This window comes from Fusarium flagelliforme (genome assembly GCF_020744385.1).
Source record: "Fusarium flagelliforme strain FIESC 12 MPI-CAGE-AA-0113 chromosome Unknown B0J16scaffold_5, whole genome shotgun sequence".
NCBI lineage: Eukaryota > Fungi > Ascomycota > Sordariomycetes > Hypocreales > Nectriaceae > Fusarium > Fusarium flagelliforme.
The window spans coordinates 36,594-247,387 of NW_025763507.1; the positions used below are offsets into that span (position 1 = coordinate 36,594).

General features: G+C 47.5%; 80 protein-coding genes across 80 annotated transcripts; 46 read left to right on the forward strand and 34 right to left on the reverse strand.

The window, feature by feature from the left end:
- Positions 1–1,856: 1,856 nt before the first annotated feature.
- B0J16DRAFT_356303 (uncharacterized protein) lies at positions 1,857–4,730 on the forward strand (the record flags this gene model as incomplete). The annotated part of the gene is made up of 9 exons (XM_046129463.1): positions 1,857–1,879; positions 1,934–1,940; positions 2,062–2,094; positions 2,145–3,492; positions 3,551–3,675; positions 3,726–3,819; positions 3,873–4,013; positions 4,072–4,304; positions 4,362–4,730. 9 exons carry the CDS (start codon positions 1,857–1,859, stop codon positions 4,728–4,730), a joined length of 2,373 nt encoding a protein of 790 aa, XP_045980694.1.
- A 591-nt stretch (positions 4,731–5,321) lies between these two features.
- B0J16DRAFT_288322 (GLEYA domain-containing protein) lies at positions 5,322–7,913 on the reverse strand (the record flags this gene model as incomplete). The annotated part of the gene is made up of 2 exons (XM_046124172.1): positions 7,620–7,913; positions 5,322–6,179 (listed from the first exon to the last, which is right to left on the reverse strand). The coding sequence occupies exons 1-2, from the start codon at positions 7,800–7,802 to the stop codon at positions 5,322–5,324; spliced, it is 1,041 nt and encodes a 346-aa protein (XP_045980695.1). The 5' UTR covers positions 7,803–7,913.
- Positions 7,914–10,933: 3,020 nt separating this feature from the next.
- B0J16DRAFT_321048 (uncharacterized protein) lies at positions 10,934–11,833 on the reverse strand (the record flags this gene model as incomplete). The annotated part of the gene is made up of 1 exon (XM_046125610.1): positions 10,934–11,833. One exon carries the CDS (start codon positions 11,831–11,833, stop codon positions 10,934–10,936), a length of 900 nt encoding a protein of 299 aa, XP_045980696.1.
- Positions 11,834–12,968: 1,135 nt separating this feature from the next.
- Positions 12,969–14,094, forward strand: B0J16DRAFT_372944 (uncharacterized protein; the record flags this gene model as incomplete). The annotated part of the gene is made up of 1 exon (XM_046130503.1): positions 12,969–14,094. The coding sequence occupies exon 1, from the start codon at positions 13,114–13,116 to the stop codon at positions 14,092–14,094; it is 981 nt and encodes a 326-aa protein (XP_045980697.1). The 5' UTR covers positions 12,969–13,113.
- Positions 14,095–14,533: 439 nt separating this feature from the next.
- B0J16DRAFT_372945 (fungal-specific transcription factor domain-containing protein) lies at positions 14,534–16,872 on the forward strand. The gene is made up of 4 exons (XM_046130504.1): positions 14,534–14,599; positions 14,658–14,836; positions 14,887–15,800; positions 15,849–16,872. Exons 1-4 carry the CDS (start codon positions 14,559–14,561, stop codon positions 16,710–16,712), a joined length of 1,998 nt encoding a protein of 665 aa, XP_045980698.1. The 5' UTR covers positions 14,534–14,558; the 3' UTR covers positions 16,713–16,872.
- A 1,223-nt stretch (positions 16,873–18,095) lies between these two features.
- B0J16DRAFT_400456 (Endoribonuclease L-PSP/chorismate mutase-like protein) lies at positions 18,096–18,536 on the forward strand (the record flags this gene model as incomplete). Its single annotated transcript, XM_046132512.1, has 2 exons — positions 18,096–18,407; positions 18,462–18,536. 2 exons carry the CDS (start codon positions 18,096–18,098, stop codon positions 18,534–18,536), a joined length of 387 nt encoding a protein of 128 aa, XP_045980699.1.
- A 794-nt stretch (positions 18,537–19,330) lies between these two features.
- On the forward strand, positions 19,331–20,881 carry B0J16DRAFT_306050 (pyridoxal phosphate-dependent transferase). Its single transcript, XM_046124775.1, has 2 exons — positions 19,331–20,069; positions 20,116–20,881. The coding sequence occupies exons 1-2, from the start codon at positions 19,593–19,595 to the stop codon at positions 20,836–20,838; spliced, it is 1,200 nt and encodes a 399-aa protein (XP_045980700.1). The 5' UTR covers positions 19,331–19,592; the 3' UTR covers positions 20,839–20,881.
- A 190-nt stretch (positions 20,882–21,071) lies between these two features.
- Positions 21,072–22,265, reverse strand: B0J16DRAFT_400457 (uncharacterized protein; the record flags this gene model as incomplete). The annotated part of the gene is made up of 1 exon (XM_046132513.1): positions 21,072–22,265. The coding sequence occupies one exon, from the start codon at positions 22,263–22,265 to the stop codon at positions 21,072–21,074; it is 1,194 nt and encodes a 397-aa protein (XP_045980701.1).
- A 2,023-nt stretch (positions 22,266–24,288) lies between these two features.
- B0J16DRAFT_343460 (uncharacterized protein) lies at positions 24,289–25,617 on the reverse strand. The gene has a single exon (XM_046128041.1). It carries the CDS (start codon positions 25,562–25,564, stop codon positions 24,302–24,304), a length of 1,263 nt encoding a protein of 420 aa, XP_045980702.1. The 5' UTR covers positions 25,565–25,617; the 3' UTR covers positions 24,289–24,301.
- A 527-nt stretch (positions 25,618–26,144) lies between these two features.
- B0J16DRAFT_343461 (uncharacterized protein) lies at positions 26,145–28,677 on the reverse strand. The gene has a single exon (XM_046128042.1). It carries the CDS (start codon positions 28,385–28,387, stop codon positions 26,426–26,428), a length of 1,962 nt encoding a protein of 653 aa, XP_045980703.1. The 5' UTR covers positions 28,388–28,677; the 3' UTR covers positions 26,145–26,425.
- A 600-nt stretch (positions 28,678–29,277) lies between these two features.
- Positions 29,278–30,894, forward strand: B0J16DRAFT_147363 (uncharacterized protein). The gene has a single exon (XM_046121991.1). It carries the CDS (start codon positions 29,397–29,399, stop codon positions 30,618–30,620), a length of 1,224 nt encoding a protein of 407 aa, XP_045980704.1. The 5' UTR covers positions 29,278–29,396; the 3' UTR covers positions 30,621–30,894.
- A 2,099-nt stretch (positions 30,895–32,993) lies between these two features.
- On the reverse strand, positions 32,994–34,789 carry B0J16DRAFT_400459 (uncharacterized protein; the record flags this gene model as incomplete). The annotated part of the gene is made up of 4 exons (XM_046132514.1): positions 32,994–33,473; positions 33,508–33,616; positions 33,678–34,003; positions 34,736–34,789. The coding sequence occupies 4 exons, from the start codon at positions 34,787–34,789 to the stop codon at positions 32,994–32,996; spliced, it is 969 nt and encodes a 322-aa protein (XP_045980705.1).
- A 726-nt stretch (positions 34,790–35,515) lies between these two features.
- B0J16DRAFT_271156 (pectin lyase fold/virulence factor) lies at positions 35,516–36,706 on the forward strand (the record flags this gene model as incomplete). The annotated part of the gene is made up of 2 exons (XM_046123570.1): positions 35,516–36,232; positions 36,290–36,706. 2 exons carry the CDS (start codon positions 35,516–35,518, stop codon positions 36,704–36,706), a joined length of 1,134 nt encoding a protein of 377 aa, XP_045980706.1.
- Positions 36,707–39,838: 3,132 nt separating this feature from the next.
- On the forward strand, positions 39,839–41,443 carry B0J16DRAFT_363252 (uncharacterized protein). The gene is made up of 8 exons (XM_046129861.1): positions 39,839–40,087; positions 40,135–40,182; positions 40,239–40,444; positions 40,493–40,530; positions 40,578–40,597; positions 40,647–40,701; positions 40,751–40,816; positions 40,870–41,443. Exons 1-8 carry the CDS (start codon positions 39,892–39,894, stop codon positions 41,363–41,365), a joined length of 1,125 nt encoding a protein of 374 aa, XP_045980707.1. The 5' UTR covers positions 39,839–39,891; the 3' UTR covers positions 41,366–41,443.
- A 1,778-nt stretch (positions 41,444–43,221) lies between these two features.
- B0J16DRAFT_343471 (uncharacterized protein) lies at positions 43,222–44,078 on the forward strand. Its single transcript, XM_046128043.1, has one exon. The coding sequence runs from the start codon at positions 43,278–43,280 to the stop codon at positions 44,034–44,036; it is 759 nt and encodes a 252-aa protein (XP_045980708.1). The 5' UTR covers positions 43,222–43,277; the 3' UTR covers positions 44,037–44,078.
- B0J16DRAFT_288345 (major facilitator superfamily domain-containing protein) lies at positions 44,075–46,029 on the reverse strand. Its single transcript, XM_046124173.1, has 3 exons — positions 45,682–46,029; positions 45,377–45,623; positions 44,075–45,326 (listed from the first exon to the last, which is right to left on the reverse strand). Exons 1-3 carry the CDS (start codon positions 46,007–46,009, stop codon positions 44,456–44,458), a joined length of 1,446 nt encoding a protein of 481 aa, XP_045980709.1. The 5' UTR covers positions 46,010–46,029; the 3' UTR covers positions 44,075–44,455.
- A 1,365-nt stretch (positions 46,030–47,394) lies between these two features.
- On the forward strand, positions 47,395–48,206 carry B0J16DRAFT_400466 (cutinase-domain-containing protein; the record flags this gene model as incomplete). The annotated part of the gene is made up of 3 exons (XM_046132515.1): positions 47,395–47,577; positions 47,636–47,844; positions 47,906–48,206. 3 exons carry the CDS (start codon positions 47,395–47,397, stop codon positions 48,204–48,206), a joined length of 693 nt encoding a protein of 230 aa, XP_045980710.1.
- Positions 48,207–48,434: 228 nt separating this feature from the next.
- B0J16DRAFT_270798 (peptide synthetase) lies at positions 48,435–58,262 on the reverse strand (the record flags this gene model as incomplete). The annotated part of the gene is made up of 1 exon (XM_046123554.1): positions 48,435–58,262. The coding sequence occupies one exon, from the start codon at positions 58,260–58,262 to the stop codon at positions 48,435–48,437; it is 9,828 nt and encodes a 3,275-aa protein (XP_045980711.1).
- Positions 58,263–59,362: 1,100 nt separating this feature from the next.
- B0J16DRAFT_356314 (pyridoxal phosphate-dependent transferase) lies at positions 59,363–60,778 on the forward strand (the record flags this gene model as incomplete). The annotated part of the gene is made up of 3 exons (XM_046129464.1): positions 59,363–60,430; positions 60,511–60,616; positions 60,672–60,778. 3 exons carry the CDS (start codon positions 59,363–59,365, stop codon positions 60,776–60,778), a joined length of 1,281 nt encoding a protein of 426 aa, XP_045980712.1.
- A 575-nt stretch (positions 60,779–61,353) lies between these two features.
- B0J16DRAFT_356315 (uncharacterized protein) lies at positions 61,354–63,120 on the forward strand (the record flags this gene model as incomplete). The annotated part of the gene is made up of 4 exons (XM_046129465.1): positions 61,354–61,369; positions 61,588–62,100; positions 62,160–62,710; positions 62,770–63,120. 4 exons carry the CDS (start codon positions 61,354–61,356, stop codon positions 63,118–63,120), a joined length of 1,431 nt encoding a protein of 476 aa, XP_045980713.1.
- A 932-nt stretch (positions 63,121–64,052) lies between these two features.
- Positions 64,053–65,018, forward strand: B0J16DRAFT_269923 (mitochondrial carrier domain-containing protein; the record flags this gene model as incomplete). The annotated part of the gene is made up of 1 exon (XM_046123525.1): positions 64,053–65,018. A coding segment is annotated over one exon (966 nt), but the record flags the coding sequence as incomplete, so codon positions are not given.
- B0J16DRAFT_343474 (putative ABC multidrug transporter) lies at positions 65,015–69,854 on the reverse strand. The gene is made up of 6 exons (XM_046128044.1): positions 69,601–69,854; positions 68,721–69,549; positions 66,490–68,662; positions 66,115–66,428; positions 65,923–66,055; positions 65,015–65,862 (listed from the first exon to the last, which is right to left on the reverse strand). Exons 1-6 carry the CDS (start codon positions 69,811–69,813, stop codon positions 65,091–65,093), a joined length of 4,434 nt encoding a protein of 1,477 aa, XP_045980715.1. The 5' UTR covers positions 69,814–69,854; the 3' UTR covers positions 65,015–65,090.
- Positions 69,855–70,614: 760 nt separating this feature from the next.
- Positions 70,615–72,364, forward strand: B0J16DRAFT_400467 (uncharacterized protein; the record flags this gene model as incomplete). The annotated part of the gene is made up of 4 exons (XM_046132516.1): positions 70,615–70,895; positions 70,949–71,461; positions 71,509–72,137; positions 72,203–72,364. Exons 1-4 carry the CDS (start codon positions 70,730–70,732, stop codon positions 72,362–72,364), a joined length of 1,470 nt encoding a protein of 489 aa, XP_045980716.1. The 5' UTR covers positions 70,615–70,729.
- A 70-nt stretch (positions 72,365–72,434) lies between these two features.
- B0J16DRAFT_400469 (2Fe-2S ferredoxin-type domain-containing protein) lies at positions 72,435–73,028 on the reverse strand (the record flags this gene model as incomplete). Its single annotated transcript, XM_046132517.1, has 2 exons — positions 72,435–72,765; positions 72,847–73,028. The coding sequence occupies 2 exons, from the start codon at positions 73,026–73,028 to the stop codon at positions 72,435–72,437; spliced, it is 513 nt and encodes a 170-aa protein (XP_045980717.1).
- A 1,345-nt stretch (positions 73,029–74,373) lies between these two features.
- B0J16DRAFT_356318 (methyltransferase MppJ) lies at positions 74,374–75,888 on the forward strand (the record flags this gene model as incomplete). Its single annotated transcript, XM_046129466.1, has 2 exons — positions 74,374–74,386; positions 74,885–75,888. The coding sequence occupies 2 exons, from the start codon at positions 74,374–74,376 to the stop codon at positions 75,886–75,888; spliced, it is 1,017 nt and encodes a 338-aa protein (XP_045980718.1).
- Positions 75,889–75,969: 81 nt separating this feature from the next.
- On the reverse strand, positions 75,970–78,010 carry B0J16DRAFT_400471 (uncharacterized protein; the record flags this gene model as incomplete). Its single annotated transcript, XM_046132519.1, has 5 exons — positions 75,970–76,342; positions 76,392–77,153; positions 77,211–77,337; positions 77,481–77,890; positions 77,942–78,010. The coding sequence occupies 5 exons, from the start codon at positions 78,008–78,010 to the stop codon at positions 76,151–76,153; spliced, it is 1,560 nt and encodes a 519-aa protein (XP_045980719.1). The 3' UTR covers positions 75,970–76,150.
- A 125-nt stretch (positions 78,011–78,135) lies between these two features.
- Positions 78,136–79,027, reverse strand: B0J16DRAFT_147486 (uncharacterized protein). The gene is made up of 2 exons (XM_046121992.1): positions 78,721–79,027; positions 78,136–78,668 (listed from the first exon to the last, which is right to left on the reverse strand). Exons 1-2 carry the CDS (start codon positions 78,985–78,987, stop codon positions 78,261–78,263), a joined length of 675 nt encoding a protein of 224 aa, XP_045980720.1. The 5' UTR covers positions 78,988–79,027; the 3' UTR covers positions 78,136–78,260.
- Positions 79,028–79,412: 385 nt separating this feature from the next.
- B0J16DRAFT_343477 (uncharacterized protein) lies at positions 79,413–80,477 on the forward strand. The gene has a single exon (XM_046128045.1). The coding sequence runs from the start codon at positions 79,572–79,574 to the stop codon at positions 80,406–80,408; it is 837 nt and encodes a 278-aa protein (XP_045980721.1). The 5' UTR covers positions 79,413–79,571; the 3' UTR covers positions 80,409–80,477.
- Positions 80,478–80,552: 75 nt separating this feature from the next.
- Positions 80,553–84,686, reverse strand: B0J16DRAFT_306071 (uncharacterized protein; the record flags this gene model as incomplete). Its single annotated transcript, XM_046124776.1, is given in 10 exon segments — positions 80,553–81,373; positions 82,336–82,396; positions 82,412–82,425; positions 82,480–82,520; positions 82,574–82,680; positions 82,748–82,940; positions 83,012–83,633; positions 83,687–83,967; positions 84,026–84,179; positions 84,236–84,686. The coding sequence occupies 10 exon segments, from the start codon at positions 84,684–84,686 to the stop codon at positions 80,553–80,555; spliced, it is 2,745 nt and encodes a 914-aa protein (XP_045980722.1).
- A 1,137-nt stretch (positions 84,687–85,823) lies between these two features.
- B0J16DRAFT_321074 (uncharacterized protein) lies at positions 85,824–91,340 on the forward strand (the record flags this gene model as incomplete). Its single annotated transcript, XM_046125611.1, has 4 exons — positions 85,824–87,718; positions 87,771–90,406; positions 90,463–90,806; positions 90,861–91,340. 4 exons carry the CDS (start codon positions 85,824–85,826, stop codon positions 91,338–91,340), a joined length of 5,355 nt encoding a protein of 1,784 aa, XP_045980723.1.
- A 257-nt stretch (positions 91,341–91,597) lies between these two features.
- Positions 91,598–92,323, reverse strand: B0J16DRAFT_356320 (uncharacterized protein; the record flags this gene model as incomplete). Its single annotated transcript, XM_046129467.1, has 2 exons — positions 91,598–91,621; positions 91,691–92,323. The coding sequence occupies 2 exons, from the start codon at positions 92,321–92,323 to the stop codon at positions 91,598–91,600; spliced, it is 657 nt and encodes a 218-aa protein (XP_045980724.1).
- Positions 92,324–92,629: 306 nt separating this feature from the next.
- On the forward strand, positions 92,630–93,801 carry B0J16DRAFT_400493 (uncharacterized protein; the record flags this gene model as incomplete). The annotated part of the gene is made up of 3 exons (XM_046132520.1): positions 92,630–93,128; positions 93,166–93,205; positions 93,265–93,801. The coding sequence occupies exons 1-3, from the start codon at positions 92,860–92,862 to the stop codon at positions 93,799–93,801; spliced, it is 846 nt and encodes a 281-aa protein (XP_045980725.1). The 5' UTR covers positions 92,630–92,859.
- Positions 93,802–93,917: 116 nt separating this feature from the next.
- Positions 93,918–95,000, reverse strand: B0J16DRAFT_147532 (uncharacterized protein). Its single transcript, XM_046121993.1, has one exon. The coding sequence runs from the start codon at positions 94,926–94,928 to the stop codon at positions 94,035–94,037; it is 894 nt and encodes a 297-aa protein (XP_045980726.1). The 5' UTR covers positions 94,929–95,000; the 3' UTR covers positions 93,918–94,034.
- Positions 95,001–95,350: 350 nt separating this feature from the next.
- On the reverse strand, positions 95,351–96,720 carry B0J16DRAFT_343489 (uncharacterized protein). The gene has a single exon (XM_046128046.1). The coding sequence runs from the start codon at positions 96,317–96,319 to the stop codon at positions 95,507–95,509; it is 813 nt and encodes a 270-aa protein (XP_045980727.1). The 5' UTR covers positions 96,320–96,720; the 3' UTR covers positions 95,351–95,506.
- Positions 96,721–97,487: 767 nt separating this feature from the next.
- B0J16DRAFT_400497 (uncharacterized protein) lies at positions 97,488–98,210 on the reverse strand (the record flags this gene model as incomplete). The annotated part of the gene is made up of 1 exon (XM_046132521.1): positions 97,488–98,210. One exon carries the CDS (start codon positions 98,208–98,210, stop codon positions 97,488–97,490), a length of 723 nt encoding a protein of 240 aa, XP_045980728.1.
- Positions 98,211–98,971: 761 nt separating this feature from the next.
- On the forward strand, positions 98,972–99,301 carry B0J16DRAFT_385364 (uncharacterized protein; the record flags this gene model as incomplete). The annotated part of the gene is made up of 2 exons (XM_046131490.1): positions 98,972–99,029; positions 99,096–99,301. 2 exons carry the CDS (start codon positions 98,972–98,974, stop codon positions 99,299–99,301), a joined length of 264 nt encoding a protein of 87 aa, XP_045980729.1.
- Positions 99,302–99,620: 319 nt separating this feature from the next.
- On the reverse strand, positions 99,621–100,090 carry B0J16DRAFT_385365 (uncharacterized protein; the record flags this gene model as incomplete). Its single annotated transcript, XM_046131491.1, has 2 exons — positions 99,621–99,925; positions 99,976–100,090. The coding sequence occupies 2 exons, from the start codon at positions 100,088–100,090 to the stop codon at positions 99,621–99,623; spliced, it is 420 nt and encodes a 139-aa protein (XP_045980730.1).
- A 1,200-nt stretch (positions 100,091–101,290) lies between these two features.
- On the forward strand, positions 101,291–103,446 carry B0J16DRAFT_288359 (uncharacterized protein). The gene is made up of 4 exons (XM_046124174.1): positions 101,291–101,523; positions 101,573–101,597; positions 101,647–102,192; positions 102,240–103,446. Exons 1-4 carry the CDS (start codon positions 101,340–101,342, stop codon positions 103,363–103,365), a joined length of 1,881 nt encoding a protein of 626 aa, XP_045980731.1. The 5' UTR covers positions 101,291–101,339; the 3' UTR covers positions 103,366–103,446.
- B0J16DRAFT_343491 (uncharacterized protein) lies at positions 103,441–104,600 on the reverse strand. The gene is made up of 2 exons (XM_046128047.1): positions 104,041–104,600; positions 103,441–103,983 (listed from the first exon to the last, which is right to left on the reverse strand). Exons 1-2 carry the CDS (start codon positions 104,502–104,504, stop codon positions 103,485–103,487), a joined length of 963 nt encoding a protein of 320 aa, XP_045980732.1. The 5' UTR covers positions 104,505–104,600; the 3' UTR covers positions 103,441–103,484.
- Positions 104,601–107,036: 2,436 nt separating this feature from the next.
- Positions 107,037–108,442, forward strand: B0J16DRAFT_321083 (uncharacterized protein; the record flags this gene model as incomplete). Its single annotated transcript, XM_046125613.1, has 5 exons — positions 107,037–107,109; positions 107,187–107,343; positions 107,537–107,880; positions 107,934–108,275; positions 108,330–108,442. The coding sequence occupies 5 exons, from the start codon at positions 107,037–107,039 to the stop codon at positions 108,440–108,442; spliced, it is 1,029 nt and encodes a 342-aa protein (XP_045980733.1).
- A 2,078-nt stretch (positions 108,443–110,520) lies between these two features.
- Positions 110,521–111,503, forward strand: B0J16DRAFT_343495 (uncharacterized protein). Its single transcript, XM_046128048.1, has one exon. The coding sequence runs from the start codon at positions 110,721–110,723 to the stop codon at positions 111,372–111,374; it is 654 nt and encodes a 217-aa protein (XP_045980734.1). The 5' UTR covers positions 110,521–110,720; the 3' UTR covers positions 111,375–111,503.
- Positions 111,504–111,826: 323 nt separating this feature from the next.
- Positions 111,827–113,522, forward strand: B0J16DRAFT_288363 (ATP-dependent RNA helicase eIF4A). The gene is made up of 3 exons (XM_046124176.1): positions 111,827–112,133; positions 112,218–112,361; positions 112,428–113,522. The coding sequence occupies exons 1-3, from the start codon at positions 112,112–112,114 to the stop codon at positions 113,444–113,446; spliced, it is 1,185 nt and encodes a 394-aa protein (XP_045980735.1). The 5' UTR covers positions 111,827–112,111; the 3' UTR covers positions 113,447–113,522.
- A 394-nt stretch (positions 113,523–113,916) lies between these two features.
- On the reverse strand, positions 113,917–115,146 carry B0J16DRAFT_385370 (uncharacterized protein; the record flags this gene model as incomplete). The annotated part of the gene is made up of 2 exons (XM_046131492.1): positions 113,917–114,713; positions 114,768–115,146. The coding sequence occupies 2 exons, from the start codon at positions 115,144–115,146 to the stop codon at positions 113,917–113,919; spliced, it is 1,176 nt and encodes a 391-aa protein (XP_045980736.1).
- Positions 115,147–116,315: 1,169 nt separating this feature from the next.
- Positions 116,316–117,104, forward strand: B0J16DRAFT_343498 (AhpD-like protein). Its single transcript, XM_046128049.1, has one exon. The coding sequence runs from the start codon at positions 116,375–116,377 to the stop codon at positions 117,005–117,007; it is 633 nt and encodes a 210-aa protein (XP_045980737.1). The 5' UTR covers positions 116,316–116,374; the 3' UTR covers positions 117,008–117,104.
- A 628-nt stretch (positions 117,105–117,732) lies between these two features.
- On the forward strand, positions 117,733–119,483 carry B0J16DRAFT_343500 (S-adenosyl-L-methionine-dependent methyltransferase). Its single transcript, XM_046128050.1, has 9 exons — positions 117,733–117,926; positions 117,975–118,162; positions 118,209–118,250; positions 118,297–118,363; positions 118,423–118,450; positions 118,501–118,513; positions 118,566–118,655; positions 118,706–119,048; positions 119,103–119,483. The coding sequence occupies exons 1-9, from the start codon at positions 117,831–117,833 to the stop codon at positions 119,337–119,339; spliced, it is 1,104 nt and encodes a 367-aa protein (XP_045980738.1). The 5' UTR covers positions 117,733–117,830; the 3' UTR covers positions 119,340–119,483.
- A 1,280-nt stretch (positions 119,484–120,763) lies between these two features.
- B0J16DRAFT_400502 (Alpha/Beta hydrolase protein) lies at positions 120,764–122,407 on the forward strand (the record flags this gene model as incomplete). The annotated part of the gene is made up of 5 exons (XM_046132522.1): positions 120,764–120,986; positions 121,036–121,923; positions 121,974–122,051; positions 122,105–122,293; positions 122,343–122,407. The coding sequence occupies 5 exons, from the start codon at positions 120,764–120,766 to the stop codon at positions 122,405–122,407; spliced, it is 1,443 nt and encodes a 480-aa protein (XP_045980739.1).
- Positions 122,408–122,806: 399 nt separating this feature from the next.
- B0J16DRAFT_270482 (general substrate transporter) lies at positions 122,807–124,460 on the reverse strand (the record flags this gene model as incomplete). The annotated part of the gene is made up of 3 exons (XM_046123546.1): positions 122,807–123,904; positions 123,954–124,139; positions 124,236–124,460. The coding sequence occupies 3 exons, from the start codon at positions 124,458–124,460 to the stop codon at positions 122,807–122,809; spliced, it is 1,509 nt and encodes a 502-aa protein (XP_045980740.1).
- An 825-nt stretch (positions 124,461–125,285) lies between these two features.
- B0J16DRAFT_363262 (cytochrome P450) lies at positions 125,286–126,842 on the forward strand (the record flags this gene model as incomplete). Its single annotated transcript, XM_046129862.1, has 1 exon — positions 125,286–126,842. The coding sequence occupies one exon, from the start codon at positions 125,286–125,288 to the stop codon at positions 126,840–126,842; it is 1,557 nt and encodes a 518-aa protein (XP_045980741.1).
- A 283-nt stretch (positions 126,843–127,125) lies between these two features.
- Positions 127,126–129,054, reverse strand: B0J16DRAFT_343504 (uncharacterized protein). The gene is made up of 6 exons (XM_046128051.1): positions 128,821–129,054; positions 128,413–128,777; positions 127,677–128,370; positions 127,532–127,629; positions 127,384–127,483; positions 127,126–127,334 (listed from the first exon to the last, which is right to left on the reverse strand). Exons 1-6 carry the CDS (start codon positions 129,014–129,016, stop codon positions 127,207–127,209), a joined length of 1,581 nt encoding a protein of 526 aa, XP_045980742.1. The 5' UTR covers positions 129,017–129,054; the 3' UTR covers positions 127,126–127,206.
- Positions 129,055–129,517: 463 nt separating this feature from the next.
- Positions 129,518–131,521, reverse strand: B0J16DRAFT_343505 (major facilitator superfamily domain-containing protein). The gene is made up of 6 exons (XM_046128052.1): positions 131,220–131,521; positions 130,866–131,168; positions 130,682–130,821; positions 130,623–130,630; positions 130,252–130,574; positions 129,518–130,196 (listed from the first exon to the last, which is right to left on the reverse strand). The coding sequence occupies exons 1-6, from the start codon at positions 131,326–131,328 to the stop codon at positions 129,646–129,648; spliced, it is 1,434 nt and encodes a 477-aa protein (XP_045980743.1). The 5' UTR covers positions 131,329–131,521; the 3' UTR covers positions 129,518–129,645.
- A 455-nt stretch (positions 131,522–131,976) lies between these two features.
- B0J16DRAFT_270721 (uncharacterized protein) lies at positions 131,977–133,622 on the reverse strand (the record flags this gene model as incomplete). The annotated part of the gene is made up of 2 exons (XM_046123552.1): positions 131,977–132,930; positions 132,990–133,622. 2 exons carry the CDS (start codon positions 133,620–133,622, stop codon positions 131,977–131,979), a joined length of 1,587 nt encoding a protein of 528 aa, XP_045980744.1.
- Positions 133,623–134,342: 720 nt separating this feature from the next.
- Positions 134,343–135,701, forward strand: B0J16DRAFT_306101 (uncharacterized protein). Its single transcript, XM_046124777.1, has 3 exons — positions 134,343–134,670; positions 134,716–135,079; positions 135,128–135,701. Exons 1-3 carry the CDS (start codon positions 134,440–134,442, stop codon positions 135,550–135,552), a joined length of 1,020 nt encoding a protein of 339 aa, XP_045980745.1. The 5' UTR covers positions 134,343–134,439; the 3' UTR covers positions 135,553–135,701.
- Positions 135,702–135,996: 295 nt separating this feature from the next.
- Positions 135,997–137,628, forward strand: B0J16DRAFT_343511 (uncharacterized protein). The gene has a single exon (XM_046128053.1). The coding sequence runs from the start codon at positions 136,154–136,156 to the stop codon at positions 137,501–137,503; it is 1,350 nt and encodes a 449-aa protein (XP_045980746.1). The 5' UTR covers positions 135,997–136,153; the 3' UTR covers positions 137,504–137,628.
- Positions 137,618–138,636, reverse strand: B0J16DRAFT_343513 (uncharacterized protein). Its single transcript, XM_046128054.1, has one exon. The coding sequence runs from the start codon at positions 138,584–138,586 to the stop codon at positions 137,663–137,665; it is 924 nt and encodes a 307-aa protein (XP_045980747.1). The 5' UTR covers positions 138,587–138,636; the 3' UTR covers positions 137,618–137,662.
- A 513-nt stretch (positions 138,637–139,149) lies between these two features.
- Positions 139,150–141,369, forward strand: B0J16DRAFT_343515 (uncharacterized protein). Its single transcript, XM_046128055.1, has 2 exons — positions 139,150–140,890; positions 140,945–141,369. Exons 1-2 carry the CDS (start codon positions 139,487–139,489, stop codon positions 141,290–141,292), a joined length of 1,752 nt encoding a protein of 583 aa, XP_045980748.1. The 5' UTR covers positions 139,150–139,486; the 3' UTR covers positions 141,293–141,369.
- A 338-nt stretch (positions 141,370–141,707) lies between these two features.
- B0J16DRAFT_385383 (uncharacterized protein) lies at positions 141,708–143,359 on the forward strand (the record flags this gene model as incomplete). Its single annotated transcript, XM_046131494.1, has 6 exons — positions 141,708–141,913; positions 141,960–142,221; positions 142,283–142,414; positions 142,466–142,538; positions 142,593–142,670; positions 142,716–143,359. The coding sequence occupies 6 exons, from the start codon at positions 141,708–141,710 to the stop codon at positions 143,357–143,359; spliced, it is 1,395 nt and encodes a 464-aa protein (XP_045980749.1).
- A 561-nt stretch (positions 143,360–143,920) lies between these two features.
- On the reverse strand, positions 143,921–145,694 carry B0J16DRAFT_147652 (amidohydrolase 3). The gene is made up of 2 exons (XM_046121994.1): positions 145,037–145,694; positions 143,921–144,975 (listed from the first exon to the last, which is right to left on the reverse strand). Exons 1-2 carry the CDS (start codon positions 145,611–145,613, stop codon positions 143,945–143,947), a joined length of 1,608 nt encoding a protein of 535 aa, XP_045980750.1. The 5' UTR covers positions 145,614–145,694; the 3' UTR covers positions 143,921–143,944.
- A 1,121-nt stretch (positions 145,695–146,815) lies between these two features.
- B0J16DRAFT_288390 (transmembrane amino acid transporter protein-domain-containing protein) lies at positions 146,816–148,366 on the forward strand (the record flags this gene model as incomplete). The annotated part of the gene is made up of 2 exons (XM_046124177.1): positions 146,816–148,171; positions 148,223–148,366. 2 exons carry the CDS (start codon positions 146,816–146,818, stop codon positions 148,277–148,279), a joined length of 1,413 nt encoding a protein of 470 aa, XP_045980751.1. The 3' UTR covers positions 148,280–148,366.
- A 712-nt stretch (positions 148,367–149,078) lies between these two features.
- B0J16DRAFT_147670 (fungal-specific transcription factor domain-containing protein) lies at positions 149,079–151,055 on the forward strand. The gene is made up of 4 exons (XM_046121995.1): positions 149,079–149,569; positions 149,621–149,844; positions 149,894–150,322; positions 150,373–151,055. The coding sequence occupies exons 1-4, from the start codon at positions 149,101–149,103 to the stop codon at positions 150,769–150,771; spliced, it is 1,521 nt and encodes a 506-aa protein (XP_045980752.1). The 5' UTR covers positions 149,079–149,100; the 3' UTR covers positions 150,772–151,055.
- A 992-nt stretch (positions 151,056–152,047) lies between these two features.
- Positions 152,048–153,692, forward strand: B0J16DRAFT_288396 (uncharacterized protein; the record flags this gene model as incomplete). Its single annotated transcript, XM_046124178.1, has 3 exons — positions 152,048–152,495; positions 152,600–152,860; positions 152,910–153,692. The coding sequence occupies exons 1-3, from the start codon at positions 152,133–152,135 to the stop codon at positions 153,690–153,692; spliced, it is 1,407 nt and encodes a 468-aa protein (XP_045980753.1). The 5' UTR covers positions 152,048–152,132.
- A 344-nt stretch (positions 153,693–154,036) lies between these two features.
- Positions 154,037–156,380, forward strand: B0J16DRAFT_147685 (major facilitator superfamily domain-containing protein). The gene is made up of 7 exons (XM_046121996.1): positions 154,037–154,273; positions 154,337–154,392; positions 154,459–154,529; positions 154,583–154,874; positions 154,936–155,712; positions 155,781–155,885; positions 155,970–156,380. Exons 1-7 carry the CDS (start codon positions 154,207–154,209, stop codon positions 156,213–156,215), a joined length of 1,614 nt encoding a protein of 537 aa, XP_045980754.1. The 5' UTR covers positions 154,037–154,206; the 3' UTR covers positions 156,216–156,380.
- A 630-nt stretch (positions 156,381–157,010) lies between these two features.
- Positions 157,011–158,807, forward strand: B0J16DRAFT_288399 (amidohydrolase 3). Its single transcript, XM_046124179.1, has one exon. It carries the CDS (start codon positions 157,097–157,099, stop codon positions 158,726–158,728), a length of 1,632 nt encoding a protein of 543 aa, XP_045980755.1. The 5' UTR covers positions 157,011–157,096; the 3' UTR covers positions 158,729–158,807.
- Positions 158,808–158,989: 182 nt separating this feature from the next.
- B0J16DRAFT_343527 (nucleoside phosphorylase domain-containing protein) lies at positions 158,990–161,297 on the forward strand. The gene has a single exon (XM_046128056.1). It carries the CDS (start codon positions 159,271–159,273, stop codon positions 161,203–161,205), a length of 1,935 nt encoding a protein of 644 aa, XP_045980756.1. The 5' UTR covers positions 158,990–159,270; the 3' UTR covers positions 161,206–161,297.
- Positions 161,298–161,340: 43 nt separating this feature from the next.
- Positions 161,341–164,288, reverse strand: B0J16DRAFT_306126 (P-loop containing nucleoside triphosphate hydrolase protein). Its single transcript, XM_046124778.1, has 11 exons — positions 164,142–164,288; positions 163,305–164,086; positions 162,923–163,258; positions 162,672–162,873; positions 162,439–162,619; positions 162,350–162,385; positions 162,223–162,301; positions 162,129–162,171; positions 162,003–162,080; positions 161,918–161,947; positions 161,341–161,867 (listed from the first exon to the last, which is right to left on the reverse strand). Exons 1-11 carry the CDS (start codon positions 164,203–164,205, stop codon positions 161,428–161,430), a joined length of 2,271 nt encoding a protein of 756 aa, XP_045980757.1. The 5' UTR covers positions 164,206–164,288; the 3' UTR covers positions 161,341–161,427.
- A 272-nt stretch (positions 164,289–164,560) lies between these two features.
- Positions 164,561–166,287, forward strand: B0J16DRAFT_400529 (uncharacterized protein). The gene is made up of 2 exons (XM_046132524.1): positions 164,561–165,765; positions 165,819–166,287. Exons 1-2 carry the CDS (start codon positions 164,650–164,652, stop codon positions 166,230–166,232), a joined length of 1,530 nt encoding a protein of 509 aa, XP_045980758.1. The 5' UTR covers positions 164,561–164,649; the 3' UTR covers positions 166,233–166,287.
- Positions 166,288–166,520: 233 nt separating this feature from the next.
- B0J16DRAFT_356344 (folylpolyglutamate synthase) lies at positions 166,521–168,143 on the reverse strand (the record flags this gene model as incomplete). The annotated part of the gene is made up of 4 exons (XM_046129468.1): positions 166,521–166,649; positions 166,814–167,474; positions 167,545–168,065; positions 168,117–168,143. The coding sequence occupies 4 exons, from the start codon at positions 168,141–168,143 to the stop codon at positions 166,521–166,523; spliced, it is 1,338 nt and encodes a 445-aa protein (XP_045980759.1).
- Positions 168,144–168,744: 601 nt separating this feature from the next.
- On the reverse strand, positions 168,745–171,321 carry B0J16DRAFT_270696 (uncharacterized protein; the record flags this gene model as incomplete). Its single annotated transcript, XM_046123551.1, has 2 exons — positions 168,745–170,198; positions 170,334–171,321. The coding sequence occupies 2 exons, from the start codon at positions 171,319–171,321 to the stop codon at positions 168,745–168,747; spliced, it is 2,442 nt and encodes an 813-aa protein (XP_045980760.1).
- Positions 171,322–172,814: 1,493 nt separating this feature from the next.
- B0J16DRAFT_270954 (uncharacterized protein) lies at positions 172,815–175,554 on the forward strand (the record flags this gene model as incomplete). Its single annotated transcript, XM_046123562.1, has 4 exons — positions 172,815–173,054; positions 173,451–173,682; positions 173,744–175,162; positions 175,217–175,554. The coding sequence occupies 4 exons, from the start codon at positions 172,815–172,817 to the stop codon at positions 175,552–175,554; spliced, it is 2,229 nt and encodes a 742-aa protein (XP_045980761.1).
- A 1,643-nt stretch (positions 175,555–177,197) lies between these two features.
- On the forward strand, positions 177,198–178,787 carry B0J16DRAFT_306129 (major facilitator superfamily domain-containing protein; the record flags this gene model as incomplete). Its single annotated transcript, XM_046124779.1, has 2 exons — positions 177,198–177,334; positions 177,388–178,787. 2 exons carry the CDS (start codon positions 177,198–177,200, stop codon positions 178,769–178,771), a joined length of 1,521 nt encoding a protein of 506 aa, XP_045980762.1. The 3' UTR covers positions 178,772–178,787.
- Positions 178,788–179,175: 388 nt separating this feature from the next.
- Positions 179,176–181,450, forward strand: B0J16DRAFT_363277 (uncharacterized protein; the record flags this gene model as incomplete). Its single annotated transcript, XM_046129863.1, has 2 exons — positions 179,176–179,380; positions 179,438–181,450. The coding sequence occupies exons 1-2, from the start codon at positions 179,303–179,305 to the stop codon at positions 181,448–181,450; spliced, it is 2,091 nt and encodes a 696-aa protein (XP_045980763.1). The 5' UTR covers positions 179,176–179,302.
- A 1,544-nt stretch (positions 181,451–182,994) lies between these two features.
- B0J16DRAFT_321111 (Metallo-dependent phosphatase-like protein) lies at positions 182,995–184,534 on the reverse strand (the record flags this gene model as incomplete). Its single annotated transcript, XM_046125614.1, has 2 exons — positions 182,995–184,358; positions 184,408–184,534. 2 exons carry the CDS (start codon positions 184,532–184,534, stop codon positions 182,995–182,997), a joined length of 1,491 nt encoding a protein of 496 aa, XP_045980764.1.
- A 1,578-nt stretch (positions 184,535–186,112) lies between these two features.
- B0J16DRAFT_343538 (galactosyl transferase GMA12/MNN10 family-domain-containing protein) lies at positions 186,113–187,595 on the reverse strand. Its single transcript, XM_046128057.1, has one exon. The coding sequence runs from the start codon at positions 187,260–187,262 to the stop codon at positions 186,165–186,167; it is 1,098 nt and encodes a 365-aa protein (XP_045980765.1). The 5' UTR covers positions 187,263–187,595; the 3' UTR covers positions 186,113–186,164.
- Positions 187,596–187,991: 396 nt separating this feature from the next.
- Positions 187,992–189,706, forward strand: B0J16DRAFT_343540 (uncharacterized protein). The gene is made up of 2 exons (XM_046128058.1): positions 187,992–188,098; positions 188,209–189,706. The coding sequence occupies exons 1-2, from the start codon at positions 188,016–188,018 to the stop codon at positions 189,686–189,688; spliced, it is 1,563 nt and encodes a 520-aa protein (XP_045980766.1). The 5' UTR covers positions 187,992–188,015; the 3' UTR covers positions 189,689–189,706.
- A 2,749-nt stretch (positions 189,707–192,455) lies between these two features.
- On the forward strand, positions 192,456–193,889 carry B0J16DRAFT_306142 (uncharacterized protein). Its single transcript, XM_046124780.1, has 2 exons — positions 192,456–192,921; positions 192,986–193,889. Exons 1-2 carry the CDS (start codon positions 192,628–192,630, stop codon positions 193,838–193,840), a joined length of 1,149 nt encoding a protein of 382 aa, XP_045980767.1. The 5' UTR covers positions 192,456–192,627; the 3' UTR covers positions 193,841–193,889.
- Positions 193,890–195,858: 1,969 nt separating this feature from the next.
- Positions 195,859–198,327, forward strand: B0J16DRAFT_343544 (permease for cytosine/purines, uracil, thiamine, allantoin-domain-containing protein). Its single transcript, XM_046128059.1, has 10 exons — positions 195,859–196,213; positions 196,278–196,390; positions 196,443–196,543; positions 196,602–196,779; positions 196,831–196,993; positions 197,047–197,166; positions 197,220–197,512; positions 197,606–197,697; positions 197,764–197,970; positions 198,035–198,327. The coding sequence occupies exons 1-10, from the start codon at positions 195,952–195,954 to the stop codon at positions 198,228–198,230; spliced, it is 1,725 nt and encodes a 574-aa protein (XP_045980768.1). The 5' UTR covers positions 195,859–195,951; the 3' UTR covers positions 198,231–198,327.
- Positions 198,328–199,127: 800 nt separating this feature from the next.
- On the reverse strand, positions 199,128–201,790 carry B0J16DRAFT_385406 (glycosyl hydrolase family 3 N terminal domain-containing protein; the record flags this gene model as incomplete). Its single annotated transcript, XM_046131495.1, has 7 exons — positions 199,128–200,506; positions 200,561–200,681; positions 200,740–200,973; positions 201,031–201,253; positions 201,305–201,468; positions 201,524–201,606; positions 201,664–201,790. 7 exons carry the CDS (start codon positions 201,788–201,790, stop codon positions 199,128–199,130), a joined length of 2,331 nt encoding a protein of 776 aa, XP_045980769.1.
- Positions 201,791–203,536: 1,746 nt separating this feature from the next.
- B0J16DRAFT_306145 (uncharacterized protein) lies at positions 203,537–205,237 on the reverse strand. Its single transcript, XM_046124781.1, has 2 exons — positions 205,052–205,237; positions 203,537–204,994 (listed from the first exon to the last, which is right to left on the reverse strand). The coding sequence occupies exons 1-2, from the start codon at positions 205,157–205,159 to the stop codon at positions 203,573–203,575; spliced, it is 1,530 nt and encodes a 509-aa protein (XP_045980770.1). The 5' UTR covers positions 205,160–205,237; the 3' UTR covers positions 203,537–203,572.
- Positions 205,238–205,519: 282 nt separating this feature from the next.
- Positions 205,520–206,568, forward strand: B0J16DRAFT_343547 (uncharacterized protein). The gene has a single exon (XM_046128060.1). It carries the CDS (start codon positions 205,551–205,553, stop codon positions 206,448–206,450), a length of 900 nt encoding a protein of 299 aa, XP_045980771.1. The 5' UTR covers positions 205,520–205,550; the 3' UTR covers positions 206,451–206,568.
- On the forward strand, positions 206,560–210,316 carry B0J16DRAFT_363283 (uncharacterized protein). Its single transcript, XM_046129864.1, has 7 exons — positions 206,560–207,187; positions 207,246–207,576; positions 207,999–208,147; positions 208,202–208,831; positions 208,880–209,070; positions 209,390–209,439; positions 209,501–210,316. The coding sequence occupies exons 1-7, from the start codon at positions 206,762–206,764 to the stop codon at positions 210,049–210,051; spliced, it is 2,328 nt and encodes a 775-aa protein (XP_045980772.1). The 5' UTR covers positions 206,560–206,761; the 3' UTR covers positions 210,052–210,316.
- Positions 210,229–210,580, reverse strand: B0J16DRAFT_321122 (uncharacterized protein; the record flags this gene model as incomplete). The annotated part of the gene is made up of 2 exons (XM_046125615.1): positions 210,229–210,254; positions 210,298–210,580. The coding sequence occupies 2 exons, from the start codon at positions 210,578–210,580 to the stop codon at positions 210,229–210,231; spliced, it is 309 nt and encodes a 102-aa protein (XP_045980773.1).
- Positions 210,581–210,794: the final 214 nt, after the last annotated feature.

Genomic DNA, 210,794 nt, shown 5'->3' on the forward strand with positions numbered 1-210,794 from the left:
ACAGCAATCTTATTTGTCTTCTATTACTTTGCTAGTTATTAGTTACTGTAGGTGGCAAGCTCACCAACGGTTGGTTTCCTCAGAACGATGTTTGAGAGATAATATATGCGACAGAAAGTTGGTTTGCGGTAGACCTGCTTACCTATTTCAGCTGTTCTAGTGTATACACTTGACTCTTAATGCAATCTTTAATGGTATTCCATGGCGGCACCCATACTACGATACTTATAGGTACTTCAAAGGACCCGCTCTTTAGAAAGAAAACTTAACATAGCACTATAACATTAAGAAGTAATACCGGATTCTACAACCCATGCCGGAATGACTTAAAGTTCGTAAGCTATGTTGAACTGCTGAGGTCGGCAACCACCATATTTAGTGTTATTACCCCTGTCTAAACAAAGAGTGACAGCATTGGTGGGTCTGATATTCAGGCGCTACATGGGAATGCAACGGAGGATGACCTCCGGCGCCGCGTATAACGTTAAAGTGACTGCGCTGTGCCACACTTATCCCTGAAGTCCTCACCCCGTGTCTTCCCCAAAGAGAATGCCAAGACTAACCAGTCAGGTAAGTCCGTTGACCGCTTACCGACAAGCGAACTCACCCTGCAGCAAAATATTAAAAATAAAAATAAAAAAAACGTCCTTCCATGTCATTTGCTTTCAATGAAAGCGCTCATTCACTTCTGATAAAGTCACGATAAAAAAAAGCTAGTATTCTGTAACACCCTGCATCCAACTAAACGGTCTTCATTTGATCAAGTGACAGTACACATCTCATCGATTGAAGTTGACTGAATTGTCATATCTGCTGTCGGTTATTTTAAGTGCTGGTAATAATTGCTTATGGTAGCTAAATCCAGACGCTACAACCTGCGCTGCAAACATATTGGCGGTAGTCACTTGGGTACAAGCATGACATAACTCGCTGATGGACTCCAGCATGGGTTGTCCGTTTCTAAGAATAGCGAAGATGCAAATTGCGACAGCCTCATCGTTGAGCAAGGGCTCTGCAATTGATGGTAAACAACTCAAGAGCTGGAGATGTCTATCCCCCAGAACTATAGTAATGATACTCTAGCCTGGGATAACATAGTCGTAAGTCAAGGGCCACTGTGTTGTTTTACCACCTACGCCTTCCAAAAACTGCATGTTGAAAAACGTCAAGTAGTAAAATAAAGCGCATCCAGGATCATTGTGACGGTCGGTCCGTGGTGTTAAGTCGATTCGTTAACCCTAAGCTGTTTAAGCATTGTCAAAATCACCTGATACATAAGCGTCTGGCCTTTTGCTTTAACGTGAGTTTCTACATGATCCTTAGCAATAGAGCCAAGCAATTTAGGTGCTTAAACTCAGGTGCTTGTCCAATGAGCGTTGGTCGGAGCGTTTGGGAGATAGAGCACATGAAACGTTTGAGAACCCTAATGCGAACCTGGATCAAAATAGCCAATCAACCTCACGATGCAAGACAGGGGACACACTGAGGCAACCTTAATATACATGATGCCGCGATTGAGCGACGGAGAAACGTGCCGCGAATGGTAATCTATTAGATACATTGCTCCATGACCAGAGACTACTCAACGAAAACTGCTTCGCGGGAAAACAGCCTCCGAAAGCTGCTAGGAACAAACTGTTAATTGCGGGCAAGCAGCCTCCGAGGGATGCCAAAAGGAGGCCACCAATTGCGGGCGCGTAGCCTCCGAGGATCCACCAGGAGTGTAACTGTCTCCTAAAGGGGCCGACAATAATTAAAGTTAAAAAAGTTTATACCATATAAAGTTGCAGAGATTCTACCTACCGTTTTCCAATCATTAACTGGGGATTTATCATCATGGTTTCCTATCGCTCGTTATGGCTTCTGGCCATAACGCCTCGTGAGTCGGGACATATTCCGCCTTGACAGTTCACAAAGTGCTAACCTTAACAAGTCATCCAGTTTGTATCTGCTCAGCAAGCAACACCCGCACCTTACACCGATTCCAAAACTGGGATCGTGTTTGACACATGGAAGGCACCTAGCATGACCTTTGGTTTCAGTTTCCCTGGAGACGGACAGACCACCGACGCCGATGAGTTCATTGGATACCTTGTAAGGCGATACACCAGATTAATAGCTTTCCGTTTTGACCATTTGAACAGAATTGCGCTACTCCAAAAGGGAAGGGCACTGGATGGTGCGGTCTCTCCTACGGCGGACCCATGACAAACTCACTCTTGCTCTTTGCCTACCCCCACGACGGAGAGATCCTTACTGCCTTCCAATGGGCCAACGCCCAAGTCGAGCCTGTTCCGTACAAGGGCGACGCTGTCCTGACCCAGATCTCTTCCAGCATCACTGAGGATGGCTTTACTCTTATCTATCGCTGCCAGGGATGCACTTCCTGGTCTCAAGACGGAAGCTCGGGTCAACTGGCGACCACATCTCCGATTGCCGTTCTCGGTTGGGCTCATAGCACCACGGATGTGATCGACCCGGAATGCCCACGTGAGGCCCGCATGCTCCAGCACGACACTCAGAGCATCTTTGGTGGCCAGCTTACCAGCAACAGTTTCAATGGTGAGTATGAGAAGTGGGCTAAGCTTGCTACTAAGGTAGTTGAGGGCGAATGCGACGGTGGTGGGAAGCCTACTTCCAGCGCCACCAGTGAGCCTACCGCGACCGCTGCACCACCCACTGGAACTCCCGTCCCAAGCGACACATACGATTACGTTGTAGTCGGCGGTGGCGCTGGTGGTATCCCCATTGCCGACCGTCTCAGCGAGGCTGGCAAGAAGGTTCTTCTAATCGAGAAGGGTCCTCCATCCTCTGGCCGTTGGGGCGGTACCCGCAAGCCAGATTGGCTGAAAGACACCGACCTGACTCGCTTCGATGTTCCGGGTCTATGCAACCAGATCTGGGCCGACTCTTCCGGCATTGCCTGCCCCGATACCGACCAAATGGCTGGTTGTGTTCTGGGTGGAGGGACAGCTATCAATGCTGGTCTGTGGTGGCGTCCCAATCCACAAGACTGGGACTTCAATTTCCCTGATGGCTGGAAGGCGAAAGACATGGCCAAGTACGAGCAGCGTGTCTTTGGTCGCATTCCTGGTACACGTTTCCCATCAAAGGATGGCAAGCTATACCTCGACCAGGGTTTCAATGTTGTCGCTGGAGCACTCAAGAAGGCTGGTTGGAGCGAGGTGAATGCTCTTGAGAAGCCGGCCGCCAAAAACCGCACTTATACCCACCCGCCTTTTATGTTCTCAGGAGGTGAACGTGGAGGCCCGCTAGCTACCTATCTCGTCTCTGCTAAAGCGCGAAACAATTTCAAACACTGGACCAATACTCAGGTGCGACGTGTCGTTCGCTCTGGTGGTCACGTTACCGGCGTTGAGGTCGAGCCTTTCGCTGGCGCTGGTTATGTCGGTACCGTCAAGCTCACTCCCGAGACTGGTCGTGTCGTTCTTGCGGCGGGCACCTTTGGCAGTGCCAAGATTCTCCTTCGCAGTAAGTGTTGTCATACTGTCCGCTGTCAGAATGTAATGGTTCTAATCATGTTTTATAGGTGGTATTGGCCCAGATGACCAGCTCAATGTCGTCGCCAAATCTAGCCTCGATGGTAGCTCCATGATCGATAAAGACCAGTGGATTGACCTCCCTGTCGGCTACAATCTTGAGGACCATACCAATGTAAGTGCATACAACAGAATCGCCAGATTATTGAGCTAACTTTATGGTAGACCGACACAGTCATCAAGCACCCCAGCGTTGAATTCTATGACTTCTACAAAGCTTATGATGATCCTATCCCAGCTGATAAGAAGAAGTACTTGGGTCAGTATACAAAATCTTCTGCAACCCGACCATGAAGGCTAATTTGGAGGTAGATGGACGCTCTGGCATCCTCGCTCAAGCTGCCCCCAACATCGGCCCTGTCATGTTTGACGAGATTTATGGCGCTGATGGTCGCGTCCGATCTATGCAGTGGACTGCTCGCGTCGAGCCAAGTCTCGGTGAGACTAGTAACAGTAAGTACCCCTTAACAGTGGATGTAATCAATGATATCATACCTAACACGTGTGTCAGAGTCCATCACCATTAGCCAGTACCTAGGCCGTGGTGCCAAATCACGTGGTCGCATGACCATCACCAGTGCTCTCAACACCGTTGTCTCTGGTAACCCCTACCTCAATGATGCAGATGACAAGAAGGCTGTTGTGACTGCCCTTGACAACCTTCGTAAAGCTCTTTCTGGAGTGGAGGGTCTAGAGTGGCTCCAACCAGCTCCTGGTGTCACCTCGCAGAAATATGTTGACGATGTAAGTGATCGATGAATCTTTAATGTGGTTTATGGGCTTGTCTAATAGTACATACAGATGGTCGTCTCATGGAGCAACCGCCGTGCCAATCACTGGATCGGAACCAACAAGCTCGGCAAGGATGACGGTCGTCAAGGCGGTACAGCCGTCGTTGACCTTAACACCAAGGTCTACGGCACTGACAACCTTTTCATCGCTGACGCTTCGATCTTCCCAGGCATGGTCACCGCTAACCCTAGTGCCTACATCGTCACCGTCGCCGAGAGGGCCAGTGACGCTATCCTCGCTCTGCCAGTCTCCAAAGCGCAGGGTCAGTACGAGCAGTGCGGTGGCAGTAAGTGGACTGGAAACATGCAGTGTGGCAAGGGATTCTACTGCAAGACGCTCAACCCGTTCTACTCTCAGTGCTACCCTGATTCTAAATGACGAGGCTAATGTAGACTGCATTGCATCAATCAAATTATCCCATGTATATACTTCTATTCCAGTTCTACCATATTTATACACAGCGAAAGACCCCTGGCTAGCCATACTACTTGAGAACTTTCTATAGCTTTATGGTATTTACAGTGTAATACCTGTGACTATCTTATAGCTTTACCGCGCGCATCTACTCTGGCTGTTGAGATATACAGCATGGAGGGCGCAAGTGACTCAATACCAAGTTTATCATCTGTAAACATAATCATATACCTGAAAGTACCCCAAGAAGTTTGATTTAGATTTCAGCTGCAATTCGAGTCTCCTGCTCATCGCCGTATCATGTTCCGAGTGTATTTCGAAGCCTCCTAAGTCCATAATCGTTGGTGTGATCGAAAGTGTCGTTTTATTAAGTATGCATTGTCGGGCATCCTATCACCAGATGTGTCACTAGCGGACCCCGAGTAGCGAAATATCAGAATTGGATTTTGATGGTGGCGATATAGCAAGGCTGGTTAATCGATCTTGATTTGACTGCTGACATAAGACAGCCAGGAAAAAATATCATAAGAGAGAGAAAGCAAAGGGTCGATAGAATTAACCGCCATGTCCAAATGCAGGATAAGTGGGTGTACTAGAGTCACAAGCATATCTAACAAAGTATTTGCTCGATGACCCAGAGCCATCAACGATTACAGTACCGTCCGGAGCTGTAACAGTAACTGTCATAAAATAATCTCCCTGAGCATTAGCCCAGAAAACCCGGAACGGCGTGTAAGTACCCGCTGTCAGCTGCATCGTGAGGGTCTTGGAGGTGGAAGGCCCCGATGAGAAACCCTGCTCCAGATCCGCATTGGCACGTGTCCATGTCGACAAAGCCTTATTACCGTACCAAACCAGTGTAATCTCATCAGAGTACGGGACAACAACAGAATAAGTACCAGTGATAGGCGCATACAAAAACGCCCGATGATTCACAGCCTTATTCTGCCACGTCTGACTTGGTGACCCAGGATAGATAGCCTGAGCAGGGCCTGAGTTTCCAAACTTCACTCCTCCTGGTTCTGTGATGCCCATGGAATTCGTAATACCACTGTAAGTCGGTGAGGCTGTGGCAAAATATCCAATGTTGAGGGAAGAATAATAAGGCGCATCGGCGTTGTAGTACGAGTTGGTATAAATAGCGTACTCTAGACCACCGTTGTTGCATGTCTGATCCGCAGCCTTTGTTCCAACTGCGGGTGCGATGACAACTACAGTGGCAGTCTGCCCGGCAGAAGCAGGTGACCCAGTGGATGTCTTGATGCTTGAGACAGCGGTGGCATAGCTAGTTACAGTGGTGTATGGTTGGGGCTTTTGCACAACCACTGTAGCAACGCCACCCGGAGAAGCTGGCGATAAGGTAGTAGTACCAACTGTTGAGAAGGAACCCCAACTTGTGGTAGTTGTATAGGACTGAGGTATGTCCACGATGACAGTGGCTACACCGCCTTGATACGCTGGTGCCATTGTAGTGGTTAATGCTGCAGCAAAGTTGCCATAACTGGTTATAGTCGTGTAAGGCTGAGGTGATTGTACAACAACAGTACCTGTACCCCCTTGTGCTGCTGGTGCCATTGTAGTGGTTGATGGTGCTGCAAATGCACCATAAGTGGTTACAGTCGTGTATGGCTGGGGGGATTGTACAACAACAGTTGCTACGCCACCCTTTAATGCTGGTGACATTGTAGTAGTTGCTACTGCTGTAAATGGACCATAACTGGTGATAGTAGTATATAGCTGAGGCAATCCTACTATAACACTAGCAACACCACCAGGCAATGCCGGTGCTTGAGTCGTTGTCACAGCTGCTGCGTAGGCACCATAACTGGTAACAGTTGTATATAGCTGGGGCAATCCTACTACAACACTAGCAACGCCGCCCGGAGATGCCGGTGCTTGGGTGTTTGTTACAGCTGCTGCGTAGGCACCATAACTGGTAACAGTTGTGTACAGCTGAGGACTCTGTACAAGGACAGTAGCGACACCTCCAGGGCCAATTGGGGATAATGTTGTAGTCAGAGGTTGAGTCCAAGAGCCATAACTTGTCACAGTTGTATATGCTAGAGGGCTCTCGATCAAAACCGTGGCAGGGTCCCCGGCATTAGCAGGTTGATTTGTTGTAGTTACGGGAGCTGTTAAGCCTCCTATATAAGTTGTTACAGTTGTATATGCTAGAGGGCTCTTGATTAAAACCGTGGCAGGATCCCCAGGGTTTGCAGGCTGGTTCGTTGTGGTGATAGGAGCTGATATCCCTCCGATATAGGTTGTGAGAGTCGCGTAACCCTGAGGCCTCTTAATGAAAACTGTGACGGGATCTCCAGGATTAGCCGGCTGACCTGTCTCAGTTATAGGTGCAGTCAGGCTGTCGACATAGGTTGTAATAGTTGTAGAGGGCTGAGGAAGTTCCACGACTACAGTCCTCACATCACCTGGATTAGATGCTGGCAAGGTCGTAGATCCCGGTGTTGCGAGTCCTGGAATGTAGCTTGTGACTGTCGTGTAGGACTGGGGTAGGTCAATCTCGACAGTAGCAAACTTTCCTTGCACATCGACTGGGTATGTTGTAGTCTGAGCTGCGGTCACACCATCCTTGTAGCTCGTTACGGTTGTATAAGGCTGCGGAAGATCAACTTCTACAATGCCTACCATCCCTGCAGCAGAGGGGGGATATGTTTTAGTGGTGGCGGTGGTGAAAGCGCCATAGCTAGTGACTGTAGTGTAGGGTTGAGGGAGATTAACCAATACAGTAAGAGTTGGGTTAGACCCACCGCCGCCCAGAGTTATTGTAGTGGCAGACGTGACGCTTCCATATCTGGTGGTGGTCACGTAAAACTCCGGATCCAAGACAACGACAGTGCCCGTTTGCCCTGGAGCAGATGGCTCTATGGTGGTTGTAGATGCAGCCGTAACGTCTCCGTACGAAGTAACAGTAGTATATGGCTGTCTCATCATAACCAAAACAATACCTGTCTGGCCAGGAGAAGCAGGAGGCGAGGTATATGTGGTATCGGTCGAGACGGTGCCGTATGACGTCATGGTCGTATATGGCTGCGGTTTGAAGACAACTACTGTGCCCGTCGCCCCCGGATTAGATGGAACTGCAGTTGTTGTCGATTCAGTCGTGACGCCTCCGTACGAAGTAATGGTCGTATATGGTTGTGGACTGAAAATAACCACAGTGCCGGTTTGACCTGGAGCGGAGGGAGATATTGTAGATGTTGATGCAGCCGTGACACCCCCGTACGAAGTAACGGTTGTGTATGGCTGTGGGTTGAAAATAACAACGGTGCCAGTTTGACCTGGAGCGGATGGAGGCATGGTAGATGTTGATGCAGCTGTGAAATCTCCAAAGGAAGTGAAGGTCGTCCACTCATTACCCTGATAAACGACAACAGTACCTGTTGCATCTGGAGCAGTTGGAGATATGGTAGACCTAGCAGATGTAAAGTCTCCATAAGACGTGATTGTAGCCCAATTGTAAGGTTGATATACAATAACAGTGACTGTCTGTGCATCAGAAGACGGTGGCATAGTGGTTGTGGATGCGGTTGTAACCCCTGAATCGTAAGAGGTGACGGTCTGCCTCGGGTATGGCTGATAAATAACAACGTTGCCTGTTGCGCCTGGAGCAGTTGGATTTATGGTTTTAGTTGATGCTGCTGCGACACTTCCATAGGATGTAACCGTGATCCATGGATCTGGCTGGTACACCACGACCGTACCTGTTTGGTCTGGTTACGCTGGGGAAATAGTCTTTGTAGATGCGGATGTGAGTGTTTCATCATATGAGCTGACTGTCACCCATCTATATGCCACATAAATGACTATCGTACCTTGGTGACCAGACACAGAAGGCCACATAGTCGTTGTATGGTCAGACGAAGCAGCATTGTCATAAGAGGTGGTGGTCTCCCAATCGTATGGACCGTAAACAACAACAGTACCAGTTCCTCCAGGAGCACTGGGAGTTATTGTACTCGTGGCTGCAGCTGTAATCGAGGCATCATAGGATGTCACAGTTACGTATTGAGCCGATGGGCTCGGTACCACAATCACCACCGTACCAGGGCCAGGTCCTGACGGGGCCTTAGTGATGGTGTAAGTACTGGTGTCGGTGCCGGTGCTTGTGATGGTGGTATAATCGACCGCGGAAGCCGAGGTCATTTGAGACCTGACGGCCATGACCCAAACCGTTCCTGTCTCACCGGGTCTAGTTGGAGATTGGGTGCTGGTCGTAGGATCAGTACCAGTTCCTTGCGTGGTTATTGTAGTCCACTGCACTCCAGGATCTGAAGCAGTTATGGAGCCGTCCTGAGAAGAAGTCGGTATGTTGCTAACAGCATTGCTTTCAGTGCCTTGCCCACGCGCTGCAGGATCTGAAGAAACGGCAGAGTCAGCTTGAGAAACGGGAGCACCTCCAGCCCCGGAAGGAGATGAATCCAAGATCGGAGTCTGGGAAGAAGGAGCGTTTGGGTCGCCTTTTTTGTAACCTTGCATTCTGACGATCACGGTTACTATGTCACATGCATTTTCGGTAGGCAGAGTGGTAGTCTCAGGCTCAGATATGATGCGGTCAGTCGACGATAATATAGTCACATGGCTCTCTACCATGACAGTTCCACATGATGCGGCAGAGTCCATGAGGGGAATATTGTATGTAGTATTTGGTTCACCATGTCCGTAAACGGGGGTAGTGGCAGTGTAGGTAGCATCAGTTCGGATGAGAAATGTACTGCAGACGTTAGCTAAAGAAATCCGTTGGTAAATCCCTACATTTCATACCTTGTTAAAGTGTCATACAATGTAGACGATCCGACGATGATCCCAATGGGCTGTGTCTGAATGGCCCGCTTGCCTACTAAAGTTGCATTGGATGCTGTGCTCAAGGCCAAGGCCCAGAAGCCCACCATGCGGCGAAGCGACATAATGAAGGAGCGTAGGGAACAAGAAGTTATAAATTGACTCAATAATAAAAAGCTGAATTCGTTGGTCAAACGAACAGGAAATAAATGGTAGAAGGAAATAAGTAAATAACACAATGTGAATAAAGAGGCCAGAGAGTGATTTAAGAAATGAAGGCGGATATCTGGCCATCATCATAAGGCACCATCGGCAGAACGTATTTTAGTTGAGCTCATGCGCCTCGGATTATCGTTGTCGATAGAAGGAATGCGTGAAACTCTCAGCGGGCTATCCAGTGCGTTTCCGGTGCTTACAAAAGGATTCGAGACCGTCTGCAGCGTCCGACCCGATTCGGGAAGTAGCATGTTCTTGGCTAGCTCCAAAATTTCTTTAGCGCAGCAAGAACTGGTATTCTTCATCACAGTTTAGGCTAGTAAGTTCCATGTTTCTGTTATACAACTGGCCTATATGAGAGCAGTGGCGCAAATGGAATGCTAAGTCCTGATTGGGAATACAAGTTTCCAGCCACAAGTCTTAACTCTAAACATAACATTAAAGCAAAGTAAGTACCTATTCCAGGTTAAGTCTGGTTTGGGAGAGCCTTTCTATCACTCTTATTTATACATACATAACATAAAGGAGACGGGTCTGGGATCTGATAAGTGTTATGTTATTATCTTTATCTGGGGAATAAGAAGACTGCACAACGTGGTTCCAATTGCAAAGCTTCACTATCAACCGTACGGTTTATAAGTTTGGTGGATCACGAAAGCTCATCACGAGTACCATCAACTTCACTCGTTACGCCGCTGGTCCTGTCTTTGTCCTGAAGACTACCTCGACTTCAGTCACAACCATCGCCCAGACTGATAGAGCACTTGCGACCGAGGAGCAAGGGTGTTATTGCAGTTGTTTATCTACTAGTTTAAGAATACAGGCAACTTTTGTAAGAGTCTTTCCACCTTGCTTAATGTATTATATCAGTGCACATCTTCGCACTGCACATAAGGTAAGAAGTTTCTAACTGTAGAATTTTTAAAACAGCGGGACTATTATATTGACCAATGCATTAGATCTCGGACGGCTTAAATATAAGCTCTTTTATTGTATATTTAAACATTTCAATACGTAATAAAATAAAGGCCTGAAGTAAATGATAGCCACTAAGACTGACGCTTACATACCAGTGGTAAAGTAAGCTGGCATCACTAGTTAGCATCCTTGCTGTTGCTATGAAGACTATCGGCATTGGCCTCCTATTCCGACTACTCTTCAGGGTCCTCGACAAACAGCTCTTCAACGTCCCACTCAACGTCGTCCTCCTCATGGTCAACAGCATCACGCTGCTGCAAGGGTGCGAGGTAATTGTTGATCTCCTCAGACGTCATCTCGCCAAGAACAATATCATTCACGAATTGCATGGTCTCGACATCGTGATCCCCTGCCTCCACTTTCTCGGTCCAGGTGTCCAAGGGTTCGAGCGACATAGGGCGCATCTGGAGTTCGGTCTCGTCAACTTCATGAGTGAAGTTGGACATGGGCTCGATGTCATCCAGAGTAGCCAAGACCATGCCGGACTCAGTCTTGAAGAACTTGAAGGTAGGCTCCTCCTCACGTTTCTTGAGCTTGCCCTCCTGGACCTGGTACCCATCGTTCTTGCACTTCTGGTTGGTGCACCACTTCACACCCGCGGAACCAGGGTTACCAAGTCCTACTCGGATGTTGAAAGGCGCACGCTTCGTCTTCTTGATACGTTGGAGAGCAGCGCTGATGGTACCTCCCTGGCTGTTGTTTTGCGACTTAGGCACACATCTGCTAACCTGTTTGCCATTGGAACGGGTCGAGGCAAAAGGGTACTCATCGCATGAGCCATACTTGGACACAGGAGTACGGCGCCCAACACCTTTGCCATTTTTGCCGCATCGGTTGTTAGAGCCACAGCCCGCAGTCCGACGACGAGATCGCTCCACGCTCGCGCTCGGCTGGTCGTAAGTCAGCGTGAGGGAGAACGTGGGAGATCCGCAACGTGTAGCCCAACAGATGTTGGAACAGATCTCCGGGATCTTGTTGCAGAGGAATGTCATGTCAGGGGGAGCGGCTGCGACCTGGGGAGCAGCACCGAGCCAGGCCACAGCGGCGACAAGGATAAGGGACTTGAAAGACATGATAGCTAGATGCTTGAGAATGTAGAATGTATTCTGCTGGATAGAAAGATGGATGATTGTGGTTTCTAAGTCGTCACCATCAACACGGCAGAATCATCATGCTTTATACTCGACGGTCATCCCTTTCTATGCAGGCTGGGAGACCAGAACGACACTTCACTCCCATCGGTCTACCCTCAAGCCGAGCGACAAAACCCACAACCATGTCCAGGCCGTGATCCTTTCAACCTTGTAGATTGAGCTCGGGTGCAGAAGAGGTAACAATGTAAGTCACGGGGAAACGAGGTCCTTGGCATTCTCTGATTGTTGACGAAAGAAATGCTCCTCTAGCTTTCGCGACAGAAATGCTCCTTGTATTTTTGTCACCGACCTATTTTTCTACGGTTCAAAAGCATTCCGATACAATTGCCGGTCATGTTGCCCCTTGCCCACAAGAGATGGACACGGCTGAGTATTGTTCTAGCCCTTGGGTACACTGTAAGAATTGTCAGATGTTCGGCTGACTTTAATAGGCTGCGCATGTCTTGGCTCTGCACTGGTATGGTATGCCCATCACTGCCTTCTTCGACACTCCACGACTGGACATCATCTATAGTCGGAGATTACCTGTTGGATGTGATTCATCTCTTTGAGGCAGGTAGTTAGTAAGCAATGGGTCTTGTCTCACAATTTACATAATTATTGTTGTCATCTTGAACTTTCAACTAGGATTGGCTGTGGTTGAAAATAACATAGGGCAGGGTAGGGATTCTGTGAGATATTTATATTGGCCCCCAATAGGTCTGATCGAATACAAGGGCTTTGCTTATGTCGACCCGATTCGGTATTTTCCAGCGCCCAACGCGTTACATAAGGGAATTACAGCACCTCCTCCAATAAAACAGATGCTTTACCGAAATAAAGTCATTCTATAAGCAGAATCAATAAGCTTATGATCTAACAGAGTTATTCTAACGGGGGAGGTGCTGTAATCCCTTATTCAACTTATCTCGAAACGTGTTGGTTCCAAATTTGGATACGAGCTAAGCTGATGCCGAGAGATGTATGCCAAGGGTAAGCAGTCTCGGCGGCTTATTTCACCCCGCTGTCACACGCTTACACAGTCAGCTCATTGTCTCAGTTGAGGGATTATCCGGGCCAATGTACAATCAAGAACGGAGAAAGATTCTCAGATTCTTTGCTCACGCCCACTTCCTCCATTCCTCCACCAACTCTCTGTCAAATCTGGCATTGTTTGCTACTTGCACCTTGAAGCTTGGTACTGTTTCAGACATCTAACTATGGCGGACGATGAGCCTGTTTCGTTTGATGAGCATGGCGACTTTGATGAATTCAAGGCATACATCACTACTCCAGATGTGGCCCGTGAACAGCTTCTCCCACGGCTCGTTCACCCGGAAGCCGACAATGATGACGCCGTTCACATCGAGATCCACATTGGAAAGACAGCCCAAGAGCTCATTCAACATCATCGCGATACCACCACACCGATCACCAAGAATAGCAAAATTCATCCCAGGCTGTTCATTGTCGTTGATACAACGGACTTGGACAATCGGGGTGTTCTTCTTGTTGCCCTTGATGAGTACCACGGTTTCAACGACGCCGTTCGTGGTCCAGTCGAGGAGAAGCGTGACGAGCTGATGTCGCTTTCCATCGCAAATGATGATTGGTCTACGGCAAGACAAATCAGCGACGAAGACAAACCTGAAGCTGTACCGAAAAAGTATTTTGTTGTCTACAACTTGCTTTCTGATCAGGAAGCCTTTGACGAAGCGTTTGAGAAGCTGAATAGCGGTCTTTCCGAGGTAAATGTGCAAGACGATGAGAATGACGAGAATATGGAGGCGGATGTTGACTCTGGCAACGAGGAGGGCGAAGGCAATGATGATACAAACGAACAGGATGATGACGAGTGGGAGGATGAAGAGGAAGCCGAAGATGAGGAAATGGGTGAAGAAGAGGAAGAGGACGAAGAGGGCTGGGATCACTATTACAAAGCCTTCAAGCCAGAAGTCCAAACTCTGTCCAATGTCAAGGACACTCATCGAAGCCGGGCGTTGGAACACAACCAGGACCCTAACATGTTTGCCATTATCGACGGTGAGTATGAGAGTCAAGGGACACTTATTATGAGAGTTTCTCCAGAGGAAGATTCTTTTAAATGCAAGGGCGATGTTGCAGGGGAGATTTTGAGATGGATCTTCATTAGCTTTATGTCCTGGGATGAAGCAAAGGCGTTTGTTGCAAGGCTAAACTAGTTCAATTGGTTAAACTTATATGAAGACTCAAATGCAGCCGTAAACTTGTTATTATCATAATAACTGCAAACTCGGATAAACATTCTTCTCATATAACGCCCAATGAACATCGCTCTCGTCAGTCATTTGTGGGCAAACGAGTCATTATTCCCCGTGGACAGTGTAAATATCTTCAGAAACCTTATCTGATGGCGTATGGCTCTCGCCAGTCCAACCACAATACATTGTCGATCAAAGGTGGGCGGACGTGCTTGTCTTATTGACCCACACGAGAACCACCTGTCACTGGTTGTTTCAGACTGGACTAGCCTCTTGGATACAGTTAATCAGCGCTTTAACGCAGCAGATACGGAGCCGGATTAATTATTTTGCGTGACGCTTTAGTGTAGGTTAACTTTTAAGCGTTTTCCATCACCTAATGATGCAATTCCATATAAGCAATACGGCCAGCATAGTTGATCACGATGCCGCCTCAAAAAGCATCACGTGCTATGACTTTCACTGGGTATGTAACTTGGTACTTTGCGATCGATGCTGCGTTTATTGACAATTGACTATTCCAGTTGTTGGACATGCAAAACTCGAAAAGTTAAGTGCGACGAAAGACCAATTGCTTGCAACAACTGTAAAAGGCGAGGCATAGATTGTGGTGGCTACGGGATTAGGCTACAATGGGTGTCGGATCCGATGGGGGAGGCTCATGTGAGTCCTGTCATACAAGGACGTATTAGCATGAAGCTGGGTGCGTGTGAGCTGTTCCTGAAAATTGACTGTCTATTGACTGAGCTCAAGACCGAGATCTACCAGTCTATAAATCCGAGACTGTTGACAAGCTTCTGTCGGAAGTCGATCAAGATGCCGAGACTGGGGCGCTAGCTTGTCATGGTCCATTTTCGGCGTTCTCAGTAACTCAGATTGAGACAACACCAATGGATACAACGGCCACGACACTTGAGTCTTTGTCACAGGCTAGCATCTCGCCAGAAGATCACCCAAACGAAGATGGCAAGGGCCGACATCTTTCAGCTCAAATAACATCTGATGAAACAGAGCAAGTAATTGACTTGGAGTCAACACCAGACGTCACCTTCTGGTGGCCACCGAGTCCAGCGAGTTCCTCGTTTTCCTTGATCTCTGCACTAAGGAACTCACCAACCGATGCGAGTACTGTTGGTACACTTGTATCAAGTGAGGTTCAAATAAGAGAAGAGGGCTTCATGGCAGAGGAAGGAAATTGCAATGGTGAAGATGAAGATCGTCCAGCCCCAGACACATCAGACCTTTCAACCAGCAACGATTACCGCATGGTGCGGCAAGTTCATACGACCCTCTTCGGGGATTCTCAAGTTGACTATTTGATGAGACACTATAATATTCACGTGGCAGGTGTCCTTGTTCCAATAAGCCATCCTGAGAACCCATTTCGAACCCTCTACTTATCTACAGCGATCGAGGGCATATTGCAACAAAATATGCAAATGGCAAAATCAAGACGATTGGCCTATACGGCGCTTTCTCAGTCTTTGTTAGCATCCGCCGCGTTCCACCACTGGAAGTGTAACCAGCGACTTGTGGAATATCGAGAAATCGGGGCTAAATACCGGTACCAAGCCATTCAATCTCTACGAGATACGATTAAGGAAGCGCCACTCACAGCGAATTATCAGACCTTGATGATGGCGATACTGTCTCTCGTGACAATAAGTGTAAGTCATGCGCTATGACCAACCGCAAAGATTCCTAACATGATACAGGTATTAACAGGAGAGGGTGACGACTTTCGTATGCATATCCAAGCGGCAGCTCAGCTTCGAAGTTTGCGGAGCCGATGGAAGTTAATGAGTCGTCCATCCAGACAGCTTAATGAACTAGGTGCCTTTTTGTCATTAATGTCACGGACCGTGTCCTTCAAACCATCCCCAACTTCTTGGGATACTACCAGCGACAAGACTCATGTCGCAGAAACCATGATCTTGCAGTCGAGCCAATGTTACGAATACGTCTACGGAATCACAGTAGCTATAGCTCCGGCTATCAATGAGATTTGCCACCTGGCTGAGCATCTCACTCGCTTCAGGCAAAGCAAGCAAGATCTACCTGACGACTTTTTGGAAAGTTGTGAAGAACTTGGAAACAAACTCCAATCATGGCGATTCGAATCTGAAAATATCACATCCTTTCCTGGCAGTGGTGACTTCAGGATGGCGTTATTCACCCAACAAGCAAAGGCGTGGCATGCTGCTGCGCTTATCTACTACTACACTCGCATACAGGATGTCAAGCGAGCGGAACTCATCCCGGAAGTCGACCATGTCGCCGAGTACATCCAGGCAGCTGAAGACATAAAATTGACATCAGAAACCATAGGGCAAGGAGAGTCTATGGCACCAATCACTTGGCCCGCGTTTGTTGCGTCATGTAATGCTACGAGTAATAGGCGCGACGTGTGGAGAAGATGTTGGGAGCGAATGCTCTGCTATAAGTTGGAGAATGTCAGCAAACAGTGGGACATAGTCCAGCAGATTTGGCAGATACTTGATGTTGCAGAGAGCCAAGGGAAATCCTTCAGCTGGACGGACGCATATGACATCGTGGGCATCAATATTCTGCCTGTATGATGGTTTCTATTCTGCCATATCTCGATACATTATGTTCCTTCCCCCTCACTTGAAGCCCAAGCTATCTCGCAAGTAATGCTGGAGAAGTTTCCCCTCAGCGAAAACCATACACATAGACTACTTCTCGGGACAATCTACGTAATTGTTCGTATATTTGGGCTCCCATCGTTTAATATACATAGACTTGTAACCGGCGCCGGCGGCAGAGCCTCGTCCGATCAGCAAAGTGTGCCTTTTATTGTAAATCGCCTAAACGCCTAGCTACCAACCGAATTTTCCCCTTCTAACGCCAGCCAATAAACACAAGATAACTCCTTAATAGCTTCTAAGGCCAGCAGTCCCTTATTCCTCCTTCAGGGCAATCCAGAAATTCAGCACTTCTAATAGCCCATTAAGGTTATTCCTTCCAAAGAGTACCTTAGACCTCTACTTAGCAAGGACTATATACTCCCTTACTAAGTCTAGGTTACAGGCTTATAGGTTACAGCTGCAGGTAACAGTATAAGCAAAATAAAAGATCCTTACATAGACCTTTAAGTTAGGCTCCCTTTCTAAGTTACATAAAACTTTAAAAGAAAGATAATTTTTTAGGTCCCTCTTCTTATTACTATTAAGGCTATTAAGGGGTATAGATATCCCTTAAATAAAGTTAATTATATTACTATTGTAACTAAGGCTACCTATCTTAGCTATAAGCTAAGAATTAAGAGGTATTATATAATGCAGAGGTATAGCTATTATCTATATTAGGTCTTTGCTTTTAACTATCCCTAGGGACTTACTAACCTTATTAACAAGGTATAGCTGTGCTTATTAATGTAGGTGGAAGGAAGAGGAAAAAAGCCAGATAGAAGCAAGGAAGGCATTTATGCTATACCTAAACCTTATGTTTAGGTAGGGTAAAAAAAAAAGGTTATATATAGGCAAAGGAATCATAATGCCCTTTGAAAAGTGTAAATATCACTAAAAACCTTAAGCTTATCTGATGATCGTCTGATCAGCGGAACCGGCAACCATCCTTTTTTTCTTCTCAATTCTTTGTTGTGATGTGCAGTTACAAGAGAATGTACATAGACCGGAGCCGGTTCTCGGATAAGCAGCAAATCGGACCGGCTAGACCCGGCCCCATATTCGGAGTCTCTTACCTAGTAATTTAATCGCGAGATATGATCTGTAATAAAGCTTTAGACATTGACTGAATATAACGTAAGAGATGGATATGCAATTGCTGACTTAGCTGCATCTTAAATGTAGAGTAACATATAATGTTGATGGTAATGATGTGTGAAGACCGCTTTAATGTATAAATTCAGTCTTGTTCACACCACCGCTCCAATTGTAAACCTTTCAGCCCTCAAACTTCAATATACTCTATCTTACAAGATGTCTTACCGAGAGCCCGTCTTCACCACAGCCGCCTGTGCACCTCTCCCCCAGTTCTCACAAGCCGTCAAATACAATGGCATGGTTTACTGCAGCGGTGCCATTGGTATCGATCCTGTAACGGATGATCTGGTTCCGGGTACTGTTACAGACCGCGCACGAGTTGCGCTCCAGAACTTAAAGGCTGTTCTCGAAGCTGCTGGCAGTAGCCTGGACCGAGTCGTGAAGGCCAACATATTTCTCGCCGACATGAAAGATTTCGCGGCTTTCAATGTCGCATGGGATGAGTTTTTCCCCAACGATCCTAAGCCTGTGAGTGATAGAATTTATCTTGTGGATTTACAATATGCTGACAATTGGCAAAAGTGCCGCACGTGTGTTGCTGTCCATCAATTACCTCTGGACACCGATGTTGAAATTGAAATGACAGCAAGTTATTAAAGGAAGGAGATACTAGAGGTAGATCGTATCCGTCTATATAATATAAATTATTCCATAAAGAACAAGAATTAATTACATCTAAAAATACAATAACTGTTCATTTTATCCGGATGTATTTACCATCTTTAAGCTCAACTCGTAAGAAGTATAATAAACTATTTAGAGAGGTACTCAACCCAATTATATTAGGGTTGATGTGCTGAATTGATTGAATCAATTGAGGCGTGACAACATGGTTAGATATGTTTGTGGTCGAAGATCTAGATCTATATGAGAAGACTGATAGGCCATCTGTTAAGTACGCACTACGGGTATCTCATCTCCAGATCTGTTACCAGCAAACCCTAAAAAGATAGGCCAGCTTGATCGGATCAATAAACATCCCGAATCTTCCACGCGGCCGACTACTGCTATGCTAATGAAGCGATTCTTATTTGGGTTTATCTTATCAAGATGCTTCAGCCGTTCTTTTTCCGAGCTTCGCTTAGCACGATCGCCTTGCTGGTCATGTCTCGAGGGGAAGAAAAACATGACTCGACCCCACCAAATTTTTGTGGTACAGCACCTTTTCGAGTCTCGTGTTTTATTTTCCCCTAGTCGTGCTAACCTTATTTTGGTGGTTGGCAGGAGACTCCGAAGACGAGGATCCGCAGACGCTCAAACTTGTACAAAAGTGGATTGACTGATAGACTAAATTCCTTGAGGGTGGGTCGAGAACGCGTGATTACTTGTCCTAACCCTGAGGGGTAAAGGTTGGTGGACTCAGAAGATCAATGAGGGAAGGCAATGAACTCCGAGGACCAAGAGCTGCTTGGAGAAAACCTTGGAGAAAACTGGGGGAGAGCAAGACATTGCAGTCCCTTGCTGCGATTCGCTCATTGTCACAGCAAGCGTCCGCCCACCACCACAATGCAACTTCTAAGCCGCACCCGACGGTCCATGTCTTCCACGCGCCGAAATCCCCATCTATTTAAACAACTGACAAGAATTTTACTGTTACTGTCACACATCTGACTTCAACTCAACTTACCTTTTGTGCACTTAAAATCAACAACAATGGTTCGCATCACCCCCTTCGCCGTGGAGCAATGGATGAACGCGTATGAAACAACACCCGGCGTACTTAACGTTGCCGAGACGTGTGCCGCATCAGTCTCTATCGACGATTTGATCAGCATGGCCAAAGGCCCTGTTAAGAATCCTATCGATACAAGCGTCAAGCTTACATACGGCTCCATCCCTGGATCACAGACTCTGAGAGAAAGAGTCGCCGCCCATTGTAGTACTGAAGACGTACAGCTGAAGGCTGAGGATATCATCATCACTCAAGGCGCTATTGCGGCCAACTTCCTCAGTCTTTATACTTTGGTAGGCCCTGGCGACCATGTCATCTGTGTCTACCCAACATATCAGCAACTCTATGACACGCCCCACAGCCTCGGTGCTGAGGTTACGCTATGGCGGCTGAAGGAAGAGAATGGATTTGTCCCTGATGTCAATGAACTGGATGGCATGATCAAGAAGAACACCAAGGTATGAGATGCAACCTCTAAATCCGACTAGCAGCTAACGTCTGTAGATGATCATTATCAACAACCCGAACAACCCTACTGGCGCCCCTATTCCTAACAGCGTCATTGACAGCATCGCTAAAACAGCCGCTGAAAATGACATCATCCTCTTCTCGGATGAAGTATACCGCCCTCTCTTCCATGGCGGCACCTCAGAGAACACCGAGGTGCCTAGGCCAGTTTCTACTCTTACACACCAGAAGACAGTTACAACAGGCTCCATGTCAAAGGGTTATGCACTAGCTGGTATCCGTATCGGCTGGATCGCCTCCAGGGACCAGTCCATCATTTCAGCTATAATGCAGGCTCGCGATTACACGACCATCAGTGTCTCACAGATTGATGATCAAATCGCTAGCTTTGCACTCTCTCCTGCAGTACGACCCACACTGGTGGAGCGAAATATCACACTCGCCAAGACAAATGCAAAGATACTCGAAGGCTTTATGAAGAAATACCAGTCAGTGTGCTCCTGCGTACAGCCCACAGCCGGAACGACAGCCTTCATCCGATTCAATGATAAGAATGGGCAACCTGTTGATGATACTAAGTTCTGCCTGGAGCTGCTGGAGAAGGCTAAGCTCCTCTTTGTTGCGGGCTCTAAGTGTTTTGGAGGCAGTGAGGACTTTAAGGGTTACATCAGGATGGGCTATGTCTGCGAAACAGATGTTTTGATTCAGGGCTTGGAAGAGCTTGGTGCCTATCTTGACAAGTTTGTAGTAAGCAACTAGAAAGTTAATTTAAAAATCACAACTTATACTACATTTTGGTGCTGGAACTCTTGCCCTCTGCTAACTACTGGCCTTATCATACTCAAGTCTCGGCTGAAAGTACAATAATAGCTCTGTCGTCTAATTTATGTATTATACTAAGCTCCCCGTTCAACAGCTTCTAAGTTGACGAGACTCTTATTATATATCTAGGTGCGTTCTGTTTAGGACAGGACAAGTTCTGCTTTTGTAGTTTAGATCTCTGCTATAATCTGGAGAGGTGTAACAATGGCCAATTCTCTCTTCCCAAATGTGAGACATACACAAACATCATAAGTCCTAGATACTAGACAAGAATAAAATGTCGGCAGGATGGTCTTCGTAGGTGAGATAGTTAAAAGAGGCAGCCGTAAAGTCGAACTATAGAAAGGTGTAGAGGTCTTGGCTTCTTGAGAAATGTCGACATGCTCTGACCACGCCAAAATTGAAGATTGCACCTCAACTGGAAGTATAGCACAGAATGGCTGCTTGATGCTGGGCACTTCATGCATGTCCGGGAAGTTTGTGTATGGATTGGCCTGGCGCCAAGTGTAAGATCGGATGCAGAGACGCACAGCATCGGGCTGTGGGGGTAGGATCCCATCCTTTGACGGATCAAAAGTCAGGCTGACGTCGATGAATGATGGAGCAACACCCTTGCCATAAGGATGAAGGCGAAGGGGCTCAGGCTGCGTTGTTGTTGCGCTGATAGTGCCAGATGCTTGCTTAGACGAGTGTTGGCGAAGAGTTTGTGTTGCTTGGAGCGTATATCGTTGGCTCGTCGACGAGATATGCTGTGGTGGGTTCTCTGTCGACCTTGTAACGAACCTTAATGTCTTTTTGATTGTCAAGACGCTCGAAGTACGGGAATTATGAGGAGATCTTGGTTCAACGCATGCATTTATCGCGTATTCGATGCCAACAGTGTCAGGACTCATGTCTTCACGATCCCATCCTCCCATTGTTGAAGGAAGACACAAGTGCTGTTCCCTCACGCCTGTTGATTTGACCTTGTGCGTACAAGTACTCGAGTCTGACTGATCAGGGAAGGTGAAATGAAAGGGTATGGTATAAACGTTCCCTTTGATAAATGTTCCCGAGATCAACTCTGGAATTTCAGGTATAATGCAATCGACCTTGAGAAAACGGTGCACAGTAGTAGTTGTTATGCATTGACCAACCGTGCAGATCTTTGTAAGTCCGTTGAGAGAGATTCTGATAGAAGCGGCTTGGAAAGTACTGATAGCTGAAATGATGAGGCGACCTCGAACAACAGAGCCGGATGAATAGATCTTAGACTGGTAGTGATCATCGAGCTCTATGTTGAGTTGACAGGCACGTCGCCAAATCTTAAGTTTGGATAAAGACTTGGAGATGCCTAGCTCTCCCAACTTATGGTTCTTCTCCATGACCAACATCTGAGCCAAGGTTATTGTCAAGTCCAAGAAAAATGTACTGTTTCGAGTTTAATCATGCTGAAGACAAATGGCAGACGGCCGGTATGTGATATACGTGCTCTCTTCGTTGAGAAAATGTTTCTTCGGAGTCACCTTCCTTGCGATTCCTCACCTTGTTTTACTAGGCTCGGTTAGTGAGGCGTCTGTGGGTGTCTACCATTGGTCACAGAAGCGAAAGGGTCTTATTGACCACATACAACTAACTATAACTGGTAGAAACTAAACAATCCCATTCGTCTCATCATAGCCAAGCCATGTAATGCTGGATCGGTCGTCAAGTCGGCAATAACTAGCATATTCCGGTGTTAAATGTAGTTTCTCTCGAATGGTTTCCCCTTTCAGTTTAACAATCTTACCCCACATCTACTGATCGCGTGCTCTTGGCCAGCCCGGGTTTAGTATTTTAATTAATCTTTGGAATAACGCTTCGATGTGAAGAGTGGCGAGAGATAATACGAACGGTTGTAATAAATAAAGCCGCACCATTCCCGTCGCTTCCTTTTGCCTCCGCCATCTGTCCAAGCACTTGAATGCAAGTAAAGTCAGCAGACTTACATAAGGCATTCGGGGTTCTGTTTCTCGTTAACCATGCTTAAGATTGCTTAGGGTAAGGATAGAGAAGGCGCTCCTACTTATTACTGTTGTCGTCTCTGGAAAAGTAAGGCAGTTCGGCTGACACGGTTCCGTTCTCGATTTAAGCTCAAAGTGCATCAAACGTATTTGTGGGTTATCTTTCCTTACCACCGAAGCAGCGCAGCAGCCAAGGACCTTCGAACATGCACTCAAATGTCTTCACCTCCCGGATGATCTCCTTCACCTTGTTGTAATAGTGTCTCGTGCCCTTGACTGGAATAAGCTATCGTGCTGCAACTTGTTAGCTGGGGATACGAGTGTAAACACGAAAAAGGACATACCGTTCCGTGATAACCGAGAATCTTGCCGCCATTATTGTTGAAGGGTCAGGGTCGTTTATTCCAATTACCGATTCATATTGCTTAACAGCTTCATTGGCATAGGTGTCAAATGCAACTCGGGTCATATTTCTGTACGACCAGTCTGGGTCGACTTCCATCCAGTACTTGTTCCAGACCTCTACAATCCGCACTAGAGCACCTCAACATAGACTGTTAGAGCATTTAGTCACAGCAAGCCCATTATCGCTCGTCAGCTGGAACACCGTTCCACTCAGCCAAGCTCCCATGTTAAGGCTATACAAGATCAAATCACCATCAGCCCACCTATGTATAGTACTTGTAAGGTTTCGTTACTAATATTACTGCCATGTGGCCTAACTGAACCTTCTACTGTTGCACACACTGTTGAAATTACTGGGTATTTGATTAGTTACCTGCTCTTTTCACATAATAGGATAATAAGGAACCGGCACATAATGTAGTACTTGTAATCCTAAGAGTTACAGTATTATTGTAATTTTGCCATTGGAATATAACGATTTCCAGACGGTTAATCCGCAAAAGGTTAAGTGCACAGCTTAACTTGCGTAGTGGTGCAACGAAGAGAGACAATACTCGTATCTGTATGCTTCCGTGAGGTTACGGCTAGTCTTCGATTTCCGAGGGTTAGCGTGCGGCTGATTACCGAGCATCCACAGACTAGCCAGGATCTACATAATTGTTGGGTGGGGAGGAGATCTACAGGCGCGTGGAAAGTTGAACTAAGACAATACAATAGAAAGATACGGTCAAGACTGGCTTGACTCATTTGTAGAGCACTTTTGACATAGATCTTCTGATCATAGAACCCTGTGTCATTCGCAAAGCAAAAGAGAATCTCTTGCCAGGACTAACGCCGGCCAATTCGATCCGATACGATTACAGAGCGATTCACATAATATCTTCTGATAACAGTTACATAGTACAATGAAGTGAAAGGCAGTTGGCTAGTAGCATGTGTACAGATCAGCGACTTAGTGTCATAAGTACGTCAAGGGGTGTTTAAAGAGTACTATATTCTTGTTGAACTTGATACTATGAATAACTCGGGCTAGGGTCTGTGTACTGTAAGATTGAGTTGGGCCATTGCAACCATTCTGCCCAATGACTCCCGAGGTGGGATGTGATTGATTGTATTAGATACTGTCCCCCATCGCCAATTATCCATGTAGATCGATTCCAATGCAGCAGGACTGCAAAGAATGCAAGGATCACCAGTGCTTCTGGCTGTCGTTGCTTCAGCAAATACAGGTATTCGTCATCAACATCAAGACAAAATGCTATCGCAGCATCCAATCGTTGTCCGTTCTGCTGTTTTAGTGCTGAATGGAGAGAAAAGGACCGCTGCAGCGCGGATACGGCGTTGCAATACTTGGTGGCTGATGATAAGGAGACGTTTAAATCGATCATTCTGTCGAGCATAGCGGTTGCTTGTATTCCGTTCTCCATCGTGGGGAATGCGCATTTAATTTGTTGGAGGGTAGGCCCAAGTCCTGATTGCTCGATTGTGCTCCACGACCGTTTCGTGACAGCGTGAACATCACGATGTAGGGACAGATAGGTGATGAAGCGGTCAAGAACGGCACTGAAACTCTCTCTCGGACCTTGGAGACTATCACAGAGGACATGAACTCCAACAAAGGAGGAGAAGAGAAATAGCGGCACGCATGATTGTTCTGAAACCTCCTGTCTCTCCTCATAGAACAAGGTCAGCGCTCTTGTCTGGAGATTGGTGGCGAGTTGATGATATGGTTGCTGGAGAGAGGGAGGTTTGCTCAAATGGAGAGCAGAAAGAGCAAGAAGCTGATTCATCAAGTAGGGGACTCTGAGTGCATGGTCCAATGCTTGAGAGACAACACTCTCATCGGAGGGGTTGGTCGATGTGATGGTGTAACGATTTGTCACAAGATGATGATAAAGGGCGAAATGATTGAGATCGAATAGATCGCCCCTGCCTAGCGTATCACTGAAAGGCGTTAAAGCGGAGCTGACAGAGCTACCAGGGCCAAAAGATGGTAATGCCGGGCCTGGTTGGAAAGAGGAAGGAGAAAGACGGGAAGGCGACGGCGTGTGCACACTGGATGCTGCTTGGGAAGTGGACGGTTGATAACCATTGTTGATGTAGATACACATGGAAGCACGATCAGAAATCTTGCAGTTGGCGCAGATCGGTCGAGACTCGTCACACTTCATGTGTCGTTCCTTGCAAGCGCGACAGCCATTTCGAGACTTGCGGTGCGTTCTGCGGGGTTTAGTAAGCCTATCACTATCCGCGGGAGGCTTCTTAGGGGGGGCCATGGTGAGAATATGCTGTGCAGAATTGACTGATTGATAGCGTACAGTAGCGAGTGGGAGTGCGGTTGTTCAAAGAAGCAAGTCTAGTGCCGGGGGAAAGGGGAATACTCGTATTCTAGTCATTCTTTTGCACGTGATATAAGATAGGGTGAAAGCGAGAACTGGATCGGCCAAGCCGCAGCAGTTTCAACTAATTAGCGGTGCCGGTGACGCGCGCTACCCCCATATGGAGTCCGTATAGACCTGCTTTTTATTGGCCTTCGGTCAGTACCCATAGACGAAGCGTTTCGGAGAAGTCTATGATTGGGCAGTTGCACCGTGTTGATGCCTGCGCTGTCACTCGTCAGATTGCATGAGGTCACCAAGTGTTGCGTTGGACGTCGCCAGAGAAGCGAGGCATTCCAACTTCCTGATATGGCGTGCTAAAGCATTTCTGGTTGTAACCGCAACGGTTACATTAACAGATCTATCCTTGTCATTTACTTGAGATTTGGTTTTAAAGAGCTAGCCTCTTCTCGCTTTACTTTACTACAACTACAAGCCAGTCTCCAGCAAACCAAGCAACTTTTCTATTTAAGTTTCTGCCACTTAAGAAAGTTGAACAAAAAAGCTGCTTGGTGTGCTGGAAACTGGCTTGTGATTATGATGAACTAAGTAACTTTGCTACCATCCTCAACTGCTGCGGTTTTAACATCAGGTTCTCTAGTATCGCCTTCGCTGCAATAGTTACTTGCAACTTAGATAGCAGAACAGGAGGATAATAGCTACATCTAATTACAACGAAACAGGCTGCTTATGATTGACGCAAACCCGTGATTAAGTTTTCCCAGCAAAGGCTAGCCCCCATGTTCACCAGCTGGGATCCTAGTATCCAGGAACGGTAGCGGTAGCAGTAGCAGTTACGTAGACTGTGTGGAAGACAGTCTTGGCTGCACACTTCTTTCCGCTCTTAACCTTGGGAACCTTGGTAGGACGGGGCCGACGAGTGCGGTTCTTGCGACCAGTAGGCTTGGTAGTGGCAACATTGTCGGAAGCACCATCGTCGCAGTCCTCGCTATCACCATCAACGGGAGAGTCAATCTCGCCAGTCTTGGTGGTAGTAGGAACAGTGGGCTTGGTGACAACAGAGGAGGGCTCTTCAGCGACAGCGGATGAGACAGCCTTGGTGGGTTCGGAGAGAACATCGCTGACAGCAACGGGGACAGTGACAAAGGAGGGACGGGGAGCACTCTCAGGAAGAGCAGCAGACTCCTCGGCAGACTCCTCAATAGCCTTGGCGGTGGTCGGCTTGGCAGCAACAACAGTAGAGCTAGCAGCAGAGGGCTTGGCAACACCAGCATTGGCAGACTTGGTAGCAGCGGGCTGAGCAACTGCAGTAGAAGCCTTCGAAGCAGAGGCACCGGAGCCGGAGCCGGAGCCGCTACCATTTGACATGCAAGCGAAAGAGATCTTCTTAACGTCCGCAGCCTGGGCAGGACCATCCAGAGACCAAGCCATGTTGACGTAAGGCCAGCAGATACGACCATCAGACATGGTGACCATGTCACCAGCAACATAGGTATCATCCGAAGTGATGGCCTGGCCAATCTTCTTGCCCTTGCTGTCAACTGCCTGGAACTTGGTACCAGCGAACTTGCCACTGCAGCCCATGGCCTCGTTCTCACAGACAGGGTTGGAGATCTCCTCCCATGAGACCAGAGCAGTGGAAGCATCGAAGGTGGCAGCGTGTGCATTGGAGCAGTCGTTCGCACCGTCGGTGATCCAATTGACTTGGCTGTCACCGTCCTTGGCACCGACTTCAGAGGTGGCCTGCTCACCAACGAGAGTCTTCTTGTCAGACATGACAGCAATCGCGACGTTTCGGTTGGTGGTTCGCTGCTCGGAGTGGGTGTAGCCATCGCCCATCCACTCGTTGGCAGTCAGGTCGATAGCACCACGGGAGACCCAGGAGAAGATGTAAGAGTCGGAGCCAACAAAGCGAGCCAAAGAGCTGTAGGAACCACCCATTCCGCCCATGGGCTCGTTGCTCGCACCGTTGATGACATGCTCGTTGGAGAGCTTGACACCGTTGTTGCTCATACCTTGGGTCTCGGTGTTCAGCCAGATGGCTCCCTGATCTTCGGCGCAGATGGAGGCGAAAGGAGGTTCGTCGGCAGCCTCAAAGGCAATACCGGTGTTGTGGGAGCAGCCCCAAGAGGAGGATGCACCCTGGATCTCCTCAACCTTACCATCCGGGTTGATGTAGCGGATAGCATCACCGAAGTGACCAGAGGCAGAGCTGCTGTACGAGGTAACGACGATATAAGCAGCGTAATACCCAGCCTTCTCGGAGAAGACAAGATCACCGTTGATATCAGGAGATGCAAGAGCATCACCCGAGAAGCCGGAGCCACCGAGGAGGGTTCGGAAGGCCTGCTTCCCGTTGGTGTACTTGTACATAACGGGAAGAGGGTCCTTGGTTTCTCCAGAGACGATTTCGTTGGTAAGGACGGCGAAACCGTCGTTGTGAGCAACGAGACCACCGGCTTCCTTACCATCCTTGATCGTGACAGGAGTACCAACGGCAGCGAAGGTCTTGGGATCGACGCCCTGAATGTGTACGCCAGTACCACTGGCATCGAGGTAGGCGAGGAAAGCGGTTTTGCCATCTGGGGAGACGGCAAAGGGAGTTCGACGATGGTGGGGAAGCCCAGTCCAGTAAGCCTCCTTAACGGGGTTAAAGGAGCTTCCCAGAGTGAGAGTGTCGACGTGGTTCTCGAGCGACGAAGAAGTGAGTTGAGCAGCTGCCAGAGCCAGTCCGGCTGCAAAGGTGAGAAGACGCGACATTGTGAGGTTGGCTTTAAACGAGAGAATTGTCTTAAGAATATTGCTTGAAAGAATGTATGTAGTTGGTACAGAAAAGAGCGTAAAAAGCAAAGAAACGAATGTAATTGGACTAGACTCCAGGTCAGTTCAACAAAGCCAGCATCAAGTTGAAGGTATCTCTGCTTTGACTTCTCGAGCGAGATCATTTCTTTTAAACCGCCAAGATGTCCATCGACTCCTTCTACCGCTCTCCAGTCAATTACCTAATGTCCCCGGCCTTCCGAAAAGAGAATCCGCGGACAGAGACCGCGTATTGAATGAATCCAGTGTTGGGGGTAGCCTGAAACTGGTCCTCATTTTAAAATCATACGGGAAATGGATCGCGTGCTTGAGGAAGCCGAGTGGGAGAAACGGGTCGTCGGATGCATGATTCCTGCCTCATGGAAAGAACAACACAGCGACGACGGAACTACTTATTATATCCATTACACTATATATGGGTCTCGCTAGTTAAGTCTGTGTCATTTTATATATTTTAATTGACATCTTGACATCCATCAGATAACGTGCTAGAATAAAACTCTCTACGATTGATAAGTAGTTTATCCCACTTGGCTCCGCGCTTGGCGTTCGGCCTATTCTGTCCCGAGGTGCCGTACCGCCGATCACCGGGATGTCGCCCGATGACACATGAAACAGGATGTTTGGTCTTCAAATTTAAGCCTCGTTCCCAGACCACTTAAACGTTACTAGTGACTCCGCGCTTACAGCCCAAGCCCTGTCCTTTCCGGTGGGTTAAACCCGCCAATCAAGACCCTGGTAGCGGTCCCTTTCTAGACCCCAAGCTATTCCCTATTTTTCATGACTTTGCGATGGCGCCAAACGTACTTATACGCTGCCAAGTGAATGGTGTTTTTTCTAGTGCTTCAACTATCTACAAGTCTCTGGTAGACATTTCATTCGTTCTTTTTCGCGTCGATACTGTCACTCGTTATCCACTTTCGTTAATTTCTTCACACAATTCGTCATCATGCGTTTCGCCTCCACCATTAGTCTTGCAACTGCCGTTGCCACTACTGCAGCCCATTCCTTCGACTCAGCCCAGTCCGACCTTGACGGCTCGGTCTGGCAGTCCCTTTCGCCGCTCAACGCTCGGTCTTGGACCAGCGTTCCCCGTAACCGTCCCACGAAGCGACAGTCAGGATGGAACCCTCCCTCGAACCTCGCAGGTGCTCTCAAGGAAGTTTGGGACCACGAAGTCGAAACCTACACCGACGCTCTTGGCTTCAAAAACTATGGCTGGGATCAGGTCATTGCTGGAAAAGGCCAGCTCAATGTCTGTGTCCGATGGGAGTCGAGCGCTTCAGTCACTGCTGAGCAGCGTACCAAGGTTGCTGCTGCTCTGCAGGACTCTTATGCCAGCTGGATGAAGTGGGTTTCTGGCTGGGACAACTTCCCTTACGAAGATGTCAAGATTAATGTCGTCGGATGGGCTGTCAAAAACAAGAGCCTCCTCCAGGGCTCTACTGAGGGCCTGGACATTTACACCGACACCGACGCTGAAGGTATTCCCCAATGCTCCGAGAAGTGCGGTCGCTTCTTCCACCAGGACGGCGACTACAGCCAGTGCCCCGGTGGTGCTGAGCGACACTACGATAACTCCCTCTGGCTCACCGACGGTATGCAGGGCGGTGCTGGTGGTGATTGGGGTCAACGCATCGGTCGCGAATACTTCATGGAGCTCCTTGGCTCCAAGAACATTCACATCCTGCAGCACGAGATCGGACATACCTTTGCCCTTGACGATTTCTATGACTGGACCCCCACTGGCCAGGACAAATTCATCATGCTTGCTGGCTCTGCTGCTGAGGTCACTGACTTTGATGGTTGGATGCTTCGAAACTGGTGGTACGAGCTGTCCCGGGAGCGTGGCTGGCAATCCGGTGCGGGTACTAAGGCTGTCACTGCTAAGCCTACTACTTCTGCTGCTAAGCCTACTATTTCTGCTGCTAAGCCTACTACTTCTGCTGCTAAGCCTACTACTTCTAAGGCTACTGCCGCCAAGCCAACTACCACCATGAAGAAACCCGTTGTTGAGACTACCGCCGCCGAGGCTAACCCAAAGGGTGACTCTGCTGTCACTGCCGCTGCTTATGCTCAGTGTGGGGGCGGAGCTAGTTACACTGGCCCTACCAAGTGCGCTTCTGGCTTCAAGTGCACCAAGCACAACGAGTGGTACTCGCAGTGCATTTAAAGCACGCGTTCAGATCTCTGGAGATCCTGACTTCATCGTAGATTTATTTCCAGCAGCTGATAGTTTTGTTCCAAGTCGCTGTTGCGTCTCTAAACACATAATTATCTACCTACTCGTATCTTATCTTGTCTTCTGCCATGAACGCAGTTTGTCACCTTCATAAAAACACTGTAATTTCGGATTGATGCTACGACTTCTTAGCCTCACAGCTTAGTTGACATATGAATAGACTGGTGTGGTGCGCCTCACTAGACATTGCACTAGTCTGAAGGTCTGCGAATACTGCATTTGATGGATGTTCCTGGAACCACGGATTGAACTGACTGGGGAGACAGGACGATCCAGCCAATGTTAGCTCTGCATTTACTCAACTCGCCTTACCTGGGCTTCCAAGCCAGCCCCTTCAAACAGGTTACGCAGACACGGAATATGCCGTTAATGTCGTCTTACATCCTGAATTGGTAAGGTGGTTGGTGAGGCTCGGAGACCCCTTGCAAAGGGAAAGGGGTGAATGCCCAGACTTTCACGACACGATGAAAGGTGGAGCACGTAGCTTAAGAGATGAAATAATTTGATCGTCTTATGGACTAGGATTTAGACTACGCGTCCTAGGGCGCCCCAAGTCTTGGAGAACGGTTTTTCTGTCGCCCAGACCCGGTAGACCGGGCGCACAACGGCGTCGGTCTTTGGCTTGTGATTGTGGATTTCCTCGGAGGCTTTAAGTGGAGTTTCGGATCTTATCAATCGCCGACGCTTTTTGTCTCTGGGGCATCCCTTCCTGTAGTATCCGTATGTATCCGGAGAGCTAGCTAGATGACGTCAGTCTCTCGAGTCCCACTCCTTCAAACTTGACCAATAGCTGCTGCTTGATTTTACTATCGCAGATCTGACACGGACGCTACACTTTTCAAGTCTAGCGTCAGGTCTTTAGACTCTTAGGCGAAGTTACGGTCCGCAGAGACCATGCCAGAAGGCGCAACCCGGTTGAGAGCAAGTGGGGTCCATCTTGGGACGAGTTCTGGAACGTCGGGAATTTGATGAGGGTGATGTTGATGTCAGGTCATGGGGCGGCAAGTCTAACCAATTCCTGCTGGGAAAGGCAAGTATCTCCTAGCGAGGTGGAACCTGTCGATCAAAACCACTTGTTGGGTAACGTTACAAAATGTGAGGACGGGTCCACTTGACACGTGGGTTTAGCGCGCTCATGACGCGTTATGCGACTTGGGCTTCCCAAGCTGAGGACCTTACCCTATATTCAGAGCAAAACAAGTGCAAAATGATGGCTTGGGCTATCCCTCAGTGTATTTGACACATCATTATGTACCAATGGAATATGGACCATATTCTCCATGATTGATTGCTTGAAGGATATTCTGGAGGGTCACTGGAGGGTCACTGGTCATATAGTGTTTCTAACTCAGGCAAAGCGTGGACAACTCCAAAAAAGCCCAACACCACATAGCACTCAACTAATAACCCAGACCTTCGCAACACATATCCACACCAATAGACGTAACAGATTATTGCTTTCAATCAACCTGGTCTTCAACCTAGTTAAGCTTGGCACCAACACCATAAACCATTTCGCATGCGACACTATAGATAAGGAGCTTATCTTATCATACCTTATCGTATCTTATCGAGCTCGTATCTAATCGCCCATCATAACTGAAAGGCGCCATGTTCATGCCAAAGCATTAGACGAACAGGACCATAGTGCAGTAGTTAGACAAAGACGAATCTGTACATGCAATTAAGAAGCCGCTTCTCATTTTACGCGTCAGTTATTGCAGATCAAAGGTGGGAGACCAGGCGGCTGGTGGGGGTTAGTTGACCTTGTCGGCCCGACACCCACGAGGGTTGCCAGCCACATATATGTCACCAGCCACGCAAAGCTCACCAGCCCCGCAAAGCTCACCAGCCTCACCCGCCTGTTGGCGAAGAAGACGTCGCGGTCTCCTCGTTTCAAACATTCAAGGAATTCTGTATGTTACAATTACCACAGACCGAACTTTGTAAAGAATACAAAGTCCAAGAGGAAAGATACGCGTTATGTTACGATAGGACAATACTTATGTTCGGTCGGATTGCTGTTGGGCAGGCACTCGTCGAGAACAAGATGACAATCAATTATCCGCTTACTTTTCCCTTGACGGAATGCCTCACACATTCAATCTGCACGTACAAAGTACAAGAAGACATAAGAGTACCAAGCTATATAGATCTAGGCTAGGCATCATAAGCGTCAAGCCGACCTATACAGACATGTCAAGTTGGTACTGAAGTAGCGAATTGATTGAGAATGAAGAGATGCGAGCGAGAGTGTATGATACAAAACAACCAATATCCTTCATCCGTCCAAATATTGCTCGGTCAGTGCCCGTTCTTCTCCAACCTCAAGAGAACCTCCAGCTGCGCGATCCTCTCGTCGCGCTGTCCGATCGTCTCCTCCTGGTCCGTGACCCTCGCGCTGACCTCTGCGATGCTCCCTTCAAGACGCTCGCGGATATGCCTCATTCGGATGTCGTGCTCGGCCCGGTGGATATGACCGGCGTAACTCGGAAACTCCTGCATGATGGTTTCCTCAGTCAATGCGAGGCTTGGTTCACGGCTTGCTCTTGCATCGGGAGGAAACAACCCCTGAGCGGCAGTTGGGACAGCGGGTGGTGCCATTTCGGGTGTGGCTTCTCGATCGTCGGGGAATGATCCCTCAGAGGCAGTGCGACATGATGCTGGTGAGTTGTTCATGGGCTGCCGGGAGCCGGCAAGCTGATCTTTGAATGGAATAACTTCGCCAAGGGCGTTGGGGCGCATCTCCCTGATATCAGCGTTCTCGAACTTGTTCTGGGCGCGCTTTGCCCAGTTTGTAAGACGGATAGTCGTGAACGGCCATCGGGGGTTCGTCAAAACGGCCACAATGTCGCGATGGCGCTTTCAGGGCGGTATCGGTGTCGGTATCGTTGATCGAGGGATCGGGGTATCGGATCTGCCGGGATCTGCTTGTTAAAAGGTCAGTTGAGCGCTTTTGGCGTAAGACGGGAGGGGAGATGTTCGTACCGTTCATTGTTGTCCATCACGCCGACGATGTCGACCCAAGACACAAGGCGACCACGATCAGTGCCAGCCTTGCCACAAACATGGTTGGCAAGCTTCTGTGTGGATGGAGCGGTGATCAGGCGCTTCTTCCACCAAACCCATTCTTCGTACTCCTCATCAGATATGGGTCGCCCCCGGGAAGTAAAGGCCTGGCGGTAAAGGAGGTTCCAAAGGAGATCGTTATGGATGAAACGTCGTTGGACACTAAGGTCCTTGTACCTCCCCTCCAAATCCCACCCCGGGAGGGCTCGTTGTGATGTGGTTGCTAAGGCGGGCTGCCCGCCGCTCTGAATGTCAAAGTGAAGTAATTCAACCAAGAGCGAGTGAACGGCGATGTTGCCTTCGGGTCGGCGTGTCGCTCATGATTGTAGGTGTCTGACTCATGGTGGCCTGGGCATTATCGCCGGTGAAGTGTGAAGATGAAAGAATGAAGAAATTGAAAAGAGGAGAGGAGGAGAGGAGGAGAGGAGAGGAGAGGAGAGATGAGGAGAGAAGATTTTGCATCTCTTCCTTATGCTGGTCCCCACTTTTATCTAAAGCAAAGAATATCACAGAATTATCATCAGCTTGCACTTAGCTGCCAGTGCAAGGCAACTGCAACCAATTATACTGCTTAGCCTCCCTTTTAACGCGCTATCCTTTTGGCCCTACTAAAACTTAAACACTGTTCATTTCACCGTTCCTTTACTGGTCCCCTCATTTACAATTGCCTCACGAAGTCACCTTCGTGATGACACAATTGGCGCTCCATACTGCTTAGCCTAGTACATTTCACTTAGGAGGTGTAGAGACCAATGTCAGTAGAAGAGAAGAAGAAGACCAGGAAGAGACCAGAAAGAAAAGGAGTTCTCAACACCTGTCCGCATCTGACGTACTCAAGAGTCATAGGGGGAAAGGCACTGCTGGGGTAGCGTTGGAGGATTGTGGCTAATTGCTTCAGTGACCCTTTTACTGTATACGCGTATTGGCTTAATTGAGCGAGGCTGTCTAGACCCTGAACCCTGCCACTACACGCATACTAGCTTGGGCAGTGCAACGCTAGGACTGTTACCAGCATCGGACATCCGCGGCATATGAAATGTCCGCAGTTGGGGCTTTACTAAGTGCGCACCGCACTTAAGCGCCAAGCCTTGTCATCTCCCGTTGTTGCCTGATTAGATCAGCACCAATCTACCGGTAATCCTTCAAGTCCGCTGGGAGAATGTTCCATTTGGGCAATGGCTGTCCACAAAAATTTGTGACAGACTCCAAGTGATTTCTTCTATAGGAATATTGTACATACGCTTTGTGTCGACTATGAGCACCTGACTTCCAGTCACTCGACCCTCGGCACAAGCCAAAGCCTTAATAAAACCCTGCGATCTTAACGAGCCTTAACGAGCCTTAACGAACCTGGTAGTCGGCTCTCGGCACCCACCTAGCAATATGGCTGTTTCAGATGAGCACCCGTGCCCCTCGAACTACTCCATTGTCTATTGTATCGGATCGAACCATTCGTGGAGGAATCAGAGATGAAAGTGAAATGAGAGAAGTACCAAGGTCTCGAACGGTCGACAGTTGTACTTCGTATTCTAGATTGTTTGTAAATTCTTCAAGCTAGACAAAGCTTAATGACAAGTTTACGGTAGATGCTTTCTTGCTTTATATAACTAGGACATATCTCGCTTTATGCTATAGCTGTATCACTCATTCACTCTTTTTCTATTCTCCCATTCGTTTTCCAACTTCTTCACAAGGGATCTGGCATTCTCTTTTTCACCACATTCGTTTGACCAATATTTACATCGCGCTTCTTCGCTATGCGTCTGCTCAATGCCTTCGTAGCCATTGCGGCAATTATCCCATCAGCCCTCGCTGCTTTGCCAACCGTAGCTGAAGGCTTCGCCTCCAGCACCACAGGTGGCAAAGGTGGCCAGGTCGTTCGTCCCAAGAACAATCAGGAGCTTGCCAATTATCTCAAGGATAACACTGCTCGTATCATTTACTTGGAGCGAACCTTTGACTTTAAGGGCTCTGAAGGATCTGCGACTGAGACTGGCTGCGCCCCTTGGGGTACTGGCGCCAACTGCCAGCTATCTATCAACAAGAACAACTGGTGCACCAACTATGAGCCAGGTGCTAAGAAAGTTACTGTCAAGTATGACAAGGCTGGTCTGAACCCTCTCATGGTTGGATCAAACAAGAGCATCATCGGTGTCGGCTCCAAGGGTGTTATCAAAGGCAAGGGTCTTCGTCTCGCCAATGGCGTCAAGAATGTGATTATCCAAAACATCCACATCACCGACCTCAACCCAAGTCTGGTCTGGGGTGGCGACGCCATTACTCTTGATGGAACGGACAACATCTGGATTGATCACTGTACCACTTCCCTCATCGGTCGTCAGCATATTGTTCTTGGCACTGGTGCCAGTGGTCGCGTTTCTATTACTAACAACAAGATTGATGGCCTCAGCAACTGGTCTGCTAGCTGCAACACCTACCACTACTGGGCCATCTTGTTCCTTGGAAAGAGCGATGTAAGTCCACACCTTCATATAAACGATAAAGTTGGATCTTTTACTAACAACTCACAGATGGTCACCTTCAAGGGTAACTACATGTACCACATCTCTGGTCGTGCTCCTAAGGTTTCCGGCAACACCCTTCTCCACGTGGTTAACAACTACTTCTACGATATCTTCGACCATGCTTTCGAGATTGAGGAGAACGGCCAAGTTCTCGCCGAAGGAAACATCTTCCAGAATGTCAAGAACCCTCTCAAGACTGGCACCAAGGGACGTCTCTTCACTGTTCCTACCGCTGGCTCAGCTGGTGTCTGCAAAGCTGCCCTCGGTCGTGCTTGTCAGATGAACTCCTTTGGAAGCTCTGGCACTTTCCCTGGCGATGACACTGGCTTCCTCGGTAACTTCAAGGGCAAGACTATTGCTTCTGCTGCTTCAGCTCAGAGCGCTAAGAATGCGATGACCAAGGCGGGTTTTGGTGTTGCTTAAATACCATATGAACATGTAAATATCTAGTATTACCCTTTTCTTCTTGGTGGTTGGATTGTTATTTGTAAATATATTAAAAAGCACTGCAGCGCAGGCAGATTAAGTATTTAGCTATTAGACATAAAGAACCTCTGCTCGGACGTATTGTCCAAGTAGTGTCTTTCCAAATCGGTATTTCGCAGCATTCACATCGTTTGATTGAAATCTCATCTTCCAGCTAACCCTCGACGCAATTAACGCGCAAACAACACCCAAACGGCCTCCCAACATGGAATTGTCATCTTTAGGGTGTAGCCAAACTAGCAAAACAGCGAGACAAACCTTGCACCTAGAGCTCAAACATTGCTTCAGTCACGAGGTAAAGCGCCGTAAGCTGCTTTTATTGTGCTACCAAGAAATCAGCCCCGAAGTTCCCAATCCAGCCAATCATTTCAAGGTAAGCCACCATCGACATAAAGACCAAATCAGAGTCTAAATCCGCCAACGGAAGGTCAACAATTAGTTTCTCGTGATCCTGTGACCGTAGTTTGTCTTATTTTCAAAAGAGAAGAAAGCTGACTCTTGATAGACTGTTTATATATGTGATACAAACACTAACCCTTCATCAATCTACACGTATCTTCTTCTGCTATGGAGGGCGAGATGATTCAACCGTAACGTATCTTCAATCTGGTGGTGGAACCTCAGTAGCAAAAAGATTGAGCCCAAAAGGCGAGTTCCAACAACGACGATGTCACTCGTAGCTTGTCACCCACTGCATATATCAGGTAATCCATCAGGTCATGCACTAAAACATGTCTCAACTCAGTCTACCGATACCTCCATCTCTCGCGACCCAACTAGTACGATTTAGTTCGCTGGCTTGGACCCTTATTTCCATATTGGAAGACATGGGCTTGGGGTCAGGGATATGAGCAAGCGCCTGGCTCAGATTAAGGGTAATGTGGCTCGTGTACGGCTTTAACTTTCCGATGAGCTCGGTAACTATGAGATGAGGGCCAGAGAGGTCGACTTGATGGTCAAAAACGAGCGACTAGCTTTAGAAGCTACTCCGTATAATAAAATCCTGCAAAGAAATTTAGCGCCGTTGGGAGAATCATCAACGGCAGTGGTTTTGACTCTCCCAATGTCGGAGGACGACATGGAAGTTGCAAGGTTGTCGAAGGCGAATAGCTGATCTGTTCAGCCTCGATGTGACACTGAGCCGGCTACCTTGTTCATCTCAGCTGATGTCATGTTGCGAGCTCCGGACAAGGCATCTATCAAAGGTTTGACAATAACACACCAGTAGATATTCACGAAAGTCAAACTGTCAAGAGTTGACATCCTGAATACGATCCAAGATTGTCTTTAGAACTTTCGAAATGTCAATGCTCGCGACCGGATGTGTCATGTTGGCGTCTCTCATTTGTAGGATTTGCGAAATTAGTTATCCCTACTCATCAACTAAATATCGAAAATTTCTCAACCATATGGTGTCCGTTCCAGTGTGACAATAGTGATACTTTACTATTTGGGCTCGCTCCTCGATTTTCGAAGTGGCATAGACGTGAACACGCACGCTTTCACTTGGTTCGGTGACTAGGTCGTGGATTGGTTGTTGTACTTGGACTTAGTGGTAGCCTCGGGTCCCATTGTTATCGGAGTCACTCCCGTCGCTTGTTCCTGACAATTGTTGTATGATCGCCTGTCATGGTATAGGAATTGTGAGGGAAATTGGGCTAGGAGACGCTTTGGCTGTGGGGAGCATTTCATGAGACAATGTTGCCACGGCGAAAGGCTCCTCTGAGTGTGCGCTTGACGACTAGATGTTTGGAAATCAAGATAGTGACAGTGGGCGAAAAGGAAGGCACAGCGATGATGGGGTGTCTTGTGGCCGTCAGAGCTTCGACACGATCCAGAAGGAGTTCGCTGAGAAGAGTCCCCAGCGTGGCGGTACGGATAAGATGAAGCCCGATGACCCTCACCTTGATGGGTCTAGCACCGTCTCCACTTCACTTCTCCCTCGGAAAGGCCCTCTCCGAGCTTAACGATGAGAAGATCGTCACAGCACAGGCCTTAGCTATGACTGCCTACAGTACATCTGGGTACGCAAACTAAGCTAGCCGTTCGAGACCGGATGTGCAGTGGCGAAAGCACTGATTCGACTTGCTGGGGTAGCCAGTAAAAACTAAGATGATGCAAACAAGCCTTGAACAGGTGGCGAAGGGGGTGCTGAGATGCATTGGAGGATCTATTAGGCCCAGCAGCTTTCTAAGGGAGTTAAGATAGTAGCTAATTGAATAAATCTTTATTTGTTTTTATCTATACAACTGTTATGTTGAAAACCTTCTACGTCATTTAACCATTATTGCTCTTAGAGCTGTTTATTAATCGGTCTAACGGCAGAAAGACTTTAGGCCTGTGCGATTCAGAGACACCAGTGGCTTGCAATGAAACGTGTAGTAGGCGCAATCTATTAGAGTTCAGCCACACACAAAGGCGAATTGGGAAAGGATCAGGGACAGGCAGACGATTGGAGTGGGAAGCCACTCCGATGTAGACTTTTAGTGACAGTGAGTAGGGTGGGGGAAAGGAAGCGTTGTAACTGTGCTAAATCAAGCATCTTAAATTGTCGGGACTGAAGCTGTATCGAAAGAATTGTAATCGACTTGTCGGATCGCGACAACCGTTTTTTCATCCACGATAAAAATGATAGGTCATTTGTACCAATCTAGATCGCTTTTACAAAGATCGATGAAGATTTCCGCTCCATAATCGATGGCACTGCATGCGCTTGGCGAGTCAGGGGAGATGAGTACCGATGGAAATCGGCTTACGACATGGGAGCTAATGAGTTTAGCCCAACGTGAATGGCTGTTAGCCAGTCACTAAACCGAACCCGCGCTACACTATGATCTAATCGGCATAAGCTTTGGGAAGTTCCGAGAACATGGGCGGGATACAATATCGGCCTTGTCTACTCAAGGACTAGTCCACACACCACTGAAGAGAGTAAGTGTTTCCATCGAGCAGTAGTAGGCGACGATGGAACAGACTTACATTAGTGCATCCTCCTGAACAAAAGTTCAGCAAGTTTTGCGCGGGATAAAGAAAGGGTCGCCTCCTTTCGATTTCTGTCGTTACCCACAGATCAACTTTCTTTTCTTCTTTTCTTTTTCTTTTTGCATCACCTTTGGCCCATCATGCCGGTTTCCGAACACCGGCCGTCATTCCTTATCGAGGCATGGACCCTCTATGGCATTGGTACCTCCATCATTTTCGCCCGATTTGCAGTGCGTTTCAAGACGGTCGGGTTCCGCGGATTACAGGGCGATGACTTCTTCTCCGCTCTGGTACTGCTTTTCTACACAGTAGATGCCTTTACCGTGCATTTAATCTGTATGTATATCGACGAATTTGATGAGCCACATACTGAGTCTTTCTAGATTATTTAGGCACGAATATCGAAGGCGGAGCCGCAGCGCAGACACACAGTACGTCGAACCGAAAGCGATAACGAGTATAGGATAACATGCTGATGTTTACGAAGCCTTGACCGCGGACGAGCTCGACCAATATATCAAGGGTTCCAAACTGCAACTTGCAGCCTGGTATGCTTACACGGCATTGATTTGGTGCCTTAAGGGTACAATGTTGTGTTTCTTTTCTCGCATGACGATTGGTACATGGCACAACGTATTCGTCAAATCAGTCTCTATCATTTCTGCTGTCTCATATGCCGCCGTCTTTCTCACAGTATGGTCTTCAGCCACGACGTAGCGAGCTTTGCTGATGGGATATTAGATTACCTTTGGATGTTTTCCATATCAACATAACTGGCAGTAGGTCTAGATCTCTGGATATTATGTTCTTTGCTAATCTGCTGTAGGGTTCTGCCACAGCCCCCATGTTTGTACAACAACTCTCCCATTTGAAAGGTTACTGACACACAGAACAGCAAAATGTACCTTGAAGATGCAGAACTTCCTGGTCACTACCGTACTTAACGTCATGTTAGTAATAACCACAATGGGCTACATTTCCAACCTCTAACCATTGTAGGACTGACGCTCTCATCCTTTGTATTCCTCTGCCTCTTCTCTGGAAACTCCAAGTTCCCTTGCGCAAGTGAGTATTAACACTGAATTGATATTAATTTACAATCTTTTAACACGTTGTAGGAAATTTGTCATCGGTCTTCTCCTGTCCTCTGGCGCCTTCGTCATTGCAGCAGCCATTACTCGCGTTGTCCTCACCCTTTCCGCCAACCCTTCTGCTCTAACGATCAACTCATGGGGCGTACGTGAGACAATCGTCGGAATCCTCACTGTAAACATCCCGATCCTCCGACCACTATTCACGAAAGCTTTCTGGACCGGCCAGTCTTTGACAGAGATCAGTTCCTCGTATCGAGCAACAGGTCGATCTCGGGGTACTCGTCCCGACGGAACTACAGACTTGGGCCCTTACGAGCTTACACCAAGTATCAATGAAGGAGGCAAGCCAAGTGATAGGGGAAGCCAGGATTCCATTATCCCAAAGAATATAAAACTGGCTGATATTGTTGTCTCAAAGTCGTACAATGTCACGCACGACAATGGCATTGAGAATGGTTCCTGGTACGGTGATCGCAACGGAGCGTCCAAGGCTTCCGTGCACGCTGAATCATCGGTTTAAAAGTATGTCTCTTTGTAATAGTATACACCTTAGACTTGATATAAATCAATAGCGCTGATGCGCCATCCATAATTCACCACATACGTTCTGTATCGCCTTGTATCGTGTCTTGGTCCAGTACAAAGCTTAACGCTGCAGCAAGACTCCTAAACAAAGAGGATAAGCTACGGATCCACACAACTGCGGCAAAAGGTAAACACTGGAATCTGGCTTAAGGAGAACAAGGCAACCCTCGGTAAGCCACAAGAGGAACGTACTTATGTCCTCTATCGCCAAGAGCGACAAAACCGAACCGATGTTGATTAATATGCACGAACTGGTGCAGGGTCACCACTAGTACCCACGGACACCATTAGCGTCCGAACCTTCTCTCTTCCTTGGCTATTATTCTTTGCAGTGGTGTTGATGGGATATGAATGCTCGTCCGCTGCCGCGTGAGGTGTGCGATGACAGACATCAAACAACAGCATCATTTCCCTTGCCAACTGCCTACTGCCTACGACATTCACAAAGTCTTAGCTCATCTTGGTCACCTTTTGCACTTCCGTCCATTATTCCGGCTTACATCCTCGAGTCATATCTGACATTAGTCACATTTAGTTGTCTCGAATCACAACGTAAGTCGATGATCAGTGAACGAGGTCCATGAAGTACGCTTCTTATCTACTGCTGTATTAGATCTGCCTCGATATGTCAGAGCTGGTCCGGAGACGACGTGAGTCGTGAGGTGCCATGCCCGGATGTGAAGGCGACTACTCTCAGTTTCATCCAACCCAAATACGATTGATCATGTCCCGAGGTCGATCGTTAACACACATGAGCACAATCTCGTTCACTCCGGTCTCCTCCGAAAGAACAATGTAAGAACCCCAGTCCTACTCGCGTCTGACAAGATAGGCAATGGTACCATCAACAGAAACATCATACAGCAGATGGATGAGAAGATCGACAAAAAAGATCAACCCCATGACTGTCAGTACGATCGTCCTCGATTCCTAACGATTCTGTTGGTCGTGAAGACGGCGGATTTCGCGTCTCATAAGACTGATCTCCTCGAATACTCCATTTCGGTCGTCAACAACTTATCTGGGAGTGTTGCGAAAAGGATGCAGCCTAGATCTACCCCAATGGACTGCCGGATAACCTTTCGACATCCCCACAGACTAGATTCAAGCATTTATATTCTTCTTCGTACATTGATCGTGTGCTTGCCTACATAAATCTTGAAGCCGATTGGACCTATACCACCCACTTGCTCTTCTTCGTGTGCGCTAGATCGCCCGACATCTATTTGCTGCTGTTAAAATATTTTGACGCAGAATTGGGGACTTTCCAGCGGATTGGGATTGTTCATGTTTGGGACAGACTACCAGTGGAAGAGGTTCTTGAGGGAGATACAAGGAAAGAGAATTTGCCATGTGTGAGGTATGAGGATGGTTTACATTTTGTTCGAATCAGTTAAGGCGGTAGCAACAAGAACGGGCAAGTTGAGGGGCCTATAGGGCTATATCTAAGAAACGAGTTGTCGTGCTGACGATAATGAATGGGGTCTCAAGAGCCTTGTGGCTAAATGTTTCTGAACAGATTTGCTGCCTAAAAGGAATAATTGTTATGCGTAAGGGTCAAGCCGATGGACCAACATATTTGTAACCAACACGCGCCAAGAGCACTTAGAAAGATGCGGAAACCCCGTTTCGTCTGGTTCTTTTGTAAATTACGCTTTGCAGGGGTTACTACATACCCGGGTGGAGATACATTTCTCTTGTTGGCAGTGTGGATCAGACCAGGTGTCGGAGTCACGAATAAAAGCGAGTCATACCACGCAAATAACTGTCGGATGATTACCAGAGATTGACCTCCCGACTTCTTCTCAAGATCTGCGCCAGAAGCCAGTCCAGCAACTATCACAAAAATGAAGCCTGCTGTTGCTATCGTTCTCCTGCAATCCTCAATTGTCAATGGTGCCATCTACGACACCCTTTTCCCAACAGCAAAGCCAACTACCTCAGACAACGACGTCGATTGCATGTTCGAAGACTTCTACCCCATCTTCTCAGCCCTAACCCCAAATGGCAGTCTGTCAACGGCTCTTTTGTCCTATGGCGATGAGCTAATCAAAGACTGTCCCTTGACCGACGTGGACGTCATGGGCTTGCCAACATGTCCATATCCAGCGCTGCCAGACTGGTGCGCCTTTAGTGATCACGTACCCACTACTCTACTACCTGCTTGGTCATCTTATGGAAGCTCAGCTTCGTCGTGGTGGTCAGAAAACAGTTCATACGCTGTGAAATATGCCCATGTTTGTAAGAAGAAGTGGTTCAACGCTATGATCGGGGTGGTGTATGGTTCTGTTCGACTGAACAATACGATCCATTGGGGTGAATGCTATGCCCAAGGCCAGGCTCAGGCCACTATGGGCGACAAGATCGAAGCAACATCGACACTCACTACAGAAGCAACAACTGGAATGAGGGCTACATCAACAGCGCCGAAGGAGACCCAACAACCGTCGGGTATCACGGAAGGAAATACCGAAAAGGCTCGAGAAAGTACAACTGAGGACCACAGCGAGGAATCAAAAGGATTTCAGATTCTAGCCCGAGGAGCCGATGTTTGGCTCATGGTTGGAGGGGGACTTGTCGCTGCTATCGTAAGCGCTGCTCTGTAAACTTAAACCTGAAAGACCAATTGGTGAATTTATAATAACTCGGTACATGTCTGTGTTTCTCTAAAATATCATCTGTGTGTCCACGGCGGTCAACCGAGTGGGCTTTCGGGACGACTATTGAATCCTGACAAGACTTCGACGTGTACAAGATGCTGCCTAAGTGAGAGACTAATACCAAGCCCGATCATCCGTAATTATTTGTCAAAACTGGATCCACCTAGAATTCACACCTTCTCAACAAGGCTAAAGGATATTGAACCAACACAAATACAACCCTGCAGTTCACAACCAACGACAGGCGTTTCTGAGCTTCCCCACTGATACTAGACAATAATTGGCGAGGCACGGACTTGTCCGGGGAACCCATGATCCCGAAAACCCTGATATAACCTCTAAACCTGACCATTGAATGACGGGTCTTAAACATGAGCTTGTAGAAGTGATAAGATGATGATACTAAGGACCAGTGTATAGAAGAAAAAGGGCAAGCCGAACCAAAAGCCTTGTAATTTTACACCTTTCCAAAATAGACTTGCCAAGATGGGACTTCCAAGCATTTGCCCTGCTGTATCAAAGACACCAATAATGCTGTTTAGTCGTGCAACTTCGTCTTGATGCACGAGACTTGTCATTAAACTTCGCAAGAATGAGAATAATCCCCACCCCAAAGAGTTCAGTGTGAGGAAAAGAACTAATGCCCCTAACGTAGGAGACAAAGCTATTCCTAGAAAGCTGCCAGCGAGGAAGACTGCACTGATACGGCATAATATGAGGTCTGCTCGGGAAGATCCTAATCGTTTTCGGTAGAAGGTATTGAATCGAGGCAGTATGAAAAGGGCGAAGAGGACAATGAGACCAGAGCGAACCGAAATGATTACAGTCGCTCTCGAAAGTGATGTGTTGTAACGAGTCGAGATGTACTGCAGCAGAATATCTCGGTGGAGGAACAGCATATGGACGACGAAGGACGAGGCAGCTACTAAGACACGCTTATCGGATGTCAGGATGGCAATTGAGCTTGAAATAGCTCTAAGCAACTTGACATGTCGGGGAGGACTTTGTTCAAGGATCGTATCGGCACTTGATGGGGAGGGTGGAGCTGTGGAAACTGGGCCACGAAGCTCGAGAGTCTCGGGCAGAAAGTAGAGTATCAGAATACTGATGAGCTCGACTACCAAGCCGAGGACCATCGGGTACCAAGGACTCCGGATCATCAATCCGGCGCTCAAAAGGGGACCAAGAAATTGAGTAATAATGGCAGCTGCTTGAACTCGGAAGAAGACGGAAATCCTGGTACAAAATGTCAGTGCCGTGACATTACGATAATAAAGGCAACATGCCTTTTGTCCTCTGGAACTACGTCAGAAACTACTGTGTAGATAAGCGCTGTTGCGACAGTGACACTGCCACCAAGGACAGTGTGAAATGCTGATAGCCATGACCACTCTAGAGCTACAGCTCCATCAAAAAGGCAGATGAGTTGGACAAACGCGTACTTGACAAGCAAAGCACAAGTGAGGAGCAATAAAACTGGCTTTCGACCACGGAAATCTGCCACATACGCCCAAGGCACTGAAAACGCAAGCACTATCATGGTTGTTAGCAAGGTGCAGTGGGACGTCATGGGGCCGGTAGAGGAGCTCACTGCCTATGCCGTCCAAAGCAAGCTGCCAGCCTTTGAGCATAGCTACTTCGCCTTGTATCACATCATTTTTGCATAGCTTCTCATCTATCTGACCGTTCCGATGGTCGCCAATCAAGCTAGGATTATGTTTTTCATAGTACAAGCGACAGTAGATCTGTTCAAAGACGCGGGTCTGGGCCGGAACTATCAACTCATATCCAATATCTAAAAAGACCACGTAGAACAATAACAAAATGATTACGCGTCTTTGACGGGATGTGCCTTGCGAGTGACTTAAGGCAGCGTCGGAGGCGGGTGGAAGTAATGCAGTCTGCTCCGATTGCGGCATTGTGTGTTACTGAAGGATTATGGTTACCCGTGGTGTAGGACTTGCAGGGATTGAAAACGTGGTGGCCTGAATATGTTAGGACAAGCTGACACTCACGTGATCATGTGAAAGCTTAGAACACAATTTCCCACAAGAATTGCGAATGCACTACACAGGGTAGGTTACGCCACTATGGAGTGCGACTACATGTATTACATGAGAAGTTGAAATTATCACTTGCTCCAGATGCATTATCAGTCCCAGCTCCAAAAATCTCACAAGTACAAGAGATAAAAAAGGCAAGAAGCAATCATGCTTCCAATCCGAGCAGCTGGAAGCATTGGGCTGACTGGTTGGCAACGCTAGTCTCGGTTTCGGCACGGCAGCGTCCGAATAAGGGTCCGTGTTTTAGACTTTCATTCCGCGTTTTATCAATATGGAGTTGATCCGTGCTCAGTAAGCACCCCAGTACATCATCTCGTTGAATCTAGCCATATTCTACGTATTTTGCGAAATACATATCCAAACGAGATCTTACACTATGAACGTTTTAAAGTCCATATGCCAAGTGTTATAATACTTTTGTTCAAACTGAGCTGCGTTTTGCAATGTCTTGCCTTTCTCTAAGCTACATTTTTCAACCTGAAACGCATGATTCACAATCGCGCTATTCGCTACCATTTCCCTAATCGTTCCAATCCGTCATATATCAATCGTCTTGATACACCTGAGCGCTTAGTTTCACTTGGCAGGGAAATAACGGGAGATGTTTCAGCTACTCGGGGTCTGCTAGTGACACATCTACTGATGAGATGCCCGGCAATGCGTACTCAATAAAACAACACTCTCGATCACACAAACGCGACAGATGTTCAAGAAGAAAAGAAAGGATGGGAAGACGGTTATGGATAACAAGCCGAGGCCCGTTTCAGAGAAATAACGTTTAGGATTCCCCATCTTTCGGTTTACGGAGATGATGAAACTGCCGAGGTAACCGCCATGTTATCTTTGTTGTCATTTATGATCAATAAGCTTATTTTGCATGTTCGTAAACCTTCCCACATTAGGACTAAACGCCCAAGCGTCAGACGTCGTGAACACTGCCAGCATTTACTGATATCTATATAAGCTTGCCTCTATATGGTGACAAGTCTCGATATACAGACATCATTATCAGTTTACATCTTCAGTTCTATTTATTTCGTCTGGTACGATACCTTTCATTCACTCTTTACATTTTCACTTCTATCCATATCGCCTGGCGCGATACTTTTTCTTCACTCTTTACTTTATTATTTGTCCTTTGGAGCAGGTCTCCTTATACGAAAAAAGAACACTAACTATCAGAAGAGCTTATTTTTACACTCTTTACACCAACCAACCACCACTCGATCTCTATTGCCACTATGAAGCATTTCCTACAAGTCCTCACTCTCGCCTCTTTGGCCCTGGCCTTTGACCACTCTGCGAGGGAGAGTAAGCGCCAACTTGGTAGTAGAGTCCGCAGCACGGCCAACGAGTTTAAGGATGACGGCTGCAACGACATCATTTTCGTCTGGGCTCGTGGCTCTACCGAGATTGGCAACATGGTATGTTTGATACTGGAGCCACTGATACGGAATGTGTTCCTCTCTTACAATGCAATAGGGAACTATCGTTGGTCCTGATGTCGCCAACAATCTAAAGGCAGCCTTCCCGGGCCAGGTCGCCGTGCAGGGTGTTGACTATGCTGCTCTACTCTCAACCAACTTCGTCCCCGGAGGTGCTGATCCTATTGGTATCCGCGAGATGAAATCGATTCTCGAGGATGCTATGAGCCAATGTCCTGACTCCGTGATTGTCACTGGTGGTTATTCGTAAGTTACTCTCCTTTGATCGCTCTCACAGCTTTTACTAACCTTCTGTTCACCCAAATAGCCAGGGCGCTGCCGTTAATCACCGTGTCATTGAGGACCTCCCACAAGATCAACAAGATCGCATCGCTGGCGTTATCATGTTCGGCGACACCCAAGATCGCGCCGATGGGGGCCAGATCCCCAACTTCGACCCAGCCAAAACAGAGATTATCTGTGCCAGAGCACCCCGGGACACTGTATGCGACGGTATTCTCACTGCCGCTGTCCTACCGCCTCATCTTTCCTACGGCCGAAATGCTGGAGAGGGTGCTGATTTCCTTATTGGTCAGGTTAGGGGCGTTTTGGGTACTGGGACAAAGTAAGGAGAGTCGCAAGTAAATGCAACCTTCTATAAACGCTGGAATATGAGCTATTTAAGCCAGATCGTTAGCTATGCCACTTGGATGGATATTGTGGAAATGAAGTCGGAATGTCAACGTACACCAGGTGCAACTTGCGCAAGCGAGGTTTCACGAAAGCGTTGTGAGAGATAACATCGCTATTTTATCTACAGCTGCTCTCATTGTTTCTCTAGCCTACCATAGAATATATCATTCAACTGTATTGCCGCTGAACCTGCTCGCGCTGTTCTTCACTATGGCATGTGCCAAATGCGATAACCTTGAGTCCCGAAAGATAGCAGCAACCGTCAAACCAACAAATCCCTTCTGCCGTGCCAACGTAACTAACTGAATGGCATTAATCGAATCTCCGCCAATCTTCAGATAACTATCGTCTCGACCTATGCTATCGGGTTCAACTTTAAGCACCGACGCAAACAGTGCCTGAACTTGACGTTCCATTTCTGTTTGAGGAGGACGTTTCAATGAGTCAACGAGCGAATACTCGGTGATTCTTGATGGGCCAAGTTTGATGGTCAAGTTTCGCAGTCTGCCTCGGTCGAGCTTGGTTGATGTGATGACAGGCATGTATGAACAAGGGATGAAGATTGTTGGAATCATGTACCTAGGTAATTTCTCAGCCAGATATCTGACTACGGTGTCGACCTGAGTTTTGCGATCATCTGTGAGGGGCAGAAAGATGTCTCCCAGATTGTCATCGGATGACTGAACGGAAATAGGCGACTCGATATTGGCATCCTGATGGAAGCAGAGATACGCCACTAGACTCTTCCCAGCTTCCATCTCAAAAACGTCAACAGCTACTTGGCGAATAGCAGAGACCGTCTGTATGCTGGACTCAACTTCTCCCAACTCGACTCGAAGTCCACGAATCTTGACTTGTGAATCTGCTCGACCGACGAATTGTATCGTACCGTCTGGGTTATAATAACCCAAATCACCAGTCTTATAAATCTGCTCACCCTTGTCTTTGGGCATCCACTTCGGAGGTGGAAGCACAACCTCTTTTGTGCGAATGGGGTCTGAGAGGTATTCGCGGAGTACATTCGGGCCTTGAATGAACAAATCTCCTACACAGCCCACAGGTGCAGGTTTGAGCAGGTTGTCGTTTGATTCGAGAATCCAAACATTGCAGCCGACTGGTCTACCGATTGTAAGTGGTGACTCAGTCGGCGACTCCCACACATGGAATGCGCTCATGACACAAGCTTCGACAGGGCCCCAACAATTGATGATGCGAGCTTTGCCATGCCATTCTGACAAAATATCCGTTCCGCACGCCTCTCCTCCAAGCAAGAGAACCTGCAAGCCAGGAACGTCTTCTGGTCTCAGTGTGCGAGCCAAGGAAGGGGTAAGTAAAGCCCAGTTAACGTTTTTGTCTCGCATAAACTCGGCTAGTGAATCCATGCGGTCTTGGTCAGATGGGACACAGACACGACCACCTGAGAAGAGAGTAGCGAATGCTTCAGTCACGAAGGCGTCGAAGGCGTATGACGAGAACTGCAACATTGTCGTGTCTGAAGTCATTCCGAGTTTCTTCGCAGCGGCTAGCTGACTGGCACACACAGAACCGTGCTCGAGCACAACACCTTTAGGCGTACCAGTACTCCCAGAAGTGAACATGACATAGGCGACATCTTGAGATGATGTTTCGCTGAAAGGAGAGCCCTCGCCTTCCCCCAAGGTTCTCATGGATGCTGCGTCAACAATGACCACATTGAGTCCTAACGCGGAGCAGAGTTTAGCGTTAGTCGGAGAAGTCACAGCCGACTTCGAGTGAGTTTGCTTGACGACCTGTTGGTGACGACCATTGGGTTGACTTGGATCGAGAGGTACCCACGCCGCGCCAGCTTTGTTAATAGCCAAGATAGCAACAAAGAACCATGCTGACTTCTCAAAGCATACGGGAACTAGCTCTTCTTTAGAGATACAGGCATGGAATCTCAGGTGATAGGCTAACTTGTTTACGGCTTCGTTGAGTCCAGCGTAAGTAAAGATTTTGTCCCATGCGTCGACGGCAATGACGTCTGGTCGTAGGTCTGCCTGTTCCGCAATTAAGTCATGGATACAAGAATCGGTAACTTCTGGCGTCTCCGAGTTCCAAGATACGGCTTGTTGGATATCCCGGGGAGTGCGGATAGAAACCTGACTCAAGAGTCCTTCGTTCCTGTGACGTGAAAGCTGTTGAACTACTACATCAAACCGGTTTGATAAGGTCGTGATCTGACTATCATCAAGAACCAGCGGATCGTATGTGATGTCGAGCTGGATATGATCATCATGGAGCCAAACTTGAACCACGAGCGGGTAGTTGAAGGACCCTTCCGACGCTTCATCCGTCAACGAAATGACAGAGTCTGAGTTGTTAACTGTTATCAGGAGTTTTGCGGGCTGGATGGCTAGCAAGCTTTGAAAGTCACAAGCCTGACGCGCCGACTCGCTGAGATTGGCAATGTTCTGAAGACCAAATTGTTCGAAGGCGACCATTTCTGATGCCTGAGTTTGAATGTCTTGTAAGAAGTCTTCAACAGACTTTTCTTTGTCAAGATGCACCCGCACAGGGACAGTAGCTATGGTGGGTCCTGTCATGGAGTCTAAACCTGGGACAGGTGCGTTGCGACCAGAAACTGAAGTTCCGAAGCACACGTCGTCTGTATCGCAGTATCGAGCTATGACAATTGTCCAGGCAGCTCGGATGATGGTGGCCACGGTGATTGAGGACCCTGAGCTTTGGGTGAATGGGATATTATGAGAAGCTGATTTACTGCAAGAACCAGTCCTCACTCGCTCCGACTCCTTCTGTAGCCGGGGAAGTGGAAAGGATGTTTGCTTGACGTCCAGTAGCTGCTTCCTCCAATACTCCTCACAGCCCTTCCGGTCCAGCGATACGACATACTTGATGAACCGATTGTATGGGTTGAGTTGAGGGGCTGCTCCCTGGTGGTAAAAGCTTTGCAGCTGTTCACGCATGAGGTTCCCGGACCAACCATCAAAGATAGTATGGTGCATGATCCATGTGAAGTATGTGTCACTGTCACTTCTCTTCGTCAGACTGTAGCGACAAAGTCTTGAGCCATATGTCATCCCGTCTTCAACATTAATGGAATCCTCGTCATACCAGTAGATGTCGTCTTTAACCACCACCTGAGCCGTTATCCCAGCGGAGACAATAATTCTAGTCCGCAGGTTGGCACAGCTCCTAACGGTCTGACACCAAGCATGCTTGAAGCGGTCCACGTCAACATTCTCCGGAACCTTGAAAACGTTTCTAGCTGTGTAACTCCCCTGGTTGGTAGCAGTGAGTGCCATGATACCTTCCTGCAGCGGCGTACAGGGATAGATATCCTCGATACGCTCATCACTTCCAAGCTTGCATTGCTCTTTGGCTTCTGCTGCTAGACTGACAGGAAGCAGACTAAAGGGAGCGATATCTGATTCAACGAAGTTCCCATCGATCAAGGTAGCGCTTTCTGCAACACGACATAGACGAGCATCCTTGAAGATGCTTGTGACGGCAACTTCAATGCCGTGCTTGCGAGCCAGCGAGGCGAGTTGTATGGCACCGATAGAATCCCCGCCAATACGCAGGAAGTTGTCGTTTTTGCCGATCTTTTCGGCCTTGATGTGAAGCACTTGTGCCCAAAGGTCGCGCAGTCTGATTTCCATGTCTGTAGTTGGTGGAGTTGTGTCCTTGCTGGAATTGGAATAGCCCGCGAACTCGAACGGAGACAGGTTTTTCACGAGATCACGAAGCCTCTTCCTATCGATTTTCATTGAAGACACAAACGGCATCTTCTTGAGGGGAAGAAAGATCGACGGCACCATGTATGCTGGTAGTGAAGCCTGGAGGTCACTCAAAAGCCTAGCCAGGGTGGTCCTCATGGTGTCATCGTTTGGAACCAGGATACATTCTAGGTTGTCAGCGTCGTCTTGCTGCGCTCGGTCAAATGCCAGGAATGCAACCAGGATATCGGTTCGTCCCCTGTGAACCACCTCAACTGCAACATGCTCAAGACCAGTCACGTCCTTCTTTATGTTGTACTCAATCTCGCCCAGCTCTACCCTCTGACCTCGAAGCTTGACTTGGGTATCCTTGCGACCGAGGTACTCAATAGTCCCGTCGTGGTTATATCTCGCCAAATCTCCCGTCTTGTAAAGTCTTGTGTACTTATCCCCTCGAGACTGTGGTAGCCACTTGAGATTGTCCAGGAATACCTCCTTGGTCTTGATCTCATCGCCGTAGTACCCTCGAGCCAGCGAGGGCCCTTGTACTAGGACCTCCCCAATACAGCCGACGGGAGCAAGTTGATCATGGTCATCAGGCTCGACTATCCAAAGAGTGGCATTGTGAGCGACACCGATCTTGGTTGGGGAATCCTCTGGTGACTTGAAAATATGCGTTGCACAGTCCACGCAGACTTCGGACGGGCCATAAGCGTTGATGAGCTTCACTCGGCCACACCACAACTCCAGTTGATCCTTAGTGATTACTTCGCCGCTAAGGACCAGTGTATCAAGTGTTCGGACGTCGTCTGGTCGTATCGTATCCGCGAATGATGGTGTAAGAATTGCGACATTGACTTGCGCATCCTGGATGAACTTGGTGACATGTTGCAACCTCTGAGTATCTGAGGGCATGCATACTGTTCCTCCGAAGACAAGTGGCGTCAGTATCTCGCTTAAACTTCCGTCGAACGTAAAGTTGGAGAACTGTAGCATTCTGGACTCTGGGCCCAATCCGTACGCGCCGCCATGACCCATGATACTTGAACAGAGGGATGCATGCTCTACCACGATACCCTTTGGTTGTCCTGTCGATCCTGAGGTGAATGCGATATAGGCGGCATGTTCGGGACGCACATCAAGGTTGGAAGAGGCACTAGTGTCCAAATCTGGAAGCTCGAGTATGAGTTGACTAGAAACTACCACAGAGCGCAATGCCATGTCAGAGAACAACGAAGCTGTTGTGGGTGATACAAGAACCAAATCCGCCTGCGTTCTTTCGAGTAAAGCTTGTAGTCGACTCCTGGGATATGCTGGGTCTAGCGGCACATAAACACCACCAGACTTCATAACGGCTAGCATAGTGACAACAGCCCACTTGGACTTATCGACGCAAACAGCAACAGGCTTCTCAGGAGCAACTCCAAGAAAACTCAAATGCCATGCGAAAGAGTCAGATAGCTTGTCCAGTTCAGAGTAAGTAAACCTGCCGTCCCAAGAATGAATGGCCACCTTATGAGGCTGGCGCTTGGTTTGGTCGCTGATAAGGTCCTGAACACGAGTATAAACAAGCTTGGGGGGATTCTGAGCATTCCATTCCATGACCCGCTTGACATCTTCTGGTCCGCAAAAGCTGATGTCAGAGAGTAGGTTCCTGGGTTTGGTGACCAGCTGCGTGACAACATGTCCAAATTGGCCACATATAGCCTGTATCTGCTGGGGCGCAATTACTCCTGTGTCGAAGTGGGCATGAAGTTCAATACTTCCCTCGCTGTCCAAAACACACTCCATCACCAAAGGAAACGCGTCGAACTGTCGGCCCGAGTTGGGCAGACTCTTGATCAAGCCGTGGCTCAACTCGGGAGTTTGCGCAGCACCAAAGATCTCGGCAGGTTGGACGATGAGTTGATTGCGAATGTCGCAAGCTTGTCGGAATTCTTCTCCGTATCGAGCAATAGTCTGAAGACCGGTATGCTCATACGGTATCATGTCGTTTGACTGCTGCTGGACCTGTTTGAGGAATGCCGCGATGGAGCTATTTCGGTTCATCTGTACGCGTACTGGGACTGTGGCGAGCGTAGGACCCAGGACATTCTCAATCTGTGAAATAGCGCCACTTCGTCCAGAAACTGTACATCCGAATTCCACGTCATTGGTATCAAGATATCTCGAGAGAAGCAATGCCCAAGCTCCACGCAGCAGATTCGACAGTGTCACATCGCTTGCCTGGCGATGAGGAATGCGGAAAGCGTGGCTAAAGCTTCCTTCACAACTTGGACCAAGCTGAGCTGTTGTTTTGGGGGGGAACTGCATGGTGTTGGCACCTTCAAGTTGCTGAGTCCAGTACGTTTTGGACTCCAAGGGGTCTATGGACTGAACGAACTTGACGTAGTTGCTGAGAGGTACAGGATGCACTGTTTCAGTTGAGAGACCTAACGCATTCTGGAGGATTTTTACGATCCGCAGGAACGAAAAACCATCGTACAGAGAGTGGTGTAGGTCCCATAGGACGCACGGGCCGCCATTGTCTTCGGTCATGGTGAATAAAGATAGAGATTTACCGTAGCCAACAGACGGCGGGGTAGAGCTTGTAAGCTCGCTGAGTGGTTGTTTATGAGCTGACTGCCAATTCATGTCCTCAGATAGTATGACCTGATAACATCCTTCAGGAACAAGAATAATACGTGTCCTTAGAATGGCAACGTGTTTGACAGTAGTGTTTAGTGCCGACAGAAGGTCAGACATATCCGATCCGCCTGGGGGATAGACAGCAAATCGAGCCATATAAGAGCCAGGCTGGGTGATGCTAAGTGCCATCAAACCTTCTTGGAGTGGAGTACAAGGAAGGATATCCTTGATGACTTGGGCGGTGGTGAGCCCACACTGCTCGCGAGCCTGCTCTATAAAATAGTGCTTCTGATCGTGAGGTAAGAGACTGAAGGACGGTACTTCGACGGCATCTCCTCCATCAACTATCGTCGCGCTGGCAGCGACGGAGGAAAGACGGGGGTCTTTAAGGATCGAAGCGACTGTGAGGCCAATATTCTGCTGACGTGCCAAGGAAACCAGCTGGATAACATTGATGGAGTCTCCACCCAGCTGTAAGAAGCTATCATGTCGGCCAATGGAGTCTTGGTCAATATTGAGGATAGAAGCCCACACCTCCTGCAGTGATATCTCGAGAGTAGTTTCCGGCTTGATCTTCTCGAAGCTCACTAGCGAGTACTCTGCCCTTTGCTCCTGGGTTAGCAACTCCGGTAGTTGTCGTAGTCTCTTCCTGTCCAATTTTGTTGATGTGATGAATGGCATGTAAGCGCATGGAATGAACATTGTAGGCACCATGTAATGCGGAAGCTTTCGTTGGAGATACTCCTTCAGATCCTGGATTTGGCGTCTAAGCGTATCGGTCAATGGGAGAAAGATGTCGGCCTCGTCCTTATCATTCCCCTGTCCTCGTAAAGCGACTCTTGACTCCTGATTGAAACAAAGGTACGCGACAAGAATAGTAGTAGCTTCATTCGAGAGAGTTTCGACAGCGACTTGTGACACTTCTGTTGCTCGCTTAATGGTGTACTCGATCTCACCCAGTTCAACGCGAAGACCACGAATCTTGACCTGTGTGTCCTTCCGACCAGCAAACTCCATTGTTCCGTCAGGGTTGTAGTATGCAAGATCACCACTCTTGTAGCATTTACTCCAGCCAGGCTCGTGTCTTCTTGGCATCCATTCTGGCAGGTTTGTCATGACCGTATCGTTTGTTTTCTGTATGTCTGAAAGGTACTCGCGAAGAAGGGTTGGACCTTGAATCATAATCTCACCAATACATCCAATAGGTGCAGGTTTGCGAGGATTCTGGGGGTCAACGATCCAGCAAAAACTCCCAACCGGTCTTCCTATTGTGAGAGGTGACTCAGTAGGTGATAGCCATTCATGAATTGCTGTGATGGGACAACACTCAGCAGGGCCCCATACGTTGATGAGTCGGCATTTTCCGGACCAAACCTCGAGTAAATCCCTACCAAACGCCTCTCCACCAGAGATAAGTGCTTGTAAACTTGGCACTTGATACGGTGATAACGTTCGAAGAAACGAGGGTATGAAAGCTGCCCAAGTGACGCTCCTCTCACTCATGAATTCTGGTAGCTTGTTAAGTCGGATATGATCGGAAGGCACACACAAGCAGCCGCCTACCATCAGGGTAAACAGTGACTCGTATACACAGGCGTCGAACACATGTGAGGCAAACTGAAGCATCCGTGCTTCGGAGGTCAATCCAAGTCTTTTGCATACCGCTTTTTGACTGCTGCAGATAGCACCATGCTCTGTCAAAAAGCCTTTCGGAGTTCCAGTACTTCCAGATGTGAAAAGAACATAGGCAGCATTTCTGGGAGAAACCTCGGGTAATGACACTTCTCTTGGACGCCCCTCCTGTAGAGCTTTGTCAAAGGTGTCGCCTATAGTGATGACTCGCAAACCTAATCCTTCGCAGAGGTCAGAGACACCCGAAGACGTCAAAGCTAACGAGGCCTTAGTCTGCTGAATGACCTGCTGGTGACGCTCTTTCGGATGCTGGGGATCCAAAGGAACCCAAGCGGCTCCTGCCTTGTTGATAGCCAGGATGGCGACACAAAACCACATTGACTTTTCGAAACAGACGATCACCAAATCCTCAGTCTTGACGCCAAAGTCGATAAGGTAGTGAGCCAGTCTATTCGCCGCACAATCTAGCTCATGGTAGGTAAGCTTCCCATCCCAAGCATCAATCGCGATATCGTGTGGTCGTTTCTGGGCTTGTCTTGAAATGGCATAGTGAACACAATTTTCGACCACCTCGGGGATATCTTCATTATTCCAGGTTGTCGCTTGTTCGATATCCCATATGCCTTGTGGGGAGATACTCGCCAAAGGTGACTCATCTTGAGGCAGGAGCTGTTGAACGATGCGGTCAAACTGATGCAATAGCGCTTCTGCTTGGACTCGATCAATCCTGTTTGGATTGTAGCAGACCCGCAGTTTAACATGCTCCGGAAGCAGAGAGCAGTCTATGGCCAGCGGGTAGCCAGATAGGACGCCTGTGGAGTTCTTTGGAGGTGGCTCCTCATCATCTAGTCGCTCCAAGAGACGTGTTGCAGCCTTCCTCCAATTGAGTTCATCTTCATGGATTACCAGAACACTGGAGAAATCGCAGAGGTCACCAGAATCAGAGTTGATCTTTGATATGTTCTGAAGGCCAAAATGCTCATGAGGCGCCATCTCTGCTGCCTGCGCCTGGACTTTGAGCAGAAAGCTTTTGACATCCGCAGTCTGGTCTACTTTGAGGACAATCGGCACAACAGGTGCTACCGAACCCAGGACTTTTTCAATTCCAGCCACTGGCGCCTGGCGACCCGACACGAGCTGTCCAAAGGTCACATTTTCACTGTCGCTCAAGTGGCTGAGGAGAAGAGCCCAAGCGGCCCGGAGAATGATCTCTCTGTTCGTAATAATCTCCTCGGAGTCTGATAGCGGCATTTTAGTGACGATATGCCGCAAAGTTCTTGGTGTACAGGTCTCAGGTGGGCGGAGGCGCAGCACAGCAGAAGGCTTTGCATCATGCAGCTTCTCTTCCCAATATTGACGAGTGCTTTCCATGTTCGGTGAGTTTGACATATGTGCAGTAAGAGTGACTTGTTGTAGCAGATCCAATGGATCATCATCGTAGTAGAAACGATGAAGTGTTTCGAGGACAAGCCGCATCGTCCAACCGTCCACAATAGCCTGATGGGCGACGAACAAGAAGTACTTTTTTCCATCATGGTCCTCGTGAAGAGCGTAGTGACAAAGTCGAGAGCCATGCGTAATTTCAATGCTTGCTAAGGCGTCTAGAGCAAGCGACAACTCAGATGGGACGCGGGCCTCCCAAACGGGCCCTTCCTTGATGATGGCTTGAAAAATGTCCCTGTTGAAGGAAACGATTCTTGCCCGCAGGCTGTTACAAATCTGAAGACACTGCTCCCAAGCCGACTTAAAACGGTCGGCGTCGCAGTCATCAACAAGACGATAGGCGTAGCTAACCACAGGAGATTGGTTCGCCTCAATGATACTTTTCTGGACCTCAGTGCAGACGTAAGCATCTTGGATGGATTCTTCAGCATACAAGTTGCACTGTTTTCGAATCTCAGATAGGAGATCCTCCAAATTACTGATGGCACCAAGTGTGGAGAAGGGTAAAATGTCGTTGTCTATAGTTTCTTCTTTCGCACCGTTGGTATGGCCTAAGGGTGTAGCCGCATCATCGAAAATAATTGGCGGCATTGTCACTGACTTTTTGCTTGCGCAGGATTCAGGTTCAAATCTGTTTGAAACAAATATAGTATTAAAATATGCGACGAATGGATAGAAAGGCAGCGCTTGTACTGTCTCGATACAATATATCTAGTACACAACCAGTAAAGCCAAGAAGCGTGTGCTTCCGACTGTGCGACAGTGGGTTCCTCCAGTGCCTAATTACTGGGCTGACTTTGTACACTCGGTGTACTGGGGCACATTATTACTAATGGGGTTAGTAAGGCTGCATAATTCATAATTCTAACTATAGCCCAGTTTTAGGTTTGGCTGCATATTTACAGTGGGGGTATGTTTAGGGTAATAAACACATTGCAATGCAGACTTGCTATAACTTTTAATAAAAGGTTGTAAATAGTTAGGATGAGACAATCTTTTATAGGTTGTCTTGAGTCTTGGCGATCGAGAGTTTAATAGTTATAGTCTGCGATAAGACTTGACTGGCACCTTGCGCTTTATATACATTTTATTGAAAATATAACAATAAAAGTCTGTCAAGTACATAACATAGTAAACCGAACTTCATACCTGCATCAGAAAACGCTCATAGTGCTAGATATTTCACCTATTTCCACAAGTAATAAAGGACCATATGTCAGACATTGTAGTCGACAGTACATGATGAATTGCTTGAGTATGCTGGTAGAACTGTAGGAGACACAAGCATGCTTTCAACTGAGCCTGTGGGTACGATGAGACTGTGTCATTAGTCGATAGAGGATTATTCAGCGCTAGAGCCACTGGGTAATATTCACTAAACCACATCCGGTCGATCCACTAAGTTGTCAGATCCGTGCTCTGTAAGTCTCAGCTGCCTTAGAATGTGTTATTTTTAGGGTAGTCATACGGATGAGAACGCCCAGGAAACATCATGGGTAGATTTAATATCGGAGGACTGTCACGTGAAAAGCTGCTATCTGTGCTGCAATAATTGAGTCGACTGCGGAGTGGCCTCCGTGTATAGCATCAATTGTCAAGATCTCCTCGGCTATGGCAGCGCGTCTCGTTCGTCCCTCAGAGATCTCATTGAACTGCACACGCTGAAAACTCATCCAATTCAATCAGTCCTCATGACCTCTTCATCCTTCGCCTATCTCCCTGAGGTCCCATCAGACGAGATCTTCGGTCTTCTCCATGAGTTTCAGAACGACAGCCACCCCAAGCGTGTCAACCTTGCCGCCGGTATTTATCGTACCGATGAGGACAAGTCATGGCCATTGGATATAGTCTGCAAGGTTGAGAAGCAGCTCTATGAAGAAGCTAGTCAAACTAGACATGACTATCTACCCATTGAGGGTGACATGCAGTTTGTTGGTCTAGCTCAGAACCTTCTTTTTGCTCCAATTGGAGATCGGTTAGCAGAGTCCGAGACGTTGAGAATCGCCTCAGTTCAAACCATCTCTGGCACAGGGGCAAATCATCTTGGTGCTCTTTTTGTCGCTCAGAACCTCCGACCACAAAATCTCTGGGTTTCTGACCCGACTTGGGCTAACCATCACATCATATGGGAAGCTGTCGGGCTTGTCCCTCGACTATATCCCTACTACAGGAAGTCAGACCATCTACTCAATTTCGATGGCATGATCCAGACCCTAGAAGAGGCTCAACCAGGTGACTGTGTTCTTCTACATGCATGCGCCCACAACCCCACTGGAATCGACCCCTCGAAAGATCAATGGAAAGTTATCGCTGAACTGTGTCGACGGAAGCAGTTGATACCTTTCTTTGATGCTGCCTATCAGGGCTTTGCTTCGGGCGATCCAGAGCAGGATGCATGGGTGATTCGCTATTTCTTCCAACAGCGTGTTGATATGCTCATAGCACAATCCTTTTCCAAGAACTTTGGTATTTATGGTCATAGGGTCGGGGCTATTCATGTTGTTCTTTCAGAACCCTCTGCAGTTACCAAAGCCAATGTCTTCTCGAATTTGTGCCATTTACTACGATCCGAGATTTCAATGGCACCAAAATATGGATCCACCATAGTAAAGAAGGTCTTAGCGAGTTCGGATCTAACTGCGGAGTGGGTAGCTGATCTCCAAGTTATGAGTGGTCGTTTGAAAAGTATGCGAATGGCTTTGTACGATGAGCTAATCCGGCTGGATACACCCGGTTCATGGGAGCATATTGTCAAGCAGGTTAGTGATCCTATTGAACTGGATCGTGACAGTCGAAACAAGGAGGGGAAACAGACATTGAGAACTAACAATATTCCAAGATCGGCATGTTCACCTACACAGGACTCTCCATCGGAGAGGTTCGCAGGCTTCGAACGGAGTTCCATATTTACTTGCTCGATTCTGGTCGCATCTCAATTTCTGGCTGTAAGCTTAGATCTGTCCTCCAAATTCTTGGTTGCAACTGACAAGGAGGTCACAGTGAATAGCAGGAACGTTAACTACGTTGCAAAGGCATTTCACGATGTAAGGATGAAGACATTGGAATGTGGCATCAACGGTGGCACAAATGGGCACAGAGAGCATTGAAACTTCCACTAGGTGCATAGACTTCAGATAGCTCGTATGAGATATTACAACCCAACGGTCAAGGCTACAATATATGATTTCTACGATTATTTCAATTTCTTGTCAATATCTGTCCGGTGCTAGCCCCCAGCAAGTTGACTGTCGGCTGTTGCGGCGTTTCTTGAGTGTTGCTGCCAAGTCCAATTCTGGCTCTCAAACCGTGCGCCTGATCCATCGAGTATCTAGGTAATGGGGAACCTCTCCACTACCGGAGGGGACTAGCCTCGGGGCATTTTGGTTACTAAAAAGCCAGATTACTCACAATTAGAATTGTCAGTTGTAACAGATACTGTGCCCCAGCATCTGCCGCTGCCAGGATCTGGTAATGACCATGTTGATTGATCCACATTTCTCACTGGCTATAATCCACTGGCACAGTTCACCTGCAGAGTAAGCCACCATTACTCATAAATCTTGTATAAGTCATCCAGCAATGGGTCAAGCAAGCGTAAAAAGAGTAAGAGTAATATTCTGTCAACGCCACAGCAAAGTGATCCAACAGGTAATCAAAACAATCCTGTAGCATACGATTAGATATGGATTTCCAAGTAGGTGCTGTCTAGCTCGAAACAAAGCCCAAAACATAATTCTTGCTTTCCCTCTTGTCTTGCTTATCGCGTGTTATCAAGTCCCCTCCCAGCACAGCATGTATCTCAGACCTTTCTTTCGACCAAAACTCCTTCGTGCACCAAGAGCCTACAAGCTTGCACCACGACTATACAATCGCGCCTCTTTTGCAACAGCCCAAGATGTATCTGTTTCTTCAACAGGCGTCGCACCCGGCAGTCTGCCTCTTCTTCACTCATCGCCGGAGTTCTCCTTCACAGTAGGAGATAAGCCGCAATACTGGCGCAAAATCCCCCAGTGGCGCGATGTTACAACGGAGCAATTCCTGCGACACAAATGGCAAATGGCAAATACAGTGCAGTCAGAGAAGAGTTTAATTGACTTTCTGGCGTCTGTTCTTCCCAAGAATATCCCACCTCAGACGGACATGGCGCCTCATTTGAGGTTGAACAATATCAAGACCTCAGATGACTTTATACAGCATCTTCAAGATGGTATTAAGAAAGCACCTATGGCTGTTCGACTTTCGCCACATATCCTCAGCAGCATTAATTGGGAGGACCCTATCAATGACCCGATTCGACGGCAGTTCATTCCTCTCTCAACACCCATGAGCGAGGACCATCCTATGGCAGAACTGGATCCCATGAAGGAAAACACGTATTCGCCCGTTCCAGGTCTGATTCATCGTTATCCAGATCGCGCTTTGTTCTTCGGTAAGTACATACTCCCCAATGTCATAACTCGCTGGTAATCTGAGCTAATACTGTAACAGCAACATCTGTCTGCCCTGTGTACTGCCGCTTCTGCTTCAGGTCATATACAGTGGGAGCAGAAACAGAGAGTGTCAAGAAACAGCGCTTTCTACCACTAATCAAAAAGTGGGAACCTCGTTTCAAATATATTGAAAACACACCTTCTCTGAAGGACATCGTCATCTCAGGCGGTGACACATATCTTCTCGAGCCCGACCAGCTCAAATATATCGGAGACAGGCTACTGGATATCCCACATATTCGTCGCTTCCGATTTGCCAGCAAGGGTCTATCGGTGTCCCCTAGCAGACTTCTCGATCCAGAGGACGGATGGGTAAGTACTGTTATCGAGATGCAGAACAGGGCTCGAAAAATGGGTAAACATGTGTGTATTCACACGCACTTTAACTCTGTCAACGAGATCAGTTGGATTACGCGACTGGGTGCACAGCGGCTTTATGAAGCTGGCGTTACAGTTCGCAACCAGACGGTTCTACTCAACGGCGTTAACAATACCCCCGAGAAGATGTGCGCTCTTGTCCACGCGCTTGGTGATATCAACATTCAGCCGGTAAGTCCTTCATGACTCCAATACTGTGCCATCAAAACTCTAACAAATGTGATATCAAGTACTATGTCTATCAAGGCGATATCGTTCCAGGTGCGGAGGACCTGCGAACACCAATGAAAGATAGTCTAGATCTCGAAAGAGCTGTGCGTGGACAGATCGCCGGCTTTTTGGTGCCCAACTTTATACTTGACTTGCCAGCAGAAGGCGGCAAGCGGTTGACTCGCGGTGTGGAAAGTTATGACTACAAGATCGGTCTTTCCAAGTTAACTGCCCCAGGGTTGAAGGGAGAGCCTGTGACAATGAATTATTGGGATCCATTGTGGTCATTGCCAGAGGAGGGACGGGAGGAGGTGTTGAGACGATTCGGCAAATTCAAGGGGCCGAAGAAAGAGGGAGAAGGAACAAACTAGAAATATTATCTTATTGTAATTGTTTCTTCTAGTGTGATCAAGCATAGCCCTCTGGTCACAAACCTCTTATCCATTGAGCTGCTCGATTGGTAACAATAGCGTCGTAAGACACTCGGACTTGGTTCCTTTGTCATTATTTACTTCGTCTCCAAGCCTGCCGGAAGGGATGTCCTGGCCGGGCTGCCAAGGGGATTCACTATACTTCGGTAAACGGTGCATAGACCCTACCGATGATGGTAATCAGGTTCATGATGCCGTGGTCGATGAGCATGATGCCTTGCGCCGGCACTTGTTAAAGAACCTCAAGTTCGATGACTGCTAGATGGCAGTATTGGTGTCTCATACCGACAATCTAAAGGGGACATGATTCATGTGAAAGCTATGCGGAAGTGACACATCCATGGTCGCAAAATCGGAGTAGTCAGCGTGTGACTAAACGTCTTGTCTGACTAATGTCGCACCGCAAATATGAGTGTCTATTTCATGACTTCGCGCATGCACAAATGATCATGCCAATGACTGATATGATTTATGCCAATGGTTTAGATCGACAGCATGCTTAGGTAATGGCAAACTCGTTGGTTGGATGGCCTGGGATTGTAGGAGCTGTGGGGATGATGTCTCGTAACATGCGGGTAGTGGACTTACAACGTAGGTCGTTGTTCTGAGGTGTTCGCTTGCCAGTTGTCCAATATCATATTTTACCTGTCCTTAAGATCCTTGTATAGAGTTACCCTGTTACTACAACAAGATTACCAGTGAGGTAGCCTTATCTTGGAAAATATTGTGGTTTTAGGCGTCCTGTGTCCTACCTCAAGACCTATTCTCGAAGCTTATCATGGAAAGTGTCGGAGACATCGCCTGTGGGTCGGTATGATACCCCATCAAAAAAAACTCTCGTCAAGTTCATATTAACAAGCTCTTCGATTTAGGTAGCTGGTATGGTCGGCAAGACCATAGAATACCCATTTGACACCATAAAAGTCAGGTTACAATCTCAAATGCAATCTTTAACAGGCCAAGCTTTACGATACAGTGGTCCGTTGGATTGCTTCCGCAAGTCTGTTAACCACGATGGCATCTCAGGACTCTATCGTGGTGTCAGCGGTCCAGTCGTAGGTGCAATCTTTGAGACAAGCAGTCTCTTCTTTTTCGAAAGCCTTGGAAGAAAGAGTGTCTACTGGTTTGGATGGTTACCGAAGGAATATGAAGACAAGGACGCTGCACTACCCCTTCCGATCCTGTGGTACAGTGGCGCGTTCTCTGGAGCGTTCACATCATTCGTCTTGACGCCCATTGAGCTCATCAAGTGTAACATGCAGGTGTCTTCTATCGCCGCTTCTTCTACCCAGAACAGGCGCATCCCATTCCAAGCCCCTACTGTACAGTCAACTGTAAGAGGCGTATATAGACTTGGTGGACTTCGTGGTTTCTGGCGTGGGCAGACAGGTACTTTCATTCGCGAAGTTGGTGGCGGTGCTGCATGGTTTGGATTCAAGGAAACCACAACGAGACTATTCTATAGATGGCACGAGCGAGGTCTCCATTCACAAGAGGAAAGGAACGCGTTGCGTACCAGGCCATTGCCCCTCTGGGAACAAGCGGTAGCTGGTGCATCAGCCGGACTGTCTTATAACTTTCTCTTCTTCCCGGCTGACACGGTCAAATCACGAATACAAACCTCCGCGTCCATGGGCGGAGTGAGAAAGACATTCTTGGGTGAAGCAAGGTTTGTGTGGTATCAAAGTGGTTTGCGTGGGTTCTATCGCGGCTGTGGGATTACACTTGTTAAGGCTGCTCCAGCATCGGCGTTCATCTTTGTTGTATATGATGGGCTGAGACGTCAATTCCACATGACCTTGATGGAGGGCAAGTTTCCCATGTTATATAGAGTGTAAAGTAATCTTCAATGGGAAGTATATTGCGTAAAGTACGTCGACAATGTGAATTGGCTTTAAAGTGAAGTCGGACTATGAATGATTGCTGGTCTTCCAAAGATCCCCAAACCGGGTGCTGCTATCTTGCGATAACGCTCTTGGGTTGCCTTTTTCGACAACTTTGCCTTTATCCATAACGACAACCGTATCAAAGTCAAGCACCATGTCCAGACGATGTGTTATCGCGATGACAGTATAGTTAGTGAACTCGTCCTTGATAACCTGTTGCATGACACGCTCTGTTTCTCGGTCTACACTCGAGCTGACTTCGTCCATAAGCAAGATTCCTCCTTCAGAGCTTACATCAGCGTCATAACCTAGCTGACCGGCTCGAACACGCCTTCTAAGCACGGCACAAGCAAGTGAGAATAGTTGCTTTTGACCCTGGCTAAACGCAGCAGAACTCATTGAGGCCTCGAGGCCACCACAATCTTCGACGAAACTCCAGAGCTTTACCGTCTCCAAGACTGACTGACACGCTGAGGAGTCAGCCGTATCAAACGGATCAAGGTTGGCTTTGAAACTCGACTTCTCCTTGAGAAATACGGCGTCTTGTGGTACGACGATGATACGACGTCTAAGAACCTGGCGATTGATCTTATGGAGACCGATTCCGTCAATTTCTACGTTAGTCGCCGTTTCGAGCGTAGGATCAAGAAGCTTGAGTAGAAGGGCAATCAGACTGGACTTTCCACTGCCTGTTCTGCCGCATACCGCCACCTTCTCGCCGGGCGAGACAGCGAGGGCAACATTATTGAGGGCAAGCCACGTAGCCTCATCTCTGTCTATATCATCATTGTCGTCGCTGAATAGACCTTCATTAGTAAGAATATACATAGTCATAATGGGTATCTAATCGACGTACTTGTAACTTGCTGAAACACCTTTCATCTCAATTAGTCCTGTTTGTGGCCAACTCTGCTCTGGCACAACGACCTCCTGCTCTTTGTCTTCACTCTTGACATCTTCATTGAAGTTTTTGCAACGAGAAATGGCGCCTGGTTTGAAAATAAAGTTAATGATGGCTTAAATTAGTCAGAACAATGGAAGGACTAACCCAAGCTTGTCTCGAGCTGCGTCAATGCAAGGACGATAAAGGTAAGCTCTGTTCCAAATGCCATGAGGGTTACCATCGATGCACCAGTAAACCCTGCGTTGGCACGGGTGGTCACAACTAGGGTAGTCAATACTGCACTGACGACCATGATGACGAATCCGAGGACAAGATTTAGCCAGTTCTGGACCATCTGGAGCAAATATGCAGGCCTTTGGGATGTGTCCACAAGCTCAACGTTCTTGGCTCGATCTTGGCTGAGGGTGCCGAAGGCTCGTAATGTCACAATTCCTTTTGTAGTGTCGAGAAAATGAGCACTATCGAGTATCAGCACGCGCTACCAGGAAAGGCTTTGGGAAAGAGGAGGGGAGGACTGACTAGAGCGGCGACTTGGCCTCTAGATCCAGTAGTCGCAACTGACGCGAAGTTCGAAGGTAGAACCTTGCAATAAACCACAAGAGTATGACAAGGAATGGGTAACTAATTATCAACCACACCGAAGAGGTGGCCAGTACAGCGGCTTGTCCAAGCGCCGTAAAGACAGCGTAGACAACATTAATGAGTGCAAGTGGCAGCTCCGTATCGATGAGATTCATATCCTGGCTAAACAGGTTCAAGATCTCACCCTGGTCGGTGCGAGTGAAGAAACTGAGAGGTGCCACGACAAGAGTGCGAAGGATTCCATGGTGCAAACTCGCTCCGGCCTTGGAGACGGACAACTGCAACACCATAACGCCGAGGCTAGCCAGGGAGAGGACAGCTCCAAAACCTAGCAGAAAGTACACACCAATCCAGTAACTGAAGGAATGCCGGGAATCAGTGGACTCGGCATCGTCAGCCCAATACTTTAGCCAGATGGTGGCGAAGTTTGCGGAGAAGCCCAACAGGATGCCGAACAGGAGAATGAGCGCACTGAGAGCGTAGCCCATTGATTTGATGTACGTTCCGTAAATGCTTTTATCGCCTAGTCGACGGCTTGTATCTTCGACTTCTGGTACCGCGTCCAGTGCGTCGGTAACGCTTCGAGTAATGCTTTCTATTGTCGGGCTGGGGCCCTCGTGGTGTTCAATGTCAGTGGTCTCTTCTTGAGAAGCTTTCACACCTAGGCTATTGACATAACCACTCTGGTTCTTCATCAGTGAAACAAAGTCTCCCTGCTCAACCACATAACCACTCGCATCAAGCGCGATGATGTGATCTGCAGCGGGCAAATGACGAACAGAATGAGTACAAAGCAGGAATGTCGACCGTCTGTGCCGTAAGAGTCCCCCAAGTCCGAAGACACGTCGAAAGACTTGCTCTTCAGTGTCAGCATCAAGACCACTGAAGACGTCATCAAAGATAAGTAAACTGGCTTGGAGATAGAGAGCCCGTGCTAAGGCAACGCGCTGCTTCTGGCCGCCTGAGAGGGTGATGCCGTTGCTACCAATTACCAATTGGTCACCCAGATCCATTGACTGGAAGTCTATATCAAGCATCGTGGCATGAATTACTTCAGAATATCTATGGGGATCAAGGGGTGCAAATCCGACAATGTTGCTTCGTACAGTTCCATTAGAAAGAAATGGCGTCTGAGCACAATATGCTATACTGGAGTATGGAATGCCAAGCTGGATAGATCCCTTGAAGAATGGAACCTCTCCTAACATCGCTTGACATAGAGTCGATTTGCCAGAAGCAATTGGTCCACAGACGATGGTAAAGCTGCATTGGGCGACATTGAAGTTGATGTCTTGGAGGACCATTTTATCTTGCTTCCAACCAAACTCACCATTCTTGACAGATATTGCAAAATCAGATGTTGCCTGCTCACTACTGGAGGTATCCATCCTTTCTTGTGTAAGGTGCTGCGCCTTGTCTTTCGCATGACCAACTGCTTCTCTGAAATCAACGCGAGGGTCTGATTCAAGGTAGGTCTGGATGCGCTGTAAACAAGCTATAGCAGCTAGTAATGTCGGAATGGCTTGGAACAGTAGTGTAAGGGGTGTCGTGAGTAGATTGAGCCACGAAAGAGATGTGAACATTCGAATCGTGTCTAGAGAGTTCTGCGCCACTGCGAAAGTGAAAGCTGGTGCTAAAAACAGAGGCACATATCCCAGTGACGCTGTGATAATTATGAACCTTCGAAATCGAGACCCGGCCCCAAGTTCCTCGAGTCGTTGAGCTTGCACCATGGTTTCCACCGGTTCTGTCATGCCAGTGATTTTGAAGGTTTTCATGTTCCCAATCACAGTGGCTGTCAAGCCAACTCGCTGCTCTACCTTTTCCATCCACGCTTTTTGGGATGGTCCCATGAAACGTGCCATGTAGAATGTCAAAGAGAAGCAAATAAAGACCAAGATGATCGGCGCCAAGAATGCTAGACGAAGCTGATTGTAGAGAAGCCAGCTTGAGATTCCAACCTCGATGACCCCGGCCCACATGTCATGAAGGTTACGCAAGCCAAGACGGATTCTCTCCAGATCAGCGCTCATCAGAGTAACAGATGCGGAATCTTGATCACTACCAGCCTGGAGCTCGGCACCTCGGGCATAAATGGCAGTTGCAAGACCTGCAGAGGAGTGGAATCAGTACAGCAAACAGGTAGCGGGATCTGGCTATCCACTTACACCCTCGAAGGATCTGTAGAGATCTGTAGTGCAGATATTGATAGACGCCAGTTGAGATAGCTAAGCCAAAATAGATAAGAACGCTTGCACCAATCAAGCCATAGCCAAAATTATCAGACACAGTCGAAGCGTCTTGAGACAAGTAGGTAAGTAAGCTTTCCATGAAGAAAGGCTGGCAGAAGGTGAACGCAATCTTGAAGAGTCGAGGGATAACTGGTAACAGAAGGGGAACAGCATAAGACCGACATAAGAGCTTGACAAGCCCATACTTGTCATCTTTGAACTTGGAATAATCCAACCGATGGCGAAATTGACCCTCAATTGATTTCACTTTCAAAGCGTGGTCAAGTGGATATAGATCGCTGATGGATAGGTTACTTCCATAGCCTTTGAGGAAGAGATTATTCAGCCAGAAGTATACTCCGAGACCAAATACACCCGATGTTTCTTCAGGGCTGTGTGGTTCTTTTGCTTCCCATTCTACCCACTCAGTCTTGGGCCGAGACTCGAGAAGAAGGACAAGTGTCTTTGCGGCTACTGTAGATGTGAAAACTATGGTGTATGCTGTTTCTGATCTTGTGACTGAAGACAACCAGAACGTGCGGGTTTGTGCTATGTCAAACAAAAGAGTGAGGGATAGGTAACTGTTCAGGAGCATTGACGGTCGAGGCGAACGACCGTGGTCAAAGAAGGAAACTGGAAGCATCAACAATGCGGCAACCAATTCCAGGGCACTCGACGCTTTGAAGAGACCAATGATGTTGAATGACTGCAGAGCCACCATAATGACTAGCACCAATCGCAGGGCCACAAACAGAGCAATGCCAAGCTGTATCCATCTGTCAGTGGTACTCAACCAATTAGGAAAGGAGGTATGTACTAGTTTCAACAGCTGGAAGTGAGGCGCGTAGATCATAACACGCTTATGGAAGAGCCGCTGGATCTGCCATAATGCCAAGAGAATAAAGGTGCAGCTTGGCACAAGACTGAAGAAGGTGAGCTCAAAGAGAATTGTAAAGTCAAAGTCACTACGACATCCCAGCACCGCCGGTCCGAGTGACTCGTCGTTGATGCAGGTTGTGGAAAAGAGCATATTGAGTTGTACCTCGAAGGCCGATGATGAGACCAATGGGGTTGCGGGAAATGTGTATTGTAAGAATCAAGAAACTTGAGCCGTAAGACGCGATTCAACGAGTTTCCCCAGGGAGCTCCTTACAGCATCACCTGATTAGTGGGGGTGGTACATTCCATCAGCAGGGTGCTTTGCTTATTACGCCACTATGACTGCCGTGACCACGGCCGCCAAAACGTAAGCAACAGCGCCAATCCACTTTGAGATGTTGGTAGTACGGTAGACATCTCGATGTTCACTGCAGGCTGCATCGTATGTATTCCTGCGCCTCCGCCTCTGTTTGTGTCATTGGCAAGCTTGTTGGTCCTTACACCCACCAACCTGAACCCCTGCAGGCGGATTTGCCGGATATAGAAGGACGCTGCGCATTCAGGCTGTTGGTTGCAAAAGTTCCAACCTCTGGCTAACAAAATCCTACCGATAATTTCGCTACGGTGGTACAACTAATCAGCAGGGAGGTGCCGGGCATACATACGATTTACGCCACGTCGAGACAGGTTTGAAGGAGCGACAACCATGTCATCTACGGGACATGGCACTGCCAATCATAACATTTAGATTGCGATACCTTTGTAAACTGGTGCGACGTACTTTCAGTTACGCCGGGGAAGGCTAGAAGACAGCCCAGAACAAAGTCAAGATTTGTACTGTTGGGGCATTTTCAATAATGCTACAATCAATCTTGCCGGGGTTGATGTTTCATGCTGATATACATATATTGATCGCTCACATGCTGTTTTGGGGTCGGCCAAGAACGTGAAAGAACAAAGCGCATAGCCTACAGCTTGCCATGAATCTTGTACCAGTTGTACCTCCATCTTAAGTTATACATTCCAAGACGCCAATACTTTTACAAGCCATCTGAATACTACACACCATGTCTAATCGGCGAGAAAGCAGCATATCCTCTAGAGATGACTTCTTGTCTTCATTTCTTAGCCAAAATGCTATGTCAGATCCACCAGCTGCGGATAATTCGAAAAAGATACAAGACCGCAATGAGAAGAAGAAAGTTCAAAACCGTGTTGCCCAACGAGCTTACCGTAAGTATAGCCCCCATATAGAGTTGATATATCTTCATGCTGACTACTGTAAGGCAGCCGTATGAAGGCTCGAATTGAACAGCTCGAGGGAATGCTGGAGTCTCAGTCTCAGTCCCAGTCAAAGGAATCGGAAAGCCACTCTCACCAAATACATGGTCGGCTGGACGCTGGTGCATCCAATTCGTCAAAGACAGCCACCCTTGATGGTAATGCCCCTACAGGTCTCTCAGACCGCTATCCTTCCACTACAGGCACCGCCCAGGCAGCCCTACACAGCATCAATGTAGCCCAGTCGCATGTGTGGGAAGACAAGAGCCCCCAAGGCATGCAGCCCTTTACCACTAACAGTAGCTTTGTGGCTCAAAGACCGCATTCCGCGGATACCCTTCCATCGCAAGGATGTGTCCCTCCCAAGGAGGCTTCAGCAGAAACCAACAGTATTACACCCCATGGACTATTTCTCGAAGTCTTACAGTCTCAGAATAAACTGCTAAACAGGCTTGATGCACTCCAGCGAGATGGTTGGGATGGAAGCATAGGCAATATTAGTCTTACAAACCCCCCCGGTAAGCGATAACCTTTCTTTGGTCAATCGGATATTGACCTCTTTTAGTACTTCCGTTGCATACTATCCCACTATCAAACAACTTACGATTGAATAATACTGAGAATGGACCAGCTATGGAAGTTGACACTGAAGGAACGAGTGAGTCATGGCGCGAGGGGTTGATGAACCTCAATGTACTGCGCTGTGGTTCGTCAGATCCGCAGCCTCTAGTGTCAAACCACTACACATCCACAGCAGATATGGATCTAGAATTTCTACCTACTGAGTCGACGGATACGCCAAGAAGCTCCATGTCAGTCGACGACCGGCTGGAATACATCGTCGACGCAGCAACGAAGATCGGCTATGACAGTTTTGATGCCCTTGCAAAAGATTATTATAATCACACATTTGAACCATCGTCGTCCATCGCTAGGAAACAGCGCATGAGCAGAAACAGACGCCTACCTACCGTCATGTCAGAGATATTCTCAGCCGCAAACGACTGGTGTGAGTGGGAGCGCCGTGGCCTGTTTGAAGAGGTTGTTAGAATGACCGAGTCTCTCTTAATATCCGAGGCCAATGATTCTCAGAACCTGCTTGAGGACAAGCTGGAACATTTTATCAAGACCAGCGCTCAGGGTAATATGACTTCCAGACCCGACTTGGCGTCAAAACGGTTTATAGAAAACAGTGTGCGTCTAATTAACTGTCCCACTATCGGTCTGCAGGGTGTCTTATACTAACACATTTCATACAGCTACCGACCTTATGGGCACTACTTCTCGCATTGACGATGGAGAATCGAGCTCTCCGGCATAACAACAGATCGAACGTAGCCACCTCCGCGATCTTGCTACTACGTTATGCGGGTCATCTGCCAAAGGGCCAGCTCCTAGACTTGATTGGCGCCTGGTTGTAGATAGTTGACGAGCCACCGAATTAGACCAGTCGATTTAATAATAGAGTTTATAACGGCCAAAAGGGTGGTTCTAATCTGCATTTTCTCCCGCTGGTCCTGCAAGTCGAACTATCATCCCATCAAGAGGCTCTGTGATTTTGACTTGACATCCCAGACGGCTTTTTTCAGTACGACCGTAAGCCATATCTAGCATATCATCTTCATCTTCACTGGCCTCGGGTATGCTGTTGAAGTAATGCTCATCCTGCACGACGACATGACAGGTGCTGCATGCGCATTCGCCACCACATGCGCCTTCTAGTTGCAGGCCACTCTTCTGGGCAACATTTAAAAGATTATCCCCAATCGAGACTGGAATTGTGTGATGGCTTTCCTTCTCATCAAGAAAGGTTACATGGACACTAGATACCGCAGTAAGTATATAAGTACAATAAGTATTCTGGATAGAGCAACTCTCTACTCCATCGGCAATGAAAGCTTACTTGCCAGTGTCTGTGAGATTATGCATGTGACGAGCCGACGAGATGCACAGAGGGGGAATAGGTCTCCCGTAGGTCCTACTGACAAAGGCAGTATTTGATGCAATACTGGGTCCCGTAAGGCGCCATACCCCACAGCTTATGGCCCTCGCCAGAAGTTGTGCATGCTTGGACAACCCAGCCATGTTGATGATGAAATGAACTGGTTTGAGAACGTGCGCCGCAACAATCTTACGTGAGGAACAGGTTTTGAGCAAGAGTGTTTAGATATAGTGAGATTCGTCTTTCTAACAAAGTCCGTGCCAGGCATAGTAGATAACCCAATGTAACAGGTCTGGGAATAGACAGCAGAGGCAGTAGTCAGCAACGTACAGAACTGACTTTTTCTACAAGCAAAACAAACCACCCGATACGATTCAACGAGTCATTGTGACCTCTCAAGCCAACGTACTTCAATGCAGATCCATCAGCTTACGTTTGAGCTGGTTTGTCATTTCCGAAAGTTGGTATGACGAGAGTAAATGGCTCCGTTCCGCGACGCACATGCATCAGCATGTATCCTCGGGAAAGTTGAGTTTGAGTAGATTCGAGACATCACACATCAGGTTGATTACACGCACAATGCAGTAGTAAAGGCCGCCAATCTCAGATGATGTGTGCCGCTAAGAAATTAGCGCGGCTCCCTGGTTGTCATCTCAAACGGAAACAATACTATTGACGGGAAGGAAGAGTAGTCTTACGGGCCGGAACGGAAGGTGACTCCCGTGCCGTGCTGACATGCATGACGTTACATTGGAGGAGATCCACAGTGACATTACACATTTACGAGGGACATAACGTATGTTTTTGTAAAATGAGAATACCTGTCACATATCTTCGTCCTGCCTCTTTTGTCTTATCCAGCGGCTGAATCCTTCGTGTTGATCTATCTGGGGCGATACCGAACGTGCATAAATGGATGAGAACCTGGAGGTTTATGAGGGGAACATTTGACTTCATCGGCAGGCGGTGTTCGGAACCTACCTTAAGCGGCTGTCTTGTTGGTAAGGTGGAGTCCCATGCTGGTCACAACAAGACAATTGACAGCCAGTCGCAAAGCCGTGAATGTCATCATATCGGGCGTCACAGGATATGACAAAAGCCATGAGGTGCACATTATGCAACTGGGTGACCAGAACGAGTACAGTCGGTGGATCTCTCTACGCGCACCAGTGGTTCTGTCGTGAGAACCATGCATGATCCTACATGACTACGAGTCACCCCTAGTAGTGTTCCGAGCCCTGTGAAATGTTATGGTAATTCCAGATTGATGATATGTTGAACAAGTATGAGATGTTAGCCAGTTCCTTACATTACACACGCCACGGATGAAGTAAACCGTGACCGTCTTCATCTGTGATATGACTAACTTATACTCGATTATCTTACACAGCATGAGTAATTCGACTGACTGTCCATATTACTAAGATTAAGTGGTCAGCAAGCCAATTACTGACCTCCAAATCCGACTATGGCAAACTTCGGGGCGCGATGCGTAATCCGGGTCGTCCTGGATTTAAACCTAGCCAGGGCGTATCGTTAGAGTTTTTGAAGGTGTCCTCAATAGATGCTATATTCGGATTTAGAACATGTCAAAAATAGTTATGAGTGTTGGTATCAGATCACCATCTAGTGATATTAGTAACTGAACATTATTTGTCAAGGAACTTACCACATGCTCTTTTTTGCGCAATTGTAGACACAGAGTTCGTGAGGCTACGTACAATTGTTCGCTCTTTTAGATGAGTCAATACTCGGAAGTATCACAGACGTAAAGGCATTGCACCATACCATGGGCTCAGAGTGTAGACTCCTGCCTTGATGTTGTTGGGACCTTGCTTTTAATATCTACCTCTGGAACAGATATTCTCCCGAAGGACATTAATTCTCACTTCACTACCATTGCCTCTTTTGCCTAAGTATAACTTAACTACAACTTAATCTCCTTCTCATCTCCATATCAAAACAAACTACATTATGGGATCTATTGGAACCACCCCAGACCGCGAGGTCGCCAGTATCTTCAACTCAGCAATCGCTAGCTGGGCAATAGGTACGGCATGGGAAGTTGGCATCCTGGACAAGCTCCGAGAAAGCAGAAGACTTCATGCAACTAGCTATGCAAAAAAGAATGATCTAGACATTGCTTCGACAGAGGGTCTCGTCACATCTCTTGTCGTCGTCGACATCCTAAAGAGAGATGGCGACGAGATTGTGCCCGGTAGGCTCTTCGAAGAAACCTACCGCACAAAATCTCTCTTCCACTGGCTCAGTCTCGGGTCCGGAGCCCTATTCTCGCGTATGCAATATGTTGTACGTAACGAGAACCGACATGGGGACTACTACACTCGAGATTCTGCTGCTATCGCTTATGCATGCCGAGACATCAACACACAACATTTCGAGCCAGCCTTTTTCAAGGCCCTCGATGGCGTGAGTTATGATGTGCACCGTGTGGTTGACCTGGGCTGCGGCAGTGGCGGACGACTGATGCAGATCCTCGATCGCTTCCCTCAAGCTACAGGTATTGGCATAGATCTTGCTGGACCTGCACTTAAGGTTGCTTCCTCCGAAGCTGTACAACGCGGTTATGGTAACCGTCTGTCTCTTACCGAGGGGGATGCACGTGCACTGCAGTATCGAGACGAATTCTCCCAAGTTGATCTTTTGACCTGTTTCATGATGGGTCATGACTTCTGGCCGAGAGAGAATTGCATCGCTACTCTACAGAATCTGCGAGAAATTTTCCCAAACGTGCGTCGGTTTATTTTGGGTGATGCTACCAGGATCTTGCTCGGCAAAGAAGGTAAGGAAAGAGATATGCGAGAGGCAGATGTCCCTGTGTTCACTCTAGGCTTCGAACTGGGCCATGCCATGATGGGTGTGTACCTTCCTACTCTGGAGCAGTGGGATGAGGTCTTTGCGGATGGCGGTTGGAGATGTGTTAACAAGAACATATTCTACACTCCTTCCAAGTCTGTTGTTTTTGAACTGGAGCGTCTATAGACGATCTGAAAGGGATCAAGGAACCATGTATTAACGGGCTTTCTATTTCTTAGCTGTAACCAGTGTTATCTACAGTGCTTTCTTAATTGTTCTTGTTTTATTTTCATGGTGCGTAGTGATTGACGCAATTTGACTACCTGTCTTCTGGCAAGGTATGAGAGTGACCTTGATGACCCCTTGGCAAGTGTAAATGTAATACAGAAGTAGAGTTTCCACTCTCCATTTCCTACGATTGGAACCATTCCGTAATCAACCCCTGCTTTTACTCTGCCTGTGGACTTGTCCTCCTTGACGTTTCGTCCATTTTGACGGGCGGTTCCTCTGACTCGAACGAGTCCCCAGTCGCCCTTACAGAATTTAAGGCTGCATCGGGTAGTCCCTCGACAATCTCCAAGTTCTGAGGAGGTGTGTCTGGCCGCCGTGGAAGTTTGATCCCATGAACCTCCGTAAAATGCTGCAAGACAACCAATCAGTAAAGTCTTTACCAATAGGGACATACTTACAGGTCTAAGATCCAAATAGGTTGTTGCAAGGTACCCACAAATTCCACACTTGCTATGGACTTTGGCATCATGCTTTGACAAGTCTTCCTTGCTGTCGTATGTAACTGCGCATACTACACAAGTGGAGTGCTCTGTCCGGCAGTGATTGTAGTACTCCGAATCGCTCTTGAATATAGCAACGGGGTTACAATTCTTGCAAGGTATTGCCTTTGGTTCCGACTTCCAACGACGGTTTTTTTCATCCTTGTGGAGTCCCTCTTGTAGATATTGTAAATGTAGCAGCCAGGCGCTTTCGGAGAAATCATTTTTGGACAAGAAGCAATATCGTTCTTTATGCTCCTTCCACATGTGCTCATTCCGTGTACTCTGATCTTTGAAAGCGATGTTGCATGTGACGCATTGGACGTGTGCGAGGATAGCTCTTTTCAACCTGTCGTAGAACATCTCCCCCACTGGGATATACCATTGCCATCCTAGTTTGCCGCAGTCGCGAGCCTCGTAATGCCGTAGAAGAACGCTTAAGTGTGGGAATTCCTCTTTACATCGATGACAAGACGTGAAGAACATGGAAAGTGGAAGGTTTGGTGCCCCACGACCGCCCGGATCCTTGTACTTGGTCTTTATGGATTCTCTGATGAATTCGGAGGTCGCGCCTGACCTGCATGTTCCACTTTCTAAATGCTCCATCATGAGTGAATAACTGCTGAACCTTTTGCTGCATCCCAGGCATTCGATGGGCTCTGGTGCGTGGGTTGTTTTATGCTGTTGATCAAAGCTTGGTTAGCAAACCAGAAAATATTATTCAGGGGAATTGCCCACCTCTTCAAGTGATTTGGTATCTGGGAACGTCAAATCGCATGCTACGCAGAGTTCCGGCCAGTGATAATTCGCATTATGCTCTTTCAACCGATCCGTCTCGTAATACAATTTATCGCGGACAAACCATCTATTACATGGAATACATGTAACATGGTTCTGCTTCACATGTGCAGCCAACGCCTCCCATGAGTCGTGGTGCACAGTATAAGCATTCCGATACAGGGTTGGTTTATCTATACCTTTGAACTTGTCCACGCAAATGTCACACACGAAGTGCTTTGGTGACTTCTGGATGTGATGCCAGTAACCATCGTGTCTGAATTGTTTCTGGCAAGGCTCACACCATGTGCGCTGTTTGGCAGGGTTGCACCAGTTTTTGTGAAGTTGTTTGGAGTTCTCGCCACTGGTGGTTCTCTGGCCTCTGCCTTGATATGGACTGGTGCAGAAGTAACTGGAGCGGTTGCGACTTGTTCTTTGATAGGCGTAGGAATGCCCCCCGTTGCCGCTTTCATAACCGGAACAATACCTCCGGTCTTGTAGATGACGTCGGTCAATATGGCCAAAGTCTGTGTTGCAGAAATTGTTCCCTTCGACATAGAGACAATCTTTTGTATTGCAGCATCGATAGCCCGACTAGGAATATCATCGACGTGACTGGTAGTCTCGTGTGATTGAAAATGCTAGTAACTTTATTAGCTTTCTCATAATTATCATCAGCAGTGCTCACTTACCATGCGATAGTCTTCCAGACTGGCTGATCGATGCAAGCACTGTCGACAGGTGCGATGGACTTGAATCATGGTCCGAGAGAGATTCTACATCTCCGAATACGAAGCCACAAGGGCCGCATGCTGTGTGTGAGACGCGCTTATGGTCATCATATTCTTTCTCTGTACGGAATGTGATGGCCGGGCGGCAATCCCTGCAATGGAATTGGCCCTTTTTGGTAGGAGCAAGTTGAACGCTATGATATTCCCTATCATATGCCGACTGGAAGTCTGTAGAGCAGCTGAAGCAGTATGTAGACGTGTGCTTAGCTTTTAGATGTGATTAGAGCGCTACAGTGCTTCCAAACTCCCTACTGCAACCAATACATTCGGGGAGGTTTCCCTTTGCCTCTTTAATACGTTGCTGGACGACCTTGAATAGGGGCTTATAATCATCTAGCCAGCCTCGCGCTGTACAGACCCTACTTTCCAAGTGAGCGATGACTTGACTCATGCTGTTAGAAACAGTCCCGCAACCTGAACAGGTAGGGTCCAATGTTGAACTGGGAGGCTCTTCTAACTTGAAGATACGCTGGTTCATGTAATCATCTGATGCTTTGGCGAGGAGTTCCGAGGTCGCACCCGAGGTGCAGCGGCCGGTTTCAAGGTGTTCCACCATCGACGAGTGGGCCGCGAACACTAACTTGCAGCCGAAGCACTTTATGGGGAGGCCGGGATGCTTCTTCTTATGCTATAACAAGATGTGAGTGGATGGGCCTTATAACTCTAGAGTGGCAAGTCACGTCATCGAAGCTCTGACGACCTGGGAATCCCTTATCGCAGGCTTCACAAAGATGTTCATAGTGCCAGTTTGAGATGTGAAGTGCATGCTCGGCGTCGCTTTGGAAAATTAACTGGCACTGGGAGCAGTGAGGTTGTAACTCTGCTTTGACCTCGAAAGACAGGTTCTCCTTGCAATCGCTGTTCGCAGATGGGTCTTCTGCAGACAAGGCTGACAGACTGGGCTCAAAGTCAGGTTCCAGCTTGATACGTTTCGCGGGAGGCTCCATGTTAGCGATAATTTGTGATGAAAAGAGATCACGACAATAGATTGTGAGGGGTGAGTTGAGCTGAAACTTGAGTTTCAAAGGTGTCTGGCATTAGGAATTGCTTTAGCTTGGTTGGCGTGACGACGCGTCCTGGCTCTATGTGGCCTGTGATTGGCTTACGCGCGATTTACATTAGTTGAGCAGGCAAACTTGACGCGCTTGATTGGCCGTATATGTTGAACATCACTTTCAAACGGTAGCGTGTTTTTAGCCCATATGACCGCGCAATTTGTTTAGTGTCTGTTACCCTTATTAAGAAGGTTGGAATACTGGGAGGCTCCAATGCGTAATTGATTTTCGGATAATTGGGCTTTGTATGTCATCTTGCCCGCTTGTCGGATTTTGGACTAGCTTGGAGTTTTGAGAAGATCGTATATTACGTGTTTTTTTTTTTCTCCCACATCTTTGTAAGATCTCATCTTCCCATTTTGTGCAGTTATCAGCTCACTCCACCAGCACGACGTCCATCCGAGCTCCTCAGCTGGACCTGCAGTAGATAGAGCTCCATCCCACAGCCTAAGCCTAAAACTTCTACTACAGCCACCATGGTCCGAACAAAGACGCGCGCCCGAACGCTAGAGGAAAGATACCCCAACGGTGTACCTCAGTTCAACTTGGGACCTGTACTCGAAATTCAACCCTGCAATCGCACGTTCACTGATCACACTGGCAAACAAGCTGTTATGTCGTGGGAGAGCACACACCCCAATCTTGCCTTACCTCCTCTCCCTTGCTGGGTGTTCTACATGGTCCATCCACTTGATCCATCTGACTTTGACGGCCATGCATTTTACACCAAGCTCGAGGATGACGAAGGCTACGGTATAGGAGGTGGCAAATTTCGTTACGAGTTCTTCTTCCTTCCTGGCGCCACAGCAGAGGAGTGTCATGCGCACTATATCGCCGAAGTAAAGTCCCGAGGCACCATCTGGGATCAGATTGCAAAGGTCAAAAGAGCCACGGAATTCAAGGGACAAGAAGGTGGCCAACAGGAAATTCAAGGCTCATCTCTCATTGAAGATGCTACTGGGAATGGCCGACTTCCCGGCTTACTTTTGGAGGAAGAGGATCATGAATTCCTATACCGCAACTTCTTCTTCATGTATGCTGATGCAAATCTCGATTGCAGCGGACCCGAGGGTCGAACACGTGAGATGTATATTGTCCATTTCGATCCTGTTCCCCAGCATCCGGACGACATAGGCAGATTGAACCCGATGGAACATCCCTTCTACGTGACACGGACAGAAGCCAGGGGAGAAAAAGGCGAACCCAGCGGAGGGCTGATTGCCTGGATGGAGGAGATGCCTACTGCACTTTGGGTAAAGGAGGCTGATGATGCTACTGAGAATGCTGAAAAACTGGGTTGGAAGTCATGGTAGCATGGAAGGGATATATTACGTTTCAATGGAAATTGTTTGTTGCGCTCATATGATGTATAGAAGAAATGCACTGTATAAGTATTTTCCTAATGCCTTTGTGAAACCTCACTTTCCCCTGGTGTACAGTAACCGTCCAATACGTCATTACCACGACGTCCATTCGAGTGACATAGCTGAAGTTCTAGCATGCATTGCTCCCTCCCACACGCGACCATCCCTCAGATCATAAAACCACCACCAAACCGCTTGATCCTCGGACCCTTTATACACTGGATCACTATCAATATCAATAGATTCACGCCTAGCTCGGACTCGTGTCGTTTTGATAGGTTCTAGTGTTGGAATCCTTTCTCCTGGTCCAAACTCCTCCAATATCAGCTCCGGATCAAACTGAACCATGTCCAATTTTTTGTCATCTTCTTCGAGGTCCCAAGTCTCTCTGTTGAATACAAAGATGAGGCCAGTATACCACGAACGTGAGCACCTGTGAGACCCAAACAGGCCGGGGAGCCGTCCCTTCTTTCTTTCCTCATGTACATATCCGTGATTGTTGTAGAAGTCCTTGTACGCCTCCTGGACGTCCCGAATTTGTTCAAGGACGTCGCCGCGATAAATAAGCTCGTTGTGGTAATGCTCGACACAATCGGCATCAGTGCCCCCGGGAATAAAGAATATGTCGACCCGAAGTTCCTCATTCGCGTTGTGTGTTACATCACGTCTGAACTTATTGAAATCGAAATTATCGAGATTCACATTCGGATGAACGAAGTAAAAGCAGATACTTGCGAGAGGGAGGAGGACTTCTGTTGGGCTGCGTAACCAAAGGATCCTCGCCGGTCGGCCTGCATGGTCTGTAACGTGGAAAATTTCAGGTCTGCAAGCGTCTTTTATCCTTCGCACCATAGCTGGAATTGAGTTGATGAATGTTGGATGCAAAATTGGGTTGGTTAAGCTGTCCTGTTGGTCTTCAATAAAGGGGTGTTGGTTAGATCTTTATAGAAGTCGCTGGTCAAATGACAAAATCAACAGTAACGCTTTGGCCTGTTGTAGCCCTGAAAAATTGCTGCTGCCTGGGATGGATCATAAAATTGTGTCCACAATTGCAGATCCGAAAACAGGGCTGTGTGGTACGATACATATTAGTATAGGATAGCTAAATGATAAGGGCGGCTGTCTATGGCATAGTAGCTCAAGCATTTCGAATGTGTGCATATAAATCGTTGCTTATTGAAGTTTCATGCGGTACCCTATAGTTCAGCCCCTTACCATGAGGTCCAGCCCCAGCCAGGTTTGCGTCTCGCCAATAATCGTCTAGTGTCGGTGGAGAGGTTGAGAGTAGGTGTTTGTCGGTTGTGAACGTCCAGGCTCGATCTGTCTCTTGATTTTGTTGCACACTAACCAATAAGTATTGCTATTTGTAGTGACAACTATTGCCAACTGCGGTGATAAGTCATATAATTAGTTGAGGAAATTACTTTAACGCGTAGAAGCTACCATACACACCGCATATTTAGTACATATTACAATATATTCTCTCCTTCTGTTTAACACAGTTACAGTGCTGAAGAAACCAAGCACCCTTGTAGTGGAAATAATAGAAGGACGTTCTGTACATCATTATCTAGTGAGAATGTAAGCCCAGCTTCTGTCAAGTATAACCACCATTACAACGTCCACCTTTTGTCGAACAATTGTCATGAAACTGATATAAACATTTTGTTACTAAGAAGTTGTTATGATCGGGGCTGACTCGGGCTAAGGTTGTTAAAAGAAGCATTTAAAATTACTATCGTGGGCACAAATATAAATAGATAGATACAGATGGGAGATGGCCGGGATAAACAACATGTTCTGCCAGTTGTGATTCCTGACTTGTCAATTTCAAGGGAAGAAGAGTAGTATAAGTCCTTGCAATGGAATTGTAGACATGAATCCTTCCCGGTAGCCCTCAAGCATATAGCCATAGTGTTTTCATATATGTAAATTGTCTCCTACGCCTTGACACAGTATCGATATCCTGTTGTACTGATTAGCTTCTGATGCGTTGAACACATATGTTGTTGCGTCTTACCAGGCCAAAGGTTACCGCACTCGGATCCCACGGACGGGTTCCTGCATGTTTTTAGCGATTGTAGCGATACAAGAGACAACAAGAATAAACATACCACTTGAAGAATTGTTTTATAGTAATGCTGTTATCATCCAACATGTCCTGGCACGTGTCAGGAGCGCGAAATGGCTTGTACTCCTTACAACCTTCGATGGCGCCATCCTAATTAGCGCGTCAGTAATAACATCCCTGCAAAGATGTGTGGAGCAAATGCTGTCCAAGTGCTTACTCTGATTGGAAGTTCTGTTGAAGAAGCTACCGGCCCTGTTGTATCGGTCTTAGTGGGCTGCTCGGTGCCAGACGGTGCTGTATTCTCGTCTGTAGATGCAGGCGAGTGTCCATTGCTCTTATGAGCCTTCATGCAGTATCGATACTTTACGTCCATTTCACAGGTCTCCAATGACGTGTCAAGCGATGGATTCCTGTCAGAAGTGAAGAACAAAACATTAGTTCCGGAACATAATATGGTGACGGGGCGTGTGATGAAACTGACCAACTTTGTAGCTCCTCCAGGGTGATTCTCCAAGTCCCCGCTAGTGCTTTGCATTCGGATTCATCTAATGCCCAGGTATCCTCCGTATGTAAATCTGACCCATCAACATAGATGTAACATTCTTTGCGAGTTCCCTTCGCCAAAGGAAGCTTTTTTGGCGAGTCAGTCTTCCTGGGAATTTTAAATGTCGCCTCAGGAAGATCATCGAAACGTATTTCAGAGACAAACGTGAAGGGAGGAACATAATCCGGATGATCGGGGTATTTCTCAATAGGTCCGACCGGCTCAACACAGTAGCTTTCCTTGGCAAAGAGGTTCGTACAGTTTTTGTTGATGCCTTGGTTAAGGAAAAGAAAATCATCAAGAGAGATGGTGTACTTGAGAATGATCTTGTTGCAGTAATCGCCAGTTTCAACTTGATAGTACTGAGCGCAGACTTCTGTTGTTCCATTCGAAATGTCAGATGGTACAGGGGCGGCTGATGGTAGGATCGTCGATGTAGTGGTTGCGGCTGGCGAGGTTCGTGGAGGAGTGTAATCGTCATCACCAGGTGGTTCGAGGCAGATAGTGTCACCGACAGATTTAGCAATGTTTCTGCAAGAAACACCCAGAATGGGATTCCCTGTGCGGACAGTTAGGTCTTGAGGGACACTGGAGTGATGCATTGGAACATACATGTGTAGAGCTGAACTTGGCTGATCCTCGCTGCACTGGCGATGCTTGGGCAGGTATCATCCTTGTCAACTACATGTACCTTGCACTTATTCTTGATACACAAAGTCTCTCCCTCCTTTGGGAAGTTTGCGCAGAAGGCCTGTAAGTTGTTGTCTCGTAGAAGGAGGGATGTTGCTACGTTCTGAGACTTGGAGACGGATTGACAAGTGTCTGACTTCTTGACGACGTATTCCTCGCCGTCGCAGGACTGCTTGGGTTCATCCGTTGGGATCGACGATGGGCTTGCGACAAATTGTTAGCTTTTTCCCATCTGTCAGTGACGGATACAAAAAGACTTACCGGTTATCGGATACTGTGGTAGCCAAGGGAAAGCCTGTTTTACGGCACTTCTCGGTGAGAGACTTGTAATGCGGTTGAAGATCGTAACCATCAGGTGAGCCAGCTTGAAATTGCATCTTCTTGATAGCACAGTTGTCGCACTCATCGACAGCCACTGAAAAGGTCAGCAAACCTGTGTTTATCAGCTGCAGGACAAGAGTATGGCCTTACCAGAAGTGCCGGTAGAGGTCGCCTGCCTGGGCGTATCCCCAGAGTTCTCGTGAGCCCAGACGTTGCACCACCGCGGACCATCCTTGATGCATGTCCTGTTGAAATGGTAGAAAAGAGTTTCGCCAAGGACAGAGATATGCTCAGGCTCGGCTGAGTTCGGATTCCAAGCGACAACATCCTTTTCGGAGCATTCCCTCTTGAGGCTTACTGTGTAGTCTGCCAGAGAATCTCGACAGGCCGACGTACATACCTCTTCCAGGGAGGAAGAAGAGATGTAGTCTGTACTTGGAAAGGTGCTGATCTGCTGAGGACAAGAGATCTCTGCCACTAGAGCATCGATGCACTTTCTGGAGAGATCATCGGAGGGCAAAGAATCCTTTGTGATAAAGTACCAGCCGATACTAGGACTAACCAGATTGACCAGAATTGAGAACGCAGAAAGCTTAGCCATGGCCAAAAGTGTCTCTGACGATGTCAGCTCTCAGGTACAATTTGGGAGGTATGATACGGTAAAAAAAAAGATGAAAATGGATGGAAATGATGGGCAGTGCCGTTTTCACCCAAAAGAACCGTGCTCCTTAGAACGTAATGACCATATGAACTCCTATTCATAGGATGGAGTTTACTCCGGTGCTTTTCAAAAATTCAGTAGGTGTACTGACGAACGGGGTAAGATTAGAGCAGGGATTTAGTTACTAGAGCCAACAGCCAAGAATTTGCCTTGAGCTGTTGGTAGGTTCACGGATCCACGTGGTGGAGCTCGCTCCTGAGTCAAGTTGACCAAGGCATTATCTACAGTCGGAACCAATAATTACAGATCTTCCAGAAAGCTCACTACATTATCGTTACTTCAAGCTATCATTCCAATCTGTATGCTCTTAACCAGCTTCACTTACTAGAACTTTTAGTCCAACGGCTGCAGCGTTATAGGATCAATCTTCGGCACTGGCCCGCCCGGCAGTATCCCTGCATGAAGTCTGCAGATCAAAATGGTCATAGCTGACTCAGTCTGTTGGTCCTGCTAGTTCTTCCTCGCCAGTGCAACTCGCGTGGATCTTCCTCGGTATCATTGTCAACACACAGACAATAAGGACCCTGTCATGGCACTGTAGATGATATACTTGTGGAAACGAGAGTGGCGGCTAGGTCATCCAATCCACCGACGATCAAAATCTGATGAAAGCCAACAGTAGCGAAGGCCAGGCTGCAACCTCTGAGAGAAAGGACATGCAGTACCTGACTAGCCTGCTGAAATAAAATTTCACTCGACTGAGGGTCTGTGTTCTTGTCTTAGCCTGCTGGACAAGGTTCTATCAGCTGCGATGTGTAGTTGGTTTCAACTTGAATCATGTCGAGTGGGACCTGTGTCCAGTCCTTTCAGGCGGCGAATTTGCGTCTGTAGCCGAGCTGCTCGGTATTAGGCGAGCAAACCTTTTTACTGCTCTCTCTTATGGCTGGACTGATGTTATTCATCGATCGTGTTTTTGTCCTACCTACCAAGGCTGCTCTTTCTATTCCCCCAGTCATCATATAAACAAAGTTGCATTGCAAGTCACATTGACGGAACAACACCAAGACTCCAGAAGCTATGGACCTCAAGAATCTCTTACTTGCGGTCCTAGCACTGCACCCAATCTCAGTCTCAAGCATCCCCCATCATCAACATCAGCATTTCCACAGCCTACACAAAAATGCCCTCAAGGCTCGTGATGCCGTGGACGGTGGATCGCAGCCAGTATGCCCACCAATTCCCAAAACCTTGACCGTTGCAGACGACATGATTGCAAAAGTCCGTGGTGAGGTTTGTGAGCCAGAGGTCAAATTCTCCATCGCCTCTGTCGAGATAGCTGCAGCTGAACCGGATCCCGACGACCCCTACGCCTGTGGCCAGAACAAGCCCTGTAGCAATCATGCGTGCTGTGGCAAGAATGGCGTCTGCGGATATGGCCCAAACTTCTGCGGAACGAGCGGCAAGTCACCAAACGACAAGTGCTGGAGTAACTGCGATGCTCATGCTGAGTGCGGCCGGTTTGCGAAGACCAAGGGCCAACTTTGTCCTCTTAACGTCTGCTGCAGCGAATATGGATTCTGTGGTATGACCAGTGAGTTTTGCAAAGAGTCCAAGGAGAAGGGCAAAGGTTGCCAGAGCAAATGCCAGCAGCCAGGATCGGGCTCCTCCTCAGGCGACGTCCAGAAGCGCGTTATCGGGTACTACGAAGCGTGGAACTACAAGACGAAGTGCATTGGCATGAGCATGGAAGACATACCAGTCAACAGTCTTACCCACATCTACTATTCTTTTGCCTATATCACGCCGGACACCTATGATATTGTTCCTATGGACGATGCAAAGGACGGCAAACTGAGCACTGATACCTTCACCGAATTCGCTGGTCTGAAGAGGAAGAACCCCTCTCTAAAGGCTATTGTTGCTCTTGGAGGTTGGACCTTTAACGACAACCACACCATCTACCAACCCGTTTTCAGCGATCTGGTTTCCAACCAAGCTAAAAGACTTCGCTTCATCGGCAAGCTCGAGACCTTTATGGAAAGGTACGGCTTCGACGGTGTCGACATTGACTGGGAATATCCCGGTGCTGGTGATCGGGGCGGCCACGAGGACGACGGTGAAAACCTTACGAAGCTCTTCAAATCGATGCGAAGCTCCTTCGACTTTAATTTCTCCGGGAGCCACAAGGAAATCTCGTTCACGGCACCGACAAGTTATTGGTACTTGCAGCACTTCGATCTTAAGGCGTCCGCCAAGGCTGTTGACTACGTCAACGTTATGTCCTACGATCTACATGGCGTATGGGATGCCAAAAACCCCATAGGCTCTAAGGTGCTTTCTCACTCCAACATAACAGAGATTGAGCTTGCCTTGGATCTCCTGTGGCGCAACGAAGTTGACCCTTCCAAGGTCAACATGGGCTTAGGGTTTTATGGAAGGTCATTTCAGCTTGCAGATCCGTCTTGCCACAAGCCGGGCTGCCTTTTCAAGGGAGGTGGCGCCAAAGGACCCTGTACTGATAGTTCAGGTACGTTGGCGTATTTCGAGATCATGGATATCATTCGCAAGAATAAGCTCACTCCTTATCATGATGAGGAGGCTGCTGTCAAGTATATTACTTGGGACGATGATCAGTGGGTATCCTTCGACGACTTCGACACTTTTCAGCAGAAGATTGACTTTGCCAATGGGCTAGGCCTTGGAGGTGTATTAATTTGGGCCATTGATCTGGACACGAAAGACCTGGAAGCCCTGTCTGCCGTACTGTATCCGAAGCGTCTCAGGGAATACAAGGACAAGTCAACCAAGGACACTTGGGCTAGTCTTGGCAAAGGCCATTGCCGACTGACTGATTGCGGCATTACTGGATGCCGATCAGGAGAAATTGAGATTGATCAGCCCGACTGCAGCGTAGACAACGACAAACACAGTGTTTGTTGTCCTTTTGCATCAGCTCCCAATCCAAAGAAATGGTAAGCCTTGGAATTGTATCACTGTATCAATCGCTAACCGGCTAATCTCTAGTGAGTGGAGAGGTGGTGATCCGTATTGCAACGGCCGCTGTCACGATGGCGAAGTTGCTGTTCAGTCCTCCAAGTTTGGTTCAGGTATCACTGCTGGTTATTGCCAGGATGGCCACAAGTTCTTATGCTGCGAAGCTGAAGCCAAGGTACCGGACTGCAGATGGACAGACTGCGATGAAGAGTGCAAATCGAGCGAGAACGAATTGACTTGGAAATACAACAGCTGTGGCAAGAATAAGTGGAAGCGCTTCTGTTGCAACAAGGAGGAGGAGTGGAAGAATTGCAAATGGCACGGTGAGAAGGGAAGCTGTTACGACAACCATTGCGATACAGGCTGGCAGGTTTCCCTTACCAACTCTTATGATGGGGAGGGTGACACTTGCGGCAGCTGGCTTCTTCGGGAACGGACCTTCTGTTGCGATCCCCCCAAAGGAGAATCGCCGTTTCTTCCTGTTCCTCTCGAATATCTGTTTGAGAACCCACCCGACAAAGAGAGCGCTGATACCGATTGGACTCTCAAGGTCGACAATACCTACGGCGGTTCAATTGATATGGGCTTCAGAGAAGATCCCAAGAACTCTGCCTTCGGCTTTGTAGTCATGACAAGCCCTGAAGAGCTGCAGACTTCTCTAGACAAGCGCGATGGCTCCCACTGGGATGTGTTCGACTGTCTTGATTCCACCACTGTCGGCGAGCACCGGGTTCGCATGGTATGTACCGATCGGAGCGACAACTCCAATTGCGACAAGATCCACTTGGGTCACGGAGCTCCAGGTACTATCTTAGAGATGCCTGATGGGTGTGGTCCAGGACGGTATGCCGTTGCGAAGAGTTTGGTTCCTAGCAGCAATCAGACCTTGCCCCACCACCTCTGGCGTCGAGATCTTGACAGTTCTGAACAAGTGTATGATCTCGTGTTCGATTACGACTTCAAGCGCGTACCTCGCGACTTGGGAACGACGCAGATGCGAATCGACTACAGTAACAAGGACGGTTACTGGGACACTGTGGTCAACAAGGCAGCTGACACGAAGAAGCGGTCTCTCAAGAGGAATGTCAAAAGGACTCTGGAAGACGTCAATGGCTCTCACAAACGCTGGCTCGAGGAGGAATGGCGTGATGACAAGCACTTTGGCGGTCTGGGCAAGGGTGACCTTCACAAACGTTGGTTCGGTGAAGATGTTCTAGACTGGCTCAAGAAGCTTGTCAGCGGCGGTAGCAGTGGTCTAGATGCAGGTCGTGTTCACTCGTATAGGGACGAGTTCACACTCAGCATTGTCGATCAGCGATTCACGTGTCCAAACGTGGATGGCAAGCTCGAGGTACTTGCCCAGACTGAGGTTGACCTCGAGACAAGCTACGGGTTTACACTCATAGCTACTCTTGGTGGCAAGTCCGGCATCGATATCAGCGATTCGTACTTGTATTTCCGGAACAAGGGCGAGGTTCGAGCCAAATTCGTGGTCGATGCAGCTGTCACAGCTGAGTTTGATACCGATGATTTCTTGATGTTTTCTGCGGACAAGTTCGGAGCTACTTTCACTGTCCCTGGCATTGTGACGCTGGGGCCCAACTTCAAGCTTTATGGAAGGCTTGAAGGAGAGGCCACTCTTGGAGTGAACTTTGAAAGCCAAGTCAAGCTTGCCGAGTGGGACATTCGACAGACGTACCCAGTTGAGAATGAGGACTGGGCGCCGGAAGCCGAAACCAAACCCAAGAAGGATGGTACGCAGAACGTGTTGGAACCAGAGTTTGAGTATGGCGTCTCGCTCAGTGGTTATTTGAGTGCCCATATCAAGCCTACCATCACTTTTGGTATCGACTTCAACGAAGACTTTGTCTCACTTGACTCTTGTGCTGTCAATCTTGTTGCTGACGGGCACGTCACATTCCACGCTGAAGCTGAAACGGGGAGCAAAGGTAGTTCATTCTGCTACGGAATCGACGCTGGTGCCAGCTTATATGCTACACTGGACGCGCCCGATGCTTTCTCTTGGGCGCTTTCCAAGTCTCCCTTCCATATCGGAAGTACTGGAGAGAGACAGATTTACCCGACAAGCGAGCAGCAGACCTGCGTTACCCCGGATTCGGAGTCCAGCCGTAGGGTTAGGAAGCGATCCGAATCGACACCTGAAGAATCCTCCATAGGGACTAGGTCCTCTATGCCTCGTGGATTAAGGAAACGAGAGACATATGGCCCATTAGTTCCCAGGATTAATGGACTCTTTTGCCCCGGTGCCACCGACTTGGGTGAGATTCCAAAATGTTCCAAGTGCGGCGACGATGACGACGAAGCCAACACGGACAGTAACAAGGACAAGCGCGATGAAGATGATAATGCAACCTGTTGGCTCGATCCAGATCGCTCAGGTGAACCTACCTGTCCAGCTGACATGGAGAAGAGGAGCTGGACCGGCACCTCCCACTGGCTTGATAAGAGGGCAGTAGGTAAGAAATGGAAAGACTGGGAGTACAATAACGTGAAATACGAGCTTGAATTAGGCCATTATCCTACTTGCGGGTCTGCTCCCAAGAAAGTGATTCGGTGGTTTAGATACCCCAAAAAGCAGGTGGGGGGCTGCAAGCCTGAACTGGAAAAACTCACTGTCGCGCAGGTCAATTCAAAGGAGTTTGCCAGTAAGGGCTACCCTTCATTCCACACCTAACATTCGAAAATGCTAACAGGACTATAGCCGAACACGTCTATGAATCCCAACTTATTCCGCAGTTTCTAGAATGGCTTTATGCGAAGCCCTTACCCGGTGGATATGTGAACCCATCTTTAGCTTGGGTTTCTGAAGTCCTTATTGGTATCGAATCACCAATTGGTCCTGACAGACCGTTCCAACACAGCGACTGGGACGAAAACAATCTTTGGGCCGAGATGGTCCGGGTTATGCCTAGTGACGAAAACCTTGACAAGCTTGCTCTTTGTGACGAGGGTGTAAACGGCAGGAAAGGCGTCTTCTTCAAGGGTAACAGTCCGGAGGTTGTGAACCAGAAAAACGAACAAAGGACTCGCATTATGCAGCGCAATGTAAGCATTATAGGCAGCAGCTATATGCTTCTGAGGCTAACTCACTTGTGACAGGTTGCCGGTGTCTTCTACTACATGGCGCGTGATGAGATATGGAAAATATTTCGCAAAACTTCCCAAGACGTGGAGCAGGTTCTGCAAGAGTTTGATGAGGAGTATCCGTGGGAACAAAATAGTGTTTACAGCGATGGCGAGTTGGGACTCCCTAACCGTATTGCCGGTCAGCCAACCGCAGGCCTGCGTGACTTGTATTGCTATTTCATCGACAAGGTACTGAAGGACATCGAGATCGAGGCCAAGAACTGGCTCACCGCGAGTACAAACAACTACAACGCCGAGTACTCGGGAACACCCGCACATTACGCCTGGACGAGGAGCGTACTACGCGCAGGTGGTTATATCAGTGAGAAAGCACTGAAGTTCAGGAAGGCAATGGGTCACCGTGCTCCCAGCAGTATAAACCCAAGGATTTGGCCAAAAAGTAATTACGAGAATTTGTGGATGAAGGAAATTGGTGCAGCTGGACCTTTCTAGGGGAAAGAGCAGCGCAACTTCCTTTCGCTAGTGAGAGCGGGTTCAGTGTAAGTAAGATAGAACAATGTCAGTGGATGGTTGAATAAGTTGTTTCTCACGCGGAAATGCCGTACCTCATCATCCCGAATATTCTCATTGATTGTGGATATAGGTCTTAATACGGAAGAGACCCCGTTCCCAGCGGAATTCAACGCACAAACGCATGTGCTGTTATACCGCTGAACACGGTGCTATACAACCACGCATTCCTGACTTTATTACCATGATGTCCATCCCATGTCCTGAGCCCCAAAAGTAGCATGCAGGGCGGGATACCACCAATGGCGAGGCATGTGATCATGGAACCATACCCAAACGCCTTGATCTTCGTACTTTTCAATCTCGGATTTCCTCGTAGCTCGCACCTGTGTCGTCCGCAAAGGGGGCTGTGGTTTTATCTGTTCCCCGGGTCCAAGTTCCTCAGGGTGGAAATCTGGGTCAAATTGAACGACATCGATTGTCTTCTCGTCGTCTTCGCGGTCCCAAGTCGCATCTCTGTATACAAAAACAAGACCGTGATAGGCCAAAAATAGAGAACTGTGTGACGACACTAGGCCGGGGAGCTTGCCCTCAGGCTTTCGCGCGGCGGCATATTCGGGATCATTTTCAGCCCTCTCAACCTCGCGAACCTGCTCAAGAAGGTCGCCACGAGCCTCAAGTTCCTTGCGGTAATGGTGAGCACAGTCGGCGTCTGTGCCCCCGGGAGTGCAAAATATCTCGAGCCGAAGGCGCTCGTCCGCGCGGGCCAATACATCATCCCAGAAAGCGGTGAAATTGAAATTGTCTAGATTGAACTCTGGATGTACAAAATAGAAGCATAGGTTCGTGAGGGGTGGGAGAACCATATTTGCCTTAGCAGACCAGATAAGCTTAGCTGGTTGTCCTGCATGGTCCGTAAAGTCGACAACATGTTGCCTGCAGGCGTCCGCCTTCCTTCTAACCATTGCAAGTTTGGTTTGGTTGGGAGCTGGCAGTTGTAGAGTTCGCTTGGTAGAGTTAGCGGACTTAAGTTATGGGGCGTTGCGTCACTTTTATAGATGTTCCTGGTCACATGATAAGAGGAACAGGTAACGCTTTGGCCACTCCTCAGACGCTTCAACTCAGCGTATCCAAGAGTTTAACCAATGAAGAATTATTGATCGGCATAATCATTATTAGCCACATGTATAGACTTGGTTACAATAAACCAGTTATGAGGCTATGCAATATTCAAATCTCCAACTCAAGTTTATTTTGCTAGTTCAGTTAATGGGATTCATTATATTATCTATTACTTTTACCCTATTGTCCTTGCAGAGCGCATCTAGCTAGCTGTGCTCTTAAAATAGCTGTCTATGATATTATCTATTGAGCCAGACGAGAAAAACAAGTGCAATTTGGTGCTTCGCAAGCGGAAAAAGACTGAACACGATAGCAAAGTACGATAGGTCAGTGAGTTTACGTACAACAAAGCGACTGTCAAAAGTATACTCTAACTCATATGGTGATAGCCGAGCATGTGTACGAGGCACAGCTCATCGACCGCTTTTTCAGGTGGCTGGTAGGAGGGAAAATGCCAGCTGGATACACGAAACCTAGCCACCAGTGGGTAGATGAGGTTCTTCTTGTCCTTGGTCCGACAAGTAGAATTGTCAAAGAATCCACGTGGGTGGAGGATAACACGTGGCTCCAACTGACCCATGGGCTCGGCGGTGATAAGCAACTCTGGCGCTTGGCCCTGGCCGACGAACCTATGAACATCAGGAAAAAGTAAGCTGTTCGGCGGGGAAGTACCTAGAGCCGACAGCGAGAAGAATAACATACATACGCGGAGAGCGCAGCGCAATGTGAGTATTCCTGCTTCGCTCCCTGATGAAACCCACGTCGATTACTAAACTTGTCGTAGATGGCCGGTGTATTCTATTATATGCGCGATCCTGATACCTGGGCTAAATTCACTGAAACTTCTCAATGGATGGAGAATGCGTTGGACGACTTCGATATGATTTATACATACGGTGGTAAGAAAGCTGTTAATGTGGGCGAATTAGGGATACCCTATCGAGACCCCAGACTAGACCTGCCTAAAGCCGGCCTGCGTGACCCCTACTGCTACTGGATTGACAGGGCCTTGAATGCTATGGAGATTCAGGCTTCCGCGTGGTTCAAGGCTGTAACCAACAACTACAAAAGGGATTTTGGAGATGACAGGGATGGCAAGGCTTGGCTGAAACAGACGCTCAAACACGGAGGGGCCATCTCAGAATCGATCCTGAAGTTTCCTCGAGCGGCCGTTTCTCACAATGGTCCAAGCTATACGAATCCAGACATTTGGAAGCAGAGCAACTATCAAGATCTGTGGCTCAGTCAAGATCGGAAAACACATGATCCAGGCAACGCGGAAAAGATTTTGCATGGACTTGTCCCCGCAGGACCATTTTGATTGCCTGCTGGAACAAGTCTGGCTGGTTCAGGACCCTGTCAAGATGATTGGTGCTATTGCTATTTTGTATACCAAATAGATATTCCAATTTCAAGTTTCTTGGCTACTTACTTCCCTATGGTTTTGGACGTGGAAAGGTGAAATTATAATGCTTTTAAACGTGAGATTTATGAAGGAAACGAAACCATATGAAGAAGACGGTACGCGGAAAGAGACCACCCATTCTTGTGGTATTACCAAGTCTTCCAGCCCAGGTCCCAAGCACGATTAGTAGCTTCATTGGCCTCTTCCTCCCAGAATTTCCTCGTCCTAATATCTTGCCAACTACCCACGGAATAATCACTACCCACATTCACGACTGGAATGGGTTCCGAGCAAATAGGATGATCCATCGGATCCCATTTCTTAACTCCATCCTGCTCCTCATCCCATTCTAAAGGGATAGGGTCAAATCGGACGAGAGAGATGGCGCGAGTCTCTGCTTTCCCACGCGTGCAATCGGTATCTGCATCATGATACATGAAGAACCATCCACGGTAGTATACACGGTTGCAATCTCGATCATCCATAGGCCATACCAAACCAGGAAGTGGACAGTTTGCATAATCTTCGTCAGAGGATGGGTCATGGACCCAGTCATACTCTTTTTGTCCTATGAACGCATTCACTCTGCATTCGCTGTCTTCTTCTTCTTCTTCCTGATGACCGCTTTCCTGCTTCTCGGGCTCTATAGCTTTTTTGACTTTGCGGATCTGGCGCCAAATGGTGCCTCGGGCCTTCATTTCTCCAAGGAAGTGCGCGTGGCATTCCTCAGCTGTAGCGCCGGGCAGAAAGAAAAATTCGTAGCGAAAGATACCGCCTCGACCAACACTCGATGGCATAGTCAAGCCGTCGTGAAGTGCACAGCCGTCAAAATCATGCGACACATCTGGATGGACCATGTAGTATATCCAGGAAGCGAGAGGGGGCAGCGGGCCATTAGCTTCACAGCTACCCCATGACATCAAGGCTGGTTTGCCAGTGTGATCTTTGAGTATGCGATTATGGCATATGTATTTGCCTCTACTAACGTGAGCACTGGTGGCGCCTTCTGGGCGTTTCATAGGTCCCTTCTTTGTTCGAACCATAGTGATAGTAGACGAGCTGGTTTGGAATTTAAAGACTTCCTGTTGTAAACATGTACGTTTGGATAAGATTGATAGTGGTTGAACAAATATATCACTACGTGCCTGGAAGTTTTCTCTCCGCATCTAAAGTGGTCAGGAGCGGCAGTATTCAGCATTTAGTGATCAGTAAGCAAAAACCAGCTCTTAGGTCTTTGCCTTAGCACAATCTTCAGTAAGTGCATTTTTGCCACCTATAGTTTTCAGATGATAAGCTAATAGATTTCTTTGTAGCTACTTACCCCAGAAGGGGATATAATTATTTCCGTTATTTAAAGTGCGTTAAGGGAAGTGAAAAGTACATCGTAATATATATTAAACTTTGCAGAACATAGGGTAGCTCTAATGCGTCGGATGTGGCCTACAGTATTACCACTAACGTCAGCCGACACGTCAACCTATTAAAAGTTTGACTCAATCAGGACCCGTAGGCAACTTGGCGAAAGCAATTCAAGGTCAGGAGTCACAGACCGTGAAACTTCAAATGTCAGCTGGTGCCCACACGCTTCAACTTGAATAAGACAAGCTATCTACACGAATATTTAGTAGTCAAGTTTCCAACTAGCGCATGCTCTGCCGGTTCGTTCAATTGCATCTATCATGTTGTCTACCGCCTCCAGTGCGTCATGCTTGCGGAACGCATCTGGCCAACCGTGTTCTCGAAACAACTGTCTGAGAAATTGTTTATCAAGATTCGTCGGAAACTGCTCGCTTTCTTCACAAACTTCTTCAAGGCTGATTGTATGTTCTGGTTCTGGAACACCCCACGTGTCGATAATACGTCTGTTTGGAAGTCCAATAAGCTCCAGCCTTCGGTACATGTCCTTCAACGAGTCGAAATAATATTGTATGGTATAATCGCCTTCGTAGACGCCGATTTGTTCATAGATGATTTCTCCATCTCTAGCATTCAGGAATAAGTTATAAGTGCCTTGCTCACTGCCAAGAGATATGAGAAAGACATGCTTTGGATCAATCTCGCCTTCCATACCCCAGTACTCGTCCTCAAATTCGTATTTCTCGACAGCGGTCGCAAAGTCCTCACGCGTGAAAGTCGTATAATCCAGCAATGTTGATCCACGATGGATGTGAACCCTCGTTCGCTGGTCGAAATACGGGAGATGTCGCAGGACTTCAATTGTATGATCGGCCTTGAAGTGAGCGCAGAACTCTGGTGTCAAATGAGGCCAACCCTCAGGAGGAGGCACTTTCAAGTCATTTTTGTCGAAATGCAAGGTTGTCAGAAAGTTGTAGAAGTCTAGGAATTGTCCTTTGATCTCTTGGGGATCACATGGCGTAGGCTCTTCGAGGCTCTCACACTCAGAGTCTGATGACTCGTTCGAGTTGGTAGACATTCCTGTTTTTCACGGGTGTTTTCAATGTTTGTGATTTTAGAAAGAATGAGATGTGATGCAGATCAGGCCTGTGGTATTTGGGGCAAGTGAGGTATTTATTTATCACGGACCATGGCTATGACCCTTGTGGTCCGAGCAAAACGTCATTTAGCCTATGTCGCCAGGTAACACGATGGCGGCAGAAGGGGATTGCATCTCCATAATTGTCTCTTGCTCATAAAGGCAGGTATCTCATCGAGCCGTCGGATCACTTCTTAACTGTTGGTTGTTAGTTCAGAGCTGTCACCGTTCAGGTGGCGTCAGGCTCTTCCGTCTAGAAAACTCTGATTGGTCTGTGGAGAAGTCCACTGGTCAGGGGTCAAATCTTGCACAGAAAAGTCGGGGCTAATAAACCAATCAATATCTACCAGCGATAGAGGTCCTGGAGAAACCTAAAAACTGTGGGTGTTAGTTGTGCAGAGCAGGGTTTTCTTTGTACTAGCCTACCCCTTTGACCTCTTTAGGAAGGAGATGGAGCAGAATGTGTCACTCGGCTGGCTAGTCCGAAGACCCTTCCAGTTAGAAATAATGGGTATGTAGGGATCATCGTACATAAACGGAGCGACAGGACGAGATAAAAAATGTAACATGACATATGGCGCTCGAACAGTGAAGAACCTACCTTAGAACAATTTCAATGGTCTAGAATCACGGGGATTGACAACCGGTCAAAGTCTAATTGGGGTGGAGAATCAATGAATTCAGACCAACATCAGTCTTGCGACGGGACCTCGGTGAGAATCTTCTGCGCACCACGCGAAGAAACAGCAGTACAACCGAGTACACCAACTCAAGTCACACATCAACTATTCAGTTTGCATGTAATTAGGGAATAAAGTGAACCGGCCATTAGCGACCCACGTCTTAACCTGGCCTGTAGTTAGAGCCTCGAATAATACTAAACGAGTCAAAGCCAAGTTTTCAATTCATGTTATTACAGAATTTATTTGCGATATCATTGAGTAAGAGATAGCGAAATGAGATCGGAGGACAGCGGCACTCCGACAAAATATGTTTAAATGGATATGTATTTCGACGGATGTTGAAAATAAAGATAGGAAACAGTAAAAACTGTCTCGATTAGAAAAAGGTCAACGACTGATGCCACCCAGAACTGTCGTACAGGCCACTACAACCAGGTGGTTTGCAGGACGGAGTTGACAGCTATAGCAGCGAAACCAGTGGCAGCAACCTTCCAAAGTCCAGTGTTCCCAGCTCTTCTGACACCACCATTAGTCGTCAACTTGGATGTCTCTTCCGCATCAATCGCACTGGCGGTTGAAGTAATTGTTTGCTGGGAAGCAGTGGTTGACGCTTGTGTGGCCTTGGGTGCGCGGAGAGTATCACCCAGGATACCTTCATCACGGCAGGCAGCAAACGAGATCGTGTTATTGAGGCGAAGGCCACCGTACGCAACGCTTCCCATTGTATCAAACCAGCGGTTGGGGCAGTAGTCGGCAAATTCAACCATGGAAGAGCTGTGCTTTTCCCACCAGGAGGAAGCGACGCTGCCATGAGACGACCAGGCAGGAAGTTGTGTCTTTGGGGCAACATCGGTGAAGGAACAGATCTTTGAGAGCTCTGGGTAAGGGCATGTCGGAACTCCGAAGACGTCAAAATCGGTGAAAGGGCAGTCCTTGTTCAAGTTTTTGAAGTAGGAGAAAAGGGCAATAGAAAAAAGACCTGTTGGCTCCGGTGGCTCAAAAAAGGGCTGAGGATCATCCATGATGAGACAATTGCGAAAGTCTTCGGTGATAGTTGGTTTTGCAGATGGGAGGATCGTGTCGTAGATTAAACCCCAGACCTGCGAAGCCTGCAGAAGAGGAAGAGCGACGACAGGAAGCTTTCTCATATTGAAAACAAGGGAAGGGAATTGTGCTTTGCAACGAAGATAGGTAGTGTAAAAACGAATAAACTTTCTTTGAATCTCAGCAGAGAATTTTGTTGTATAAAACGGGCAGTAAGGCTGGAGGCAAATGGTATTGTCAAATCTTCGAGGGGTGGGTTAAAAGATGTCGACTGTCAATGCGAGTACCACTTTGACTCGAAAGAGTTGAGATAATTTTCAAACAGCCGAGGGATAACACAAGTGGTAACATGAGTGGTGGAGTAAAACCTGACCAGGGTGGACCAACAGTCAAAGTCAACTCTTGGCACTTAGCGGTAATGTCCTTTTGAATGTCATGTTGGGTGATAAGTCCCTTCCGGTTATTCTGCTATATTTAGCCTTAGTTTGGGGAAATTTCAAGGGAGTGTAATTTTCTCGCGGTATACGATTATTAAAGAAGCAAGTAAAAATTATAGCTTCAAAGTAAAACTTATACAACTTATCCACTCAGTTATATTATATCTAATCTAAAGTATATATTTTTCTATAAAATAGCTACTTAGGTACCTAGCTACAAACTAAATTGTCCCCTTTTAATCCTAGTAAAAAGACTAGTAGTTTCTTATTTTATCTTAGAGAGGTTAATAACCGTAAATACTTAATTAATAGGAATACATTTAAAAATCTTAAACCAAAGAAGATAGTTTCACTTAGTAGCTAGGCTTAACTAAGCTAGGCAAGTACAAGATTACCAAGGAGCTGCTAAACACTGGAAAGGAGTTTGCATGAAGCAGGCCGTCAATCACCTATCTATCAGCGATTGGTCGGACAAGGTCACCAATGGTAAGAAGGGACTAACGGTCAATTGAAAAACCAATTACGAGATAACTGAGCTGTTCATCGACGTAGACGTGAGACCTGAGTTCAGTCTCCAGTTCCGCCACAAGATTCCCAAGGACGATAGACTTTGGGATAATGGATGCTGGCCGCGAAGCGCTGCGAAGGATGATCCTGGGTTTGGTCTTTTGAGGATTGACGAATGGTACAACAAGCACAAGAGTCTACCGAAATGGGATTACACGAATGAGTACAAAAAGGGGACAAATGGTGATTGAACGCACGTGATTGGGATAGTCATTTACGCTATTGTCTTAGGAATACATTCCTACTCTTCATTTTTCCTTTGTCAGATTTCACTTCACACCTCATTGGTAACATAGCTTGATGAGATAATTCTAGCTCAATATATACGGACTCTGTAGCTTGTTCCACTCTCCTGATTTGCTACATTATCTTGTACTATTTATGCTGGAGCTTCGAAGGCGGAAGCGCCAGGGACTCAATTTAGATGACATACATAGAAGACGGGAGGAGATAATACAGCATCCATCTGCTTGACCGCACTACTCACGACAATTCCACAGCCATGACTCCTTAGATACTAGAGCGGTAGCAAAGACACTGGCTGCAACCAAAGGGCCTCTTCTTCTGAGAAAGCTTGAAAACACAGTTTCCTCGCGCGTTGACCTTGCACTGCTTACTTCCCGGGCACTGGGAGTAATAACAGTTCTTGCCAGGGCGACCCTTGGTCAAGCACTTAACACGAGCTCGGGACTCGAGCTGGGCCAACACAGTGGCGCCGTCATTGCCCGTCAAGCCCTCTTCGTCGTCGTCTTCAGCTTCCTCTTCAGCCTTGTCGTCCTGAGGGTGGAACGCTTGTGGTGGCTGTGCATCGGCAGCTGATGGAGTTAGTCTGGGATTCCAGTTATGCGTACTGTGGAGAAAATACCGTTCGACTGGGCGACCTCAACTGCAGAGCTCTCAGTGGCTGGCGCAGCTGCAAGAACAGCAGGAGCTGCTCCCAGGACACTGATCAGAAGGACGATGTTTTGAAGGTAGCGCATATTGAATGGATGAGTGAATGAGACTGTTGTGTTTGGATTCTAAAATTATTGTAATTGTAGCAGAACAGCGACATCTTATATATGTATGTCTTCCAACGATCTTACGTGTTTTTCTTAATGATCATCCTCCTTCCTAAACCAACTCTTACAATATCTTCAGAAAGATGATTGCTATAACGGCAACTGAAGGAGGCGGAAGCGCTTAGGATACTACACTACATGCTACAAATGCGCCAAGGTGGAGATAGACGAGCGTAACAACGAAGCGAGTATCATCTGATGCTGACAATGATATGAAGTGCCCTGTCGGCAACTCGTTATCCCAGCAATTCCAGAACTAGGTTTCTCCCAATTCTACCAAAGTCTTACCATATGGTAACACTCCTGTTATTAGCTCTATCTGACTTCATCGTCAAGACATGAGCAATGGAAGCTAGATAGGCGATACCCCATAAACACAAAACATCAAATAGACCTCGAGGCTGAAGAATACCGCGCACTTGCCCTTGCCTTCTCTTTCCCTAACTGTGTTGTTAAGTCCTTCAAACTTGTTGTTTTCTCTAAATAATACGCAGTGATAGTCGATGATATGCAGTAATACGCAGTCATACGCAGTCATACGGAGCGTATCTGTGGCGTATCCTCGGAATAAACGTATTCTAAGTGGTTTCGTCGTAAAGATCCCTGTGAGTTCAGCTGAGCGCCCATGCCAAGTCCGTTTATTTAGCTCGAACCTTATGCCAAGGCGGTTATAATGTCTTATTTTCCGGCATTGCTTACTGCTGACTGTGTTGTCAACGTCCGCAATGTCAAAACGTCCGGTGATTACTGAAAGCAGATAGATTTACGGCACGGATCTGCAGGTCCACAAATGTCCAGCCTGGCCCCTGCTCAGAGTGCCAACAGGCGCTTTCGCCGCCACTCAGCCTCGGTATATCCTGTTAGAATACTTTTTTCTTGTCAGCTTCCGTCTAATATGAGGAGACGAGTAAGATTCTTGAACTTGCTCTCGCCAGTCTTCAGAAAAGTAGGATTGTTCTTACTGTCAAGTCACTGATCCGTAATTGTGGGTTGCTGACGGACACTTTCTACCCTCTTTTTAATGCATAGCCCCACTGTATTTCTCAGCCCCAACAAGGACCAGGCCAGGCACCAGCAGCAGCCATTTAAAGCAAGTGTTTTTGTTTCTCTACCATACAACCGAAGCCAAAACAGACCTTTTCATTATCATAGCGACAGAATAATCGCAATGTCCATCAGTGAAAGAGATCAATTACTCAGGAGACTCTGTCCTGGTGATCGATCCGAGAGCTGGCACAAACATCTCGAACGCGCACGCATTCCTGGATCAGGCGAATGGATTCTCGACGATTCAAAGACAAAGGAATGGCTGCACAGCGATTCCCCATCGCTGCTTTGGCTTCACGGACCATGTGAGTGTAATGAGAAATTGAGTAATTGCCTAAGCTAATATCTTTTCAGCCGCAACTGGTAAAACGTTTTTGTGGTCAGTTCATCCTTAAGACGCCCAGAACTCCTGCTGATCACGGGTGTAGCTCCCGTCTCATCGAACACATTCAAGAAACCAAGGGTGACGCAGTTGCTTGTGTCGAATTCCAACAGAACCACAAACAGTACAACAAGGCCGATTTCAACCATGCTTTGACCTCCATCATGAGACAGCTTGTATCGCAGCTGCCGAGCACATCGGGTATCTGGGGGCAACTGATAGCTCTGGATGACATTCCATACCCAGACGATGATGAGTTCAATCAACTCCTTCATCTTGTCACATCCGAGTTTGGTAAGGCCTTTATCGTCTTCGATAATGCCAATAGTGTTACGGAGGCAGCTCTGAGGGATTTGATGCTTTCATTGAATCCGAGTATTTCAGACTCAGTCTTCCGGGTTCTGTTTGCAAGCCGCAATGCGTGCACTGATGCCTTCTCAATACGGCCTGAAGTACTTGAAATACACTCTAAAGCGAGTGATAAGGACGTGGAAATGTACATCATTGAAACACTTCGAGACGTGTCAGGCAAGAACTTGTCCTCGGGTCACGAGGAGCTAATCCACAACATGGTCAAACTCTTTGAAGGCCGGTAAGTATTTCATGTACAAGTCAAAATGGGGTACTGACGATCAACAGATTTCTCCCCATACCGGCTTGGTCTACCGAAACACCTATGCCAGAGCTCCTAGCCAGTCTCAACCAACTTGTGACTTCCTCTAGGGACGCATCTGCCTCAGATAAGATAGATGTCTTCTGTAGAGAGGCTGTAAGACAAATCACGACCTCACGGTGGGAGAACATGGTATTTTGTATTCTCTACCATATCATCAAAGCTTCCGAAGCTGGCTACATCTTCACAATGCCCATGGCAATCGAAGCGTTAAATATCTGGGAGATCACCCATGATGACAAAGCATTCAACACTTCCGACGTTCTTCTTGGTTGCCGTGGCCTTGTTTACTATGGTGAAGACGATGAATCGCTATCGATTACATCACCCCTTCTTGTCGAATACCTGAAGCGTGTGGTCTTCGGCATCGCCTATGAGAAGCGGAGTATCAGCGCTTTCATGCGATATCTATCCTCTGACACCTTCGCGCAAGGTGCTTGCAAATCGTCTGCCTCTCTCAGAGAACGACTACACAAGAACAGATATCTGTGGTTTGCCGCCAGAATGCTAGGGCCCAGCTTACAAATAACTACCCCAGACACCTTTGTTGAAGGTTTTATACGCCTCTCATCTCGAAGGGGGTCGATTGAGTCATATCTCCAAGCAGCTGAAGCATGGCCATTCGAGAGCCAAGCCAGCTATGACGATCTCGAAGAGGATCAAGAACGATGGCAATGCTTCACTACTGGATATGGCTCACTACACCTTGCTGCGCACCTAGTCGCCCCAAAGATGCTTATTGACGCACTAGTAGCTAGTGGTGAAGACCTCGAAGCTCGGGACAACGACGGTCGCACAGCCTTGCATCTAGCTGCAGAGATCGACATGGATAATTCGACACTGCAAGCTCTTGTTGATGCAGGTAGCAATGTAGCGGCTGAAGATGCTATGGGCAATACACCTTTATCTAATGCTGTCGTGAATGGGAGCGTTGAGTCTGTCAAGACACTGCTGGCTAATGGAGCTGATGCTAGTGCGCTTGATGAAGACATCCTGGGGCAATGTGGGCAGGAGAAACCAGAGATCGCAGCGTATCTGAGGGAGCTTGGCATTGATGTACCGGTTGAGGTTGACAGTGATATGGAAGATTAATTCATTACTGTATTTTATTTGGGACTTGCACGTTCAATTTAGAACTCCATCTGTAATTGCTGAATTTATAACTATCTCAAGCTGAAGTCGTGGTAACGTTAAATACCTGTTATCATATCTCAAGACAAAGCCAAACCCATACCAGCAAGACATCCCAGGACGAGTCCCAGTGTACTGACGCTACCTTGTCTCGGAAGAGTAGAAGCGGCATTCTCAACAGTCGCTGTACCAGTGGCAGATGACGTCTCTGTAGCAGATACCGTCTCAGTAGCAGATGCGGTCCCAGTTTCACCATCTCCCTCTTTCTTATCCATATCCGACTTCTTGTAGATCAAAGGCACCGCTTGCACCCAAGTAGCAACCGCAATATCAGCAAAGTCATTCGAAGTCACTCCCAGAACACGTCCGAAGTCCATCGTTGTGGTCTTGCCTGCCGCGATCCCACTGGGGTTAAAGTACGACCATACACCGTGTGAATAGGAAAGGCCAGAGACTGATGAGACTGAGATGTAGTAATCACGATTCGTGTGCCATACCACACAGTGCTGAGAGTACGAGTAAGATGTGACCGGGCCGAGCGTGGACACGCATCCTCCATAGACATCACCCATATAACCGCTGTCTCTGTTAGTTTGACCATGTTACAGCTCATGGTAATATGTAGGATGTATATACCTAGGACAACAATATGCAAGAGTCTCGGATTCACCCAACATGTTCCTCCAAGCGTCTGTAACCCAAACAGGTCGTGGAAGTTCAAGATCAAGGTCCGGTGGCCCTTGTTCCAGTACACCCGATGCGCTCATCTTCCCACTCTCAGCATGTGCCAATGCTCCGACAGTTTTCCAACCCGTGGGACAAGCGACGCCGGGAGAGAAGTAAATAAGAGTGGTTTTAAAGAAGGCGGAGGAAGTTTCACTGACGAAAGAGTCCAGTTCGTCGCCGCTAGGAAAGCAATCGGTAAAGGTCGCCCAACCACATTGAGCCTGACCCTGAAGAGAGTAAGGTGAAGTTGCGTTGACAAAGACGATATCGTTGTCGTTGATGCTGATTGCGCAAAACGATGGAGCGGTGAAGGTGGTTGTTAAAGGGCCGAGGTTGTGGGCAGTGATGCCAAAGAATTCTGTAGCGGTAGGCATAGTGTTTTGTATGCAATTCTGTCAGTGAAGATCTACGTTGATGGAACGAGTGTAGAGTGTTTTTTGTGGATACCAACCGGCCTTTTTATCCAATTCATTGTGAAAGACACACCCCTGAACAATTACACTTTGTGAGAGGCACAGCTCATTTCGCTATGAAAAGAGTGTTCTTGGCGCACTTGGCGTCACCAGTTGTCGCCTGGGCATTGATACCTGATTCGTTGCAGCGCTTGGTCGGAAGACAAGAGTGACCCTTTGCGTAGCACCGAGTGTCGGTGATTTCTATAAGTGGATAAGCTTCATGGAGCCCTGTCGGGTGATTTAGACGCCAAGGATGAACTTGACGGTTTAGGGTAACCTGGTCATGAGAAGGCATGATGTCAGCCCTGCGAAAAGCAGACAACCAAAACGTTGGAATTATCAAAAAAAAAAAAAAAAGAAAAAAAAAAAAAGAATACATAAGGAATTCGCATAGAGAATTGAAGATGAAGTAGATATGATAAAGGCTGATGTGCATTCAAAACCGGGTCGAAATGAAAGGTCATCTTCGTTGCGATGTTTTTGAATTTGGACACGGTAGCCGCTGGACAAATGAAGATGGGCAAATGACGATCATCATATCCTGTACCCTTAGAATTGTCTATTCCTATCTAGAGCATTTGAATGTCTACTCCACAGCGCATATGCGTGTTCCGAAGCAGCAGGTTTCCATTCTGACTCCCAGCTACATACCTCGTGAAGTGAATTCGCTAGCCCCGGCGGATCAAAGGCTATTTCAGCCTTAGCCCGTGACTAGCGCTTGGATACAAGACGGGCATAAGGGTGTCTTTTCCCCAGTCCCCACCCTTCTGGAGAAACAAAATTTGGCAGCGGTTTGGATCGTGGGAAGAAGGGTACGGGGACAAGCTGGTGAAAGGCTTTTACTGACCTCAAGCAGTGGTCATCTCGTGGTGTGAAAATACATGTCTACGGCTCAGCGATGTAACAGTCTTGAACATTATCGGGCGTGACCTGCTATTTGCGTAGTGAAAATCCAGGAAGTAACAGGACTTATATCCATCCTCGAGAAAGCTCTAGGTGAGATCAACAGTATGGCGGCACAGAAGTAACTCATACAAGAATATGGTGGATTATGCTATGTTCCAACGCCTTTGCTTCAGTAAATGGTATCAGTCAACCTAGTTACAACTTAATGCCAGTTTAGATACCGTGAGTAAAGGTCCTATCGTGAGACATTGGAATTCCTTCGAGGCCAACATGAGGAGATTGTCTCATAGCACGGCTGCCGCAGGGAGAGGCCGTCGCTTATCGAATGAGGGGGATCTGTCATCTTCTCTGCAAAACATTCCAGTCAAAGGAGAAATATATAACAAAGATTATTGTTGCTTTCTGGGGACGAAATCCACCCCACGAGCCTATTTACAAGCGAAATATACACCCATATCTAAACACAGCAACTACTCAGAACAAACATCGCTCTATACGCATAATGTGTCAGAACACCCAAAAGAAAAAAATTCTTCGGATAGTAACTTACCCCGAAACCATTAGGACACTTATATGAAATCCATTTATCATTGTAACCATCGCTCTCAATGCATCCCCATTCGCAATCACAGCCGTAAGGATCACATAGTGTTCCACTTATGAGATATGTACTGATCTTATCGCAGCCTGCAGCTCTCGCATCTTTTATCGCATCGTATCGATCGTAGCATGAGGCGGACTGTTGTCGGATCTTGAAGCTGCGGGTGGATGCCAGACCCGCGAAACTGGTGATGAGGATGATTGTAAATTTCATGGTAGGTAAATAGGTGGGGAAGGTTGGAAACCGGATTTCTGAATTCTGAGTGGAAATTATCTGCCTGGGGATGGAAAAGAAATATATTACCATGGTGAAGGGAGAGATGATATTACAGTGAGTCAACGCGGCAAAAGCATTCCAACTTGAAACATATCTTGATTCTGATTGGGCTTGTAATGGTGATACATTGCGCCACGATAACTGTCGCATCCTTGAGTGATTCAGTGACCGTAAAGGATGTTATGGACTTTGTTAGGGATGTTAGTGATTGGCATAGTGACGATGTATAGTTCAAAATGCGAAATAGAAAAAGATCAGACCTATGACAATGTCAAGCTAACAGGTTCCGAGTCTACTGAAGGTATCACTACATAGGATGTACGTGCAACTTGAAAGCCATGCGACCCTTCTCAGTCACTGCATCTTGAACAGTGATGTAGCCTATACAAGAAAGTCAGTATAGTTCAATCTATTAACCATGAACGTACCTGTTATGTAGGCCAGAGACAGCCCGGAGAAAAGCCTCGGTGTCGGGAGGATCTATGAGATCGAACTACAGGTTACTGAATCCTATAGACACAATGGTAAGGGCCTCTTCGACAAACGACGTTGAGAAGGTACTGGGCTGCACATCAGGCACGAAGCCCTGGATGAACAAAAGCACAGACCAGGCTGAGTTCGACCGGTTCGACCAGCACGCTGCCTAGTCGAGGCTTTTGTAATATAGGATGTCATTAGACTATCCATATCGATTCTGGGGTTGTAACCTGGACGCCTCTCGACTCCTGTGTCTATGTAATAGTTAGTCTGAATGTGGCATCCGGGCTAGCGGTTTTTTCTTTACTGATGATGGACAACACCATTAATAGTCTGACTAGTCTCAGCCACGTTGGTTGCCACGACGCATTTCCGGACTGAACTATCAGCTTCTGAGCGAGATGTAGCCTTCTTCTATTCGGCGGGAGTTTATGAAGCGTGCAGAGGCACGGCGAGAAGCTTGTCATCAGCTTTCTCTTCCAGGACAACACAGAGGAGGTTAGTATCCCTCGCCGTGGGCACGTCTCTTAGGCTCTTACTTTTCTGATAATCTCAACCCAGACCAGATCGGAAAGTTTCATCCTTTTTCCTACGTGCTCATTGTTTCTCCTCTACATGACCTTCGACTACAGCACATCTTGATCATAAGCACCAACACTCACTGCACCCATTCTGCTCATGACGATTCTAGACGAAGTTCCTCGTTTTATCGCAACAGTCCTCCTGGAGTCAGGCCAGGTAGCGGAGGAGCTGGCTGTGAACAGACGTACAACCCTGGCGGTCCGCGCGCTGACCTGCCTACCAAACACTCATTTATCGAGTTGGCATCAGGTTCCCGGATTTCGATCGGGGTAAGAATCCTGGATGGCTTCCCACTTGGGGAAGGGCATAATGCAGCTTGTTTCAAATGCTTCGTCAATGGGAACCGGATTTCTTCGCTTGTCGTTACAAGCGAAAATTGGGCTCGAGAGGGCATCTGTTTGATGAAGATTCCCCGTACAGGGAGCAAATTCATCTTCGCGCCAGGAACGCAGTGTACGTCAAGTTACCAAGTCATCACTCAGGAAGTCTGCTAAAAAAAGTAAAAGATGAAACATTCCATGCTGAGACCTTCAGATGCGATTCTCTACATGCCAAGAATCTCGGCACTGTAGAAGTTGTGGTAGCAAGCGGCAAGTCTACTGGACCTTCAGCTACATTTCCTTCTGCCCCATCGGAGGAGAATTTGCGTTTTAGAACAGAGTCCCTTGCAGACAAGACAAAAAGCCATGCCATCAAGTTCGTAAATAAAAATTCATCTTATTTTGCTCTAGTCCTAACAACCTTTAGCTACCAGGGTAATGTTTGTAATCCTTCAAAGCAACAGCTTTTGAAGGTAGAAGAGCCTCGGGAGTATGTGTCGCGTTTCATTTTCCGTACTCGAACCAAGGGTAGGCTCACCTCATGCCAATAGAGGATGTGAAGATTACTGGTTATTATTATAGAGGAGCTTCAAAGCCTGCTCGTCATTCTGCGAGGACTTATATCAGAGGTAGAGATCGAAGCTCATCGCTGGGACCTTTCACAAGGCGAACTACGACGAATCGCAGCGGACTAAATCCGTGCAACCCAGGTAAACCCAGAATCTACGATTGACAAAGAAGCGATTGTGTCAATGATTCTCATCATACAGTATTACTACCTTAAGTCTAATAAAGCAGAAATTCGAACGGGAATCAACTGTCAGCACATTGCGAAATCCAAGCTCTGAGGTCAAAAGCGAGGAAGGTGTGGGACGGAAGGGAACTGTCCGCAGGTTGCGAAACCCAAGCCCCGAGTTCGAAAGGGAGGGAACCATCGATATAAAGGAAGAAGAATGAATCGGTTACGATGAAATGGGAGTACACAGCCATGGACTACAAAAGATTTCCTAACTGAACACCAGTGCCAGTATGGCCTGTGACGGGAATTCCAGGTAGTAGCGGCGTCAACCAAAGCGCTCTCGATAACGGATTGAAAATGTACAGCGGTGAGCACGGCGGTCCAGGGAACAGGGATGAGTTGTTCGAAGTCATCCATCCCATTGTGCGTACGAATCCAGTTACAAGCTGGGAAAGCATCTACGCCGTGGGACAACATGTTAGTTATATAAACGGGCTTAGCGAAGACGAGTCAAGCATTTTCTGAATTGGTTTCTCCAGCTTGTCATTGAGAATCATGACTTGCAAGTCCGAAACCGGTGGCAGAACGTCAACGATATCCCCATTTGGGATACTCGCCGTACCTACCACGCAGCTACTCCAGACTACTTATATGCAGATTCTGGTGCAAGAGAATGGACCAGGGCTGTAAGCATGGGTGAGCGACCATATTTTAATTCTGAAAGCAAAAGTCGTAGTGAAGATCTTGGGCCCTTGATGATTAAAACGGATTAGAGACATGTAATTGCTCATTTCTCCGAGGGTGCATGTAGTCATCGAGTTGTGTTTGCGTCACTTCATAAAGATCTAAATTGCTTACGGTACCGTTCGAGCACTCCATCAGCGTTTGGGTCGCGTCGGCTTCGGTGGACAAGGCACCAATGACAGTGTTTCCAACATCATTGCGATTCACTCGATGCTCGGGCGACACGACTGTACATCGAATGTAATTTTGAAGATACAGATATGGAACAAATGACAGACGCAATCGATGAGAGTAATTTAAGAGAGGATAGTGGTGAAGAAGGACGTGTTGTTAAGTACAGGCTCCTCTCCAAAGGACAGTCGCTGACCTCCAAATCAATCACAGCCAACCTCACTCATATCATCAACCTACTTCCATATGCACACCGACCAAAGCCCAACGCGTAACCCAACAGCTTTGAATGTAAACATGACAGGCCAATGCACACCCATATTTTTTGTTGTCTCTTCCCTGATTTCGTGGCAAGGGAGAGTGAGTCTAACCCAACTCAGCCTCAAATACCGCGCAGCCTGGTCTGAGTTGTCCCAAAAAGTGGCGATGTATCATGTGCATCAACTGTCTCAATTAGTGGGAAATACCGTCCTTCTTCATGACCGTGGCCCACAGGGGAAGACCCATGTCGCAGATTTCGAGATATAATACTGTCAATGTTACTACAACATATTATGGGGTTCCAATGGGACCTGAGGATAAGTTACCCAAGTCTGATGGACGGCTTTAGACGATTATAGTCTCTCAGGATCTCTTTGGCGCCCACAACTGGTCATTTTAGTGCCTATTAGTCATCATCTTGTCATTACCTCAACTTACATATCGCTACTTAAGATCTGCCCGATAAGAAGGGGTCTTAAGGGTAGATGATGTGTATCTCTAGGTACTACTAGAAACACCCTAAGCCCTTACTGGCCTAGACTAACAGACACTAAAATGACCAGTTGTGGGCGCCAAAGAGATATCCGTAATCGTATGACATGCGTCGTGTCTGGTGTGCCTCATTCAGCCTATCAAAATTGGTAGCCTATCAATAGTGTCTCAGCCACGACAAGAACCCTTACCTTTTAGGGGCTAACCTACATGAGCTGAAAGCGTCTTTACCATGGCAAACGTCGCTCACACACCAATAAACCGACAGACTAAGTAAATGAGGCTGCATGAAGTGCAAATTTGACAATGTAGATAAAGGACACAATGGGAGTACAGAGAGGTGAAAAAGTATATCGTGTCCACTCCCCCCCCCCCCCCCCCCCGCCGCGTTCACCCTCTCTTTCAACATTTCGAAAGCTTAGGATTATTGCTGTCCGCCACAAAGTAGAAACATCTCGGGATCAAACATTGCAATATCACCTGGTCATTTCCCCCACCCTGATTCTTTCTTCTCCTTTTCTCCTTTTATTTCCTACACCTGTCGCCTCGATATATCCAGGACCAAGATGTCGACAATCCTTCACTCACCAGAACCAAGACCGGAACTAGAACGCCGACAATCTGTAGATATACCCGGAGCCGACGAGGTGTCCAGTGTCATAGATGATGTTTCTAGTCGCATCCAAGAAGACGAAGTGTCCAGTATCATAGGCGATGTTTCTAGTCGCATCGAAGAGACTACTCCGACACCAGAAACATCAAAAGTTCAGGAAAGAATAAGTTCCACGGAGCAATCTGAAACGCCCTCGACTACTATTCAAAACGGCGGGATAGCGTCCACAACAAGCATTGAATCTGGCAGCTCGACATCCGAAACAGAAATTGGAAATGGTCATCTAGAGAGCGGTGGTGGAGGCTTAAGCACTGGCGCCCTCGCAGGTATCGGTGTCGTTGCTGCGGTTGTAGGGCTTGCGGCTCTGGTAGCCATCTGGTGGTTTTCGAAGAGATATAAAGTCAGCCGGAGGACCAAGAATGTTGATGGGGGAGGACAGTCGGCGGAGCAGCAGATCTATGAAGCTCCCAACAACACAAAAGCTTCCCAGCAGATTTACGAAGCTCCGGACACCACAAACCGTCCTCAACACGTTTATGAAGCTCCCGACACCTCCAAAGCTCCAGACAAGCCTCACGGGGTGCCAAACTATGAGCTCCAGGGCTGATGCAGCTAGACAGGAACGCGACCATCATTCATAGCAAGTCAGGCTTTCAAGGAAGAGTGTCATATAATTGTAATTTCTTTGAGCATGTTGTACAATACGCGTCTCTTTCAGTCCAGCGCTCTAAGTGTGAACGCCTTCTCGTGATGTAAAGACAGGCAGTATCTTAATAAGTTTGAAGTCCCTGTTTGAGTATTTGCTAACTTCAAGCGAGGATCGGCGATGCAAAAAGACTCAACTGTACGAGATGCATCTAACGATAAGCGAAATAGTGTGGTATCCTCATGGTCTTGTTTAATTCATATCCCGTTCGCAAGTCAAATGAGAACACTGATAGAACTCGCAGTCAAACGGCAGCTCAGTCCCCAACACAGCCACCTAGTCCCGCCTTGCCATTAATATATTTTGCAGATCGTGTCGCCGACACTCGCATTGTTCTGTCATGGCAGCAGACTGTTTGGTTCTCGCACTTTGGGTTATACCCAATTCGACTTAGCTTTAGACGATTAGGTAAGCCTGGTGCCTAATCTGACCTTTGCCCCAAGACATCAGTATGACTCCGAGCAGCTCAGTGCATTCACCTTCATTACAATTTATATCGAGCTCTTTTTAGGGAAACAAATCAAAGAAATAAAGATTAGGCCTTTCAGGTTTACTTTACTTACTCTAGTGTTTTAGTCCCAATACATAAACCAACGCAACACGTTGATTAACGCTGTTGCTCCGTCCGTCCCCCCGCAATGATGGATGACATTGAGACCAGTAAGTCCCAGTGATGAGAGTCTGGCGAGCACCTCTATGGACAATTTAAATGAGCATATAGTTGACTATATTCCACTCACGTAGCTCAGACTGAGTCCAAAGTCGATGAGATGGCTGAAAGCTTTGATGCCATGGCCCATGAGAGTAATCTTCTCCGCGGAGTTTATGCATATGGCTTCGAGAATCCTTCTGCTATCCAACGACGTGCTATCAAGCCTATGATTGAAGGTAGTAGCAACTTTTCAAATTCGCATGAATTGCGAAAAATAGAGTACTGACTGTATTTCCATGTAGGTCACCATGTTATTGCACAAGCGCAGTCTAAAACTGGAAAGACCGTCGCTTTCTGTATCTCTATTCTACAGAGAATCGACCCCAGTGTGAAGGTCTGTCAGGCTCTGGTCCTCGCACCGTCGCGTGACCTAGCGCAGGAGATTCATAAGGTCATAGATGCCATCGGTGACTTTATGGACATACACACCCACGTTTGCAAAGGCCCGAGAGAAGATGTTGAAGTGCTCAAGGACGGCCCGCAAATCGTCATCGGTACCCCCGGCCGTGTACAGAACATGATCCAGTGCGGCCTCCTTCGCATCGATAATACAAAGATGTTTGTGCTCGACGACGCTGACGAAATGCTGGCTCGGGGGTTCGATGAGCAGATTCAAGATACATTCTCGCTCTTACCACAGTCTGCCCAGGTTATTCTTGTCTCTACTACTATGCCAGAGGATGTCCTCGCAATAGCGGCCAAGTCCAAGCGCGACTTTGTCCGTATAATTGTCAAGGGCGAGCCTATCATTGAGGGTGTTAAGCAATTCTATATCGCTGCTGAGAATGAAGATTCCAAGGTAGATATCCTTTCTCGGATGTACGAGACCATGGGATCCTTCCAAACCATCATCTTCTGCAGTACTCGCAAAAGGCTTGAGTGGCTTACTGATAAGCTTACTGCTCGCGGCCTTACTGTCTCCTCCATGCATGGTGATATGGATGCAGTCCATCGCTGCAAGATTATGGAAGAATTCAGAAGTGGTTCTTCTCGTATTCTTATAGCTACCGATCTACTGGCTCGTGGCATCGGCGTCCAAGAGGTATTACTCATTGTCAACTTCGACCTACCATCACAGCCCGACAAATATATGTACCGCGTTGGTTGGGGCGGCCGACCCAGCAGGAAGGGCGTGGCCATTAACTTGGCTACCGATAATGATATGTCCATGATGCGTGAAATCGAGCAGTACTACGGTACTCATATTGAGATGATGCCAGAGAATGAGGGTCTGGAGAGTATTATATTAAACTCGGCCTAGACTCAATCAGAATATACCAATCGTGCTATAGGCTATATAAGTGTTGTAAAAAGCAGATAAGTGACGCAGCTTAGACATATGATACAAAGAACATCTGTGCATGGAGTTCCGGCTAGTGACACTTGTCGGCGCCAAAAATGGAATTGTACCCTGCGCCTTTCGCCTTGAGGTGCCCATCCCGCTTTGACAGCTATCTCATGACAGAAGCAGCACATTCGTCGCGGTTGAAGTCTCGGTGGTCACCAGGCCATTCCTGCGGCCACCCTTCGGTTTGGAACGTCTCGACGTCACTTTTGGGCGCAGTTTCATGTGCATGTTAATCTTTGGTACCAGATCTTTCCAGTCGGAACCATAGTATTTTCTAGAAGTATGGTCTAAGGGTTAGAGCACTAAAATAGGGTTTCCCAACTCTTGCTCTCAACGTGCATAAATTAGCCAAATTCTTTCGTCCCTTAGGATCTCACCAGTGGTTAAGGACACTCTGATTCCTCCGCCATTACCCATTCCTCATCCTCGCTGGGGAAATCCTCAGCGTCCAAGTCCCATTCCACTTCTTCATCAGGATCATCATCTGCAGTAAACCCCGAGTCGCAAGCAGCATTGCTAATTTCCCACTGAATGTCAAACATCTGTTTGCATTTGTCGACATCTTCAGTGAAGCGGATGATGGTACAGATATCTCCACATGTAATAGGTCGCCCCGATGCGTGATCTCGTGCACTAATATACCACTCCTGGTGGGAGTAAATGTCATCACCAGTCTCGTTATCATCTTGAAGAGTTGCCTCAGGTTTTTGTACCCTATCTTTTGAATACAGCCAGTAGAATTGAAGCGTGATGCGTGATTTGGAAGTGTCTTCCAGCAGGGGAACTGCATTCAGCCACTTGAAAGCCCACAGTCCCTGTCTCCAAAGCTGGTATAAGTCTCGACCAATACAGATGGTATTCCATGACTTATAGATCGAGTCCTTGTGTTCGTATAGCGTTTTGAGGTGTTCAAGAGGTTCTTGGCCGGTCGGATTGTCGATTATCACCGATAAAGCGGATGTCAGGGACTTTGTGTATTCCAATTCTTTATCGGTTTCGTTCCATTCGATTGGCACTATGTACGAAACCAATGCCAGAGGAGAACCGGTAATGACACAATTGTAGTTGTCAAGTCGCGAGCAAAGTTCGAACGCTCCTTGGTTTCGATCCATTGGGCTGTCAGGTTCTTCATAGTATGGCCTAAATTCGGCTGTGTCATCGAATTCTGAAGATTTGAAAACTAGGACATGTGTTAGAAGAGCAAAGACAGCAAGGAATCAGAACATCTACTTACAGTGCTTTGTTAGTGGCCCCCAGCTATCAAGTATCGGCTGACCCTGGCAGGGGAGGAACCTCTGTTTTCCGCAAGCGACAGAAAAGTCTTCCAGCTTAGTGTGACCCATACGCAGCAGATAGGCGAGCTGGATATTGCTGAGCATCCAGTCCTTGTTGCCTCGAACTATTCTTTGTTTCTCGATAATACCCCGAATACACTCGTATCTCGCCTGAAGCTCTTTGCCATCGAGCGGCTCCCCAGGTGGCTGGTTTCGTCGTCGGTATTTGATGAATTTTACCAACGCATCGTAGGCTCTGGTGTGCGTCTGCAGGTAGCTAGCGATAGCTTCATGAAGGTCGGGGTCTTGTGCCTTCGCTGCTGCGTCTCGAGAATTCATTGTAAATGTTGTTCCCGGATGTGGTTATGATAGTGATGCGATGCCGATTTGCTTGAGAGCATTGGATCTAAGTCTGGGAAGACTCGAGTCAAGTGCGGGAAGAGGACGTCTACTTATATCTTTGCGGAAAAGTTTAGATGAACCAAAGAGGGCATTTTATGTCTTGTGCAAACTTATGGCTAGGCAGGACCAAGAAGGTTCTTAGCAAGCATTGCATTCATGATACTTTAAATGTGTAGATTCAGTGAGGAAAAGGTTGACGGTCATGGCCCTGACCGTCCCTGTCACAGCCTGTCCCCCAGACCATCGAGACTGAGCGAATGGTACGGTGGTGCTGGGAAGCTTATCTTATCAATCCAACAACGTTTGCCCGCCTGCGTGCAGACAAATTCTGTTTCGTGATGGATAAGGTTTTCAAATTGCCATTAAGTAGAACACGAATAGAATACTCAGATTATAAGTTTTGGTATTGGGAAGAGGAATAGATACCGATAGCCCTTGCGCTGGAATGCGCCATGCAAACCCGTGTTGTGGCAGGGTAACTGTTGCAACCCATGATAAGACCACACATGATGATGGTCCGTAAAGTGCAGGATACTGAAAACTGAATTTGCGCAAATAATAGTCTAAGTGGCCATAACGTACCTAAACCTTTTCATCTCTGAGGTTCTTGCGCATTTTATAAACCTGGGAATGCTCTTGATTGAGCAGTCAAACATACAAATCTATTCAACACATGGTCATAACAAAACCACTTTACACTTTGCAGCAATAGAATCTATTCCGCGTAATAATATCATCGTAGCACAGGCCAGGAAGATCGAACATAATCCAAACAACCCTCTTAAGAGTACAGTAAAGCTTTTTCTGCGGTACTTCGAACCGCTCAAAGAGCGCTGTACGTTGCCTGTATTTGCCGAGAAGCGGCGATTCATGAACGCGTTGTGAATAATTAGATCTATTACCAGTGCGTCTAAAAGGGTGGCTATTTTGTCTTTTTACATTTCATTTACATCCTGACATGGTTATTGTGATCGTCACTTACCAATAAGACTCGTTCTTCTTCCAGGGGGGGTTACTATCACGTGAATTTGTTGGATATGGTGAGACATTAGGCTACATGTCGTCATTTCAGCCATCGTGTTAAAAGACAGCTTGGCCTTTTTATTCTTTATCCTTTTTTCTTTTGTTTGCTTCAATTGTCAGTCAAGACGATAGACCCTAAGTCATGCTCTCCACTGCCCTCAGAAGATCCACGCCTCGTGGTTCGAGTTATATCCGAAGCAGACTTTATTTTCCCTCTACCCGCTCCATCTCGCGTCTGCGGGTGCCAGAAGTAGCCACCCTTTCTAAGTCGACTCAACAAATCATTCAAGCCCATCACGGTGATAACTGGACCAGAGCCTTGGCGCTCAATCCCGATACCCTTCGCCGCTTCGTTACCCACTACGAGGATTTATTCACGGACCAAACAACCAAGCTCAATGCTATTGACCGTGAGATCGTTGCTGTTGTAGTCAGTCATACCACCGGCTGCGGCTATTGTCAAACGTATCACACACACGGACTCACGGCCGCCCTGGGTAAAGATAATGCAGCAAAACTCAGAGCCAAGAAGATCGCACTTGGTTGGCACCTTGTGGGCGATCTGAGTGAGAAGCACAAAATCTTGGCAGCATTTTCAGAGCTTCTGGCATCTAATCCGAAAGGAGTTGGAAAGCAGCAGTTGATTGAGTTAAAGAAAGTGGGCTATGAGGAAGAGGAAATTGTGGAGATCATAGAGGTTATTGGCTGGTTCTCGCATTCCAATCGTCTGATGATTGCGTTGGGGGTCGAGATTGATGATAAAAATCTTGAGTAAAGAAGTAGGGCTGAAGTGTGGCCTAGCGGACCTAACCGCTTGGATGACTACTGTTGAATCATTGTTATATCGCAATCTATCTTTTTGAATGCTGGTCTCAATCATGTCGTCCGCTAAATGTGTACTCAGCAGAAAGGCGTCTTTGACTGAAGACCCCGAGAATTCCGGGTACCGGTTGACGCTTTGCTCGTTACCTGACCCAGCTACACTATCGTGATCGATACTTGACAATGTAATCTCTGGTTGTCGAGTGACCCTTTTGGTGTCCCCCTTGTGACTTCCGACCAGGATACCCTATACCACCTCTTACACTTTCCTTATGTCCCATTCGGGAATGTTAGGGTTAGTAGAATAGCGCTTCCACTGTCCTCTCTTCTGTCGCCCACATCCGCTAGCATAGGGCTCATTTAAGAATATTGTCATTGGTTCTTTCATTTCTGATAAGATAGATATCACCTCGTGTCGATGCCCCGACTTTGCACGGGATTCACCGCGGAATGCAGCCGGTCATCGAAAGCTGACGACTCGGGTGGCTTCTGCCAGCATTAAGCCGCTAGACTGACGATCAAAGTCCGAGCGTCCGGGATGTTGGCGAAAGTCTCTTGAACGGGTTTAACCACTAGCGCCACAACTTAGCACTTGTCCATCTGCGTCTAGTTTATCAATATTAGCGTTACACCCGGACCTCCCGCGCCACTGAAGGGAATAAGCAACGGTTGTCGTAATCGCACCGGGACAAGATAGTTAAAACCCCCTCTTCCCCCTTGGAGCGTAATGTAGCTTTAGTATCTTTCGAACTTTGTTTAAGCTTGCAATTGTCACCATGGCTGATGAACCAGTGGGAACTCCAGCTTTGACCCTCCAACCGGCTCCGACGCCAGCATGGGAAGTTTTGCAAAATCTCCAGCAAGCCCAGGAGGTGCGATGTGGCGTAATTCTTGCTTGACTTTGCTGATTTGACTCTCAGAATGATGATCAAGAAGACGACGACGCAGGCAATGATGCGATGTCGATTGGCCATACTGGTTCGGATCTAGATTCTGCTCTGGGGTCTGATCTGGCAGATTCTACTTATTCACTAGGCTCAAGCATTCTTGAGTATCGAATTCTGCATGGCAGGACCTATCATTCTGACATAGGCACGGCTCAGTACTGGTAGGCGTCTAAGCACTGTACTTTGACTCTGGCTGATATGATCGAGGGCATCGAATGATGAACAAGCAAGCGATTCCCTGGACATTGCGTAAGTGCAAACTCGTCCCAGATTTCCGCTATTTGCTAAGATCCAGCCATCATTTCACGCTCTTGTTACTGGAGGACAAGCTCCACCTAGCTCATTTACGACCTGATCTCCAGGTAAGTCACGACTGGCCTCAGTATATCACCAATATGTGGTTCGCTGATAGACCCGACAGAAAGTGCTAGATATTGGGACAGGAACTGGTATGAATATCTTGGTCGTCAACTTGCGCTGTTAAACTAACTATCAACAGGCATCTGGGCTATGTGAGTTATTTGCACGAGGACTGATGTCACTGTGGCTTACCATGATGCGTAGCGACTTTGCCAATGAGCATCCTCATGTCGAGGTAGTCGCCACTGAAATCAGCCCGATTCAGCCCAGCTGGGTCCCTTCAAATCTAAGACTGTGAGTCTTGCAATCTTCATAACACGCTGATGATAGCTAACAGTTTGCAGTGAAATCGAAGATTGTAACGACGAATGGACCTTTAACCCTGATACCTTTGACTTCATCCACATGCGCTTCATGCTAGGTAGCATCACGGACTGGACTGCAACTTTGCGCGAAGCCTTTACCGTCTGTGCTCCGGGTGGTTGGGTTGAGAGTTATGAGGTCTCTTCAACTATGGAAAGTGATGATAACTCTATTCCTGATGGAAGCGCGATGCAACGTTGGGGTCAAGTATTCGAAGAAGGTGGTCAACGAGCGGGAAGAAGCTTTGCCATTATCCAAGAGGACGTACAGAAGAAGTCCATGGAAGAAGCAGGTTTCGTGAATATCCACGTTAAGGATTTGAAGGTAACGTTGATATTAAACTTTACATCCAGAATACAACTGACAGTTCCTCATCAGGCACCTGTTGGAGGCTGGCATACAGAACCAAGACTCAAACAGGTAGGCCAGTATATGCAGGCCGCTCTGGAAAGAGATTATGAGGGCTATCTGCTTTTCCTAGCCTGTGAGCTTTTAGGGTGGACTGAGGATCAAGTGAGAGTTCTATGCACCCAGCTTCGGCATGAGATTAGGTCACGTCAACATCATCCTTATTTCAGACAGAGGATTGTGTACGGGCAAAAGCCTGAGTTTTAGAAAGACGGTGGATGGCGTTACGTTTGACGCAATTCTGGACACATTTGAAGCGAGTACCAGACACTCTTCTTTGTTATTATCCTATGGTTCGGTATTGTAGTCAATAACAGGATCAATCTATACTGTATTACTGGGGGCTTCGACCCATCAAACGTATCATGGGAGATCAATTAAGTATAATATATCCTGAATTCTGTAAAAAGACCTTTCGGTGAAAGGGGTCTTGTAACAGAAAAGATTACTTACCACTTAGATGCAGGCCGAACCAAAAACGTCGAGTGTCTAGATGTACAAGACTGCCTGATGGTGTTGATGGGTATTTGCGGGTCTCTTACGGGCCATTGCGTCGCGTGCTGGTTTAATCAAGATCATCAATTCTAGGTGGGGCAGGTTCGACAGGATTTAATCTGCGGCCGAGTGAACCGCGCAACAGTTTCATCAACAGGACCTATGTCAGATTTGGGGACTTACGCCTCGAAAAAACTCGAAAATAGGACCTATGTCAGTCATACCTGCACGAGTCCAAGCCACCGCCGACAATGAAAAGTGACAGACAATGTGCTTGTCTTGAATTGATCTTGACATTCACCCTTCGGAAGGTATGATGGACTTGCAACTTAAAGCCAGATCACCGCATTGACATTTCCATATGTCTCGATGTCGATCTTCTTGGGCCTATCATCTCTGGTAGACTATGATCTTCGGTCAAATAGCAGTCTGTCGATTCAGCTGACAAAATAGGTACTAATCAATTTTGGGCCAGCCCTTTCTGTTCTAGTCAAAGGTCCGGCAGTTAGGTCGGATCAGATAACGGCCAGTGTAGTCAAGCGAAATTGGAAGGGCAGCAGCCCCAGCGACTAAAACACCATTTCTACAACATATAATTGGTTAACTTGCGTTATCAGATGTGCGATAAGAGATCATCGTTAACTTACCACTACCGTTATCAGCCTCCTGTCGTCATCTACAGTCAGTTCACTGCAAAAGGCTCATGCAGAAGAATCACTGTTTACAAGAGGGCGCAAACAAAGACATTGTTCCGATGTTCGGGTTATCTGAATACAACTCGTCAACAACGCTTTTTATGAAACGAAGTCTGCGAGAAACTTTCGGGTGTAGGGATTGTGTGGGTCAAAACTAATCAGCCGTGTGAGAATGCCGACAGAGTACTACGTGGGGAATTGAGCCTCAACCCCTGAGTGGTCTTCCACGGGCCATTTCCGGGTTTGGTCTTAATGGTCTCAAATTAGCAAGACAGCGTAACAAGTGTCCGGTGAGGGGCCCGGCGTACGCGTGGCCAGAGAAAAAAAAAGACGATTGGTAGCTCTTCACCAATTTACAGTAGGGGACTACTTAAAAGCAATGTTTCCCATCCTGTACATGTCAGACTGTCGATCGCGAGAAGCAGGTGAAGTACCATCGAAATGCGGTTCGGCAATCCCTTCACCGTGATCCTGTCCGTGCTTGCTACTTTTTCAGCAGCACATTTAAGGGTCAACAGGAAATTTACTATACCAGCTGTCGGTGATGTTGATCTTACTGTTTTCGAGCACGCGGCTACCAAGTCATCTCTCGAATACATCACCAACTCGGGAATCTGCGAAACCACACCTGGAGTGAACCAGTACTCGGGCTATCTCAATTATGGTGAGCATGCCAAAACCTATTACCACGAATTGATACTGAAAGTCTCAAGGTCAGAACACAAGCATGTGGTTTTGGTTCTTCGAGGCCCGCAATAAGCCCAGAGAAGCTCCTCTAGCTCTCTATCTCAATGGTGGTCCCGGGTGCTCTTCCGAGATTGGCATTTTTCAGGAAAACGGGCCCTGCCATTTTGTTGGCAATAATTTAGAGCCGGAGCTTAACCCTTACTCGTGGAACGAGTATGCCAACATGATATATATCGATCAGCCATTTGGTACAGGTTTCAGCGAGGGCATCGAGGGTATCAAGGGTATAAATACTACTGTCGCTGCGGCGCCTTATGTCTGGACCTTTATGCAGGCCTTCTTGGACAACTTTCCGGAATATACGTCTCGCGACTTTGGGCTCTTTACTGAGTCTTACGGCGGACACTACGGTCCAGAATTTGCGGATTATTTCCTTGGACAAAATGACAAAATCCGAGAGGGGCTTATATCTGGTCACCAGATCAACTTGATCGCCTTAGGTATCAATAATCCTTGGATCGATCCTACTGCTCAGTTCAAGGCTTACGCTACATACGCCTATGAGAACCCTTACAAGCAGCTCATCAATGAGAGCCTTTATGAGCACTTCATCAGCCTATATGAGGCGAGATGCGTCCCTCTACTGAACAAATGCACAGAAACAACAGGACAAATGGAAGCTTGTGCCAATGCTAGTCTTACTTGCAATACGATCATGTATGACGAATTGATCGAAGCGAGTGGGGTGGACTTTGGTGTGAACGATCTTCGAATCGGTAGCGAGGATGTTGATCCTAGTGAGACATACGTGGATTACCTCAATCGACCGGAAGTTCGGAAGAAGATTGGTGCTCATAAAGAGTTTGAAGAGTGCAATTTGAAAACTTTTTACAAGTTTGGTGATACGGGAGATGGTAATCCTCAGCCATCTATCAATAGGGATGTATACTGACACACTATACAGATGCACGCTCGTTCTCAAATGCACTGGCAGATGTCATAAATCGCAACATTACTACACTCATCTGGGTGGGTGATGCTGGTAAGACTTTACTTTTGTTTTTTTCGGTTTGACTATCTGACTAGTGTGAGCAGACTGGTCTTGCAGCTGGCCAGGCGTTCTTGAAGCCGTGAGCGCCCTCAATTGGCATGGACATGAGCAATTTGCCTCTGCTGAGTCGAAGAACTTTACGGTTGACGGCAAACTTCATGGGACCTTCAAGTCGATTCATAACTTCAGCTGGCTCAAAGTAAACAATGCTGGGCATTATGTTTCTTATTACCGTAAGTAGGATCATGTTAGTTATTGATTCCGGTGCTAATGCGTGCACAGAACCTAAACTTGCGCTTCAGGTGTTCGAGCAGACGATGCAGCGAAAGGGTATATCTTCCACTTGACATGTCATGTTCAGCGATCTCTTCACGCTGCATGTATAAATAAAGAAAAGAGCACGAGCTGTCACGGGAGCTAGGTGTAGAGAAAGAGGCTCTCAAGTACATAATATGGTTAGTTAAGAGGGTGCAGGGTAGTAAACTACCGTATCAATACTCATTTTACCGAGGCAATAACTTATAATAGAAATATTAACAGCAGCATGATAACCTCTGAAGGTAATATGTTTAGTAAAGTAAAAGCTTACAAGGACTGGTAACTTTAAGACAAGCAGATAGCTTTCAAATTCCATTCATAACACAAGATATAACAAGTACAAACTCAACGATCAACTTAGTTAATGATGCTACAATCGTCTCATTTCCACCCTAACTGGAACCAGACTTTACGGAAGTCTCAGGTGCCTATCGTCCTACTATCATCATCTCCTCTTGAGACGCTTTGTCGCCGAAGATTTGGTCCATCTGTTCCAATGTCTTTCCTTTAGTCTCAGGAACTAGGAAAAACGCCCAGACAGCAGCCAAGAAACACCAGGATCCAAAGAAGATGTATACTCCAAACCCAATGCTCTCGATCATAGGTGGTGTAGCAACGCCTACAACAAAGTTGAAGAGCCAAACTGTGGCTGTTGCAAGAGCTACACCCTTGGACCTAGAAGAGCTAGGGAACACCTCTGCGGGAAGCGCCCAACCGAGGGGAGCGTAAGAAACTCCGTAGATAAGAATGAAGCAGAATGCCATGGCCACAGCAGCCCAGCCCGCAGTTGGGTTAGAACTCCACTTGTCATTGTATACGCCGACAAGGACAGCCATGATACCCCAAGCAGTGCCTCCTCCGATACCACCAAAGATGGCCAATGGTCGTCGTCCTACCTTGTCAATGATAAAGAAGCATAGAGTCACTGCGACAAGCTGCAACATGTTGAAGACTCCAGACATAATCAGCGACATTTCTGTCGACTGACCAAGTGATTGGAAGAGAGTCGGGGCATAATATATGAATGCGTTAATACCAGAGAGCTGCTGGAAGAAGGCGACTCCAACTGCGATAGAAGTGCGATGCCACATGTTCCTCTTGAAGAGGTCACCCCAGCAAAGAATCTCGAGTTTGATACCCGTCACTCCAGGATGACGTTTCTCCTGCATAACCTTCTGTACTGCTACCTCGTTACGGATGCCGGCGTGCTCTTGCTGGACACGATGGTCAGTTCTGGGCAGTCGGCGGAGTCGTTCCAAGCTTTCGAGGCCGTCTTCGGATCTATCAACAAGCGCGAGCCATCGTGGGGAGTATGGGAAGAAGTGGATGCCGATTCCAAGAATAGTGCTGCACACCATCTGAAGACCAAACGGCAGACGGAAGGACAACTCGCCAGGCAGCTCACGTGTCGCGTAGGTGATCCAGAAGGACACAACTACGCCTATGACACATGACACTGACTCCAGCACAAGAAGTGTTCCTCGTAGGTTCGGGGGCGCGATCTCGGATATGTAGATTGGGGCTCCCTGGGATCCAAGTTAGATATTGTATTTCCAAAGAGCGATTGTTTCATACCATTGCAAGCGTCCCGACACCAATGCCTCCAATCGCTCTTCCCGCGACAAGAAGACCATAAGAGTTGGCAGCTGTCTGCATAATAGCACCAATGTTGAAAATAACAACGACAATAGAAAGAGCCTTCTTTCTCGAGATTTTATCGGCAAGAGTAGGCATGAATAGACAGCCGATAAAGGCGCCTAGCTCGAGCATACCAGTCATGAAGCCCTTTCCGAACGGGGTTTCGGTTTGAGGGAACGTTTTATGGAACTGAGGCATGATGTTGACGATGGAGATAACTCCCTGGTCATATCCAAAGGAGAAACCTCCCATGGATGCCAAGAAAGCTACACCAAAGATGTAAGGAGACTCAATAACGCCGCGAATTCCACCTCGACCGTAAGAGATATCTTCGTCGAGAAGAACCACGGGAGAGTGTTCCCCAGAGGTAGCGTTCTCCACATTCTCATACGAGATATCACTCTTGGGTGATTTCCCGGTTGAAGAATGGGTTTCAGCTTCCATGATGGCAAGCTTGGAGTTACAGGAGATCAGAGAGTAAGAATGGGCGAGACTTATGAGGAAAGAGGATATGAGGATCTTGGGATAGAATGCATGAATGATTTGGGATACTGGCACTGCAGGATCGTTTTATATATTTCACGCTGCCATATCCAAGTTATCGTTGCGAGTCAATGCTTCGGCATGGTCTGCGAGTCAAATACAGCAGATTCAAAATCAAGTTGGTCCACTTCCCCGCAAACAAAAACCTGGGGGAGATTCCGGGGCTAGATCCTTGTTTGCCATTGTGATTAACGGTCTAGAAGAAGATTGAGTTTGAGGACGGTCCATATCAGGCATTTTATCCCGCGGGATATGATTTATGGCTGATACTCCACCTCATTTCTCCAAGGCGCTGCCCTGGTCAACCAAGCACATGCGGAGAACGACAATATTCGCGCTAGCGTGGACTGTCACCCCCGTCTTTGAGACTAAACTGTCCCTTGTCCGCGGAATAAATTCTTATTCCTGGCCAAAGGCTGAAGCATATGACGCGCCCCCCCACATCCAGCCCAGCCATTACCGAAATAGGAGATTCATTCCTCCTGACGGGTGCCTGCATCAACAAAGATTTGGCTCGCCCGAAAGACCGAATGGTAACATCTTGCGGGGATTTTAACTGTTAATAGAAATTGACCTGAGAATTGGTATTGGAAACAGACATAATGGATTTGTTTCGGTGTCGGCATCGCCTCCACCTCTTGATTGTTCAGAGGTGTTCAAGATATAAAAAAGCAACTCCTCCTCGTCAACAGAAGCAGCAACATCAAGGAAAACACATTCGACACTATGATCGCACTTATTCTACTCGGTGCTGCCATTGCAGCCTTATTCATTCGACTTTTTATTTACCCCATCATCTTATACTTTATCGATCCCAAAGGACTCAGACAGTTTGAGAACTTCTCATGGCTATCTCCCCTCACTGATCTGCGCCACTGCTATCTCAGCCACACAGGCAAGCGGTCTGAGACCCTTGCAGCTGAACATGAGCGTCGCAGCCAAGCCATTCTAAGAATTGGACCCAACGCGTTATCCTTCAATCATCCACAAGCTATCAGAGACATCTACGGTCATCAGACAAAGTGCACAAAAGATCACAAAGAGTCCGTTCTTGCTGGGACGCATCGCAACCTTTTTGATGTGGTTGACAAAGGTGAACACAGCAGGAAGCGAAGACTTCTTTCTGCTGCCTTTGCGACAAGAAACTTGGAGAAATGGGAATTCAAAGTTCGCTACACGACTCAGCGTCTTTTGGATGCATTCGACCCTCGTTGTACTGCACCTCTCAAGCCAAACACTGACCCAGCTCCGGAAGACCTTACGCTTGACTTCAACAACTGGATCAACCTATGGACCATTGAAGCCATCAACTTCATTGCTCTTTCATCCAAGATGACCCTCCTTGATACCGGCACCGATGAAGTCATCGCCGAGAAGCCCGACGGTACACTTTATCCTGCTAGATATCGCCAATCTCAGAATCACTCAGCCATGGTCAAGTCCGTCTTTGTCTGGGAATACCAGCTTTACCCATGGCTACGTCGCATCACCAAGGTAGTTCCTAACAAGTGGAAGAGCTACTGGGTCACCAGCGCTCCATGGGGTGACGTTTGCAACCACCAAGCCAAAGAACGGCTCAGACGACACGAGGCTGGTGAGAAGCTTGATGACTTTTTCTCTTGTCTCATGCACGATAAGAACGGTGTACCCAATGAGCTTGAATGGGGTGAGATCGTCGCAGAGACCTCGGCAATCATCGATGCTGGGGCTGAAACTACAGCTATTGCCCTCACGCATATTCTTCAACTATTGATCAGTCATCCTGAACAACTGGAAAAGTTGCGACAGGAGATTGCTGGAATCATGGAAGAGGATGATGTCATAGCACCATTTGGCAAAGTCAAGGATCTTCCATATCTCAAGGCTTGTCTCGACGAGGGTCTCCGCCTCATCCCACCTGTGTCCTCTGGCCTTCCGCGACGCACGCCACCAGATGGTGCTAACATCATGGGTACTTGGATTCCGGGTAACACCTCAGTATCCATGACGATCTGGAACGCTCACCATGACGAGACTATTTACCCTGAGCCTTATTCGTTTAAACCAGAGCGTTGGCTTGATCCACTCGAGCGAAAGAGGATGGAGCCTTTCTTTATTCCATTCTCTGCTGGTGCACGAGGCTGTATTGGGAGGAATATTTCGTATTTGGAGCAGCAGATTGTCCTTAGTACTTTAGTGCACCGTTATAATTTCGCGATGCCCACCAAGGACTTTCAGGTTTCGCGGTTCGAGGCTTTCAATCTGATCATGGGACAATTGCCCGTTAAGATCTGGCGTAGATAGGAGAATAGATAAGAGAATAGAAAGAATGGAACAAACAGGACTTTTCTTTTCATATTATCGTCGTAAGATAACTCTGCTTATACAGCCATCCTCCAGTGTCACAGCCACGACTCTGGGTCTGCTAGTGACACATCTGCTAATGAGATGCCCGATAATGCGTAATAAAACAACACTTTTCGTCACACAAACCCTCGTTATGGTTGTCCTTCATGATAGTGTCGCAGTCACATCTTGGTTACTAGTTCTGGCTGCCTGTTACCCATTATCAGCCAGTTCAGCATGATTCACAATCTTTATTCACCACCTTTCCATAAACTGTATAGAAGTAATAAAGCAAAGCCACCCGCCTCAGCTCCAGTTTGTTTTAGTTCCCCCATTCCCTCTTCAGCGTCGCAATAAGTCCCTTCGTCTTCCATTTAATCGCCTCTTCTACCTTCTCAAGGTAGGATATAGCATGCGTTTGTTCACAAAGGTCTTTTATACAATATCCACCTAGATAGTTAGCAGTCGTTCGCACGTTCGGAGTAAGAGATGACTGTACAGAGTGAAAGCATATGTGCAGGAAGGTAAAATGCATTTACAACATGCGTGTTGGATAATGCAAGGCCCATAAGCATGCAGAGGTAGAAGGAAATCTTCATCTGGCAATCTGTTAGGTGTCTCCAATTAACGGCAGAATCTGGAAATACCTCGAGCTCTTGCTTGTCGTGGTTGTGGTTTTGCACGCCATTGCACTGACGTAAATACAAAACAGCCTTGGCTGCGTAGTAATACTGCATTGCGACAACTCAAGTATGTTAGATGATCCAAAGGTCAATGTGAACAGATACTTACCAGGTACTGACGCGACAAAGTAAAGGGTTGGAAACGGTCTGTTACTTGTGACATGCGCCGCATTATAAAACACAGGTTTGAAAGACATGGGTTTAGCACCATACCACTGATCAACTTCCGTCTCAATGACTTCAAAACCCTCTTGATTCCCATCCGGGCCGTCCATTGACAGAAACAGCATCATGATCTTGGCAAAGTTATAGACCGCCCTATTCGCATACGCTGAATCATCACACCTTCTAAACACAGTCGACCTCTCAAAGTTTTCGAGACATATCGGGATAGGTCTTCTGCGAACGACGTAGATATAGATAACTTGTCGGAGATGAACCCAACTTGCCGCTTCAGCTAACCCGCCTTGCATTACAAACCTAGCGATGACTTCGTGGTTCAACAGGTTCTGGGTTCCACTGAGATGGTGGTAATAAGAATCAGTCTCGTTGTCATTCTCCTCATACAATCGCGCGATCACAACAGCTGTAAGGAGCGTTGAGTCCCAAGTTTCAGCGGGTTGAGCAAAAGCTTCAATAAGAAGCTTTATGCATTTGTTGTGGTAGAAGGTGCTCTCTACATCGTTGGGTGTATCATCGTAGAGGCTTGCGAGAGCTAGAAGGCCGTTCATTATCATGGGTTGGCGAATAGCGAGTCGGGGTACTTCGAGTTCGAAATGACGGGCATCGTCACAGGCATCAGACTTGGCTGTTAGCCAACGCAATGATTAAGGGCAGGGACTTACCAAGGGTGCAAGTTTAGAGATATAAGTCATGAAGAGAAAGGCTTCTCGTTCAGTTAACTCGAGGGGACTCTGAGCATGAAGTTGAACAGGCAGAACTTGGATTGAGGGATTGTAAGGCGATCCGTTCGAGTCAAAGACTAGGGGGCTGGTGATGGAGCTTGAAGGTGATTCCCAGTGATTCTGTTCCTGGTGCAGAGGTACAGCTTCTTGATTGGGAGGTGCAAATTCATTCATGAACATATCCATCATTGTTCCAGATATAGGCTGAGTTACTGGCTGCGTCGTGACATCTGTATCTGCGGTAGATGGCCCGTCAGACTCCTCCAACGCCAAACCGTCAATTCCCTGCGGTGTCGTGAAAGCGACTGCAAGCTTTAGCATGGATTTGATTAATCGCAAATGACTTACTCTTGGATGGGACTTTTGCCCATTTCCTTTCTGGTTCCTTGTGAGTTTCTGAATGGCTATGCTTGAACCGAATGTCATTCTCAAACAGGCATTCCTGCCCCGACTCGAGGCAGGTGCCACATTGAGAGGCTCCGGGCTGTGTTACACATTTCCTATGTCGCCGGCGACAGGCAGTACAGCATTTCACTCGTTTCATGAGAAGCAATGTTGATGTTGTAAGATGCAGGTGTCAATATTAGGCAGGTGACACAGGTTAAAAAACAGGTGTGGGGAAGTTGAGGTCATAAGCAAGCACTAAAGACGGGCTTCTGTAATTGGCTATACTATTCCCACTGGAAGGTATAGGGTAGCTGTACCTCAATAAGAGCTCAGGCGCAGGTGGTAGATAAAATTCTTCTGGCTTTTCAGCTGCAAGTTTATTTGTCAAAGTAACTCATTAGGTGAATGATGGTCTGTGGCTTCTACCAACCCATGAACTCAGTAGTAGTAAGCAGCTCTTCCCCTTTTGGGTTTTTTGAAGGTCGGTTATCAAGTCGTTCAATTCAAATTAGGCACATACCAAATGAGGCTGTCAAGGTAGAGAAGCTGAGAATCCTTCCATGAACTGATGGTGAAACTTGCCCCTGCTGGTGGGCGTGCCCTCTGATTCGATTGACAAAAAGAAATGATTTATTCAAGCAGTGGAGGGAGTCAAGATGTGAAGATATATAAGTGTAAGAAAAAAACTTTCTCCACTGTTGCCAGACGTATTGGTCACAGGGTGTGCGCCGAAACGCGACAAGTAATGAAACTAATGTCGTGGCCAGATTAAATGGTATTTATCCCTCATCCTTCCTTCTTGGATTCGTCTACTGTAGCTGCTACCTCGAACTCCTGCTCTATAGCTCTTTGGTGAAATGTGGAGTGCGCACGGATTCGTGGCCCAAAGCGGTAAAAGACCCAAGGCAAAGGCGCCAGAGCCACTGAAATGAACCCAAGTGTGGACGTGGCCCAAGCAGCGCCTAGTTTGTCGTACATCTGGTGAGAAAAGAGTGGAAATCCTGCTCCAAACGCCGACCTGAGAATCGCATTGGCGGCGAGCGCACTGGCAGCATATTTTCCGTAGCAATCGATGAGATATGATGTTATACCCAGGGATAGAACCACAAAGCCTATGCCGAAAGGTATACCTGAGATGATGCAGCTTGCCCAGTGGATGGAAGTGTCGGCTGTCCATGCAAACCAGAAAAGTCCTATCGGAACGAGCCACGAGAGGAGAATCAGATGGGGCAGGCGAGCTTCGGGTCTGGGTCCACCGAGTTTCTTGACCCAGGTTGCGTAAACGCGGTTGATATATGGTGATGCGGCGGTCGCAATAGCCATTCCAGTCCCGATACCTAAAGGTTAATGCTTAGCAGAGGACCTCCATAATGGGTTGGAATGTATCCTTACCTAGAAAGCCTAGACCAGATATACCGGCGTCCCAATGCCTTGTCTGCTGAAAGACATACGGGTACGCGGTAAAGTCAAGGTACAGTATGCCGTAAATAAACGCCATGTACAGTGAGAGCAGAAGCAGGATCGGTTCAGTAAGAAACATGATGCTTGGTCTAGTGATGTTAGTACGAAGCATTACGGTCAATTTTTGATGTGGTTCTTGAATGCCATGCTTCCGCCGTTTTTCTTGAAGAAGCCGCGGAGCATAGGTTTCGGGTAGAAAGACGACCATAGTGATATAGATGACACCACTCAAGATGGATACTAGCCAAAAGTCCCTAGGTGTATTAGTATGAGTGGATCGATGTAGACAAGAGAGAGCTCACCATCTCCACTACAAGAAGTCTTTAGCAACATTCAGCATACAGAGGCTAGATTTACGTACAGATCCATATTCGGTCAAAAAGCCACCAACAATCGGCGCAATGACCGGACCCAGGAAGCTTGCCGCAGTAAACAGCGCGAGAGGAACGGAACGATGGGTTAATGGCCACAAGTCGGTCAAAGAGCCACCAGAGTTGGTCACTATCTTATCAGCAAGGCCTCACCATTTACACAGCGCAGCTTACCAGTAGGAGATCCGAAGAAGCCACACAAGAAGCGAAACACCAAAAGGGCGGCGACATTGGGCGATAAAGCGCAGCCAATATTAAATAACACAAAGAGTAATAATGTGCTCCGATAAACGGGATTTCGTCCGTAGATTTCTGACAGAGGTGCAAATATGAGTGGACCTGTTCCGAAGCCAAGTAGGAATGTGGTGACACCCAGAGTCGCGACAGTGCTAGAACAGCCCAAGTCTTGCGCGATGGCTGAGATGGCGGCTGTGTGGATTGATGAGCAAAATGCGATAGTCGCAGTCATGAATACCACTGTCAGAAGTCAGCAATTTTATTGGTCATTTGATGAATTGGAGACCTAACCAATGATAGTACAGGTCCATCGTCGCGCGGGAGAGAAGTTCAAAGGATTCTCATCGTGGTCTAAAGTGATGGTTTCTGGTGCTGTTTGACCATTGACTTGGCTTGACATGATGGCATTTGGTGCTGACGGCAAGACAAAGAAATTGTATAGGGAGTTGGAAAAGGGCAGCGGGGGAACTGTTGGAGGCGCGACAATTGTAATGTCTGGAAAAAAACACCGATCATTCACTGGAGTCCCCGTGATGACAGTGATTGATGGTTCTTTGTTGAGGTGTCGACGAAATGCCGCTGACTTGCGTGAAAGAGGAAGGTGCACATGATATGATGTGATGAAATTCAGGTATTTGTTTGTACTGCTTACAGTCAATTCCTTGTTACAACGATTGTTTGTACCAGTTCAAATGACGTGCTAGTAAGATTGGGCGCTAAAAAGGTAAGAGATCTACCCTGAACAAGGGGACTTTGTCTCAAGATGCCGTTATCCGGGCACCTTGCAAGGATCTGCAGAGGTTAAACTTGCTCGAAAAAGAGATGTATTAATTGACGTCTTGTTTGTGACATGTAAATGAACTTCGGGTTCTGCAGTCTCCGGATGCCAGTCTGTGTAACAATAATCTTCCTTCACCTCTCACGTTGCTCATTTGGTTACCGCTGCTGGATTTCACATCCCTGTTATGTTGTACTCTTTGCTAAAAGAACCATTCGAAGGTAATCACTGACTACTATCTAACGCCGCTGACTAAAGTGATATTCCCCATCAAAACATATCAACATACTGCACATTCAAATGCTTCGGGATGACACAAGCTTTGAACAGACGGGAGCTAATGTCAGTCTTACTCTCGGCCCGTTTCTGATCTGCACTAAAGTACTCGCGGCCCAGCGCCGCAACTCCCCGTCCAAGTACCTCCCCTGTCGTTCTCCACGCCGAAACAATCGCCCCAGCAATCTGCCAAGCAAAGTCAATTAAACCGCTTAGTCGTAGTAGCGTCGTACTTACCCAAGTATGATGTTTGGACAAATGCTCACCCGCGAAGAAGATTTGTCCCTCGCGGGCTTTGGCTACTTCGTGAAACCGGGAGAATTGACCAGGGAGATACATGGCGTCTCCCCCGCACCACTCGTTTGTCCATAGGACATAGAAGGATTCAATGTACTGTTCGTATACATCAATTTCGGGATCGTCAGCGTAATATTTGCTCAGATCATGGAGGCAGATCTTGACGCGTTCGTCCTGCGACAGACCGCTCCATTTGGCTGCATCCGACATCCAGCTGTACAGTAGCAAGACACCGCTACCGCTACTGCCCATGTCATTGGATGGAAACACAATCCATCGGAACCGCAAATCTGTCGTGCTTTGGCCCCCAAAACACGGAAACCTGTCGGTTTGCTCCCAGAATCGAGTGCGGAAATGCATGCCCATTTTGTAGAGCGGTTCATAGTGCGCACCGCGGATGGCTTGTTCTTTCATGAAGGACCATCTTGGTCGGTCCACTATGTTGTGGATTGCGGCGGGTGGGATTGCTAGGACTACGGCGTCAAATGCCGTGGTGGTGGACTGGTGTAGGCTTTTGGCCGATAATTCGACGCGCCCGTCGTCTAAATTGGTGATTCTGTCCACCCTTGTGTTGAGGCGGATATTCTCGAAGCCAACAAGACTAGCTGCACACTGTGTCATTCGCGACATGCCATCGCGGATAGTCACCCACTATAAGCTTATTAGTCCAGTTATGTTTTTTTTCTAGATCAATGGTACTTGAGACTTACGTCCTTCGTGTCAAAGTCCAGGTTCTGCATGATAATCTCAGTAAAGCTCAAATCATATTGATTCGTCTGCGAACAAAAGAGCTCAACAAACTCAATGACCTCATGGGGCCATCCAGCAACAGAGCGTAGATAAGCCCGAAAAGAATACTCATCATACATGAGTACCTTCCGAAACCCGTCGTCAAAGTTCTGACGTAGAAGCGTCAACCAGGGAATTACCACACTGCCAAGGAGCCGCTGCGGGGTCTTGTTGCAGAAGCCCGAGGGAAGACCCGCCTTAGCAGACCAGCCAGGGTCCTGCAGTAGTCCCTTCTGACCCTGGAAAAATGACTTGTTGTTTTCGTGGTCAAGGATGTATGGGATCAGCTCGATGCGACTCTCGACTGAGCTGTGAGTGTTCAGATAGCGGATCAAATCGAAGACTTTGGAGTGCAGCGAGGACCGGGGGATTCTCATTGCTCCTGCTTCAAAGTAGACATCTTGGGAATGGGCTTGAGGTGTAAAGCGATGGGTATAGATTCGCCCGCCTACACGGTCCTCTGCCTCGAAAATGGTCACTTTGTGACCTTCGCGAGATAGTAGCAGACCGGTATAGAGGCCAGATATACCTGCGCCTACAATGCCGACGTGCATAATTGTACAAAGTTCGTTAAGGTTGGGAAATACTGAGATGGAGGGGATGATCTCGCAGGCCTGTCGATTTGTTGTTGCATGGCAATATTCAGGCTGCGACATTCATCGAGACTCGACTCTTTTAAACTTGTTCAATTTGATTATGTTACCAAAAAGTACAGTTTTTGGCTTTCTCTAGGCCCTGCCCAAGCAAGGCTGTTCATTCTGCCACCATCATGCCATTCCAAATGATGCTTGACGAGAAAACCGAGCCAAGGAACAAAACCCTGTCGGGATACAAATGACAAAAACGGTCCTTTCGTTCCATACCCTGCAACTACAGAGAACCCCGAAACAAGTCACCATTGCGGGCCAGCAATTGATGTGCCGCGTAACCGAAGGATCAGATCATTACTGGCTGTATCTCCGAGAGAATATTACTGTGACTTTCACATGCTGACATTTTACAACGGAATAGGAAAGCCGCAACGTCGTTCTTTTTTCGACCAGAAGTTACGCCCGTCTATGAATTGAAAGTTGGTGATGACAACATTATACTCTAGTAAGATATGCGCAGACTGGGGGATTGCTGTAATCCTTCAGTGGTATCCCGATGACAGAAGTAATGATATGACGTGGGTCTACAAGGTTGGTGATGGCCGACGGTCCTATGGCGACTGTTGCACAGAGCTGTGGTGTTTCTAGGCCCGAGGCAGACTGTTGACATGATATAAATATGATGCCTCGACCGAGGATCTGGGACAAGAATCGAGACAAAACAAGAGTCCATCTATGCAACCTTCTTATCCCCATATCCAAGTTTCCAAGAAAGCCCAAAATGCCTTCCACCAAATCCCCTCCCGTAATCGACTTCTCCGACTATCTCTCCGGAGACCAAAAGCGCATGGGACACTGCGCAGCCCAAATCAGAGAAGCATGCCTCACCCAAGGCTTCTTCCAGATCGTAAACCATGACATCCCCCTCAGCCTACAAAAAGAAATGTTCAAAGTGTCCAAGGAATTCTTCGATCTTCCGTTGGAAGAGAAGATGAAACTTGACAAGTCTCTCGTAAGTAAAACGCCCGTTGGAGAGTTTGTGTACTGACCAAGGTAGAACTCGTATAACCGTGGCTACGAGGTCATGCACGGACAGATGATCGAAGCCAACACGAAGCCGGATCTCAAGGAAGGCTACTATGTCTCTCGTGATCTGCCTCTCGACCATCCTCAGGTGAAGGCAGAGAAGTTCGCTCATGGGCCCAATGTTTGGCCTCAGGCACTGGGGGAGCCTTTCCGTCGCACCTGCATGGACTACTTGAATCGCATCATGAAGCTTACTGAGGAAGTCATGGGTGCCATGGCCATGAGTCTTGGCTATGACAAGAACTACTTTGATGAGTTCTGCACTGACCCCATGTGCTTTTACAAGCTGTTGCACTACCCGCCTCAGCCTACTGATGCACATGCTCTCCAGCGAGGTACGGATGCCTTTTTCTTTCCAGACTCAATTATCTAACGCCTTGCAGGTATTGGTGCTCACCGTGACTTTGGAGTTATCACACTCCTCCTTCAAGGCGACGTGCCAGGCCTTGAAGTCTGGGACGAGGAAGTCAAAGACTGGTACCCAGCACCACCAGTAGAAGGCGCATATGTCGTCAACATGGGAAATCTATTCGAGCAGTGGACCAACGACAAATACGTGTCCAACGTTCACCGCGTGATCAACCGCTCAGGCCAAGAGCGCTTCTCTATTCCATTCAACTACAACGGCAACCCGGACTTTATCATCCGGTGCATCGAGAGTTGTCGCAAGGGTATTGATGAAGAGAAGTATGCCCCTATCAGTGTGGAGGACTATGTTGTGCAGAAGTACAAGGATGTTTATGCTCGTGCTGGGGTTTATAAGAAGGAGACCTTTGTCCCCCCAGCCAAGTCTACAGTTGAAGCTTAAGTCTCTGCACGGCATGGGAGCATAGTCTGGATGTATGTATGGAGTAGTCAGATTAGATATCGCTTTCACTAGGTCCACAAGTTCTTTTCGTAGTACCCTGTGGCGGGTTAACCGTAGTTGTTTAAAGCCTATAGCGCAGCTATTTATTGAGACACAAGAGTGACTGCAAATCTTTGCTTAGACCAAGTATCGCGAACGGGACAACAATGATCTCACTAGCCGTGATTGTATCACCACTTAAGGCTGTGATTATATTTCGGCCCGATCAGATCATCTACTGATATTCCAACCATGACCTGCTACTCAACATGCACCTGAGTTTGCCACAACGTTCGACAAAAGCGTTATGGGCCTTCGGGAGGTGCGGGGAAGCAGTCACGGTATAAAACGGTCAAGAAGTAGTGCAATGTCAGTATTCTCTTTCCCGTCTTGGCGCGGGGTTTGGGTCACCCCAGATGCATGAGTTGCTGACCGGAAAAACGAACAGCTCGGCAGTTGTGATCTCCCAGATGATTGATCAAGTATATCAAGACCCCTCTCCATCTGATTCACAACTCTCTCATCATCAATATCCAACTTCTCGTACCCTTCATCAATCATCATGGCATCCTACTACCCTGAAGGCGAGTGTTATTTTGTTAGAAGCTCCCTCAGTTTCGACAAGGGTTGGAACGCCGATAACGAGAGATACTTCTACAGCCATATCCTAGTCGAGTACTACTGGAATGGCTGGGTCGCAACTGGCAGTCAAAGCAGGTCTCACATGAGGTCGCAATGGAGGTCTGGAACAGCTCAAGGAGTTAATAATACGCGCTACGGCGATTGGGATAGATTCTGGGTGGGTGAAAGCAAAGACAAGAACCCTCAGCGCATGCTAGCCATGCATAGTCACCTTAACAGTGGAAACTGGGACGAATGCCGCGATCTCAGAAATGGCGGTCCGCGTAAGTACATCCTTCGTCCAATTCAGATCAAGAGCAGGGAGACCGAATGGGTTTGGATCGACGCTACAATCCCTATTAGAGCCATCTACTTCCCAGTCACCCAGCGAACGGACCAGGCTTTCGACAACCTATGTACCTATGTTGTCATCGACTTCAGACACAGGGATAGTGTCCAGATCACAGACTGGAATGGAAACTTCGCCACCCGGTATCCCGTGACGTCTCACGCCGGTCTTGGCCGGATCGACGGTGCCACTTGGGGTTTCCATGTGCCCGACATCATTGCCTACCTGTCCATCCCTCATAAACTCCGCAATCCAGATCATCGTTTGTTCCAGTCCAAGAACCGACGCGATGACTTGGTCGTGAGTGCTACGTCTTGGCTACAGTGGACCAGCACTACCCAAGTCATACACCATCCCCATTTCCTTCGCGAGATTGACTTGGCAAAAGTCCTCAGCGCAACCTTTGGAGTCGAAGTTGGCTGGCGACCCTATGAGCCATCAAGGTTTCTCAGAGATCTCATCATTCGGCTCGTTGACACTGCTCTCGGCATGGTTCCGGGCGTTGGTCCTCTTTTGTCCATTGCGTTTGGTATAGCGGTGCAGGCGCTGGAGGATCCTCATTCGTTCGGTATTAACAATATCCTGGGCCTCAACCAAACCGCCATGGATGAAGTGACGAGATCTTCGAACAAACATCGGAAGTATCTAGCACCTGACTTCATGGGCAAGGGCCGTGATCGCCAGGCACCTGTTCCCTTGAGCGATGATGAGCGAGCTAGTCGGCAGAAGTATGGTGATGAGCTGAATGAGAAGCTTACCAAGGGGCTGAAGGCCCGGGTTGTGATTCGGTCCCTTTTGGAGCAGGAATTACTGATCTATGGGGCTGAGAGTATGAATGGCGTCGTGGAAGAGGAGCAGGCGGAGTTGGAGACGACTCAGATTGAAGGGGGGGAGGACGAGGGGAAGTTTGAAGAAGAGGATGAGAACAAAAAGGACGAATAATTGAACGATCGACGAATAAACTAAGGAAGAAGGCGATGGAATAATTGGCTGGAATATTTCGAGTTGAGGTAGTTGTTACGTGCTGGACCAAATTGACAGTTGAGTGATTTTAACGTCGTGTTGGTTGAGCTGTTCTGGTGCTATACCTGTATTTGTAATCTAATATCGAGGTCCCTGCTCAGTCTCTGCAATTAGAATACCCTTTTCTTTAAGTCCATGGATAAACTTGAGGATACCCCGACAAGCAAGCCTAGCCACCGTGTCGCCTCCTTCCAGGCGGGGATTGAAAGAGCAAACAACAAGCGAAGTCGGGTTCACTTTTGCAGGTATCATCTGCATCACACCGAGCAAGTCTTCAGGGAGATAGCCACCGGGCGACGGGAATTCATTGACACGGCCTAGTGTCTCGTCGAGAACGTCCAAGTCGAGATGAACATGGACATCTTCAATAGCGCTTCTTCTTCGATCCAGAATTGCAGCAAGATCAGTGGTAAAATCTACCTTCTTGTCTGTCTTTCCCCAAACAACGTCTACTTCGGCTTTCTCGATAGTCTGCGCCTGCAATTCAGATACATCCCGCAGTCCACAGTATATAACCTGTTTGACATTGACGGGCTGATGGCCAGGGATGGTCTTCATCAGCTGATGCCAACTGGTACCGACCAACATCGAGGCAGCCATAGCATCGAGATATCCATTCTCATGAGTGGATGGAGTATCAAGGTCATCATGAGCATCAAGCCAGAGAACTCCGTGTTTAGAGCCAATCAAATTTGCTTGGTTCAGGCCAGCTACAGTTCCGACGCTAGCGTAGCAGTTGCCAGAGAGTACCAAAGGAAACGAGTTGTTCTTGGCGGCTGTTGATACAGCATTTGAGATACGACGAAGGATCTCGAATGTCCTTCCAATTTCGCCCTCAAACTCGTCGACGGGACCAATATTGATGTATGAGACTGGAGCTAATTTGCTGAGGTCTCGATCGATGCCGTGGGAGAGGATGCGAAGAGGGCCGCCGCCGACGCGATGATCGTAAATGCCAACATGGTAGGGCGCCACAATGATGGTGATTGAGGTAAATGACATTATTGCAGGGTAGATTTATTGTTTCGAAATGGCATAAATGTCTATTGATGTGCGACAAAACAACCTTTATATGTTTGAAGGGAAAGTGCGCTATTCTATTATGCGGGGGGCTGAGTAATTGGGGCAAATACGCGTATTCATCACAGTTGAAAATTCTGCCTTTATCTTCAATAGCGTTATTGAGAGTATTGGCTCGTGCTTAACTGACGTCATTGATCATAATCTCAGCTATACTACGTTTTATTTAGTAACGTGCTTGATAAGTAAGTGAGCCAGGCAGTGAGTATGCAGATGGCAGATGAGGTTAAATCAGGCAAAAGGCTTTGGAATTCAGTTGCTGCTTAGGTTGTTCAGGCTACGCTTGGGGAATTACGTCTTCCAAGATAAACATACCATGTTGCTAAGCCTCGACCACAGCCAGCTGAAACTAGCAACCAATGATGTTAAGTCTAGACTCAGCCGCAAACAACATGACCAAAAAGGCAGACTAGCCGAATGTGGCTTCATCAACGTGATTCATTTTGGGGCTGAGATTACATTTTCCCCCTCTCAATCTTCATGATGGATCCCCTCTCAATCGCTACTGGATGCGCCAGTCTCATAACGACCATCGGAAGCTTAACCTTGTCCATTACTTCATTTGTCCGAAGCTGCAGAGAAGCTCGCACCGATTTGGACCGCGTGTCGCGCGAGCTACATTCCCTTCAAACAGCTCTTGAGCTGATTCAAGAGGATGCGAAAGATGATACAAAGCCATTTCCCGAGATAATTCAGCGCCACGTCTCTGACATCGTGACAAATTGCAATTCGGTTGTCATCGACATCCAGACATGTATAACAAAATATGGGGACGGAAAGGTCAAAAACAAGGCCGCGTGGGTGCTCAATGGCCAAGGTGACATGCAGAAATTGAGATCCAGTCTAGAAGCTCACAAGTCGGCTCTTGAACTAGCACTTGATATGCTCACTTTATCTGCCACGAAAGACATCAAGGCAGATACTACAGAAATCCGGAATGATACAGCCGCTATCAAAGACGATACATCTCAGATTCTTGAAGAAATTGCACGACTTCAAGAACGGCTGCCTGCAACAGCCGCTGCACCCAACGATTATATCTTGCAAAAGTTTCTTGAGGACATGGCAGCTTATACAGAATCGACCCTCGATGTCGATGGGGGTTTCAGTGACCGCGCAAGCTCAAAGGCCCTGTCGTTTATCGATGAGGGAGAGGAGACCTCGCACGCCCCAAGCCAGTCTGACCTTTCTCTCTTGAACTCCAAGAATGAAAAAGTAGTTCAGGTCAATCAAGGTTCTCACCCAATATCCACAAATGGTGAAGCCATATTCAAAAATGCATATCCTCTTAGTCTTGCAGATTCTCTTGATCATCTCTTCCCAGACCTGTCACTTTTTGAACCGCTGTCGGAACATGGGGGGGATAATATCGAGGCTACGCAAGCATCAAATGAGGGCGCCTTATCCAGACTTGATGTCACCTCTGAAAGTTTACAGCCCGACTTGAAACCAACTCCGGAGCTTCGAAATATACGAAAAGAGTCTTTGATTCCTACGACGCCAAAGTCCCTCGGTCACAGTTATGCAACTGAAGAAACCCAAACATCTACTTCGCTGCCTGGTCTAAGAAATAGCGTTCAAGAAGTCATCACAGAGAGAGGTTCAAGCACCGATAAGGAATCATCAAACTCGCCAGACCTACTTACTGAACAGCCTGAAGAAGAACAACCAAAAGTACAAATCAAAGATCTCACACCAGAAAAAGTGTATATGATCGCTTATGGCCTCCACACGCAGCTCAACAACTACGTCCTCGAAAGACCTGTTCCAGAAGCGATCTTGAAAGCTGTAGCCCGAACCGACCATCACGAATACACTCAAACAAGATTTACCTTTGTGACATGCTCGCCGTACCGCATGGTTAGTAACAGGTACTTCCTAAGGCCCACATCCTGGACTACAAAAGTAGTGAAAAAGTTTATCCTAGCTCTGGAAATGAATTTTGCTGCTGGAATGCATATCAAACGGACATGGAAACTTATCCATGATGCGATCGCCTATGCCGAAAGAAAACTTGGACAGGATAGGTGGAGACATGTCCGTGTACACATTCACCTTCCAAGTCATACATTCAAAAATCAGGTCGAGTTTTTGGAGAAAATTGGAGCAATCCAGAATTTTAACATTCCTCCTCACCCAGTAGTAGAGAAACAGGGGATGGAGGCAGCACTCACGCAAGATACACCGGAAGTTGGGGGGAGAAAGGTCCAAGGAACTATGCAGGAGGTACGTCAACGCTTGTCCATCTTCAACTGTAACACAGAACTGATAACAACACAGTACACGGTCCAGCTTCGTGCGGATACGGATAAGACCAGGAAATCGAGATCCGATATCATCCAGGCAGACATTCCAATCCAGACAATAGTGACACGACATATAAACGGAGACTACAACTTCGATCATTTTAGTCATTGGACGAAAGCAATTCAAAGGATATTGGAGGCCGAATGTATTATAGATATGGCCTATGCCAACAGCCACAACTATGAAGATTATAAGTTTCTTTATAGGGCTTGGGTCGCAACGAAACCTTTGAAGGTAACGAAGAAGGATGGAATCGAACTTGTCAGGTTTGATGATCTGGTTAAGCAAACTAGAACATTTAAGGAAAGGATTTCAGGATAAACGCTAGGACTCACCTGTGAGAAAGGGAACTAAGACATAGATAGATACCATTGGATTATATTATTTCTCGTACTTGCTTTTGGAGAATGACTACGGAATAGTGCTGACGGCGTAATCTGAGACAAACTGCGCCAGCCTCTGATCCTGTGAGACGCCACTAATAGTCATCTTCCAATTTGAGGCTGAGAAGAAAAGGGAGATAAAATTCAATAGTATCTCAGATGGTGGTACAATTGTGACATGTGATGCTGACGCGTGAGACATTAGTTCAATAGTTCTAATTCTGGACCGTGGTGGCTTGTTTAGCCCTACGGACCTCAGCCGCAACTTCCGTGTCTTAGCGGAAGGTCCAAATGCAATAAAACCCAGGGATCTGCATGACTTATGCCCGCTTACTCGGACCTTTTCAACAATCATGATGAAGTTGTATTTTTTGGTAACTGCTGTGGCCTCGCTGGCCAATGCAGCGGCTACACCCAAGTCCAAATCCCCGGTTTGCATTGTCGGCGCTGGTGTAAGCGGCCTTACAGCTGCAAAGGCACTCGAGGACAAGGGCTACAAGACTGTCATTTTTGAGAAACGCAATACCGTTGGTGGAAAATGCCAGTCTCATTATGAAGAGTAAGTCGAACATTCCTACTGTGAAGCCGTCCGCTGACCCATGTAGCGGCCAATACTTTCCTTTAGGCGCCGTGCTTTTCACTGGAAGTCCGAGTTATGCTCAAACCTACGCATTTGTCAAGTCTTCCGGTGTCGCGTTTGATGAGTTTGATCCCGCGTTCGGCTACACCTACAACCCGAAGACGGGTGCTGCGTCTTTGATGCAGCCACCTTCTCCCGCTACTGCCCAGGCTTTGCAGGAAGAGCTCGCGCGATATGCCACTGTTTGGCAAAAGAGATTTGCTCCTTATGCTGTCCCTGGCTACAAGGTGAGTTTATTTTATTTTTTTGGCCCTTACGTTTTGCCTCCGTACTGACCTTGGCTTGTAGAATGGTGTCCCGAAAGAGTTTATGGTTCCCGGAAACGACTGGCTTCTTGCAAACAAGTTTCCAATTATAGCTTCGGTCATCAACCGCAGCGCCGGTAACTATGGATACGGCGACTATACTCAAGTTCCGGCAGTAAGTTACACAGAGATTCACTTCCTTGATCCCCAGGCTAAGTCCTTATAGTTATACTACTTGCAATTCTACGCGCCGGACATCGTCGGAAGCTTTATTGGCGCCATCCAGCCTTACAAAACAGGTAAACTCTCTAGTATTGAAGTGCTATGCAGCAGTGATAGCTGACTCCACAAAGACTTCTACAAGGTTCTTAAGAAAGCGGCTCGGAACCTCAAAGGACCAGTCCATTTGAACGCAAGAATTGGGCATATCGGTATGTGATTCGTCGCGAGTACCAGAGTAAAGCTAACAAATATAGAACGAAAAACCAAGCCAAGCATTCAATACCGTACTGCTGGAAGCAAACAGACCAAAACACAGCTTTGCTCCGACGTTATCCTCGCATTCCCTCCCACATCTGATGCTCTCAAAGAGTCCGGCTTATCTCTCTCACCCGCCGAGAAAACCCTCTTTTCTCAAGTTGACGTTAATGGCTACTTCTCATCAGCCGTTCGCATGAGCCACCTCGGCCACAATCTGAGCGTTTCCCAAGAACTTCCGAACCCACTTGCTCCTTTCAAACCTGAGGGTCAACCTGTCTATTTGACTCCACTGCACGCAAACTCCGATATTGTCAACGTTTACTCGGTAGACGATCCTGCCCATCCTAACCCTGTCCGCGTCAAGAAGCATCTTGTCCAGGATTTGAGCAAGATCAACAGAGACCTGGGAAAGGTCAATGCCAAGAGTGTCGCATTAGATGCTGCAGATATTCGTGCGTTTAGCGGAAAGATTCCCTATTTTCCTCATGTTAGTCCGGAGTCATTGGCGGATGGTTGGTACAAGAAGTTTAATAGTCTTCAAGGGAAGGAGCATACTTATTTTACATCTGGACTGAACAGCTTTGAGCTTGTGGAGTATACAATTCGGGCTGCGAGGGACTTGGTGAAGACTCACTTCTAGACATTAGTGGACCGGGCTATATGACGCCCATTGTTATATTTTGTTGTCTGGTTCTGTGCTTCGAGATTTTGTTAGAGTGATATTCATCTCTATTCAACGTGCTGCAACGATGACTCTAATCACATCAGAAGTCAAATCAGAGCTTAGTAGACTAACCTAACTTCACTTTCCTCTACATCATTGAACCAATCTTCCTTGTATAGCTGAAATAGTCCCATACGCTGGAATGTCCCATCGTCCTTCTTATGTAGCATCAACCCCTCCTCAAGTGTAAGTTGCAAACACCAGACGTTTTCGATACCCTCATCATCAATGTCAAGTATGCCTAAAGCTACAAAAAGCTCAAGGTCCTTACCCAGGCTTCCTTCGTTCACCTCTTTGCGTCCAAGTAAAACCGGCCGGCGAAAGATGCCTGTTGGCCTCTCAAACTGTTGCCGTATAGACGCAATGGTATTACTGGACGGGGTTGTGGAAAGGACAATAGCTTCCTGGATATGGCCCAAGATCTGTAACTCACAAGTCCAACCGAGTATATAGCCTCGCGTAGATAGGTCATCCTTATTGAATGGTTCTTCAATCCTCTGCCTAGAACACTCTTGCCCCCCCAAACCAAGTCTCCTTCACCTCAGCCTTAAGTAAGGTTTTGGGATTCCACTGCATATCAACAACAATAAAATCTGCTAGTTTTCCAACAGACAAGCTTCCAACACGATCTTCTGCAAAAACGCTTCGAGCTGCGCCTTCTGTGCCCGCGACGAATGTCTCACACATTCCCAGTCGGAAATGTTCGTGTACAACCGTTCCGTTCTCAGGATCCTTCGAGGACTGTCGGTTAATAGCCACGTGGAAATTATGCATAGGCGACCATGGTGAAGTAGGACTATCAGTGCCAATCGCCATCAAAGCGCCAGCATCAGCAAATTCTCGGTACGCAAACGCCCGCTCATATCTTTCTTCTCCAATTAGTTCAGGCCAGGTGGTTAAAGCAGAAGGGTCTGCGTGAATGGGTTGAATAGACGCTGTCAACCCTAACTTCCCCAGTCTTTGGGCGTCTTCAGGAGAGACAAGCTCTAGATGCTCAATTCGATGCCGTCGATCAGGCGTTGCATTTTTCTCTATAGCGTCGATGGCCATTCTGACTGCACCGTCACCAATTGCATGAAGGGCAACCTGTAATCCACCTGCATCGGCCTCTTTGACGACTGGCTCCAAGTACTCTGGTTCCCAGATTGGCGGTGGACTACCTGCAGTAGCGTATGGCTCAGAGAGGTAAGCGGTACAGGCATCGACAATACCATCTGTGATAACCTTAATTCCGACAAGACGAAGGTCTGGACTTGTCATACAGTTGTACTGTTTGCTCAACTCGATGGCTCTCTGCACTTGTTTCGAATTCTTCTCAAGGTCAGCAGTTGGCTTAATTAGCCAATGTGCTGCGATTCGGAGTGAAAGATTGGGCGTTTGTTTGTAAAGCGAGACGAGGGCGTCCCAAGCCTCTTCGTCCATAGCCATCTCCACCGCTCCAGTGTAGCCAGCGGCGTTGTATTCTTGTATGGCAGCGCGGATTGCCTCGATGCGCTCATGCTTGGGCGATGACTTTGCTTGGAATGGCCAAACTGTTCGATACGGTTATTCGTGAACTCCTGGTGAAAAGCTAATATCAATAGTAGCACTTACTGATTGACATCATCGCGCCTTCATCCAAGAGACCTGACGGCTTCCCGTCGGCATCTCGATAAATCTTGCCACCAGCTGGATCTGGCATATCGGCAACCTCAAGTTCTTTAAGAGCTGCAGTATTACACCAACAGGAGTGCAGGGAGCCAGCATCAATAAAGATAGGTCGTGGATCGAGATCATCCAACATAGCAGCCGTCACCCCATCTGGGGTCATGTAATGTCTCCATCCTTTGCAGAGAATAGTCGGGGTTTCTGGGTTTTCGGCTGCGTAACGTCGTATACACGATCGGATATCGTCAAGATTTTTACATCTGGATAAATCGAGTTTTCGGAGAGACTGGCCAAGCAAGAGTAGGTGCATATGACCATCGATGAAACCGGGAAGCACGAACCGCTGATTGAGGTCATGAACCTCTACATCTGGACTGAGACCCTGAGCGATGTCGTGGCGAGATCCGACCGCGACGATCTTGTCCCCTTGTACCAACATGCTGTCTGAGAAGTGGGCAGCGCCATTGAGGCCGGTTTCGGCCTTCGATAGAATGCGGCCATTGACGAACAGGGTCTTGGCCATGGCGCCGATGTTATCTCCGGAGGTCGTATATCAGTAAAGTGGCCTGATAATGCAGTCTCTGGAAACCAAGACTATGAGGACCTTCAAAAAGAAGGAGAAGAAAAAAAAAGAAATTGTAGAGGTTGTCAGAGAGCTACAATCTCTGGCGTGTGGAAGTTGAGTATCTGGGTTAAAATAATTCACACGCGCGTTGTCTAATTTACTTTCTGTGGCTGAACCAGAGATGATTTCTACACGCACTTTGATATTCTACCCTCATCTGAATTCCCACCTTCCTTCCCAGTATGAACCCCACATCCAAACTTGCGGCCCGGCCGCTTGTCCAATAAGCATTCTGCTTGTGTGATACAGTACTGACGCTAATATTCTCAGCTTCTAGTTCCCCGCTTGAGCCCCAACACTTCCCCATTTCCGAGTGTGTCAATCTTGATGATGCGGAATTAGAGTCGTAAATTATGACTAACAGATTCTTCAGAAAGCGGAGTGTGGACCGCGGAGTCCTCAGATGCGTCCCAATCCTATTCAAAATACACTCTATCAACACAGCGCTGAATAATTCAATGCCACTTTGCTTGCGGAATACAATGACACTGTTTGAAGAGCACTGCATGGCTGGGTGATGCCGTCGTCGTTCCCATAAGTTGTGTTGGCGATGAGACAATGGCTCCTACCACCACACCCTAAAGCTTGTTCGAACCGCGCCCTACGCCTGCAAGAACCCACTCATTGTCTCGCCCTACTGAGATTCTAATTGGTAAAATATTGGTTCGGTAAAGCATGGCCTACGGACCCCGGCCCAGTTGCTCGATGGTTCGCTTGGGCCGGGATAAGATGTTGTATTGATCAGCCAGCCAACGTCCTTTGACAATTCTAAATTCATAATGTTTGGCGGTATCGTCCGAATGTCCGAATTGCGCCTATCGCCCTAGATACAAAGTTTACGTACGGGCAAATGGTTACCCCAAGCGAGCTCCATCGGCACCCCACGGGGAACATGGCCCGAGGGTAGCATTACTTACTTAACGCAGGATTGGCTTTTGTCCCAAGAGGATATAACTTCCATCCCTTCCCCAGAATCACAACTTCTCGGCATCTCTCTTCCCATATTTTTCTGATTCTCGTCAATACGCTCTATCTCAATCACTTGGTCATCTTCTGAAGAACACCCGCCCTTAGTGATGGCTGCTCGACAAAACAGCAAAATGAGTCACCAGAAGATCGAAAACGATTTAGATGATATCGTCCCAAGCCAAAAACCTCAGAATGAGATTCATCGACAAGCCTCCTTCGGCGAAGCCACGGCCGATATGTTACAAGCAGACCTCGAAAAAGAAAAGACCATTCAAGGCACCGCCCATTTCCAACGCTTAGGTTGGAAGCGCCTCACCGTTGTCCTCATCGTTCAAGCGATAGCCCTTGGTAGTCTGAGCCTTCCTGGAGCTTTTGCTACACTTGGAATGGTTATTGGAGTTTTGGCTTGCGTTGGCATCGGTCTCATTGCCATGTATGCCAGTTACATGGTCGGCCTCGTCAAGCTCAAATATCCTCACATCGATCATTACGTTGATGCGGGCCGACTTTTGATGGGAGGCATCGGTGATAAGCTCTTTGCTGCGGTGTTTGTAGGATTGCTGGTCCTAGCTACCGGCTCACATTGCTTGACGGGTACAATTGCCCTCGTCAAGATCACGGGAAGCAGTGTGTGTACCCTGATGTTTGGGGTCATCTCTGCTGTTATCCTTCTGGTACTTGCGATCCCACCTTCATTCACCGAAATTGCGATCCTTGGTTACGTTGACTTTATCTCTATCATCCTTGCAATCGGTATTACGATTATTGCTACGGGTATCCAGAGGTCAGAGGCACCAGGTGGTTTCTCATCTTCAACTTGGTCAGCCTGGCCACAGAACGACCTAAGCTTCACCCAGGCTCTTACCGCTGTTTCCAATATTGTTTTCTCGTACGCATTTGCCGCGGCACAGTTCTCCTTCATGTCGGAAATGCACACGCCGGCCGATTTTACAAAATCAATCCTCACTCTAGGTCTCACAGAGATCGTTCTCTATACAATCACTGGATCAGTCATCTATGCCTTCGTTGGCCAGGAAGTTCAATCCCCGGCCTTGTTATCGGCAAGCCCCTTGGTGTCGAAAGTCGCGTTTGGCGTTGCATTACCAGTTATCTATATCTCAGGTTCTATCAACGCCACGGTAGCTTGCCGTTTCATTCACGGCCGACTCTACAAGGACTCAATCACTCGGTTCATTAATACCCGAAAGGGTTGGATTTCGTGGTTGGCTGTCGTTGCCTTTGTCATCTTCCTCTCGTGGGTTGTTGCCGAGGCTATTCCCTTTTTCTCTGAGCTGTTGGCAATCTGCGCTGCCCTTTTCATATCTGGATTCTCTTTCTGGATTCCTCCTATCATGTGGTTCCGCCTTCTCAAGGAAGGAAACTGGTATGATAAGTACAACGTCAAGCGTGCAGTTTGCAACTTGATTGTGTTCATCGTAGGATTTTTTGTCTTTATTGCCGGCACCTATGCCAGTATCGACCAAATCGTAAGCCCTTCTGGTTGCCTACGTCAACACATGGAGCTAATATCATCACAGATTGCGAAATTTAACCGTGGCGAAGTTGGTCGGCCCTTTTCCTGTAATGTGGATTAAAAATGTTGGTTACTTTAACGATTCTGGACACCTGAACTATCTACATGAATCTATACTATCACCTTAGCATGTTATACAACATCAATGACAAATTAGATGTACTCAAGTAAATGCATTCTCAAGATCTTCGAAAGGTTCAGAGACTGAAGACTTTCTTTGCCTCGAGGTTTAAAACTCTGTAGACTGTATGCTCAATCCAACAAGTGGCTACCCGGTACCCTACCAAAGTCAGTCAGCTATGGAAACTAGATAATGACATCAAACTGGCCTTTTTGTGGGACTGTGAAGCGTGACTATTGACTCATGTGCTGTTATCTTGCACAAGTGGAGATTTGTCTTATCTCAATGGGTATGAATAGTTTCCTGATCCGAGCGCAAGGGCGTTATCCATCCCCGTATGTAAAGCAATCAGCTGAGAGTGGATTTTTGTTAGTAGAATAGTTTCCTGGTGGAGAGGTCAACCACAACCCCCCGAGAATACAAGACACCGTGGCTTGGTCTTGATAGCGCCCTCCAGTATTCCCCAAACAGTTACATTGCATCCAGAAGTCTAGGTAAACTATTCAAAAATGACATTAAAAAGTCGGGGAAATAATGTTAATTCACCCCAGTCCAATGGTGATCTTCCACGAAACCTGGAGCCGACGATCTCCGATGCAATGCCGCTTTTATCTCCAAGTCCCATGCTACCCTAACTTTGGCATCAGCGCTAATTCGCGCTGTGGCTTGCCCCATAGAAATAAGTGGATTCTTCGGCATCTCGCTTCTGATTTCCCACCTTGCAAGTTTCAATTCCGAACTTGACAAAGATAAGTCACAACATGCCCCGAGGACGCAGGGGCTGCTGGACATGTCGTATTCGCCACCGAAGATGCGACGAGTCGGTCCCCAACTGCGAAGAGTGCAGCACTCGGTACATCACCTGCCATGGATATGACCTGGATGCACCAGAATGGATGGGCGATGACCGGCTGCTGCAGGAAGAGCTTAGACGCATCAAAGTTGCAGTCAAAGAAAACTTCCGACGCGTCAAAACCATTCAGAACCGCCAACTTGCTCGATCAACAGCCCAAACAGTTCTTGCCTCTCGTGTCCAAGCTGAGTCTGAACCGAAAGATGATCAGGCAGCCAACCTAGCACAACCTAGTTTATCAGCAACAAACACAATCTTTCGAGAGGCACAGTATCTCGTTCATTACTTGGACTATATCTTTCCCATCCAATATGCTTTTTACGTCGATGCTCCAGACCAAGGAGGGCGAGGATGGCTCTTATTCCTCCTGGAGAGAAGTACGGGAACCTTTCTTCACCGTGTCTCATCCCTTTTAACTTAAATAATAGATGCACCTCTTCGCAACGCAGCTCTGACCCTTTCCGCATTTCATCAACATACTTTTTCACCTTATCGTGCCGAGAACCAAGAAGATGAACTGTTGCAGTATCATACCAAAGCACTACAAGAGCTACGACACGTTGTTAGTCACCGAGACGTGGGTGGCTTCGCCGATAGTAGTGAGGAATGGCTCAAGTTCCTTGCAGGCGGCATGTTCTTGATCTCTTTCGAGGTACAGCCAAATTGATAACGCCCGTGCTTTTTTTCTGACTTGATTCTAGGTATTTCAAGGTGGCACGAATAACTGGCAAGCTCACTTCAACGCTCTCGTATCCGTTATCCGTAACCTGACACCCTCCGATTTCGAATTCGACGCGTCCGGTCCTTCGAGTCCAAACTTCGATTTTAAGAGAGGTATGAATACTGCGCAAAAGTTTATTCTGGGAAACCTTGTTTGGATTGATATCCTCGCACCATTGGCGACGGGAACCACGCCCAAGCTACCATACCACGACTGGCTCAATGCTGGCAAGATTGACATGTCGCGTATAATGGGCTGTCAAAACTCGATAATGATAGTGATTGGTGATTTGATGGCTCTGGACTCAAGAGCTAACTCTGTTAGCACGGCATATTTACAATCTGGTATTGCTGATCTGGAGCAACGGATCTTTGATGGAATAGATACAGCGCTTGGTGCTGAATCAACGGTCCGTACACTTCCCTGCTACTGTTGACTTGCTGAACCGAACCAAAACAGGCAACTCAAACCAATCGCTCCGTAACCCACCTCTTTGCAACTGCGGCGCTCGTACAGCTTTACACACTTGCCTCAGAACACGGCATCACGTCACCTGATCCTCACGAAACAGTCTCGCGAGTTATTGAAGTGCTAGATCAACTACCACCAGATGTCTCCTTGCGTGGGACACCGTGGCCTTTATGTGTCGCCGGATCAATGGCTCTCCCTCCAAATGAGCAGTATTTTGACGACCTGTTGAAGAAGCTCATGGATCATTCCGACGCAGGCTTCACCAATTGTGGTACAGTCTATAGTGTCGTGAAATACGCTTGGAGGCAGCGACGACAAGACCCAAGTCGCCTGTGGAGTGCAAGGGAAGCCATGGAGGGTATGGGCATTTGCGCTCTTCTGATATAAAGAAGGAATTCAACATCCTGCCCTCCAACAATCCATTTAGCACCGAACTCATGAATGGCCTTTAACAGAATATTAGGTCAATGGTACGAGCCGGTGATTGACATGATCTTGCTGTGCTTTTTGGTGGCAGCACCAACATATCGCAGAGCTGCAATGAACCTAGGGTGATCCCAGTTGCCCAATGTGCCGACCTCGCTAGCAAGATCATTAGATCCCACAAGAAGAACGTCGCACCCTAGAAGTGCGCCGATATCAGCAAGAGAAAGGAGACCTTTTGGGGCAATCCAACGTGAAGCCGTAGTATTTGATCCGTCGGTTGTTGTGGTTTCTGAAGTAGAGGGAGTGTTGACACTAACTTGCTTCCTTGGCAACAATTTGAGGTTAAGGCTTCAGCTCGGGGTGGCTTTGGCCACAAGATTCATCAGCTCAAGTATCGATGGCTATATAAGACTTCTATTGACAATCTTGTTAACTCCGATTCTTCAAGCCGGCTACCGGGGACTTAGAGGGTTTGGATTCTGCAAAGCTGGGCGTGCTCAGGAAAAGGGAAAGGCTTGAGGCTTTAACATGTTTGCCTGGACTGGAGTTCATTATCCCAGAGTAGCCTATTTCAATATTCCTCCCATACTAGTCTTTATATACCTCGGACTGTACCTATTTTACGTCTGCTGTGCTTTACATTGTACTGTGTTTTCAATGGACACCACTCTAGGGTAGTTAAAAGAACCAAACGGTTAATACATCGAATAAAATAAACTAATAATATAACTCAAATTGTACTTATTTTACGTCTAGACTGAAGCTTTAAGCTTCCGGATTATGCGATTCGCGCCGCGAGGGACTTAGTGAAGACTCACTTCTGATGATGAGTGGAGGTTTACACTCAGAAATTGTGGCAGTTGAGATGACGGATGAAGTTTTGTCTATTGGTAGCCAGCGTGGCATTGCAGGCTTACAATCCATGGATCTGAAAATCTTTCGAGCACCTTTGTTTAATTTCCCTCTGTATCATTACAGAATTTTATCTACTTCATAATGGTGGCAATGAGAGATGTTTGAATACATTGGGTAGGTAGCTTAAGTCGTCCAAGGTGTTTACAAGCTAGTATTTACGGGTTTCAGTGGCTGGCAATTGCCCCAGCGTACCTCTTGCTGCTGGGCTAGGTGCCTTGATTACGTGAGCATGGGGTCCACTCCCTTAGTGCGCAATGGCACAATGGACCTTGACGTATATTTTATGTGTGGTATCCGAAGCACGCTTCCTTTTTCCATATAGCAGCTACACATTGTAACAACTACTCCACAAAGAAAGCCGGATCGCCCTGGCGGAGATATTCGACCATCACTACAACCGTGTTGCCATGGGACGTTCCCGTGGTGGTTGCGGAAACTGCAAGCGACGGCACAGGAAATGTGACCAGACAAGACCGCACTGCCGGTCATGCGAAGCATTGGACGTAGAATGTGATGGTTATAACCGTCCCCTTCGCTGGGATGTAGGCACTGCATATCAGAGGCACCTCACTAGCAGACCGACGCCCGCCCGCTCGACGTCATACCTAACAACTGCAGACGTGCCCCCGACCTCGCCTGTATATTCACCACAGGGACCATTCTACAATTCCTCCCCTCCACAGGACACCAATATGGGCGAAGGATCGGAAACCAGCGTTCTAGAAGCTCCCGAGTTGACGTCGCGGCAGCGTCAACAGGAGATTCATCTTGTCAATGAATGTAAGGACTTGACTGACTACTTTCATTAATATCAGAAGGAAGTGACACGTATTAGTTGATCAATGGCTTATTCTTGACCTCGGTAGTCTTTAAGGAAAACATCTATCTGCTATACTCTACACGACGCGATGATGACCTGCCAGCACAAATCGCTGAGATATCTCGCCAGTCCCCGGTGCTCACACTTATTATAGCTGCCATGCATTTGTATCTAAATGACCCTTCGGACGTGTCTCTGCCTTTTCAGCCGTATCAAGCGCGTGGTCTGGCCCTCTTCCGTCGCCAGCTCGACACATACAGCGGATCACTAGATGTTGGTGTCCTTTGCGCCGGCATCTTCATCTGCACTTTGCACGTAGGTCAATCCACTCCTCCAGCTACGTCTCTCTGAGATCTCGTTATAGCTTTTCCAAGGAGCACCATGGTCGTTCCTGCTGGAACACATGATGAATGTTTACAAGATCCCGCATCGCCTATTCAACCAGACGCTCAGGTCAATCCAACCGATTGCGAGATTCCTCGTGGAGTGTATGGGCGTCCTGGACATGCCGACTTTTGTTCGCGGCCGCAGCACTGTGACCAACGGAATATGGGCACAGCTACGAGCAGCTGAGCGGGCTCATGGGGCCGACGCATTTCTAGGCGGCATTGAGACTATGTCCGGCTTGCCCAGATCCCTTCTAGACATATTCGCAGCTATTCAGCAACATGATGCTGAATCAAGATTTCTTGATTGGCAAGGAGAGGTCGGTGAAGTTCCGGCCACTCACTTGTGGGAAGCTTATCGCTGTGCCGGCGTGTTGACAGCGAGGAGATCAAAGACGGTTGAGACAGGGCCCAGCTCCGTTGACCCACGCGTTAGTGCGGAGGTTCTACTAAGTCGGCTAATCGCCGCGCTGGATGCCCTGTGCGAGACACGCCGTCGCCCGGAGTACAGTGCCAGCCTCGCTTGCAACAGCCTGCTCTATCCGCTTGTCGCCGCCCGACTGGAGGTGGCACTGCTTCGACGCCACACTATCTGGCTTGATACGTTGAGGCATATCTATCGGCAATGCCAGCCATACAGAGACACTGCTAACGTCGGCCACGTAATGGAAATCCTGGATGAGGCGCTGGAAAAGAACGACGACTCGTGTGATATGGATGAGCAGGCCAGGAGACGGCAAGTGGAGCTGGCACTTTTCTGAAAGTTGCGGGCATTACTTCTCAAGACAATCAACCTGAAGATCCCACTAAGCTGGAATTGGCAGGTTTTTACACCAACAAATGTGCTGCTCGTAATCAATAATCCCAGCCACCCTGGCATTATTTCTAGAAGTCTAAGCCCAAGTTGGCCAAGTGTCCCAACTAATCTCAAATAGGCAAGTTTTTCCTTCAAACTATCCCCCGCAATCTGGAATCTCGACTCCAAGCTGGTGTTGGAACGTCACTGCAGATAACCGATATCCGGGACATCTGCCAATGACATTTAACAAAGATAGCGCTCGGATTGACTTAACCGATACCCATCCTCTCGGTCATGGAACTGGTATTATAAAAGTCGAGGCTGCGATGCTTGAAGAGACGACAGTCCGTACCTTTAATCGTCCTGACTTTGCAGGACTTGCTCCTCAAAAACCTTAACTAGTCTTTATCGCCACCAACAGTTTCTTCACAACAACTCACTCCTTACCTTGTGATACGAAAAACTATCCAGCCAAAATGTCCTTCGGGCAGTCATCCGATGTGGAGGAGTCCATGCCTCCAGGCAGTGTCCTTTTGGTATCCGGTTAGTTATACCTTCATACCCTACAGACGACTCTTTGGCTGGACTAACACGAAAATACTACAGATGCCACTTCATTTGTTCTGGTGCCGACGCCCACCAACGATCCAAACGACCCGCTTGTATGTGCTCCCGGCATAATAGTGCCTCCACCGTACGCTTCTACCTGATGCTAAGAGATGGTAAAGAACTGGTCTTTCTTCCGCAAAGCCGTCAACCTTGGCCTCATGTGTGCCCTGACCATCGTCATGTTCACCGCGTATGTTACGGCTTCCATATCGTACCGTGGCGACGCTGACCTGACCCCTGCAGCATCATCATACAGACGATCTTTTGGCCACAGATAACTGTCGAGCTGGGATTTTCCTTCGACCAGTTGAACACCGGTCTGGCCTGCAACGTCGCCGGTCTGGCAGTCGGCTGCATTTTCGTCATCCCATTTACCATCAAATATGGCCGCCGATCTACATACATTACCTCGACAGCCGTAATGGCGGCCATTAGTTGGTGGTCCGCCAGGATGCAGACTCTCCCCGAATTGTACATAACAAACCTTATCTACGGATTGGCGTGTGCTACGAACGAAACCATTGCGCAGCTTACGGTATGTACCTGATCGAACATGCTATGGAAGGAAAGCTGGTTGACGAGTGGACTTTGTGTAGATTGCCGACCTTTTCTTCGTTCACCAGCGTGGTAGTGCCAACGGCCGATACATCATCTCCCTCGTTCTCGGCAACACCATCATACCAACAATTGCAGGCGTGCAAGCAGAGGCTCAAGGCTGGCGATGGTCATATTACACATTAGGTATAGTCCTGAGCCTACTGACCGTTATCTTCATTTTCGGATTCGAGGAGACAAGTTACACCCCTCTGTCGCTGGGCCAACAAGGGCCTCTTGAACCTTCTATGGAGTCGCAGGCCGACGATGAGAAATCTAACAAACAGAAATCTGTTACCCCGGCTGATATTAAAGCTTCTGATTTTGAGAAGGCTCCTCAGCAGGATAACGCGCCGCCTCCGCCTCCAAACACCTACAGGCAACGCATGCGCCTTGTTTCCGTGGCGCCATCCATAGCCTTGATCCAAGGCTTCCTTTCGCCGTGGAGGATGGCCCTGACGGTGCACGTGCTGTTCGCAGCCATTCAGTCTGCCAACGTTACCGCGTTCCTCGTGCTCATCTCTTCTGTCAACCCCATCGTAATGTCCGCACCACCGTACAACTTTGGAACCGCCGGCGTTGGTCTGATGCTTGTTGGCCCTTTCATCGGGAACATCATTGGTAGTCTGTACGCTGGCTTTCTCGGAGACAGGCTGGTTGTGTGGCTGGCTCGCCGGAACAAGGGTATGTTTGAGCCTGAGATGAGACTGTACATCCTGCCTCTTCCTATTATGACCCTCGGAGCGGGCTTGATACTGTATGGAGTGGCACTTGACAAGGTGGGTCGAACAAACCGACACGTTTCCCGACAGTATTTGGGCAGCATTATTGACATGAGTCTCTGCAGCAATGGCACTGGATCTTTCCCTGCATCGGCAGCAGTATTTACGCATTTGGCATGGGCTCTGTCTTCGACGTTTCCTTCACCATGGTTATTGATGCTTACAAAGAGGTGCGTGACTTTGGCTTCCCTTTCCGAAGCCTCCCCGGTTCCCGGCCCTGGTAACCGAGTACTGACTTAGATGTGTATCGCCAGGCTGTTGCTGAAAGCTTCGTCTTCATTACGTTCATCCGCAACGGGTTCACCCTCGGTCTCCCCTTTGGCCTTGTCACTTGGCTCAATGACATGTCTCTCACCCACGTTGGTGTCATAAGTGGTTGTGTCAGCACTGGTATTGGGTTGCTCTGCATTCCCATGGCTATCTGGGGGAAGCAGTGCCGCATTGCCTCTATAGAGCGGTATGAAAAGGTTGCTCGGCTGTCGTCCGATATGGACGGGTGAAAAGAATGGTTTTTGCTATTTTGTAATCCCTACTTTGTGTCTTACTTGCGTGTATACATAGAGCACTTCGCTAGCTCCGAGCAACCAACCTTCCACAGAGGGGACGAGAATTTTAGGTATTGGCAACTAAATCGCGCTTCTTTGCTCCTACAACAAAGCCTTTAAAACTCTCAATGAACTCGACTTGAATAGTGAATGCGGTTATGATGTAGTGAAATGCGAGATAAGGCGTTGGTATGGTCGAACTTCGGCGATCACAGCTTGCTTACGTGGAGCTGGCGAGACGTTGAACATTGTCCGAATGCGGAATGAACAGGCGACAAGTCAGATCAACCTCTTCCCCAGCCGTGCGCCGATACATACGTCAGCTGTTCCCCGGAACTCCGGCAGTCCATGGCGCTCCCCACAGTATCATGGATGGATGGATCTTGACCAGCAAGCATATGTTGGGGAAAATGCTGCGACCACTCTAGGTGGGTAACACCTTGCAGCCTCCATTTGATCTTGGTTGTCATTTATTCATGATACAGCTTGTCATGAGCCAATTCTAGTAGGGGCGGCTTCCCCACAGCTTGTCGGTAACGGAGTAGGATATGGGGCTTCTATTGGCGTAAAAACCTGCTTTTCCAGGCCTAGTTTGCCCCAAGAGATCATGGCGCTGGCGCAAGGGACCGCGTGCGGTGGTCCACTATTGCTGTTCAGTGGTGTGGACCCGGAACCGGGTAACCTCGACTCGACTCAAATCGTGGCATCCTTGATAAGATGGCTTGTCCACTTTCGCTGAAGGACAGCAAAGTCTGTACTTTGATGAATATCCAGGGGCTGTGCACCACACTTACCTGGACTCTACCGACTTTGACGGAAAAGACTCACACGCAACAATGGCAACCAAGGTCTTTACCAATGGCGTCTTCTTCACAGGCCATGCCCTGGATAAGCTCAGCATACATCATGACTCTATGGTCGTGAAAGGGAACCAGATTGTCCATGTAGGCGCCGAGACCGACGAAGCAGTCCAACAAGCCAAACAAGACGCCGTCCTGACTGACGTGGTCGATCTCAAGGAGCGTATAGTGGTGCCCGGCTTCATTGACGCGCACGTCCACATTCTCTTCTTTGGACTCTCGCTGCTCAAGCTGGACCTGGAAGACTGCAAATCGCTCACTGAGATCCGAGATGTCATCTCTTGCTATGCAAAGGAGCACCCGGAGCTACCTCGCATCCTGTGTCGTGGATGGCAGCAATGTACCACGGGTGGGCAGGTGCTCGCAACCATGCTAGACGATTTAGACACTAGGCCGATTTTCGTTGAAGCTTTGGATCTTCATTCAACCTGGTGCAGCACGACGGCTCTCGATGAGCTGCCCATTGATCGCATCAAGGAGACGTGCCCGCAATACCTTCCCTGTGACAAGGACGGCAAGCCCACTGGACTTGTCGCAGAAGCGGCGGCGATGGAATTTATTTGGCCACACTTGCTGGGGCAGTGCACCCCCGAAGATCTCCAAGCAGCTCTGGATAGCAGCTTTAACCAGTACATTGCCGCAGGCTACACGGGCATCATCGACATGGCCATGGACACCCAAATCTGGGACGCCTTGCAGGCCTATCGCCACACAACACCTGATGGGAGACTGCCCTTGCACGTAGCGGCGCATTGGTTTATTCGTTACGACGATGATCCCGCCGTAAGGCGACAGCGCCTCGATCAGGCCCTAGATATGCATCGCGGATGGCACCCACAGAATAATCGGGACTTTTGCGTCGTCGGCTGCAAGTTGATCAATGACGGCGTCGTTGACGGATGCACTGCAGCGCTGAGTCGTCCATACGGCGACACTAATCTGATCGTAAACCCCATGTGGCCGCGCGAGGATATGATGCAAGTGGTCAAAGAGGCCGTGGCGAACGGACTACAGGTCGCCATCCACGCTATCGGCGATGCCGCTATAACACAGGCCGTCGATTGTATCGAGGCGGCTGGCCACCCCAACGGCCGCCACCGCATTGAGCACCTTGAGGTCGCGAGCGCCGAAGATGCCAGGAGGTTAGGCAAGTTAGGTATCACAGCGTCTGTCCAGCCAATCCACAGCGACCCAGCGCGCCTAATCGACTACGCCAAGCTCGTAGGGCCAGAAGCCATGGCGCGAGCTTTCCCTTTCCGCCAGATGCTTGACGGTAAGGCTTGTGTGGCCATTGGCTCTGACGCCCCGACAGCGGCACACGACATCTTCAAGAACCTGTACACCGCGACGACGCGTAAGTCAGTCAGCGATCGAAAGTTTCAGGGTCGTGTCAACCCGTCGGGCGCTCTGACGCTGGCGAACGCTATGACGGCGGCCACAAAGGGAGCTGCATACTCACGCTTTGCTGATGACTGGGTCGGTAGTTTGAAAGCAGGGCTTCAGGCTGACTTCTTGGTCTTGGACGCCGACTGGGATTCTGAAAGGTTATTGGAAGCCAGTGTCTGGCAGACGTGGTCGCAAGGGATCAAGGTATACCAAGCAGAGTAGATGAAAGGAGTTATATAAAAAACAACAAATTGAATAAGAGGTGGAACAAAGCTGAAAGACTTACACTTTCATTATAAAGTTATGCCACACAGATATCGTAGTAATATAGTTTATTCTACTAACAGTAAGAGTCTATCTGAAGTGTTATGGGGTTATAGCCTGGCTTATGCATGGTGACGTGGCAAATCAGTGGTAACTGCACATAGTAAGCCGAATATCTTTCAGCCGCATAAAACCTAAAAGCAAGAAAATCATTTAGTACTTGATTATAAGAAACTTCAATGAAGGAACTTTTTGACTGGCATCATTTAATAGCAAAGCAAAGGAACGCTACCAATGGAAGAAAGTCGCAGAATACTCCTCGACGAGGTTGAAAGACAGCTAGACAAACGACCATGGAATTATCCACTCGGCACTGGGATCTCATCATTAGGTGATTTGAGCGACAGCTATTACAGTGAGCTTGTTCATCTCCAGAAACTCCTTCAAGGTATAAGTATCCCAGACACCATACGCCCTCTCCCTGCTGAATACCTACAGGCATGAGTCTTGACTTACGGGAGGAGTCAAATAATGACAGGCAGCGCGCGTTTATTGTCAGCAGCTGGGCTTTACCAACATTCTGTCGCTACCCTTATACGATTTTAGATCCTGAATACTCCAGAAAAGAGCTCGTGAATCTGCAAGATGCCAGCAGACATGGCGCTGAGGATCTCTACACTGATGATTTGTGGGGAAGTCAGCAGGTGCGCGACTGGGCAACTGCAGAACAGTCATCCTTGCTCTCGATACAATCTTCTTATACTTCTATCTCTCGCACGGAAAGATTCTCCGCGGAGATATGCGAGTATATTTCCGAAAGTCATCCCTTGGTGTACATGCTACGGTCACCTTCTACAACTGAGTTTTTCGAGCTCTGGGGAGGATGCCAGCTTCTTCGACACCTAGCGATTCTAGCTTTACGACAACTGTCGGTCCCGAATCCTGTCGAGTTCCTACTGGACTTCGTCCCGCGATTCATGGAAGCATCGACCTTTGATCAATGGTTCAGAATCTTGGAGGATGTAATCAAGATGACCCGGGGCTTGTTCCTTGTGCTGAACGTCAGCGTTCTAGGTGGACGAGTTGAAGAGGCAAAGACATGGCGAGAACAAATTAGAAGGACCATGGCTCGATTGCAAGCTAGTTCTGGGGTCTTTCTACGGGTATTGCTTATCTCCACCCATCCTATCTGGTTCCAATCCGACTCTGAACCACTTCTTATTGTCGGCGCAACGCCCCAGATTCAGCCCAGTCATCAACGTGTTGGAATGGGTCAGAGGAATGCGCCGGTTCAGCGTGATCTCCAGCTTCACCTACCCTTAAAGGTGGTTGCTACCACGGGAACGGAAGTCGAAATGCAACAGAACCGCCAAGTTGTATGCCAAGAGTCAGCACCAAGGAAGGCAGTCCGACAAACTCCCCAATCCATCGGCCAACATAAAGTCAGCACCGCCGTTCTATGCGCCTTGACTCCGGAAGCTGATGCTGTTCAAGCCCTTTTCGACAGAGGTCTGACCGTAGAGTATGTTCGGACCATGGGTGATACTAACACCTATTCCTTTGGTGTCATCGGCCGACATAATGTTGTACTCGTTCATATGCCCGGTATGGGTACACGCCATGCCGCCTCAGTAGCAGCGCACTGCGGGGCTACGTTCCCAACGGTAACTTTGGTATTGCTCGTAGGAATATGTGGTGGTGTCCCATTTCTCGAAGATGGTACTGAACTCTTGCTTGGAGATGTCGTTGTCAGCGAAGACCTTGTCATATACGACTTTGGCCGGCAGTATCCAGATACATTCCTGAGAAAGAGCGGAAAAGTTGAGAGTACGAGAAAGCCCCCTTCTGAGATTCTAGGGTTTCTGGCAAAGCTCAAGGGTCGCAGTACGAGAAACGCGCTCAGCGAAAAGGCTGTGATGTACATGGAAGCTGTGAGAGAGGGACTTGGTAGTATAGCCACGTATCCTGGCGCCCAAACAGATATACTCTTCCAGTCAGAGTACCGCCACAAGCACCAGGATCTATCCTCATGTGAGGAATGCTGTCTAGGAGGCGTCTGCGAAGAATCGCGCGTCTCGTCCTGCTCCGAGCTAAAGTGCGACACAGCAAAGTCAGTCACACGGCACCGACAAAAGGATTGGCTACGCGAGGGACAAGCAGGACAAGTCGACTATTGTCTAACCTTGCACATCGGACGGTTTGCCTCCGGCGATACAGTTATGAAGTCTGGCGGGGATCGGGACGACATCGCTCGGAGTGAAGGGGTTATAGCTTTCGAGATGGAAGGTGGAGGTGTATGGGATAACATGCCCTGTATCATAATCAAGGGTGTTTGTGATTATGCCGACAGTCATAAGGATAAGAGGTGGCAAGGGTTTGCCTCTGCGACGGCCGCGGCTTATATGAAGGCGATCCTTGAAGAATGGCGAAAATAAGCCTAATGTTCCAGTATATACGACAGGACTTGGTAGGGTTGTTCAGATATTTTAACAATCCTATTAGTATATCCAACTAGTTCCAATCTCGGTCTTGCTCCTGTCCGTAAGTTCATCAAGCCTTCGGCCTATACCGTTCGAATAGCCATCTAGCAACATTATCACATTTGTCTTGAAAGTATGAACCCTACGGCCCATCAAGTCTAGTACGAATACATCCTCTTATCTCTCCTGCTGGTCCTTCTTAATTTGGTCCGCTGAAAAGCCATGCTTCAAAGTCTTGATATACTGATCAAACTTGTTCGATTCAGCAATACAAGCCTCCAAGTGCCCATACGCGAGCCTCTCCTCACGGAAAGTCGCCAGCTGCCTTGCTGTCGATATCGTGTTCCGAATCTCCCGTCCATTCAAAGACGGCTTGGCCAGCGTGTCCAGGTGTTGCCGTACGCCTTCGATGTCTACTCCATACCTTGGCGCTCTTTGAGGCCCGGTTGGAACCAGGCCGCGGTCCATCTCGAGCTTCTCTAGGCGGTTGATGAAGTTCTGCCAGACCTTTCGTCTCTGGGTTTCACCTAGATTCTCGTAGCGCAGACTTAGCTGGATTCGCGACTTGAATGCCTCGTCGAAGATTCCGACTCTGTTACTAGTGAGAATCAAGATACCTGATATCTCATATCAGCGAAACGCAAGGTTAGATTGAGCCATCACCCACCATCATAATACTCCAGAACGCGCAGGAAGACTATGAAAATGATATCAGCAAAGCCCTTCCAGTATGTTTGGACTCTTTTAGTTACCCGAAACTAATGCATTGCGATCGAGATTGTCGAGCGTGCGCTGTTCAAGAAACACGTCGGCTTCATCGAGGAGAACAACTGGCTCCGTTCAGTCTCATTTCATTGATTAGAGGGAATTCTGCTTACCACAGTCCCAGGTCTTTCCTAGTAGGAGTACAACCTCTAGATACTAAAACCTGTCAGTGGATTCTGTGTACACCAACAAGGGTGATTGCCATACTCGCTCCACCTCTTCGGCCTTTGTACCGATATCACCACATGTTACTCTGTATAGTGGCTTCTTGGTAATCTCAGCGACACTACATATGGTCAGTAAATAGTAAAAACAGGAGTGAGATTGTTTGTACCTTTCTGCTGTAAGTGTTTTTCCAGTTCCAGGACCCCTAGAACCATTGTCAGATCTTAATGGTTGGGTGTACATAGGCTCAGGTCTTACCCGTGGAGGAGAATAAAAAGTCCGTTTCCCTTCCCATGTATAAGATCGGTATTCCTGTTTTCATCCACATGGTTCGTCACAACAGCTTGAACTAGCTCCTTTGTCGCGGGCTCCATCACTAGAAGGTCAAAAGCCTCGTCATTCCATACTACCTCTGTGATATTGGCGACACCAAGCTTCACTTGAGGTCTTTAGTATTGATAAATGTGTTGACGGAGAGAATCAGTACTTACCCCATTCCTTTTTTTGCATGTCGAATCCGTTCAACGTCGGAGGAAGGCACATGAAGAATTCATCTCCTAGATCGTCATGCGGGTCATCTTGAGCCATGAATTCGGGCCCAAGGTCGTCGCGATATGGCGGCGGCGATTGCTGCGACCGAGGGTGCATCTGGATATAGGTTTTAGTATCAACCATGAATCTCGACCCTGAATACTATTGATTTATTAGATCCCATAGTAGATGTTGCTGATAAGACACCCACCGCGTCATGAAGATGGTCTCCAGGAGTACCCACCACGCGAACATAGTTGCGCTGACGGCATCTCCAAAACATCTCTCCTCGCTTTCGAAGTGCTATCACCGCATCATCATTAGCGTATTCCGATGGGTAGACAAGCATATTGTTGATTGGAAATTCTCCGGTGGCGAGGTTTGGCGGGAATATGCTGAGGCTGGTGAAGAAGCGTTGAAAGTTACCGTCAAACTTCCAGTGGCCAGCCTCGATTGTCCCCTCATTTGGCCACGTCGTTGATGTGTATGCTTCAAAATGAGTCATATTTTGACCATTTGACCTCGATAGGATAATCTGTCCAGGAATCTTGACCTCATCAGAAAGATTCGGATTCACAGTGGGGGTTACTCACTAAGATGTAGTCAAGATGTTGTTTTGTAATCTTGCCTCTGCTCATTAAGTCGTCAACCGCAGCCCATTCTGTATCAAGACTTTCGTTTAGATACGATCGGAAGGCATCGATGAGTTTTTTAGATTCTCGATCAAGGCGCGACGTCCATAAATCTATATCCTGACGGTGATGAAACCACCACAGGTAAGGGTGGTGCGTGTGCTGCGTATCATAGACTTTGGAGGCACTGGATGTACCGACGCCATTGGCAATGAGGCCTTCCCAGACTGCCCTGAGTCCATCCGACACGATAGACACGTTCTCACTTGCGATCAAAGATGAGACACTTGCGTCATGACTGGTCCCCGATTGATTGGGACTCGACGCCGACGGCAAATCACCGCAGCACTGATAGACGCGGTAGACGATACAGACGATGTCTTTGTTCTTTTCGAGGTGTAGGTCCAGATTACTGATCTCCTTGCTGGAACGAAGGTGCACTTGATAAGGTCCACCTTTAACTATCCAGGGCTCGTCTACATAGAGGCCCCATTCATCTCCAGACCGTTGACACTCGATTTTATGAAGGACTTGTACTTTCGGTGGACCTTTCTGCCCCAGTGCGATGCTCCTCAGGGATTTACATTCCTCCAAGCGCTCGGCCGTGGTCTCGAGCTTGTCTAGGATGTCGTGGTCGGAACAAGCATCGGTCATGTTCAAAAAACTGCAAATCTCCCGACGCCAGTCAACCATCATGGGGAGGCGGCGACGTAGGCCATTACCATGGCATCGGGACACTGAAGCTGTGAATTGAATGATTAGTAGGTCGATCAAATGGAGGACGACAGGCTGACTAACTGGCGTTGCGTAGGTCGGTTCCTTTCCCTGGCAATTCATAGGAGGAATCTTCAAACTCTGCCATATTTCGATCGGTCGAATTGGTGGCCAGATTCGCATCGAAATCATCGACATACTGACTGGAAGCATCAGATTCGGACGCCTGAGGAGACATGGTAGAGGTTTAAAGATGAAGGAATTGAATTGGGAACGCGAGACATGGGCTCTCTGTAGCTTCAGCCGCAGTAGGCGCCCAATCCCGTTGCGCTGACAGGAGGCAGCTTATGGATGCCAAGACCTTTGTGACGTGGAAGCTGAGCACGTGAGTCATGCAAGGCGTTTTCACTGCCACTCACGGCGTTCTGCCTTATCACGCGATCTGACTCTTGTCCATTACTCTGTGCGCTCCCTTGTTCTCCATTCAGACCCAATTCTTCAAGACTAAATCCTCGCTACGAGCACCTGCAGAATTTCCTTTCAACGGGGAAAAGCCACACAGCTCACGTTGAGAGGCCTCTCAGTCACGAGAATGGATTCACCCCAGCCGGCGAAGAAACATGACGTACTTTCTCAAGCAACCAAGATACTCGGCAAAAGACCACAAAGTCGATTTGATGTCTCTGGGGAGGAGGGTGAGAGGGTCGACGACGATGGAATTCACTCCAGGTCACGTCGTCTTCGAAGAAAAGTTCAGAGGACCAGTGCATTATTGCCTGAGTTGCCTGAGGTGTATGACTTTCTCCCGCTCTCTGGTAATGGTGATCATGAACCCGTTACACGGTTTGAATACCGCCAACATGAGCAGCAGGTTGTCGCTCAAAGTCGGGGTGGAATAAAGGGCATGACAGGCAATCAGCCTTTGCAGTTTGCAACTCGAACTATGACACGGTCACGGTCGCAACAGAGCATGCTCAAAAACCCACCCGACAGTCACTTGGGCACCGCTCCAAAAAGGCATCAATCCATAGCGGGACCATCTCGAACTTCGAATCATAAAACCAGGAGGTATACTGCGTACGCCAACCTTGGGTATGGTAGGATTACTGTAAATCCTAAGACTTCTTACGCTCGCGACGACACTTCACCTTCGAATACTGGCGAGCTTGTCGACGGTTCTGTCCAGGTGCGCCCCTCTTTGCGCCACTTTTTGACGCGTGACTACGAGAAAGATCCTCCCAACCAATTGTATACAGATCGATATTCATGCAATCATTATTCGCGTTCGTTCACCAGGATGCAAAACTTGGAACAGCATATAATTAACCGTCATGGCGGGATTCATGATCGAACCACGTCTGATCGGACAAATATTTCAAGTTCCAGCTCCTTCGAGATTTCATCAAAGAAGGAGAGCTATGAGGGAACATCAGCAAAGGCCAACGACACTCGGCATTATTTCCCCCAGCCATCTTCACGTACAGCCTATACTACCGGGGCACAAATAAACCCTGTTCTAATAGGCGGCATGCCGCCGGGTAGGAACCTAAATGCTCATGCTTTACAGCACATCAGTCCTGCCGCTCAGCAACAGCTCCTACAGCAACAACAAGTGCGACAGCTTATGGCACAACAAGCCGCCTTCCAAGCGAACAGGCAAGATGGCTTGCCGATAGAAATGGCTAAATCTAGCCAATTTAACCCTAAAGTTAGTTGATACCCAACCGACCGCGATCAAGTGCACCTTCACTAACAAATCAGAGACATTATGCCCAAGCTCTGGCCCAGCAATTTGCTCTTCCACAACATCAACAAGAGCAGCAAGAACAGGAACGACAAGCGCGACAGCCCCTACCGCAAGGAAGTGGCACCCTCACAGACATAGATCACTTGTTCGAGGATGCAGATCACTGGAGGCATACTCTGAGCTGGGACAACAAAGGATCGACAGACAAGCGCGACTGCGGAAGCCGAAGACTAAAAACGGACCTTCGCGATCCGTCCGCAAATTTCTCAGCCATCGGGCATTACACCATATCACAAGACAACACTGAGGGGGAAGAGGCTCGAAAGTCGCTTCTTCTTGCCAAATTCGGAAATCGGTGTACTAGGAACCGGGACGCGCAGGAACTTGAAAAACAGAAGGCTTTGAGAAGAGACGGTTTCTCATTCTAGCAGTACCACCAAAAACAAGATTACTTAGTGAGGTACAACGAGTGGCAGTCTTGCTCTAGCCATTGTTTAATTCTAACTATACTTCAAATGCCTCTTAGATCAGCTTATTCTTTTACATCAGGAATAATGCTCAACTCTCGCGCTTTTTCAGGATTTCTTCTTCAGGATTGCTTTCTTTACGAGACAGTGGGCCTTTTTAGGCAGCGTAGACTGACCATTGTTGAAGCAACCTTCAACAATGGTCATAAACACATCTAAAGCCAAACTATGGTTTGCTTCGTTATCGTCTTACACTAAGCTGACTCCAATTTCTTCTACACCATTAAACCAATCTTGCATATATGGTTGAAACAGCCCCGTACGCTGGAACGTCCTACCCCCCTTCTTACATAGCATCATGCCCTCTCCAAGTGAAAGCTGCAAACACCAGACCTTTTCATTAGCCTCATGGCTCCATCGCCTTCTGTAGCTTCACCATCCATGATTTCATGGACGTAAGGCTCACCACCAAGCTCATGTTTGTTGCAAGTAACACTTCGTCTCCCCAAGGTCGTTTCCAAGGAAAATAATACACCACCCACCAGATGCTGACTGCCCGTAATCAACGTGGAAATGCTTCCACCTTCCGCGCCCATTTGTCTCACTGCCTCCAGGGCCTGTGCGGCGTTGTGCGTGTGAAGAATTTGAGACTCTGGGTAAAAGCTCCTCCATATTTCACAAAAGGCTTTCTCGGCTGTAACATCTCGGTCTGCGTGTTCAACAGGACCCATAGCTACATGGCAGTCAGTGGGATTAGTCGTAAAGGTGGAGTTGACCTTACTCGGTTTGGACTCAAAGTCTTGTCGTGAATCATACCGAGTGAAGATGACATGCCGGATATGAGCTGGACTCAAGGCAGTGGCCAAGGGCTTGAGCACCTTCGTTGTATCCCTCGCCTTCGAAATCTGACTGAAGATCAAGATCCGCGGTCCACTCGAGTTCTCGATGAACCACGTGGCAGCTTTGCCAACGCTCATCTCATTGTGTGCACCGTCCAGAAACCATTTGAACTTCCCCTCAACAAGCAACTGAAAGCGACCTGGCCATGCGAACTGACCTACGCCACGCAGGATATCCAAGGGCGATAGGCTGGAGTCACCCTTCCGTACTAGAAAGTGACGAACTGCGGCCTGAGCAACAGAACAGTTCATACGTTGGACATCCGGTTTAAGCTGTATCGCATCTGCTGAGACATGGTTCATTCTCGATGAAATGGATTTTGAGGCCTTTTTCGTTCGCGCGGTTTCGAAGCATTTTCTCAGCAGCAGGATACTCTTGGGGAGAGGAGAGTGCAACGGACCCGCGCTTAAAAATGCCTGCTTTGTGCCAAGCAATGGTCTCGATGTTTGGACCCAGCTGGGTGACATGATCCATACCAAGTGACGTGACGACACTCACAACAGGATGCTCGATGACATTAGTAGCATCGTATTCGCCTCCATGGTGGGTTTCAAATATGGCGGCCTCGACACCCTCTTTGACAAAGGCGTGAAATGATACGAGAGCAAGTAGCTGTAGGTAACGGGGCAAAGGCGTGCAATCTGTATCTGGTGTCAAAGCATCCCATACTTGGAAGAAATACTCGGCAAAGAGGTCTCTGGCGATGGGCTGGAAGTTTATGCGAATTCTTTCTTCGGGGAAGATGAGATGTGGCGAGGTATAAAGTCCTGTCTTGCGTGGAAAGCCTGTTCTTTCTCCGTGGGCTCTGAGAAAAGATTCGATGAATGCACATGTGCTTCCTTTTCCCTTGGTACCGGCGACATGGATGATATTGAGTTTATCAACATCGGGAGTCTGTCCTCTCTTAGCAGTTTTCAAGGTAATTAAGATTGATCAGTGAAACACATCGAGTGACCAATTTGTTGGAGCCATCGTTTCATTCCAACTATGCTTGGAGTCCCTCTCAGGTCTGCTTTCCCCGCCGCATTGGCAATGTTGCTCAAGTCTGGGACTGGCACATTGCTTTCTGGTGCTAGAGTAGGCCTCTTTAAGCGGCGTCGACTGTTGAGTATATCGATGGCATTCTAGGAACGTATTAATTTAGATTAAAGGCGGTAAAACTTCAATTAACTCACCTTGTAGCTTCTTTCCGTTGGTAGTGGCGACAGGACTCCGCTCAATTCTGAAAAGCTCGGATTCCCGTGGATCTGCGTGTCCGAGCTGTCCCATCTTTATACACCTTCCTGTCTTTGTTATACTACGGTGAAATGGGAAGATTGTGTCAGGTTGCTTTCCATCAGACATTTTGGCGCCGTGTCTCAGCCAACGAACAAAAAAAATGCAGGTTTGCGCTGGTTTGTGCGCCGGGTCTGAAAGAGATCAGCGCTAGATCGGGAGCATCGTTCCAGATGGAATGCATCGCATTGGTGACTTGTTATGTACCTGTCTCAGCTAAATACTTACAAACAAAGAACCCGTCTTGAACTACCCACCATCGTCACACATTCTGAACTAGTGAAACATCCCCCTCAAATTAGACATTAATAATACGCCATCTCTGACTCTTAATACAGTCGGAACAATCCCAACATCCCTTGTCGCTCCAGCTCAACATGGTACTTCCGAACTGACTCCATTGGATGGACTTGAGTTGATGGTAGCCAATAGCGCATCCAGACTCTTCAGACCAAGCCGACGCAGCACAATCAGGGTTCGAGTTGCAAAGTGCTGCACATCGTTCTTCAGAATCCTGGTAAGGGAACTTCGAGGGTACGTGGTCATATGCCCAAGGGAAGTAGCCAATGTGTTGGCAGATCAGGTCACTAGAAGGACTTGTCTTGATTTCACAAACAGCCTCTTCGCTAGCAATGCTAGGAGCGCAGGTTGCTTGAGGAAGCGCAGTTGCGAGGGAAGCATAGTAGTCATCACGCTCATAGTTGTGGCAGAAGCAGTTGTTGCAGCTCTGTTCACTCCAGTACAGGCTGCCTTCATCGTTCGAGGGGGTAAAAGAGGAATCGTGTGTTGAGCGCGATGAGAAGACGCATTTTCGCTGATCATTGTCATAGGCGGATGCCTTGCAACGACTGGGCATGTGATAGCAAAGGGCAGCACAGTTCCAAGTATCGATTTGCCAAGGATACTCTTCGTCTCGGAGAGTGAATGTGTTTTTGAACTTGCCGGATTTGTTGCAGTCGGAGTAATCGGCGTTGGGATCAATTATACATCCGTCTGAGAGAGCGAGAGTGCACTGGGCCATGATAGACTCGGTTGTTGTTGGGAGGTAAGAAGAGGAAAAGGTGGTAGGAGGCTCAGTTCGTGTTGGGGGCTCGGTTGTTTCTTCAGAAGAGGATTCGGAAGAGGTAGGAGCATGACTAGTAGACTTATCGCTGGGTACTGTAGTTGAGGGTGCAGCAGTCAAAGCATCGGTAGACTCAGAAGTGAGGGCAGTTGAGGACTGCGCAGGCTCGGAGGTGCTAGTCTCAATATCCAATGGGTTCTTGATGTCACAGTCATGGCACTCAAAACAGTCGAAATCATTCCAGACCAAAGACCGAGGCCTACCAAGATCAATACCAGTAACGCCCAATCTATCACCAAGAAACAAACAAGAAGTTTCTTGTCCAAGGGTATTGAGTGCAAAAGCCTTGCAAGCTGAACCTTCCTGCTTACATAGAAGCGCACAGTCTTCGATGGAGTTTTGTCGAGGCTTGCTCCATTTCGCCCGGCCCCAACCACCGCTTTTTGCGGCTCCGGTGGCCCAGCAGACCCTTGGTGCGTTGGGCTGGTCGTTGTCTGAGAAGATCGGGATTCCGGGTAGGGACTCGGTTTGGGTAACTTGGGGTTGGACGGGTGTGCAGTAGCCGGGTGGTGGAGCTCCAGCTGGGCAGACTCTTGAGCCAGATGGTGATGAGGTTTCAGTGGAAGAGGGATTGTACGTAGAGGCTGAGTGAGCGTCCACAATGGTTGTGGCCAGGTCTACAGTAGGGGCTTCAGTGTTGCCCTCGGACTTCGTAGATAGGTCCACGGGCGAAGAGCTTCCCGTTGAAGCAGGGTTGTGTGTCGCGGTCGTAGGAACCTCCATGGTGTTTGTGGCTTGCTCTGAAGTGAAGGTCTCGGTCTGACCCTTTGACTCGGTAGATGGATCACGAGTGGCAGCGCTTGAGACGGTCAACAATGTGGGGACAGCAGTGGATTCCGATGTCTCAGTGGACGTGGACTCGCGGGTGACAGTCTCATCAGAGGACAGGGACGCTGTTGACGGATGGAAGGTACCAATGTCGGAGGTCGCGGAGACAACAGTTGCCGCGTCTTCAGTGCTCGAGAGGTGCTCGGAAAGTGTTGATGGCTCATGAGAGGTCTCAACGCTGCCTGACGCGTCGGATGTCGTTCCCACCAGCAATTTGCTGGTAGATGTAGGAAGAGGTGCATCCCCGTCGCCAAAGTCAAGCTTGACGGTGTCGATTGTCTCGGGAGTAACCTGGTTAGACATGAAGATCGAGTCGACATAGATAGCTGCCACTCCACCAACAGGACAGCTGATCGACACCGCAAAAGCACCCTCCGTATCAGGAACATCCGTCTGTGTCAAAACGGTATCCCACACAATCGCCTGTCCCAAGCTGAGAATACTCGAAGTATAAAACTGGAGGCCACCGATAGAAGCAGCAAGAGTGCAAACATTGACGCCGCTGCTTGCAGTGACAACGGCGTAGAAGAACCGAACAGTGTACTTCTTCCTCGTGTCGAGGTCCAAGAGCTGCTGCGAAATTCTGGCGACGTTGCCGATACCTCGCTTGCGCTTGGAGGGGTCGTTGCGAGCTGACATCTCAACACAGCCCTGCTCTTTGCTCCCGTCACCGGTATAGCCCTTGTTGGTGACAATTTGTGCCTGGCCTTCGACGATGAAGCCAGTAACAGGTACGTCGGGATCGCGGATGGCGAAGTTACCATTGCTCAGTACATTCTTGACCGCGATTGGTGCCTCCGTTTCTGAAGTAGTTGCAGACGCTGTGGTCGTGGTGAGGTTGGGATGAGGCTTGCATCGACTGGCTTGGGCACCATTCAAGTTACCCAGGGCGGCGAATGCCACTAACGCGAGAGTAGAACGCATGGTAAGGGCTTGAAGCAGAAAGACCGAATGACAGTGATAGCCAGAAAGGCGCTGAGAGATTAGAAAGAAGGCAATGATCGAACCTCTGGAAAGCGACGTACTGATGTTTATGAAGCTCCATACTATGGGAGGTGGGACCCTTAGCACTGGACTGGCCCTGACTAGTGAACGCCTCTTTTCTTTACGAGCTGAAAGTAATTACACCTCTCCCGAACTAAAGATACTAGGAGTGTGGTTCAAATTCTCGTTTTTATACATTCTCTGTTGTATAATTGACGTTACATCGACTACGACTATTGTTGACGGTAGAACTGGATCGATTGATCTGTTCCAAATTGATTTACCACCCATAAGCCCTCAGTTTATCTAAATGGGTAGATGGACCCAGTGCTTGATTGCGCTAGCTTCAGCTCGAAGCTAGCCCTAGACCCCTGAATCAAAAAACTTCAGAAGAGCCTGGAAGCCAATAGCGCGTGTAAGCGCCGGAGACTATTGGAGACTTCTTTATAAGCTTGTAGCTATTAAGCTATAGCCTATCGCGATTAATAAACTTCATTTTCGGAAAAGTGGATTTGTGCTAGATATGTAGGAATTCTGCATACTGAGATTAGATCTAGCATCGGTTTTGTACTATGCTTATTAGCTATAGGTCCATCTCGTGCTGTGAAATCTTCTCCATCTACTGGGCTAGAGACTACTGATTGTGGGATCTGCACTTTTACGATATTGAACTAACAGATAGTGTTAAATGACCAAGAAACCTGAATTAAGACAGTTGATAGGATCAGAGTTGAGGATACAGGTGGAATGTTATCTTCAACGGGGCAAGCCTCAGCCACAAGGGATATCATAATGCATGACGCCATCGACATTCTCCAAGGGTCCATCTTTTCACAACCCTTCTACTAGCGATAAAGTGACCAATACATTTCCTCTCTTAGGCCCTTGGCAGGCAAGTTTCAAGAGCTTATCCTCCTTCCAGTCAGCCAGCGCAAAAAGTCTTCTCATCTTTGTGCGCCTGGCAGAGACAGCCAAAACAAGGAATACCTCTTCAGTTGTGGAATTCAACTGCTTCATCGTAGGGAAATTCTTCGTGGTAGTCTTGTATAGCAAGCAGCGTGACATGCGCGGTGGAGCTGTCTTCATATAAAGTCGCTACAAAGTATTGTTATACGCTCCAGGGCAAGGGCAGGTACTTAATCATAGCATATCGCCAATCGTTACTTATTGTAGTATCTTGGCGCGCTGAGGCATACACATGCTTGGCGAAGATCCTTGCAATATCCAATCACCGTTGAATGTACCTGTCTACACCACAACTATGCAGCCAACACGAGAAAATCGCCGCTGCACCTCGATCCTTTAACACCGAAAGCCTGATGTTACTTCCCAGTTTCTACGGACATATCTTTGGAAGAGGTACATAAGGAGCTACAACACCCTCCTGCGGCTTGCTTCCATCCGTGTATTTTCTTCCATTCGCAATACACAGCATGTCGCGCAACTACACAGCAGCAATTGATTACTGGGGTTTCAAATGCCCAAAGGGAGGCGAGTTTTATATTTGTGAGAACGCATGGGTCGAGTTCTTCGGTTGTTGTGATGACGATCCTTGCGCGGATGGTACTGGCATATGCCAAAGCGGCGTGAAACCTCTATCCTTTGATCCCGACAACGGTTACGAGATGCCCCTCCAAACTTGTTTATCGTCTTCTTCTAGTAACGATTATTATGTTTGCTGGGGGACAAGGCCGCCGTTTGTGGGATGCTGTGGTAAACAAGCTTGTGGTGACGGCTGTCCCGCCTCGGAACTTGGCACCGCTTTATTATCTCCCGATGAAACGAGGCGGCGCGATCTTTTCTATCCTCCGAGCATGGGCTTAGGGGTACCACCTTCTTCGAAGACACCTTTGCAGCCGCCTTCGACTTCGCTTCCATCATCATTCCGAAATGTAACATATGATGCAAAGTCCAGTCGAAATGGGTCCCTGATGACACCTTACGCGGTGGCAGGAATGTGTAGCGCTATTCTAATCGCCATCTTGATCTGCATTGGCCTGTTTGCAAGGTACTGGTAGGTGCATGAACTCACCGATTCCTCAATTTGATGCTAAGTTTACAAAAGGAAGAAACGACCAGCCAAAGCTGAAAACGCGCAGACATATTCCCAGATCCGCAATCAAGGATCTGATGGGAACGTCGAGAACATGAGACCTTCTCCTACTCCGAGCCGAGACGAAGCCATCATGCTAGACATCAAATCCCAAAGCGAGCCAAGAAACCTTAAACAAGCGGATTTTACTACTTTTATTTTTTGGGTTTGGAATGTCGTTCTAACGTTGGTCCCCATGTGTTTCATCGGTAAGACCCTGTCCTTACATGTTCTTTCTCTATCAGAGCAAATCGCTAAGTAGATACATAGCTCTCGCAATAGTCGTGGTGAACTTGGATGACCAACTGAAATCAAACTTCGGTCAACACGTGTTGGAACTGACCAAGCTCAGTCCTTCTTTGTATCCGATCTTGTTTGCTGCCGTAGTTGGCCGATTTTACAAGAACCTCGCCCGTTATTGCCTTGAACAGTCAGGCGGCGTCCGACTTGCAGTCCTTGAGCAAGTCTTTGGGAGCCAGAGCTTTGCTACAGCGTTGGAACGCGTCTTTTTTGTCCACACGCACATTGTCCTTAGTGTCATCATCCTCACGACATGGGGCTTGTCTCCCTTAGGCGGACAGAGCTCATCAAGAATTCTAGGGTTCGGAAATGCAACGGAAGTGGCAAATGGCACTGTCAATTACTTACATCCGGCGTATCAGGTGTCCAGCTACCTGGCCCATCGATCTCTCGTGGCGACTAAAGGCAGTGTGGCAGCACTTTACTCTTCAAATCTCCTTTCGTCACTTGAGCAAAAGCGTTCTCCGAGGGATATGTGGGAGTTGCCGAAGATCCCTCAGGTCACGGGTAAAATGAAGAAGGTGGGTAAGACATACATGGTCGATCGAGAGGCACTCGAAAGTGGTGACTACCATTATGCATCTCTACTGGGCGTTAAACTGCGAGGCCTGGGATCGCCTCAAGAAGCGACAGAGCACCATTTCACTGTGCAGACGTCATATATCGATCTCGACTGCAAATTGACGGATGAGAAATTCGACTTTGACACGAATTACTGGAAAAACAAGACCACGGAAGACCGGAAAGGTGAAGGGGCGGATGTTCGTCTTCAGGCTCCAGTTCCATGGGAGGAGTGGAACGAACTTGACGAACCACCTCCTCTAGAGCTTACTTATTTCATCAGATGGCAAAACAGGGGTGAGGAATACGGTTCACCAACCTACTGGTCAGCTATAAACTGCACTATGCAAACGATCTGGCTCGAAACAGATATTCACTGTGGCCCACGTCCAACTTCGACAAGTTGCTATGCATATCAGCAACGGCGAATCAAGGACGTACAACATGCAAATCATCCTCCAAGATTGATGCGCAAGAGGTTTGGTGCCCTGCAACAGGCGCTAGGATACTGGCCGGAGGCGTCAGGTGATAGCGGCTTTGATGGGCCGCTGGCGACAGAGAATTACATCATGGGTGAACTTCATCCATACGCCAGGCAGGACTACAGAGACTGGAGTGACGTGAGCCGACGGGACTTCTACGGCGTTTCTCAGAGACTTACAACCGCATTTAACACTTTCTGGGATGCAACATTGAATCCTCTTGGACATACCAACGTCTCATTTGGCGCTCTAAACAGCAGTAACACGGCATATGAAGACGATTTTAATCTTGAGCCTTTCATGAACGCAACTGTCGGAACCATGACACGGACCTTTGAGGTATATCGTGCGAGCCAGCTTTGGGTCGCCATTCTCCTCACAGCGACGATATTTCTTCAAGTCCTTGCGATCCTAGGTCTTGTACTGGAAGCAGTCATTGTGGGGCCAGAGGTTCTTGGATTCGCAAGCTCGTTGACACGAGACAATCCATATATCCCTGTACCACTGTGCAACTCTGGTCTCGATGGGGCTGAGAGGGCAAGAGCGCTTGGTGATCTTCGTTTACGTCTCGCTGATGTGGAACCTCGGGAGGAAACTGGGTACATTGCTGTTCATGCACTTCAAAATAATAAAGTGGAAAAGGTGTCTGCAGAAGACTCGGAAGGGCAGTCGAGAGCTGACGAGGCTCCGGGACATATAAATACGAGACCACTTGGTCGAGAAAGATTGTACAGATAGCACGGGGGGCTTGTAACTAAGAGAGGTTTTGAATGGAGAAATCCACGATCTTCGTCAGCGTTTAGCCCTATGCGAGTTGCAGACTCTGAGGAGACTACCGCCGGTCTTCAGAGCCTTCTTGAACGCTAAAGGTCCAGTATGGGCTGGACCACGATGAAGTCCGATATGAATCAGGTCGCATCTGCAGCCACCCTTGCGACCGCAATATCGGTTGTTGTCACCGGTGCAACTCCTCGTGCGTTGAGCCGTGTTCATGTGAAAGCAGCGATACACCAGATCCTCACGAGGGGGGGATACCAGTTCGATCTCGACGCGAGCCACAAACCCAATGAGCAGGAGGTCTATCAAGTCTTAGTCCCCTTATTCTGTGCTTTGAGGTATTCGTGGCAGTAGTCCAAGTTTTATAGACGACAGCTCGACAGAGAAATGGGAGTTCAATTCTCTTCCAATGGTAAGGTCTTACTCTGTAGTAGTAAATTTGTGTACGTGGGACGGGGGATTTGCGGAAGCTAGCCGCTATTTCGGAAATAAAAGCGCTTTGGGAGTGACCCACCTACCGCGGAACTTGACCGCCTTGACGCGGAAGTGAGCGCCCCTTCCAGAGTTTAGGGTAACATTGGTAGTAAATGGTAACAAAATAGATTTCACCAACTTATAGAGTATATGTCATAAGAATATGAAACGGAGGTACTTCAGTTATTATATATATATCACTGCAGTAAGTATTTGTCCTTAACCTCTGATTTAAATGGATTGATGCTGTGTTGGCTGGTCTTTCATATTGGTCAGCCCCTACAATGATTTGAGCATTCCACAGTCTTTCCATATCTCGCATCAAACTCATCACTCAACATGGGCCCAATCAGTGTTCCTGTCCTTGTGTTTATCTAACTTCATGCGAAAACTTTATCTACAGGAGAATAGCTTTCGAGTTCTGCTAAGACAGCCTATAAGTCTGTTCCGTTAGTAGGGTAGAGGATAACCCTATCTTATCAGCTCTTATCTTATCGTATCGCTATTTTCGGAACCAGGTCGTGAGCAGCCACATCACCACATCACCACCTCACCAGCCACGTCTCGTAGAACTTGTGGAATTAACATGTATCATTTGAGAGCTATCCAATAAGAAGCCGAGGGACACCTACCAAGAGACTTTGCTCCCTCGTTGCAGATAACTACCATCCCACGTGCTCTCTTACTAGAAAAAATCACGATGTCCGAAAATTGATGTCAGAAAATGATGAAGGTTGACCGGTCCCACTGATCGACTAGGTTTCCACGGAGATCTGTCCGGCTTGATGAGTCCCAAACCAGCAGAAAACGGGTCTTGGGCGGAGGACAAGCACCGTAACTGGGCTGAGAAAACCCACTATGCCCGACATAGATCGACTTACAGTCTTAGTGCGGCCCGTAAGCGGGTGATCAGATAACAAGCTATAGTAAGCCACATACTCAATCATTCACAATTTCTGTAACCTGTATTTTGGACAAGCTGATACGTCCTGAAGATGTCGATCACGTAGAGAAAGCGGGGTAGTCTATTCCAATTTTCCCTCAGAAATTTCCTCTAAAAGCCAAGTCCTCCCAGTCTGGGCATAGATGACATCTTAGTTCATTGTCTGCAGTCTTTTAGGATGGCTACCATGTCTTCCCAATCTGACCTGAGGGTCAACAATCCCGAGGTCGATAACCCTGCTGGGAAGACAACAATACAGGAGTCTGAAAGTCATGTACCTGTTTGTGACTGGACTGAAAAGGCTGAAAGAAAGCTGAGGAGAAAGTCAGTAACTCTTGCCCGCCATATTCATGCTACCTACTGACATACCACACCAGAATTGATTTTACAGTCTTGCCAATTCTCATGATCGGTCTCTTCGCCTTACAGCTCGACAGAGGAAATGTAGGCTACGCCATGACAACAAGCTTCACCGATGATCTCGGTATAACGAAAGACATCGTCAACTACGGCAACCAGCTCATGCTAGCGGCCGTTGTCATCTTCGAAATTCCCTTTAACATGGTTCTATCCAGAATCGGGCCTGCGCTTTGGCTCATTATACAAATATTTGCCTGGGGAACAATCGCAACAGCCCAAGCAGCTGTACATAACAAATCAGGATTCTACGCGACGCGCTTTCTGCTGGGAATGTGGGAGGCTGGATACCTAGCTGCCGCGCTGACAATCATCGCGTCATTTTACACACGGAAGGAAATGGCGCTGCGCGCTACGCTCGTTTATGTTGGGAATTACTGCTCTGCTGGTGTGAGTGGACTAATTTCCGGCCTCATCTTCCGAATCCCGGAACACCACGGCTTGAAGAAATGGCAGTGGCTTTTTCTCATCGATGGTATCTTTACCATATTTGTTGGTATTGTCTTTATCTTCATCATGCCGCGCTCAACGACCGATACGCTTCCGCTCGCCGGTATTAAGAAGTTCGACGTCTTCACCGACGAAGAGCGAGATATTCTCGCCAAGCGCGTCGTTCTTGATGACCCGCGCAAGTCAGTCAAGCTTTCTGGGATCAGCCCCATGACTGCGCTGCGCATTTGCTTGACGAACTTTCCTATGTGGGGTCATTTCGCCATCAATGCAGTCAACATTACCCCCAAAGGAGGGTTAGTCTTTTACACGCCCACCATCATCAAGAATCTCGGCTTTTCTCCATCGACTGCCAGTTTCTTGTCAGCTGTTCATAACTTTGGAGTATGCATCTTGTCGATCTTTGTTTCTTGGGTCAGCGACAAGACCTTGTTACGAGGCCCGGTCTGTCTCTTATGCGGAGTGTATTCACTTGTCTTTGCTGGTGTCCAATATGCCGTCGTCGGAAGCAGTGATGTCTGGATGAAATACGCTATCCTAACACTTCTCAACTCCGGTGTGGCGATAGCCCAGGCGCTCAATGATGCGTGGTTCAGTATCAACACTCACGATCCACAAATCCGATGTATTGGTATTGCACTTGCTGTTACGGGCTCCAATGTTGGTGGACTAGCTGGGCAGAACATCTTTCAAGAGAGTGACGCACCATACTACCCAAAGGGCTTCCTCAAGATTCTGTGTCTTTATGCAGGCAGTATTGTGCTTATTGCTGGTATGATATTCTACTACTGGAATGATAATCGCATGATGAAGAAGGCAGGAGAGTTGGAAGACGTCGACGAGGTGGAGGGATCGGATAGGATACAGAGGAAGAGAGTTAAGAATCAGCTATAGGAAAATTTCTTAGATGGGCAGGAGGTTGGTAGAAAGTATTTCAAATCAACGAAACTCAAATAAGGTACCCTTTCAGCTCACCCCTGTTGATATCTATCCGTAGGTAGCAGGGCTCTCTCCAAGGTAAATCCATCAGTGATTTCCAACCCCGCACATCACAACAATTGGCCCGTCATCAGCCACTGCATATTTCCAAGAAAGGTTGGGCTCTCGGGTGATGGCCGATGCAACCTCTAACGAATTATGTCGCCCCACGTATCTCAATGAAGAGAGGTACTTTTCCTTATGCAACAGACTCCATCTGGAATTGTGCCTATGAGGCGCAGTCCATGTGCACTTCTGCCTACAAGGCGCAATCTCACTCTATCTATTATTTATTTATACTGTTTTTCTTCTTTTTCAACATGAAACTCCTTTACCGCCAACAATATCTATCATCAATAGCTCAACTCTATCTGCACACCACGTAATTGAGCAAGCTCCTACTGTATCATCTAGCAGTCTTCATTCCGCCTCTATTAAATCTCTACAATGGACGCTGCTGGCCTCATAGTTGGCATCGCGGCCTTGTATACGGCATGCAGGGACTGTTATGATTTCTATACCACTGTCAATGGAGCCGAAACGGAATCGTCGGCGCATTTGCGCGAACTCCAGATTCAACAGTCAATCCTCAAAGCCTGGGGCTTTCATTGGCAGATTCAAAGTGAAGACCACAGCAAGCCGGACTATACTAAACGGAAGCACACTAAACTTCATCAATACCTTTCGAGTAACCGATTTAAGGTCGAAGGCGTCTTCAAAAGTCTTTCCGCTCTTGCCGATACACTATCCAACCAAGAGAAACTCACTAAGCGCTATGGCATCCAGCTTCACCCAGTCAAACCCATCGAGGGTGGATCGGAGGTGACCCATAATGTCCAGTTGGCCATCCCAGATTCAACAATGGAGGATGTCAAGCCAGTCGTCTCTGAAGTCAGAAATCGTCTCTCAGTGATGACTAAGCTGAAATGGGCTTTGAAAGACAAGGAAAAGTTCAAGAAACTTATCGTCGAGTTGAGATTACATAGCGAGTCCCTCTATCGCCTCTGTCCTGAAAATGCATTTGAGTCGATGAATGTTTATCTCACTTTGGAATGCTTGGCCAGACAGGAGTCACCGGCGGGTCTGAAGTGGACTTCAAAGCTTGCGAGCCAGCATGCAGAAGTTGACGAAGGGTCTTTGGTACGGAAAGGTTACGAGTTGTTGGCTACAACGGCTACTCTGAAAGCATTGGTAAATGAGAATCGAGGCAAGGCCGAAGCAAGTGACGGCTCTCTTCCCAGCCTTGATGAGGTAAAACCTGAGATGTGGTATTTGGGGAAGGGCCTTGCCCTGTTCGAAGGGCAAGTTGTTTACGTGGAAATGCGAGACTACCGGGGACCACCATTGGATCATACCCCAGAACAGAAACAGCGACTGAAGCGTCGTCGAAGACGGGCGCGCCTTTCGGCATCCTTTTTGACGCCTCAATTCAATGAAGTTGACGAGAATCAGATCTATCAAGACAGCAGCAGCGATGAGGATGAAGATGAGGAAATCGAGAGAGTCAGGCCGGCAGACCCCAGGCTTCGTGCTCTCATTAAAAACTTCTACAACACCTTTCAAGATGCCAACATGATGAAAAGCGTCTATGGTTTGGATATCGCTGGCATGATAGACCACACAGAAGGTGAACACAAAGGCCATTGCAGCATTCTCTACAAGCTCCCCGGCACGATTGGCGTTCAGAGTCGTGAGCGACCTGCGGAAAACCTAAAGCTTAGAGCACCTGTGACACTGCAGTCGCTCCTAGGTACGACAGTCAAACGAGGAATCCGATCCTCGCTTGGTGCACGTTTCGAGCTAGCTAGAAAGCTTGTGCGTGCAGTTTGTTTGCTTCACTCCAGTGGGTGGCTGCATAAGAACATTCGCGCAGAGTCTGTCATGTTCTTTCCGGAGCATCTGAATAGACTCCAAGATGATGGATACGAGGTCAGAATTGAAATCGATGTTTCAAAGCCTAGTCTGATGGGGTATATCTTCTCACGACCAGACGATATCATAATGCGAGAGGATCCACCATCGGTGAGACCAGATTATATAGAGTATCTACCATCGCAACCAAGCGAACGACGAACAATGGATCAACAACCATCCCACACCGTAACATGGGATGAGCCGGTCTACAGAAACTCTCAGCCACTAGCCGGAAAGACAGTGCCTAGGCATACCAGTATATACGGTCGAAATATGTTGGGGAAAGTGGCCAGGAACGAGGAGGCCAAAGAAACAAACATCAGCGGCTTTACGCTTGACTACTACCAGCATCCTGCGAAGCACGCAGACCCAAAACGTCTATATCGCCACGCATACGATGTATACTCTCTTGGCATTCTTCTAATTGAGGTCGGGCTATGGGAGAACGTAAACGACAGCTATTACCCATATCAGGGTGATTGCGAAGAAGATTATTATGAGCGAAGAACGTGGATTTGTAAACAGTATCTAGACCGCGTAAGATGGCAATGCGGAGATACCTACGCGGACGTTGTACTTAGGTGTCTGATGATCGATAGTAGTGATGACGAAGTAGCGAAGGCAAGTGAGAGGGAACTTTGTGTAAAGATAATAGCCGACTTGGAGAACTGCCAGGCCTAATTTTAATTTCAAAATATTGCTCTGTACAATAACCTCAGAGACGAAATACCTTGAATACTTGCACACCTATTAAGCGACATCGTTAGGAAAATGAGTACTCTAGACTGTATATTTTGCAAAGACTATTGTATTCTGCCTTGTATATGTTTGAGATAGACAATCTCACATGATATCACATGTCTTTAAACATTCCCTTTCCAGTCTTTTTACATGCAGGAACGCTTATAGCCGGATGGCTTAAGATCGGCGTTGAAATCTCGGTCCGTCGGCCACTAGCGGCTTATCCGGGCTACGGTCCCGCTTGTGGCACAGTTTAATTAAAGTTTGGGTCCAAGTGAAGCAAAACGCCTATGGCTTTCAGGCATATGCTGCTCTTAATCCTGAAAATCTCGTTAAAGAACCCTTCTGTAATTCATATAATATATAGTACCTTATCAGGGGAGTTTCCTCTACCTACTATTAACAATGAAGCATTATTCGTTACCTGGACTGGTTAAAATGTCCAACGCAAGGGATCATACGGCCTGGTTATGTTGTTCTCTCAGGCAATCACTCTTTGGTTTCCCTGTGAGGTTGCTTGGCATTAGTGGATCCCTGAAAGTCGCATGTTGCGGCGCGTGCTGAACGAGAATTTTGAACATGGCGTTATGCATCGAGTTGAAAGGGACCATTAAGGTTGGCTCATGCTCATCAGCCACGTCAGCCATCTTGTCATTATTACACATGAGATTAACGGCTCGCATGTGAATGGGAAAGAATCTTTTAGTATATAAGGCCTCCCACAAGAACGTTCATTCTCTGATATTCTGTCCTTATACTCTATCTCATCCTTCCTCTCACAACTCTATCCACCGCTAGAACTTCTACCATATCTTCGCAATGAAGTGCTCTATTTCTCTTCTCCCTCTTCTTGTTACTGGCATTCTTGCTATTCCTGCCCCAGGCGCCCCGAAATGCCCGGCCGTAAGTATAACCTGACCTTGAGTTTTCTTGTCGGCTCTAAAACATTGTCTCAGAATAAACAGTACAACGAATGTGGCACTGCCTGCCCAAAGACCTGCACTAGGCCCGAGGGGATGGCTTGTACAAAGCAGTGTGTGTCGGGGTGCTTCTGTAAAGAGGGGTTTGTTCTTCATGATAAGGTGAGTTTAACGCTATAGGCCGACAAACAATACTGACGCTGTTTGGTAGACTGGAAAGTGTGTTAAACCGAAGGCTTGCAAGGTTTATTAAAGTAATAGATGATAGCGGGTGTCTTAAAACTAGCTGGTCTATGACTTGCTCTATAGTACCGTTGAATAGAGATGTGTTAGTATGTGCTAGATCATAGTGTGTAACCGCTGTACTACGTGCATACCTATTGTAAAGATATAATAAAAGATATAACTTGGTGCTTTGAATTCAGGTGAAGATTTGCATACATGCTAAGAAGTACATAGTCTTGGTAAAAGTTTAATTATAATTGACTGACTGTAATACTAAATTATTACTAAGGACACTGTACTTATATATTTGCTAAAGACTGAATAGTTGATAATTCTATCTTAAACTTGTCTGACAAACTGTGTCTTGTGAGATTTAAAGAGGGTAGATCGGTCCAACACTGCACCAGTTGATGACCGAATAAAATCCACCTCAAGGTTGTTAGCATCCCGGAAACGAATGGTCGCGTAGCTAAAGTCATCCGCATATGCAAATGCATTTATGGAAGTCTTTTTCCCAACCGCACTGAGTCCCTCAATGTTTCCTGCACCTCCAGCCACGATGTACATGGGAGCTTTTGGATCCTTCATTCCAGCAGGGTCAGCAGTCCCGTTATACGTGGGATAGAAGCGCTGTGAGTTGTGCACGTGGCCAAAGACGGCCAAATCAACGCCATACTTGTAGAGCAATCCCTCAAAAGCTTGCTGGCAAGGCTTGCAGCCCTCTTCGCCAGTAGTGTACCATGGGCGATGGCCTGCGACAATAACCCAAGGTGTGACTTTGCGGTCAACTGATGCTAGATCAGCCTCGAGGAATTGTATTTGTTGATTGGGCCTGCCGAATGGTCCACTATTGAGGTTCGCCGAGCCACCTGGCGCATCAGGTGCATTGGGGAAGTCGGTCTCAGTATCAATCATGACTACATGTGCCATTCCGTATTCGAAAGAAAACCAGAACGGAGGGTTAGAGAGCTCCTTGGCCTTATTAGCATTAACTCTTGCTGTGGCATCGGAGGATGTCGATGTGAAAGCGACAGGCATAGATCGGCCGAATCGGTGCATGAAATCGGTAAAATTCTTTTGGCCCTCGGGACAAAGCTTGTTAAGAATTGGAACTTCCTGGCATGCGGCCTCATGATTACCAGGGCTGACCATGTAAGGCTTCCGCCCAGATATGGGAGCCAGCTGATCATAGAATGTCTCAAGGATTGCTTGGTATGCCTTCTGGCCTTCAAGTAAGTTCTTCGGCTTGAGAAACCAATCATCAGCGTATGCCAAGTCTCCAGGGTGAATGATGAATTCGTAATCATCAGCTGTTGTGGCAAGACGGCCAATAGTCGTGTGGTTCAGCGAGGGTTGAACGTTGGGGATAATATCACGTTTGGAAGCATCGCCCTTGATGGTGAACCCATCATCACCATAAACTCCGAGATCAATAATGGCGTTCATTGCAAACGGCGTTTTATCACCGGGTGCACGAGGGCTGAGAAATTGATCGATGGCTGACTTCTTGGAACCAATCTTGTAGTAGTAAGTTGTCGCTGGGGAAAGATTGTCAAGCGTGACGGTGTTGGCCCATGTACGCGACGTGGGATACGTCAAGGATACGTCAGAGCATGCTTGCTGGTTTAGTGCGTCTTTGGAAGTACCATAGTTGACGCAGGATTTGACTTGTTTGGCATATGTGTTCCAGCCAATGGTCACACCTAAGAGGTTTTAGCATATGAATAGGTCATATAGAAAAGTGAAACTAACTGTTTGGTCCGTTGAAAGCGAGTCGCTGTTGTACAGGTGTTGATAGGTCCGACGGGATAGGCGGAAGGCTAGCCTTGGCTAGGGCGCCAGCCACAAAGAAAAGTAAACTGGCCATGGCGTTTTGCATATCGGCTATCTTTCTCTAAAAGAAATATAAGTGATTGAGGAGCCCAGTTCTGTAGCGAGATATCGGACTTCCCTTTTAACGATCAAGGCTTCATGCACACATTTTATACTCTCAAGTTACTTGTCCAAAATATCGTTCGTGTGCCGCATAGCCGGCTCGCTACCTTAGATATTCCCCATTGAGAAAGAGTACCGACGTGCTGCATCTTTGATATATTGGGTGCCAGTTATGTTTTGGGGAGATTTATTTAGCCCGTGGACATTTGGTGTCTTTTTATTGGTTCCTTGATTTGACTCTGTCCTTCGTTTAACATCTCCTTGAATTCTCATTGGTGGAGAGTTATAGTTAGTCGGTCACCCAGAACGGTAGGCAATTGATTCTTATGGCACCTTTTGACAACAATGTCCCTTGCCGAGGTTCCAGTAAAACTTTTAAACAGAAACTGCCCACAGCTGCTAGGTGGAATACCCACATGCTCTGAGGTATTGCCTCAGTATATATTATCGACCTGCCTTTTTGGAAACTAATCCCAGGGCGTACAGTGTGCAACCCACGAGGCTTATTAGGTAATCTGAATTGGGGCGAGAATCTTCAATTGCGGGAGTTATTGCACGGGTACATTCTACGGATGGTGGAACTAGTGCTACTTTCAAGACAGGACCAGACGTATCTAGGTTCAGCACCGTTGAGATCAGTCCATGAGACCAGCTTCGGGCGGAAAGGAAAAAAAGTTTCGTGTAAGCATTGGAGTCATGATGTTTAAACGAAAGTGTAAACTCGTCGAGGGCTTAACCTGGACCGTGGTTGGATTCTATATTCAGGCAGAAAACTCAATTTAGTATGAAGAATGTATATATAGCTTTCCTCTTCTCAGACTTGACTTGACTGTTCTCGGATACGTTGACTGCATTGAACCCTACTACCATACTTCGCTCGTACTAAAACCGACCATGGAGTCTCAGAACACGGCAGCGATGGCATCAGAAGGTACCGTCCTCGACAATGCTATCGCCGACAACTTAAATTCAGATGCCGACCGCGGTGAGCTCCTTCAATTCCTCCGATATCAGCGAAAGAACGGACCAACAGAGGAAATCATTCCCATAGAAGGGCTTGAAATAAAGTTGGGTCTTGTTACCAACATTATCAGGAAGGAAAGCAAAATGCTGGACAAGATTCAGTTCGCCTACTTGATTCGCTTGTCATCTGATGACCTTCAGTCTGTTTCCTCAAGCGAATCGGGTCTATCGAGCCTTACATGGGGCTCCCAAGCTTACAGTAACTTGAGACCACTAACGGATTATTGCAAGTACAATTTGCATAAGGAAACGGATTTTCCCACTACAATACCGGTCTCAAACCCTGAGGTTACTTAGCTACATTATATTCCACGTAATTACAACTATTAGAGTATCTAAAGGACTAGCTACTAAGAGTATAAGAGATAACATAGTTTAGTTACCTAATACTAGTTTAAGCTAGCACTTTAGCTACTTTATTACTATAGCCTTAGCTTAAGAGAATAATTCTTCTATTACTAATTTACTGAATTACTACTAATATTACTAGGTATTAGAACCAGATTTGTACCGTAATAAATACTGTTACATGTTGTTACTACTCTAGCAGTTTAGAGCCCAGACCAAAATACCCTTATACTCGTTGTCGTATTCCTTTGAACCTCCTTCTTGGGCCAAATACTTTTGGTACCCTCTAACATCTCCGTCCACTCATTGATCAGCTCACCCCTTCCACCCCGACCGGCGAAATGCAGGAGGAAGTCCCCTCGTCTTGCATGATAGTCCTTTAAGCCATCCTCGTCTGCCTTCTCCACGAAGTCAGTGGCCGACCCTTTAGGATATGTATTGAACCATTCTTGAGGAATAAGTTGAACGTTGGCTTTGAACTTTGGTTCATTCATTATGATCTCCATAGCACTTTGTTCAGTGAATGGAAGTGAGATATTGGGTCTGTAGTACCGGAATGCAGTAATATCGCTGAAGAGCTCGATTGCCCACTGGTTGACCCGGACAAAGAAGACGCCATTGTTAAGGCCGTTCCAGTCGTTCGTCACCATGAGATGTATATCGTCGTACTTAGTATCGTCTTGTCGCTCGGATTCTGAGTCATCTGCCTCTTCGATTTCGTCAGACTCGTCAACGTCGTGGGGTGGGAGAAAGCTCGATAAAGGGCGACACTGATCGAGGATCAGGGTATCGCGGTCAACCCAGAATAGCCATTCCAAGCGTTCTTGGGCAGGCTTCACCATCTCATCCAAGAGGAGGGACAGGATGAAGGCAGGTTTGTTCCAGAGTGAATCAACCACTGGAGCACACATAACCTCCAGTTCGTTGTCATGGATCATGCTATGCAACAGATGTGTACGCAATGCTTTCTGATAGTGTTCTTGAACACTGCCAAAGTGTGCAGTGACTCTTCCGATTCGTACATCTGAGGATAGATATGGAGGTATATGCTGGCATGCGTTCCGTATAGCCTTTGCTTCTTGCAGGAGGGAGGAGCTCAGTGAAGGCAAGCATTGGTTTCCACCATGAGGATGAATAAGAGAAATTGGATCATGCCTGGTGCCGTAACTGAAAGACTTCGGCCAGCTCCAGTCGCCGTAGAATGTATAGGCTTGGTAGCAAAGAAGGATGGCAAATAACACAATGACCGTCTTTAAAGTAACCGCCGCTGTTGACCACGGTAGTCTCTTGAGCTGAAGCATGATGACTGTTGATCTGCCATCCTGATTTGTTAGCAAGCTCTGACTATTTATAACAATTCCACTGTGATCCAACGAAACGTGAGAGTATCTGCAATGGGTCTCATATCTTGGCCGTTGAGAGTCGTGACGATAGCTCTACCATTGTCGTAACAAATCCAAATGTTGACTAGTTCCAATCCTATTTCCAAGCATATTTTGAACTTGCAGGGATAGCCACTTAGGGAAACTCTCTGCTCTGCAATAAGCCACCTCATCATGGGACGTGATGAGGTTCCATATAAGCGCAGATACCCAATAAGCATCACGCGCCTTATTTGCGCGGCGACATAACCGTGGTGGCAGTGATGTTGGCTGGCCCTGTAGACCTGAGATAGAGAACTAGCGCGGGGATAAATTAAGACGAGACTGTCACTCTAAACGTGCTTTAGTGCAAATACGGTAAGTAATCTCTTGACACTTGCCGACACGAGGCTGGATCCCTCGAGAATACGAAGTGTCCATTCTTAAAAAGGAAAGGTCGCTTAAACCCATGTCGCTGCTCGGCTGAGTCGGCGACATGAAACAACGGCCCACGGTGGGTCGAGTTACGGCAGTACCAATGAGCTGGCGGGCTACGATGATCCTGGGGCAAACGCTTGGACGAATCAACCATCACGATCTAGCACAGCCCTATTTATACTGGTGATGTTATAAGTCAAACCAAGCTCCCCAAGATATAGCTCTGATTAGCTCTCTCGTAACAAATGGATTACCATGGCCACGACACAACCTCAAGATCAACCACGAAAGAAGCGAACCAGGGCCAAGGTCCCCAAGGTCAGAACAGGCTGCAAGACTTGGTAAGTCTCTAAGACCTTGGGTCGGTTAAAGAAACTCGGGCTGATTTGTAATTTAGCAAGTTAGTCGGATGATAGCGAATGACATGAGCTGTAAGACTAATCTAGAGTTGCAGGCGTCGTCACTTGAAATGCGACGAAGCAAAGCCGTCCTGCCTTCGTTGCTTGAGAGACAAATGGATTTGCGATGGGTACTCTCAGAGCAGTTCAGAGCCATTTCATGTCAACGTCACATCGTTTTTTAAGTTGCCATTGCATACCAAGTCCGATAAAATGACCAGTGGGCCCAGTTCGTCATTACGCCCATCTCTGACAGGCGGAGTCCTGGTGAATACCGCTGATAATGCTCTCTATTACCATACGAGAGAATGGGTGATTCCTGACCTCGAGATGATTAATGGTTCCAGAGAGTTCTGGTACCACATTATACTACCAATCTCCTATTCAAACACTGCCATCAAACACGCGCTATGTGCGCTTGGGGCTTCTCATCAATGGTTCCTCGCATCATACCCAGGGAACCTAACTAACTTAGATCACTCCATCGACTACGAGCATCAAGCGAGTGTCAAATACAGCGAGGCTTTTGCCATGATACAACCGGTGATGGCGGAGAATTCTCGTACAAACATACATACTGCATTACTGTGTTGTACGATATTTATATGCATCGAGAACTTACACCGCCGGTACGCTAACTCGGTGCGCCATCTTCACGCCGGTCATCAACTTCTACAGTCATTACGCGCCATTCAATCGCTGAAACAACTACCCAACGGAACGAGTTGTCAACGTGAAGACCAGAACAATGGACTTCTGAATATATTAGCGGCAATGTTCTCGTCTCTCGAAAAGAGTATCGGTGCTTTCACCGGAGATACCTCTTTCTTCAATATGATTTATTGCACTCCGGAGATAGAAATGGGAAATCCCAAGACGCCTTTCTTGACTATTACGGAGGCTGAAGACTCTCTGTCGGCCTTGAACACATTCTTCGATAACTGTCTGTTTGGCAGCGACAGCCTACGCCACGCCGATCAACAAGTTGGCTGCAAGAGCCTTGCACAATCAACGACCGACTCTTTCATTCATGCTATGGATCTAATAAATCCCCTCTTCCTCTGTTGGAGTTCAAAGATGCAACTCTTTGTTATGTCTGTCCCGATAACTCTATTTGGAAACCAAGAAAAACGTCGCTTGGCAGTGTTATCATTGTATCAAACAACATGGTCAGCTTTCCTTAACACGGATCCTCAAGACACAGGGTTCACTAAGAGCGACTATGAAAGTATACTCAGCAAGATCGAGCAGATTGTTGCGCTGGAGCACTCACAAACCCGGCCAGTCTTTGCCTTTGATGGCCATCTAGTTCGCGAGCTTTCTACAATCTGCGCTTCATGTACAGATACCGAGATACGGACTCGATCGATCACGATATTACGATCTATGAATAGACGCGAAGGAGTTTGGGATAGTTGGGAGGTGGCAAATATCTACGAGAAAGTCTTTAGTGGATTAGAAGACGGTACTTTGTCATTTGACAACTTGCCATGGGGTTTAACTGATTTAATAAAAAAGCTATGCAATTAAATATTACTGCCGATAAAGGATACAAAGCATGATGATATTTGTACGTTACAGCCTGTGATGACTCCTCGATTAGGCCAAAATTCCTTTTGGCTGAAACAGAGGGCCCAATTCAGGATTTGCGTCTCAGCACATTCTAACACAAGGTTTTCGGATAACTTACTACCCAGATGCCCGGTTTCCAATTTAGGTCGTGTTTCAGCCCAGGATAATAAAATACCATGTCCTGCATTACATAACGTTAATGTATTTTTGATATTTCGAGGTATCCTCAGACAAGCTATATATCCTCTTATTAAATGACAGTTAGACATAGCCCTATTAGTAGAGATCATTAGAAATTAGTGTCTTGTGACAACGCATCCGGAAGTTTTGACCATTTGAAATGGACAAATATGATTAATGAAAGGCATTAGTTCATGTGCCATTGTCCCTTGCTTTTGGCTGCGATTTCCACACCACAAGAGGGAACATGCTTTGTTAGTAATCTGGAGGTTGGAGGGCGAGAAGGGTTTATCGTTTGTCAGCTAACTCAACATGTTATGGTCGAATCAAGTTACAAGTGCTCGCTTTGAGAAGTACTGTAGCAGGACTGGCTGGTTACAGGATGATATTGAATGGATATCATGCACAAATGTATCGAAGGCTCTGGAGATAGACATGTCAGGTCTCAAGCTAAACTGAGCTTTGTAAGATTTGACCGAGCCTGTTAATACGTCCACTGGTTGGAGTCACGTACCACATAATAATGAATCAGTCGTGCCGGTTTATAAGTGGCTATTTAGGGTAATCGGCCCGAAGCCCCCGGAGGGTAGGCGAGATACGTGTGCTATATGTTATCTCGATCGCGAAATTCCTTTATTGCACTGCACGAGTAGGGAAATTGAGCAGGTGCCTATAGATGAATAAATCGAAGGCTCTTTGCTAGCTCTGAGATTCCTTCTGGCAGCTAACATCTTGATAAGGAAAGGACATTGCCACATGACTATTGTGTTAGATTTATTTCCTACGTCATTGTGATGGGATGTCTCTTGTGATAAAGGTTTTCTTGCTGGTATGAGGAATCAGGCGATAACCCGAAAATATCACGGCATCCGCTTGTTGCTCCCAATCCCTCTCGAGTAACTCTACGCAACCATTCCTCGAACCAAAGGCTTATCTTCATGTCTGACAACACGCAGGCAAGTGGCCTCAAGCTTAATTGTTTTCTAACCTTTTAGTTAACAAGATACAGAGTCAAACCGTGCCATCAACCGATTGTATGAGCTTGAAAGATATGTTTAGAGTAATGAAAAGAGACCAGCACGGTATCTGGTGCCTTGGTCAAGATGGCGTCCTGAGGCACTTTGATAACCTACGTAATGTTGTAGACGCGTGTGGTCTTACGCAACCACAGATCAGAGAATATTACAACGTCCCAGACAATCAGATACCGCCCGCGCTTCTCACTGCCGACGGCCGTCATGTCTCGGAGTGGACAAGTGGCATCCTGCTCAGAGCGATATTCCAAGGATCCCAACAGAAGAGGGAAGGGCCAAGAAACTTGCAGCTCGAGAGGAGTGCAAGAGACTGAACCCTAATTCTCAGTGTCTGAAGCCTAAGGCTGACGAGGAGAAGTGATCACAGGCCATGTATCCACCAGTTTCCAATACCATTCCAGATTGAAAGCGCCTATGCTCCACAGAATTCAATGCTCTCTTACGTATTCACAAGACTACGAGTTTACTTTCAGCTACTAGTCCTTGTCTCAAAACATCTCAGGTGGGTTGTGGATAAATCATGTAGAAGATATGAGAAATAATCTTAATAATACCTACTCAATAGGTTGTTTTTAAATATAGCTAAGACTATAGGTAACAAGCTGTATCAGCTATTTCAACAGGATAAAATAGACTTTTTATTACTTAGTTTGGATGTCTAGCTTGTTTTACATAATCGGTTTACACTAAATTATTTATAAATTAGTAAGGAAGAATTCTAAAGATAATGACTAAACAGAAATATAAATAATCATATCAGGGCAAGGAAATTCACTTGAGTGATTATTCAAACTAATACAATCTCTACCTCCTCTATTATAAGACCGGACCATCGCTACTAGACTACACTTCTTATTACAAAATGGAGTTCTTCCTTTTCTCTTTACTCATTACAGTTATCTTTAGCTAAATAGGCATAGCGGCTTTGCAGCCCGTTGACGTGTTTGTACCAGCCGATCCGCCAGCAGCCCGTTAATCCAACAGGTGATCCACCAGCTGTTGATCTACCAGCCCTTGACCCTTCAGGTGATCCACCAGTCGTTAGTTAGAAGTAATGTGTTCGGGGCTTTTATAAGTTAGGATAAAATGAGGGTTTTTGATTCGTTAGACGATCTTCCCCCGCCGCAAGGACCAAGCATACACGTACCTAGAATGGGAACTAGTGAGAACACAAGTCAATATAGGTAATTGCTATCGAGTATAGAGCAAGAAAACCTGTACACAGCGGAGGATAAGGCAGAACTTTGTATTGTTATCAAACTATAACTCGTTAGCTTGTGCTTTAAAAGTATTAAAAACAGCATTTTAGCCTCATACCCTAGCTAATCGGGCGACGATTGCTGACATAATATGGGCACCTCGGTGCTTAAAAATTAACCGCCCGTGCCGTGAGATCACTTGCCCTATTTATGAACCAGCTTAAATTAAGGATGACGATTAAACAAGGGGACTCATACCGCTGGCTAGCTATTGGTTGAACGCTTGGTGCGGCTGGAGTGACGGGGGTAAAGATTTGCATTAGGCGGGAGGAAAGACCGCCTCCGCGAGCATTTAATAATAAGCGCAACCGGCGTAAATTTCGTCCATTAAAGAAGTCTGCTTACCTTGCGCATTGCTGGCACGTTTTGATTGTCTCTTTATTTATCTAACCTTTCGGCTTGTTGCTTTTAAACTATTATCGAAATGGCATATTATAACACGCTTCGTTTTCAGCTCTTAATCATTACGATTACGCTACTTGCTAATGCACTTTGCGTGCAGGCTCGTCGAGGTGGAGGAGGCGGTGGTGACTTTGACGGTGGATCAAGTAATGATGGCGACAGTAGTAACAGTGGATCAAGCAGTGACGGCGACAGTGGTAACAGTGGTCCTAGCCCCGAGGAAAAAGCACGCAATGATGTATGTCGGATGGAGATTGGTCATACCAGTCCAGTCTGGCTACATCGATGGGTCGGCACATACTACAATGGAACAATAGTAAGCGGAGAGAAGTCCCTTCAATAAAAACGAGAAATGGCTGTTATCTAATACCCAAGAATAGGAAATTTCAATCGAGCTCGATCGTTGTAATGGCACTTGCAAGGAGTCAGAAAGTACGGTCAACTGGGAGCTGACTGGCGTACTATCTATACTGGATCCTATGCATCCCGCTGCAGGGAATAGCAGACCATACATACCACGCCCAAAAAACCCCTTTATTGGCCTTCTATATGGATGGCCCAAGGGCGTCAACCAGTCCGAACTCCTTGCAAATCGAGACGACACATTTCTTCCGCCGTCCGTTAACCTTGCTATGGAAACTGTCTCAGACTTTCAGTATAATGAAGTCATGTACGGGCTTAAACCGTCCGATACTGTGAGCCGTGACAATCCAACCTGCAGGGTACAGGACGTAACCAGTACGGACGAGAGATACGAATTCGAATGCGTATATGATGGACTTGGAGTTTACAGAGCAACGGACAGCAGCCAGTTCACAGCTCCCATAACCAACTCTAGCGGAAGGAGCCTCCTGGTATCAGAACCTGGGAACAACACTGTGCTCTCCGGCAGCTTCGATCCGAACTCAGCAGAATTCGAATGGAGAGGTCCCTTCAAGGCATTTGCTGGATCCTTCGGTCAGGATTCTTTGAGGCCGTCTTACACAGCGGGACATAACCATATAAGTGTGGATAAAGCTCTTTATGTGGGCGAATTTATAGTTCACTTTTATGGCAAGGTGGATCGTGAGTATAGTCACGAGATGGCATTTAAGAGCGGGGGTGATGTGAGCTGGGATAAAGACGAAGCAAAGATCCAAAACGTTACTTATTGTTCACGGGCCCGCGACAGATTCTCTTATAACTTGTGGGAACTCTCCTTCTTTTTCTCTGTACTCTCAATAGTTTATATATAGAGAGGCTTGATACAAGACTGATAGAGTGGCTAGCCTGTGTTGATATCGGTTAATCTTAGCTTCTTGCACATCTACCTTAAATGGATCGCCCATACTTATAAGTCATAGTGCCCTTGTGAAAAGAGCAAATAGCTTTACAAACCTTATCTGATCGGATCGCCCATCCTATCGTCACCGCTGCCAAAGTCTTCAAAGTGCACCACGTGATGAGGAGTCCGCAAGCCGGAACGTCTCTAATGATATCTCGCAGCAGGTGTCCAATGAACTTGCTTGGTCTTTCAAGACTTGAAAGTCCTTGCAGAGGCTGTCGAAAATTGGTAACCGCCTTTGTCTGTGGAAAATAGCATAGAACCAGTACGTCATTCAGTATGACTGCAAGCTCGCAGAGAGACACATCAAGCTGCGATAGGACCCTCTTGGTAGATATGTTATATAATTCTGTGCAGCCAATCTCGTCGCTGATATCTTCTTCAACAAGCCCCTGTAGCCCGAAGTCGAGGGCGGTCGGTCTTATCTGAATAGACCGCCGAAGACCGAGTGCTATAATCTTGTCACGGATGATATAGCACCACCAAAGCCGCTTAAGAGTGATTGTTCCCCCCATTGTTGAAATGAGGTGTTGTATTTCTCTGATTCGGCTGCTGAACGAAACGAATTGCTGCAGCAAGTAAGTGCTCGCCCAGTCATCAATTCTTGTCACATAGTAGGTCAGCATGAGAGCACATTGAGCTTTACTTATGTCATCCCCTGCGCCAACGAGATGGAAAAGGACCTAATTCACATGAGTGCTCATGGGATGCGTTCAGGCTCCGGCTAGTCTTGGGTACTTTGCAGCGGCAGTAAGAACAAGATCGTGCTTCTTGAACAGACGACATGCTGATACATCGAAGCGTGAAATCAGACACCAATTGTAGCGATGTCAGGCAAAGATAGCACCTTTCAACTAGCGGCTGTTTTGAAGGACGTAATACCGGACTGGCCATGAATAGTATAGCGTGGAGAACCAGCAGCGGAACCTTCTTCGACGGGTCAAGTTAAGTGCATGGACTTCTATATAGTGCCTTCAAAGCCCCTTCATTTAGCAGTAGTAATGTTAGGTGCACGTGTTGGAAGGACTGTTTGTTGGACTTGTCTAACGTTGGCTTTACAACCAGGTGTGTGCAGTCTTTACACTCAAGACACAGAATATCCTTATGCACCATGTCCCAGAACACATCGGGTAGGACAAAATAGTATACAAAAAATAGGACAAGTAGTCTTCTATAATTACTACTTTACTCAGCCACATTGTGAGAAGCCAAGGGGATAATAATAGTTTCTGATGTTAGCTGTAGGGTTGTCTATTGGGTTGTCTATTACATACTACGCTATTCCTAATTAGGATAGACATAACCCCGCCGGAAGATAAGCTACAATAACACCTGTTAATACCCGGAGGTTGCTAAAATAGCCTTAAAGCGTCTATTCAATAAAGCTACGATAGTAAATCCACTGAGCGTTGGAAAGACTTTCCGTTTCTATCCACAGAAGGGGAGGTACTAATCAGATCATATAAAAAGGGAACACAGCGGGTCGGTAGATAAGCGAGCCAATCCTTGCTTCTCACATGAGGCTACTTCTCGCCCGATCGGAGGTTGTGGGGTTGTGGATTCGAGATCTTAAATAACGACTTTTTAGCGTTGTTCACGGACAGTCGGGACGGTGTAGCTGAATCGGTTGGCCGGCACGCGATATGAAATCCCTTTAATCTTTGTGAGCTGAGGCTTGTTTTTCTGCAAAGATAAGAACAACTAAGATTTTCGACGTTAGTCACACCTCAGCGTATCACTGGAAGATAACGTTTAGGGATCTTACTGGCTAGGTTGGATAGAAGGGACGGAATAGAGTTGGGTGGCGATAAAGCTAAGCTGGATCCCCTCTGGCTTATCAATTCAGCTTGTAATTTATCGATTACAGAGATAAGCTTTAAAGCATGATCTCTTGGATATTAATTGCCAGACTTCACGCTTTCATTTCTCATTAAAACGCTTGGCAATCGTTTCAATGAGCTCGGTTTCTAGTGTGCCTCTCTCAATTGACTTGGCGCTGCGCTTTCCCTGTCTTGAACCAAGATGCATTCAGACGGCTCGGACACTAAGAATGGCTTCGGGGTCACTTCTGACTCGGAAGCGGGGCATGTCGGCCCGGTGAGGCGACGATTCGGATTCAATTTCAGCCTCGAAGTTCACCAGGAAGAGAGCTCTTTTGCAACGACGAAGAACACGTCCAACGCCGATTTCGACCCGATCCCACCTTCGAAGCGAACATGGAATTGGGGCGCCTTTGTGGCATATTGGATGGCAGATGCGTGGGCTGTGTCGAACTGGGAAGTTGGTAAGTTTGCTTTATCATTTACAGTTACAAGAAGAGCGCGAATTGCTAATGTTTCGTGGCGTAGCCTCATCAATGATTGCTGTCGGACTAAGTTGGCGAATGGCAATTGGAGCCTGTGTTCTTGGTAACTTTCTCATGGGCCTTGTTATTACAGCTAATGGAAGAATCGGAGCTATTGCAAGTTTCTCACTTCGCGATTGTGGCTGCTCATCGACTGACTTGCTCGCAGCTGCACACCCCGTTCCCGGTTCTCGCTCGCATGCCCTTTGGATACTACTTCAGCTACTTTGTTGTGCTGTCCCGCTGTGTCCTTGCCATTGTCTGGCTCGGGTAAGTGCACTGTGTCCTCTTGATACTATAAGGTTAGTGACTAAAACATGTCTTGTAGTGTGCAAACCACGACCGGAGGGCAATGCATGACTGTTCTATTGACCGCAATCTGGCCGAGCTTTGCCAACATCCCGAATCACATTCCAGAATCTGAGGGCATCACCACTGCAGGGATGTGTGGATTCGTGCTGTACTTCCTCCTTCAGCTTCCCTTCTTATGTATCCCGTACACTAAGGTACTGCACTATACGTCCTTCATGAGGTAGACATTACGCTGACAGTTGCAGATTCAATACTTTTTCGCCTTCAAGAGTATTATCGCACCGATCATCTTCCTCGCTGTCTTTGGTGACACATTGCACAAGGCCGGTGGAACGATCAGCAACAGCACTGTGATTACCAAGGGAACTACCATCCACAGTGCCACCTTGGTATGGGCCTTCTTTAATAGTGAGCGAGACAGGTCCGATGCTATCCTACATCCTTCAAGCTAAACAATTTAGATCTCAACGGAGTCTTGGGTAACTACTCCACGCTCGGTCTTAACATCGCCGATTTTTCGAGATATGCCAACAAGCCCAGCGCTCAGAACGTGCAAGCCATCGTCATCCCCTTTATCTTCAGTTCGTTTCTCCTTTTTATACACCCTACTCAAATTGCTAATTAGCCTCACCAGCCATTGTCGGTCTTCTTGGCATTTTCACCGCAGCTGCTTCCCAATCAGCGTATGGCGAGGTTCTCTGGAACCCCATTGACATCATTAATTTGTGGATGAAATCTGGTTCCCACGGTGGACGTGCTGCAGCTGCCTTCGGCGCTATCGGCCTGATAATCGTGACGCTTGGTATTAACATATCCGCCAACTCAATTAGTGCCGCGAATGATTTGATGGCCTTTGCTCCCCGGTATATCAACATCCGACGTGGTCAGATCCTCGCTGCCATAATTGGTAGCTGGGCTTTTGTTCCCGTAAGTAACTCTACGTGTACCCTTATTGCTATAATATCCCATTCTCCAAAACAAAGGCTTCATAGTCACTGAATAACTGACCTTATGATATAGTGGAAAATCTTAGCATCGGCTCAAACGTTTATCGCCTTCCTTAACGGCTATACCATCTTTCTGGGTCCTATGACCTCTATCCTTATGACAGAGTATGTTCACCATAACCTTTACTTGTTAAAACGCTGTATAAATATATTGACATTATCCTTCTCCAGCTACTACATTCTCCGCCGCGGCAAAGTCTCGGTCCCGGATATGTACGACTTTCACGGCATCTACCGCTACTCGCAGAAATGGGGAACCAACTGGCGTGCAGTGGCTGCCTTCGTCATTGGCTGCATCCCTCCTCTTCCTGGCTTCATAGATAACATCGTGCGAGCGGGCGGTAGTCATACCGGTGTCTCATTAGGAGGTCAACACCTGTAAGTTCTACGTTCCATCCTACTCTTGTCATAACGACGCATACTAACTGGGATTTGTCTATAGCTTCTATATTGGCTATGTCTACTCTTTCCTATCTGGTGGCGTCTTCTACTATATATTTAACCACTTTTTCCCAGCCACTGAAAGCATGGTTGAATTTGCTATAACTGGAGAAGATATTATTGCGGCACAAGACGCTAAGAACCTGGAAATTAAGCAAGCGGGGATTGTAAGTAAGAAATCTAAGTTGTCTGTTTAGATAATATAGTCGAGTAGAGCAATTGATATAGGTAGGTTGTTAGTCTTAGAAAGGCATAGGAAGTAAAGAGATATATTAGGATTTATATTAACAGTGAAGTAACCTAAGCTGGCTGTATCCTTTGTTGTCTATCGTTTAAAAAGATCTAAAAAGTAGATCTAGTTTAGTCCTAACTAAAAGCTAACCGCCTTCTAGCGCAGTTATTTACAAACCCTAGGCCTCTTACCTAGGACGGAATTTAGACTGGAGAACGTAATACCTCTGCCTGGATCTTATTATTTAGCTTATTGCAGAAGTTATAGCAAGGATATAGAATTAGTGCTCCTTTAAAGATAGGACTGGGTATATCTCCGTTTAGCATTATTAAGATCTATGTATAGGACCACCTTTAGTTAAATAACTTTAGGATAGTTTAATTTATAAAGGAATTTAATAATTTACCTACAGTAAATATAAGCCTTAACTGGCTTACTCTGAAGTATAATGCTAGTATTTAAGTAAACAGTAACGCTAATAGCGGTAAATAAAATTCTGCTATCCTCTATATTAACGGTTACGCAAAAATAAGACTCTGCTCGGCAGGTACACGGTCAATAGACCAGCACTCTTATGTAATAACCGGTATAAGTAAGATAGAGTTTATAAGCTCCTTTAGTTTAGAGTTTTCCAAGGGATAACTTCCGTAAAGTGAATGAATAAAAAAAAAATAGTTAATAAACTAAGAATCGAAACGGTACTAGTATAAGATAAGGGAGCTTGAAACTGGATACAACAAGGCGTCTTCAATCTCAACCTAAGTATTTAATCTAAAAGAGTTTACACCCTCACTAAGGTTTATGGTTCCAAACGTTGCCCGAACAATATAGATATTTTGTACCCCCTTATATGTCTTGCAATCTAAAACGCCAACTTTGCTTCAAGTGGTAAGATACGGCTACTTGCGCCAACGGAGATTATATAGTCACCACTCTGTAAAAGCCACCTTTGTCGAACGGTATCCCAAACACTCAGATCCCTTCTGTTTAGGTCAAAGTGCACTGGGACTGTCTCGCCTGCTTTGATGAAGGGCTTTGCAAATCCACGCAACTGCCTTAATGGAGCATCTGGTATACCAACGTAAAGCTGAACAACTTCAGCTCCATCCTTTTGTCCCACGTTAGTGACATCGGCCGTGACCTTAACTAAGGTATCCCAGAGATCAGCTTGTCCACCTTGGATAATAGGGCCAGTAGGGTAAGCTGATGTATTTGCGCCATGAAGCTTTTGGATCTGCAGGTTGTTGTACTTGTAGGTGGTGTAACTGAGCCCAAAGCCGAACTCATAGCGAGGCTCAATATTGAGCTTGTCCAAATGTCTGTAGTCAACATAAACTCCTTCAGTAAAGTTGCTCTGGGGAAATTTGAGGTATGAGCCCTTGGGAGCGTCTGGGCTAAGTAGATGGCCGTAATCGCTCTCGTTCTTGGCGACGGTATATGGTAGCTTGCCTGAAGGATTAACATTGCCATGAAGTATATCAACCAGTGCCTTGCCGGAGTCCTGGCCAGGTAGGTGCCCAAAGATGAGAGCTGTTACGTTAGGGTGATTAACCCACTGATCTACCAAGCGCGTTCCGGCGTTATGAATGATGACAATAGTATTGGAACATTGATCTGCGACATTCTTGATCAAGCCGTCTATATAATCATCTTTGAGGTTCGGACGGTCAGAGCCCTCGGCGGCCCAGACATTACCAAAAACAAGACATGCATCAGTCTCTGGGTTTGGCGCCATTGGATATCTGCTGAAATCCCAGAAAAGTTGAGTGTTATCTTCGTAGGCTTTCTGTACAAGTGCATCAAAAGGGGAAATGACAAGCGACTGTGATGTAGCTCCGGAACCACTTCCCGACACAATGGTGCCGTTTGCAGCAATATCAGGAGGGCTTGAAGACATGCTGAACAAAGTTAGAATGCCGTTGAGAGGGTCGCCGATAGAACTTAGGCCGAAAGTCCACGGTGCAAATGCATATCCTGGGGCGATCTGGTAAGGGGTATAGCCATTTTGGTCGGGATTCTTTGCAGAATATCCGTAGACGGTCAGCATCTTAGGTGCTTTGAGGGGGAGGGAATGGTTAACGTTCTTAACCAATATATGGCCCTCAACAGCGCCTTGATAGAGAGTCGATCTGTGGAAGGCATTTCTGGCATCAACAGCTCGGTGCGGCTTAGAGATATCGGCCGGCATGCCAAATCCTGGGTTCTTGAACTCCATGTCCTGTCCTAGCTGGTACCACGATGCTAAGATCCTGGTAGCCATATCTGTAATGCGATGCTAGGGTACAGAGCCATTACGTACTGCAGTAGTAAGATTGCCCCCCCAGAATTTATCACCATTTGGCATGACCATATCCAACCCAGCAAGTGCAGTAGCAACACCTGTGTGCTGAGCTTCCCAATCGGATACAATGAAACCCTAAATTATGTGTCAGAGGACAAAAGATGGCAAGCATAGAGAAAGACATTCCACTCACCTGGAAGCCAAGCTCCCCTTTGAGGAGCCCATTCTGGGTTTTACTATTTGCGCAGCCATAAGAGTTGTTTACTCGCTGGTATGAGCACATAACATTACTAGTTCCTGCACGAACGGCGTCTTGGAAGGGCCACAAGTACAGCTCGTGCATAGTTCGGTCGTCAATGTTAGAAGACACAGACTCTGCGGCCTCATTCGGATTACGGTTGGTTTCTTGTTCGTTACCGATATAGTGCTTCAAAACTGTCAATACTCACCTTGGCGATGAAGGAGAGGCTATTAGGTTGCTTACCTTTGTGCTAGCCATCACGCCAGCCTTCTGAACAGCCGTAACCGTCTCGGAGATAAGCACTCCAGAGAGGTAAGGGTCAACAGTGAAAACTTCCCAGTTTCTCCCCCCGCGAACGACTCGGCCAAGAGGGCCAGCGACGGGACCTAGAAGTATGTTGACTCCTTTCGCTTTGAACTCACCAGCGATACCAGATCCTCTCAACCGCGCAAGATCTTTGTTCCATCTAAGTCCCGATTTAGCAGTGTTCATAGAGGTTAAGTAAGGATATACTTACGAGGCTCCTACATGTAAACCAGGAGGCCAAGCACTGACGAAATCGGTGTTCCGAAGACCATTACCCGCATCGCTGAGGCAGAGACCTGGGAACCCAAGCCGATGTATGGCGGGAATAGTACCGCTACACCCAGTATCGCCCTTGACACCAGATGTAAGACTGACCTATTGAATGCTGATTAGATCCCTTGTACTCCTAAAACCGAACTTATATGCTTACCATTTCCTCTAAAGTCATGCGGTTCACTAAGGCCCGGGCTTTGCCATACGACGCTGCCCAAAGTCCAGCTCCTGTCATCAGGGCTGCATGTCGTTACTATCATTAGGTGGGTCCAATAATGGTAGTAGGGGAAATCTCACGTGACGGATACACTGCAGGACTTTGACCATAGAAAGAAGTGTCATCGTCGATGACACGTTGGGCAATGACACTAGTACTCCATTGGAAAGTTGCGAAACTAGAAAGGATGGTCTTGGGAAGAACCATTATGATGAGACTGATGCTTGATGTTGTCAATTTGGAGAGGCACAAGAGGGACGGACATGACGACTTTAAGTCTTTCCCTGGGGCCATCGACGTTCTCGATATGACTTTCGCAGCCAGAGGTATTCAGAAGTACTCTTCCCCGCAAGCAATAGTATGTACACTGGAATGACATCAATCTAATCGGGCCTTTTAATTCAACACCACGCTTGATGTTGAAATCGAATCGCATCAGGTGGTTTACTTGCGATTCGTTTGACCTCGTTCAAGCTCGTTTAAACTTCGTTACTGCAGTTCCATCAAGTAAAGCTGGAAAGACCGAAACTGCTCAAGAGCGCAAACATGTTAGCCTGGAATTTGGTACAGTTTTGGGTTGTCCCCCCATTGGTCTTTCACATTAACCGTGTTAGGTAAAACTATGACAGATACGTAGAGAAACAGTCTGGAGGAGGACGTAAGAAATCGCAAACTTGGTCATACATGCGGTTCCCCCGGTCGGTTTTCAATAATGTTACATCAACCTCTATAGTCCGTTGATCAGTTAACCCGAACCTAGCGAAGACCCTTGTAAAGCTGGGGTAAAGTGACCCTACCTGCTGGATCAGTCGGGGCATGTTTCCCCGCTCGGCATTTATTGCACCGAGCTCAGTTGAAACTTATCGAAACCCTTTCTTAATATAGGGCAGGGTACACCTGAAATAAGTGCGAAGAGGTCTTTGGTAACCAGTGGGCTATCATCAATTCGGTTGCTATATCGGGAGACGCTGGAATCCTCGATGATTTTAGCGACATGGATGAGGAGTCGGATGGTTCACCGGAGGCGGCTGTTGCTGACTCAGAAGATGACGATTCCGACTGTTGGACTGAGCAGTCGCTATCGGCCCTACCGGATAACCCTCTGCTTCTCAGAATAGGGCTCAATCTCGTCCCTCAAGGCCAAGCCATCTGCGAACAAGTTAATGATTCAAGTCGCACCAGCCGCTGAGGTCCAAAATCAACTTGAAGTCTCTCTTCTGCCCCTGACGTAAGTGACCTAGTGTTTCTTCTTTCCCCTTTGTTCGAGTTGAAGAAGACTTATGGGAGCTTGTTGTTTGACATAGGAGTGGACAGCAAGCCAGTAGGTTGGTTGTGTTTGGCGCCTTATGTTAGCTGCTACGCCTGCACTACACAGGAATAAAGCGATGTAGCCGCCTTTTTGTGTATTTTGAACAAGCGAAGACACCTTTCGATGCTAACACTGCGCAGTAGAACTCGCTAGTGCGCACGAGTATATGGACAATGAGAACGGGAAACCGACATGCTAGACGGATGCTTCACGCGTACATGCCCCAGCCTTACAAGATTCAACACTTAAAGATCAAGGTAACCTGTTTACAAACAGTTTATGTATCGAGAATATGCAGTGAATATAAAGTTGTGCTCTGTCTGTAAGGGCCTTGCATTATGCATCCGCCTGTCAGTGTCATGTCGACTGGAACGCCTTGACGGAAGCATGACCACCCTCTACGAACACTCGAGTACTCTGATAGCAAGGGATGTGTGTTCCTGACGCGATGGTATGTCCGGGGCTCCCCTACTGTGAGAACGCATCTTACGGTGATGTTACATGTACCCTCATGATATATCGCCGGCCGTCATATGAAGCTCCTCTTGTTTTACCACTAAAAGGATTCGGCCCAATTAGGCTATAGGCTCCAAGCAGGGTAATCGCTAGCTAAAGGTTAGCTAGCGTACTTATTTTAACATTGTAGTAGGATGGCATTTCGTATATAGTTCTAACATATCCTACCCATCTACTAAGTTAAGAATAGTAGTTAGGTTATCTTTACACAGTTCACTAAGATCGATAAAAGGTTCTGTTTCCAAGTCGGTATACACTCCTCCAAATCTATCCTTACCCACTTCGGATAAACCATCCACCGGATAAGCCTTGGCAGCCATCCATATACGTCCATCTGCAACTCCTGGAATAATAGGCTTCTCTTCTTGTATATGCGCCCTGGCTTGCTCAAGCAGTGTGGTTATGTATCGATAGAACCAAAAGTGCCTATAGCGTTCAAGAAAGAATCGTTTATCGCACGTATTATGGTAGAATGCGTAAATGCTTTCCGAACCGATATTAGTCGCCAGATAAGTTTGTTGAATCCACTGTCTCTGTGATAATGTGATTCTCAAAGCAGGGACAGCAGATAACCTCTCCCAGACTCTACCGAAAGCTTGATAAAGATTCGAGGGCATCTGAATGGTGTATGGTCGAAAAGAAGAACCTTGTTGTAGAAAGTCTCTATCGATAGAGGCGGTGAGATCGTGGTTCTTGTATTTGAGGAACTGAATCTCAAGTTCATTCCGACACTGAGTCTGAGTAAATGCTGAATCAAAGTCTACAAAGACATGATACTCAGTAACGTCTTCTGGCCCCTCTCTTGGTCTTGGTAATGAGGTCAGGTTACTCAAATCCATGGGATACTCTCCGTTATTCATATCAAGAGCGCGATGGTATTCTTGGCGGACATAGAGTTGAGCCGTGAACCATTGGTCCATGTGATGAATCCTGACCTTGTCTGTGTCTTGGGGATCAACCTTTTCGTCATCTGCAATGACAAGATCGAGTACAGCTTTGACAAACTTTCTCACATCGCCGACAGGTCCGATGATGGTACCTGAGTTGAGATACCGAGAGTCAAGAAACCGTGCATCCTCGTTACCAGTCTTGGCACTAAACTTGTAACGGGGAGAGTTTGACGTTGGCATCAATGGACACATGGGCTCGTTTGGTGACCCGACAAAGCACATCTTCCCAGCACCATAGAGAATGGTTTGGCGGATCCCAAGCTCATGCAACTGGTCAAGGGTAAGGCCTCTTTGATCAGCAAGTCGTTGTTCAGACTTTTTCGAAATGTCAAAGTAACGCTCAATCATGACCTCTGCGGGTAATTGTGCTAGGACGTCGAAGCTATCAACAATAATGACAAGGTCATCATCTTGGGCGCTGAGATTGTCAAAGTAACGGTTCATGACACGAAGCTTAGCGAGATGGTCTGCTGAGTCAAACTCATTCTCGCCCTTGTAGCCGATTAATGTCGGAATTGGATACTGGTTGACGAGGGCCGAGACGATGCCGGCACAGACAGCATCGCTGACTATACTTGAGGGGATGAGGTAGTGGAGGCGAGACGTTTTTGGCGCTTCATGATGGGATGATTTGGTCTGGGAAACGTCAGCATATTGAACAATGGATATGTGCTAAAAGAAATTGAGACTCACAATGAATTGGTGACGTAAATTACTAGAAAACAGCCATATGAGGCAGAGTATAAAAACGGCCACGATAAGTGTTGTGCGCCGTCTAACTATACTGGATACAAGTTGCATTGGAATTGCAGTGTTTCAATTATCGAATACGAAAGTGCAAAAGGCTGTGAAAGCCTGGACATACGGAGAGATCTCAACTTTTCGCTTCGAGCAAAAACCATATGGTAAAAGATACCGGACTGGCTTGATCGACTCCATCTCGCCCCTGAACCATTCCCCAGATGGCTAGCGTTGGAAATATTGATTACGGTTATTTTTCTACGCTTTGCTTTGTTCTAACTAAGCTACTCGTCGTTTGTAGGTGGAGACGAGATTTCCACGCAATCCGTCCCCTGAGCTAAGGAAAAGTGGCGTGTAGCTTACCCCTTTAAGGCACTTAGAATAACCGGGCAAGTTAACTTGAAGGATTGACTGGGGAAAGAAACTCCAAGAAATATCAACAAATCCTTCAATGATGAAGGCTCTCTTGACTCGGCGCGCTTTTTATGCGATTATATCGCTGGCGTTGACGTGGGTTCTCGCCCTGAGTTATCGAGAGTCACTGTTCAATTCAGTCAAGTCACGACTTACATCTTCTGAGTCTTCCAGCATCCTGATTAAAGACAAGGTCGCCTCCATCACCGATACCCTTTTCACTCCACGATTGATTCCCCTCATCCTTCATTATCGCGCAGTCCTTGGCCCTTCGTGGCCGATTGTTTTCTTTACTTCTCAAGCTACGTTTGACAAACACTTCTCACCAAATTCAGCCTCCACTTCTGCAGCATGGCGACAAGCAGTAGCAGATGGATCTATTGAGACAAGAATTATATCATCTGAGTTCAACCTCACTTCACGAAAAGGTGTCAATTCTTATCTTTCCAGTCCTTGGATATGGGAACAGCTTGCACCGGCCAAGCATGTTCTTGTCTTTCAAGCCGATGCAATCCTCTGCGCAAATGCACAAAAGTCAATTGATGACTATCTTGAATGGGATTTCATTGGCGCTCCTCTGAACGACACGCGACAAGTTTTCAATGGCGGTCTGTCCCTTCGCAACAGACAGATGACGCTCGACATCGTCAAGAGCAGAGACTGGTGGACAGATTGGAATACAAAAGACGCAGAGTATGAAGGCCATGGTGAGGATTACTGGATGAGCGTGTTGATGCGCGAGAGAGGAGCTCATCTCCCGTCGGTCCAGGAGGCGTTAACGTTTTCTAAGCAATTACCTTGGCACTTCGAGGTACCAGGGGACCCGATCGGGTATCACAGGGTACATAGGCAGCTGAGAAGGGACAAGAAGGCTATACCTAAAATAAGGGAGTGGTGTCCCGAGATTGATTTGGCAGGGACTGGAAAGCTTAGATAAAATGGGTTGATACCAAGTAAAAGCAATCAACTTGTCAACGTTCAATTTTAAACCACGACCTGGACGCGACACCTCTTTGCATCCATGGGTGCCCGCCTAGTGAAGATTGAGATAGCGGGCCATTCAGGGGTCTTTAGCGTACCTCCCTATAAAATAGCGTCCCGTGGCGACTTGGACATGGAACTGAACGCTAATTCAGCTAGACCAGATACATCACATCTTTTTATGAGCGACTTGATTTTGTCCCATTTCCTTCAAGCAATCACCCACCTACCTACCTACGCGACCTCAACAAACACTCACTCACAACTATGCCACATCGCTTTCTTATTTGGGGCGAAACAGGCTGGGTGGCCGGTCACCTCAAAGCCCTTCTTGAGCAACAAGGCAAAGATGTGCACACGACTAAAGTCCGTATGGAAAACATGTCTGAAGTGGCGGAAGAACTAAAAAGAATTCAACCAACACATGTCCTAAACGCTGCTGGCTGCACAGGTCGACCCAATGTTGACTGGTGCGAAGATAACAAAGCACAGACAGTCCGGTCCAACGTTATCGGCACACTGACTTTAGCTGATCAGTGCTACCAACTCGGCATGCATTGTACCGTCTTTGCAACAGGCTGTATTTATCAGTATGACGAGAAGCATCCCATCGGCGGTCCGGGGTTCACGGAACAAGACGCACCGAATTTTATAGGGAGCTTTTACTCCATGACAAAGGGCCATGTTGAACCGGTAAGTGAGGTCACGCACCCGTCCTAATACAACCAGCATCTGACATGTAGAATGCAAGATCTTGTCTTCTTACGACAATGTTCTGATTCTCCGTTTGCGCATGCCTGTCAGCGACGATCTGCATCCGCGAAACTTTGTCACCAAGATCTTAAACTACGACCATGTTGTCAACATACCAAACAGTAACACCATTCTCCACGACCTACTCCCTCTTTCTATCACACTGGCAGAATACGGAGACACTGGAGTATTCAACTTTACCAACCCCGGATCTGTTTCTCACAATCAAGTATTGACGCTATTCCGAGAAATAGTTCGGCCGAGTTTAACATGGCACAACTTCTCACTCGAAGAGCAGTCTCATGTTATAAAAGCTGGAAGAAGTAATTGTTTGCTTGACACGAGCAAACTTGAGACAAAAGCCAGAGAGTATGGACATACTATAACAGACGTGTATAAAGCGTATAGATTGTGTTTTGAGCGTATGAAGGCTGCGGGAATTGAGTAAATAGATGTGCGAATGGAAGTTGAAAATAGCAACAAGTGTTAACTACAGTGGGCAAAGCACGAGTTAACAGCAGCCCAACCCCTGAATCTGCAGTAGCGCCAGGGGGGCACTAGTCGCCAACGTTAGGTGCTGACTCATTGCCTTGACTTCTTCCACCCTTTTTTCTTCAACAGAAACGAATTCAAACTTGGCCAAGTGCATTTCTTTCTTTAGTGGACAAAATGTTCTCTAACGTCTCCTCGGGAGATGATCCCACCCTACAATCCAAATTCAACCCCCAAAATTTAAGTCATTATGATCGAGGCTCACCCTATAGCGACGAAGAGAACAATCTGTTCTTGTCAGAACACCACGAGCAAGACGGGAAGGGCCACCAGGTGACTGAGTCAAGCCAAAACCTGGAGAAAGCATCGTTTTGGATAGCTATTAATATTGTTGCAACTGTTCTCATTGTGAGCCATCATTCATTCCGTTTAGAAACCCGCGAGACATTGACATAGGTACAGGTATTCACCAATAAAGCTATTTTTGATGATGACAATCTCAAGTTCATCCAGCTGAGTTTTGCAGCATTCCATTTTTCAACAACATGGCTCGTTCTCTGGGTCATCTCCAGGCAATATTTTGCCCTGTTTATGCCCAAGCATGTTTCTCTCACACAAATGCTTCCACTCAGCATCGTCATGACGCTCAATATCATTTTCCCTAACCTGTCCCTTGCATTCTCAACCGTCACATTTTATCAAGTCGCCCGTGTCTTGGTAACGCCATGTGTGGCGATTCTCGACTATGTCCTTTACAAAGTTTCTGTATCCGGTATGGCAGCTTCAACACTTGTCGTTGCGTGCTTTGGTGTTGCTATGGTATCCTATTACGATTCGAGACCTTCGGATGATGCCAGTATCAAAACTACTTCGCAGATCGGAATCATCTTTGCTTTGATGGGTGTGTTCTTTTCATCGCTTTATACAGTTTGGATTGCGGCTTTCCGGAAGAGGCTTGCCGTCTCTAGCATGCAGTTGCTGCTCAATCAGGCTCCTTTGTCTGCTTTTCTTCTGCTCTATTCTATTCCCTGGGTCGATGAGTTCCCAGCCATAAATGAAGTCAGCATCAGCCACTGGGTGCTCATTCCTTTTGTGAGTTATCAAGTTCAGTTGAGTATGTGTGGAAGCTGATATACCTAGTCTGGCGTGTTGGCAATGTTGATTAACATTTCTCAATTCTTCATCATAGCGGAAACAGGCCCTATCGCTAGCACTGTGGTGGGTCACAGTAAAACGTGCACAATAGTGGTCCTCAGCTGGGCAATTTCGGGTCGAGTTGCAACCGATATGTCCGTTGTTGGTCTACTAACAGCACTGGCAGGCATTTTCAGGTGAGAAGAAGCTACGATCTTTGAAACCTCCAAAGCTAATTCGATCCAGCTATTCATTTGTGGTACTGAGGCAGAAATAGCGTCATGGGAAGGGCGCTGTAGAAAACTCCGTAGCGATGTATACAGGGATGGGACTACGCCACTAAAAAAAAAGAAATTAATGCACTAACTAAGCTTGGTATAAAAATCGATAGTGTCTCTCTAGCACTTCAGCCCAAACTCATAAGATAATTTTACGTGCATAATAAGAGTCTTAGTAGAAAAAGAAATCGACGAATCATTACTGCAAGACAGGGGCTCGGAATTACTTTGCTATTAGGCAGAGCAACAGCGCTTACTATATTGTCTCTTCGTGTCGCATCTACCTGCGTTCGATTCCAGTCATCCTTCAGGTCATCTTTTGTACCAGTCACTCGTTCAACCAACCAAGATAACTTCGGTATCAACACGCTCTTTGCAATGATCTTCACCAAATTCATCGCTGGCGTTGTCGCCCTCTCCGTGGGTGTCAGTGCCGGTCCTTGCCGCGTTGGCTCTCAGTCTTCTGGGTCTGCTGCTGCCACTACCACCACTGCTGAGACCTCTTTGGCTACTTCTACTATTCTCACCACCTCTGAGGTTGAGCTCACCCCCGACCTTACCACCTTCCTTACCCTGACTGGAACAACCACGGCTGATGTTACCTCTGCCGCTGAGGACACTACTACTGCCGTCGTTGAGGAGCCTACCCCTGCCGAGACCACACCTGCCGATACTACTGCTCTCGAGGCTACCACTACCGCCGAGGCCACTACCTCTGCCGATGTTGTCATTATCACCCCAACTCTCATTGTTCCCGAGGCGACCACCTCTGCAGCTGTAGCTGTTCAATGCCACACCAACGAGGAGTGTGATACTCTTCTCGACGTTAGCGGACTGAACTGCTCGGAAAACTATTGCGAATGTGGAACTGACTTTATGTGTCACGTTAACGTATACTAGAAGGGCAGGTAGAGATAAGGGTTGTGTATTATTATATTAGTCTGCTAGCTGATGTCTGTTAAGAGAATACAATTAAGGTCTTGTTAAGTAGCAACTATTAGTAGTATCTTCTTATATAGCCTTTTCTGATTATTTAGATCTAGGTCTTTCTATTTTTATTAAAGTATTAATAACAAATTAATTTGTAACAAGTTTGGGAAGGTCTGTTAGTATTTTATATATACAGCCTATATCTATAATTTATACTTTTACCAAGGTAATACTGTATGATTTGATCGCTGACAACGACGTCGCCAAGTCTAATATCCCCTCTGTTAGGAACCCCACCACCAATGCCAACCATCGGACGGAGGATTTTTGAAGGGAAACTCCGATACATGTTGTTGGCTACTGTCGAGGCATTGATAGTACCATAATGATGCACTGGAAGACAATCCGTTACCACATTATGCCCAGCCATATCTCCTAAGATGTTGGCGTTGCTGTCCTCTGCACTGAAGACCATGCTATCGTGGACATGGTCAAGCATGGCACGTGATGCCGCCAATTCAATCGGGAGGGCACAGTTTCAACCGACAGAATAGCTGTGGGCAGAGAGGGAAGGAAGAGAATCTTCATCTTCACGGGTCATTTTCTGTCTCTGGACGAGTTCGCAACCCGGCAATGAGTCGCTGTCATTGGGTTCGCTGAGTTTTCGTTTCTTTCTAGTAACAGTCGTCATTTTCTGGATCTGGAAAGGAGTA

Excerpts from the sequence above, each read along its gene's own strand:
- B0J16DRAFT_372945 (XM_046130504.1), top strand. The coding sequence starts at position 14,559 with ATGCCGCCTCAAAAAGCATCACGTGCTATGACTTTCACTGG. Across the intron at positions 14,837-14,886 it reads ACGTATTAGCATGAAGCTGG|ACCGAGATCTACCAGTCTAT; the intron begins GTGCGTGTGAGC and ends ACTGAGCTCAAG. Across the intron at positions 15,801-15,848 it reads TGTCTCTCGTGACAATAAGT|GTATTAACAGGAGAGGGTGA; the intron begins GTAAGTCATGCG and ends AACATGATACAG.
- B0J16DRAFT_306050 (XM_046124775.1), top strand. The coding sequence starts at position 19,593 with ATGGTTCGCATCACCCCCTTCGCCGTGGAGCAATGGATGAACGCGTAT. Across the intron at positions 20,070-20,115 it reads TGATCAAGAAGAACACCAAG|ATGATCATTATCAACAACCC; the intron begins GTATGAGATGCA and ends TAACGTCTGTAG.
- B0J16DRAFT_343460 (XM_046128041.1), bottom strand. The coding sequence starts at position 25,564 with ATGGCCCCCCCTAAGAAGCCTCCCGCGGATAGTGATAGGCTTACTAAA.
- B0J16DRAFT_343461 (XM_046128042.1), bottom strand. The coding sequence starts at position 28,387 with ATGTCGCGTCTTCTCACCTTTGCAGCCGGACTGGCTCTGGCAGCTGCT.
- B0J16DRAFT_147363 (XM_046121991.1), top strand. The coding sequence starts at position 29,397 with ATGCGTTTCGCCTCCACCATTAGTCTTGCAACTGCCGTTGCCACTACT.
- B0J16DRAFT_363252 (XM_046129861.1), top strand. The coding sequence starts at position 39,892 with ATGCCGGTTTCCGAACACCGGCCGTCATTCCTTATCGAGGCATGGACC. Across the intron at positions 40,088-40,134 it reads CTTTACCGTGCATTTAATCT|ATTATTTAGGCACGAATATC; the intron begins GTATGTATATCG and ends GAGTCTTTCTAG. Across the intron at positions 40,817-40,869 it reads CTCCAAGTTCCCTTGCGCAA|GAAATTTGTCATCGGTCTTC; the intron begins GTGAGTATTAAC and ends AACACGTTGTAG.
- B0J16DRAFT_343471 (XM_046128043.1), top strand. The coding sequence starts at position 43,278 with ATGAAGCCTGCTGTTGCTATCGTTCTCCTGCAATCCTCAATTGTCAAT.
- B0J16DRAFT_288345 (XM_046124173.1), bottom strand. The coding sequence starts at position 46,009 with ATGCCGCAATCGGAGCAGACTGCATTACTTCCACCCGCCTCCGACGCT. Across the intron at positions 45,624-45,681 it reads TGCTTTGGACGGCATAGGCA|TGCTTGCGTTTTCAGTGCCT; the intron begins GTGAGCTCCTCT and ends CAACCATGATAG. Across the intron at positions 45,327-45,376 it reads GTAGTTCCAGAGGACAAAAG|GATTTCCGTCTTCTTCCGAG; the intron begins GCATGTTGCCTT and ends ATTTTGTACCAG.
- B0J16DRAFT_343474 (XM_046128044.1), bottom strand. The coding sequence starts at position 69,813 with ATGCTCTTTTCCACAACCTGCATCAACGACGAGTCACTCGGACCGGCG. Across the intron at positions 68,663-68,720 it reads TCTACAGATCCTTCGAGGGT|GTCTTGCAACTGCCATTTAT; the intron begins GTAAGTGGATAG and ends ACTCCTCTGCAG. Across the intron at positions 66,056-66,114 it reads GCAGCTCGAGACAAGCTTGG|GCGCCATTTCTCGTTGCAAA; the intron begins GTTAGTCCTTCC and ends TTTTCAAACCAG.
- B0J16DRAFT_147486 (XM_046121992.1), bottom strand. The coding sequence starts at position 78,987 with ATGGAGCCTCCCGCGAAACGTATCAAGCTGGAACCTGACTTTGAGCCC. Across the intron at positions 78,669-78,720 it reads GTCGTCAGAGCTTCGATGAC|CATAAGAAGAAGCATCCCGG; the intron begins GTGACTTGCCAC and ends ATCTTGTTATAG.
- B0J16DRAFT_343477 (XM_046128045.1), top strand. The coding sequence starts at position 79,572 with ATGGTCCGAACAAAGACGCGCGCCCGAACGCTAGAGGAAAGATACCCC.
- B0J16DRAFT_147532 (XM_046121993.1), bottom strand. The coding sequence starts at position 94,928 with ATGGTTCGAACAAAGAAGGGACCTATGAAACGCCCAGAAGGCGCCACC.
- B0J16DRAFT_343489 (XM_046128046.1), bottom strand. The coding sequence starts at position 96,319 with ATGTCTACCAACTCGAACGAGTCATCAGACTCTGAGTGTGAGAGCCTC.
- B0J16DRAFT_288359 (XM_046124174.1), top strand. The coding sequence starts at position 101,340 with ATGTCCATCAGTGAAAGAGATCAATTACTCAGGAGACTCTGTCCTGGT. Across the intron at positions 101,524-101,572 it reads GCTTTGGCTTCACGGACCAT|CCGCAACTGGTAAAACGTTT; the intron begins GTGAGTGTAATG and ends ATATCTTTTCAG. Across the intron at positions 102,193-102,239 it reads GTCAAACTCTTTGAAGGCCG|ATTTCTCCCCATACCGGCTT; the intron begins GTAAGTATTTCA and ends GACGATCAACAG.
- B0J16DRAFT_343491 (XM_046128047.1), bottom strand. The coding sequence starts at position 104,504 with ATGCCTACCGCTACAGAATTCTTTGGCATCACTGCCCACAACCTCGGC. Across the intron at positions 103,984-104,040 it reads CTTGCATATTGTTGTCCTAG|CGGTTATATGGGTGATGTCT; the intron begins GTATATACATCC and ends TAACAGAGACAG.
- B0J16DRAFT_343495 (XM_046128048.1), top strand. The coding sequence starts at position 110,721 with ATGTCGACAATCCTTCACTCACCAGAACCAAGACCGGAACTAGAACGC.
- B0J16DRAFT_288363 (XM_046124176.1), top strand. The coding sequence starts at position 112,112 with ATGATGGATGACATTGAGACCA. Across the intron at positions 112,134-112,217 it reads GATGGATGACATTGAGACCA|CTCAGACTGAGTCCAAAGTC; the intron begins GTAAGTCCCAGT and ends CCACTCACGTAG. Across the intron at positions 112,362-112,427 it reads TATCAAGCCTATGATTGAAG|GTCACCATGTTATTGCACAA; the intron begins GTAGTAGCAACT and ends ATTTCCATGTAG.
- B0J16DRAFT_343498 (XM_046128049.1), top strand. The coding sequence starts at position 116,375 with ATGCTCTCCACTGCCCTCAGAAGATCCACGCCTCGTGGTTCGAGTTAT.
- B0J16DRAFT_343500 (XM_046128050.1), top strand. The coding sequence starts at position 117,831 with ATGGCTGATGAACCAGTGGGAACTCCAGCTTTGACCCTCCAACCGGCT. Across the intron at positions 118,163-118,208 it reads ATAGGCACGGCTCAGTACTG|GGCATCGAATGATGAACAAG; the intron begins GTAGGCGTCTAA and ends GATATGATCGAG. Across the intron at positions 119,049-119,102 it reads TCCACGTTAAGGATTTGAAG|GCACCTGTTGGAGGCTGGCA; the intron begins GTAACGTTGATA and ends GTTCCTCATCAG.
- B0J16DRAFT_343504 (XM_046128051.1), bottom strand. The coding sequence starts at position 129,016 with ATGAAACGAGTGAAATGCTGTACTGCCTGTCGCCGGCGACATAGGAAA. Across the intron at positions 128,371-128,412 it reads TCTCTAAACTTGCACCCTTG|TCTGATGCCTGTGACGATGC; the intron begins GTAAGTCCCTGC and ends CTAACAGCCAAG. Across the intron at positions 127,630-127,676 it reads CTTTGTCGCGTCAGTACCTG|TTGTCGCAATGCAGTATTAC; the intron begins GTAAGTATCTGT and ends AACATACTTGAG.
- B0J16DRAFT_343505 (XM_046128052.1), bottom strand. The coding sequence starts at position 131,328 with ATGTCAAGCCAAGTCAATGGTCAAACAGCACCAGAAACCATCACTTTA. Across the intron at positions 131,169-131,219 it reads ATGGACCTGTACTATCATTG|TGGTATTCATGACTGCGACT; the intron begins GTTAGGTCTCCA and ends GACTTCTGACAG. Across the intron at positions 130,197-130,251 it reads ATCTGGTCTAGGCTTTCTAG|GTATCGGGACTGGAATGGCT; the intron begins GTAAGGATACAT and ends ATTAACCTTTAG.
- B0J16DRAFT_306101 (XM_046124777.1), top strand. The coding sequence starts at position 134,440 with ATGCCTTCCACCAAATCCCCTCCCGTAATCGACTTCTCCGACTATCTC. Across the intron at positions 134,671-134,715 it reads TGAAACTTGACAAGTCTCTC|AACTCGTATAACCGTGGCTA; the intron begins GTAAGTAAAACG and ends TGACCAAGGTAG. Across the intron at positions 135,080-135,127 it reads TGCACATGCTCTCCAGCGAG|GTATTGGTGCTCACCGTGAC; the intron begins GTACGGATGCCT and ends AACGCCTTGCAG.
- B0J16DRAFT_343511 (XM_046128053.1), top strand. The coding sequence starts at position 136,154 with ATGGCATCCTACTACCCTGAAGGCGAGTGTTATTTTGTTAGAAGCTCC.
- B0J16DRAFT_343513 (XM_046128054.1), bottom strand. The coding sequence starts at position 138,586 with ATGTCATTTACCTCAATCACCATCATTGTGGCGCCCTACCATGTTGGC.
- B0J16DRAFT_343515 (XM_046128055.1), top strand. The coding sequence starts at position 139,487 with ATGCAGAAATTGAGATCCAGTCTAGAAGCTCACAAGTCGGCTCTTGAA. Across the intron at positions 140,891-140,944 it reads TCCAAGGAACTATGCAGGAG|TACACGGTCCAGCTTCGTGC; the intron begins GTACGTCAACGC and ends ATAACAACACAG.
- B0J16DRAFT_147652 (XM_046121994.1), bottom strand. The coding sequence starts at position 145,613 with ATGGCCAAGACCCTGTTCGTCAATGGCCGCATTCTATCGAAGGCCGAA. Across the intron at positions 144,976-145,036 it reads AGGCGCGATGATGTCAATCA|TTTGGCCATTCCAAGCAAAG; the intron begins GTAAGTGCTACT and ends CGTATCGAACAG.
- B0J16DRAFT_147670 (XM_046121995.1), top strand. The coding sequence starts at position 149,101 with ATGCCCCGAGGACGCAGGGGCTGCTGGACATGTCGTATTCGCCACCGA. Across the intron at positions 149,570-149,620 it reads CTTATTCCTCCTGGAGAGAA|ATGCACCTCTTCGCAACGCA; the intron begins GTACGGGAACCT and ends CTTAAATAATAG. Across the intron at positions 150,323-150,372 it reads CGCTTGGTGCTGAATCAACG|GCAACTCAAACCAATCGCTC; the intron begins GTCCGTACACTT and ends GAACCAAAACAG.
- B0J16DRAFT_147685 (XM_046121996.1), top strand. The coding sequence starts at position 154,207 with ATGTCCTTCGGGCAGTCATCCGATGTGGAGGAGTCCATGCCTCCAGGC. Across the intron at positions 154,393-154,458 it reads ACGATCCAAACGACCCGCTT|AACTGGTCTTTCTTCCGCAA; the intron begins GTATGTGCTCCC and ends GAGATGGTAAAG. Across the intron at positions 154,530-154,582 it reads ACCATCGTCATGTTCACCGC|CATCATCATACAGACGATCT; the intron begins GTATGTTACGGC and ends TGACCCCTGCAG.
- B0J16DRAFT_288399 (XM_046124179.1), top strand. The coding sequence starts at position 157,097 with ATGGCAACCAAGGTCTTTACCAATGGCGTCTTCTTCACAGGCCATGCC.
- B0J16DRAFT_343527 (XM_046128056.1), top strand. The coding sequence starts at position 159,271 with ATGAGTCTTGACTTACGGGAGGAGTCAAATAATGACAGGCAGCGCGCG.
- B0J16DRAFT_306126 (XM_046124778.1), bottom strand. The coding sequence starts at position 164,205 with ATGGCAGAGTTTGAAGATTCCTCCTATGAATTGCCAGGGAAAGGAACC. Across the intron at positions 161,948-162,002 it reads TCGCAATGCATTAGTTTCGG|TCTTCCTGCGCGTTCTGGAG; the intron begins GTAACTAAAAGA and ends TCATTTTCATAG. Across the intron at positions 161,868-161,917 it reads CGTTCTGGAGTATTATGATG|GTATCTTGATTCTCACTAGT; the intron begins GTGGGTGATGGC and ends ATGAGATATCAG.
- B0J16DRAFT_400529 (XM_046132524.1), top strand. The coding sequence starts at position 164,650 with ATGGATTCACCCCAGCCGGCGAAGAAACATGACGTACTTTCTCAAGCA. Across the intron at positions 165,766-165,818 it reads CTAGCCAATTTAACCCTAAA|AGACATTATGCCCAAGCTCT; the intron begins GTTAGTTGATAC and ends CTAACAAATCAG.
- B0J16DRAFT_343538 (XM_046128057.1), bottom strand. The coding sequence starts at position 187,262 with ATGCTTCAGCTCAAGAGACTACCGTGGTCAACAGCGGCGGTTACTTTA.
- B0J16DRAFT_343540 (XM_046128058.1), top strand. The coding sequence starts at position 188,016 with ATGGCCACGACACAACCTCAAGATCAACCACGAAAGAAGCGAACCAGG. Across the intron at positions 188,099-188,208 it reads GTCAGAACAGGCTGCAAGAC|TTGCAGGCGTCGTCACTTGA; the intron begins TTGGTAAGTCTC and ends ACTAATCTAGAG.
- B0J16DRAFT_306142 (XM_046124780.1), top strand. The coding sequence starts at position 192,628 with ATGGCATATTATAACACGCTTCGTTTTCAGCTCTTAATCATTACGATT. Across the intron at positions 192,922-192,985 it reads CATACTACAATGGAACAATA|GAAATTTCAATCGAGCTCGA; the intron begins GTAAGCGGAGAG and ends ACCCAAGAATAG.
- B0J16DRAFT_343544 (XM_046128059.1), top strand. The coding sequence starts at position 195,952 with ATGCATTCAGACGGCTCGGACACTAAGAATGGCTTCGGGGTCACTTCT. Across the intron at positions 197,698-197,763 it reads ACCTCTATCCTTATGACAGA|CTACTACATTCTCCGCCGCG; the intron begins GTATGTTCACCA and ends ATCCTTCTCCAG. Across the intron at positions 197,971-198,034 it reads TCATTAGGAGGTCAACACCT|CTTCTATATTGGCTATGTCT; the intron begins GTAAGTTCTACG and ends ATTTGTCTATAG.
- B0J16DRAFT_306145 (XM_046124781.1), bottom strand. The coding sequence starts at position 205,159 with ATGCAACTTGTATCCAGTATAGTTAGACGGCGCACAACACTTATCGTG. Across the intron at positions 204,995-205,051 it reads ATTTACGTCACCAATTCATT|ACCAAATCATCCCATCATGA; the intron begins GTGAGTCTCAAT and ends GACGTTTCCCAG.
- B0J16DRAFT_343547 (XM_046128060.1), top strand. The coding sequence starts at position 205,551 with ATGATGAAGGCTCTCTTGACTCGGCGCGCTTTTTATGCGATTATATCG.
- B0J16DRAFT_363283 (XM_046129864.1), top strand. The coding sequence starts at position 206,762 with ATGCCACATCGCTTTCTTATTTGGGGCGAAACAGGCTGGGTGGCCGGT. Across the intron at positions 207,188-207,245 it reads CAAAGGGCCATGTTGAACCG|ATCTTGTCTTCTTACGACAA; the intron begins GTAAGTGAGGTC and ends GTAGAATGCAAG. Across the intron at positions 209,440-209,500 it reads TTCGTGTCGCATCTACCTGC|ATAACTTCGGTATCAACACG; the intron begins GTTCGATTCCAG and ends CAACCAACCAAG.